The sequence below is a fragment of the Odocoileus virginianus genome, chromosome 12, assembly GCF_023699985.2.
Source record: "Odocoileus virginianus isolate 20LAN1187 ecotype Illinois chromosome 12, Ovbor_1.2, whole genome shotgun sequence".
Lineage (NCBI taxonomy): Eukaryota > Metazoa > Chordata > Mammalia > Artiodactyla > Cervidae > Odocoileus > Odocoileus virginianus.
In genome coordinates this window covers 61,388,341-61,676,698 of record NC_069685.1, presented here as the reverse complement: position 1 = coordinate 61,676,698, position 288,358 = coordinate 61,388,341, and the positions used below count along the sequence as shown (strand labels likewise).

Below are 288,358 nucleotides of genomic sequence, written 5' to 3'. Positions count from 1 at the left end.
ATGAACAAAGACTATGTGTGGGTAACTGAATCATTTTGCTGAACACCAGAAACTAACACAACATTGTAAATCAACTTTACTTCAAGAAACAAATATCACTCAATTATTCATCCATAAAGGGTCTCTTGGCCTTTACTCTATGTGATGGTTAATTTTTTATATGTCAATTTGACTAGGTCATGGTACCCAAATATTTGGTTAAACACCAGCCTAAATATCACAATGAAGATACTTTTAAAGGTGAGATTGACATTTAAACAGTAGATCTTGGGAACCCTCAGCATGTGGCTGAGGGTTGAAGCCATTTGGTTTAAGTGGGATCTTCTAGGCAGAGTTTTGGCTAGTGAGGATAATAAGCATAGAAAATCCTGAGAGAGCACTGTTATTTAAAGATAAAACAACAGAGAAGAATCTTGATGGAAAGAGAAATGTGAAGAAAGTTCCGAAAAGGTATGAATAAGCCCAAGAATTGCTTCAGAGGCTAATGGAAAAGGAGTTATATGAAAGGATATTATCAAAGTATAAAATGGCACACAGAGGTCAACTCATAGCTTTGAAGTCCGATTCAGCTGAGCTGACTCACTTAGATCCCTTCCCTTCTGTGTACTTCTGGTTAATCAGCTAAAAATGGTAATAACATTTGCCCTCACAGGGCCACTGTGAAAATGCCGACAGTGCTAATGGTCTAGCACTGCCTGACACATAGCAAGTACTTAATAACTGGTATTTCCCATTCATGCCCCCATGAGAGGCTCACAAATAAATGTTTCCAACTAAAAGAGGACCAGAGTATCCTCTACATGCGCACGTCCCATTTTTTTTATTCTCACATGCAAAAGTGGGATGAGTTGCGGAAAAGGCAGTGTAGGTGGATTGATTGGGTGATCTTTCTCTGCATGGTCTGGGCTGTCAAGAACTGATGTGTCTGGTTCAAAATCTGTAGTGACTGTCATCTGATGCTGCAGAAAGAGTGAACTCCCACGGCGATGAGACTGGCACCTGTGCCCTTGGCATGCACCCTTGTCTGCAGCTGACGCGAGGGCTGGGGTGTCAGAACTGTCAGCCTCACCTCTCATTTGAGCAGTGAACTCCCTGCAAAGTGGGGTGTGTGTATATAATTATCAGAGACGTAGATCCTGACATTAAAACAAACCGTCTCAAACCCCCATTGTCTCTAAGGATGGCAGTTGAAGAAGGAAATGACATGCTAGCAATGATTAGGGAAGGCATATAACTCAGTGCGCTGGGGGGATGCATGCAGCAGAAAAATGGAGGAGGCATTTAATAGCACAGATTATGTTTTTAATTGCATTAGCAAACGAACTGTTCTTGTGCTCTGGGAGAGTTGTTGGTGAAGCCACCCCCGGTGTTCCTAGGCTGCCTCTGAGTCACCACCAGGATGGGGGCTGGTCTTGGGAAGCCAGAGAGCTTCTCAGGCAGCACAGCTGACTTGAAAGCCATGTCTCCTGCCCAGGAAATCCTTTGCTCCATCTCTCGAAGGGGCATTCAGATCATCACTGGTGGTATGGTCAAGAGGACAGATGCTGGAGGCAGCCCAGCTGGGCTTGAAGCTGATCTTAGATAAGCCAACGGTTAGGTGTTGAATCCTGTCCCCTACTCCACCAGTTTGTATGCTGAATTCCTAACCCTCAGTATCTCAGAATGGAACTTTATTTGGAAACAGGGTCACTGCAGATGTAATTAGTTAAGATGAGGGTATGCTGGAGTAGTTGTTGCTCAGTCGCTCAGTCGTGTCTGACTCTTTGCGACCCCGTGGACTGCAGCACATCAGGCTTCTCCGTCCTTCACTGTCTCCCAGAGTTTGCTCAAATTCATGTCCATCGAGTCGGTGATGCCATTCAACCACCTCATCCTCTGTTGCCCCCTTCTCCTCCTGCCTTCAATCTTTGCCAGAATCAGGGTCTTTTCTAGTGAGTCGGCTCTTCACATCAGGTGGTCAAAGTATTGGAGTTTCAGCATCAGCGTCAGTCCTTTCAGTGAATATTCAGGGTTGATTTCCTTTAGGATTGACTGGTTTGATCTCTCTGCTGTCCGAGGGACTCTCAAGAGTCTTTTCCAGCACCACATTTTAAAGCATCAGTTCTTTGGGGTTCAGTCTTCTTTATGGTCCAACTCTCACATCCATGCACAACTGCAGGAAAAACCATAGCTTTGACTATACAGACCCTTGTCAGCAAAGTGGTATCTCTGCTTTTTAATGCGCTGTCTAGGTTTGTCATAGCGGGTGGACTCCTAATTCAACGCGACCTGTCTCCGTATCAAAAGGGCAAATTTGGACAGACACACAAGGGGAGGATGCTGTATGAAGATGCAGGCAGAGATTAGAGTGATGCTCCTACAGCCCAGGAAGGCCAAAGAAGGCCGGCAACTCCCCAAGAGCTAGGACAGAGGCAGGGACTCCCTCACCATCCATGGAAGGGACCACACCTGCTGACACTTGATCTTAGACTTCTAGCCTCTAGAACCACGAGACTGTTATTTCTAGGTCATTTCTAGGTCATTACTGTTATTCTAGATCACTCAGTTTGTGGTACTTGGTTACAGAAGCCCCAGGACCTTAATACAACAGTTTTCTGTCTCTGTACCTCTATTTTCTCATCTGTAAAGATAACGATTGTATCTAGACCTCATGGTGTTGCTGTGAGGATTAGATGCAGTTTATGTAAAGCACGTTAAACCATGCCAACTACACGACAAAGCTCTTGACTGCGGTAGGCTGTCAGTTTGATTATCGAGACCCATTCAGAAGGGAGTGCTTTGAATGGGGATTAAAAGAGGCAAACCAACGTGGATCGGATCCTTAACACTTACTGGAAGCCGTTCTTGGTCCCTTATATATCGTGTCTCCTTTGATACTTAAAGCAAGAAGGCATTTTTTCATCTAATTTTATTCATGAAAATGTTGAGGCTCAAAGAGGTGAAGTGACATCTTACCCCAGATCACACAGGCTGTAAGTAGCAGGTGAAAGAGTTGAACCACGAGCATCTGACTTGGAAGGCAGTAGCCACACCCTCTTCTAACGCAGTGCCTCACCAGAGACGTCATCTGCGCTCTAGAGATGGCAGAAAGCCGGCAGTGACGGTAAGAAAAGAAGCAGCGCAAATTGTGAGAGGATGTGGGCTCGGTGGGGCAGATGTGGGTTCAGAACTGAGGGCTTCCACCCCGTGGCTCTCTGACCCTGGGCAAGTCACTTCCCCCTCCTTGGGCCTTAATTTCACCATCTGTGGAATGGGGACAATCAGGACTCCATTGAAGAAGTATGGTGAAGCCTACATGTAGCAACATAGACCGAAGCTCCTGAACCATGAGGGGCACTCAGTGAATCCTCGTTATTCCTATGATTCTTGCCAGGAGAGAACGCTTACATTACATACATCACGGGCCTGGATGTTCATTTCCTCGGGCACTCTCTGCAAGCCTCAGTTTCCACATCTGTAAGACAGAGGTATTACTCGTCTCAATCCTTTAAGTGGTCCCTTGTGATCGTCCCATTTAGCTGATGAGTTCTGATTTTAAAGCCCTTGTTTATACAGAAATGGGTGGCTTCTGCGACCCAGTTCTCAGCATACATCATTTCTTTGAGTTTCCATATATTTTTGCATTCCAGTCTTGTTTCAAATTTTGTTTCCAGCCTTGTTTCAAATTAAAAAAGAAATTTAATTAGAGGAAAATTGCCTTATAATATTGTGTTGGTTTCTGCCATAGGACAATGCAAAGCAGGTATTAGTATACATGTGACTCTTCCCTCTTGAGCCTCCCTCCCTCCGCCCCTCACTGCACCTCTTTAGGTCTTCACAGAGCGCCAGGCTGGCATCCCTGTGTTATATAGCAACGTATCACCAGCGACCTATTTCACACATGATTGTGTACATATATGGGCTTCCCTCATAGCTCAGTTGCCGAAGAATCCACCAGGAATGCAAGAGATCCTGATTTGATTCCTGAGTCAGGAAGATCCACTGGAGAAGGGATAGGCTACCCACACCAGTATTCTTGGGCTTCTCTTGTGGCTCAGCTGGTAAAGAATCTGCCTGCAGTGCAGGAGACCTGGGTTCGATCCCTGGGTGGGGAAGATCCCCTGGAGGAGGGCATGGCAACCCACTCCAGTATTCTGGCCTGGAGAATTCCATGGACATGGGGTCGCAAAGAGTCGGACGACTGACCTACCTCCGCTTTCACTTTCAGTCTTGTTTCAGTTACTATGGCTGCGTAGCAAATCCCCCCAGAACTCCTTTCACTTTCAGTCTTGTTTCAGTTACTATGACTGTGTAGCAAATCCCCCCAGAACTCAGCAAAACCACCATTTATTTATGTGCGCATGGCTGCTGGGGGCTGGGAATTCAGACCAGGGCACAGCCAAGGGTGGCTTGTCTTTGCTCAGCGATGCCCGGGGTCTCAGCTGGAAGACTTGAAGGCGGGAGCTGGAACCATCTCAAGCCTCATTTATTCCTAAGACAAGCGGTTGATGCTGACTACTGGTAGCAGGCTCGGTTCTCCTCTGCCTGGCCCCACTAGGGGGTCTCTCAGCAGGAGCTGGTTTGGGCTTCCTCCTAGTAAGATGGCTGCATTCCAGAGTGAAGAAGGTAGTGGGGGGGGCGGAGAAGGGAGGGGAAGGAGGAGGTGGGAAGGGGAGGAGGAGATGGGGGAGGGAGAGCTCCAGGAAAGAGCTGCATCCTTTCTGACCACCACCCCTTGCAAATCCCTGAGCTCTATTTCCATCACACCCTATTGACCGAAGCGGCGACCAGCCCCTGCCGTGAGACGGGGGAGGAGACATAAGCCCTATCTAAGGGATGTCAGCCCCATTATACAAAGGGTTTATGGGAATGTATTTATCTCCATCTTCAGAAAATACAACCTGCCAAGCTCTTTCATGGTTTTTAGGTAAAAAATATATCATTAAAGGTCCTGAGAAGAGGCAGTGTTTGGATAACAGTGGGTAAAAACATCGTACAGCTGTGCAAGAGAATATTATCCTCCTTGGACCAAAACTCCCATAATGGATGATGGCAGGCTCCCCAAAGGAGTTTACAAGAGACAAACTATGCTATGACAGCATCCCATGGCCCCAGCAGAGAGAATACTCCCCCAGTGAAACCCTCACCCAGCCCTGCCTAAACCCACTGAGGCTTCACCCGTGGAGTCGGTGGATAGCTCTGAGCTGCGTTATTGTTCATTCACTCAGGCATGTCTGACTTTTTGTGACCCCATGGACTGCAGCACGCCAGGCTTCCCTGTCCATCACCATCTCCCAGAGCTTGCTCAAACTCATGGTCCATTGAGTTGGTGATGCCATCCAAACATCTCATCCTTTGTTGCCCACTTCTCCTCCTGCCTTCAATCCTTCCCAGTATCAGGGTCTTTCCCTGTGAGTCAGTTCTTCGCATTAGGTGGCCAAATTATTGGATCTTCAGCCTCAGCTTTAGTCCCTCCAATGAATATTCAGGATTGATTTCCTTGAGGATTGATTGGTTTGATCTCCTTGCAGTCCAAAAGACTCTCAAGAGTATTCTCTAACACCACAGTTCCAAATCATCAATACTTTGGTGCTCAGTTTTCTTTATGGTCCAACTCTCACATCCATACATGACTACTGGAAAAACCATAGCTTTGACTAGATGGACCTTTGTTGGCAAAGTAATATCTCCACTTTTTAATACATTGTCTAGGTTTGTCATAGCTTTTCTTCCAAGGAGCAAGTGTCTGAGCCCAATGCACTCTGGCTAATCCTGCAGGTGCTGAGGTCAGGAAGGCGGTCTTGGGACCAGGCTGGACAGAAAAGATCATCATCATTGGACTCTCAGCCATGTCCTTCCTCATTGTCTTGGGAACTTACACATCATGAACCAGAAAACTCCAGCTGTCTCTGGGACATGGGGCATAGTGGGGAAGCTCTCTGGAAAGTCATCCAGAATCACACAATCACATTTGTTTCACCGGGGGCAGGCTGCATTCTTTTCATCATTCATTAAACAAAAACAACAACATATCAGTCCAGGGTATCCTATGTGTCAAGTCATGGAAACACTGTGATGAAGAAGCCTGGCTTCACGACCTCACAGTCAGTCGGGCAGTGATGATTCAGTACCTTGAATGCGCTGATGGGAGAAGCTGAGGCAGCTGAGGGCATCCAGAGGAGGCCCCTGACTCAGTCTGGAAAGCAGAGAAGGCTTCCTGGAGGAGGTGGTGTTGAGGAAGAGTTCTGAAGTTGGTGGAGGAGTTAGATAAACAAAGTGGGGAAATGAGATGTCCAGGTAGAGGATCCTGTGTGTACAAGGTCCAGAAACTCAGGTGAGGGAGACAGTGTTCCAGGGCAGAGCCTTTAGCCCCCTTCAGGGGACAGAGTGAAGTTTTGCTCTCAACCCTGCTGAGAGCATCCTGGCCGGGGGAGGGGGTGATACTGACAGGTGGCAGCTCTCTTTTGCCGAGGGCTGTGACATCTCCCCTTTACAACAGGGGGCTGAGGACCTCTGGGGTCCTCGGCACGGGGCTGGTGACGGCAGCGGGCTCAGAAGAGGATGCGGAGGAAACTGGTACTCGTAAGCATGGCAGTGGGCTTGGAAAGGATGCAAGATTTTCCTGAGATGACTGACAGGAGATGGAATGGAATTGAGAGGAGGGCGGATGGAGGAGATGCATCTGTGAGCGGGATGGAGTGGACACAGCTGAGCTGAGGCTGGCCAGGGCAGAGTGGGGTGAGCGTGGTGACTGAGCAGTGTGTGTGGAGTATTCACCAGATGGTGTGTGCACACACACTTCTCATCAGTCATTTCAAATGCCCAAGAGGAGCCTTGGCTCACCAGAAAAATATATATATTTTTTAATAGTGAGGTGGGTGACCCCAGTTCTCAACCCAACCGGACCGCTGGGAGATGCTTTAAGCAGCTAATAGAGCACAGATCTCTATCACTGTTCTTGTGATTAGAAACAGGGGATGTTTATAACACATTCACCTTGTCCCAGGTGCTGTGGACATGAGTTGTCCACCTCCACAGGCTCCTAGGTAGGTAGCAGGGACTGACTAGAGAAGACCTTGGTCACCTCCCCCAACTCCAACACACGCTCTGAGATCAGAGCTGTGTCCTGACAGACCCAGAGACACTTGCTTTTCACAGCCCCACAGGCCCATTGTTGTTTAGTCCCTCGGTTGTGTCCGACTCTTAGGGACCCCGTGGACTGTAGCCTGCCAGGCTTCTCGGTCCATGAGATCCACGAGGTTTTCCAGGCAATAATACTGGAGCGGGTAGCCCTTTCCTCCTCCAGGGGATCTTTCTGACTCAGGGATCGAGCTCATACATCCCCTGGCCGTCCTGCATTGGCAGGTGGATTCTTTACCACTGAGCCTCCTGGGACTCCACAAGCCTGTTTGCTTGGGGCTTTGATCTCTTTTCAACAGAACCTACATTGTTTCCAACCTTGCTAGGAAAATCTCTTGACTCCTGGGCCTCTTCTAGTTCTCAGGAAAATTCAGCCCCATCCTTAGATGCATGGCCATTCCTGGGAGGAAAAGGCAGAGGACAGGTGAGCCTGGACAACCTTTCTAGCCTCCTCTTGAGTGATCCAGAAAGTCTGACCCCTTGCATCCTTATAAGACTGCTGTTAGGGCATGAAACCCTGTTATCAGACCCATTTCACAGAGTGGCCCACCAAGGCTCAGAAAGGTGAGAATCACTTGAGCAGGGTTACACATATTTACCAAGCAGTCAAGGCTGGATACACATCCCGCACTTCTGAATCCACCGTCTCTGCCCCCCTCCTCCGATGCCCTAACCAACACAATGTGGTAAGGTTAAATCCACGTGTAGATGGAGGACTCTGATAGTGCCCTGACAGTGTGCTAAGAAGGGAGTGAAAAATCACCCATGACTTCAGAAGGGACAGGAGCAGGTCTTCAAGCATGCCTAGGTTGGGGAGGAAGGCACAGCGATCGGGGAAGGAAACAGCAAATGCAAAAGTGTGCCTGTGACAGATGAACTGGGGGGTTTGGTGTGGTTGGAGGGTGGGGTGCAGGGTAATAAGGTGAGGCAGGAGGGAGCGGCCGGGAGAGGAGTCAGGAACCCGACTTTAAAGGACTGGGAGGCCACACTGAAGTGTCTGTGGGCTCTGAGGATGCAAAGTTGTCCAGGGAGGGCAGGGCTGGATCAGGTTTGCTGAGGGGAGGCAGGGCTGCCCGGTGGTTCCGAACCAGCCGGGGAGGTTGCTGCGCCGAAGCCCCGGGGCTGGGGCTCCTAGGTGCGTGTCCTTGGGTGGATCACGTGACTGCCCTAAGCTCTGCTGTCCTCATCTGCACGGTGGGGACGACGCTAACAGAAACACGTAACCCGAGAGTTACCTGGAGGCGGAGAGGACACAATTGGTGCCTAGCATCCCGCAGGGTGACGGATAAGTATTCGCTGCCATCATCATTACTGAAGGAGGCCTCTAGGGGCAGCACTCAAGAGGCAAGAACACAGGGGTGGGGGGCGCAGGGAGACCAAGGATGGGATTAAAGGGGCTGCAACGGAAGCCCAGGCCAGCCAGGAGGACCCCTGGTTCAAGGATGCATCTGTGGGGACAAAGCGTGGACTGCAGATTTGCAGGAAGACTGGTGAGCATCATATAAACAGAGGATTAAATAAATGAACACGTAGGGGATGGTTTTGTAAACCGTACACATTCTGGGATGATTACAATTACGGCTATTTTCATCAACTTTATTTCTGGGCCCATCGGCTTCGGTTCTCTGGAGAGAAGCTACCATTTAATTCTCCGATCAAATATTTAACAAGCACGACGCTGAGCAAACCCAGCCTTGCCTAGTGAGCATGCTCTTGGTATTTTCAGTTGCCAAGTGCAACGCCCGAGGTTTACCACCTAGGCGGACAGGATTCTCCGCCTGAGACTGTTTCTCTGTGATGGAGACTGTACAGACGTCGTCAAGGCCAGGAACACGGTACCTGGAGCCTGTCTGTGTGGGTTTGAGTCTCAGTTCTGCCCTTGGGCCAGTTGCTCAAGCTCTCTGTGTCCCCAACAATAAAATGAAAAGAATCTTAGAATTACCTTATGGGGTTGTACTAAAGATTCCCCATGACAGTAGACCAGTGTCGGCGATATAAAATATATTCATCATCATCGTCATCAGCATTGTCAAGATCGCTCTTCTCAGTATTTCTATTGGTTGTGAAAAATGTAATAATTTTTCAGTAGAACATGTTACGTATGTTGACTTGCAACGGTTTATGATTGTGATTTGTAAATAAAGAAATGTTTTTAAAATGCGTCCGTGTTAAATTTTTTTACAATTTTATCTATTTGGTTGCACTGGGTCTTTTTTTTTTTTTGCTTTGCGGGCTTTTCCCTAGTTGTGGCGAGCAGGGGCTACTCTCTAATTGCAGTGCGTGGCCTTCTCATTGCAGCGACTTCTCTTGCGTTGTGGGGCATAGCCTGTAGAGCATTCAGACCTCAGAGGTTGCAGCATGCGGGCTCAGTAGCTGTGGGTCCCGGGCTCCAAATCACAGGCTCAGTAGCTGTGGGTCCCGGGCTCCAAATCACAGGCTCAGTAGCTGTGGGTCCTGGGCTCCAAATCACAGGCTCAGTAGCTGTGGGTCCCGGGCTCCAAATCACAGGCTCAGTAGCTGTGGGTCCCGGGCTCCAAATCACAGGCTCAGTAGCTGTGGGTCCCGGGCTCCAAATCACAGGCTCAGTAGCTGTGGCGTAGGGGCCGAGCAGTCCTGCAGCACGTGGCATCTTCCCGGACCAGGGACCGAACCCGAGTCTCTTGCATTGGCAGGGGGATTCTCTACCACTGAGCCTCCAGGGAAGTCCCGTGTTGATTTCTAACAGGATGATTTTTACTGATATAGAGCACGTATACACAAACGGTCTGGAGGATCCTTCACCATTTTTACGAGTGTAAACAGACTTGAGGCCAGCAAGTTTGAGAAACGAGAGACAGTGAGCAGTTACAACGTTATCAACAACATCAGGGAAGCACTGGTGTTTGTCTGGGGCACCTGGGATTAGACCGTCTGGGGGTCTCTGGACCTGTCTCTGGAGTGGGGGCTTTCAACCCGGGCCAGACGAGGCTCCCACCACGGCAGCTGGGTGGGCCAGATGTTAGGGGAGCAGGTCTGACCACCCCCCCACCCCACCCACACCCCATCAGTGACTCCCAAACCGCTGTGGGCTGACCACCCTCCAGAAGCTGCAGGCTGAACTTCACAGTTGCTACCCCACTTTAAGGGCCATTAATCTCCTCTGTGTCAGGACCCAGCGCTTGGCTTCGGTCCACGCGCTTGTCTGCTCTGGGAGTTGGTTTATTGTCTCTCTACTTTGGCCCCGGAAGAGTGCCATTCTACTAATTACAGGGGACTTTATTCCAGAAGGCCTCTGGAGAACGTGTACATAGAGTTATCACATCACAGACAGGCTGAGTCCTTGTCCTCACGGGGTCACTCTGGGGAGAAGAGTGGGAACAGAAACCTTCTAAGTATGTAGTAGGCTCAGGGCCCGGTATGCTGGCGTTTCCATGTGTGGTTCAAGAACAGTTCCGGCATGCTCTTATTAGCTGTGTGACCTTGGGCAAGTGGCTGCACCTCTCTGGTCCTCAGTGTTTGCAGCTCTACAGTAGATACAATCATCACCCTGATCCTTGTGGAACTGCAGCGGGGATGGAGTGAGACTTGCGCCTGTAGGTGAACCGGAAGCCTCACCAATGGGTACCTGATTCCATCCCTGAAAACAGAGTATCGCTGCGGTCTCAGTGAACCTTCCCGACAACCCCACAGGTAGAGGCGGAAGGACCCGAGGCCCAGCGAGATGAAGCGAGTGTCCGAGGTCACAACGCTATTAAGCGGCAGAGCTGAGAGTGGAGCCCGGTGCTGCCTGAGTCCTAAGCAGAGAATCGGGCGCGTGGCTCGAGCTGGGGTGAGCTGAAGCCAGGAGCCGAGAGCGCTGTCTGCCTGGTGACGCCTTGGTTCCATCCGAGATCTCATTTTCCCTCTCTTTCACCTTGAGGCGAGTTGCTAATATTTGATAGGGAACTCGACATGAAGCACAGGATTTGTGTAATCATTTTGTCTCCGTGTCTATTTCTCTGTCCCTGAGTGAGGAGGAGGAGGGGGGTCGCAGACCATCTTTTTGACTAGAGCAGCTGTCCTGTCGCGGCTTCAAAATGACCCCTAAATATTTCAAATCATTTAATTTTTTTCTTTCCTGAAGGATATCAGTTGTAAGGACAAGGGTTTGGGGGAAGAAAAAAAGAAACCTACTTCGATTTGCACTGAAAGAAAGGATGCTATTATGGGAACCAGGTGTGGAAGGAAGGAGGGAGGAGAAGGAGGGCCAGGAGGGACAGTGAGTGAGCGTTTCCACAGTTGTGCTGCTGAATTAAGGCATCAAGAAAATGCCCCAATTATGGCATCAAATGGAGGAAATATAGACATGAAACTTACCTTGAAAATGAACACGGTAGTGGAAAATTGAACAGCTTCCAGATCAAGGGCTTCTACCTATTTGAAGAGAAAGAGCTACCTTTATTTCCTTGATATATATCACTTGGGGAAGAAGAGGAAAAACTATCAAATAGGGCAGCAGTCCCCAATCTTTTTGGCACCAGGGACCGGTTTCATGGAAAACAATTTTTCTGTGGACAGGGGCATGGCGGGGAGAGGGTGATGACTCAAGGACATTACATTTACTGTGCACTTTATTTCTATTTGGAGATGGAACTGGCAACCCACTCCAGTACTCTTGCCTGGAAAATCCCATGGACGGAGGAGTAGGGATGTAGGCTGTAGTCCATGGGGTCACAAAGAGTCGGAAACGACTGAGCAACTTCACTTTCACTTTATTTCAGCTCCTCCTAAGATCATCAGGCATTAGATCCCAGAGGTTGGGGACCCCTGAGATTATGTGTGTGTGTGTGTGTGTGTGTGTGTGTGATGGAGAGACAGAGATACAGAGAGAAGCAGAGAGAGGCGGGGAGGGGAACACACAGATACAGAAGGAGAGAGAGAAAGCTGTGGAGAGGGACACAGAGAGGGAAATAGATACGGGGTGGTTGAGACGGATGGTTTAAGTGAACGAACCAGGTCCAGTCCCGACAGAGGCATCAGTAGGTCTCCGAGCTCCCCGTCTGTCCCACTGCCTCTTTTCCTTGCCTGTCCAAGCCGTCCCGGTAAGAGCCCAGGGACCACCACCGGTGTGAGACCTGTAACCCCCACCTCTTGATTTGGGACACCCTGGTGTCCAGTCTGTAAACTATGGGCTGAACGTCTCCCCGGGGTGAACAGATTCCACTTGACCCCTCCAGCGAGGATATGGTGGACTGGTGTGGTCAGAAGTCTGAGTTCAGACCTAGCTCTGCTGGGGCTCGCTGTGTGATCTTGGACAAACTTACCTAACCACTCTGGGCCTCGGGTTTCCCGCCTGAGGCTCGTTCCTCTCCTTCCTCCATATCAGGGCTGGTGTGAGACTTTAAATGTGATCATGGTTCTGAGTAGGCATCTAAAAGTTAAAAAGGAAAATATATATATACCATATATATGAAATGCTTAATTTTTATTTCCAGGGGTCAAGACCCGCTTTGCTGCATGCCGTAGATAACTCTCCAATTCTCCTCTTAACGGTGAGGAATCAGTCCAGGCAGAAAAAGGATCGCTGTGTTTCCAGGCAGTGGGAGGAAAGTGTTCGGGAAATTTATTTCTTGCTCTGTTCCAGAGGAAAACCCTTGTAACAGGCCATGAAACTCAATGGGGAGAAGATGGAAATGGTAATAATAATGACAATGAAAAAAGGGAAGGCAAAGTGACTCGGATCAACTATGGTAATATACGAGGAGAGCCCTGGGTGATTTTTTTTCCTCCCCAGCCAACTTCCTGGCTTCATTTCCATCACCAGCTTCTGGATGGGTGGACAGTGGCTAGGTACTAATAGTTCCTTTTGTGCTTGGATTATGGATGTGACCTTCCCTTTCCAGTGCCTTCCTCTTGGTCTTGAGATGAATTCTGAAAGGAAACAACTCAGCAGGTCCCCGGTCCTCCTGATTTCAGGGTACAGGACCCCTCTCCGGGCGGTCCAGAAACAAGCGGCCATCATCCGGGCAGGAGCTTGTCCTCCACCCTCTCAGGCCTTCGGGCAGCCCTGGGGCAGCAGCTCCAAAACTGCTCGCTAAATCAAGGGGGCTTGGCAGGCAATGGGTTCCTCTGGGTGTTTCCCTCATCGTTGTCTGGAATCCTCCAGAAACAGGAAACGGAACTGCTTTGTGACCGAGAATCTTTGGGATGAAGTGGCTGAGTTGCAGCCAGGTGGTCATTCACGCTCCATCCTCATACCTGCCCTGGCAGGTGCATTTTATCAGCACCCCAGCTTCGCGGGAGGAGCCCGGAAGCGTCCTGGCGACAGGGAAGGGAAGCTGGGGTGCCGTGACACCTGCCCTGGCTCCCTGTATGACCCCCTACACTCCTGGGTCCATGGAGTCTCTTCATCTATCAAGCGGGGGAAGCAACTCCTGCTTCATTTTGTGGAGAAGAGGGAAATGTACATAGAAATGTCCTGTCTTGTATACATAGGAAGTTAAAAAAAAGATAAAAAGTTGACTACCATCGACTCATGTATTTAGTACAAGGGCCTCAAGGGGAATTAGTAACTTGCCCAGGGAAACAGCTGGAATTGGGTTTGAAGCCTGGTGTTTAGACTGGACTCCAGAGCGCTTCTTTTTTTTTTTTCTTTTTAATTAAAAAAGTATTTATTTATCTGGCAGTACCGTGTCTTAGTTGTAGCATGAAGGATCTTTTTTTTTAAGTTGTGGTGTGTGGGATTTTTAGCTGCGGGGTGCACACTCTTGTTGTGGCATGTGGGGCATAGTTTCCTGACCAGGGATGGAAGGCAGCCTCCAGCATTGGGAGCGTGGAGTCTTAGCCACTGGTTGTTGTTGTTTAGTTTCTAAGTCATATCTAACTTTTGCAACCCCACGGACTGCAGCCCACCAGGCTCCTCTGTCCATGGGATTTCCCAGGCAAGGGTACTGGAGTGGGCTGCCATTTCCTTCTCCAGGGGACCTTCCCGACCCAGAGATCAAACCTGTGTCTCTGGCGGCTTCTTTACCGCTGAACCACCAGGGAAGCCCCTTATTCCTGGACCACCAGGGAAGCTCTGACAATCTTTGCTTTCAGTTAGGCTGTTTCCTGCATCAGAGCAACGACACTAACATTTTGGTGGGAAAGTGACACGGCCTGTCTCCTTGATGTCTCCTGGCTTCTAACGGCATCTCACCTTCCCCAGAAAATACTTTGCAAAGACAGACGTTCTGTCTTCCCCTTCATCAAAACTTACCTGACCAGAGACCCATTCCTTCAGAGCTCAGCCTGCAGCCTGCTCTCATGCATTAAAATCCAGAGCCATGTTCCCAAACCAGTAAAAAAAATTAGATAACTTTGGGGGCCAGGGCAGGTGTAACAAATGTGAGAGGCGGCCGAACGTGAGGCATCAGGGAACACTGGGGTCTGGGGCAAACTCTAATTGTGTACATTAATTGTCTCAATTCACAATTGGAAGTTTAATTATCCTAAGTCAAAAATCATTTGAAAATTTATGGTTTAAATAAATCATTAAATGGAAACATTAAAAATTAAATATAGTTAAATTATTAAACATATTGTTCACTTAAAAGTAATTATCCCAATTAAACATTTAAAAAAAATTTCACAGATAAAAACAGGCCTTGAGGCTCCACACATTCTCAGACCACTTGTAAGCTTCATGTAATTCAGCTTCTACGCTCTGCAGAGAAAACGCAGTTTGCTCACGGCCAAGTCACTGACAAGGTGGCTGAAGCCACAGAGGCTTCAAAGCCCTGTTTCTCTATTCCCAGTCCAGCACTTGTTCAGCTCTGAGTCCTAACTAATTCACACTATGGTGTTAATGACTGACTGAGCCTTTGCGTTATTCTTGAAAAGGTAACAGTCATGGTAGGAGCCGATGTGCTGTGACAGTGTGTTGGGAGACATTTGAGAGTGGAGGCGCCCCTTGGCAGGCGCCCTAAGAGTTTCTCTCTGCATTTCCAAGGAGGAAGGAGCATACTGACTGCTCACAGGTAGCGGTGGTGACCATCACTTCCTGTCTATTTCAGGCAAGAGAGGCGTCTCAGGGCGCATGGCTCCCTCTTAGGGACCCAGCGCATCTGTTCCATGCCAGCCACCTCTCCCCAGTCCAGGGCTTTCCCTCAGCACCAGAACCAGGTCGGTGATGAATGCACAGCAATGCCGGCTCCTTCTGCGTTCCTGTGCTTTCTGGAGAAGGACGCACGAGGCCCTTTATTTGAATTCTGTGACCTTTGCAAGCACATGCCTGCTCCTTCGATTCTGTTGCAGGGGTACATGTGAAAACCTACGAGACGTGGAAGGAAAATGAGAGACTTCCCCACCCCCGCAGCTCCCCTGGGTTCTGGCTTGCTGACGTGGGTACGAGGAGGCTGCTCGGTCTTTTCAGATAGAGAGTTGATTTGTGCAATACACAGGTCTTGAGGAGACTCTGCTTTTCCCGTCTCAAGGATGGGGAGAATATGGGGACTCCCTGGTGGTCCAAGGATTAGGAATCAGCGCTTTCACTGCCAAGGGCCTGGGTTGGACCCCTTGTTGGGGAACTAAGATCCCTTAAGCTGTGTGCCAAAAGGAAAAAAACAGGATGAATGCCAAGACAAAACCGGAAAACACAGCCCATGGGACCAGCAAATGCCTGCCACATAGTACGAGCTCAATAAAGAAGGACAACAGAGTGACTCAGGGAGTTCTCTGGTGACCTAGTATTAGGATTCTGGGCTCTCACTGCCACGGCCCGGATTCAGTCCCTGGGAGCTGAGATCCTGCAAGCTGTATGGCATGGACTAAAGGAAAAAAAAATGTAGTGTAACAGTCTTAGGGGAAGTATCCTGAAGTACAGGATCACAAACTATGGCGGTGGGCCAAGTAAAATGATTCAAATTTCATTGGAAACATCTGTGTCATTTCATGTGGGCATTATAAGTAGCTGCCTTTGTGGCACAATGATAAAGTTGACTAGTTGCTGACAGAATTTACTACCTGGCCCGTTGCAGAAAAATCTTGATGACCTCTGACCTAGAGGAATCAAACCAGGGCTGGGCTCAGGGTTATGGAACAGGCTGCTTTGCTTCTCTGAGCCTCAGTTTTCCCATCTCTAAAATGGGAATGATAATTAGAATGGGAATGAGAAGGATGTCACAAGGAGTACACAGTACAGGGCCTGGCACGTAGTAGGGACTTAGATGTTAGTTCTCTTCCTCCCCCTTGTCTGCAGACTCTTGATCTCACTCTGGGGACCTCTCTTCAGGGTTTGGTAGCCGGGCCAGACAAGGCCAGTTGTCCACAACAGTGTCCAAGGGCCATTATTTGAAGAGTGGGGGCCAGGAGCACGCCTCTGCTGAACTGTTGACCTGCATGAACAATTTGTTTTCCCACCATCCTTCCCAGGGGTAGGTATGTTGTCATTCCCATTCTACTGACAGGGACGTTGAGGTTTTAGAGAGTTAAAAGGGAAGAGGAAATGCTGTTCACCTCGCTTAGGGCAGTGCTTGCACTTAGCAGTACAGTGACTACTAGTAGTAGTGATTAGTACTAGCAGTAAAGTTTCTAAGTGGTGGTACTGTGCAGCAGTGGTATCACTAACTAGTAGCAGTAGTGCTGCTAAGTAGCAGTACTTAGTATTCATGGTAGTGCTCCCAAGTAGTAGCACTTAGTACTTGAGTTGGCACTTAGTACTCCTAGTAGTGCTTACTCATGTTATAGCTTAGTAGTGCATGCACTTGGTGCTTGCACTTAGCAGACCCATGCATATGTGTTGGGTTGAATGAAGTATAATTGACACTGGAAAAGGATACACACATATATATATAAAGTCTATTTCAAACAAGCAAAGATGCTTTTCATGCAGACATATTGAACATGTAGTGTCAGCGCTAAAAGAAGATGTATTAGGAAAAATAATGGCACCTGTGGATAATGAAAGTAGCAAGCACATTTAAAGTGCTTTATTAGATTCTAGGCACTTTACACAAATTGACCTATTTAATCCTCACAACAATCTACGATTACCCTCACTGTACAGATGCAGAGACTGAATCACAGAGAGGTCGAGTAACTTGCCCTAGGTCACACAGCAGGAAACTGGGTGGAGCTGGGATTTGCATTCCAGCAGTTTGAGATCAGAGGCCATGCTTTTAATTGTTTTACTATATCTTGTCTCTTTCAAGGCACTGGCTGAAGAAATTGTGGCTGCAAACAAAACGACAAAGAATAACGAAATCAACAAGCATCATGGCCCATAAAAACATCTAAAGAGAGATGTTGAAAAGATATAAAGCCCATCTTGTCTCAGGAGAAGGGCTTCAGAACACTGGGGAAGTCTCCTCCCCTCTCTGGACCTCAGTTTCCCAATCTGTAGTATGGGGAGATGTCCTCCCATGCCCCTTCCCATCTGGGGTCCCAGGTTCCCTCACAGCCCCTCAGCTGCCAGCTACAAAGCCAGGAGCCTGGAGCTGTGAATTCAGGTCACATGGGATGAAATGTGCTGATCATTTCCCAGCAGGACCTGCTTCCCCACAGGCTCCCTATGTGCCTGGCAAAACGGAAACCAGAGAGACTGAACACTTTTATCAAAGGAGCAGCTTGGGAGAAGCTGGAAGGCTCTGAAGCCTCGGGAAGGCAAATCAAAGGCGCACTTTGAGGACACACTTTGTGAAGCCAAAGAACATTCCATGGTGCTTGCAACAGCATGATCGAGTCTATGGAAAGTAATTTATTTAATGCTTGGAGCAGAGCAAGGCTGTGTCTGTTCATGTCTCCAGGCTGAAAAAGCAGACCCAGAAGGGAAGTCGGACAAGCATGCAGCAATCTGTTTGTCAGATAATTGGCATAAAAATGCTATTTTTCCCTCACCTCTTGAGTTATTTGGGTGCTTCAAGGAAAATCTTCCACCCTCAAACTTTATATAGAAACACAGTTGTAAAAAGTGGTTTATTCTTTATTCTATCTTTACCTGTCTTTCTACCCATCCATACATCCATCTTGCTATATAGATACCTATCTGAATGCATATTAGATATGTATTAGATCCTTACTTCCTCACTTCTTGCTTTCTTTCTTTCTTTCTCCCTCCCTCTCTTTCTTTCTTATTTGTCTAGAGAGAAGAACTGATCTCCTCAAGGTCACCAAGAGCTAGAGTTAAAGACCAGGATGTATAGCCAGGGAATAGTCAAAGAAGCATCCAGTCAAGGCCTTACTATCTTACCAGCTTCTAAAGAGCCACAAACGCAAACCCTCCAGAGCCAGGGAGTGGCAGCACACGAGATGAGCAGGCCAAGTGTAGGGCAATAGGGAGTGGTGGGGACTGAGGCAAAGTCGAGAATGAAGTCCCTCCAGGAGAAGGTGGCTACCACTCCACTCCCGCTGATGCTACTGTGTCAGATTCCGGGCCTGGTGTTGCCAGATCTCTGGACTTTTCATGAGGAACTTTAAATCCAGATTTTTAAAAAAATTTGTCTGTGTGAGGTCATTATTGTGGCACACGGGCTCAATTGTGGTGTGTGGGGTCTTAGTTCCCTGACCAGGGATTGAACCCAGGCCCCCTGCATTGGGAGCACAGAGTCTTATCCACCAGAGAAGTCCTGTAATCTAGACCACCAGGGAAGTACCATAATCTAGATTCTTATATGAAACCCCTAGATGACTCTTGGCCACAAGTTTCCTTTTTATGGGGGCTTCCACTTATGCTAAAGGACTGAATTTGCCTCAGAGGGCACTGGTTAGAAATACCCCCTAATGAATAAGCTTCTGTCACAGCACTTGGCACCCCTTTATATGTGTATTTATTTACACATCTATTCTCTTGCTTCTCATCTGGGTTGTATCCCCCCTGAGGGGAGGGATTGTGGCTTAATCACTTTGCATGTCCCAGTGTCCTTCATGGGGCTGGCACGTAAGAGGGCATAATAAATGGTTATTGAATGAATGCTTACATTCCGTCCCCCTACAGCAGCTGAAAAATAAATATATAATAGCTTTTAATTAAAAAGCAACAGGATGAAATATGCATGAGAATCCCATTCTTTGACAGGAGGCAGCGTGTTAAGGAGAAAGATTTTCAAATTAATGTTTGCCAGCAATGCTCCCGCAAGACTAAAAAAGTTTTTTGGGCATGCGGTCTCGGCTGGCAAAATCTTGTTCTCGGTTCTGCATTGCGACGAATGCGCCCTCTGCTTGGATGTATCTCAAAGGAGAAGACTGCTTGTTAAAATAGGTCTCTGCCCTTGTCAGCCATAGAGTTCTACCCGTGAGGAATCCAAATACCCGCTTAGCTGACCTTGCCACCATCGCCTGGGCTGTTACTCTCTGAAAATGTCTTCTCTGACAATGACGATGAACTAATTACAAACTGCCTCCATCAAGCGATCTGGTCCTGCAGCCTGAAGGTTTAGCCACCAGCTTCAAAATCAGACAGATCTAAGGCTTCCCTGGTGGCTCAGTGGTCAAGAATCGGCCTGCCAATGTAGGAGACACGGGTTCAATCCCTGCTCCAGGAAGATCCCACGTGCTGCAGGGCAACGAAGTGCATGCGCTGCAACTACTGACCCTGTGCTCTAAAGCCCAGGAGCTGCAACTCCTGAGCCCACGAGCCTAGAGCCCGCGCTAGGCAAAAAGAGGAGCCAGCGCAACGAGAATCCCGTGCACCACAAGTGGGGGGCAGGCCCCGCCGGCTGCAACTCGAGAAAAGTCCACACAGCCACAAAGACCCAGCACAGCCAGAAACAAATAAATTATTAGAACAAATAAGACACATCTAAATTGAAACCCCTGATGTGGTGCCACTACCAGGGCGACCTGGAGGCAGAGACTGATCCTCTCTGAACCTCAGCTTCCTTTCCTTAAAAATGTGTGTAATAAGGCCTACCGTAAGTTTCATTACCGAGGGCTGGGAAGAGTGTATGTGAAAGGCTTGGCACATAATAGATGTTGAATAAATGATAATCACCATCATTTAAAGAGATGGTTTGCAAACTTCTTCTAAGCAGTGGGATTCCTCTTCAACTTAAAACATGCTCAGAACCCTGACGTGGGAAAAAACTCAGATCTCCATCATTGCCAGGCCTAGCGTCCCTCAGCCTTTGAGGGAAACTCTCCAGACCTCTGGAGCTCCAAGGAACACAGGCTGGAAGCCATGGGTCTATGCTCTCTCTCTCCAGGATGTGGAGATTGAATTCCAGGCGGGGGTATGTAGCATCCTCAGGACACACGGGGAGTCTTCAAAGGAACTGGGACTCGGGACCCAGGAAGTTGGGCTCCTAGACTGGTTGGTGCCAAGAGGTCAGCAGAATGGAGATGGAAACCAGGGTTGAGGGGTCTCTGCTGCCTGGTTCAGAACCTGGATCCATCCACGCTGCCGGTGCGGCAGTGAGCCAGCCGCCTCCCCTCTGTGAGACTCAGCTTCCTGCTCCGTGAAATGGAGACCGTGATGAATACCTAACTTGCAGAATCATTATGAGATATAAACAAGATAACACACAGAAAAGCACCAAGCAGAATCCTTGCTCCATAGTTGACAAGACACTAAAAACTAATACTGGAAACAGAAATCACTATAACCATATTAACAGCACCTCGTGCCTATACAGAAATTCACAAAGGGCTTTAAACAGTCATTTTCTCCTCAGATCCATCAATGAGGTCATCGTTCTTGCTATTGTGCAGACCAAGAAAAGAAAGAAAGAAAAAGAAGTTCCAAGAGATGTAGTCATTTGCCCCAGGTCATATGAGTAATAAAGTGGTGGAAGCGAGATTGAGATTTATCTTCTGGCAAGGGTCTACGGACCTGACATGCCACACTATTATCTTAGAGCCACACTCCCATCTTGCTGGACTGACAGGTTTTCCACAAAACACCCTGGATCACAGATGGCTGATGCATGAGCACTGCCCTCCCCTTCCACGCTCAAAGCAGACATTGCTAATCAATCCCCAGTCTTTCCCACTGAACCACATCTTTCCTAACACAGGACTGTTGTAAATGGGCAGCCATTGATGAGAGATTGCTGCTGGGCCCGGAAGGAGCAACACTTTGCTCGCATCCCACCCTCCCCTACAGCCCCAGTCCCCTGTCCTGAGCATCTGTGAGCTGCGAAAACTGGGCTGCCATGCCTTGCCGAAAAGACAGGGCCTGGCATTGCTGGGTCACTGGGGCGCCTTCCTTTGTCCTCCGGCTCTCTGCCCAGGGACGCCCGAGAAGAGAAACAACTATCACAGAAAAAGCTATTTGTGCTTTAAAAAAAATCCTTTATCTAGGTGTTGGATCACACAATTAGGAGTCCTTTCCAATGAGATTGAAGCTCCCACCTGTACTGACCGCCATTGGCCGTGCCATCCCCACCTCGCTGATGGATTAAGCTCCTGCCTGTTGCCAGTCCCCAGCAATCTTCCTGGACTTGAGTTTGATGTCAGTGAGAGGCTCCTTGCCCTGCATGGCCCCGTTGAGATTTATGCCTTTCCAGGGCAGAAGGAGAGAGAGAGAGTCACTCATGACCCCTGGAGTCCCGGGCGCTTTGTGTTGCAGATACCCCGGATTGGAAGACTGGAGAACAAGCTCAGACACACACTTCCGGTTTTGCCGTGCTGTCCCCACTCCCTCCTTCTCTGGTGCTCACAGTTGTTCTCTGGTTTGATGGGGGGAGTATGATACAGCGATCCAGAACAGACACGGCAGTCACTTTACAATCACAAAGTAGCTCACTGCACAGTGAGGGGGCTCTCACACCGCTGACAGCTCTGTGGTGTTTCTGGAAGTTACAAAGACCGACTCCCACATCCCCGCAAGGTGTCCTGGTGTGTAAATGTGAATTTGTGTCAGAGAGAGAGAGAGACGTGGCCCATTGTTGTAATCACTTCTTTGCCTTCGACTTTCTTATTGTCAACCCTCCACCTCCTTCCCGCTCACCTGGCCAAGCCCCAGCCCGGGTTAAAGATGGGTCCTGGGGCTTCCCTGGTGGCTCAGTGGTAACGAATCCACCTGCCAAGGCAGGAGATGTGGTTCGATCCCCGATCCAGGAAGATCTCACCCGCTGCAGGGCAACTAAGCCCATGCACCACAGCTATGAAGCCCTGTGCCCTAGAGCCTGGAAGCCACAACTTCTAAGTCCATGTGATGCAACTACTGAAGCCTGCTCGCCCTAGAGCCTGTGCTCCACAACAAGAGAAACCACTGCAGTGAGAAGCGTGTGTGATGCAACTAGGGAGTAGCCCCCGCTCACCATAGCTAGAGAGAAGCCTGCACAACAGCGAAGACCCAGCACAGCCCAAAATAAGGAAAGAAAAATTAAAAAAAACAGCCATGCATCCTGACTTTCCCATACCTGTGACTCCACAGTCTCAGGGCTGCTGCCGTCTTTCACTTTAAATTCCTGCTGCTGATTCGCAGTCCCACGGCAGTTCCTTGATCCTGGCTGCCGCACAACTTTCCCAGCTCTGTCTCCAACCCCCCAGCTTTGCCCCTCAGTTGCATCTAATAACCTCTCATCCTTTCTCCGGCATCAACAGGAAGTGGTCCCCTGGTGCTGGGCTCCACACCCGCCACGCTTCTCCAGGTGAACTGGGCTCCTTCCCCCGTCCTGTGTCCAGGGGGGGCCTGTCTGAGCTGCAGACCCCACCCCAGGGCCCTGGGTTCCTCCCCTTTGCACCTGTGTAAACACCTCACCCTGTCAGCTCATCCCTTTCTCTCTGGCATCATCAGTTTTTCTATTTCTGTGGGTCATTCCCATCAGGGAGCACACTTGCTCCAACAGCTCAAACAAACAAAAATAACAAAACGGAAACTGTCTTTGACTCCACATCCCACTCCAGCCACCATCTGTGGTTCCCTTTACAGAAAAAAACAAAGAAAGAAATTTACTCAAAAGAGTTGTCCGGATCGCTCTAATTCTTCTCCCATTCTCCCCTGAGTCCAACCCGTCGGGCTGCCGTGGAGCTAGCCCGGTCGAGGTCACTGATGAGTTCCATTTTGCCACATCCAATGGGCCAGCTTTAACATTTGTCTTATTGGAACTGTCAGCGGCACTTGCTACCGTTGGTTGTTCCCTTGTCTAGAAATGCATTCTTGACTTGGCTTCCGGGACACATGTGCTCCTGGTTTTCCAGCTTCCTTCCTGGCTTCTCCTTCCCATCTCATCCTTCCCATCGCTTTCCAAGCTCCTCTTCACTGCCTGCACACTGGGGCATCTTGGGACTCAGGATTCTCTTCTGCAGAATCTCATCTAACCTCTGAGCTTCACATACATGCCGTACTTCGACGACTCCCTCTGTCAAGCACACATCCCCAGACTCTGTGCCTCCAAGCCCAGACAATCCTGCGTAGGACATCCTGGGTGTCTAACAGGCGTTCAACCTAAGGCGGCCACGCTACCCTCCAACCTCACACAAATGACACCTCTGTCCTTCCAGTTGCTGGGAGTCAATTTCATTGCTTCCTTTTTCCTCGCCCCCCACATATCATCTGACAAGAAATACCGACCTCCTGAATAATCTAGAGTCTGATGGTTCCTTAAAACCACCACCGTCATTATTCTGACCCAAGCCATCGTGATACATACCCTGGATTATCTTGTCCTCATTTTTACTGAAGTATCATTGACACAACATTGTATAAGGTTAATGTGCACAGCATAATGATTTGAGATATTTGAGTGAAATGATTACCACAATAAGTTGAGTTACCATTCATCACCTGAAATAGTGGAATATTTTTCCCTTGCGGGAGAAGGTTGAGATTGTTAGCAACTTTCAGACACCGTAGTTGCAGTATTGCAGCAGTAATACGGTATTCCAGTAGACTCGCCATGGTCCCCCCTGCCCATATGGCAGCCAGAAGCAGCCTTTTAGAACAGAAGCTAATCCTGACTCTTCTGCACTCAAAATTCTCCAGTGATTTCCTATCTCACTTGGAGTCAAAGTGGAAATTCTTACCAGCGACTACAAAGCTGCGTGGTCTGGCCTCCTCCACGTCTCCCGCCCTTGGCCACTCCACCCCAGTGCACAATCTTCTTCCTTTCCTTGCACATCCGGGCACAGCCCAGGCCCAGGGCCTTTGTACGTGACTTCCCGCTTCCTGGGATGTTCTTTCCCAACACACGTGCACAACTCCCTCTTTCACTTCCTTTGGTCTCTTCTCAAACCTTATTTTATCAGAGAGATCTTCCCTGACTATCTATAAAATACCACCTCCACCCACACATACCCATCCATCCACACCATGCTACGAGAGGTAGGACTTGGTGGAAGATATTCCGGCTACCTTGCCTCTGAGTGGGTAAATATAAAGAGTGTTCTTTGCAGGACTGAACCCCAGTTACTCACAGCAAAACTTACTCATGAGCATGTTATTTATCGGGTCTCTTCCTTTGTCTCGATTTTCCCGTTTCTTGATGGCACTTTCTAGGACTGCCTCCTAGATCAATTACCTCCCCTTGAATCCCCTACTCAGACTTTTTTTTAGGGGAAACCACACTAAACCGCACTACTTGACCAGTTGCATTTATATGATGTGATATATATTTATCAATTTATGTTCTTTACTGTCTATTTCTTCCCACTAGAATATCAGCTCCAAGGGGAACATCAGCTCTCCTCAGGGTGGCTGACGGGCACTCAGCAAATGTTAGCCCAGTGGAAGGGTTTGTTCATTTACTCGACAAGTAGTTATTAAATGCCTACCCTGTGCTAGGAACCCTTCCAGATGTTGAGGATACAGTGGTGAGCAGGACAGGTGACGTTCCTACTCATAAGGAGCTCACTTTCTGAGTAAATGGATAGGTGGATGGGTGGATGAATGAAGAGATAGATGCATGGTGTTACAGTGGATGGATGGATAGATAAATGGATGGATGGGTGGGTATTAATGGATGGATAGACAAATGGATGTTTGAATATGAATGGATGGGTAGAGATGATGGATGGATGGATGGATAGCAAAAATGGGGGGACCAACTGGGACCCACAGCAACCTTACAACACCCACCATTTGAATGCTAAGGCACCCCACTTGTCCCAAGATTTCCTGTATACAGCCTCTCATGCCTGCTCTGGCTTCATCCATTCTGTCACCCCCACCCCTCTGTCATGTCTTTCCTGCACACAATTTCCTCAGAGATGCCTGTGACCTTCCTCACTTCTGCAGCCACAAACTGCCTGCTCACTGCCCTTTCAGACTCAATTTCATACCCTCTGACATCTGTCCTGTCCCCTATGGCTCTGATTCCATCCTTTTTGTGGTCCAGGGCACTCGAAGCAATTTTGCCCAAACCCTAGGTGGAAGGCAGTGATTTTCCCCCATTGACTCTTTGAGTGTATTGTAGACTGGCATTTGTGCTCATGAGAAAATCATCTTTGCTATTTAAGAGAAGGAAGGCAGGGTGGGGAGTGGGTCAAGCCTTTCCATCCAAGAATCAGGTGGGGCTCAGGTGGAATCCTGCTTCTTCCTAGCTGCATCAGGTTGGGCTGGACAGTTCATCTTTCTGGGGCTCAGTTCACTCATTTGTCAAACAGTTACAGGAACGCCCCTTCTCTCTCAGAAGTGTGCAGCAATCAAGGAGACCCTGAGGATAAAGGAGATGAACTTGTTTGCCCCCATTCACCGTATGACCTTGAGCAAGTGTCTTCACCTCCCTGGCCCTCTGCAGAATTATAAAACGAGGATAGACGTGCATTCCCCAGAAAGCTGTTGTGGGCATTACAGGAAATCATGCACACAGGATGCTTGGCTGAGAGCCTGGTGCTCAGCAAGGACTTAATTGACTATTGCCATTATTATTTTTATAAAGCTTTTGAATGCAAAAGCCGTGGTGGACACACAGCCACCAAGCCTGCTGGGTGAACCCCTGAAATACCAGACTGCTCATATGATGTGCTCATCGGTGATAAAATCTTAACCTGGAGATGTTGCTTTTCCAGGGCTTAGGATCTTCTGTTCTTCCTCGGGCATTTTGCTTCTCAAATAGCAGCTTTAGAAGCAGGCCAAGATTCTTCAGTTCTGTGCTGAAGAGTGAGTACTGCAAAGCACAGGGTAAGATATGAAATCCTTCCTCTTCACGCTTATCCAGCCAGCAGTCTTAAAGAGGGCAATGCACCGCCCTTTCATCTTCATCTGCAGATGAATGTAAAACACACCGCTTGGGGGATGATGGATGGGGGAAGCTGCTGAACACATCAGTTCCTTTCCGGAAGGTTGAGGCTTCCTTGGTGAAGGCGAATACATCACCCAGAGGCCCACAGGAAAGGCCAGATTTCGGCTGGGAGCAGGAGGAGAAAGGTGCTGATCCTCTCCAATAATGAATTCCATTTCGTCTTAAAAACTTTTCATTGTTAAACATGCCATACACACCAAACAGTGAGAATCTATATACACAGTTAAAGAGTAGCAACTGTGTGAATCGCTGCGTCCTTACCACTTGGCTCACGAAACAGAGCAGGATTAATAATTCAGCAGCTCCTGAAAGAAACCACTGCTCCGAATTTCCTGTTAATCGTTTCCTCGCTTTCTGTATTGTTTTGCCATCATGTGCATGTTCCTAAATGATGATAATAGTGACAGTGGTAATGACAAAGACAGAAACATAATAGGAGCTACATTTATGGGTGCTTGCTCTGCGGTAGGCGCTCTTCTAAGCACTTGATTATTAATTCCTTTCATCTTCACGAGACCTGTTTGAGGTGGGGGCCAGTGCCGTCTTTCTTATTCCGTAGATGTAGAGAGGTGAGGGTCACACAGCTGAGAGAAGGGGACACCTGCTCACGAACCTGCTGCTGGCTCCAAAGTCCATAATGAGCATGCTATTCTGCCTCTCAACAGTGTTTTGCTGGGTTTTGAACTTTATATACATGGTCTCATGTGCTATAGATTTTTATGGGATTTATTTCTCTGGCTCAATACTAACTTTCTGTGTTTCACTGACATTAATTCATGTGGAGTTAAAGTGAAAGTGTGAATCACTCAGTCATATCTGACTTTTGCAACCCCATGGACTGCAGGCCTCCAGGCTCCTCTGTCCCTGGGATTCTCCAGGCAAGAATACTGGAATGTGTAGCCATTCCTTTTTCCAGGGGATCTTCCTGACCCAGGGATTGAATCTGTGTCTCCCACATCACACGTGGATTCTTTACCATCTGAGCCGTCAGGGAAGCCCATTTAATTCATGTAGCTACAGTTTATTTTTTTTCACAGCTGCATAATATTCCATTATACTCATTCTGTTGATGGAAACAGGTTATTTCCATCTTCTTATTTAACCTCTGTAGTGATACCACCAGGTAGAATAAAATCCTTTTAGTTTGCTAGATGAGGAAACTGAAGTTAGGGAAAAGAAGAGACTTTTCCAGGTTAGAGCAGGGATATGTAGAGAAAGGCTGCAAACCTGAAACCATCTGACTTTTAAGCTCTAGCTCTTCCTGCTGTTCTGTGCTTAGACTTTAACTGCTGAGCACAGACTTTTAACTTTGAATCTATGGGGCTATTTTTAAGCTTTTTTTCCCTTGAGGGAATTAGCTCTGAAACCTCCATTCTCTTTCTTCTGGGAGAAGCCACATTCATCCTTTCACACCCACAATGTAAATGGCAAGCCCTGAGTTAAGTTTTGTGGATAGAGAGATGAATGAGCCGCCCTTGGCCTTGAAATAGCACTGATAGCAGGGAGAAAAGACGGACATTCCTGACAGTAGTTAAAATGTACCTTAGATCGTGTAATATAAGGAAGTACAAGTGGCCTAGAAGCCAGAGGAGAAAGGGAAATCAGGGAAGGCTTCCTGAGGAGGAATCATTTAAGTAGGGTCTTGAGACTGAATGGAAGTTATCCTGTTAGATGAGGGAGGGCTCTTTCTGCCAACAAGTCAAGACTTTGAGGCAGGCAAGTCTTGACATACTCAGAAAACAGGCAGAAGTGTAGGGTGGCCTGAGTGTTGTCTGTGGGAGACAGGGACCACTGGGGCAGAAAGTCCGATGGTGAGTGGTCTTTGACGCCAGGCTCAGGTGCTTGGACGTGGTCCTACAAGCAACGGAGATGGTGTCACTGAGGTTTCAAGGCACAGTGGTGACATAAAGGGACCACTGCTTCAGAACTGTTTCCTTTTGTCCAGTGGAAGCTGGTCTTGGGGGATAGCTGTGAAATTTCCCTTTTGAGGGAATGGAAGTCCAGATTCCATCCCGGGAAGTGCTGAGGATCTCAAAGGGAATGCACAATCCATATCCATACCTTATTCTTTCCTTCACAGTAACATGTATTTTCCATGTGTCTTAGTTTCCACTCCATTTAGCTTCATGAGTTGGGGAAAATGACTTAAACCCTCTGTGTTGTGGGTTCCTCATCTACAAAATGAGCATAATACAGTCTAATAATATGAGGGAATCTTACGACAATTAGAAGAATCCATATACATAAATTAGCACAATGTCAGTGACCTAATCTTCAATTTTATTGCAAGTTTAATATAATTATTATCACTATCATCATCTTCATCATATTTTCAGGGCACAAAACCAGACTCTGCAATACACCGAATGACACTAAATCTTTTGAATATCTCTGTAAAGTGGGCAGCACAAGCATTTTCCTCCACAGTTTAGAGGTCTGAAAGGTTGAGAGAATTGCCTGACATCCTGATGAAAGAGAAAGAGGAGAGTGGAAAAGTTGGTTTAAAGCTCAACATTCAGAAAACTAATCATGGCATCTGGTCCCACCACTTCATGGCAAATAGATGGGGAAACAATGGAAACAGTGATAAGACTTTGTTTTTTTTTGGCTCCAAAATCACTGCAGATGGTGACTGCAGCCATGAAATTAAAAGACTCCTTGGAAGGAAAGTTATGACCAACCTGGACAGCATATTAAAAAGCAGAGACATTAGTTTATCAACAAAGGTCCGTCTAGTCAAAGCTATGGTTTTTCCAGTGGTCATATACGGATGTGAGAGTTGGACTATAAAGAAAGCTGAGCACCGAAGAATTGATGCTTCTGAATTGTGGTATTGGAGAAGACCCTTGAGAGTCCCTTGGACTGCAAGGAGATCCAACCAGTCCATCCTAAAGGAAATCAGTCCTGAATATTCATTGGAAGGACTGATGCTGAAGCTGAAACTCCAATACTTTGGCCACCTGATGTGGAGAACCAAATCATTTGAAAAGACCCTGATGCTGGGAAAGACTGAAGGAGGGTGGAGAAGGGGACAACAGAGGATGAAATGGTTGGATGGAATCAACAACTTGATGGACACGAGTTTGAACAAGCTCTGGGAGTTGGTGATGGACAGGGAAGCCTGGCATGCTGCAGTCCTTGGGATGGCAAAGAGTCGGACACGACTGAGTGACTGAACTGAACTGAACTGAACCAGAATCAATAATAGGTTTGCAACCTCGATCTTTGTCTTCTCATGGGTTTTCAACCATGACCCCTTACATGTACCCTCAGATCAGGAAAATGCTCCATGAGCAACCTAGAACAGAGAAGTCCTTGGAAATGGCCAACTATTTGGACTCTATGACAGCTCAGTCAGGACCTTGGACAGTGACAGGAATTTTTAAAGAACTGAGCACTTCTGTGTCAGAGCAACATTCCGCCAACTTCATTCTAGCATGACCGCCATCAGTCTTGCAGTGAATTAAACAGCATCTTCAGTGGAAGTCTGGATGCTTTCTTACTCACTTATAATTCCATAAGTCACTCCCCCCACCCCACACTCTCATTGTTGATCTTTAGGACTAATTCTTTGCTCTGATCACAGTAGGAGGCATGTGTCCAACTCCTGAACAGTTCAGTAAGGTGAAAACTCATTTCCACAAGAAATGGCAGTGAGATTGAGGCTGCAGACTGTTCTGTATCCCTCGTTATTCAGAAAACAGGTCTGTGTGTGAGAGGGACTGGGAAGGAGATGAGAGAGAGAGAAAAAGTAGAAAATACAGAGTACTTTGGCAGACTCATGGGCTAGACCACTAGCATGACAACTCCAAAAATTTTATGTCTGGGCCGAGAGGTGAGGACGGAGGACAGGCCCCAGTGGTGACAAGTAGAGGACCCCAATAAGGCCCACTGATGACTTAACCACACTTCTACTGACGTCAGGCTTGTCGTCTTAAATATCCTTCTTTACAACTAAGGAGGACCCACAAATGAACAGTATAAACAGAGTGATTTCTCTCCACTGAAGTTTTTCCTAATCCTCAGCACTTGAATTAATTCTGGCTACCAGGAGCCTATTTGGAGGTTCCCTGTTGTCTCGTGGAGAAGGAGCCTGAGCTGGATACTGTGGATTTGGGCAGGACGCCAACTTGGTCTGTTATCCAAACCAGTCCTTTCTTGGCTTCAGCATCCACATCTGTCAAAGGCAGATAATACGTATGTTGGGTTTTTTTTGATGGGTCCAAGTAAGAGCAGAGATAGAATGCTTGTAAGCACTTTGAAGAAAAATCAGCCAACACAAGGGAACATTTAGCCCCCACGTTTAGCTCTGATCATAACTAACTACTAATAAATAACTTAGTAATTGTCTGTTTCTGTCCTTCCTACATGAAGGTAACCTCCTTGAGGACAGGAGCTGTGTGTCAATCATCCTTGACTCTTTAGCATCTAACACAGAACCTTGCACAGACTGGTCCTCACTCAGCGGCTGCAGAACAAGAGGCAGAGTAGCCTAACAGTTAGGTGCATGAGCTGTGGGGTCAGAAAAACATGTCATGCAATCAGGATCATGTCCTGGTTCTGTCACATCTCAGCTGTGTGACCCTAGGCAAGTCTCTCAAACTCTCTCATGATCAGTTTGTTCTTCTGTAAAAGGGTGATGAGTCCTCTATGGGTCACTGGGAATGGTGAGCAAGGCCACGAATAGAAAGCATTTGGGAAGGTTTCTGGTAGCTAGGCAACAAACCTTAGCTAACATACTTATCTTCCATGTTCTAATTTTTGCATCGTGGGCCACTGAAGGGTTTCACGAGGGAATCTACCACTGCTAAGTGGGAACGCTGCCACGTTTTGTGTGGCTATTTCAAATCCATTGCAATCTGACCATCTCATCAGCCAGAAGATATCCAGAAATTGCTAGCAAGAATGTCCAGGTGCCATAGGAAGGTGGATAGATTCAAGATCTGCCACTGAGTAATACCATTCCAATTACTCTCTACCTCCCAGCCTTAGTTTTCCTACAGGCAAAGAGGTGCCCAGGATCGATCTCTAAGCCCACTCTGCTGTTCAAAGTGCCTTGAATAATCTCTGGGCTAAAATGAGGTCGCCCATTCAGAAACCCCTGCAGCTGCTCCCAGGGAGGGGTGGAACCTAACAGAACAAAGGATGCTTGCCTTGGACAGAGCCAAGGCGATCCCCTGGGCCTCCGTGTCGATGACCCAGTCCCAGGCTGGGCTGCCTGAAAGACAACAATTCACAGCAGACACCAGGGACAGCCGCCTTTCACTTGGGGGAAATCTGAGCCCGGGGCCTCTCCCGGATCCCACCCCTGTTTCCTCGGAGTCATTTTACTTGGCAATGCATTCCCCTGCTCATTCTCTAAAAGAAGTCATCAGTGACCACGATTCAGCAAGGAGACCTTTGCTGCTATGCTGAAAAGGACATGGACCCAGTGGTCTTTCAGGAAACAGAATGCTTGCTCAGGGTATTGAGCCAAAAACATACAAAATACAGAGTAAACTTTTCCTTATCCCTTTCAATTAGAGGGAGCATTCCAATCTTTAGTTTTCAGGAGTCATGGGAGCTGGGATCCTTTGGGATGGCCTCAGTAGTAATGGAAAATGTCCGAGACAAGACTTGTGAGTCTTGAGTCAATTCTGCATTTGTTACTAACAAAGATGACTTTGGGCAAATACTGTTCTCTCCTCCCTGAGTCTGGTAGTCAGCACCTGCTCTGACACTGGCTCTTTTCCCCCCAACACAGAAGTAAGTAATAGAAATAGTTTAGATTGGGTCAGATGCATTGACTCTTTGGGACCTCATGGACTGTAGCCTGCCAGGCTTCTCTGTCCCTGGGATTTCCCAGGCAAGAATACTGGAGTGGGTTGCCATTTCCTTCCCCAGGGGATCTTCCCGACTCAGGGGTCGAGCCCCTATCTCTTGCATTGGCAGGCGTGTTCTTCACCACTGAGCCACCAGAGAAGCCAGATAATTGCTTTACCATGAGATAAACGCAGAGCTGGAGGAAGTATAGGCACCTTAGGGAGATGTAAGAGGGACTGGTGTTTGTGTGTGTGGGTGGGTTTCTGTGTATTTGTGTCTGTGTGTGTGTTGGAGAAAATCAGAGCTTTCCCAGAGGGTCAGCCTCTAAATTGAAATTTGAAGGGAGAATAATCATAACCACCACTTTTTGAGTACCCACCATATGACATGTGAAGAATTATTATTCCATTTAACGCTTAAAATATTTTTCAAGGCAAGGAGTATTATTATCCTCATCTTAGGGATAAGGAAGCTGAGGCTCAGAGAGACTAAGCCATTTTCCCAAAGCAGCCCAACTAAGAAGTGACAAAGCTGGGTTTGGTCCCCATGCATTCACCAGCCACCACCACACCTCTCACAGCTGAAGCTGGCCGAGCAGTCAGATAAATTTTACCTAGAGAGCTCTGGGAAAATAGAACAAGGCCGAGGACGTGGGCCGCAGAGCAGTGAGTCTGGGGAGCTGCATTTTGTGTACACTGGCCGGAACGCAGTCGGTGCCACGCGACGAGGCCAAAGAGAAAGGTAAGATCTGTGATGAGAAATACTGTCTTGTTTTTCTTTCTTCATTCGGTCCTGTATTTGGTCTTTTCTTTCTTCATTATGCACTATTTCTAAAATAAAAATTACCATTATGAACAAAAAGAAATACTGTCTTAACCTAAATGGGAAAAGGATTTGCAAAAGAATAGATACATGGATGTGTATAAATGAACCACTTTGCTATACACCTGAAATTAACACAAGATTGCAAATCAATTATACTCCAATACAATAGAAAACTTGAAAAGGAGAGAAAGAAACAGACTGTCTTGAAGCACAAAGACGCCACTAGAGAGCTTCCAGCCCCAGAGAGCTGCTGTCAGGCTCGCTGTCTTATGAACCCTCTCTGGCTGTCCTGTCGAGAATGGGGCTCCCTGCCTGGTACCTATGGTTAGGGGACCCGGCCGCAAGAGGCAGTGAAATGTTGTTCACGGGAGAGCGCTGCTCAACCAGCCTCTCCACCCATCACCCACTGCCATCTCCTCTCTCCCACGACCCCACGAGCTTCTTCACGGCGACGATGTCTCACAACGGGCCAGACCCATCAGTTAGGGGCCCAGGGTTCCATGACAGCCACGGCCAGAGGCCCACTGACTGTTTAGCAAAAAGGCGCATCTACCACTTCCCATCCAATTCCCAGTCCCAGTATGGGGAGACTCCCACCGAGAAAGAGCTGACCATACTGTGGAGAAGGAAGGCAACAACAGATGCAAGTTCAACCCTTGCCTCCTTATGCAAGCTGTGCGCCCTGCTAGACTGGTGGGTGATGGCTGCTTCGGAGCCTCGGTTTTGCCATCTGTAAAATGAACTGGTTCAAGAAGGTCCACATTTTCCAGAGTAGATATCAACAAAACGGATTTATGAGATGCTCCTTGGGGAAAAAGATCCTGTGACCAAATAATTCTGGGCAAAGTGTCCTGCTATGAGCCTCTTCAGGAGACTCACATCACATGGGGGTACGTTAAAGGCTCAGAGAAAGTCCCGCAGGAAAGATATTTGCTTAATCCATAGGCCCTTATACGTGATAATGGGCTTTTCTGAGATAACATCTCTGAGCATCATAACAAAACCAGTGTCCTTCGGCAGCCAGATAGGGAAATTTTGGAATGGATGCTAATTTCCATGATCCAAGTGTTGCCAGTTTAAGTTAAGAGTTCCTGGAGGTCAGAGGTAATACCTCACACAGTAGGTGCTGACAAAGTAGATTTCACTTTGAGCATCACATAACACCTGGTGAAATAATTCATGATTACCTGGCTCCTATGCATAATCTAAAGATAATTCTTCGTCACTACCCATGCTTCCCCAAGTGCTATATGATGCACTAAGTGACTTCTAGAGCTATTTTCACCTACCACGTGCTGGTGTTGGGGGCTGCAGCTATGATTGTCCGCTGGAAGTTTTCAGTCTCTGGGGGACCAGAGCTAAACACAGTGCCATGTGGAGGCCCAAGCAAGGAGGGTGGGAGCTGGGCATCTCCTGTCTGCCCTCTGCACTCCACCCCGCTCTGCCTCCAGGGGCCTGCTCTTACGGACCACATCAGCAGACCCCCTTGCTGCCAGCTGTGTTCTGCCAACGGAAGGCCCCGAGGAGAATCGGGATCATAGGAAAGTGAGGCTGGGGCTCGTTCTCCAGGCTCCCCTGGTAGCGTCACTGGGAGGTAAGACTGTCAGGGAGTCCTGTATCGTCCTGTCCTCTGTGAGTGCTGGACCCGTTCCTTCCTCTGTAGCTTCAGATCTCAGGGGTAACAGTTCCCCAGTGTGGTTAGCCCAGCGCTGCCCCATATCTGGGGGGTTTCCAGAACCCTGCCCACTGTAATGTACAGTCCTTTGTGGTGCGTATTCCATTGTTAATAGTCCCTTAATGAATAGGCCCTCATTAACACATGAGCTGAGAGTGGTGGGGATGCAGAGTTGGGGCAAGGAATTAAAATCCTTGGCAAAAGAGGGTGATAATCAGTAAAGGCTTCACATAGGAGTGGGCATTTGAGTTGGGTTTTGAAGGCTCAGTAGGAGTTGTCCGGGTAGCTGTTATTTTGAGGAGGGACACACCTGAACAAAAGTAAAAGGGTATGAAAAGACTCTGTATTTGGGGGGAATAATAATTAAAACTTTAATGATGCTGGCTTTTCCTCAAAATCATCCTCTCACGCCTCTGGAAATGACCATCTTAGAAGATGCAGGGGCAAACTGTGGTCACAAATTCTTCAGGATTTAGTGACAAAGATGCTGCAAATGAGGCCTGCTCAGAGATTGCAAACAAACAGACTATGGACCAGTTCCACCACTTGAAGAGTTCTAATGCACTCACAGAGATCTTTAGGAAAATTCAAGCTAACACTTAAAAATGGAAATATTTTACTTTAAATTCTGGCTTCTCTTTAAAAAGAGAGAGAGACCATCTGGTAGTACCATTCCTGCATTCCCATCTGGCAGAAACAGTTGGAGCTGGGAGGCTCCCTCTCCAAGGCTGGGCATGGGGTCTGAGGTTTGCCACAGTCCCCACCACTCCCTGTTGCCTCCTGACGAGGCATTCTTCACTTTTGCCCATCAGGCTCTATAAAAATGACCCGCTGAGCTCTGTAAGAACACCCTAGTGACCCTGGCCGTAGAGAGTCCAACCCCATATGTAAATCCTCTGCCCTCCCTTTCCCCTTTGCCGTTGCCTTCGTGAAACAAGGCACCTCTCGACACTCTGACCTGTCTCCCTGCAAGGATCCCCGTCTGGGAGAGGCTGGAGGATGTTTTTGCCTCACTGTCTTTGCCCAACACATACACAGCCTTGTTTCTGAGTGGCGGAGGTAGGTTTGATCTGCCGCTTATGATCAGAGCTGGTGGGGTTTTAAGAGGCTGCTCATTCTTTGATATCTGATGCCAGCCCCAGAGGACTCTGGCAGCCCTGGAATCGGCTGCCTCATTTTATAGAGGGGAAGCAGGCAGAGACAGCGGTAGGACACACACAGGGGAGTGAGGGAGAGAGGAACCGGCGACTGATGGCTTTCTACTAGGACCGTGGAGCGGGTGCCTGGGATCCTCTTACAGATGCGTGTTAACGCCATTTTACGAATGAAGGGATAGACGCTTGGAGCAAGGGAGCGAGATGTCGGAGGCCACATGGCCAAGAAATGGTAATGGTTCTGGACTCGGGGACTCCAGAGTCAAACGGGCACAGATGCAAATATCAACTCTACTGCTGACAAGAGGAACTGAGTCATCCACTGGCTGGTCCCAAAGGAACCGTCCCCCTTTCGAGGTTCGGAGTGAAGTGCTTCTGAACACTAGAAGGTGACCATCACGGGACAGCCCTCCTCCTCCCTGCATCCTTGGCCAAAACCCATCCCCTCTCTGAGCTTTAGGGTCCTAATCTCTAAAGCAAGAGCATCACCTCCCTCCCTCGACAGTTCAAAAGTCGAATGCAAGGGTGTTGTAAAGTGTCGTGTAAATTGTGGGCCCTGCTTGAAAGGTCTGGTCCTGTTTTGGGGGGTTCTTAAGACCATCCTCACCTCCAGTGATTCACCGGATGCCCTCAGGGGACTCAGCACCTCACTGTCCCCGTGGCTAACGTCCAGTAGGGACACAGGATGTGTGGGCATCTCAGTAAGGGGAGGAGGCCCAGGAGGAATCCCCTCACAGGCCCTATGCTCTCGCCCTCCTGGGGGGCGAGGGGTCACACAGGTTGCTCTCTCCCTCCAGCAGCAAAAATGCAACCACACATTTGTAATACTTGTAACACCCAGAGTAGCCTGTTTGAGACTCACAACTTAAGTTATTTACTGGGGGCTAGCCACATAGATTTCTCTGCCAGGAATTATCCAAAATTCCTAGAAGGAAAGCAACCATAAATCACACTGTATGAACAATCCAGACCGAGAGAATCAACCTTAGCAGGTTGCAGCATTCTGAAAGTCAAGTTCCCAGACACCAGCTGGGAGACCAACCTGGCAAACAGACCTTTCTAAAGGCCACAGCCTCAGGCCTGTTATGTTAACTCTTGGCAAAGACCCTGTTTCAGAACACTTATACTCATTCTGTGAATCCTTATGGAGCTTCCATTAAGTTTCTGGGATGATGAGGCAGTGTGTGTCCTGGGAATCAGAGGCACTGGTATCAAGGGATTGGCAACATAGTTAGTGAAGCAAAAAAGGGAAAAACAAAAAACAAAAGATAATGATGATATAAGCCTGTGCAGGACACCAGTTGGCTTGGTCTACCCGCATCCCATCCTTGCTTCTAAGGTAACAGCACCTTCTCTTTCTTTTGGGACAACTTCCTCCCCCAACCACACCCCTCTTGCCCTGGCTCTTCTCGGGTGAGGCTGCCAATCACAGATGCCACATACTCGTGGCCAATCTCAGTCTGCTGCTCACGAATTGGAAGTCTGATCAGAGTCATGCAGAGATAGAAAGTTGCTGGGACTGTGTCACACAGGGCAAGGTCTTAAGAGAGACCACCCTCCAACTCCTGTTTTAGGCTCCCTGAGGGCTGTCTGCATGATCTAGGACCTTCCCGTAACCCCTTGTCTTAGCTCAAACGAGCCAGGGCTGGTGTGTGTTTGTCTGTCTGTTTTCAGGACTGGTCTTAATGTGCAGGAGAAATACTGTGTTGGAGAAGGATAGTGAGGAGTAATACATAGCAAGGACAGCTGTACCCCAACAGAGTGTGGGGAGAAGGAGGTGGAATTCAAGCTACAACCACTGACAGAGGCGGGGAACACGCTCCAAGCACAAGAAGCCAGGGTGAGTCTGAGGACCCGGAGAGTCCAGGGTCTGCAGCATTGCATGGAGGAGATGGGTTTGAAGATATTCCAACCCTGTGGGTGAACCAACCGCTGAGCCTTGTGGGCCGTGGGTGGAAGTCCGCATTACATCTTGCAGGGAACCATGGAAAGATGTATACTTTGGGAAGATCATCTGATGGCAGGGTGAAGGCCGTGATCTGTCACTTCCTTTCTCAGAGAACTTTCGGGCTCACACTTTCTTCCCACCTTTATCCCATTTCAGAGAGAGGTAGGGCAGGAGCTATCTCCGCTTTCCAGATGGGAAGCTGAAGACCCAGGTGGTGGGACAGTGGCATGCACCCTGCCAAAGCTGAATCTCGGATCAGTGACTCCAGGCTCTCACTCTGAAGAGTGAGTCAACGGCAGTGAGTGAACCAGAGTCTCTCTAGGTCTTAAACTCCAATGATATAAAGTCAAACAAGCAATAAAAGAGCAAGTTGGGACCAGGTAGGCAGGCAGGAGTAAGGATGGTGGTAAACTGGTGGCCAAGGGGGAGGTGTGACCTGACCTATGACTTCTCAAGAGAAGGTGGAAGTTGGGGTTTTATGTGAAACATCTTTTTTCTTCACTGTGCAGTTTAGGGGATCTCAGTTCCCCAGTCAGGGGAACCAGGGGTTGAGCCCACGCCCTTTGCAGTGGGAGTATGGAGTCCTAACCACTGGACCATCAGGGCATTCCTGAAATGTCCTTATTTTTGAAGCACCGTGCTGGCCAAACCAAAACATTTTACCCCGAAGGTCACAAGTCTTCATTCCCATCCCTATATTAAATTTCCACCAAGTTCCCAACTTGGATTGCCAGATTTAGCAAATAAAAGATGCTCAGGTCAATTTTAATTTCAGATAAACAGTGATTTTTTTGGTAAGTATATCCTAAACATTGGATGGGATATACTTATGCTAAAAATTGTGGGTTTGTTTTTTTTTTTTCATCTGAAATTCAAATTTAGCTGGGATTGGGGTGAGGATTCAGGTTAGGTGAGGGTTAGAGTTAAGGATAGAGTGTGCTTAGTAAACTTATCCCCCAAATGACCCAACACAGGGGAAGTAAACTGGCTCCATATCCACTTTCTGGCTCATCTGGGGCCCGGGCTAATCATGCATCTCCGTCAGTAAGCCTTGGTGCTCAGCCTACACTTGCTCTGGAGACCGTCTCTTACTGCCCTTGATGACGGGGACCTTCAGAGTCTCCTCTGGAGCAGCCGAAACAGCCCTACCCCGTGATCACCACTCCCAGACTTGACAGTGGTGTGCCGACGCGTCAGGTATCATCTGTCTCGATCCGATGAGAGGAGAGGAAATCCCCCTCTGCCCCTCACAGAGCCGGGGGCTCCAGTTCTCGGGCGCCAAGCAGCAATTCCGGAGCAGTCTTTCTGGGATCCGGCTCCCCCAGGCTGCGGACAAGATGATACCGCGTTGTCTGCCTGGGGTGCCTGCTTCGGGAGTGTACAGACAGCTGAACGCAACGTCTTCTTCCTCTGCCCTCCGGGTATACACAGACCTGGCGGCACAGAGTCTTTTGTGGACAACTGCATGATTGGGGTGTCCTGTTTCATGCTTCTAAAGGTCCCCCATGGGTGCCCCTGAATGCCCGGCCAGTGAATGGCCTCACTGTCTAGGCAGAGACGAGCCGGTAGCGGGCAGTGACTGCCCACTCAGTTCCCTTCCTTTGCCAGTCTGGGAGGCTTGGTTATCACCTGTTCTCCCTGCGCCTCCAGGGAGAAACTCACACGCCTCTTTGCACTCAGGAAAAAAAAAAGTGACCAGAACTTCAATTTCGTTTGCTATCGGGCATCTGTGTGCTTCCTCCCCCCGAGCCGGCTTCGAGTCTGCTGCTGCTTCTCCCCTAAACTGTTTCACCAGCCCCTGATGCGCCCTCCTGATGCTCTCCCAGACTCGGCCTCCGATGAGCCTCTGCACAGACCCTAAGGTGGGAGGAAGCGTCTTGTCCCTAAACCCCATTTATAATCAGCAGCGGAGCCAAGCTCAAACTCAGGCTCAGCTGACCCCAGAGCCTCACCGTCTAGGGCTCCAGTGGAGTCCAGCAGCAACTGTCGGCTTACCCACACACCAGCTTCCAGAACCACGATTTAATTACAGCACCAATGCCAAGGGCTTTGAACGTCCCAGGCTAGGTGTTTAGAACACACGAAGAGGGATTTTCTGCGCCTCGTTTTCCCTTCAAGGATTGTTCCCGGGGACACATCAAACCCCCAGGCCCCTTTCATCCTCCTTTTGCTTTCCCAGCTCTTTAGCTGTGAGCTGTTGTGTTGTTTTTTTTTTCCTCTCCCCTTCCAGATAATTATTTACACAGAAGGAGAATAATTAGCAGCCCAGGAAATGCTTCTTTGTTCTCAGCTCGCTGCCCCTGCCTGCCTCTCTTTTCTGAAGTGGTGCCGCTTGGAAGAGGGACATCAAAGCTGCCAGGGAGGCTTCGCACTGAGAAGGATTTTCTTTGTCTGAGAGGCAAAGACAGACCATCTCAGCTTGTGCGTCTCTGCCCCCTGAATGCTGCCGTTTCTCTGGGCCTGAGGACCCTCCAAGGGGCCCTGGGAGGTCAGCAGGGCTGAGGGCCTCCCGTCCCGGGGCTGTTTCCCTACTTGGCTTCAATCTCTCTCGCGTGCCCACAGAGGGGATGTTCTGCCGTCTCAGAAAATGCTAAAACCGAAGGAGGGCGGTGTGCAGAGCACACACTCACGTGCTTCTTGTGGCCAGTGGGCCACAGGCCGAGCGGGGCGGACAGGTGTAAGGTGATGGGGTGGGGGCCTGGGGTAACTTAGGCGCGCCCCTCTTAAAATCCGTCTATCGTTGCTGTGTGGCAATGAGGGGGTCGGTGTGGACTGACTCCCCATTTTTCTAGAGAAGCCAGACACTTGAGTTTGTATGAAATTAAATTATAAAACACCACGGAGGCCAAATAAAACACCCAAAGAAGGGTTGTGTCTCACCCACAACCACCAATTTGCAATGTCTGATCTGTTCCAACCTCAGGCTGCTCCAAACTGAGGCTCAGACGGTAGTAGTACCTTGTCCAAAAGTCATACGAAAGGGATGAAGATGAAGCCAGGACTGGAATCCAAGCCTTCAAGTACATGATGGCCGTTTCCGGGACTTAGATGTTTGCACATAATACGAGTTGCGTGTGTGTGTCCAGTTGCTCAGCTGTGTCTGCCTTTAAAACCCCGTGGACTGCAGCCCGCCAGGCGCCTCTGTCCTTGGGATTTCCCAGGCAAGAAGGCTTGCGGTTGCGGTTGCGGTTTCCTCTTCCAGGGGACCTTCCTGACCCAGGATCGAACCTACGTCTCCTGCGGCTCCCTCATTGGCAAGCAGATTCTTTACCACTGCGCCACCCCAGGAAGCCCTACATGGTAGGTACCAGCTGGTATAGTAGGTATCAGTGGTCCCCAAACTTTTGACCACCAGGGACCAATTTCACGAAAGACAGATTTTCTATGGGCTGTGGGGTGGGAGGGATGGTTTCAGGATGATTCAAGCACGTTTATTGGGTACCTTATTTCTAATCTAATGCTGACCTGACAGGAGGTTCTGGTCTGAGGCCTGGAGGCTGGGACCCTGGTGACAACATTTAATTAGCACAGATCACCTATTATGCTTTAGCACTCTGCTAGATACACGCATCTGGACTCTTCTAGTTGCAAATGACAGTTACCCAAGTCAAAGTAGTTTAAACAACCAAATGCACTGGGTGCTTCACATAATTGTGCTACACATGATAATTGTGCTACACATGATCTTCAGGTGTGGCTGTATCTAGACGTTCACACTAATCATCCGTTGGTTTTGTTTTCCCAACATCCTCTTTTTCTCACATCTGCTTTCCTGAAGGTAAAGTGTTGTCTTCATTCCTAGATATAAGCAAGATGGTAAAATTGGCTGCAGACAGCTGGAAGTTTGCTCTTTCCAGATAAAGACCCCAGTAGGCAAAAGAGCTCCCTGTCCCAAGACTGGGGCAAATGTCCCAGGGCTGACTCTCACTGGACCAACTGAGGTCATTGCTCATCCCTAAACCCATCCTTTAGCCAAGAGAATGAAATGTTCTGATTGGCCACATCTGGGTCATGTGACCACACTTAGTACTTGAGTGGACCTGGTTTTGGATTTTATATTTTTAGGTCTTTGACTCATTTTGAGTTAGTTGTTGTACGTGGTATTAGGTAAAGGTCTAGTTTCATTCTTTTGCATGTGAATACCCAATTTTATCAGCATTATTTCTTGAAAACTACTGCAGTTTCCTATTGAATGGTCTTGGCCTCCTTACTGAAAACCACTGAACCATAAATGTGGGGATTTACCTCTGGACTGTCTATTCTATTCCATTGGTCTCTCTGTCATTGAGCTGGTAACACGCTATTTTGATTAGTGTAGATTTGTTGTAAGATTTGAAACCAGGAAGTGTGAATCCTGGAGCTTTGTTCTTTTATAGGATTGTTTCAGCTACTTGGGGTCCTTTTGAGATTCCATATGAATTTTAATACGAGTTTTTCTTTTTGTGCAAAAAACACCAGTGGGATTTTGATAAGGATTGCATTAAAACTGTAGATGACTTTGAGTAGTACTGACATCTTAACAAAATTAAGACTTTAAAAATGAATTTCATGCAAATCAAAACCACAGTGAGGTACCATTATATGCCAGTCAGGATGGCTGCTATCCAAAAGTCTACAAGCAATAAATGCTGGAGAGGGTGTGGAGAAAAGGAACCCTCTTACACTGTTGGTGGGAATGCAAATTAGTACAGCCGCTATGGAAAACAGTGTGGAGATTTCTTAAAAAGCTGGAAATAGAACTGCCATATGACCCAGCAATCCCACTTCTGGGCATACACACCAAGGAAACCAGATCTGAAAGAGACACGTGCACCCCAATGTTCATCGCAGCACTGTTTATAATAGCCAGGACATGGAAGCAACCCATATGCCCATCAGCAGACGAATGGATGAGGAAGCTGTGGTACATATACACCATGAAATATTACTCAGCCATTAAAAAGAATTCATTTGAATCAGTTCTAATGAGATGGATGAAACTGGAGCCCATTATACAGAGCGAAGTAAGCCAGAAAGATAAAGACCATTACAGTATACTAACACATATATATGGACTTTAGAAAGACGGTAACGATAACCTTATATGCAAAACAGAAAAAGAGACTCAGATGTATAGAACAGACTTGTGGACTCTGGGAGAAGGCGAGGGTGGGACGTTTCAAGAGAACAGCATTGAAACATGTATATTATCTAGGGTGAAACAGATAACCAGCCCAGGTTGGGTACATGAGACAAGTGCTTGGGCCTGGTGCACTGGGAAGACCCAGAGGGATCGGGTGGAGAGGGAGGTGGGAGGGGGGACTGGGATGGGGAATACATGTAAATCCATGGCTAATTCATTTCAATGTATAACAAAAACTACTGTAATGATGTAAAGTAATTAGCCTCCAACTAATAAAAATAAATGGAAAAAAAAATCATAAAAAAAAGAAAAAAAAATAAAAAAATAAAAATGAATTTCATATGTATCTACACAGACAAAGATGTGTTTGTGTGTGTGTGTGTGTCTACATGTTTGAATGTCTGTGTGTTTGCACCTTGATCCATTCTGAAAAGAATATGAAGTGCTTCTAAATCTAAAGATATTCCTGGCCCACAGTAAGAAATTAGTAGCTACATTGATGAATGGTGGTGAATAGTACTGACTGAACTGAGAATTTGTTATTGACCATAACGTTTAGAAGCTGATGTTTATCTAGGATCAGCCAATGAGTATGCTGTTTGTGCTGATTTAATTATCTTATCTTAATGCTTCACTAAAGTGAAAAGGGCTTCTCTTGGGGGCTTAGATGGTAAAGAATCTGCCTGCCACTGCAGGAGACCCAGGTTCTATCCCTGGGTTGGGAAGATCTCCTAGAGTAAGAAATAGCAAACCACTCTAGTATTCTTGATGGGAAATCCCATGGACAGAGGAGCCTGGCGGGATACAGTCCAAGGGGTCCCAAAGAGTCAGACTCGACTGAACATCTAACACTTTCACTTTTTTGTCTTAATGGTTTGTTTATTCATCCAATCATTGTGTTATTTCCCAATATAAGTATTTACGATATGCTCAACCATTTACTACTGCTGAGGAGACAGAGCGATGGACAAGACAGGCACAATTTCTCCTGGAGCTTATGACTGAGCTGTGGAGAAAGACGCTAAAGAAAGGATAATTAATGCTTTAACTAATAATTAATGATGGCATGATAATTAATGATGGCATTAAGTTCTGTTTACTCATATTAATGGAGTTGGTTGAGTCTCTTAAGAATGATAAAATTTACTCAGGTCCATTGTGATATCAAGGATTATCTTCAAAAGACTTTACTGTCCTTAGAAAAAAAATTCAGTTTGCTAAGATGCCCTAAGAAGTCAGAAGCCACTGAATCCAGACAGGAATGATCGGGAAAAAACCTAAATTGCAGTCACACTATTCTCAGACTCTGACCCTTTGTGGTTGGAGTTGGCATCTACAGTCACAGTTCTCAGTGGTGGCAACAGGAAAGGCTAGAGATGGAAAGAAAATGCAGATATTATAACAAAGTGATGTTTTCAATTGGGGGGTTAATTTACACCTTGGGGTAAGGACTGAGGGCTCACTGTATGCATGGCTGGGGAAAACAGGAAATAACAGTCCCACACTGACCCCAGACGGGAAGCAGCCAACACAGCCTGCAGGGTGGTGTGTGAAGAGAACCGGACCGGGGCCGGAGAGCCCCCGTCAAGGCCAGACTGCCTCCCTCCGGCCCTGTGATCTTGGGCAAGTCACTTCATATCTTTGGCTCAGTCATGTCTGCAAAGTGAAACGCCGCATCCTTGCCAGCTCAGGGGGCGGCCAGCATTATCAGCCAGAGTGTGTGTGGAAGCTCCTGTCCACGCCACGTGGTGCTGCGCACGCTGGTATTTCCACTGTGCTCTTCACACCTCGGATTTCCCCCATTCCTGCCACTTATCTACACCTGTATTCTTGGTACTTCTGCCATTCCACGTGAGTACTTTCTGAATTACAACCACCACTCAGATGGAAGGCCTTGGTCTCTTCTATTAATCTGAATATCATTCAAGTCAACATATGTTGTTTTCTAGCTGCACCGAGGAAATTAATTATTCCAGAATCAATGATCTGGAATCAATGATCTTTGTTGTTGGAACATTGTAACAGCAGCGAATGTAGACAGTTAGAGGAAACAGACAATCACGGCATAACCGTAGGGAAGGCCCAGGGCGGGGTCACCGTTTCCTTAAGAGCCTACCAAGTGGGTTCGCACGTGACCAGTTCCCAGGAGGCTGAGACTGTGACCTGATGAATTACATTCGGAGGCTATGCTGTGCTCCTGTCTCGTTCCATCTGTCAGCTCCATAATCAGCTACTTACTTCCATACAACCGCCTCTCTTTGGGGAACCTGGAATGGGTAGACCAGAACTCCAGCCTTGGAGCTTACTCTCGGGGACAGAACTCTGAGGAGTCAGGGCCAGCAGGGGGATTCTGACCTAAGGTGGCATGGTACATAAATTGAACCAGAGGAGGCTAGGTTGCCATCATCAATTAGTCAGACGCATTCCATTTGTGAGAGAGAAAAAGTGAACTCAAATGAGCTTAAGCAAAAATGAAAGTTAAAAAGGATGGTGGAGTGCATTAACTCATCTAATTAAAAGGTCAAAGGAATGGAACACGCTTCAGGCCTGACTGAGCAGAGAGGTTCAGGAAGTGTTCGCAGGACTCTGCTCTCCATCTCCCAGTTATGCTGTCTTTCCTGGCTTGGGTTTCTATTCCAGTGGGTTCTCTCCACCTGACAGCCACTTGACTTGCTGGCCTACTAGTAGTATCCTAGCAACTCAACATCCCCAGTGGAAGAAAAAGAACAAGTCTTTCCTGAAATTCTTCCCAGAAAGAACCTAGAGATGACTCTGATTGGTCTAGCTCAGACCCCAAATTATCATTCTCAGCAAGCCCTGCAAACAGGACTGGGTTACATTCCCAATCTTACTGGTGGAGATGGTGGCAAGGGTGTCCATCCCACCCACACCGGGTGGAGGAGGTCTTTGGGGAGAGGTAGCCATCACCCAAAGGAGGCGGGTGGGTGGAGGATGGAAGTTACACAGGCAAAAATGACAGAATTTTATAATATCAAGCAATACTTCATGGATCCCAAGTCCTGAAGGCCATCCATGCAGAAAGAAGGAGAGTTCCACATTCAAATTAGCTTTGAAAACACTACAGGCTCAACTGCTTTGTATTTTAAAAGTTCTGAGACATCCTGCAGTAAAGAAATCTCTTTAAAAATCAGCATTTCCTAAAATGTTGGACCATGGATTTTTTTTTTAATGTGGACCATTTTTGAAGTCTTTATTGCATTTGTTACAATATTGTTTCTGTTTCATGTTTTGTTTTGGCCCTGAGCATGTGGGATCTGAGCTCCTCGACCAGGGTTTGAACCTACAACCCCCTCACTCTGCATGGGAAGGAGAACTTTTAACCCCTGGACCATCAGGGAAGTCCCCCATGGATTAATTTTTTTCAGAATCAATTTTAAAATCTAAAAAACCATCCCAAACAAACAAAACAGATGGGCTAGAGAAGGCTAAGAGTCAAATGCCAAGAACACCACGGCCAAAAAATCTGCAGTTGATGTTAACTGGACCAAGAGCTTGGAGCTGGGCAGAGGGGAGTTGAGAGCGTGAATGATGCAGGAACAAGCTAAGAGCCTCAGAGGGATGGCCCTTCCTGGATGGTGGGGTGTAGCTTTTGTGGCTGGAAAAGTCAGAAGTGGCACCCATTCGGGGTTCCGTCTCACTGCGGGCGGGACAGCAGTAGTGGAGGATGGGGAAGGGCACTTATCTGGGGAAGCCCAGCATCCCAGCCAGGGCTCCTTGGCTGATGCAGCGTCTGCTCCCAACACGTGGCAGAACAGAAGCCCCAAGAATTCAGACCCAAACTCTAACAGCTCAACCAGGTAGAAAACCTAAGGCCGCGTCTACCAGGACTTTCAGGCTCCGGCCTGGGATCCAGCGTCAGGATCAAACAAAGAAAACAGACAATCTACGGATGCAGAAGAGGGAATCTGGGACAGGGAACTAGTTATGCCCCTGATGGAAGGGCTGAGACCCGGAGGGACCCAGTGAGGGACCCAGGGAGGAGTCCGGCCGGAAGCCCCTGCCCACTCTTCGCTGGAGGTAAAGGAGGAAGACAGTGTTACCCAGGCCTGAGGTCCCTCAGAAGCTGGCCTCGCAGTGGCTGAGTCCACCAGAATCTGAGGTCAGAGCAGGGGCCACAGTAGCTACTGTGGATGCTGACCTGTGTGTGTGTGTGTGTGTGTGTGTGTGTGTGAGATTAACCCTCTTCTTCCTCTCTAGTCTCCTGCCCGAACCAGCCAGCGCTGGACCCAGACAGAAGCCAGTGATCTGAGAGCCTCAAATGCACTAACAGGAGTCCGCTCTTTTGGCAATTCCCTGGGCAGAAAACAAACAGGCGAGAGAGATCCCGGACTGGCACAGACTCTCAGCTTCAATACAAGATTCTGTGGCTTCCCAGAGGTCCCCCTGGATCAGGGATCAGCAGACCTATCCTGTGGAGTGAGTAAATATTTGAGATTCTGCAGGCCATTCAGTCTCTGTTGCAATGACTCAACTTTGCCATTGTTTTGTGAAGTAGCCACAGACCAAATTTGTATACCAACAAATTTGCTGGGTTCTCTTAAATCCCCTGGAGGAGGGCATGGCAACCCACTCCAGTATTCTTGACTGGAGAATCCCATGGACAGAGGAGCCTCGTCAGCTACAGTCTGAGATCGCAGAGTCAGACATGACTGAGTGGCTAACACACACGATAAAACTTTATTTACTCGAACAACAAGGGGTCAGATTTGGCCCGCCAGGATGTAGGAGCCTGGCTATGTACGCGAGGCGGTTACCATCTTTACACCTGACACCGAGGAGGTGAACTCTTAGCTTCTCTCCACAGAAACAACATCCTGGGCTGTACAGATGGCAAAGCTCATTAAAAAATAAAAATATGCTTGAAATCGTCCCCCCAGATTCTGATGTACAAAACCTTTCCCAGGCTGTCACAACAATCTACTCCACCGTCACCACGTGGGTCTCAGATACACCAACATGCTGTAACCTGGACCCGCACGCTGTCTCCAGCCTTCTCTAGGACAACGTGTAATTTCTTCTTCCGAGAGCCCCAGGCATGCGGGGGAGGCTTGAACAACGGGGGGTTGATTTTGAATTGAACATAATGAATCACCAGGCAGGGGCTGCTCTCTCATGGGTTTGAAGAGGCCAATTCTGTCTTTGGAATTGTGAGAATAATTCTCCAAGACGCCCTCTGGGGGCTTAAGGATGGATTTAGGCAGGCAGTGGTGATGTATTCAAAAAAGAATGGGTCCGGCATGGTGCAGACAGCAGCTGCTGAGCCCTGAGGGGTGGATGCTGGTCCCTTCCCCAAGCTCCAAGGGCAGACAATCCCTGAGCTCCTCTTGCCTGGGAGAGGGGCTTGACACATCCATGACAAAGAATTCCTACCTGGAAGACAGTTCTTTAGAAAGCCCTTATTTTTTGGCATCTCTAATGGAAATGGTGTAGCTCATATCCCACATCTCTGCCCTCCTCCTCTGGTCACCTCCTTCATTAACGCTCCCTCCATCCGTCACCCCAGCTGCCTTGGCCCTTGGGCAGGTACAGTAACAACCAATATGACATAGTCTTGTTTGGCTGAAAGAATCTTGACCCCGTAATCGTTGACCACATGGCATTCACCACTCAGGAAATGTCCTTGTCCAGGGCTCCTTCAGAGAGGTCCCAAAGATACTGTGAAGGCCAGTGTTCTAGGCCCCTTCTCTCTGAACTCTATGACCTTCCCTGTTCTAGGACCACCACGTGAAAGAGGAGGAAAGGGAAAGAGATGTGTTGTCTGGAAATCCTGGATGTATACGCTATCGCAGCTGTCAGTCTCAGCTTTCTTGTCGGGTTTTAAACCCCCCGTCCTCAGCCTCAGGCCCCCACAGACTGATCTCGGGGGGGTTGCTGCCTCATTCTGACTGGCCCGTCAGCTATCCGCTCCCCCCATCCACATCCAGTCCCTTCCTGGTGGACCCCCGCCCCATCCCCCTCTAGGTTTATCACAACCTCTAAGCAGAGTGTGGACATCAGCTTGTAATATTGCTTATCTGTCTGCAAAGTTCACCGGAACTGAATCTGGTCTTTCCTAGTATTTTGAAAGACGTGACTTTCAACTGATAACACTTGCTGAAAGTGATAACATTTTTGGGAGCAGATACTCATTTTGCACTTGTTTTGGTTTGACTGGAAGGCCTTGAACAGCACATGTGTGCTCAGTCATGTCCAGCTCTTTGTGACCCCGTGGATTGTAGCCCACCAGGCTCCCCTGTCCATGGAATTTTCCAGGCAAGAATACTGGAGTGGGTTGCCATTTTGACGATAGTAAATAGGGTTTATCTCATTTTCCCATATCCAGTTGATCAAGAGGGCCTGCCTCTAGCCACATCCCCAGGCTCAGTGGGAAAGAGTTCCATGATTGATTAGTAATGTCTGCAGCAGATACAGGTAAGGAGGGTGATGACATACACGCTACTTCTATGCTGTCCTATGGTAGGCGTTCAACTGGTACTTGCTGATGCTGAATAGAAAGAGCTCAGTACTGAGTTAGAAAAGATAGGATTTAAAATGGGCAATGCTGCTAATTAGCTGGGTTGGGCTTCCCTGGTGTCTCAATTGGTAAAGAATCCACCTGGGAAACAAGAGACAGCTTGCAATGCAGAAGACCTGAGTTCAGTCCCTGGGTTGGAAGATTCCCTGGAGAAGGAAACGGCAACCCACCCCAGTTTCTTGCCTGGGAAATCGCATGGGCAGAGGAGCTTGGGGGGTACAGTCCATGCAGTTGCAAGAGTCGGATATGACTTAGAGACTAAACCAGCACCACCATGCTCAACAAGCTCCTAATCCTCTCTGGGCCCCCACTGCCTCAGCTATTAAGGGAAAAGGGAAAAGTTGAGTTCCAAACAAAAATGTTTACCCTGGAACCTCCAATCTTGCAGAAGCTAATGAAGAAACTAATGAACAGCCCTCAAATGACTATGTTGCAAAGAGACTCACGAAAGTGCTGCAGCATGTAATGGTTATGAGTGACTGTGTGGTCAGATCAACCCAGGTTCTGAGCATATTACAAAGCAGAGACATCACTTTGCTGGCATAGGTCTGCATAGTCAAGGCTATGGTTTTTCCAGTAGTCATGTGTGGATGTGAGAGTTGGACCGTAAAGAAGGCTGAGCACCAGAGAACTGATGCTTTCAAACTGTGGTGCTGGAGAAGACTCTTGAGAGTCCCTTGGACTGGAAGGAGATCAAACCAGTCCATCCTAAAGGAAATCAACCCTAAATATTCATTGGAAGGACTGATGCTGATGCTGAAGCTCCAATACTTTGACCACCTGATGCAAAGAGCTGACTCACTGGAAAAGACCCTGATGCTGGGAAAGATTGAAGGCAGGAGATGGGGGTGGCAGAGGATGATAAGGTTAGACAGCATCACTGACTCAGTGCACACGAATTTGAGCAAACTTGGGGAGATGGTGAAGGACAGAGGAGCTTGGTGTGCTGCAGTCCATGGGGTCCCAAAGAGTCAGACAAGACTTTTCGACTGAACAACAACCCAAGTTTGGATCCTTATGGCTGCTACAGAATTCCTTAGTTTCCACAGTTCTTCAACCATGAGGAACAATCCCACAGTTTCCTCAGCTGTGAAATGACCACTCATGACCATCTGGTAAAAAAGAAGTATGATAAGGTTCTAGTCCTTGGCAGGGCCCCAGGAGGCACCTAATATGTCTTGTCATTATTGGTTTGTTACTGTTTTAGACTGGATGGACCACTTCTTTTTTAGAAGCATCCTGTTGACTGATCTTTGGTTACATAGACCCGCAGGTATTCTGCGGGGAAACACACCCTTTTCCTGATGATCAGAGCAGTTTAGTTTCCTGGCTGGATCCTTTAGAACATGAGGCCCAGGGAAAGTGGGGTGGGGGTGGGGGACATATCAAAGAACCCTCTGATGTGGAAAAGGCCAGGGACCCCAGGGATAGCTGTCTTCTACAGCTCTTTCTTCTGCTGAATATCTGCACTCCTCTAAATGCCAGCCACGTGTCTCTACAAGCACTCGGCACGCAGGCGCCTCTCTTGGTGGGAGGCGATGCCATTCTGCGATTTTTCTGTACTATTCTGTGACTTGGTGTTCAGTTCGTGTCCCCTGTTGGGCCAATTACCGGCTTAAAGTGTTGTTAGGAAAAGGCGAGCACATTCATTATGTAGCGGTGAGCATGCAGGCTCTGTGATTTTCTATTTATGTGTTTGAAAAAGCCATTCTTCCTTGGTCTCTGTGTGCCTTTCACCAGAAGGCCCCCGAACCTCAGATTCTTCCCTGGTAGCTGCCTATCTTCTCTGCCCCCGCCCCTCTGTCGTCCTGGGCGGCTTGGCGGGGACAGAACAGGTCAGGAACCGCGGGCAGCAAAGAGCTGAGCAGGGACGGGAGCTGCCGGAGCAGAGATGTTAAGGACTCAGGGGATGAACAAAACGGAGGCAGGGACTGACGTATCTGGTCAGGATTCTTGTGGCGCAAATGGAGGTGAGATCATGTGATGCCAGGAAAAGTGAAGGTGTTAGTCGCTCAGTGGTGTCCGACTCTTTGCAATCCCAGGGACTGCAGCCCACCAGGCTCTGTCCGTGGGAGTCTCCAGGCGAGAATACTGGAGTGGGTAGCCGTTTTTTCTCCAGGGGATCTTCCCAACCCAGGGATTGAACCTGGGTCTCCTGCCTTGGAAGACGGATTCTTTACCATCTGAGCTACCAAGGATGCCAAAACTTAATGGAGTAAATTCCACGAAGACATTTGAAACCATGAAAACACCCAACACTCTCTTGGTGTGAAAGACAAGACTAGGAGTGAGGAGACCTGGGTTCTAGTTTGACCTTGAATGTGGAAACAGATCTTTCTGGCTCCCAGTCCGTCCTTCTGCAAACTGAAATCTGTGACATCATCATGTTTCCATTCAGTCCCTACAATCCATGGCCTACAAACCAAAGCCTGTGGATTCACTGAGTTCTTTGGTAGATCCCTACTTCGGTTCCACAGAGACCCAGTCTCCATATTTGTAACAGACCCTCAACCAACTTCAGGGGAGAGTTCCCCAGATCTGGATACACCATGGAACAATCCGTATCCCTCAGACTATGGAACTTAAATCTCCAGGGAGCTGGAATACTATCTACTCATCTGATCAATCATTTTCATTGTACGATAAATACTTTAATGCAACGCATGCATACGCAGGCACTTTTTATTAATCCAAGTCTGCTATCAATCCAGGAACAGATGAACCCTTTCACTGTACTTTGTCTGAGTAAGCAACATGAGCTCATCTCAGACATAGGGTTAGTTCCTCTGGTGGGGTGGGATCTTTTCTGCATCTTCAAGCCAGCCTGACATCCGCGTACTTCTCCAACCCAGCTACAAGGAGGCATACACGTTCTGCCAAAGTGCCACTCTTGATGGCATTTTCTTTATTTTCTCCCACCTTAAAAAATAATAGCTTGCTCCATGCAACAGGCACAGGGTTCTACCCGCAACATTAGGGAGTCCAGAGCTCTCCATTAGCTGATGGAGTTCCTCCATCTCTCCCACAGCCTCCTCGCTAGCCTCCTGACAAACAGAAAGATAAAGAGTTGCAAAGTGATTTGATCCCCTTTCCCCAACAGGCTGACAACAATCTCCATGAGAGTTTTTCCCCCCTTCATCTAAAGGGAGAGGTTTTTCCTTTCTCAAAGGAGAAAGCCTGTCCTCCGAGTCATCAGCATCTCTGTTTACTGAGTTAATATGACAGCGGTCTCCTTAGCAACCCCTGCTGTCGCAGGATTAGAGGAGACGAGTCCTTCTTTAATGCTGCGGGTTACAAAAACCCCAGCCTAGACCAGAGCATGGCTCTCCGCAACAAAGGCAAACAGAATGTAACGAGGTTACAAAAAAAAAAAAAGCCAGTGATACAAGATAGCTTCTCCCCGAGTAGCTGAGCAGGCAGGGCTGATCAGTTAGACATGGGTACACTGTAAGGACGGACCTGGGGCACAGTGGGCTGGAGCCTTGTGCCAGCCTCATCCCTAAACGAACTCAGTGTTCTGCAGAGAAAAGAGGTTGGGCTTACACAATGCTCAGCCCTGTGCTCCTGACCGAGGCGCAGAGATTGTAAATGAGAGCTCCTAGCGTACAGTCTGACACACACCAGGTCAGGAAGCCTGCTGGACCTGATGCGCTGATGATCTACTGGACCGTCCACGTTATGAAGACAGGGCACCCATCTGCCGTCTTCGAGAAGGATATGTAGTGGGACCTGGCACTAACCGATGCTCAAAATTTGTATTACTTAAAGGCATCTTCTCTGTGTTATTTTGTCCTCAGATCCTCAAGATACCAGAGGATGTGGGTAACAGCATCAGTTTATATTTTACAGATGAGAAAAATAAGACCCTTAGGTCAAGTCTCTGGACTCAGGTCCTACCGTACGCGGTAAAGCCAGGTCATCAACTGTCAACTGTGCAGTTGACCCTGGTGCCAAATCTCTAACCTTCACTACGCTGTCTCAACGAAGACTCTTTCTGGGCTCTGGGAAGAACAGAGCAAGGCTCAGTCTCTCCAGGGCTCTCAGCCCTGTTTACCTTCCAACTTGGAAGAAAAGAGTGTGATGTGGATATTCCCCTCAAGGAATTTTAAGCATCCTCGGTGCTTTGAAATTTCATAACTCTGCCTGCCGCTCTCTCCATCACCCCATGGCCCTTGGAAGTTGTCTCCGGATTTGAAGCTTGAGTTCTCTAGTTTCAACCTGGCTCATTCTAACTCACCAAGGAGAGCTCACTTTCTGTTGCTTCCCTGACTTATGTTTATCCAAACTCATCACAGGAACAGGGCCTGCGCATCCCTAGCAGGAGATTTTCCGTGAGTAGGAAACCTGCTGCACAGGTTGATTTTCCTGCGGAGACACCCGAGTGGTCAGGACTCGAGGGTGGGGTAGACACATAGCTAATTTCATTGAGTCCTGGTAAAGTTCTGATAGTCCCCCTTCCCGAGGCTCGAATTGTAAAGTTGGAGGTAAAAATGTAGTTGTCAACATCTGGGTGAAGCAATGTGGTTTATGACGCAGGTTCCCCAGGGGGAGCCGCAGGGAGTAGGTGTATCACGGAACTGCCTCTGGGGACTCCCTGCTCTGGGTTGATGGTCATCACTGGCCTGGGGGAGCAGCGGTGAAAATCTCAGAGGCATCCTGGGATCCGCTCCTTTTCTCCACTCCCACACTCAATTAGGTTTTGCTATCACCTTTCATGTGGCATCCTCTCTGAGCTCACCCAACGTCTTCCCTCACCTGGACATTTGCAAGAGCATCTCCACCGGCTCCCTCTGCCCCTCCCTCATCTATCTCCTCCTTTGCAGCTGGAGTACGAAAATCTACTCAAAACCCTTCAAAGACTTCTCATGTTTTTATCATAAAGCCAAACCCATTAGCCTGGCATTCAGATGCCTTCATGAGCTGGTCCCTCTCTAGGTCTGTGGTCTCATCTCTTAGCACCTGGACTCACCCTTTCTAAGCAGGTCGACTCCTCACCGCCGCATGGCTGCACATGTGGTTTCTATTAACCCCAAGGGCACTCCTGTCCCTTACAGAGACAGGGGTCCCTTATGCAGTTCTTAAGCTCTGATGCTTCACTGTCTCCCCAAGGGAGCTCTCCAGCTCCCCAGGAAAAATTCCAGAAGCCATGAGTTTTGGGTTCACTCCCAAGAGACTGAAAGGCATATTGTACAGACTGAGCAATCTGTCCCCATATTTTACACAGATTACACTAAAACAAGATGCTAGCCAGGATGCTATAGGCGATTAGAGCCTGGGCTTCTGATATTGACACACGCGGGTGTAAATTCCAGTCCTAGCCAACCAGCCAGGCTGTGGGCAAAATGCCGAACCACATGTACTCTGGGTTTCCTTCTCTGTAAAATACAGGCATTGGTATTACCTAACCTACTGTTTAAAAAGAAAACTATGTAAAAGACGAATGCTGTATCTTGCACACAATTGTGTTTAATAGATGGCAGTCATGGGAGGAGAGTAACTGAGGATGTTGACAGCAATAGCAGCATGACCCAAGGAAATCCTGGCTGCCACGTGGTCTGGGAGCAGTCTGGCATTCAGAGAAGCACCGTCCAGCAACCAAAAAGTACAGAAAAGCAATTATTTCATTTTCTCTCTTAAGGAGACACCCAGTTCATAAATCACAGCATCATGTTTAAAACTCCCTTCCCCGGTTTCTCTTAACCTCCCATCTGGTAGCTGCCCCAAAGTGACTTCCTTACGACAAGCCTCAACTCTTAATCAAACGCTTAGCACCCAACCTGTCAATTCTTCTTTTCTTTTCATCTCTGGCTCACTTTTTTTTTTCCTCCTAAATAAATCTTTCCAAAGCCTACCTCCTGGTTCTCCCACTATTGAGTTCTCCTTCCTTCTGCATAATAAATGTCCAAGGACCAGGGAAGAGAGGGTGAGGATGCTGGACAAACAATAGTGAAATCAGGACTTGCCTGGTGGGCCAGTGGCTAGGGATCCACCGTGCAGTGCGGGGACACGGGCTCGCTCCCCGGTCTGGGGATGATCTCACAGGCCCCCACATCTCTGCTCCTGAGCCTGCATGCCCCAAAGTCCACGCTCCACACCAGAGAGCAGACCCTGCTGGCGGCATCTAGAGAAAGCCTGTGTGCAGCTACCAAGAGCCCATGCTCTGCAACAAAGACCCAGGGGGGCCAAAAGTGAAAATAAATTAATTTTAAAAAATAGCGAAATTGTCCTTGGTCTGTGAGGGGTGGGAATGAGGCTGATGATGTAAACCCACGAGTCCCATTCTCCTGTTAAACCAGCATCAGGGCAGCATGGGACATGACAGACAATGAATGAGTCAACTGCCACCTCTCTCCTTTGTAAGTAGCTGCATCAGTGGAGAAATCAATCATTTCTATTCTGTAAGGAGATAATGTGTGAAGTGATCAAAACCATCTCAAAATACCCTGCAGCCTTGCTGGAAGGATTCCTATCTCCCAAATTTATGCCTTTAACCCCTAACAAGCCTGCAGTGCAGGAGACAAGGGCTTGATCCCTGGGTCAGGAAGATCCCCTGGAGAAGGAGATGGCAAACCACTCCAGTATCTTTGCCTGGAAAGTCACATGGACAGAGGAGCCTGATGGGCTGCAGTCCATGGGTTGCAAAGAGTCAGGCACGACTGAGCGACTAACAAGCCCCACTTCTGCTCCACCAGCCGAGGAGAAGACGGACCTCTAGAATACTGGGAAACCACACCAGTTTTAGAGTTCACCAAAACCTACTAAAATAGACCCCAAATGCACTTAATCTTTTGACTTAACCTGAAAGTATGTAACTATGTATCCTATAAATGACTGCAAACATATATTCAGAGACATTTTTCAAGGATATTCATTACAGAATTATAGAAGCAAAAGACTGGAAAAGGTATAAATGTCCACCAGGCAGGACTGGTTAAAAATTATGGTTGGTTCATGGAATGGCAAATTCAGAAGGTTCTCTTTATACTAAGTCAGGACAATCTCCAAGGCATATATTTAAGGCCAAAGCATAAAGCAGAGAAGTGTTTATTTAATATATATTCTAGCTGTGTTTTAAAATTACTTTAAAATTTGTATACTTTAGGACTTCCCTTGGTGGTACTGTGGCTAAGAATCTGCCTGCCAATACAGGTGACATGGGTTCGATCCTGGGTCTGGGAAGGTTCCAGATGCCATAGAGCAACTGAGCCCATGCCCTTCAACTACTGAACCTGTGCTCTAGCACCTCTGAGCCACAAGTACTGAGCCTGCATGCTCTAGCACCTCTGAGCCACAAGTACTGATCCCGTGCTCTAGCACCTCTGAGCCACAAGTACTGAGCCTGCATGCTCTAGCACCTCTGAGCCACAAGTACTGAGCCTACATGCTCTAGCACCTCTGAGCCACAAGTACTGATCCCGTGCTCTAGAACCTCTGAGCCACAACTACTGATCCCGTGCTCTAGCACCTCTGAGCCACAAGTACTGAGCCTGTGCTCTAGCACCTCTGAGCCACAACTACTGAGCCTGCATGCTCTAGCACCTCTGAGCCACAAGTACTGAGCCTGTGCTCTAGCACCTCTGAGCCACAAGTACTGAGCCTGTGCTCTAGCACCTCTGAGCCACAAGTACTGAGCCTGCACGCTCTAGCACCTCTGAGCCACAAGTACTGAGCCTGTGCTCTAGCACCTCTGAGCCACAAGTACTGAGCCTGTGCTCTAGCACCTCTGAGCCACAAGTACTGAGCCTGTGCTCTAGCACCTCTGAGCCACAACTACTGAGCCTGTGCCCTAGCACCTCTGAGCCACAAGTACTGAGCCTGTGCTCTAGCACCTCTGAGCCACAAGTACTGAGCCTGCATGCTCTAGCACCTCTGAGCCACAAGTACTGAGCCTGCACGCTCTAGCACCTCTGAGCCACAAGTACTGAGCCTGTGCTCTAGCACCTCTGAGCCACAACTACTGAGCCTGCACGCTCTAGCATCTCTGAGCCACAAGTACTGAGCCTGTGCTCTAGCACCTCTGAACCACAAGTACTGAGCCTGTGCTCTAGCACCTCTGAGCCACAAGTACTGAGCCTGCACGCTCTAGAGCCTCTGAGCCACAGCTGAGCCCTTGAGCTGCACCCACTGCAGCCCACGCACCCAGAGCCTGTGCTCCGCAACCAGAAGCCCCGCAGTGAGAACTCTGCACGCCAGTGACGAGGAGCCCCGGCTCGCCGAAACAGGAGCAGCAAAGACCCAGTGCAATGTTGTCAGTGCATAAAAATATCTCAGGAAAGATTAACATAGGTCACGAGGAATTTTAACCCCCGGGAATGGGCTCAGGGTGGAAGTAGGGAAGGATACATTTTTTACTGCATATTTTTGGGTAGTTACTCTTTTCCATAGGCAGGTCTTACTTTATAATGAAACATTTTAGGAAGAAAATAGGCTTGGATTCAAACCACATCTCTTCACTCATGAGCTTTGTGAATCTGGCAAAGCATTTCACCTCAGCCCTCTGCATCCTCCCTTTAAGATGGGAACGGTGATCTGTATCTTACCTGCTGTGGGAATTAGGTACCATTATGTACACAAAATACCCAGTGTGCATTTGGAAGATAGTAGATGCTCAGTAGATGGGAGTCTTTCTACTGTGGTCTGTCTCCAAGGCTTGCTAATCACACTAGTCTAGAACACTCTGTTTCCGGGCTTTCATCTTCACCTCCCTTCCTTAGAACAGTACCTGCCCTGAACACTCTCTCCTTGACACAGATTGTAACTATTTCTGGCAACTTTTCACCCAAACATCCAAACTTGGAGGCTACCATGGAGCCCATTAACTGCTGGACCCTCTCAGAGACCCCTTTTTATTGCCCATGAGTAAAAATTAGAATATCTAATATGTGTTGGGCACTCTCTGTGAGCCTAGCACAGTTCTAGCACTTCATTCATGCAATTACGCAGGAGACTAAGGCTTATTATTATTACCCTCATTTTAGCGACAAGGAAACTCAAGAGGAGGTGCAGTGAGAAGTTTGCCAAGGGCTGCAGAGAGCCCAAATCCTGTTGCTCCTCTGTCTGCTGAATTCATCCTTACTGTACCCTGTCCAGAGAACTCGGATACAATAAGGTCTGCAGCTCTTTGTTGTCCCATGACCACTTGGTGATAGCCCTCATCCTCATTCAAACAGACTTGATAGCTGCAGAAGAAGGAGGGAACCTCAGGTGGCTTCTCCCGATGAACTGTGGTCCGTCTGAGCACTGAGAACTCAGTCTGAGCACTGAGCCACGTGTTGAAACTCCCCAGGAGGCTACCCTGCTCAGTTACGCCAGGGTTCTGATGGGACTCTGCAGCCTGCATGCACTGCATACTCGTGGTGTGTAGTGACGATCCACCTTCAGCCTCAGATAAACGGCTCATCCTCCCCACACTGCCAACCGTATTTCTGCAGCGGTTCTGTAGGAGGGACTGTGCGTTAAACAGTAGCTCATCAATTTCCATGCACTCACTGAGGTGACCTGATGGGCATGTTTACCCTTATTTATTCATTTTATAATTTAATTTCCCATCAGAGATTAACAAGGTTGTTTCTGAGGCCATTTCTTGTAAGAAATAATGTCAACTCAAGCACTGATTCAGAATGACTTTGCAAGAACAGCTGCCCTTTCGATTTAGAAGCTCCAGTGTGTTAAGTCTGGATGGTGGCTTTGAAATGCAAAAGGGGGTCTGCCACTCCTTTGCACTTGCTACATACCAGGCACAGAGACTGGTACTTAATACACATTTTTCCACTGACTCTCCGGGGCAGCTTCATGAAGCCGCTTTTTGGTTATTAGAGAGGGGAAGTGACTTGCTCAAGGCCGCCTGGAGGTGTGGTCAGGACAGAGGCGCAGGCCTTGCTCTACACGTCGGCGTTAGTGTCTCCCTGAGCTCAGCACACGGGATTCAGCTTTGACCAAAACGGTCACAACCCTGCATTTATGAAACCTTTATTACGTTGTGTCAGAAGCACATTATGCTTGCTAAATAACCCCTGCCTTTTATTTGCCAAGTGGTTTAAAGTTTATGAAATGTGCTTGCAGTCACTGTCTCATTGCGAATAAATGCACTGTACTTCCCCATGCTTCAATAAATGGTAAATGAGACCTGTGACTCTGGAGTGGCCTATTTTGAAAGTGCGTCCTCTCCATTCAATCTTTGTGAATCCAGAGGCTGTGTTTACTATCCTTAGAGCAATTGCATGGAGATTAAATTACTGTCCCTCCTTCCCTCACTTCGCTCTCTCCTGCTGCTCTTAAAATGCTTCTTGGGTCTCCAGGTCGGTGACTTCTGCTTTCCAAAGCCTCTGCATTTGGATGAAAACGTAGCTCTCTGGACTGGGAGCAGGGTGTCACCTTGGAGACCTGCAGGGCTTGACTGATAGCTGGGGACTCTGCTCTTCTTTCCTTAAACCGTTGTTTCCTTCTTCACAATGCGGAACAACAAGCAGACACTAACAAACAGTTGCACATCAGCTCTGTGTGACGGCCCTGGAGAGCATGATAAAGAATTCAATTTCTTCTGCCCCCAGGGTGACAGGGAGCCTCTGAACGATAGGTCGCAGCTCTGCGAGAGTCTGTCAGTTCCTGCATTGCCTTCCTTTCTGCTGGTGGAGAAAACCGCTGGACGCAGATGATAGGAGCCCTCCTTTGTCTCTGAGAATTCTCTGTCTTTAACCCTCATCTAGTGATAATGATAATAACACTAATATCAGTACATTTAAATCGAAGCTTAATTTTAGGATTCAGGGCAGGGCCATCATACACTTATCTCATTGGTCTAAAATTTGGGGATTCTTCAGCCTGTGTTCCAAGTCCTTTCAGGGCATTCTTTCTAACAATTACCTTTTTTTGTTCCTGTTTCACACCAGGAAAAACTTCCTCTCCTCGAGGATTTTACTGCCTAGTGGGCGAAACGGACAACACACCGCAGACCAGTGACTAAAGCACAGGTTGTGATTCAGGTCATAAAGAAAATAAATAGGCAACAAGGTGCGAAGTAACCCAAGGACACCTATTTAGACTCCGAGAGGAAAGGACATTCAAGCGGAGGTCCCTTGGGCCTGGAACACCTTCGGAGGCTTTGAAATACAAAAGGGGGTTTGCCAGGGCCCAGCTCCCCCACAGTTCCAGAAGCCCCTGCACCCAGAGCCCTGGTCCCCCACAATCCCAGAATCCCCTGCACCCAGAGCCCTGGTCCCCCACAATCCCAGAATCCCCTGCACCCAGGGCCCTGGTCCCCCACAATCCCAGAATCCCCTGCACCCAGGGCCCTTGCCCCCCACAATCCCAGAATCCCCTGCCCCCAGGAAACCTGGTCCCCCACAATCCCAGAACCCCCTGTGCCCGGCCCCGCCCTTGGGGAGCCGCTGGGCCAGCCCCACCCACCTGGGCTGACACCAGAGGTGAGAAAACCGCTGTCTCCAGTCCTGTGGACCCAGCCTGCTCACCACAAGCCACACTCTGCCCTGGACTAGCTGGGCCCTGAGTCTGTTTCTGCATTACCTTCCACTGTCCACTGTCTGGTGTGCCTGTCCACTCGCAGTACAACGCGAGCTTCGAGACGCCTGGACCCAGCTGTGTCAGGAACTTCCCCGTCACCTGTGGGCTACACTAGCCCTGGGAACCCTGGGCCCTGCAGCCAGACTCCAGGACCTGGCTCCGCCTGCCAGCATCTGGCGCTAGCCCCCAGGACTTGGCCTCACCCACCAGTGGGCAGGCAACAGCCCCGCAGTCTGCTGGACCCTGCCTCTGCCCACCAGAGAGGCAGGACCAGCCCCGAAGCCCCCTGGGTCCCACAGTCAGTTCATGATCCAATCCCACCAGCCAGTGGGGGCGGCAGCCACACAAGGCAAGGCCTGGAAACCGGCTGGACTGAGGGCCAGCCAAGCCCACGGGGCGGCCCATGAGGTCAGCGTCAGCGTGGGGCCACAAAGCGCCCACACAGCTCTCACGGGGAAGCCCTAGAGCATCCGGCTTGAATGTGGGCGGGGATGGGTGGGCGTGCTGCTGTGATCCACAGGACATCTCCTACTGGAGGTCACCGTTCCAAGGTCAGGAAACGGAATTAACCTACCAGATACGTTAACGTGCCAACAGCAAATTAGGCAAAATGAAGTGACAGATGCAGATGACAATAAATGAAATGAAACACTCACTGGAAGGAATCAGCAGTAGATTAAATGACACAGAGAAATGGGTCAGTTAGCACAAAGACAGAGATGCGGAAATCATTGGTGATGAACAGAGAAAACAATGAAAGAATGAAAAGAAATGAGGACAGAGACCTCTGGGACAATATCAAGGACACTAACATTTGCAACAGAGGGTTCCCAGAAGGAGAAAGAGAGAAGGGGTCTGAGAACATATTTGTAGACATAAGAGATAAAAACCTTCCTAACTGGGGAAGGAAACAGTAACCCAAGTCCAGGAAGCTCAGAGAGTCCCATACAGGATGAACTCAAAGAGGAACATGCCAAGACACATTGTAACTAATATGATGAAAATTAAAGAGACAATATTAAAAGCAGCAAGGGCAAAACAACAAATAACATACAGGAGAACTTCCATAAGACTATCTGCTGGATTTTCAGCAGAAGCTCTGCAGACCAGAAAGAAGTGGCATGATAAATTTAAAGTGATGAAAGGGAGAAAAACTACAACCAAGAATACCCAACAAGACTCTCCTTCAGATGTGATGGAGAGATGAAAACCTTAATGGACCAGAAAGGGGCATGAGGGAACTTTCTGGGGTGACTGTTTCAGTTCAGTCGCTCAGTCACGTCCAGCTCTTTGCAACCCCATGAACCGCAGCACACCAGGCCTCCCTATCCATCACCAACTCCTGGAGTTTACTCAGACTCATGTCCATTCAGTCAGTGATGCCATCCAACCATCTCATCCTCTGTCGTCCCCTTCTCCTCCCGCCTTCAATCTTTCCCAGCATCAGGGTCTTTTCCAATGAGTCAGCTGTTCGCATCAGGTGGCCAAAGTATTGGAGTTTCAGCTTCAGCATCAGTCCTTCCAATGAACATTCAGCACTGCTTGACATCTGTCAAACAGATTGAACAGCATACTTTATATCTGAGTGTTTCGTTGCATGTAAAGTCGACATTGTTGAAAAAGAAATCTGAGCTATTGTGACTACGTGTCTTGTTTGTCTGTTTGTTTAATGCACCAAGCACGGTGGTTGGCACTTCGGAGAGTCTCAGCCACGGCGCCGTAAGTGCTGTGGGGGCAGGACGTGGTCCTCAGTCCTCCTGCCTAGTTTCCCAGTGCTCAGCACAGTACCTGGCACATAATAGGTGCTCAGCAAATGTTTGCTGAATGAATTCATGAGTGAACAAGTGAGTGAGTGTTTGAAGATGGAGACAGCAGGAGTGAAAGAAATTTCTGACTGGGAGTAACGCGGTCCTGATCTTTGCAGCCCTCCAGCACCCCTGTTCTGGTATGCTGGACAAATAGGGGCTCCGTTCGCGCTCGCTCATATCTGTGTGTTACAAGACAGCCTGCAGGCTGCTTGGGAACTAATTCAGCAAGGAAATTATTTGCCTTTAGAAAAGAAGATGTAAATAATTCCCTACCCAGCTGAACAGAATGGCTCTGCTGGGCTCCGGGGAATCAGTCCTTAAGAACATTCTTTAATTCACTCAGGAAGGCTTTGTAGGGGGAGGCTGGCAGGATCTGGGGAAAGAAAGAGGAATTGACATATGGAGGGTCCACTATGGGCCAGGCCTCACGCCAAGAGCTTTCACACACAATATCTCCTCTATTCGTTGTGGTGATGAGCTTGATGAGAGTCACTGAGTCCATTTCGCAGATGAGAAAATGGAGGCTCCGAAGCGCCCAGGGTGAGTTACACTTGGAAGGGGTTGGCCCTGAAACCCAGGCCTGCCTGACACGGGGGGCTTATTATCCCCCGAGCTTCAGTTTCCTCGCCCGTGCAAAGGGGATCCATGCCTCGTCTGCACCCTCAGTGCAGAGCCGTGGCGGCTGCATCCTGAAAGATGCTCAGAAGGCACAGGTAGTCAGTCGCTCTTGGTCTGCTCCAGACAGGAAGAGGAGAGGCAGAGAGGAAGGCCAGGGAAGGCAGAAACGCACCTACTTCTCATCTTACCCAGGGCAGCTGGGCACGTCATCTGCCAGGAGGCCACCTGCCAGGTTGTCAGTGAAGGGGAAGGGCGCTCATTTCTCCATCAAGCATTTCCAGTTGGCTCTGCCTTCTAATCTGTTCAGCTCCTCAGTATTTCTCACCACCTCCATAGTGACCGCTCTGGTCTGACCCACCTTCATCCTTCCCCTGGATCAGCTCCCCAGGCTGATCTCATTGATTCAGCTCTTGTCCCTTGGAATCTATTCTCCACCCAGCAATCAGCGTGACCCTCATCAATCCCAGGTCAGATCGCGTCACAGCTCTGCTCCAAACCCTGCAGTGACTCTAGGTTTGCCTGGAACTTGCCTGGTTTTAGCATGCCTAGTCTGGGTCCCCGGAGTGCTCTAAGTCCAGGTGAGGCGGGATGGCTGGTCTCCCTGTATTGCTCCCAAAGCTGAGAGAAAGCCAACATCTTTACCAAGTCCTGCATCATCTGGCCCCCATCACCTCTCTGACCTCGTCCACCACTCCTTGCCCCCTCGCACACCCCATTCCAGCCATACTGGATTTCTCACAGATGCTCAAACACATCATTCACCACCCCACCCCAGGGCCTTTGCACTGGCTGTTCCCTCTGCCTAGAATGCTCTTCCCCAAGTTACAGACGTGGGTGTCTCCTTCACTCCCTTCAGGTCTTTACTTAATGTGTCCTTTTCAAGGGGTCTTCCTCTGCTCACTCTGTCTAAAATACTCTCCACACCACTTGCAGTGCCTCCTGGATCCACTCCTGCTTCCTTTCCCCCACATGGTTCATTATCTAAAACATCTGATCTTTTACTCTCTCCTCTTATTTACCATTTGCTGGGCATGTCATGTGCCAGGAGGCCACCTGCCAGGCTCACCTTATGAATCGCCCTTCCTCCGACAGTTCTCAGCCATCCCTAAATTCCAGGTGGGGTTGCAGGCTCTGCCAGAGTCTCCCCACCCCTGTGTCTCTCCGTGGAAAACACCAGGCTCAGATCTGCTTCCAATCTGCTGTGTGACGTTGAGCAACAGACGCTCCCTCTCTGGTCCTGCTTCTGCGTATGAAAAATAGTGGGCCAGTCCCACGCGCTGGTACCAGTGAGATCCTGGCAGCAGTGTCTGCCCCTCGGCCACAGAGAACATGCCTGCACGGTCCCTCCCCACTTGTCCCCGCCTTCCACACCCACCTTAGGGATTTCCATGCACGGGTTCAGTGGGCAACAGCCCATGGCCCATAAGCCATGTCACCCACCCACCTCTGACAGAGCTACCCAATGAGCCAGTAGCGGTAAGAATAAATTCAGCTACTGCTCTCTTTCCTGGAGAGGACACTTGTAAATCTTATGATGGCTTATTGGGTCACGGCAATTAGGTATAAGTCACTCAACCCATTAGGCATGAAACTGGGGTCCTTCAAAGATAGGAGAAAGGCTATTTTACTCCACCTTGGAGGGAGGTGGCCTGAGATGGGTGCTGACAGCACAGGTGAACGACGACTGGGTGGGGGGACCTTGCCTAGGGTGTCCCTCACTCTGACACAGCCAGAACCCCCTTTTAGACTCTCCCCAAATTGGCCAAAGACCAGGCCATGAGACCAGCAAGAGCCAGGGAACCCTGAACCAGAGTTGGACGCTCTGAACTCCGATCCCAGCTCTTTCACTGCTAACCTGGCCAGTCACTTGGTTTTTCAGAGCCTCCGTTTCCCCATCTGTAAAATGGGCATAATAGTCCTCATCCTTGTGCTTCTGCGGGCCAGATAAGCTCTAAATGTGTTAATGTGTTAGTCACTCTGTTGTGTCCGACTCTTTGCGACCCTAGGGACTGTAGCCTGCCAGGCTTATCTGTCCATGGGATTCTCCAGGCAAGAACACTGGAGTGGATTGCCATTCCCTCCTCCAGAGAAACTTCCCAACCCAGGGATCGAACCCTGGTCTCCTTCCTCACAGGCATATTCTTTACCGTTTGAACTACAGGGAAGTCTCCTTCTAAGCTCCTAAGCTCTAAAAGTCAGGCCTAAAGGAGTTCAGCAAACTGCTTGAGATCACAGAGTCAAAAGTGACAAGGATGGGAGTAAACTGAAGCCTGTTCCTAGAGTCTGGACCCTATTATCTTCTAGGTGGAGCAGACAGGGCTGATTTGGTTTGGCCAGAGGGAGATGGTGAAGGTGAAGCGATGGGATCCACAGACCTGTTCTACCAGCTGACTTGTAGGAAAGTACTGTCTACACTGCCAAGCTCGTCCCATGGTGTTAGTACCAAGGATGCCCGGGTCTGGAGTCAGAGCCCTGGTTTCGAATCCCAGCTCCCCTTGTCACCCCTCACACCCTCTCTGAACTTCAACGCCTGATTCAAGGGGAACCCCGCACCCTCTCCTCTCATTTCCACCTTCTCCATGATCCCTTATTTCCCTCTCCACTCGCTGAGCAACAGGGAACTGCTGCTTATTGAGTTCAGTTCAGAGTCAGCTGCAGTCACTGGACTCAGCTGACCGGGGACTCAGATACTGTGCCTTGAAGGATGCCATCCCCCTGCCTCCTTCCCCCTCGGGCTGCAGACTCCTCTGAGGATCACCTGGGGGCCGGGTCAGATAAGGGCTGTGGGCAAACGCAGCGGCGTCTCCCCTCCCCTTTGTGCTAGCCTGAGCGGGAAGACCACAAACTAGGTGACGGGATAGGGGATGGAGAGGCTCGGATAAACCACTGCTCTGAGCTCCACACGCAGAAGGCCTGGGCTCTGAGCAGGATTTTGCCTAGGGCTACCGAGTCTTCCTGCAGCTAGTTACAAAGCAGCGTTTTGAGTTATTTAAGATGTTTTCTTGCAGGTGTAGAAGGGCGCGGGGTGATGGACAGGGCAGCAGGCGCTCATCACCCGCTCCTTAGCAGTGATGTCTAAGTACTGCCTGGCATAGCTGTGGGCTCCTTGCAGACACAGAGGGAGTGGGGGCGTCGATGGCTCTTAACAAAGGGTGACAAAGTCACCACCTCACCTTGTCACCAGGCCTGCTGCCTAGCATCTGTCTCCGTGCTCTGAAGGTGGCTGACGGGTAAACAAGCAGTCGGGTCTGGGGGAGGGAACCCGGCCCACCACCCCCGGGGGGACGGCAGAGGAGCTCGGCCAGGCCCTTCATCACATCGAGAGCCTCCCAGGCTACACCTGCCTCCAGCACCTGCCTCCCCGCAGCTGCCACAAGTGGTCCCCCGCCTGTTCTTCCCGCCTACAATCTTGGGAACTGGGAAAGAATGCAAAACCTCAGTTCCTCAGCCCTGAACTGTGCAGACATCCAGGGCAACTGGGACAGGCGCTGGGTCTCTGCTGGCTTGAGTGGGATGGGGTGGGCCTCGGGCTGCGATGGAGCAGGCGCAGGAGGCAGGATGACCCGGAGGAGGTAGGCCTCAGGTGAGTGCACCTGGCCGATGGCTTATCTCCCAGTTTGTTACCTGCCTTCTCCAGTAAACCGCAAACTTCACGGTTTACGTCACGGCAGGTCCTCTACCCATCCTGGTCCCAGCTTTATCTTCGGTGCTCTGGACATAGGGTGGTAGAAAGGTTCAATACATTTTTTATTAAATCAGAAAATGTTAATTGAGTTCTGAACTCAGATCCGCCATTGTCTTAGGACAAATCTTTTCTCTCTCTGAGCCTCCATTTCCTCACCTGTAAAATTACCTCCAGGCTTTCTTCTAGTCCTGAGAGTCCACTTTTTTTTTTTTTAAAGACCTGGGCAGGCTGCTGAAAATGGCCTTGGTGCCTGGAAACAAGAGGAAACGTTTGGGGCGGCCGCTCAAGTCTCCGGGACGTGGGGCCTTCAACACCCTCAGCTTTGAAACGACCTTGGTGGTGACGTCAGGAAAGCCAGGCGGGGCCCGGCCGTGCAGATGGCGCCTCTGAGTTGGGCACCGGGGCGGGGTGGGCGGGGGAAGCGGTTCTGAGCCCAACGATCAGCACTGCTACTGTGGACTGCGGGTTGTGTGCCAGGCTCAGGGCCGAGTGCTCTCTGAGCGTTTGATTTTCCACAGGAGGCTGGCAGGCTGGGACCAGTTCTAGACCCATTACACAGAGGAGTAAAGGAGGGCCCAGAAGGAGGTGAGCTGACCGAGGTCAGGCAGGGAGGAGGCAGAGCCCAGGTTATGAGCCATTCAGTTACCCCGGGAGCAGAGGTCGGAGAAGTGAAGGCTTGCACGGTGCTTACTGCGCTGGGGCCTGGGCTGAGCTTGCCGGGGCAGGATCCACGCTGGAATTTCTGGAGTCAGTCAGCAGCGGGGAGGACGCAGCTGGCTCAGCACCTCCTGTTTCAGGCTGTGCTGCGCTGGGGGATTCGAGAGGCAGGGCGGGCAGTGGCTATCCTCTAGGGTGTGGGACTGACTTCGGACTAGCATCTTCGGGATTTCTGTTTCCTGCTGCACTCTGAGGAAAGCGTCGCTGTTGTGACTTGGGGTTAACATTTTTGAACACGCTACTCACACATCACTGAAGAAAAATGATGGCTTTCTTCCTTTACAAAAAGGTACTTTGTGAAAGCATTCAGTGGACATGAATTTGAGCAAACTCTCTAGAAGACAGTGGAGGACAGAGGAGCTTGGTGGGCTGTAGTCCATGGGGTCACAAGGAGTCGGACAAGACTTATCGACTGAACAACTTCGTAAAATCAACAGCCAGAACATTCTGAAACAGGAAACTCACGAGACAATTTCATCTTTATTTTCCTTTACGGCGTTTCTTGCTTTCTGACAACAGATTTGTTTTCTCGCTCGTTGTCTGTCTCCCCAGTGAGGATGCTACCCCCAGGAAAGCAGGGGGGTCCACCTGCTCCCCACGGATCCCCCGTGTGGGGAACGGTGCCCAGCGCCGAGCAGCAGGTGCTTGGCAGATACCGGCTGGATAAGCAATCCTGCTGGCACGGGAAGAGCAGCACTCATAGGTTCCAGGCCTTAAAATGTCTGCAAGACTCCAATGCCAGGAAGGCTGGGTGAACCTTTATTCCGGATTTCCACAGTTGCTTTTGTCTGGGCACCAAGCTGGGTGCTTGGGACATATTTATGCACTTGATACATGAGTAATAATGGTCATTATTAATAAACTAATTAATAAACAAACTCGCCACCTTCTTTGGCATAGCATGCACTATGGGCTCAGTTGTGACCTCTACACAATTCATATGTTGAAGTCATAATACCCATAACCTCAGAAGGTGGCTGCATTTGGAGAAGGGGCCTTTAAAGTCGTGACTAAGATCAAGTGAGGCCTTGAGGCTGGTCCCTGATCCACTCTGATTGGGGTCCTTTTTGAAGTGAGGTGAACTCAAAGTTGCTCAGTCATGTCCAACTCTTTGCAACACCATGGACTATCCAGTCTGTAGAATTCTCCAGGCCAGAATACTGGAGTAGGTAGCCTTTCCCTTCTCCAGGCGATCTGCCCAACCCAGGGATCGAACCCAGTTCTCCTGCATTGCAGGTGGATTCTTTACCAGCTGAGTCACCAGGGAAACGGGTCCTTTATGAGAGGAGGAGATATGGACACAGAGAGATACCAGGGATGCTTGGGCACAGAGGAAAGGACGTGTTAGGACACAGCGAGGCAGTGGCCATTGGCAAGCCAAGGAACGAGGCCTCAGCAGCCAGACCTGCCGACTCCTTGATCGTGGAGGCCAGCCTCCAGAACTTCGAGAAGATAAATTCCTGCTGTCCACACCCCGCTCGCCCCACACCAGCCTGTGGTATTTTGTTATAGCAGCTCTAGCAAACTAGCACAGCCTGCAACACTTGTCCATCTCTCAACCCCAGCAGAGACGCGGGAACAAGCCTACTTAGGGGAGTGGCTTTCCCAAGGTTCCACGGGTTCTACTGGAGGAGGACGCCAGGCCCTGCCTGCTCCCATTCTGGCCCCTCACACCCACACGTCATGAGCTTCGAAGCTGCACCCTCTTCCTGGCCAGGGCCTCTGATTCCCTGCGGAGATCTCAGACGTTCCCTCTGCCTGCCCCTAGCTCTCTCTGGTGAGCTGGGGCCACTCCTGTGAGGCAGGCTGGTGAAGGATGCTCCTTAAATGTATATAAATATACGATGTGTTAATATTTGTCTACAGACTCACCAAGCGGGAGACGCGCGGCATCCCAGAAAGCACAGTTCACTCTTCCACTGAAAGCTCCCCCAGAGAGGTGGGACGATGTCAAGGTCTCCCGGGAGGCTGTCTGGTCAGTTTCCCTCCTGCCCCATCTCTCCTCTTTCCCACTTGTACCCAGAGCCCCCTGTGAGAATAGGCAGAGATCTCCCCATCTCGGACTGAGTGCTAGCTGGCAAGTTGTTAGGGCTTGAATTGTGTCTCCTGCCCCTCACCTCCACCCCAGATACCCTAACCCCCAGTAGCTCAGAATGTGACTTTATGTGGGGATAAGGTCTCTGCACGGGTAATCAGTTAGAAGTCAGAGTGAGGCCTACTATATATGACTGGTGTCCTCATAAAAGGAAGACACTGAGACACAGAGATGGACATACACCCAAGGAAGATGGCCACGTACAAACCAAGAGTGAGTCCTTTAAGATATTCTGAAGGAACCAGCCCTGCCAGCACCTTGATTTCAGACTTCTGGCCTCTAGAACTTCAAGACAGTGAGTCTCTGTTGTTTGGACCACCCAGTTTGAGGGGCTTTGTTACAGCAGACTAACACACGAGGGGGATCCTAAGAGGACTTTCCTTTCTGATGAGAGCTGTGATGGGCTGCACTACAGTCATCCTAGGAATAGAGACACACGTAGGGTTGGGCGTGGAGTACACGCCACTGAGAACTTACAGAGCAGTGGCACTGACCACCTGAAGGCAGGCATAAGCTAGTTCTGCCTTTGTGAATAGAAAAAAAAAAAAAGCTGCTTTATCTCTTGGGACTTTTTATAAAGTAGAAGGGAGATTCACCGTGTAAAATGTCCAGCACTGTGGCCAGCACACAGTATGTGGTTAGTAAGCATCAGCCTACAGCTTTAGCATTACTGACACTGTGAGGATGCTTGGAAAAGCAGGTGTCCGGGCGGGAAGTGCGCCTGTGTGAGTGTAGTTTCTGGTACAAGTGCAGCGTCGTGTGTGGGCGGTCGGATGAGTGCGTGAGGGGGTGTACGGGCCGTGAGAGCAGAGGTCACAGCCCATAAGTGCTGCTAGGGCGGACATCTGCAGGGATGCATATATGTCAGTTTGCCACGGGCACTCAGGCATCTGAGCTACTGCCTAGTTCTGTGGTTTGTTCGCTTGTTCATTTATTGGTTCATCAGAATTTCTTGAATGCCCATACACACAATGGAGACACATAAATAGACAAGGGAAATAGGATAGAGGTAAGCAAGGGAATTAGAGAAGAATGAAGAAACAGCATTTGTTTCAATTTGATGAGTTTGATGTATCAGGGAAGACTTCCCGGAGGAGGTGACACCTGAGGGCTGAACTTGGCCAAGTGAAGAGGATCAAGGCCACTGTGTGTAAATATGGAGGGACAGAAACACCAGTATGCACCCAAAACTATAAACAGTTTGTGTTGGTTCCCTACTACCTCAAGCTGCACCCCATCAGCCCTCCAGAGTCCCAGGTAATGTGACCATAGAACAGAGAGACAGCGCAGATTCCAAGGAGCCAATGCTTTATTGGGTACAGACTGAGCACGCTGGGAGCCCTACACCCCTTGGGATGTGCCGCGGCTGGGCCCCCTGGCCTCTCGAGGGCAGCCACACTGGCTGTGAACCTGGGGCCCACAGAGAGGCCTGGCCAGTCTTTGTCTCTCTCCGGACAGTTGTGGAATCGGGAAGTCTTCAAGGGCAGTGTGTCCCAGGAAGCTGGAAACAAATGCAGATCAGAGCTGAGAACTGGGGCCCGAGGAGTGTGTTTTGTTGGGTGGAAGCCCTGAGGCCACATTCCCAGGTAGCGTTACAGAAGCAATGATGCCAGGAGGCATGAGCATGGAGCGGGGGGGGCAGAAGGGAAACAAGTGGAGGGCGCCCGAGACACAGATGCGGAAGGGCCACCACTTCCGAGTGCAGGTACCTGACACGCACCTCGGCCAGCGGGTGCTGGCTCTGGGCTGGGGTCTTTCACTGGCGTCCCACTCACAGTGCTACTGAGGGTAGTTGGGGTCACTACTCCCATTTTCCAGCTGAGACACAGACGCTCAGCAAGGTCTCATCACGTGGGTGTTACAGGGAAGACCTGAGCTCTGGGGGCGGAGTGGTTCCGAATCCTATAACACACTTGCGCCTCAGGCAACAGGGCTGTACCGTCAGCTCCCAACACCCGTGTGCAAGTCAGAGTGGAGGAGGGTTTTAGGCAGGCGCTCCATTATCACAGAGAGCATTGCTGGGAGCAGGGAAGAGGAGCTGAGCTTTAAAAAGAAAAAAAAAATGGCAGAGACAAGATGTTCTGTGAGGATGTCTGCTAAGGGCTGCTCCGCTTCTGGACGTGTGCCCTTTACTTGGCCTTTGAAACCGAGTTCTGTGTCCCCGAGAGCATAATAATGTAAATGAACATCAGATCTTTCCTTCGTAATTGAGAGCAGAGAGAGAGGCCATGTTAAGTCAAATTAATTTGCTCTGATACCATCCAAAGCCCATCTCCACAATGGCTTTTTGACGGGCTGAGGGTGACTCCCGAAGTGGCAGGACGTGTGGCTCGTTTGGGTCCAGGAAGGAGGCAGGTGGGGCCACTCAACCACCTGAGCCTCTGGCCGCTGCAGTTCCGACGTTCAGTGACTCGGAGATGGCAACTGGGCTGTAGGTTGGCATCGTGCCTGACCCCGGAGGGAGGCGCTGACTCCTCCCGGCCGGCCTGATGGGGCTTCCCATTTCAGTCGGGAGCCATGAATTCTGAAACATGCCCCGAGAGGGGCAGTGAGGGGTCAGCCTGGCCTCGGAGCAATGAGCACCTGACTGGGGAGTCAGTGTGGCTGGGCGGGTGGCAGACTCACTGGGTGACCTTGATCTTGAGGTCTTCTCCCCCTTTTCCATGAGTTCCAGCCCCCAGTGAGATGTATGATTCTGAGGTCTGCCTCGGTTTGCCCTTGATAGAGGCCACCCCTTTAAAGACCCAGCTCCGTCAGCGTGCCTCTGAGCTGACTCACAAACAGGCCTGGAGCACATGCCTGAGAAAAGTCAACACCAAAAAAATGCGGGCTCTGTGGAGTTTCGAGTCCCAGTTCTGCCTGGGTGAGTCTGTACAAGAGACTTAACCTGTGTGATTCTGTCTGCCAACCTGTAGGACAGGGATAAATCATACTTACACTCTCGGCGGTACCGTGGGCACCAAATGACCACCTGATAAACAAACTCAACAAAAGTGAGCCGCTGCTAGCAGTGAGGACGTCTTCCTGCCGCTGCTGCGAAGTGCCAGGACCAGGTGCAGACCGGGACCTCTGCACTTGTCCCCCCGCCCCCTTCTCAGGCCCCAGTTTCTCTTTACACACTTAGTGCAAGGGCTGGACTTTGCTCGTGTCAAGGCCTCTCCCCACCTCCCACCCGGGCTCTTCCCTCACTGTGTGGACAGACGCCTTCTCGGCTCGCGCAGCGAGTCAAGGATTGGGAGACTTTAAGAGCTGGGGCCACCTTACAGCATCTGCCCACCCTACCCCACCGGACCCTCAGACTTCCTAGCTGTATTTTAAGGAGCAGAGAATCCAGTGGCTCCTAGGGAGGGCTTCTAAGTTGTGCCTCTATCAGCAACACTATTTGCATAAATAGTGCATAAATAGTAACACAGTGCATAAATAGTAACACAGTATTTCGAAAAATCTCTAAAACCCCTCCTCTCTAGAGAAATGAGCACCGTTACTGGCAGTGGCAGCACCTGGTTGCGTCCAGGCTGTCAGACTAAGCGGACCTCTGGTTTCATCCCCCCGGAGGGCCGGCCCGCCCGGCGCTGTTACCTGAGTCGCTTCCTACTTCTGCAGGTACTTCTTCATGATGCTCTCCACGTCCTCCTCTTTCCTCCCTGCGCCCGGCTCTCTGTTCTCGGGGGATGCCTGCTCGCCGCCGTCGCCCTCCAGCCTGGGGGCTCTCGGCCGACTCTTGATGCTGTCGGCGCTTTTGAAGGACACGATGGAGCTGGAGGAGGACGATGAGTCGGAGAGGTGAGCGGGGTCCTCCCTGGACTCCGGACTCCTTTTCAAAACGGTGCCGATCCCGGAGACAAGGCCCCGGTCGGCCTCTTCTGTCGCAAAGCGGACGCTCGAATGCTGTGAACTGTCTCGCCCATCTTTGGCCGCTCGGGCCAAGGACGTGGGCGTCTCGGGCTTCCGGATGGCTGGTAGGAAGTCATCGAAATCCACTTTGGTCTTGCGTTCGTAGTTGAGGCTTGGGACCTTCCAGCTGAACGGGTCGCTGCCCAGGGGGTCCCCCATCAGGTGCGCGAACTGGCGGTTCTGGAAGACGAGAGGCTCCTTGCCGAGGTCCGGACAGCCCGCATCGTCCACCGAGGATTCCAGACAGCGCCTCCGCGGTCGCAGCGTGGGCGACCAGAGCGGGTCCCTGCGCGCAGCCCCCGGGGAGCTGGGCGTCCTCCGCGAGCTGGGGCCCGACTCCAGGAGGGACTCGCAGGAGCTGAAGCGGGTCTTCAACTTCTCGGGGGGCGGGCTGGGGCTCCCCACGCTCTGCGAGGAGATGCACTTGAGGCTGGTGGACCGTGGGAGACCGGCCGACACATCCAGGGGTGAGCCGGCCCTGGCTCTCAGCGCCAGGGCGCCCTCGTCGCTGCCCGCCCGGGCCCTCCTCAGCGTGGACGCCCCAGTGGTCTGGTAGATGGGGAGCGTGGGCCAGTCCTCCAGGCCCAGTGGCGACCCCCGCCCTCTTTGCGCTCTCTGCCTCCGGAGCCCTTCCACGAACTCCGACAGGGCGGCCGACGGGCTGGGCAGCTTGTCCCGTGGTAGCGGGGACGCATCTCCACTCTGGGAAGACGGGGAGGGTGGTGCTCCCGGCCTCTCGGGGGCCTTTCTCTGGATGCCGCACTCTTCGCCATCTCCAAAGTGGCCGTACGTTCCCCGGCAGCGGGAGAGCGGGGACGTGGCCTTGTCCCCCGAGGTCCTGCTGCGGACGTCCCGGGCCCCATCGCCGGCCTCCTCGTGGGTCCTGCGCCAAGAATAGAAGCATGGTCAGCGCACACTGTGCCAGCCCTACTATCCGTGCCATCGGTTCTGGAGCGCGGGCGCTAATCCTGTTTCACTTTGGAAACGCGCTCCTTCCCCGCCGCACTCTCCAACGAACCACGTGCTCTAATGGGCAAATTCCAGCCACAAGTGATTTCTCATTGCTTTCTGAAATGCAATTTCTGTCTATAATTAAACCCAGCTAAATACATTTGAGCAGATTAAAACTGCAGCTCTGATGGATGACTTAGACGGACGACGCACCACACAGGACATGAAGGACCTACCATCCCACAGCCCGCTGGGAAACAGTTAATTTGCTTCTTGAAGACTTAAGGGGGACCAACGGGAGGTTATTTTCTTATTTAGGGTCAAGCCCGGAGGACAACCCCACAGAGCAGAGCTCGGGAGAGCCAGGGACCCGAACATGCCTCTGAATGAGGTGCTGTGAGGTTCCCGACTGTTTCATGGAAGGAGGGTGGGCAGGGGAAAGGAAAAAAAAAAGTTCCTTCAAAAGGGAAAAATTTACATGAAATCAACTTGAAACCAACACTACACAGGAGAGAGGACAGACGCCTTCTATTCTGGGACTGCCAGGCAGAGGCATCTCGCAGCTGCAGCCAACACTGCTCTGCCTCTGAGAAGCGGAAATCTTGGCATTGAGACCAAATCAGACTGTAAAGTGAAGGGTGGGCCTTAAAAGCTAGAGACTGGAGTCTCTAAAGACCGGTCCTTTAACAAACAAAATCTATTTGTCCTCCCTGTAAGACAAACCACCTCCTTCTCACCCACCAGCAAAGTTGTAATTTACAAAAAGCAAAAAGGTGTGTGAAATGTCAGTGTGGGCCTGGGGTCAGTGTGGGCCTGTGGGCCTGGGGGCCGGGGCCAGGCTCAGCCTGAGGTGGGGGTGGGGTGTTGATGCAGGTCTCCGCTGTGGCTCTGTCACCAGGAGAATGAGTACAGAGGAGTCAGAACCTACACATAAAGGCTGGAATCGTGGAACCAGCCCTGGACCTAGTGCCTGGCACCTGGCTCCTCAAATAATGCTTAACAATTATGCTGAGTGATTAATAATCAATAATCAATGGCTATTAATCATCAATAATTAGCCATTAGTGCTCATTACGATTACTACTGATTACCTCTGGCTCTCTGGAGCCTCACCCCCCTACGGTGCTCCATGAAAGCCTCACAGGAGGTCCCAGGAGGATGGACAGGACAGTGCACGGGTGGGAGACCCGGCGTCTCATCGCTCCCGGGAAAGGCTCCAACAAAAGCCACGCCGTTTGTCCAGAGCAGCTGCTCCCCGCCCTTTCTTGCCCGTCACCTTCCATTTCCATCGCGGCTAGACATGGGCCAGGCAGGGAGCTGGAGCGCTGCAGTGTGATCACCTGCAGGGCTGTTTGTCAACATCATCCCTTTGGAGCCGCTCCCCTCATACACGGCAAGGTGGCACATTCACATCCCTTTCTTTCTCTCTCTCTTTTTTTAATAAACAGCTTGGAGCTGCCAGGGGCAGTGGGCTGCTGCAGAGCTGACAAAAGTCATTTCCGTCCTGTCTTGGCTCTGAAGGGAGGCAGGCGTGATGAATGTGTCCTGGGCACTCGGTCTCCGCCGCCGCCTGCCACGTGGGGATGGCAGCACCCGGGGCACCTGCTGCTGAATCTCCTGGGACTGCGCCGTCCCACTGGCCCCAGCTCCCCTTGAGAGTGCAGCCAGTGTATGCTGGTGCCCGAGCCCAGAGGACACAGGCTCGCCCAGTGGGAACCAAGGGCGATATCCACAAAGCCACGTGGGACCCACCTGGCTGTCACTAGATGCTGATCTCAGAGCTCCGCCCAGGGGCCCAAGGGTCGGTGTCATGGGGCTGGGGTAGGTGGGGTCCCACCTTCTGCAGTGGTCTGGCTGGTGCCTCCAGAGTCTCAGCTGGTGGGCTTCAAACTAGAACACAGGCCCAGTAGTGTAGACTTCAGCGGGGGCGGGGAGGAGGGTGGGGACGGGGTGAGGAGTACGAGTGAGGGTAGAGAGAGAAGGGCTGGAGGAGAGATGGGGAGGGGCGGCAGGAGAAGGAAAGAAAGATGCCTTGTCTTGGCTGACTGCTGCCTCCTGGGTTTAGCATTCAGAAATCCACCCCATCTCTGCAGCATCTTTTTCTACTTCCTGTCTGCTCTGCCACTCCAAGGGAGAAGTGTGTTGTGTCCCCTCCTTTCTGTGTGGGGACCACAGAACTGAATCTGAATTCAGACGCCCTCTTGCAGGTGTCAGGGTGAGAGTCCTAGCTCTGCTGCCTGGGGCGGGGTGATACTCTCCGTTCCTGCCCTGGCTCTGGACACTTCAGACACACCCTGGGAAGACTCATTTCCCCACAGCTGTCCTCCTGGGACAACTCAGCTCAGATGCAGCAACCTTCCACTGGCATCGCATGATGGATGGATGGCGGCTAATCAAGATGTCACTGTGCCTGCCTCCCACAGCCTTGGCCAGGGCAAGAGGTGATGGATAGGAGGTGCTCTGAGCCACTGGGAGATGGGTGTGGACACGAGCTAGACAGGGTACTGTGATCTCTAAGAAGGGACTCCAGAAACATGGTGGGAACTTCTGCACCTGCCCCCTGGTCTGTCCAAAGAGGAAGAGGCTTCTCACATACCTGTGTGATAAGGAGCCTGCAGGCAGGTTCTTGGTCATCCAGCTGCACGGGGGCCAGGCTGGGCCCCTAACGGTTGCCCCTGGCCAAGCACCTACTGTGTGCCAGGTTCTCTGCACATGGATACAGTTCAGAACAAGCAGATGGGCCGCCTGCCTGCACGGAGCTGACCACCACGTCCATTATAACCTCGAGGGCCACCCTGGGGGTAGCGGTTGTGGCTCTGGGCACAGTGAGGCGGAGTGGCCACGGCAAGCACACACAGTTGGGAGTGGCAGAGGTGGGGTTCCAACCCCTCGGCAGGCAGCACCCTTCTCTGGGAACTTTCTCTGGACTCTACTGTGATACACTGTCTCTTTGATGTCACCTTGCCCAGGTGACATCTTTCCCTTGGAGTCTAGTTTGCTTCTGCCACCTGCTGGCCTTGGGACAGTCACCTAACTTCTCTAGGCCTCAGTTTCTTCAGCTGTATCATGGGAGGAAACCAGGTCAACCTGGCAATGATGCAGAAATAAGAACTACAGGAGGATAAGTGTTTTCGTCTGTTGCATTCACTACTCTACCCCTGTGCCTAGAACAGGGTCCTGACACACAGTAGGTGTTCAATAAACATATGTTCAGTGAATGAGTGATGTGGCAGTGCTCTGGCCCATAGGAGGTGCTCACTAAGTATGGGCACACAGTAGGCATCTTATGAATGTCAATTAAGTGCACTGATGAACAAAACAATATATGTGAACACTGGAGCTCTGTAGTATCGTCTGAGGTTGGAGTCTGATTCATCCAATTCCATCTGTCTTTCTCAAGACTTCTTTGGTTGTTTGAGGTCTTTTTGTGTTTCCGTATAAATTAAAATTTTTTTGCTCTAGTTCTGTGATAAACGCCATTGGGAGTCTGATGGGAGTGCAATGAATCTGTACATTGCCTTGGGTGGTATAGTCATTTTGACAATATTGACTCTTCCAGTCCAAGAACATGATATATCTTTCCATCTGTTTGTGTTTCCTTCAACTTCTTTCATCAGCATGTCATAGTTTTCAGAGTAGAGGGCTTCTGTCTCCTTAGGTAGGTTCATTGCTAGGTATTTCATTCTTTTTGATGTGATGGTAAATGGGATTGTTCCCTTAATTTCTCTTTCTGATCTTTTGTTGTCAGTGTATAGGAATGCAAGAGATTTCTGGGTGTTAATTTTGTATCTGCAAGTTTACTGAATTCATTGATAAAGTCTAGTAGTTTTCTGGTAGCGTCTGTAGGATTTTCCACGTATAGTATCATGCCATCTGCAAACATTGACAGTTTCACTTCTTCTTTTCCAGTTTGGATTCCTTTTTATTTCTTTTCCTGTAAGTACTGGTGACTCAAATTTATGAAGGCTTATTAGAAAAGCCAGGATAGGATCATGCAAAAATGCTGGAATTTCTACTGTTTGTAACCCGGGAGGATAAGAATCCAGGCTTTGGGAAGCAGACGCGTGGGTTCAGATCTCGGCTCTGTCCTTCCCTTGCCATGTACCCTGTGAAGCCTGGCTGTGAGGGTGGGCACCATGACCCTGCCGAACTTCAGAGATGATGGACATCATTGGGACAATCAGTACCACTGAGCAAGGCCCACAGACGCCTTTGCCTGCCCCCAGCTCTTCATGGGAGGTGGACCCTGGTGCAACTGAACTTGCATACATTTCCCATTCATTTCTGAACATTACTACTCATGAATAAATGCCTAATATCCTCTTGATTGCTTTTCAGTTAATGGCCCCTCCCATCAGGGCTACAGAAGGCCCTGGATTGAGGGCAGATGTTCAAGAATAAGCAATTCCTGGGACTTCCCTAGTGGTCCAGTGGCTAAGAATCCACCCCACAATGCAGGAGATGGGGTTCAATCCCTGGGTGCGGAACGAAGATCCCACGTGCTGTGGAGCTGCAAAGCCCGCGCGTCACAACAAAAGATCCTGCACGACCCAACCCACGAGCTGCAACTCAGACCTGACACAGCCACATAAATATATTTATTTAAAAATTATTTTAAAAAAGAATAAGCAGTTCCTATGTCCGAGCCTGCTCTGAGTAGCACAGGAAAGGGGTGAGGCTACTCAGGTCTGTTCAACCTCAGAGCTAGCCAGCTGCTGAGACACGGGTCTGGTTCAGGCCACACCTTCCCCTGCCAGGCCATCCTGTGACCACAGCTCCCTCGTTCCTCCTCTGGTGCCAACCATGGAGGAGATGCTCCAGGAACACTGGGTGAAGACTAAAAGCATATCCTTTCATCTCGTCTGAATGATCAGCCCACCTTGCAGATGAGGAAACTGAGGCTCACCGGGGAGAAGCTATCTGCTTGAGGCTCACGCTGCTCACTGGCAGAGCCAGGATCTGAACAGGGTTGGCCAGATCTGACATCCTTGCTCTGCCCTTCACAACATCACATGCCCTGGGCGTAGAAAGCTAGGAGGAAACTGCAAGCAGCTGAACTCATATCTACACACATGCACTGTTCAAAATTTACTGAGATACAGTGACCAAACATCATGAGGCTCAGGTCAGGGAGATGCTGGCTTCACTGGTGTTAGAACAATCACACAGCAAAAATCAGACTCTCCAGGTCTGAGTCGGAGCAGAGCCTGGGCCAGCAGTAGCTACAGGAAACCCGATACAGATTTAATGACCCCATGAATCATCCCCAGAGACATACTGTCACCCCCATTCTTCATTTCACAGCCTGAAATTAAAGAGGAAATTAAAAATGTATTGATGTTCTTTAACAGTGAGGCCTGGATGGGAAACCAGATGTCCTTTGAAGATGGCCTGAAGGTTCCGTAATCGAGTCCCACATAGAAACTGATGGTTTGTAAGAGAAGCCGGTACGGTGCTCAGACCGTGCCTGACATGGCAGAAAACTCGACACATTTATTAGGCCCCTACAGTGTGCATGGGAATTCTGCATCACAGGAGTATGTTGTGCCTTTAGGCTTTGCAGACGTTATTCGATTTTCTCTCCATGACAGCCCTCTAAGTCAGCTACTAATAACCTTCCTATTTCACAAATGGGCTCAAGAAGGATGAGCAAGTTGTCACAGAGTAAATGGGAGAATGTGGATTTGAATCCAGCTTGGGGAACACGGGTCCTGACTGCTCTGCCCTACTGTTCGTTACTGTTGACTGTTCGTTTCACAGAGGGGGAAACGGAGGGTCAGAGAGGCAGATGGAGAGGAAGGAGCAGAGCTGAGGCTCCTACCTTGATCTGACTGACTCTATACGACATTCAGCTAAGCTCATCACAGGAGAAGACGGGCTGCCTTAGCCTTTCAGAGGCATACTGAAGGGTGGATGCTGCATCAACCCTTGAAGAGGGGTCAGCAGTGCAAGAAGCTCCAGAAACACCGTGAACCGTGGACTGGAAATGATACAGGAGGCTGGAAAGTGACGGAAGGGCCTGGGGCTGGAGGGCACAGCCTTTCTGGAGGTGGGGTGCAGTCAGGATTTCAGAAGAGGGTAGGATCTGGGTGGGGGTGACGCTGAGGAAGACACTCCAAGGAGAAGAAAGTCCCTCCTACCAGCTAGTAGGTTGTTCACTGGTTTCTGCAAAACCCTGGACCAGCAAGGGCTGGTGTCTACATTTCATAGGCAGAGGCACGAAGACTTAGAAAGCCCCTCGGCTGAAACGGAAGATTGAAAAAAAAAAAAGCCTGAGCCCGAAGAATTTATGTCTTTGAACTGTGGTGCTGGAAAAGACTCTTGAGAGTCCCCTGGACAGCAAGGAGATTGAACCAGTCCATCCTAGAGGAAAGCAACCCTGATTATTCACTGGAAGGACTGATGCTGAAGCTGAAACTCCCATACTTTGGCCACCTGATGTGAAAAGCCGACTCACTGGAAAAGACCCTGATGCTGGGAAAGACTGAGGGCAGGAGGAGGAGGGGACGACAGAGGATGAGATGTTGGATGGCATCACTGACTCAATGGGCATGAGTTTGAGCAAGCTCTGGGAGATGGTGAAGGACAGGGAAGCCTGGCGTGCTACAGTCCATGGAGTTGCAAAGAGTCGGACGCAACTGAGCAACTGAACAACAACGAGAAGCAAGGAGGATGCCATGGGTGTGGAACACTGAAGGAGACCTTGAGAGCAATCAGAAGAGATGTGGAATACGCCGCAGAGAGGCCCTCAACCTGGTTATTTCTGGCCTGAAGGTGCAGAGACTTGAGTCGGGAAATAGACTCTGTAAATACACTGTATTCCTTATAGCAGAATGTTTTTATGAGACACAACAATGCGTAAGCTTTGCTTGCCATTTTCTCTGATCTTAAGCAGGTGCTGAGTCCTGACGCTTAAAAAAAAACCGATCTGGTGGACTGCCCTCAGTGGACACCTGCCTGTACGCCTCCTGCAGGTGGACAGAATCTGCCACGTCTCACCCGCATGTTCTTACTGGCCAACCACGTACTGGAACCCTGGAGTTTTGAACAGAGCTGCCATCACAATCAGGCTTGACTCTCTACAAAAAAATAGTCCGTTTCAATGGGAGTGGGGCAGTAGGGGAATCATTCTGGTTTAAAAGAGACTAAAGGCTGGGACTTCCCTGGCGGTTAAGACTGTGTGGGTTTAATTCCTGGTCAAGGAACTAAGATCCCACATGCCACGTGGTGCCACTGAAAAAAAAAAAAAAAGAAAGAAAAAAGACTAATGGAAGATGTTAACAAGAGGGGAAACTGAGGGTAGAAAGACAGGGAAGGGGTGGATATGGGTGCTCTGTTCTTTCAGCTCAATTTTTCTGTAAGTCTAAACCTCCTCTAAAATATAAAGTCTGTTTTTCTTTTTTGTAAAAAAAAAAAAAGAGAGACCCAAAGAAACAAAACAACATAATACAATGAGTGTCCTTAACAGGAGCCTTCTTTTTAAAAAACTATAGTGAGGGGACTTCCCTGGTGGTGCTGTGGCTAAGACTCCATGCTCCCAATGCAGGGGGCCTGGGATTCTATCCCTCATCAGGAAACTAGATCCCACATGCTCCAACTAAGGGTTCACATGTGGCAACTAAAACCCAGTGCAGCCAAATAAATACATTTTTAAAGAACTTAAAGTACAGTGATGCAACCTCAGAACAACTGGGTTCAGAACAATGTTGGGATCTTGGAGGATATTGTGGATTTGTTCATTTTCTTAGCGTTGAAAATGGTGCAGCAGTTTGGAAAAGTCCTTCTTTGTAGGATAAAGCTGTGAAATTATTTTAAGGAGAACTGGTATGATGTTTTCAACTTACTTTCATAGTGCTGGGGATAAAATATGTGTTTTGATATAGACAGAAGTAGAGAGGAAGGTAAAGATAGAAATAAAATCAATATTAAAAAAATTATCAAATTAAGGTAGAGGCTAGCAGAGCTGACAGTGCCCAGTCACCTTCATTGTTTAAAAAAGAAGGAAGAAAGAAAGGAAGGGGAGGGGGAGGGGGATAGGAAGGGACACTTTACCGGTGATTCTATTATCAATTTAAAAAAACCAAAAAGCAAATATTTCTGCTTGACTTTCAATGTTCAGCCCAAGTACAGCCGCCTCCAGAAGTCTGTGCCCACCTCCCAGGCTGGGCTGGGGTCTCCTCTGATCCTCAGAGCCCCTGTGTTTTCCTGTCCTCCGTCCTGTAATCGTTTGCTTACTTGTTTACAACTCTCAACAAGACTGTTAATTCTGAACTAGACTCTTTTTTCTCCTCTGAATTCCCAGGATCTAGAAGAGCCCATCAAGGGGAGTTCGTGGAATGGGAAGAATGAAGGACTGGAGGAATAGAAGGATGAGAATGAAGAAAACAAGGGACAAAAGGCTCCATCTGCCTCATCTGGCAGGTTCATTCAGGCCCCGGCAGCCCCACTTATGGGTCAGTCAAAGCTGCTTCTCTGGGCTTAAAACCAAGAGATTCAAAACCAACTTCCAGTGCACAATCTAGAGGGAATTCTTCCTATGTTGAAACCCAATCCAAAGCCTGATCTTGTTTCTCCGGAATTTCATCCCCTTCAGAATTGAGAGGGAGCTGGAACCACATTTCCTTCCTGGAGAGACAAAGATGCAGAGAGCCTCCTGAGTCACAGCCTGAGACCGGAGAGCACCGGCTCTCAAACCTCAGCCTGCCCTTCAGACACAACCTCTACGATGTCCTGAAAGAACACACGGGGTGTGAAAAGTGATCAAGTTGGATCAGAGAGTCAACTTGGGTTCAACACAGTTAAGTAAATTCACAGTGCTTTCTTTTGGTTTCCAGGCACAGTCAATACCTCTGCTGAGTACCATACAATGGCAGTAACCACAATCTCTGACTTCTAGCAGCACCCAGGTTCATCATAAATGCAGCTTTAAGTGAATGGAAGTTATCTGTCCATCCACCCCTCCTCCTTGCCCTTCAGAACCTTCTGTGGAGTGCCACGATGCCAGCTCCTGCTGACACTGAGGTGAAGGACCCTTGTGTTCAAGCAGCTGATACTTAAGAGGGCAAGGAGTTGACCAGCATATGAGTAGAGGGAAGTATGAATGACCCTTCATGTCTTCCTGGGCTCAGACACCAAGGAAGAAATATTTACTGAGTAAAAGGAGTAGAGAAGTCTGATTTTAGCAGATCACATCTGATTCCGGATGTGATCGTCCAGGTTCTATGAGAGAAAACCTCCTAAGAAAAAACAGAAAAGCTACACTTAAACATAAAGGCATCAGAGGGCTCACAGAATGGCCCGTCTAACGCGGACTCTAACAGAGCAGAAGTGAGGGTGGTGGTCGTCCTTGAGTAAGGAGGAGGTCACGACTGCAACGGATACTGGAAGGTGTCGGGGTGCTAGCCATGGGCTGGTTTTGATTTGGGTAGTAATTATTAAGGTATGACCAAGCTTTAAAAATTTTATACAGACACAGTTTTCAGTATGTATGTTTGCATAGGCTGGCTTAATGAAAGTTTAGCTTAGAGAACCACAGATTCTACAAGAATGTTCTGAACAGTCAATGATCAAGCCACACGGTTTTACACCAACTCGCATCTAACTTAGGTGAGCCTCAGAATTCCTGAAGGATTCGCAGATCTACCAAAGACCCAGAAGTCTAGACAGAAAACACCCCTCCTTCCCACGGAAGCCTGTCCAAGAGTGACGCTGGCTCCAAGCATGAACCCCAGACAGATACGGACTTCTCCTGCTCCTCACTTGCTCAGGCCTTGGGTCCACGATTAGTATGTTCCCATTGAACATTTCCACATCTTACCCGCTAATCTTAATGCTGATAAAACTGAAAAGCACTCTTTTGTCCCAGGAAGACATAAAACCATTTTCATGAGAGACTCATTCATTAAGTACATTCAGGATGGATTAAAGTGATCCTGAGCTCCAGTTCTAAGAATGCAGAGACCAGTAAATAAATGTGCTATTGAAATAAGATTAGCAGTCAATGCTTAACCTACTTTGAGAACAAGCTGTTTTCAATGCCAAGTATCCTCCATTCACATTTACATAATTAATGAACTAATTACAAACGAGTCTTATCTAATCATTTAAGCAGGTCTCACGTGACCCAGCCTTGGCCCCACTTCTGCAGTAGAGTAATTGCACTTCCTTGAGAGTAATACAACTTTATTTTAAAACAATACCCTATAATTTAGACCTTTTTACTGACTCAAGCCAGCCTTATCCCACATAAAAATCAGTGGGGGCTGATCAAAGGAGGATGGTGGTGTCTAAATCTATCGCTTTTAAGCGAAGAACCACAAGCCAAGAGTATGGGACTGCAAATGTTTACAGAAAGCACATTTTTTCCCTGAAAAAGGAAAAGTCGTAATGCTGCCTTTTAGCCAAACGAAAAGCAGTTGTGTTAAATCGGTACCAAAGCAAATGATACATACAACAGTAATTAGCTAAGATTACACAGTAATTAAAATCACGATGATTATGTGAGTGAGAATAATTTATACAATAATCTCCACGCTCACACTGCAATATGGTACTAGTCCAATAGCAACAGAGCAGAGCCATGTTTGGTGATAAATTCAAATCACAGCATCTCTAATTATGTGGTGATAGATCGCGGTCACTGAGATTTAGGGATAGACAAAGTCTGACCAGGACACACACAGTTCTGTTTGGATGTCCCAAGGCTACCAAGTGGGGATCCCAAACGCTGGAACCTTTCCCCCTTCCCCCACAGGCAGCCGCAGACCCGCAGGCTGCCCCGCTGCATTCCACTGATCCTGGTTCCACGCTGCCAACAACCTGCTCTGCTGCTCTGTGACGTGACAGTTAACTCATCTGGCAGAGCCACCCTCGGCCAAAGAGAGTCAGAAACAATATGCAAAATTTCTTTAAAAGGGCATGGCTGTGATCCAATAAAACTTTTACAAAAGCAGGTCAAGGGCCAGATTTTTTTTTTTTACTGTGTGCAGTCATTGGCTGACTCCTGCTGTAGGTGACAGGAAGCCACTGAAACCAGATTTTCATTTGAGAGAGACTTGAGGGGCTGGAGTGCAGAGGAGGGACTAGAGGAGGGTGGGGTTGGAAGGGCTTTGCCAGAGTCTAGGGAAGAAATGATGGTGGCCTGGCTTCAAGGTGTTGACAGTGAGGATGGAGAGAAGGTCAAGAGTATTTGCCCGAAGCGCGGAGGTGCAGAATAAACAAGATTTGGGATCAGCAGACGACGGGGATAAGTGAGAGGGATGAGAGCCTCAGAGGGGTGGAGGGCTCCAGCTTGGGGGACTGGTGACAGGACCTCCACGTGATTCTGATGACACTGGTGCGGGAGAGGGAGGAGGCTCCCCTTGGACCCACCGGGTTCAGATTCCACAGAGAGAGCCAGGGGGCCAGCTTCTAAACGGCAGGCAGTTACACACGATATACACATTTGCAACTTGGGAGAACATGAGTTGGAGGGCTAGATTTGGGGGTCACCCGTTTACGGTGAGGGGGTTAAAATCACAGGAGGATTGCCTGGGACCCGGCGGGCAGAAAAACAGGTGAGAGCAGCACCCTGGGATCCCCAGCACATGGGGGGAGGGGCTGGGGTGGGAAGGAAAAAACCAGAAAAGAGAAGTTTGGGGAGCGCCAAGGAGCAGAAACATTTCCCTAGTGGCTCAGCAGTAGACAATCTGCCTTCAATGCAGGAGATGCAGGTTGGACCCCTGGGTCGGGAAGATCCCCAGAGAAGGGAACGGCAACCCACTCCAGTATTCTTGCCTGGGTAATCCCAGGGACAGAGGAGCCTGGTGGGCTACAGTGCATGGGGTCGCAAAGAGTGGGACACGACAGAATGACTGAACGGTAACAACAAAAGGAGCAGAAACAGCTAAAAGGCCAGGTGGGCAGGGGGTCCCAAGAAATGTCTAAGGGGCCAGTGCAGCAGACTGAAAAGATCAAGACTGGAGCACATCCCTTGGTTTGTCCCTTGGGAAGCTGCTGACACGCTGAGAAATGTTTCAGTGGTGGCGCCGGGCTCTGGGCTGGAGGAAACGGAGGCAGAAATGGGAGCGGAGTGAAGTTGCTGGGTGGACACCCCACTCTGGAGAAGCCTGACTCCAAAGGGAGGAAACGGACTGCAGGGTGATGGGCGAGGATATAGTTAGGACGGAAGGACCCGAAGGTGTTTAGAACCCGCGGAGGAAGGGCAGCTGGAAATGCAGGGGCCGAGATTGTAGGAGCGAGCAGGCAGCGGGGTGAGGATTCCACTCGACCAAGACCGGATCTCATTTTCTGAGCCCAGAGGGAAGGTGGGGCAGACGGTGATCAACTTATAGGTACCATTCTGAGGCCGCTGTTTTTCCTTTCAATGAACCAGGAGTTTAGGGTGTCTGCTCAGAGTGAGGAGCTGGAGCCAGAGGAAAGTCAGGATGGTTTGGAATAACTGTCCAGTAAAACGAAAGAAAACAGGCCAGTGACAAGGCACCAGCATCTATACAGCTGGTTCAGTTGATGCCTGTCTGTGCTTGGGCCCTGCAGAGCCATGCGAGTGACCAAGGCTGAGGTTCTGAGGGGCATGGGGCCCTGGACGAAAATGGGGCTTGGCCCCCTTTGGAAAGCTCGAGGTGCCGTGAGAACCGGGAGGGAGAGGAGAGAACCCTTTACTGGAACACTCTGCCGGCAGGGTGGTGGCCCAGAGGGCAGAAGGGAGAGGCGGGCACCCTGCAGGGCCAGGCGCTCCACGCCAGCTCTGGGCGCCCTGGCACCAGCTGCAGCCGGCCGTCAAAAGAGGCTCTGGAGCCAAGCCGGCTGCCACCACCAAGCCCATAAACTCCCTCCCCAGGGGCATGGAGGTAATTTAGTGTCTCCATCTCCAGAAGCTCCTGCATTTATCAGCAGCTTCATGACTCCTGGGTTGTAAATCATCAAGCTTTAGGCGTATTTCTCTTGAGTTGACGTCCTCTTATAAATAATACAAGGAATGCTTTTATTTTTTTGGCAGAAGACTGCGTTCTCCCTCTCTTCTGATTTTAGAGTGACCTTCTTTTTCAGTCAAATTTGGAAATGTCCCAGAGACTCGTTTATTGAGCCCTGTGACAGGCCAGGTCACATGGGGGTGCGTACCAGAGTTCCTGTTGTACTATAACCCGCCTCCACCTCCTCAGCACAGAGGGCGCCCAGATGACCTGGTGGCATCTGGTCAAGTTTAAAATGCAGATTCCTTCTGACGCAGAGAAGCATTTGCCCTGTGCAAACGTATGTGTGTGTGTGTTTAAAGGCTAACAGGTTAACAGGGCTTCCCAGGCGGCTAAGTGACAAAGAATCTGCCTGTCAATTCAGGAGATGAAAGAGAGGAGGGTTCTATCCCTGGGTTAGGAAGATCCTGTGGAGGAGGAACTGGCAACCTGCTCCAGTATTCTTGCCTGGAAACTTCCATGGACAGAGGAGACTGGCGGGCTACAGTCCATGGGCTCACAAAGAGTTGGACGTGACTAAGCACACACACAACAGGTTAGTAGCAAATATCCTGAAATCAACTCAAAGTGAAACAAGAGTACAGTGTAATAAATCCATGGCATCATCTTAAGATGTTCTGCAGGAGTTTAAAAGAATGAGATAGACTTATGTGAACTGACAGGGCGAGATCTCTAAAGTACACTATTGAGGGAAAGAAAGAAGCACTTTGAGAATTTAGATACATACATTTACGGCATGGCAACCCGCTTCAGTATTCTTGCCTGGAGAATCCTATGGACACAGGGCCTGGTGGGCTACAGTTCAAAGGGTCACACAGAGTTGGACACGACTGAAATGGCTTCACACACAGACACACACACATACACAGAGGTACATATACATAATGTAGCATTGTATCACTTATGTGTTTTAAAAGCCCACAAATATGCTATGTATTTGCTACAAGTACATGTGTATTTATAAATACATAGAGAAAGACGTGGAAGGTACACACCAAACTGAAGACAGTGGATACCTTTCAGAAGAGAGGTGAGGTTGGGGTGGTGAGCAAGAGGACTGTAGCCTTCTCAGTTATATTCTAATAAAAGGGAGAAGTATTTAGAGATTATAAAGCTGGATGTCAAGGCACCTGAACTCTGGGTCAGTCTTTACTATAAGCTTAGGTAAGACAGTTCCTTCTGCAGACCTCAATTTTTCCCATTTATATAACGAGAGGATTGGACTAATAATAAATAATCTAATGGTCCCTTCTAACTCAGAAGTTCTAGAATCTTTAAACTCCAAAGAGTATGTTTATAGGTTAATAGGTTAATAAAGGCTCAAAATTTTCAAGGCTTAACGCCATGGAATCTGGCACTCAGTAGGCACTTAATAAATATCATTTGGATGGATGTTGAATACTGACCCTTATATATATATAGTTTTAGTATTAATAACAGGCCAGCTCTTTGCCAATAAACTTTGCCAGGTGAGTGATTCACCTGGATAAAAGTCGGAGCCATGGAAGCATGGCAGACACAACACAGGCTTTGGAAGGATTTAAACCAGAGTCCAAATCCTGGCTCTTTTGCTTCCCTGCTGATGACATGGAGCAAATTACTGGCCCTCTCTGAGTGACAAAGCTGAGCTGTGGCCAAGCACAGTTAGCGTTTCTGCTCAAGTGTTGCTGTTATGGCCGGTTATTCATTCAACAAACATTTACGGAGCACCATCTGTGTGCCAGCCAGAGGGACACAACATGAGGAAAATTGACGAGGGGCTTCTGGTCCTTTCTTGCCTCCAGCTGCACCGCTGTCCTTGGTGCAGACCCCTCCGCCTGAGGACTTGGAAGGCAGCGCGCCGGGAAAGGGGGGCTGGGGTCTAGCGAGGGCTGCCTGGAGGTGCCGCCCGGGGCGAAGCTACAGGAGCTGGGGTGTGGCCGAGTTTGTCTCAGTCAGTTGTTCCTGAACCTCTGGGCCTCAGATCCTTCTTATGCAGCATGGAGATGATGGCATCAGTTCCCCGGGGTTACTCTGGGCATCAAATACCAACACCAGGAAAGCAGCTGGTTTTCTGGAGCTCTTTCTAGGAGCTGGGCTCTGAGTGCCTCTTCTCGTTAACCCTGAGGATGGTTTACTCACAAGACAACATGGGAAGTTAAGCAACTTGCCCCAAATTTACAGTTACTAATGGGGGAAGGGAGAAAGGGATAAACTGGGAAACTGAAACTGACGTATACACACAGCTGTTTTTTAGTCACTCAGTTGTGTCCGAATCTTTTGCCACCCCACGGCTTGTAACCCTCGACGGTCCTCTGTCCATGGGATTTCCCAGGCAAGAATACTGGAGTGGGTTGCCATGTCTTTCTCTAGGGGATCTTCCCAACCCAGGGATCGAATCCAATTCTCCTGCATCAGCAGGCGGATTCTTTCCCACTGAGCCACCAGGGCAGCCCCGTATACACACTACTATATACTAAACAGATAAGTAATAAGGACCTGCTGTCTAGCACAGGGAACTCTGCTCAATAGTCTGCAATGATCTATACAGGAAAGTAATCTAAAAAAGAGTGGATACGTGCATATGTATACGGATAACTGATTCACTTTGCTCTATAGCAGAAACTAACACAACGCTGTAAATCAACTACACTGCATTAAAAATTATCAAAAAAACCCCACACAAAAACCAAACAAAACCTTTGCCCCATCTTATAGCTGCAGAGGAGCAGCCCTGGGATTGGAAGCCAGATGCTCTGACTTCAGTCCACGTACGGAAATCACTGCAGCCGCTCATCTCCCATTCAGCTCGGGTGTAACTCCTTGTCATGCGCCTAATATAATTATGAAACTTTTGGATATTATGTTAATGTGCTTGCACTTCCAGCTCCAGCCTCTGCTGCCTGATACACTGGCTGATCGGGGAGACCAGAAGTTATTTAGTTATCAGGAAAGAAAAAGTCCTCAGCATTCAGAGTTCGCTGAGGACATGGCTCTTTCTCCACACAGGTCTTTGTTTTTAATTAAGAGTGGTAATCAGATAATCTTGCTTTAATTAACTCCCCTGATGCGCCCCATTCTCAGGGCCTCCCTTTGATATTTTCAACATCAAATCTTTCAGCCTAAGATTATCAGCAGACATTTGCCATTTGCTGAACATGCCCGAAAGCTTGGCATGAACTCCCACCCCCTTCTTTTCGTAAAGACAGCCTCCTGCTTCAGAGCAAACACGTTTCAAGTCAGCGAGGACTCGTCTGGGTCTGCTCCATTAGTCTGTGATTTTTCTATCTTATCACATCGGCTCTTCTGTTATCACACAAGCAGTGTGCATTTCATCTTAATTACGCATCTGTTTAATCCATAATTTCTGATTTATGGCCATTGGCTCCTCATTACAAGAGGGCTGCCCTTGAACAGGAAAACCAAATGAGCTGAGAGGGATGGAACTGGAAAGCAAGAGGGAAGACAGATTTAAGTCCTGCAGCTGAGGCTGAGGCCTGGGGCCTATTTGTTGGAGCAAATTATTATTGGCAATCCTATAGACTTGTGAGGGTCCCATCTCAAGGCGTGACTGAATTTGTCTCCTTCCATGGTAGGAAACAAAATATAAAATTCTGACATTCAAAGAAAGCTGAGATTTCCGAGGAAAACATCATCCAGCCTAACTGTCTTTATACAGACTTCCCATTAAAAGAAACAAACGAAACCAAAAAACTTCAGTAAACTTGTTTATAAAGAAAAATTTAAATACAAAACTATCTATAAATGGAAAATTAGTAGGACTTGCCTTAGATGGAAAACAAACATAGTAAATCTACAGCTATTTTTAAAAATGCTCACCCTGTGCTATTTGAAATCATCTGGAAAGCCATGCATTGGGTGGGCTGTATTAGATCCTCCTCATTTTGACTGTTTGGGGCAGTAAATACAATTATACTTTCACAGAGGAGGAAGTGAAGGCTCAGAGAGGGTAACTGACCTGCCTTAAGTCACACAGCTAAGAAGTGGCAGCGTCATACCTCAAACTGGACCATGCATGTCCCTGTCTAGGACACAGGAAATGGAAGACTTAAACAGCAACCTGGGAAGCCTGTGACCCAGAGGCAGCAGGCGATACTCTTACCTGGGGCTGAGGATACGGCTGCTGACGGCTGACTGTCGAGAGGGGGTCCTTGCGGTGTCTGTGGCCAGGGACAGAGTACAACTCAACCAAGACTGCAGACTGCCCTCCGGCTGGGAGCTGAGGGTGGAGACGTTATCTCTAGAACCAGAATGCAAGATGCTGTCAACACGATGACAACCACAGTAACAGTAATAACTAGATATTCACCCTTTAGCATGAGCCAGGCGTGGTGCTAAGTGCTGAACATGCATCACTTTAACCAGTGCTCACAATACTATCCCTGAGAGGTGGGAGCCAGCACTGTACCTGTTACATAGATGAGAGTAATGGGATCTGGGGAGGCCACACTGGGGGGTGTGGGTCTTAACCAAGGTAACCCAGTTAGTCAGTGATGAAGCTGGGATGCAAACTCTGGTCCCTCCAATTCCAATGCCCATGTTAAAAATCATTGCTATTCCTTGGGAAGATAAATACTCTAATATAGATGCCAAGGTATCTTCCAATTTTGGAGTAAAATTTGGCATTGGATTTCGGACCAAATGATATGTTCATGGAATCTATCAGTTGTGAAGGTCTTAACTGCTTGCCTACCTTAGCTGGAATGTCTCTGTGGACAGAGATTTAATTGTACACCCCCTATTTCTGAAAGCAGCACAGGGAGAGGCCTGTGGGAGCCTGCCACTGATGTGGGTATTGAATGATTATTTCACTTTCTGGTTGATATATTCACTCATTTACGATATATAATAAATATATTCACAAATTTTGTTTGTTTATAGAATAACTCTATGCCATGGGAAGGAGCTATAAACATGAACTCAACATTGACCCTGTCCACAGGACCCCATTTTAGCAGAGTAAACATCTATATAAATAACCGTAACATCAAAAAGAAAACTATCAGTGCCACAGATGAAGACAGACGATGGGTTCTAAGGAGGACAAAGAGGGAGCCCCGATTTGTTTCTTGGAGGCATAAGGGAAGGAACACAGTAGTGGCTGTTGGGCTCCATCCTCTTTGAAGGTTGGAGCTTGGCCACACGGGCCTGGAGAAGGGAGCATCAGGTGGAGGGACTCGTGCCCATGCAGGTACGGAGGGCACGGGAGATACGGGAAGAGGAGTCCCAAGTGGAGGGTAAGTCAGGACCAGAACGTGCAGGGCGCAAGTGTCAGTCTAAAAACTCTTCAGGCAACTGACGTCTGTCCTTCGGATGGAGTCTGAGGACAGCGGTGTGGTAAGTTGGAGGCTTCTCTTTGTCTACGAGAAGTCTACCGTTCAGTAATATGTCCCCGGTGCTGTATGCTATGAGCATGGAGTCAGAGCACTTGTGGACACTGCGGTGACTGTCCAGGTGGGTGTGTGTGCTCCTTCTGCAAGCTGGACACAGCCAGGGGCCCGTCTCTGGCTTCAGCGTCACTGGCTCCGTTCTATTCGGGGCTCACTTACATCTCCTTTCTGCCACTGCCGCCACCGCAGTCCACTGCTGTCTGGACACTAGGAGGAGGCACAAGAAAGAGTCGGTTATCCTTGGGCTGCCAGGGCCCGGGGAAGAACACAGTCTCTGATGTTAGATAAACTTGGGTTTGAGTCCCGCCTCCAACCTTGGCCGCTGTGTGATCTTAGGCAAGTCCCTCGTCTTCTCTGAGCCTCCTCGGCACCTTTGTAAAATGTCGCTAATCATGGGCCTCTGCCCCCAGCTCTGTGGAGCTGACCAAGTGAGATCACCCTTGTGAACATCTCAGCACAGTTCTTGGCAAATAAGCAGTGTTAATTAAAGGGTAGCAACCGTTACCCTTGCTCCTGTTTTAGCATGACTAGTACTGCTATTAATAGCATCATAATTGCCAGCGGGCAAGGCATTGGCTTTATATCCTTTGTGACTGCTTGCAAATCAGACATGGGGCTGCGGCGGTCAGCTTTCTCAGTGCATTCTGGAAAACTCAGAAGTTAATTACAATAGTGGTTCTTCTTTAGGGAGAACTCTTTATTCAACAAACATGCTTTACATGTGATCCCACTAATCACCTTGCTAGTCTCCCTCTCGGAGCCAAGGAAGCTGACACCCCTGTCCAAGGTCACATAGCTTTGAATCCCAGGTCTGTAAGAGCTACTCGGCTCATTCTCCTAACCAGAGTGCAATCGCCCAGGGTACAGACAGTCAAACCACAAACTTCAAACATGTGAGCCTGGCTCCTCAGGCCGGGACCTCCCAGCTTTGTTCTTCAGTGGAATCTGGGCAAGTCCTTCCCAGAAGCCCTGGTCACTTCTTCTGAGAGGCACCTGTAGCCTTGGTCCCTCGCCTCAAGGACCAGTCAGTCTCCTGACTTCCACTAACATCGCTTCATCCCCATCAGACTGCAAGGGCCCTTCCCAGGCCAAGAAAATAGCTTATTTGTCCCTTTGGCCCCACGGCTCAGGGCAGACTGGAAGTTCTCTTGGATGGTGTCTGGTGAATCCAATAGAGGAGGGGTCTGTAAATGACAGCCATGGACTGAATCTACATATCTGTCCTTATTAATAAAGCTTTATTGGAACATAGCCACTGCCACTCATTTGCATTTTATCTGGCACTGCTTTTGCTCCTCAATAGCAGAGCAGAGCAGCTACAACAGAGACCACGCTGCCTAAGAAGCTGTAACATTTACTATCTGGCCTTTTAGAGAAAAATCTGCTGGCCTCTTCAGTATAACGGAAAGCACCTTTTGTGAACCATGCTTTGAGAGGCAGAATAACGACCCCAACGATGTCAACATCTCAATCCTTATCTCAGGAATCTGTGACTGTGTTTCCTGAGGTGTTAAAAGGGGCATGCAGATGTGATTAAGATCAAGGATCTTGAGACAGGCAGGCTGTCCTGCATTACCGGGGTGGGCCCCCTCTAATGACCCTGGTCCTGAAAAGCAGAGACCTTTCTCCAGGTTCGGTCAGAGGGACTTGTGACTATGGAACAACAGCCAGGGATGCAACATTTCTGGCTTTGAGGATGGAAGGGGCCGTGAGCCAAGGGATGTGGGTGTTTTCTGGAAGCTGGGGAGGAAATAGACTCTCCTCCACAGACTCCAGAAGAAGCAGAGCCCTGCTGACACTTTGGCTCTAGCCCAGGGAGACTCGGATTCAAGCCCTTTGTCTTGTCAAGGTCTTTGTTCTCAGCCAAGTCACTGGCCTGTCATGCTGGCAAACTTGCGTCTGTCACTTTGATGTGAGGCTGGGGCATTCCTGTGTTATGAAATTTGAGCTAATTTGCTATGACAGCAAGAGATAGAATGAAAGTATCTTTGTTAATGACCCTAAATCTTCTTGAGGATCTCTTGAGGATAATTTTTTTTGATACAACTTTTTAACAAACGATTTACAAATACTTCAAAATTTTAACTGAAGTAGTCTAAGTAAGCAGCACCAGCTCTGCTCCCACTGGTGGCCTGAGTCTCTCCCAAGGCTCTGCGTGCTGGGGCTGCAGAAGGAAGGCCAGACTGTGAGGAGGGTGACTGAATCCTCGTGCCCTCAGCGTGGCCTCGGCCGTCTGTCTCCCCTGTCTGGGGTGTCAGGTGTCCCCGTCTGAAATGAGGCTTCTGGGCCAAGATGCTGAGGCTACTTGGATGCTTAAAGACCATGTACAATGGAGAGGATGTACCGAGGCCCTAGAGCAGGAGTCTTGGGCCTTTTGTAAGTGTCTTTGATGAAGACTGTGGGACTTCCACTTCCCCAGATGCACAAACACAGACTCGAATTTTAGTGCAGTATCTGTGGGTTCATGGTATAATCCGTAGAACTCAGGCATGGACACCCCTCACTTGATCTCCCAGTTCACAGACCCCTGATAAGGACACTGGTTCCCGCTGACCAAAGAAGCTAGAGTGTGGTAGGTGAGGGCCCTGGAAAGCAGAGGGAAGGGTTTGGGTGAATAGGGCTACATCTTCTGAAATGCTCACAGAAAGAAAAAAAAGAACTGAAGAGTCTTGCAGCCCAACCCATAGAGTTCAAAATGGTGTGGCACTGCCCTTAGAAAACAGGAGAACAAGGTTTCTCTTGCCCACGAGCAGGGAGGAAGGGAAAAAACTGGGCACCGTGGGGCTGGAGGCCTGACGATTGAGAGGGAGGGGCTTCGGGTCCATCGTCCACCCCGGGAGTCTGTGAGTCTGAGTAAGGCAGGCTGTGCCCAGAGATCCCCATGGGTGCCTGGACAACCGAACATCCCCATAACCCTGAGGGCGACTGGCCTTGAACTTTGCAGCAGACAAGGTCTGGGCAACCAGATGTGTTTCCTCACCCACTTCAATGGGCTGAATAGTGATCTTTAACTGGATCCTGCAAGGGAGCATCTTTAGAGCACAATGTAACTAACCAAGGCCCGGCACAACTGGACATCTCAAAGTGAATGCGTCTCTAGTCTGGGGGAAGAGACCTTTCAGCAGGAGGGCAGATTTGAACACCGAGTCCATCCACAGGGAACTTCCTCTCTCACTCCAATCTGAGGATGTCTACGCTCCATCCTGAGCTGGAATTTTCTATAGGCATTTCCTTTGGTGTAAAAGGGGGTTCTTCCTAACAAGAGAGTTTAAAACCCACTGACCCTTCCACCACATGAAGAAAGAGTCTGAGTTCAAGCTTATGAGGCAGATCCGTGTTTGCCTGTTCCTGACCGTACCTCCCGCCCTAACACAGGAAGGACTCAATGATGGTGATGGTGATGAGTTTAGTCTGCTGGGCAGGCAAGCAGAGGCCCGGGAAGGGCAGGCGACCTGTCCATGGTCCTGATCTCCTTGGCAGTGCAGCCAGCACTGGTCCATGATATGTGGTCCCTGGCTTCTCCCTCATCTCCTGACACGTCCTCAGCGGTTCTTTCTCTTGCCCTGGTTCCTGTGAATTTTCATGAGGAACATGGGCCAGGCACTTGTGTACAGGCGGACTGCTGGTGAGCAATGGAAGTAATTAAATGTCTCCCATTGTATTCCTTTCCATGGAGCCTTTGCCAGACAACTCTGGTCTGAATACAAACATTGCCTGGGAAGTGACACACAGATGCACTGGCCCCATATCACAGTGACAGACACAAGTTCACCAGGATGACAGGCCAGTAAACTTGGCGGAGAACCAAGACCTTGACAAGAGAAAGGGGAAAGATGGGGTATGTCTGACACGACAGCAGGGCTTGCTCACTGGAAGTGTGGGTGGTGGGGTCAACTTGGAATCAAATCACAGCCCCATCACTTACTGTGTGAGCTGGGGCCAGTTTCTTGACTTGACTAAACTGCAGTTTCTTCATCTGTCAACTGGGGGTGATAATGGTTACCACCCTCAGAGGGTTGGTGTGAGAGCTATGCATGGAAGGCAGGTAGGCTGTGTAGCCTGGCACAAAGTCAGTCCTCAGGAAAGAGATGCCAATAGCACGACGGTCCGTGTGTCCTGTGATGCCAGGCTGGATAAAGTGGCTTGGAGCCCTCATTCCCCAGGAAACCCACTAGCTGGGTATCTAGGCCTTCCTAGAAAGATGCCTAGAAAGACAGACGTCTGGACCTCCCCGGGGGTCCAGTGGTTAAGAACCTGCCTGCCAATGAGGGGGCCACGGGCTCCATCCCTGGTCCCCGAAGGTCCCACGCTCTGTGGGGGAAACTAAGCACCACAACTGCTGGGCCCACGCTCCGCAACGAGAGAGGTGAGAAGCCCGCACGCCACGAAGAAGAGTAGCTCCCACTCGCCGCAGCTAGAGAGAGCCTCCGCGCAGCAACGGAGACCCAGCGCAACCAAAAACAAACCTAATAAAGAAAGGAAGACCTGTGTCTTCCGTGGCGTCAGAGGAGTCTCCGGTCCTGCACTATGGGCCCTGGGAGGAAACTTGGAATGTCTCAGAATAATAGAGCAATGTTGTGAGCCACTCCTTCTAAGCAAAATCAGGAGGTTAAGAGCTTTGTGGGAAGAGAGGGGTGGGCAGCCTCCAGCCTGCCCTACTTCACAGCAGGAACTGCTGCAGTCTGGCCAGAGCCTGGGCCCACTACTGAATAAGCTGATGCGGGATGATGCCCTCGGTGGTCACGGCCATCTTTGCTTAGGCCCAGATCTTTCTACATCTCTCACCACAGCTCAAATTCGTCAAGTTAGCAACATGGATGTTGGAAAATGTACAGCTTAACACTCAACACAGTACCAGAGGACACCTTTCCACAGCCTTTGTATCAGATGGAGCCAGCAGGCATGGATACTCTTGGCTGACCTGGGGGTCAGGGGTCATCCACTGACCTTTCTGAGCTCCCCACCAACCCCACCCCAAACTCCCAGCCAAGGTGATGACAGATCAGCCGCAGACCCTGGGCAGGAACAGATGGGGCTGTCGGCTGCTGCATGAGCCATGAGCATTCTCTGAGCCTGGGGGAACAGCTTACAGCGTCCCTCCACTAGTCTAAGGAGGCTGGCGCCCCAGTCTAAGTTACAGCGCAAGGGCACCGGTGCTGGCAAGCGCGCGCTGAAACGCTGCCACAACGGCCTCCTGGCTTTCCGAGCACGTAGCCACGTTTCCAGCCTGGAAGGCCTGTTACACTCGGATCTAATTCCCAACATGGGGAAATGTGACTTTTCATAATTTGAACAAGTCTCTCAAAGAGCCTCACCTCCAGCTGAAGCACCGCTGTGTCTCTCTCCCAGGGTGGGTATGAATCCTAATTGAGAGCTCAGTTCAGAGACATACCTGGACCAATCCCTCAGGCTCCAAGCAACACGGCCGCCCCGGGGCGATGAGGCAATTACGGGGGGCGTGCGGGGCGGAGCTGCCAGGGAAGAGTGCCCACAGCGCCCGGGTGGGAGCGGGGCCCTGCTCAGACAGCGGCTCTCCACCCCGGGGACCCCCACACTTCTTTTTCTCATTGATAACTGATTTAACTGTGCCATGACCAGACAACATGGCTTGGACGGTCCTAATTCTCTGGAACTGAGACTTAAGAAGTGTTGAGCCTTCTTTCTGGGCGATTTTCCCCCAGTCTCCTCCCACGCCTATGCCATTACTGAAACCCACGTTCCGTGGGAGTTATAAGACAGGGAGGCCCAAGGCAGCTGAGAATTAGGAGATGCTTCCCAGGAAGCAACCTGGGCTCAGGGCAGGCTTCACAGGCTCCCAGCCTGTGCCCGGAGGGGCGGGTGTGTGGTGCCGCTTTGCTGTGACTGCCGTGAAATTCCAAATCTATTCTGAATGAATGGGTATATCTTTCCTTTTATCCTTTGCCTTTTGCTTCTCTTTTTTTCACAGCTATTTGTAAGGCCTCCTTAGACAACTATTTTGCCTTTTTGTATTTCTTTTTCTTGGGGATGGTCTTGATCCCTGCCTCCTGTACAATGTCACGAACCTCTGTCCATAGTTCTTCAGGCACCCTGTTCATCAGATCTAATCCCTTGAATCTGTTTCTCACTTCCACTGTATAATAGTAACGGATTTGATTTAGGTCATACATGAATGGTCTAGTGATTTCCCCTACTTTCTTCAATTTAAGTCTAATTTTGGCAATAAGGAGTTCATGATCTGAGCCACAGTCAGCTCCCAGTCTTGTTTTTGCAGACTGTATAGAGCTTCTCCATCTTTGGCGGCAAAGAATGTAATCAATCTGATTTCGGTATTGACAATCTGGGGATGGAAGAGGGTGTTTGCTATGACCAGTGTGTTCTCTTGGCAAAACTCTATTAGCCTTTGCCCTGCTTCATTCTGTACTCCAAGGCCAAATTTGCCTGTTACTCCAGGTGTTTCTTGACTTACTATTTTTGCATTTCAGTCCCCTATAATGAAAAGGACATCTTTCTGAGGTGTTAGTTCTAGAAGGTCTTGTATGTCTTCATAAAGCCATTCAACTTCAGCTTCTTCAGCGTTACTGGTCGGGGCATAGACTTGGATTACTATGATACAGAACAGTTTGCCTTGGAAATGAACAGAGATCATTCTGTCGTTTTGAGGATTGTATCCAAGTACTGCATTCTGGACTCTTTTGTTGACTATGATGGCTACTCCATGTCTTCTAAGGGATTCTTGCCCACAGTAGTAGATATAATGGTCATCTGAGTTAAAAGATATACCCATGTGAATGCAGAGTTCCAAAGAATAGCAAGGAGAGATAAGAAAGCCTTCCTCAGTGAGCAATGCAAAGAAATAGAGGAAAATAACAGAATGGGAAAGACTAGAGATCTCTTCAAGAAAACTGCAGATACCAAGGGAACATTTCATGCAAAGGTGGGCAAAATAAAGGAAAGAAATGGTATGGACCTAACAGAAGCAGAAGATATTAAGAAGAGGTGGCAAGAATACACAGAACTATACAAAAATGATCTTAATGAACCAGATAATCACGATGGTGTGATCACTCACCTAGAGCCAGACATCCTGAAACGTGAAGTCAAGGGGGCCTTAGGAAGCATCACTACGAACAAAGCTAGTGGAGGTGATGGAATTCCAGTTGAGCTATTTCAAATCCTAAAAGATGATGCTGTGAAAGTGCTGCACTCAATATGTCAGCAAATTTGGAAAACTCAGCAGTGGCCACAGAACTGGAAAAGGTCAGTTTTCATTCCAATCCCAAAGAAAGGCAATGCCAAAGAATACTCAAACTACCGCACAATTGCACTCATCTCACACGCTAGCAAAGTAATGGTCAAAATTCTCCAAGCCAGGCTTCAACAGTATGTGAACTGTGAACTTCCAGATGTTCAAGATGGATTTAGAAAAGGCAGAGGAATCAGAGGTCAAATTTCCAACATCCTTTGGATCATAGAAAAAGAAAGAGAATTCCAGAAAAAATCTACTTCTGCTTTATTGACTATGCCTAAAGTCTTTGATTGTGTGGATCACAACAAACTGTGGAAAATTCTTCAAGAGATGGGAATACCAGACCACCTTACCTGCCTCCTGGGGAATCTGTATGCAGGTCAGTAAGCAACAGAACTGGACATGGAATTACAGACTGTTTCCAAATCAGGAAAGGAGTACATCAAGGCTGTATCTTGTCACCCTGTTAATTTAACTTATATGCAGAGTACATCATGAGAAACACTGGGCTGGATGAAGCACAAGCTGGGATCAAGATTGCCAGGAGAAATATCAATAACCTCAGATATGCATATGACACTAGCCTTACCACAGAAAGCAAAGAACTAAAGAGCCTCTTGATGAAAGTGAAAGAGAAGAGTGAAAAAGTTGGCTTAAAACTCAGCATTCAGAAAACTAAGATCATGGCATCTGGTTGCAAGACTTCATGGCAAATAGATGGGGAAACAATGGAAATAGCAACAGACTTTGTTTTTGGGGGCTCCAAAATCACTGCAGATGGTGACTCCAGCCATGAAATTAAAAGACACTTGCTCCTTGGAAGAAAAGTTATGACCAACCTAGACAGCATATTAAAAAGCAGAGACATTACTTTGCCAACAAAGGTCTGTCTAGTCAAAGCTATGGTTTTTCCAGTAGTCATGTAAGGATGTGAGAGTTGGACTATAACGAAAGCTGAGCACTGAAGAATTGATGCTTTTGAACACTGGTGTTGGAGAAGACTCTAGAGAGTCCCTTGGCCTACTAGGAGATCCAACCAGTCCATCCTGAAGGAAATCAGTCCTGAATATTCATTGGAAGGACTGATGCTGAAGCTAAAACTCCAATACTTTGGCCGCCTGATGCAAAGAGCTGACTCATTTGAAAAGACCCTGATGCTGGGAAAGATTGAAGGCAGAAGAAGGGGGCGACAGAGGGTGAGATGGTTGGATGACATCACCAAGTCGATGGACATAAGTTTGAGTAAACTCCGGGAGTTGGTGATGGACAGGGAAGCCTAGTGTGCTGCAGTCCATGGGGTTGCAAAGAGTCAGACATGAGTGAGCGACTGAACTGAACTGATTTTGAACAAAAAGCCCCAGGTTCTCATCCTCCGTGGACTCATGGGTTATGCTGCCAATCCTGCTTGGGGTCCTGGGGCACTTCATGAGGACACAGTGGGCCACTTCAAAAGGCAAAGAAAGGTGGGAGAGAGGGAAGGAAGAAGAGCAGGAGACTCTCGCTCTTTCCCGTTTATCTCACTTGGGCAGGCTGGTCAAGATTTACTTCCAGAACACTCTTCGACGGCCCTGACTCACTTTTCTCCAGGCTCCCACCTCTGGCTCCTTTTTTCAACCCAGGTTTCAGTTCAATTTTTCCTCTCAGAGAGGCCAAGTGTACCCCCCTGCCATTCATCAAAGCATCGTGTTCTCTGTCTTTGTAACTCCTGCTATAGTCTAGGATTTTATTGATCAGTCTGTCCACTGTATTCATGAGCAGGGACACACACACACATACAGAATGTGGCCTCCTTGGAGGCAGAGACCTGTGCTCTCCTCCCCCTTTCTACTCCTCAGGACTTTAACTCCCGCCTGCCCCCAGGCAAGTTATTCAGTCTCCCTGTATCTCTAAGACAGAGACACATGATGACAAGAAGCAAGTGGACTGAGACAAACGCCCGATTCAGTGTGGCGTGGAACAGGTGGAACCGATCACACCGATGAATGAATGGAACTGATGATGGCTGAGCCCCGCCAGGTACACGGGTCTGTGCCAGGGTTGGCTTTTTTCACTTCTTATCAACCCATCTTACAGATGAAGAGACTGAGGCTCAAAGAGATTGAATAACTGGAGGAAAGTAAAAGTATTAGTCACTCAGTCATGTCTGATTCTTTGCGACCCCAATGACTGTAGCCAACCAGGCCTCTCTGTCCAGGGGATTCTCCCCTGGTAAGAATATAGGTGGTAGTTTAGTTGGTAAGTTGTGTCCGACTCTTTCAACCCATGAACTGTAGCCCGCCAGGCTCCATTGTCCATGGGATTCTCCAGGCAAGAATACTAGACTGGGTTGCCATTTCCTTCTCCAAGGGATCTTTCCCACCGAGGAATCGAACCCATGTCTCCTGCGTCACAGGCAGATTCTTTACCATCTGAGCCAGCTAGTTGACAAACTTGAGCAAAGTCATGCCAAAATGAACCCTCGGATCCCTGATTGGAAATCAGGCTGGCTGAAAGGCAGCACCTGTGCCCTCCCTAAGCCGCCCCCTCTTCGAGCTGCAAGAATCCCACGTGCGGCCTGGGCTCTTCCAGGTCCAAGGTGCGTTTCTTCACCCCGGGGGTCCTGTGGCCACTTCACCCCTCACACAGTCCTGAACACAGGCTGTTTCACAGTCGTGGCCCCTGGTTTCCTCTCACACCTGCCCAGCCTCTGCCTGCACCTCCAAGAACAGACTCTGCCTCTTTCCAGTCTTGTTATTTTTAGAACTTTTACTGTTTATTAGAAAAGCAATCTACTTCTGTGCAAGCAAAAATGGTTTAAAAGTTTTGCTCATTTGTAAAAACCTCCAATACTAGTATATACAGTCATTAATTCCCTTTATAATTAATGCAAAAGCTCCAGCATTTCTATTAACGGAGAAGCCAGCCCAAGCATGGAGCAGGCAGTACTGATGCCAGGGGTCTGTAATTACAGACATCGGTTCTGTCGTGACTGATAAAACTGGGGGGGGGGGACGGGGACCCTGAATGTGACTGTGAGCTGCGAAGCGGCTGCAGGATCGGGATTTGCCATTTTACCAGCAATTTCGCAGCTGTGCACATTAGTGGGACGTCGTAGAAATCCTCAGGATGTTGGCGTGGAAGCTATTTTTGCACAAACTGAGGATTTTTTTAGATAAAGCCCTTCATTTAGAGGCCAGAACACGGCGAGTCCACTGGGTCTGTGTCACACTGATGCTGAGAATGAACACCTTCACGGGGGAGTCGGCGGCTACACGCCTCTGAGCAGCGGCCACCAGCCCAGGACCACAGCAAGGACGGTACCACCAGCGGGGAGCATCCCGCCTCTGCTCGCCCAAGCCGGCCTGCTGTCCTCCTGCCCCCAGCGCGCCTGAGTCCCCGGACCCCCAGACTGGAGAGGGGAGCCCTGTCCGCTGAAGACCGCAGAGCCCCCAGGGCGCAGTCCCCCTGCCGTGCCCGGCCCCACCTGCCCCTCGCACGTTACCTCTCTGTGTCGCTGTCGCTGGACGCCACCTCCTCCAAGGCTGCTTGCAGGTCGGCGATGCGCCGGATGGACGTCTCCAGGTCAGTCTGCAGGGTCTGTCTGATTGCAGCGAGCTCCTCCACGTACTTCTCCTGGGGACAGAGACCACAGCACACGTTGGCCCTGGGCGAGACCCTCACTCACCTACGAGAGTTCTGGGGAGGAGCCTGGTGTTCACCGGGTCCCTGTGACATGGTGGGTACCCATGAGGGGCTCTCCCTAAGGAAGGGCTTATGGAGCCTCAGACAGATGCTGCAGATTTCAGAGCAGGAACAGATGCCTCAGGCTCTCACGCACAGTAGGAATGCTGGACCTGGCCTGCGCAACCCCACACAGGATGCCCTGGATGGGTGGCGGACATAAGACTCAGTGATGTTTTCCCAGGAGAGCTGCTGAGGCCGGTTCTGGAGGCTGAGTCCTGCCCCAGGGATGGATGTGGGGGGAGGTTGGGGGGAGGACTGAAGAGCAGGTCCCTCTCAACTCTGTCACCAGACTCCCCCAGCCCTCCTGCCGCCCTCAAAGGCAGCACGGGCAAAGACAGAAACCCCAGCGGAGCTCCCTCTGCAGCTGGCCAGCACCACTGAAGTGTACTGAGACCTCTCCACGCCCAGCGGCGTGTTCAGTGTTTAGGGCCCCTGCCCTCACTCACTGCTCACGAGCCTGGCACGCAGCCCTATCACTGTCCCCATTTCACAGATGAAGAGATGAGGCCTGGGGGAGCAAAGGCTTGACTGGAACTCAAGCTGGAACTTGAGCAGATGCAGCAGACTCCATCTGTGCGCATCCGTACTTTCCACCCTAACCAGATTTCATCCAGACTCTCTGGAAAGCCTCTGACTGCCACGTGTCACGTTTTCCACACACTGCTCCCCGTTCGCACAATGACTGTCGGCTGAGGGTGAGTCTGCCCTCCAGGGGATGCTGTGTAGAGGCGTTGCTGGTTGTCAGTGGGGGTCTGGTGGTCTCTCGCAGAGCAGAGATCAAGGGTGCTGTCCAGCATCCTCAGTTCACAGAGCAGCCCCCACCACTGAGGACCGATTACTTCACACGAGTGTCACCAGCGTCCAGCCTGAGAAACCCTGCGTTCACCCCAGAGACCCACCGTCTGGGAGCTAATCCTAGCGAGGGAAGGAGTCAAAAGGCAGGGCAGGGTTTCCCTGCTGGCCCAGAGGTTAAGAATCTGCCTGCCGATGCAGGGGACACGAGTTTGACTCCTGGTCTGGGAAGGTCCCACACACCGCAGGGCAACTAAGCCTGCGAGTCACAACTACTGAGGTCTGCAAGCCTAGAGCCTGTGCTCTGCAACCAGAGAAGCCACGGCAATGAGATACTCATGCACAGAAACTATAGAAAGCCAGTGTGCAGCAGTGAAGACCCAGGGCAACCAACAGTAACATCAACAATAAACATGAAAAAAGCGGGCAGCAGAGCAAGGCCCTGGACCCAAGGACGCTTGGAATGGAGCTACTGGTGATACCGAGAGCCTGAGAGCCGCCCCGTCACCCAGCCGCGGGGACTGGGAGGGAGACTGCAGTGCGTCACTCTGATGCTCTCAGACAGAAGTCAACATTAGCAATTAGGATGGTGCCAGCAGGGAATCCTTAGTGAAATAGTGTCGAGTAAGCAGAAAAGAACAGAAAATTTTATGCCCAGGTCTCCATGCAAACAGCACACGTGCAGTTGGGAAAACACATGGAGAGCTGAGAATATTTACGGATAGGAGCAAAGGTGGGTGAGGGGTAGGATTTTTCCTTCAAGCTGCTCTTAGGTCAAGTTTCTTTTTGACTGTTGTCTTGGGCACCAGGTATATCCCAACTGATGAGAGTGTGAAGGGTGAAAACCTAAGGACTGTGGGTCCATTTACGGCTCTCAGCTCCCCAAGACCCACCAACAGCACAGACCTTCTCTGAGCCTGGGATGGCTTTTGTTTATTTTGCAGATGAGGAAACTGAGGCCAGGGAAGTCACTCGGGGCAGGCTGCCTCGCTTACTGGCCAGTGATCTTTCTGGGGCTCTGTCTGCCTGCCCCTGGGAAAGCCAGCGAGGCCCAGGGCTCCTTTTGCAGGGACACACTCAGCTCCCTGTAGCAGGCCAGCTGGTCCATCCACGGTATCGTAAGTCTGTGCCTTTTCCTTGATTGTGCATCCTTTTCAATTTGACTGAGTGAGCAAAGACCAAGGAAGTGGAAGGGTCAAGCCCGACTGATGAGGGAAGGGGCGGCGTGGAGAGGTGGGGGTGCGCACATGGGCTGGTGGAACACCGCGGCTGATTGAAACTGCCAGCTGTGAGATCCCCATCTCGGTGCTGATGAGGTGAGCGGCGGTGTGAGGCGGGGCCCCCAGCCAGGAGGCTGGTGGGCTGTCAGAGGAAATAACGCACACTGCGGGACGGCGAGGGGGTGCTTGTCAGCTCAGCAAGACACCAGGAAGACGGCTGGGTGCACAATCCCAGCAGACGGCAGGAGCATTGCCCGGGCTCAGCTCCTTGCGAGTGGGCCAGGATGACAGCGTCCCTGGGAGGCGAGGGGACGAGGCATCGGTGTGTTTGTAAGACAGGCCCCGTCAGGGCCACGCCAGGCTTCTTTTAGAGACGAGCAGCAGAGCGGCAAGAAGACCCGCCCAAGGCCACATAGTCGAGGGACCACAAAGCCAGGCAGCCAGGTCCTGGCTCCCAGGTGAGGCCCTCGTGCCACGTGAGCCAAGCGAGACGAGCCCAGATAGCCCCTCCCAGCTGTGCGTGGGTGACCCTGGCCCATGTCAACATCATGCAGAGGGAACAACAAGGTCCTCCGACCTTGACCTGCAGGGCCCTCCTGGGGGACAGGTCAACATCATTCAGAGGGAACAACAAGGTCCTCCGATCTTGACCTGCAGGGCCCTCCTGGGGGACAGGTCAACATCATGCAGAGGGAATAACAAGGTCCTCCGACCTTGACCTGCAGGGCCCTCCTGAGGGACAGAGGACAGGGACGGGGCAGGTGCTGTGTCTTAGGGACGGGGGGCTCTGGGCTGGGACAAGCAGGTGAGCAGAGAAAGTGGGGACCTGATCTGGTAGATAGGTCTGATCTGCACTATCATGATCATGAAAGTAGGCTCTGGAGCCAGGATGCCTGGGCTCAAATCCCATCTCTACCACCTACAGGCTATGTGACCTTCAGCAAGTTACTCAACCTCTCTGATCCCCATGGGTAAAATGGAGGCAGCAGGGGCCCCTTCGCAGGGCTGCTGTGAGCACAGAATGAGCGTGGCAGAGAGGAAAGGCTTGGCCAGCAGTGGCGTTGCTGTCTTTTAATTCTCAGAGGAGAGCAAGCAGCAACCGGGTGGGTGTCCCCCCAGTGCTGCGGTGGTCTGCCGAGGTCACACAGAGAATAAGGAGGCTGGAATGCAGGCCTCCGAAGGCTTTTCACCACCTGCAGAGGAGAAGCAGGGGTGGAAAGCAAGGGCAGCTTAAAGGGTGAGTTACATAGACAGCAAGGAGAGTCGAGAGCAAGAAAACCATCCACAGACGGACGAGGCAGGTGGTTCCGGGACCTGCCGCTGCCCCCCTCACTCTCCACCACGCCCCTTGCCCTCTGGGCTCCACCCTCCAATTTGCCTGGGGACACACACCACGCTCAGCGGAAACCTCCCAAGACGGATTTGGGAAATTCAGAGTCTGTGTCATCAGCAATCAGCACACCTTTCCTGCTTCAGCTGGAAAAGCAGGTAGTCCGCTGATTGCAGAGACCCAGTCATTAGGCAAAGTGGATGCGGCAGCCCAACCAGTCTCTCGGAGGCAGACAAAACAAGCCCCTGGCAGAGACAGCTCGAGAGACACGGGAGGGGGGCACCAGAGAAGAGGGCACACAGAGGGCCAGGCCTTCTTCCACCCCCGGAGCAGCGCCTGGTCAGGACTGCTGCTACGCAGGTGACGCTGCATTCTGAGGCCAAGGGTAAGCCTGTGGTCTTCTGTGCTTTTCTCTTTTTAGGGACATGGGGCAGGAAGAAGCTGGAGGAAAAATTAGGCCAGAAAACTATTTAGATAGTAAGATGTATACAGCAGAAACCACTAATGAATAACCCATATGTCCACATTACTCTGTAGCTATAACAGTGATTGCGTGCTCAGGAGCCTCAGTCATGTCTGACTCTTCGCAGCCCTATGGACTGCAGTGCACCAGGCCCCTCTGTCCATGGGATTCTCCGGGCAAGAATACTGGAGTGGGTTGCCGTTTCCTCCTCCAGGGGATCTTCCCGACCCAGGGATCGAACCTGCATGTCTTACATCTCCTGCATTAGCAGGCAGGTTCTTTGCCACTAGCGCCACCTGGGAGTGATACATACATTGTAATAGACATAAAACACTGACATAAAGTATATATTCACTATATATATATAGGTATGTATGCATGCATATTACATATCATTCATTCAACAAACACTGAGCATGAACTATGTGCCAGCACTGACCCAGGTGCAGGAGGTATAGACAAACTCCTAACTTCCGCAGAGCATCACTCTTTTAGGGCCCTAATCTACCTGTATTGCTGAGTCTAGAACAGAGCAGGCACTCAAGATGTCTTAGGATTGAGTGAATGGTGTTACTGCATGACTGTAAGAGGCAAATAAAGGAGGGAACAGGGTGATACTCACTTAGCTGCACATAATACACACCATGCATACAGACATCAACACAAGACCACGTGGTATGTATGTGTGCTGGCCGCCCTCGCACTGTGTAAGAGACTCATCAACCCTGTTAAACGCCCAAGCTGCTCCCCTTGGAACATGCTGTGTGGAGCTGCTCATGTAGGGAGCAGTTCATACAATAATTAGTGGCTGCAATTAACATCGTCTCCTCTTGTGAGGTTCAATTAGAGGCTAATATTTAAAACCGTTGTCTGGTTCCTCTGCCCAGGGCAACTCCACCTTCAGAGGCCCCTCTTCTGTCTGCAGACACAGGAGACTCTCATATGTCACTTTCTGTGGCTCTGGAGGTTGCCTTGTTCACTTTTGGGGGTATCCCACAAGGCTTCCCAAAGTTAATTTCACCGAGTTTACAGTAGGGGCTTCCCTGGTAACTCAGATGGTAAAGAATCCACCTGCAGTGCAGGAGACCTGGATTCGATTCCTGGGTTGGGAAGATCCCCTGGGGAAGGGCATGGCAACCCACTCTAGTATTCCTGCCTGGAGAATCCCATGGACAGAGGAGCCTGGCGGGCTGCAGTCCAGGGGGTCACAGAGTCGGACACGACTGAGCGACTAAGCACAGCACAGTTTATGGCATAGAGCAGACTATCTGGAAACATCCCCACACCTGATGAGAAATCATCTTGCTATTCGTTTTTGATGTGCTAAAGACAAACAAACTTTACAGAGCCTGGTATTAAAAAAATTATACACACACATATAAGCTGTAGAAATATATAGAAAATGCATGTTTATATAACATATGCATATAGTATCTGAAAACATAAATGTAAATATATATAAATGCGTATATGTGTGAATGTGTGTGCACATGTGTATTTATAGGTACACACACAAGTATTCCCAGTCTGACACGTGGCATGTAGTTAACAAGCATCTGTGAATAATTAATAAATGAATGTATTTATTTCTGTCTCTCACATGGGCAGGCATGGTGCTAAGTGTCTGCAAAACCTTCTCTCACATCATCTTTACAAGACCTCTCGGAGTCATATACAATAGAAACCCATAACAAGTAACCCAAGAATACGACAACAAGGTCGCAGCAGAATTACTACCTCTGGGGTGAGGTACGAGGGTTTCACCTAAATTGTGCAAAGGTCACGTGCCTGGAGGAAGGCCCCGTGCGCTGTGTCCTGGCAAGAGCTCCCAAGCCCTAATGACAATGGCGTGAGCACTGGCAGGAAGTGTTCAGTCCCGCTCTGAGAAAGAGCTGGGGCGTCCCTTAGGAACCCCAAATGAAGAGCCAGATCCCCTTATTTAAGACTGTGGGGATTTCCCTGGTGGTCCAGTGATTAAAAATCCGCCTTCCAATGCAGGGGACTTGGGTTTGATCCCTGGTTGGGAAACGAAGCTCCCACCTGCCGCTGGGCAACTAAGCCCACGTGCCACAACTAAAGAAGCCCGTGTGTTACAGCTACTGAGCCTGCATGCTCTAGAGCCCGCCCTCCGCAACAGGAGAAGCTCATGAAAAGGAGGCCAAGCTCCACGGAAGCAGGACTAGGGAGAAGCTGGTGGCCACTAGGCAATACCCTCTCTTCAAAACAGTCCTGCAAATTCTTTTACTGTGTTTTAATGATGGACAGGCACAGAGTGACTCGTTAGAGATCCCAAAGTCACCCAGCTGGACAGAGACGCACAGGTTCAAGCTCAGGCCTGCCTGTTTCCAAAGGGGCAGGAAATAATCTCACAAGCCCTCCTGTCCCTTTTCTTCGCCTGCGGCAGGCACGTCTAATGGATCGCAGGCGATGCGGGGCCCGAGACCACTCTCTGAACCACCCAGCTAAGTGCTTCTCCCTGGGGCTGCCCTCTGCTCCATCCGCCAGCATCAACTGGAACTGCCAACCCTGCCAACACTTCAAATTAACCTCAATCGTCCTGGAAATGCCTCCTGAATCCTCAAGAAACTTACATTAGTTGGTTGGGGTAGTGGGTATTTCTCCTTGAAATTGACCGGTGCTCTATGGGGCCAAGGGAAGCTGAAGCCCACCACACCTCGGGAGACACCCTGCTGGGCGGGGAGGGGAGGGGGAGATGCAAACCGCCACCACCGTGGGAGCAGCAGGAGAAGCACTGGCCTTAGGACAAGGTGAAGCACCGTGTGACTTCTGGAGAGCCACCAACCCTTTCTGACTCCCAGTTTCTCATCTGTTGAAATGACAGTATTACTCCACGATAAACAGTACTGTGAGGAACAAGTGAAATAGTGTAAAACTGCGTACAACTGGTATACCTCATACTGTGGCTTGTACCTGATGTGTAACAAACGTTCCCGTTTCCTTCTTTCCAAGTGAAGAGTTTGAAAATATGAAACCTGCAGGGACTGTATAGTGAGGATAGCCTCATTTTTCAGAAAATGAATTCTATGAACCTGATGCTTTTTTTGTTGAAGTCAGAAGGATTTAATGTAATACCTCCAAGGAAGCCTGTATCAGTCAGGAAGATAGAAATCGCTCTAGATCATCCAACCAGAGGAATTTAATATAGGGACTTGGTTTTCCAGGTGATGGAGAAGATAAGAAGCCAGAAGAGATTAGCAATAGCAGGAAGGAACTGCTCACCTAGGGCTGGAAGGAAAAGCCAAGAAGTCGGGCAACGGCGGGGCTGCCCAGTGGGAGCTGCTGTCAGGGAGGAGGGTCCCTAACAGGTCACGGGCTTACAGAGCCTGGGCTGCGGCCAGGCCTGCCCCCCTCCTCAAGGTGGTGTGAGAGAGGGAGAACACCTTGGTTCTCCTCCTCCTCTTATCTTTCTACTGTCCGTCACTGCCTTCTACTGGCCGAACCTACCAGAAGGCAAGCTGGGAAAACAGCTTCCTGTAGTTCAGAGCAGAGAAGGGGTGAGAACGAATCTGAGAAGACACAGGAGAATTACCAGTACAGAGCACAAAAGCATCTGGGCTACATCCCAGGCTTCGTTATTAAAGACAGACAAGGGTGTTTTTGGTCTGTAAAAAAAATTCATCCAACTGTATACTTTTGCGATTTGCACACTTCTCTACTCGCATATTTCAAGGAAGACACTGCAATAAATCCAGAATTATGAGTGCCAAGTGTTACAACCAAATGCTAGATTACAACCTCCAGTCTGCGTTAGTAATTTATTGCTACATAACAAATTGCCTCAACACCTAGTCGTTTTGAAATATCAAATATCATTCATTATCTCCCATGGTTTTCTGTGGGCCAGGAATTCAGAGGTGGCTTATCTATGTGGTTCTGATTCATGGTCTAAGAGAGGATGAATAAGGACCCCAAAGATGCCCACATCCTAATCCACAAAACATATGAATATGTTGGATATGGATGGCAAGGGGAACCTTGCAGATGTGACTAAATTAAAAATCTTGAGATGGATTATCCTGGATTCTGTGGATATTCTGGGTGGCCCCTAATTGTAACCATAAGGGTCCTTATAGAAGGGAGGTGAGGGGGGTCCATGGGGAAGAAAGCAGTGATGTAATGATGGAATCCCCGATCGGAGTGATGCAGCCAGGAGCCAAGAAATGCTGGCTGCCTCTAGAAGCTGAAGGATGCAAGGAATGGGTCATTCCTTGGGGCCTCCAGGAGGAGCCACGCCTCCTTTCACCTTGACTTTAACCCCGTGAGACTCATTTTGGACTTCTGACCTTATCGTTAACAGAGACTAAACAGTGCCATTTTAAAGCTATGAAGTTTGTGTTAATTTGCTGCAATGGTGATGGGAAACTCATACAGGTTTTATCATGATGTTCCAGTGAAGATGTCAGCCAGGTCTACGCTGGTCTGAAGGCCTCCCTGAAGCTGGAGAGTCCTTCCCAAGAAAGTTCACCGACAAGGCTATCGGCTGGAGGCCTCAGTCCCCTGCCAAGAGGGCCCCGCTGGGCTGCCTGAATGTCCGCATGACGTGGCGGCTGCTGGCGAAGTGAAGGCTCAGAGGGAGAGCGCTACGTGGAGACAGAAGGCCGGAGGGACGCATTTAGAATAGTAGGAACATCAAAAGTTGCCAGCAAACCGCCAGGTCAAAGGCGCAAAACAGTTTCTTCTCTGGCACCTTCAGGGGAGCAAGACCCTGTGAACATGCTAATTTCAGACTTCTTATGTCCAGAACGTGAGACAATACACTGCTGTTTCACCAAGCTACCTGGTTTGTGGCACTGGGCTACGGCAAACCGAACAAACTAATATAACATCGTGGGATCTTTCTTTCTTTTTTTTTGGAGACACAATTTCCTTCCTTTTCTGGTTCTAATAGGGTTCACCAAAGAGAATTTAGAAAATATATTTTTTAAAAAAACCTAAAAATTTCCCTTGGGACTTCCCTGGTAGTCCAGTGGTTGAGATACTGTGCTTCCACTGTAGAGGGTACAGGTTCGATCCGTGGTCAAAAATATATGAAAAATGCCCTTAAGTCTATTTCCTGGGGGACAATCCTTCTTAATGAATATGTTGCCATATTCCCATCATGTGTTCACTTCTACAGGTGTGTACAGACACATCTATCTGATGCACAATCGGGTAAAAGAGTTTTATAGTAAAGGCAGAATGGAGTTACACAGCAGGGGACCTTGGCGCCTGCCCCCCACGGCCCCCCCACCCCGCCAGGGCCCCCCATTAATCTCCAGGCCGAAGAGAGCATGGGGCTCTGGGCGCCTGCTTGCTGTCTTTCCTTCCCTTCCCTTCTCAAGTTTCAGGCTGATTGTTTTAAAATGCCCCCAGCTACTGCCTGAGAGTCTTTATCGCCTTCTGAGAAGTTAATATTTTAGGTGACTTGGGCTGTTCAAAATCGAGGAGATAAAGAGCTGGGCTATAGACAGTCTCAGGTGCACTCACTATGCACATCCAAGCAGCACGCAAGGATTTGTGGGCACGTACATCACATACCAGGGGCCCAAGCTGAGCTCAGGGCAGGACACCACCTGGCCAAGGTTGCTGGGCCCCAGGGTGGCAGAAGCAGAAGCAGAAGTTGAGCCAGTCCTACCCAGGTCATCTCACCTGGGTCAGCAAGCATTCCTCTCTCCTTTCTCTGTTCCCACACTTTGGATAAAGCCACTTTTTGCCTAAGCTCCAGCTGCAGCTATTTGGGTTTTAACGGTGCTATGGGCTGGGGCTGCAGTCTGAGAAGTGGGGCTCTGTACTTGATTCTTTGGGTCCCATGTTTCCCCCGATGGGTGGGGCGTGGCAGAAGGCACAGCTTCCCTGGGAGGGCAGGAGACCCTCACACACAGAAGGGGGATGTGGCTGAGGGTCTCTGGGGCTGGCAGGATGGGATGGGGAAGGCAGTGTGATCAGGCTTGGAGACACCAGCAGGCAACTCTGCCGTGCATCTTAGGGTCACAAGGTTTGCCAATAAAACTTCTTTAAAGTTCCTTACAGTTCCAATTACTCAGAGTTCACAGCTCTCCCAGCCCTAGAATCACCCCCAGCCTCTGACTTCTCCTCCAGCATCTTCAGGAAGGGGCACAGAACTGTCACTGGAGTCCAACCCTCTCGAGGCTGACACCCAGGGTCCCTCACAAAACCCGCTGCTGCAGACAGGCATCCTGACCTGGGCTGAACTCCAAACACCCTGCTCCCCACTTCCCAAAGCCGCCCACCACTGCCTCCTGAAAAAAGCCAAAGAGGCTGTTCATTTTTTCTGCTCCAACGCAAATATGACATATCTGTGCCACCCGATTTTCCTGACAGACGAATAATTATATCAACGTAATTAAGTCTCAGATGGAGAAATTCTCTGTACGGAGTACACCGACACTGCTTCCCGCATCAGAGAGCCATTGTTCCAGGCAGTAATTATCAGGCCACCTTTGACATGTCTTATTTCAATTTAAATGGAAATGAAGCTCACAGATATCCCCAGCCCACGACCCCACGTGACGGCACAAATGGAGAGATCGGACTTTGAAACTTCTCATCTGGCCTCTGGGATTTCTATCCAAAGACGTCGAAGTGTGAGAACGACTTATTACTATGTACCCCCGGCCCTTCCGCTGAGCCTCAAGAATCTTATCAACACAGTGGGCTGGTCTCTGCTTCCTTCCCTTGCTCTCCATCCCCTTGTAAATCCAGTGTCCCTCACCATCTCCTGAGGCTTCTCTTAAACTGGCCCTTCTCTCTTCAATCCAGCCACCTCGCCAACCCACATTCCACACAGCATCTAGGGGAGAATCTTTTTAATCTGATGAAGCCCTCTCCTGCTCAAGAGCCCCAGTGCTTCTTCACTTCCGCAAGTCCAGACTGTGCAGTTGAGCCAAGCAAGCCTTCCAGAGTCTTTCTCTCAACGCACCTTCCAAGGTCCCTCTCCTCCCACTGCCCATGCCCTGCACCCACACACCAGTAAGCACCACAGTCTTCACCAGCCCTCACGCCTCTGCCTTCATACCAACCATTCCTCCACCTGGAATGTGCTTCTCTGCTCTGATAAGCAAACTCCTATTCATCCTTCAAGACCCATTCCACAGCCACCTCTTCTGGATGACCTCTCTGCCTCTCCTGGGTAGAATCAGTCACTTTCATCTCTGGGCACTGGGACAAGTCCCTGGGTTAAACACACACCCCAGGAGATTATAATTAATTTCTGATTTCCTATAATATTGAGCTCCTTTGAGTAGGGCTGTACTCAGCCTAATATCCCAAATGCCTAAAGCAGTACCTGGAGCTTAGAAACCATCCCATAAATGCTTCAGCTTTAAATTCTCCCACTTCTACATCGACAGTGGGGGCAGTATGCAGTCTTATCACCATGGGTCCTCAACTGACATAAACAAGGGCTTGCAAGCCAGCTCCACCACTTCTAGCATGACAGTGAGCAGTCTGCCCCCCACCTCCCTGACCCTCAGTCTCCTCATCTGTAAAGTGGGAGTGCTGACAGCACCACTGCACTGTGGGTCTAGCTGAGGATTCATAGATGGAAAGTGCTTGAAATGTTGCATAAAACATAGTAAGTTTTATGCTCAATGAACATCATCCCTCTTTCCTGCTCTCAGACAGAACGGTTACTGGCCAACGTGCCAACCCCTCAAGGGAAGTTCGGTCTCGTCCCTGTCGGCACCTGGAGGCGTCCAGAACACCCCAGGAGAGACCTGGCCAGGGACTGCGGACACTGCCTACAGATCCAGAAGTCGGAAGACAGACTGGGAGTAAAGGGCTTGGGTATTGATACCCAAGCCAGCAGTGATCAAAAAAGTGGGACCACATCCCACAAGCTGTGCCTGGCAGGCAGAGCCAGCAAGGGTCGGCACAGGGGGGAGACTGAGCCCCACACAGGACTCGAGACCTGGAAACGGCCCCCGCCTCCGCACCGGCTCCCCAGGTGCCAACGCGCACACCCTCCAGTCTGTCCCCTCAACCTCACGGGAGGCAGCAACTCAGTTCCTGCCTGATCTTCAGCACAGAGCCCTGGGAGGCTCAGCGCACGTTCAGGTGCTCTGTAAACTGTGAAGGGCTGGGTGCATCCGAAACATCATTTATCACACTGCTTCCTTCTTCAGATCTTTTTTCAGACACATCTGATGGCTTCATCATGACCAAAGCCCCGGCTGGCGTTCTCAACAAACCAAAGTACCATCATGAATGAACTGGGGTAAGTAAGTGGGGAAAGCAATTCCTGCCCCTCTCCCTAGGTAAATCAACCCTCATCAATAATCTTGTATTATTAGATACAGTCTCCACAAGAACTGATCAGGAAAAACCCAGACCAGAGTTATTGGTATTGGCGATCAATGCTGGATTCTGGCTTGGACCAGAGTCAATGCCGTCTGGCCGAGGAACAGGTGGAGGTCGGGGGGCTACTGTCAGAGAAAACGGCTTGGGTGATACAAACAGCAAAAGGCACCGATCAACCCTGGGCAGCCAGGCGTGATAATGACCGGAGATTAAGATAGTCATTTCTAGACTTGATTGACTTCCATCTGCTGAGGCAAGAGCATGTGACAGAGACCCGAACACCCTGGCCTCATTTCAGAGTAGTGGAAAGTTCCACCCACTGACTGGGAAATGGACGTTTTCTTAGTTATGATCCTGGCTGATTCATGCCGCTTTTGTGGGATGCTTTCAAATACTGACTCCTCTAATTCAAGGGCACTATGTGCTCTCCAGAGAGGGTCTCTGGATGGATTTGATTTTCTGGACTGAAGGAGGCTGAGCTCAAGTGCAGGTTTCTCAACATCAGTATTATTGTCGTCGGGGGCCACACGATTCTCTGCTGCGGGGAGAGGAGAGTGGTCCTGGGCATTTCAGGATACTGAGAGACAGTCTCCTTGGCCTCTAACCTGCTAGACGGATGCAGCGCCCTGTCCCTAAGCTGTGCCAAACAAAAATGTCTCCAGATACCACAAACACTCCACGAGGGGCAAAATCGACCCCGGCTGAAGGCCAAGCTAAAGGCGTAACAGGGGGAGAGACTTTAGAAGACACAGACTCCAGATGAGACAGATGTGAACTTGAATCCTGAACAAACTGCTTCCCACTCGCTGTGTGACCTCATCCTAAAAACATAAAGCTCCCCAACTGCTGACTCCAGCGGCTCTGGAACAAGGAGAGGGTGTGATGCGCAGGCAGCCACACTCCCACGAGGTCCGTGCACTGCCGGCAGCAGCCGCATCACCACGCTGCCTCTCAGGCCCTGTCCCCAATCTGCCGACTCAGGTCAGGCATTTTAACAACAGCCCCGGGTGATCCGTGGGCACTCGAGCTTTGAGAAAGACCAGCATTTTGACTGAGAGCACAGGTTTTGGCGCCTAAGAGACTGACTACATGTACTGTCGCCAAGCCATCCAGCCTTGAGCAAGTCACTTCACCTCTTGCAAGCCTCTTTAAAATGTGAGAGAGAAAGATAAAAATACCACCTCACTCATAGGGTTCGAAGTGCTGGTTTAACGAGACGGGGCACAAGGTGGGCCACGGCGCCGACAGGCAGTACATGTCAGCTCCTGGCCTCCCCGCCTCCCTCCGCTCAGACCGCGACAACAGCAAGCCCGGCTCCCAGCGGGGAGACACGGAGACGTGGAAGGAAGCTCCCTCCGTGCACTTCTGCGATCTTCCTTTTGATGGAATCTAATATTACAACAGCCACTTGGCCGCTCATGGTCCATTTATTCATTTATTGACCCAGCAGGAAGGAAACACAACTGCCAAGCTCTCCGCTGTCTCTTTTCCCTGCACATCTCAAGGTTACAGCCCAGTGGCACCAGCCTCTGGGATGAACAGACTCATCACCTCGCAGTGGGGCCCCGGGCTCTCCCAGGTCGGTCTGTCCTGCCTTTGCAGGTGCTTAGGGTCATCTCCTGCTCAGCTCGGGGAGACAGGACTTCGGGAAGGCAGGAATGGGTCCAATGCCCTCTCACTGGTTTCCCTCAGTTTTTCTCCGAGTGCCAGGGAACATGTCAGGGCAGCCCCTTGAAGCTCCTTCCCCCTCTCAATCCCTCTCTGGAGGCCAGATGCTGTCCTGGGAGACATGTGGTCTGAACCAGGCAAAATTGTCCTCCACGTGGGCCCAAGTCTTAGTGGGGCCCCTGGGAACATCTAAAGTAGGTCTGTGAGTTTGCTGTGCAAATCCCAACACTTGATGAAAACCGTTTCAACTTCTGTTTCAAACAAGGTGCAAACTCCGGATCCCTGGGTCAAATCTGGCCTGTGCCTATATTTATAAATAAAGTTTTATTGGAACATGCATTGTTCATTGACTCATTCTCTGACTGCTTTTGTGCTATAGTGGAGTTGAATAGTTGTGACAGATACAGTAAGGCCTGCAAAAGTCTAAACTATTTACTACCGTGGACTTTACAGAAAAAATTTGCTGATTCCCAGCAGAGAACATTTCAATGCTACCTAGGTGCGACCTCTTGAAATTTGGGCACACTCTCAGGAAGAACTGAAAAACATCTTACTTCCTGAGTTCTTTTCCTTTTGTTGCCTGAGAAGTCACATTAGTCATCTTTTTTCCCCCACCTGCCAAGCAATTAGCTCACAAAGGCTGGAGTCTGAAGGATTCCCCGAGTGTTTGTTTTTAAGCCTCCCTCCAGCAGGATGCCGTGTGTCTAAACCACTGCCAAACCTTAGTAACAGCATCGACCGTGTCACCTCCCACCAAAAGCGAACAGGAAGCCTGGCTTGGCTGCCCAGCTGGGTGAATGTCAGCTGTGGACAGCTGCAAATTGTCTGAACAAGGACAGATGGAGCTTGCCTCTGCCTTTCTTCTTCCATTTGAAAACTTTTCGAGAGGGAAGAGGATGCTGTTAGGGAAATGAATGTGTTGATTCTAATTATCTGAGCGGGAGTGTGGCAGGGGTGACATGCAGCAGGATGGGCTCCGTGTCACTTACCTGGAATGCAGGCAAAGCAAGACTGGGCAAAGAACAGAATCCCAATGAGACTGGTGCCCAGGACACTGAGCACAGATAAGGAGGCATCTATGGACCCCAGTCACAAGGGGGACGTAGCACGTTGGGGAGATAATTCCCAGAACTGTCCAACTGGAAATGATTTAACCACTGCCTAGGCTTATACCTCTGCTCAGAAGCTCAGAGCCTGTGTGTTCTCCAAGGGGCTCTTCTGTGCTAGGTCTCCCCCTCATGGTGATGCTGGTGGTGATGATGAGAGTGAGGAAAGTGGTGGGGGGGGATGGTAATGGAGATGCTGGTGGTGGGGGACGGTGGTCATGCTGATGAGGAGGAGTGGTAGTGGTGATGTTGATGATGGTGGTGGTGGGGATTGGTGGTCACGGTGGTGATAATGAGTGATGGCAGTGGTGATTTGATGATGGTGGTGGGGAGTGGTGGTTATGGTGGTGATAATGAGTGATGGTATTGGTGATGTTGATGACGTTTGTGGTGGGGACTGGTGGTCATGGTGATGATGAGGTGGTGGTAGTGGTGATGTTGATGACGACAGTGGTGGGGACTGGTGGTCGTGGTGATGATGAGGAGTGGTAGTGGTGATGTTGATGACGATGGTGGTGGGGACTGGTGGTCGTGGTGGTGATAATGAGTGATGGCAGTGGTGATCTGATGATGGTGGTGGGGACTGGTGGTCATGGTGGTGATAATGAGTGATGGCAGTGGTGATCTGACGATGGTGGTGGGGACTGGTGGTCATGGTGGTGATAATGAGTGGTGGCAGTGGTGATTTGATGATGGTGTGGGGGGGTGGTGATTAGGATGGCCATTAGGATGCTGATGGTGGTCGTGGTGATGATGGAGGCAGCAGTGATGATGACCGCTTGGTCTGAATGTCTGCCTGCACATCATTCCTCCGCTGAAATCCTAACCCTCGAGGCGATGGTGTTCGTAGGTGGGGCCTTTGGAGGTGATTAGGCCGTGAGGATGGAGCCCACATGAATAGAGCCCTTGACCCTTCCACCACTCGAGGACAGAGCAAGAAGGCACCAGCTACGAGCCAGGCAGAGAACCCTCACAAGCGTGCGACCATGCTGGTGACCTGGCCTTGGACCTCCCAACCTTGGGAACTATGAGTGCTAAATCTCTGTTGCTGAGAAGCCACCCGGTCTGCAGCATTTTGTCACAACAGCCAGGACAGATTAAGACAATGATGACGACGACGTCACAGTGCGTGGGCTTCCTGCAGGCACTGTGATAAGCACTTAAGCGCATTATCTCATTAAATCTTCCCTGAAGTGCCGTGCGTGACTTGGCAATAATTACCCCTGTTTTATAAGGGGACGGAGACACAGAAGGTGAGCATCTGGGCCAAAGCCACGCAAGAGGAAGTGACGGCCGTGAGTTTGCACCCAGGCTCCTCGTTCTCGGCCCCTCCTGCCAGGCTTTGTTCAGTGTGTTTTTTATGCCTGGAAGTGAAAGTGAAAGTGAAGCCACTCAGTCTCGTCCTACTCTTTGCGACCACATGGACTGTAGCCTACCAGGCTTCTCCATCCATGGGATTTTCCAGGCAAGAGTACCGGGGTGGGTTGCCATTTCCTTCCCCAGGGGATCTTCCTGACCCAGGGATTGAACCCGGGTCTCCTGCATTACAGGCAGACACCTTACCCTCTGAGCCACCAGGGAAGATTTTTTTATGCCTAGTATGTGCCAAGCCATGTTTGAAGGTTCAGTTCATTTGCTCAGTCGGGTCTGACTCTTTGCGACCCCATGGACTGCAGCACGCCAGGCCTCCCTGTCCATCACCAACTCCTGGAGCTTGCTCAAACTCATGTCCATTGAGTCAGTGATGCCACCAACCATCTCATCCTCTGTCGTCCCCCTCTCTTCCCACCTTCGATCTTTCCCAGCATAGGTCTTTTCCAATGAGTCAGTTCTTTACATCAGGTGGCCAAAGTATTGGAGTTTCAGCTTCAGCATCAGTCTTTCCAATGAATATTCAGGACTGACTTCTTTCAGGATGGACTGGTTGGATCTCCTAGCAGGCCAAGGGACTCTGAAGAGTCTTCTCCAACACCACAGTTTAAAAGCATCAATTTTTCAGCACTGAGCTTTCTTTTACGGTCCAACTCTCACATCCATACATGACTACTGGAAAAACCACAGCCTTGACTATGGACCTTTGTTGGCAAAGTAATGTCTCTGGTTTTTAATATGTTGTCTAGGTTGGTCATACCTTTTATTCCAAGAAGTAAGCATCTTTTAATTTCATGTTCAAGGGTAAAGGTAAGCAAGATTTCTTTTTTTATGTAAAGGACCAGTTCATTAGAATAAGTGATAAATTCCCTTTTGCTTAAGCCAATTTGAAGTTTGATTCTGCTGCTTACAACCAAAAGAGCTCTAAGTTAGACCAGTTCAGTCATCCATTTTTATTCATCTACACTTACAATTCCAAATCAGCCAATTTTTCTTTACCACTGCTTGCTTTAATCCTCAAGTTCTGAGAGGTCCTACTTTCTTGCTGTTTAAGCTCAGCTAAAGAAGAAAAAAGAAAGCACTAGAAAGAGATGAATTATCTTTCAAACCAGATTACAGTTCGGAAATGAATTTAAAACATTAAGAGTCTGACTGAGGGCTCCCTGGGATCACTATCTCCTGAAGATGTTCAACTGGGAGAGTGACTGTGCTTTGGGTTGTGAAGACTGACCTTCCCAAGCCTCTCTGACATACAATTAAGTGTGGCTTAACCTCATCTAAACAGTTTCAATTGGATTTATTTTAATAATTTAATATACACCTGTACCATTCAACCAGTATCTCCACCCCCCTCACCTTTTGTAAAGTAACTAACTTTGGGGAGTTAAGTTACTCATTTCCAGCGAGTCGAAAGTGACGAGAGTTCACCTGATGAAGTCTCTGGGGATGAGATTAGTATTTGCTCCTCAGTTGCCATCTCCAGACTCCACACGTTGTGTGTAATTGGTATTAGCAACTTTAAATTCTGATTAATTACTGGAGAGCCTGTGTTTGATGCTGAAACAAAGCCATAAGTCAGGGAGTAATAGACCCAATTACTCCTAGGTAGGCTTCCCGTAATAGATTCTATTATCTAGATATCTCAACTCAGAGGCAGATGCAAAGAAACTCACTTCATTAGATGATAACATCTCTTGAATTGAGACTAGCGCCTTCACCGCCTGGGCTCAGGAGAGCTCAGGAAACTTCATGTTTCAGAAATACACCTGGGGCTGGTGACAAGAGGCTCTAAGTCCTGTTTAGGAACACATTTCTCTCCTGTGGAAACCTGTGTGGAGACAAGCAGGAGGAGCCCCCGGTTCTGGCCAGCTGGGTGGCAGGAAGGCCCACGTTTTCCCGCCAGTTCTCTGAGAATACGGGAGGCCGTTCCTCGTGGGGAGAGACTGGCATGTGAACAGGGAGTTTAGGAAATGTGTTAGGTCGTTTTGGATCACGCTGAGATAACGGGGCAGTAATTAGGAGAGTTATCTCCCTGTCAAGAGAGCTACAAAAGGTGTTATTTACACCCTGCTCATGGCCCCAAATGCCCTCCACGTGGAATGCCTTTTTAAATACTCAGTTCCCAGCCAAAATAATTCATCTTTACACTCCGAAATCCAGTCATTGGTGGGAGACGAACACTGAGAGTTTTCTAAAATCAAACCCTTAACTCTGGGTTTGGTGGATGCCCTGGGTGTAGCTGATGGGAGGGGGGCTGTGATCTTACCTAGAGTTTGGAAACATGGGTGTTTGGGTGGCTCCAAACCAAAGCAAAGCAAAAGCGAACAGGAAAACTACACAGAATCTGGCTTTGGGCTTCCTGAAGCCCTTAGCGCCTGCGTCCGGAATCTCAGAAGACAGGAAGAAGGGAACTAGAAGGGGAGACAGAGTAGCCAGCATACTGGAAGGGCAGTTATGTGGCAGGCAGAGCGAGAAGCGCTGCGTGGATTACTCGCTTCAGTCTTTCTGAGTCGATTCGATCACACCCCTTTCATACATGAGGTGAAAGAACGTTTGCAAGAGGACAGAGCTCTCAGGCTGGTGTAATCTGGCTTTAAGAAAAAAGGCAGTCAGCAAGCGATGAGACGTGGTTTAAGAGCCTTCCCACTCCCTGCTTCTGCTCCTTGTATTCCCAGGGCAGGGTGACCCCACCCCAAGGAGACGCCAAGCCTGCGGTGTGCTGGAACTAGTTCCTCACTGGCTGGCAAGAGCTGATGGCTGAATTTTCAGGAATTCTGTGAGCCAGCTGTTATACAGCTATGTATTATTAAAAGTCAAATAATATCAACTTACAAGTAATTAAATAAATCACACTGAAAGCAAAGGTGGGAACTTCCTGGTGGTGCAGCGGTTAAGAACCCACCTGCCAATGCAGGGGATCTGGAGAGCTTCTGCAGCTATTCGTGTCTATCACACCTGTCTGGTGAAGACACCATCTAACAGTGCTGCTCTGCGAGGCTTCCCAACACCACACCCCGTGACGTCACACTATTGGCTGGGCACCAGCCCCGGGGGGAGGATTCCCATCAGAGATGGAAATCTGAAATCTTTGATGTTCAGGGGTTACTTGGAAAACACTACAAGCCGGGACTCCACCCACCCCCGAGAGCCGGGTGTTACCATTAGCTGGCACACCGCTGCCCCAGCTCTCCTCCTGGTGATCTGAGTCTCCCCAGGTCCAAGTTCGCTGGAACCTCCCCATCGTGTCCACGCAAGGCTCCCTCCTCAGAGGGAAATTCACCAATACAGAAGAGAGCCTTCCCTTCTCTGTTAGGCCTCACAGTCTTTTCATTCTTTTCCCCCAAAGGTGGAAAATATACCCCAAAGTAACACCAGATACATAATTCATGAGCCATATATAATTGATGCCGGGTTTAACAGAAGTAGAGCCATAAGTGGTTGTCTATTAACTATTTATGACTCTCCCTGGGCTGCTGACGAGCCAGGCTTGGCGCGGAGATCACACCCATGCTCCCATGTTTTATTTAAACATTATTAAAAGCACATAGTCTGCAGCGAGGCCTCCCATTTCACTCAGAATTAGACTCCGCTGTGAAGTCGCCTCTGGGTCTCGGGAAGGTGAGGACTGGGTTTGCTGGCACTGCTTCTGCCTTTTCCCTTTGTGTTTAGGGGTTAGGCTGCCTCTTCCTACCACCCTTGGGATTCCACTGCAGTTTTTCTGTGACCTGGGGTACATCAGGTCACTCCCCCACCCTGCCCTGAGTCTCAGTTTGATCATTTGTCAAATGAGGGGGGCTTCCCCAGTGGCTCAGCAGACCTAGGTTCGATCCCTGGGTTAGGAAGATCCCCTGGAGAAGGGCATGACAACCCACTCCAGTATTCTTGCCTGGAGAATCCCATGGACAGAGAAGCCTGATGGGCTAGTCCACGGGGTTGCAAAGAGTCAGACACGACTGAATGACTCACACACACACACACACACACACACACGCACAAAGTGGACAGTATTGTGGGTGTTACTTAGGGTTACTGAGAGGATGGGATCAGAGCAGTGATTATTAACAGGGTGACTCTGCTCCGTAGGGGACAACTGGAAAGGCCTGAGATGGGGTTATTTGCATGTGCTGGGCAGAGGCCAGGGATGCTGCTAAATATCCAACAAGGCACAGGACAGCCCGCATATCAGACATTTATTCAACTCAAAATGTCAGTAACACCAAGACGGAGAGACCCTAGATTACAAAATCAAAGGCAATATTCATTTTTATGACTCACTTGTAAAAAATGTATTTGAATGAGTAAATACCATGTGTCTAAATCTTCCGAAGAAGAGAATGGGTTTGAGCCAGTGCAGACCTGGGTCCAGATTCTATCTCAGTTAATTGACTGGAGTGTAGATTTTGGAGTGGTTGCTCCAGTTCTCTGATCTTGGTTTCTTTATTGGTAAAAGAGGGACAATGACCTCCAAGGGTGATGCTTAAAGGACAGATCTCAGGTAAAGTTCTTACCCCAACGCCCAGCATGCAGTAAGCTGTAAAGCCCTAGCTCTCATCAACACAGCCCCCAGCCATCGTGGACACTAGGCGGGATGCGCACATGGAGCTGGTGGACTTATGATGTTGTCTGAGTGGATGAAGAAAGAGTCACCATAGGCATGAAAAGAAAGGAGAAAGAAAACACAGTAGCATCTAGTAAGTGCCTACTGTATGCTATCACTGGGCACTTCTACATACACCATCTCAGCCACCCAATGAGATCAGCTGCATCTTGCTCCCATTTTACAGAAGGGGAAACTGAGGTTCTGCAGTGTTCACTTAGTCACCCGTGGGCTCCTACTTCAAGTCCAGGGCTCTTTCCACCACCCTGTAGTGAGCTGACATGTCCTCTCCAAAAATCATATCCATTTGGAACCTGAGACTATAACCTTATTGGAAATAGGGTCTTTGCAAATGTAGTTAAGACAAGGTCATACTAATTAGGGGAGCTTTAAATCTGAGGCCTGGTGTCCTGAGGAGAAGCGAGGACACAGAGATGGGGAAGAGATGAAGACCATGTGAAGATGGGGAGTGAGATGGAATGCCTGGGGCTCCCAGAAGCTGGAAGAAGGAAAGAATCTCCTCCAGAGCCTGCAGAGGGAGTGGGCCTGCTGACACCTGGCTCTCAGATTTCCAGCCCCTGGGACCATCCAAGGACACATCTCTGTCTTAAGACAACCAGTTTCTGGTAACCTGTTATGGCAGCTCTGAGAAACTAATACAGATCCTCCTCCCCAAAATGAGCCAGAACAATTGTGTGAGGAAATGAGAGAAAAAGAGAGACTCCGTGTCCACAGCCAGACCACTGAGAACTTGCCCAGCAAGAGAAGCAGGAGAGGGCAGGAGGTGGGGGTGGGGCAGGGATGTTTTGTAGTTGGTGGTCAGTGGGGGAGTTGCAAGGATAAAGAAGAGAAGAAAAGAAAGAAAGAAGCAAAGAGCTTGTGTTTACATCCTGACAGGTGGTTTATGTCTGCCTTTGTGGAGAGGTGGACATTGCCAGCCACACAGCAGGCATTTGTCAAATGTAACTGCTTGGAGGTCAAGACAACCACAATCAGACAGCTGCTACCCCAAACCTGGCCTTCCCCGGTGGCTGAGACAGTAAAGAATCGGCCTGCAATGTGGGAGACCTGGGTTCAATCCCTGGATTGGGAGGATCCCCTGGAGGAGGGCAAGGCAAATCACTCCAGTATTCTTGCCTGGAGAATCCCCATGGACAGAGGAGCCTGGCATGCTATAGTCCATGGGGTCGCAACATGTTGGACATGACTGAGCAACTAAACATAGCACCCCAAAGCTGCCAGCCTACACTGATTCATCATTGAAAACATTCAGATGGTACATCCTCCAGGCAAACTTCTCCTGGTCTCCCAGTTCTACCAAACCACTTCCTCTTTTTTGCTTGCACATCCCAGCCTGTATCAGAAATATTCAGAGACACACGCATCTCCTCCTCTGGATCCTGAGATCTCCAGAGGCACAGGCCCTGGTCCATCCATGTCTGCATCTCCCAGAACATCAGGGAGATGGCACAGCCATGAGGCAGGATGCAAACCAAAGTGTGTTGATCTGAAAGTTCCAACTTTTAAGATAATTTTTGAGCTGTTCTCTTAAAAGGTAAAATTTCAAAATGCTGTGAAAACCACTCAGCAAAACAATTTCTGAGGATCTATCCTATGCCTGACCCTGAACTGAAGACCAACGGGTGAATAAACACACCCCTGTCTCAGAGACTCCCAGTCTGGGAAGACAAGAACACAGGCAATCACAATAACCTATGCGAATGGGGTGAACGCAAGGCCATGTGGGGACACAGAGGCATTGCAGAGCCGTGAGGGCTTCCTGACAGTGAGCCCCGATCTGAATCCGCAAGGTTGAGGAGGCAGGCAGAGGGACGCGTGAGAACAAAGGTGACGAGTCAAGAAATCATCTGACAGAGGGGCAAGAACGCTGGGCCTTCATGCTCGAGCAGATCATGCAAGGTGCTAAGAGGCCGACAACCAAAGGCGGAGCAAGCTACAGAGGCTCGACCTCTAGGAAGAAGCTGGGGCTCTGTTCTGAAGGCAGTGGAGGAGAGCCATGGAAGATTTCTTAGCGGAAGAGTATCACAGTAAAGATGTGCCCCTTCTAGAAGGATCTGCAGGGAGGAGCAATCATAGAGGAACAGTGGGGAGCCAAGATACAAGGCAACTGTACAGGCCCAGTCCGGGGGGTTGCAGATTAAAATAAAGACAGAGGACACGGCGTTGGAACAGGAGTGGGTGGATTTGAAAACTACCTCAATAGGATAAAATCAGCAGGCATGGTCATTAATCTGTGTGAGCCGGAGAGAGAAGGGCCATTGTGATTTCTAGCTTGGGTCACTGGGGGATGAGCGAAGAGTGAGCAGAGGGGCCAGCTTGTGAAAGAGCACGTGGCTCAAGGGAGAGTTAAGACTACAGAGTCAGACCCAAGTAATGAAGGGTAAACCCGACAGGCGCAGCCTTCAAAACCGGTGCGTCTGGCTGGACGCCGGCAGGGGGCTGGCCTTCCAGTCACCCTCAGTTCTTTCAGCTGCCCTTGACCTCCCTTGGCTACACTGTCCTGGGGTGAGGTGGTTTTGCCCGAGCTCCGTTAGCTATGGAAAAACAACAGGACATATATCCACAGATGAGCTGTCTCGCCGCCCCAATGACAAAGGGACTTGAATGATTTAGAGCCAGAATATTCTTTTCTCCATAATGGCTCCTGGAGTCGCCAGGAATAGTACATTTACGAAAATTAATGGCAAAACCTCATTTTTCTTTTTTCTGGGAAGAGACGTTCCATCGGCGGGGTAATTGATCCTGATCTGGACGTGCCGGTGTGCCGGCCAGGGGTGTAAATCATTCACACGAAACAACTCACGGCCCTTTAAACTAACACCAGCAGTGACAAATGGGACAGGCTGGGACAGGCGGGAAGGAATGCGGAGGGCAGAGCCATCAACATCCTTCCCGCTTCTCACCGCGGTCCAAGGTGTGGGATCCTTTGTGGGGTCTCCTGCAGCAGAGAGACCGTCTCTCAGCAGGGGTGGGTTGGGAGGGCAGCGTGCTGTCCCAGTGAGAGCTTTTGAGCTGGACATGCAGGAAGCTGACCCCAGCTCTGCCACCCGACTCTGCGGCCTAGGGTTGCACTGCACGTCCACACCTGCTGGGGTGATGGAAGCATGAAAGAAGGTGACATCTGGGACTTCCCTGGCAGTGCAGTGACTAACACTCTGCGACTGCAATGCAGGGGGTCAGGGTTTGATCCCCGGTCAGGGAACTAGATCCCACTTGCTGCAACTAAGACTGTGCTTGCTTCAACTAAAGATCCTATGTGTCATAACAAAGATCCGGCAGCCACCACGTAAAGAAACATTTTTTTTTTTTTTAAAGATGACATCTGCAAACAGCTTAAGCCCAGAGTGACCCAATCAATGCTCACTCAGGGGACGAATGAATGAATGAATGCTTGGCTCAGGGAGTTCAAAAATTTATTATCCCTCCCAGGGAGATTTGAACTTTAAAAACAGAAGATGAAGAGGGCAGTGGTTACTCACAGAAGTGACTTGTGAGTAGGAGCATGATGCCACCTGGCCTTCTAAGACCCTCCAGATCCCAGCACATGGATCCTTTGTTTGCCCATGAAAGCTTGGGAGAAGCTTTCAGAGAAAGCTAGAAACATAGAAACATGGAAAACACACAAGCAGTGGCCTTGGCAATGTTTCTCCCTGCGGTATACGCTCCTCGGGGGTGAGGGTCCGTCTTGTTCCCTGCTGGTCCCCAACATCCAGCCCTGCATTTGGCCTGGAGTAAAGACTAGGGACACATATCAATGCAAAGAATGAAAGAACTGGAACCCTGACTGCCTCGCAGGTGAAGTCTATCGAGAACACACGACACAGAGCAGCCGTCCCTTGTCTTATAGAGGTGGAAGGGAAGAAGGCAAACTGGTGGCACAGCCATGAGCCTGAAAGGTTAGATGCCACCTCCTAGACGCCTAGCAGAGTGCCAGGACGCCACGCCACGCCATGCCGAGGGAGGGGCCTCGGCCACAGGGCTCCTCTGAGAACTCCCCTCACCCAGCTCTCCCACCAGCAGTGCTCTGCCCATGCTGTGAGCTTCTACAAAAAGCAGGGACCGTGTGCTTCCCTGTCCCTCCCCTCCAATGCCATCTGCGTGCCGTGCCCAGACTTGGTGTTGAGTAAATGGATAAACAAGGACATGAGGAAATATGGCATCGTCTCCTCCCCCAGTGGAAACATCTACCCTGGGGCTCAAAGGCAAGGTGCCTGCAGGAAGGCAGGTGGGCTGGTGAGCTGGGGACCTCCCCTGTTAGGACAGGCCTGCCCCTGCCCCTGTGTGCCCTGCCCTCACAGAATCACTGCGCAACAGCCGGCTGTGCCGCGATGCGCCCTCCCTCCAGAGGGGCTAGAAGGGGCGCCCCCTGAGAGCTACGTCCTCCCAGAACCTGTCAGCATGGTCTTATGCGGAGAAAGGGTGTCTATGGATGTAACTAAGGTAAAAACCTGAGATGAAATCAGATTGGATTTAGAGTGGGCCCGAAATCCAGTTACAGGTGGCCTTAGAGGAAAAGGTCGAAGGGCATCTGAGACACACATGCACAGGAGGAGGACCATGTGAAGACAGAGGCGGAGGCTGGAGTGACCCAGCCTTATGCCAAGAACCACCTAGAACCACCAGAATTTGGAAGGGCAAACAAGAATTCTACCCTGGAACCATCAGAGGGAGCGTAGACCTGCCAATATTTTGACTTCAGACTTTGGCCTTCAGAACTGTGAGAGAATAAATTGCTCTCATTTTAAAGCACCCAGTTAGGACTTCCCTGGTGGTCCAGTGGCTAAGAGTCTACATTCCCTAGGCAGGGGGCCCAGGTTCAATCCCTGGTCAGGGAACTAGACCCCGCATGCCACAACAAAGATCAAAGATCCTGGGAGCTGCAATTAAGATGCAGTGCAGTCAAATAAATATTTAAAAAAATAGATAAACCAACCAGTTTGAAGTAAATTTCCAAGGCAGCCCTAGAAAACTAATACACCACCCAACCCCAAAGACAACAAAATAAAAAGGATAGTTCAGTCTTGGTAAGCTTATCCAGAATCTTGCAATGAGAAAACCGAGAAAGATGTGGGTCTAACTTCAGCAAATGTGCAAGCTTTGTGCTTTAGAGTTTTGGTTTGTGTATGGGGGTTGCATTATAACCTTTGCCACCTTTTAGGGCCTTTATAGATCTTAAGTATACGATGTCCCTGGAAATGGGGGTGTCATGTCCCTGGGAATGGGGGTGCACAGAGGGAAGTTAAGAAAGAGGAAAGGAGAGGAGAGGAAGGGAGGGAAGGAGAAAAAGAGCAGAAGGGAGAAGAGGAAACCACCACCTGATGGGACTGGAAAGCTTGGGTGTGTGGCTAGTTAAAGAAGACAGCAGAGGAGAAAGGCTGGGGTAATGTCTGAGTCCAGCCAGAGCTGGCAGGACGGGAGCTGGGCTGCATGAGAAGCAGGGCTGGTTAACACGTAAGTTAGCCTGTCAGGTGGAAGAAAGCCTCGCCGTCTCCTGGGGCCACCGGGGGCGAGGTGGAGTAGAGGAGCTGCCAGTCACAGGGCTGGGATTCTGTCTGGGAACCCGGGTCTCTGCGCAGAGCCTCGCCTCCCCCACATGACAGGCGGGCTGCCGGCCTGTCAAGGGCAGAGCTGATGGAAGTGACACCGGCTGCGGGAGGCAGTGGCCCGAGAAGTATACTTGCTGCAGGAGGACAAGGCGGCGAGACCTGTCACAGACCCAGAGTGGACCGGGCAGGAAGGAGATAATGACGGTGATTTAGAGCCCTCTGGGCCGAACCACAGTGCAATCAGGGTTGTCTCAGAGGAGGTGTGTCGTGGCAGGCCAAGGGGGTGCCGGGTGCCTCCAGGCCATGCAGGTGGAAACCTGGAGGCTGGAAGACAGCTGGGCTCCTCAGGGAAAGGAGGAGCAGGCTGTCTCAGGTGCTCTGCGATCCCTGCAGGAGACTGTCCTCATGAAAATATAATCGACTATGGAGAAACCTTCCCATTGGGAAGGAAATGCAATTTAAAAAGTACCCTGAGCCACAGCAGGGAACAAGCATGGCTCAGTGAATAAGAGCAGAGACTACACAGTTGGGCAGAACTGAATTTAATGTCTTACTTGTGTGTGGCCTTGAGCAAGTGAATGTACCACTCTGGGCCTCAGTTTGACACGTGTGTGTCCCTGGGCCTCGGTTTTTCCATCCGGAAATGGCAATAAGATCAGTACCTACCTCACAGAACTGACATGGAGATTTAAATGAGAAAGGATTAACTCAGAACCCGGCACCTGGCCAGTGCTTAATAAGTGGTGGGCTTAGCACAATTGCTTTTGTCTTTTATCTTTGTGGTGGTTGTTAACAGCCCAGGAAGAGCTCTCATGCTTACTAGGAATGACCAGGACAAGTCTGCTCTGTCAAGCTTCAGTTTCCTCATCTGTAAAGGGGGATAATAATTCTGACTTCTCATGGTTATAACGACTACATGACGATTACACGGTATTATGGGTCTTAGGACTATGCAAGAGAGAAATATAATAAATGCTGATTCTTCCCCCTTTGCACAAGGCTGCCCTGCCTCTGGAGGAGAAAGTGTGAGGCAGAAAGAGAAAGTTCGGAGCCTGAGACACAGGCTCCCTGCAGGAGGGAACGGAAGTGGCTCACTTTGGACACGCCCCCGGAGTTTGGGGCCAATGGCAGGGTCGGCTCGCAGCCCATCCCCTTCCAGTTTCTTCCCTGCTTCCGGTTTACACCAAGACCCCAGAGGCCTGCGCAGAGGGCCTTACTCAGAAAGCAGGAGGGCTGCCCTGCGGAACCCCGGCCCCAGGACTGCACTCACCAGCTCCATGCACCGCCGGCTGGCCTCGGCCTCCCGCTGCACCAGCTCTTCCATGTCCGCCTTGAGCTCCTCCAGGCGCCGCTGGTAGTACTGGCTGTTCTCCCGCTGCTGGGACTCGGCCGCGGCGGCCTGCGAGAGCTCCTCGCCCATCTTGATCAGGCTGTCCCGAAGCCGGATCACCAGCACCTGCAGCCCGGGCAGAGAGCACACGCCCAGCCTGGAGTCAGAGGTCTGGGGCCCGACACCGGGGGTTCCAGGAACAGAAACCCTCTGCTGAGTCTCTGTGCCTTTTAATGAAGTAACTACGGTAATAACCCTGATTTCTGGTACAAAAATGAAGGAAACGTAGAAAATGAGAGCTGTTACTCTGGAAGGCAGCGTACATAGTGATTGACACTGAATTCACGTTCTGGGTTCAAATCCTACCTCTACCTATCTTCCCAGCTATGTGACCCTGGGCAGGTAATTAACCTTTCAGAGAGGCAGAGATGCCTGTACCTATGTCTCAGGGATGCTGTGAGAGTTGAACACATTAAGTTATACAGAAGGCTTGGCTTAGTACCCAGCACATCCTATGTGCTGGGTAAGGGCTGGGAATTAATATTTATAGCAGCCTTCATTCAGCTCAAGGATTGGAAGGTGGAGTGGTGCCATGGAGAAGACATCAGGCAGGGAGGAGAGGGAGAGGTGGGTCCAAACCCCTTCCCCAAGGTGGGTTACTGTTTCCCGATTTGTAAAACAAGGGGGTTTGAGCAAGTCATCTCCCATGAGCCTCAGCTCTCATACTTTGTGGCATTTTTCTTTGTGTGTGTGTGTGGAAAAGCCAGAAGGACACAATGACACTATGAGGAGAGAGAAAAGAGCTGTGGGCATCACTGAAGACCTTAACCCAACGGAGGGGGCTGCATAATTCATGGCCAACAAGTCTGGAACCAGTCGATTCTGATGGGCAAATACTCGAGTGTTGACATAAAATGGAGCCTGCATGAAGATTTTAGGTCCCTGCTAAGGATTCTGAGCCCCTTGCCAGATCAGAGACTGAATGATGGTCTGAAAGAAAAGCTTCACAACTCGCTTCCTCTTTTCTCGTTCAATTGGAGTTTAGCAACAGTTTCAAAGGGCAACAGGAGGGTCGTAAGAAGAATGCCCAAACTGTGTCCCCAAGGTATCCCATCTCCAGGACCTGGGGCTCTGCTAAATTCCAACAGTGATGTCAGAGTAAAGGTGAATCTGGAGACCGAATCTGCCGTTTCAAGTTATTCTAGCCATGGTTTTTTCTCTGCTGCTGCTAGAATCAAGCAAAAAATTATATGTGATGCAGCTCAATATTACATATTTAGTCATTTAAAATATCATAGATCAAAGTTCCATGGAGATCTGCAGAGACAATTGTGCCCTGAGGGATCCCACGAGCAATTCCAAGAATGATGGAGGGTCAAGGCAGAGAGTTTTTCTCTGGTTTTCATCCAGAGCAGCTTTCCTAGAGATGAGATGCCCAATAGAGGGTTGGGAGAAAATGTTTCAGAGTGAGAAGAATAGCCTTCCATTGGCTAAACACACGGTCACCCTGTGGGTGAGCCAGCTGGCCACTGGGAGATGAGAACCTGAGAGCAGAACGGAGCAAAGGTCAGGAGTCAATCTTCTCTTGTCCCTGATGCTACCTGCTTTATCTTGAATGACTCGACCTTTCTGGGGCCATCTTCTCATTCTCTCCTACCTGCCCCAGGGGCTGTGATGAACATCAAGTGGAGCAGCTGATGTGGAAGGTTCTGGCAGTGGTGATGGCCTCTGTAAATGTCCCATGCCGTTGATGTACAGAGCTAACAGTGAAGACAGTCACTGAACCCCACCGCTGCCCATCCAAGTCCTGGAAACGTCCCTGATTCCCTGGCCTGAAAAGACCTCCATCCTCCAAACCTCACAGACCTCTCTCCTTACTATGGGTGTTTATGTACGTATCTCACCCACAAAGTACGTATCTCCTACAGAGCACTGTGCTTCTGGGAAGCAGCATCTGTCTTTCACGTTCCTGAAACAAAGCCTGACACTAGCTACAGAAGAAGTACCCTGTGCCTGTGTGGATGAGCCAGGGGGTGAAGATGGGCAGAAGTACATCAATGGATAAAAAGATGGACAGAGGGATCAAGGTCTAAAGGGGGGAAAAAGCACAGAGGAAGCAAAGAAAAAAGAAAAAGGAAGAACAACAAATGGAAAGGGGAAGATGGATGGACCAACACTGGTGGATGGATATGGGGAAGGGGATGCAGGAGGTGGACAGGCCAAGTGGATGAGCAGCTGATGGGACAGGGAGACTGAAGGAAGGAAGGAGGGAGGGAGGGAACTCGGATGGGAGGTGGGTGAGTGATACAGATCCAGACAAAGGCATACGAGAGGACAAATGGAGGGTGGCGTGAAGGATAGAGCCGACACAAAAGCCTGCACAGCTCTAGGTCTGAGCAACATTTACACGCCAACTGGTACCTCAAATCTCTTGATCTGCACTTTCTGGAACTCTGTCTTGTTCTCCAGGTCACAGATGACTGCCTCCTGCCTGCTGACGATGGCCCGGTCCACAGTGGACTGCTCCAGGTACTCAATGCGCATCTGGGCCACCTGCAGCTGGGGACGCACCCAAGACAACCACTGACCACGTGGCGGCCCGGGTCCGGGGTCAGGGGCCCCGGCCAGCCCCAGCCCTAGGCCCATCCGCACCGCTCCTTCTCAGCTCAGATGCGCACGCAGGAACTGCCAGATCCAGGCTGAGGACCCGCCCCGGACCCCACCCCTTCCTGTGCCTTCAGCTTTCACTCAGGCTTTCAGCCAGGGCCTCTCTTACCTCCTGCTCTTGCCCTGGGGTCTGAGGGCAGCAAAGCTTTCGCATCAAGGACACTACTGAGAGTGGGTTTGGGAGCCAAGCACCTCTCCTGGAGTTCCAAACCTGTCCCCACTGTCTAGCTGGATGAGTCTGGGAAGGTCAGTGTGCTTCCTTGAGCCTTGTTTACTCACTCTCGTGTGTGAAGACTGAAGAAGATTAATGTCTGGTACATAATAAGCACCAGCAAATGGCCACTCCTGCTGTTATTTTGTTCTGTTTGTGGTCATTCTGTGCCCACAGGCACTGCTGGAGACCCGGTCACTCTGATAGCTGCTCTAAGTGGGCACAGGCATGGGCTCTAGGAGAGCTTTCAGAATTTCATGGATGGTAGCAACTCACTAGGTAGTGGGGAACTTAGGCAACTTAGGAGAAATCATGACTTCAATGGAAGTTTCACAGAGGATGGTGATCCTGTCTTGCACTGACCAGCCCTGTTCCTTGGAGCCACTTCTCAGGAGGAGAAATCCTGCTCTGCACGTCTGATGGGCCTCACTGTGTGGGGCATCTATGGGTGTGAACAAGCATGGGCAGTAGTATGTGTGTCTGTGTCTGTGTGTCTGTGGGTGTGAACAAGCATGGGCAGTGGTGTGTGTGTATCTATGGGTGTGAACAAGCATGGGCAGTAGTGTGTGTGTCTGTGTGTGTGTCTGTGTATATCTATTGGTGTGAACAAGCATGGGCAGTGGTGTGTGTGTATCTATGGATGTGAAAAGCATGGGCAGTAGTGTGTGTGTGTGTGTGTCTATGGATGTGAAAAGCATGGGCAGTGGTGTGTGTGTGTGTGTGTGTGTGTATGGGTGTGAAAAGCATGGGCAGTGGTGTGTGTGTGTGTGTGTATGGGTGTGAAAAGCATGGGCAGTGGTGTGTGTGTGTGTATGGGTGTGAAAAGCATGGGCAGTGGTGTGTGTGTGTGTGTGGGTGTGAAAAGCATGTGGCAGTGGTGTGTGTGTGTATGGGTGTGAAAAGCATGGGCAGTGGTGTGTGTGTGTGTCTGCTGGGGTTGTCCTCAATTCATTTGCCATGTGACTGAAGCTGAATGAACAACTGAGTGAATGAATACCAGTTTCCATGGCCCTCCCCCACAACATGGCAGCTGTGAGCACATACTTGTTCTTGAAGCTTGTTCTTCTCCTTCTTGGCTTCCTCCAGCTGCAGCTGCAGTTCCTGGATCTGCCCAATGTCGGCAGCAGACTGGCGAGATGAAAAGTGTCAGCTTGAGACCGCAGGCTCTGCTGGAAGTCCCTTGTTCCCCCACCCACAGATGTGTGCACATCACAGAGTGTCTATGACAACAGCTAGTTCTAAAGGGCCTCGCACATCCCCCAGTATCTCAGTGAGAGCGGTTCACTCCCACACGATAGCCCATAGCTTCGGTCAACTGTCCAGCACCTTATCATATGCCCTGGAGAGCCCAGATGGAGTGAGGTGGCTGCGGCACTAGGGCCAGAATTCGGAGGGAAGAGGACTATTTGAGGTCAGGTTCACTTTCGTGCATTGGAGAAGGAAATGCAACCCACTCCAGTGTTCTTGTCTGGAGAATCCCAGGGATGGGGGAGCCTGGTGGGCTGCTGTCTGTGGGGCTGCACAGAGTCAGACACAACTGAAGCAACTTAGCAGCAGCAGCAGCAACTGGGGTTCCAGATGTGGATTCCAGTCACAGCAAGCAGCAGAACCTCTCTGCACCTCAGTGTCCCCATCTGTAACACTGGCTGGTGGTCTCTGCTGAGACCCTCTACACAGGGTCCGTCTGAAGACTAAATGAGGCAATGGGGAGTACAGGGCCTTAACAAAGAGTTGAGCCAAATGGCTGAATGTGACTATCTCCAGAGAGGATCCCAGAGGGGAGGAGGGCTCTTTGCTTTCTATTTTCCACAGGTATTTATTCTTTTACAGTATTTATAATCAGCGTACTAATTTACTGCTTTTGTAGCTAAACAAATAAATGTCCATCTTGAACAAAAGTAAGTGTGAGTCGCGATTCCTGTTTACCTTTGTGGTTTATCCTCCAAGGTCCTGAGACCAGAGAGTGGCCCGACTGAGTCCGCGCCCACCCGCCCAAGGCCGCCAACCTTCTGCCCGAGGCCGCTACCTGCGCAATGAGGTCCTTGTGCTTCTGCATGAGGTCGTTCAGATCGTCCTGGTCCTCGTCTATGCGCTTCAGGAGGTCCGCCCGCTCAAACTGCAGCCGGTACAGCTGCTCATCCACCTGCCGGGGCAGGACGAGCACAGGTGAGGTGGGAGGGGGTGGGAGAGGGTCTGCGGGGGTCGGGGGTGATGAACAGCAGGGAGGCTTGCCCCTGGGTGTGTCAGGTGAGTGAACATCTACCTGAAAGGGAGGCCACAGCTGTGTCAACGCCTCCTGTGGGTATGTCCTGCGTGTGTGCACTCTAGCAGGCATGCGGCTGGCTGTATGAATGCAGCACGTGTATGTGAATAGATATGTGAGCCCACCCAGAGATCTATTCACATACAGCTTAAGCGTGCGTGGTGCATACGCGTGAGTAATCTCAATAATTACGGCTAAACTTAGATGTATATTTTACCTACAAGGGCCTTTATTTGGAGGTGCGTCTGTGACTTTGTATGCAAGTGTGCACATCCATCCCTGTACACGTGTGTGTGTCAGTGTTTGTGGGCAGGTTTCCCTTGATCTAGCACCAACCAAACCGGGGACAAAAGGGCCAGAGATAAGCTTTCGCTGATAAACCTCTAGCTCCACCTAAACCTTACGAGTAAGCCGACCCTGTCCACCCAGAGACGGCACACAGAAAGCACGCCCAGTCTTCACCAGCATAATAGACCTGTGATGTATGTTCATTTGTCCCTGTTCAGCGCTGAGCTCCCAGATGGCTGAGGCCCTTTTAGGAGTGAGGCCAAACAGACTGCGCCTGGAAGACTGGACCTGAAGAAGTAGCCCGGCCACAGTGGCCACGTGCCCTCCTGGGGTGGTAGCGCACAGTGGGCCTACCACAGGTGAGTGGGGTGGCGGGCACGGTGCGGGCTCGCAACAGAGAGCTGTGCTCCCACTTCCGGTCCCGGTGCTGCGCGAACGACAGGCTCGGACTGGAAGCGTCCCCCGGGGCTGAGCACCCCGGGTCCCCAGAGGGCGCCTTGCCTCCCTTCACACGGCTGACCCTCAGACGCGCCCCGACGCCGCGCTCACACTCAGCTCGGGGCAGGCTGCCTGTGCTCGCAGAGCGCCGAGCACTCAGTGGGTCTGCGAGGGCCTCGCGGACCTCCGGTATGCAAGGGCGTGCCCCGGCCCCTCCCGCGGTGCCGCGGCGGCCCCGCCCCCGGAGGCACAGGTACCAGGCTCTTGCTGCGGGTCATGCTCTCCAGCTCGCTGTGCATGTTCTCCAGGTCCGCCGTCAGCGCCTTCTGGGTCTTCAAGGCGTCTTCACACTTGGCTTCACTCTGCTCCAGCTGGACCCGGCAGGAGCGGGAGAGGGGAGGGGAGAGGTCTCAGGACGTGGCCCCCTTGACCAGCCCTCCCAGCCGGCCTGGCCCTGCCCTCGCAGGAGGGCGAGTGCAGGCGACCCTCCCATCTTCACGGCTCTTCATCAACCCACAGACGGGGCAACAGAGCTGTCTGCAGCAGAGGCGGCCGGGTTCCAAGCCCACTCAACACTGAACAGGCCCTGCCCCACGAGGTAAGGCCAGGCCACCCCCGATTTAGCACCAGGGGTCAGCCCCCACCCATTCAGCGGGTATTTGCTGCCACCCACTCGGCACTTGGCACACACAGAACATTCATGGTGGCCCCTGCCCTCCCACGGGGGAGACAGGAAGGGACAGGTAATGACAGCCCCTCTGAGGGTACAAGGAAGAGGCGGGCATGAGGATCCTGGAGCACAGGATGGGCCGGGAAGTCTTCCTAGAGGAGGTGCTCAGAGTTCATTCAGTGGGGACTTGCCAAGTAGGTGTTTTTAATCAGAATTGTGAACCCGCTTTTAAATGGTATGCAAAACAGTCTGTGTGTGAGCACCTCCTGGTACATGACTTCACTAGATTCCTGAAGGTTAAGAGCCACTGACTTAAAGTTTCTCTTTCTCTACCTTTCTTTTCTCTTCCTTCTGTCCACTTGCACACAGCAGGCCCCCTATCCTAGCACAGTGGAGCCATGGGGGTGGGTACAAGGACCTGTGTGGGCCCAGAGGACAGACATTTCCCACTGGAGAAACCACATTCGTGCACAAACCCGAAGTCTGTTCTGCGATTGAGCATCCACCCGATTTCTGAACCCTAGAATCTCTGAGCAGAAAAATGCCTTATAAATCACGGAAGGCAAGCACTTAAGGTTCAGAGAGGGCTGGCGCCTTGTTTGAAGTCACACAGCTGCAAGGCGTAAAGACACCACTTGAATCGTCCAGACCAGCTTGCTTTCTCAACTGCCAGGCCACGGTCCCTCCAAAATAGTAAATGACTTTAAGGTTGGTGCCAACAGATAGGGGGAGAAAAAAGCAAGCTAGACTCCTACTGAAATGTCATGCACACAATCGGATCCCTGAGGCCTCCCAGCAAAGGGGCCCCATTGATCATTGTAAGGAAAATGGGGGAGCCAGGGCAGAGGACGCCCCCAGGACAGCTGACCAAGGGGGTCTCTGTGGGGAAAGGCCACCTGGGACCACTTTCATCTTCCTCAGCACATCCAGGAGCTCGGCCCAACACTAGAGCTGGGGAGCAGGCAGGCCGCCTTTGTCCCAGTATCACCTGTCAGTCCTCTGGGCAGACCTGGGAGGTGTGTGCTGCTGATACCCCCAGCGCACAGGCGGGAAAACCAAGGCCCCAGCCTCCTCCCGCAGCTTCCTGGCACTGTGCTTCTAATCCCAGCCCCATGCCCTGCCAGCAGCCACAGTCCCCCGAAGCTCCATCCTCAAGGCTGTAAGGAAAGCGTGTTTCTGCAGCAGGGCCCCGTGCTGGGCTGGGTGGGGCGGGCTCGGGGGCCCGTTTCGCTCAGCGACTGGGAGGGACTGAGACACACTGAGAGAAACGATGTGGAGCAGGGGAGGTAATTGGCAATGTTAGAGCATAATCGACAGAGGGAACAAGAAGTCAGGCGTGGGCTCATCTTCCCCGCAGGTGACTCTGGGGCCTCCGGGAAGGCAGGGCAGGGGCTGGGGGGGGGAGTGGAGGGCTCCTCCTCAGGCTGGCAGGGCAAAGCCAGTCCTCGATTTAGGCACAAGTCAGAGACCTCATTAAGGAGAGGTGCTTAATGCAACTAACACCTAAAAGATGCAAAGGAGATAGCCAGGTGTAGCTTTCGGTGAGAAGTTTCCCTGAATGGAGGCAACAGGAAGTGCAAAGGTCTGAGGCAGGAACAGCAAGTAGCTTGGTGCTGCAGAACAGAAAGACAGCCAGTATGGCTGGTCATACCAACCAAGGTCCATCTAGTCAAAGCTATGGTTTTTCCAGTAGTCAGGTATGGATGTGAGAGCTGGACTATATAAAGAAAGCTGAGTGCCAAAGAATTGATGCTTTTGAACTGTGGTGTTGGAGAAGACCCTTGAGAGTCCCTTGGATGGCAAGGAGATCCAACCAGTCTATCCTAAAGGAAATCAGTCCTAAATATTCATTGGAAGGAAGGACTGATGCTAAAGCTGAAACTCCAATACTTTGGCCACCTGATGCGAAGAACTGACTCACTGGAAAAGACCCTGAGGCTGGGAAAGATTGAAGGTGGGAGGGGATGACAGAGGAGGAGATGGTTGGATGGCATCATCAATGTGATGGACATGAATTTGAGTAAACGGGAGTTGGTGATGGACAGGGAAGCCTGGCGTGCTGCAGTCCATGGGGTTGTGAAGTCAGACACGACTAAGCAACTGAACTGAACTGAACTGATGGCTGGTCAGCCCCCCAGGGAGGGCCAGGAGGTGGCGATGCTGAGGAAGTAGGTGGGAGTCACAGCAGTGAGCCAGGGTGCCAAGCTCAGGTTTGCTTCAGTCTGCAGGAAAACCACACTCTAAGGAGGAGGGCGGCGTGGTCTCCCTATGGCTGCCATGGGAGGGTGCACTTTTGTGAACAGGATTAGCAACAGGGCAGCCAGAGAGGATGCTGCTGTGGTTCTTCAGGAAGGGGGTGGTGGAGCGCTTCAGTCAGAGAGGAAGTGGGAAGAAATGGAAGTGTCTGCACAGGGCAGTGTGCAAGGAACAAGAGAAACGGGCAGGCAGGAGCAGATGGGCCAGCATGGGAGATGATGTCAGATAACTAGCAGTGGAAGGAGGCGTCCCGCGGGGCCCTGCCAGGCCGAGTCGCTCGGCCCAGGGCCAGGAGGCAAGGGAGAGTCATCGTAAGTACAGCCCACAGACGACGCAGTTCCCATCTGCTGAGCCCCGCCTTTGGCTGAAGGAGGGTTTCATCAACATGATGCTGCTGGTCCTCAGAGCCTCCACAGGAAAAAGGCTGTATTTCCTGTCCCCTGGTGGCTCAGCGATAAAGAATCCGCCTGCCAATGCAGGAGACACAGGTTCGATCCCTGGGTAGGGAAGATCTCCTGGGGAAGGAAATGGCAACCCACTCCAGTGTTCTTGCCTGGGAGATCCCATGGACAGAGGAGCCTGGCGGGCTGCAGTCTGTGGGGTCGCAGGAGTCAGACAAGAGTCATCCACTGAGCATGCAGGCATATCTGACATGCCCCTTCCTTTCCCCAGGCTCCCTGGAGCAAGCAGGGCCAAGAGACAGCTCATCCCCAGGCAGAGAGGAGCAGAGATGGCACGCAGGCAGCACATGGGGCTGCAGGCGTTGGTCTCAGCTCCCAGTGGGCTGGAGAGAGGATTATCTTGGTCCTGATGGTTCAGGCATCCATGGCCGCACCTGCTACTGTTGCTTGGTGACCATGTCCAGGGCATGGCCTCTATCTGCCTGGCTTCTCAACAGCCCCACGAGGGCACTAGGAGAAAAGGTGCTGCTGTGAGGACCATCTGACCTTGGAGGAAACTGAGGTTCACGGAGGCGAAGTGACTTGCTCCCAGGCACACGGCCAGCAGCAGGGAAACCTGGTTGGTGCAACCCCAGAGCCCAAGGCCTTAACCACTGTACTCCACTGCCCCTCATGGACAGCCACACTCTGGAAGGAGCAGGATGGATTAAAATATAGAGAGAATTCCAGCCACAGAGAATACAGCCCAGAGGCTTGCCGTGACCACGGAGGCCACTCAGCCGTGTCACTGTGACCTGAGCCAGGCAGGGCTGCAGAATGCCAGGGAGACAAATCAGGGAGAACTGACAGAACTTGGATTCTGAATCCACTGATTCAGACAAACAGACAAACACATTCAGACAAACACATCAAGACCAGAGCCCTCCTGGGAGGAGAGCATTCACACCAAAGGGAAGCGGCAGGAAACCAGGCCATGCTGGCACCTCTAAGCGACAGGTGCGCCATGTGTGGGGTCAGACTGGAGCATCCGCCTTTCGAGCCAGTCACTGAATCCACCGTGCCTCAGTTTCCTCATCTATAGGACGGAGTTGGTCACATCCCAGGACCCGTGCAGAATAAACCAGTGAAAACCTGAGCACGCTAAGCACAGCGCCTGGCGCTGAGACAATGCCAAAACAGGAATGGCGGAGATTGCTGTTGTCTTTTTCATCACTGGGCTTCCCTGATAGCTCAGTTGGTAAAAAATCTGCCTGCAGTGCGGGAGACCCCGGTTCAATTCCTGGGTCGGGAAGATCCGCTGGAGAAGGGACAGGCTCCCCACTCCAGTATTCTTGGGCTCCCCTGGTGGCTCAGCCGGTAAAGAATCTGCCTGCAATGCGGGAGACCTGGGTTCAATCCCTGGTTGAGAAGATCCCCTGGAGAAGCGAAAGGCTACCCAATTCCAGTATTCTGGCCTGGAGAATTCCATGGACTCTATAGTCCATGGGGTCGCAAAGAGTTGGACAGGACTGAGCGAGTTTCACTTTCATCACTTACTAGCCTGAGAAGTGAGGACTTTCCAACCCCATTTTAGAGGTGAAGAGAGTGCCAGAGGCCAAGCTGTCGGTCACGGGGCCAGGGTGAGGCAGGGCCCGGACCACAATCCCAGGGAAGGGTTTTAAGCTTCCAGGCAGACTGGAATGGCTGGAGGGAGGGTGCTGGCCCCAGAGGCAAGCAGGTCAAGCAGGCCCAGGTTTCATCAGGTCTGGTCGGGCAACACCGGAAATCCCCCAGCTCACAGACTCCCCCGGGCAGGCTCGGGGATGCTGCTGACGAGGTGTGTTAATGCTGAGCTTTAAAAATTTCAATTTATTACACTTTAGGGAGCAGGAAGAAATACAGGGCCATCTTGGGCTGATTTTCCATTATGGATGACGTGGCAGAAGAATAACTCACTGCACGTTATTTCCATATTGAGGCTGCGTGACTGACGTTTTTATGAAGTTGGGAGGGAGTTGCGGCAGGGCTGAGATCAGCTCCCTCCTGCTCGTGTCCTGGCCGCTCTGAAGGTGTCTTCCCCGGAGGAGGTCCGGGTGGAGTGGTCAGAGGGCAGCGGATCCCCTGGAAGGTTCCCGGAGTCCCACCACCAGCCCCATAGCTGCGGTGGCAACGAACATCCTGGGGGCAGCTGCCAGCACACCCCTGTCAGCTCCAAGTCACCACCCATCCCCATGGACAAGCCCTCCCCGGTTCCAGGCAGGACCCGGCCTCACACGGTGGGGAGGCCTGGCGGAGAAAAGGCCCCCAGGATTTCCACCCCCTCTAGACTCGGGGTGGGGGCGAGACCCACAGCAGGCTGTCAGCGAAACAACCGATTGATTGATCTTCAAATTGATCTTCCAAAACAACCAATTGATCTCCCTACAAGTTCACATTTTCTCTCCTTTCAAATCTTGTTTCTTGCAACATCAATACAATAATGTGCAAAGTACATGGGTACAAAGCACCAAAATGCCTGTAATGGCCAGAAGCTCCTCTCTCCCTCGCATAGTCCAGTCACCCGGTCATCCACTCACTGGATCAGCCCCCCCGTCCCCAGCGCCTGCACAAGGGCGGGGCGTCAGTTCCTCCCCAGCCGCTGAGCCAGGGGCCCTGGAACTGTGGACACCGTGTGCAGGAATTCAGGCCTCGGCCCTGGCCTGGGTGGGCGCGGCAAGGTGCTGACTCCTGGACGGCGTGGGAGGACACTGGAGGCCCGGGAGGCCTGAGCTCTCGGGGGCGAGTGGCAGCCAGGGTGGGAGTGCCACAGCGGCCCTCGGGGCTGCCGAGCACGTGGGGGAGGTGTCTGAGCCTCTGCTCTGTGCCAGGCGTGGCTCCACGTTCAGTCCCTCCGCCCCAGGGACAACACACTCGGCTCAGGTCAGCCGCCATTCTCACTGCTGTTCCTGGGGAAAGTGACAGGTAGGGGGTAAAGCGACTTAGCTTAGGTCATCCTGGCACTAGGTGTCAGCCTGGACACCAGGCTCCCCGGGGCTCAGACGCCTCCCGCACGTGCTCGGCAGCCCCCAGGCGCCCGCAGCACTTCAATACTGGATGCGGCTCATTTCCTCTCACGCCCAAGCCGCTGGTTAACTGCACTCCTCTGGAACAGTGGTCCCTATCACACAGGCTCCGGAACGGGAATCTGGCGATGTGACTGCACACGCCTACTCTCTTTTCTTTGGATAACAGCACCCCCATCTTCTCTGCAAAGAATGTCCATCCCCCAGATGTCTGCAATGGAGCCGACACCCCTCCCTCAAGCCCAGAGGAGATGCTCATGACTCAGATTTGCCAGTTAGAGCACCGCCTTCGGTTGGCCTCAGGGTTGGTCCTGGGACAATAGCAAGACTGACACTGGGATTCTGGCTGTGACTACAGACACGAGATTGGCTTTTTCTGATACAGGATGTAAGCCTGGAGTGTCCGTCCTGCCACCCAAAAGGAAGAAAGTGCCTAAGGATACGAGGCGACGTCAAGGTGCTGAGGCACGAGATGCGTTCTTGATGTCATGTTTGGAGCACCGAGATCTAGCCAAGCCTGAAGGCAGCCATAGCCTCAGAACCTTTCAGATATTGTAGCCAGTCACGTCCCTTTTTCTGCCTGATGAACTGTGAGCTGTGCTGTTGATCCCTGGGTGAGTGAGGGAGTCGGAAGAGCTGACACATACAGAGAGTCAGCCACAGAGTAAACGCCTGGAAGCGGGGTGAGAGTGTTTGCCCTGCACCCAGATCCAGGTAGCTCCCTCCAAAACCCTGTGACAGTGTAACAGCCCTGTATTTATTATTCTGTGACCACATCCCTTCTCGTAGGGGGAGAAACACTGACATTCCCCTTCCCTATTGTTCAGTGGGGAGATGAAGACAGGATGAGATTTCTTCGACACTGACCACATCAGGCGCCCTGCGGGCCTTGAGGTTTATCACAACTGTAGCCCACCACAGCCATGCAGGGGAGGAATCAGCCTGGGCAGGAGAGTGACTTGCCCAAGGTCAGAGTCAAGTCCATGAGACTCTCAACCCAAGCTGAAGAAAAAAGAAACCCACGCTGTTTGTGGGCCACCACCAGCCCCCTCTGCACACGGCCTTTCTCTGCTGCTGAGTCTGTCTCGGGCATCCTCTCGTCAGCACACACCCCTCTCATCCAGCGGGAGGGAGGGCGATTGAGATTCCCAGCACACAGACATCAGCTACAAACCGATGAATAGCATTGCTTTCCCGTGCGACGCCATCTGCCCGCTCTAAATACCCGAGGTAAAATGTTTGCTCTGGACTTATTAAGCTACGAGACAAGTTGGCTCGACACACAGAATGAGCTGGGAAAAGAGGAAAAATTCTGATATTTCAGTAGAGTGGTCAGAACCTGGATTTCTGTCTGGGTCTGACTGAACAACTCAGAGGATTTAAAAATACCGCAGAGCAAATGCCATGGGAAGTGTTCTAAGAAGTGGTGGCTTTGGCAGGCTAATCTCAACACACCCCGGCCCGTGACGTCCCAGCAGCACGCCCAGAAGAGTTACCCTTTAGTAGGAAGCTTTTCCCTAGAGGCAGTCACCAACATTTCAAACTACAGACAGCCCCAATAGAGAACAAGTTTATTAAATGCAAACATACTAAAAATATCAGGTCAGGTCCTCCGATGGTCTGTCCAGCTCAGAAGTTGGATGACAGCAGCCTTGAGGGAAATTTCCTAAGACCGTATGGTGGTTCCTCTCTGTGTCCTTGATCTCCAATCACTTGGGCATATTATAAACATTCTATGACTTTCCTTACATTGTGCTAGAGGACCATCATTTATGGACACACTGAAATGCTCTCTGAGGATTTACTGTTTCCACCATCCTCATCTCAGAGTAGTAACAATCATCATGACAAGTAGTGCAGTAATAGCATCTGCTCTCTGTGAATGCTGACCATGTGTCTGTTAATTTGCAACACATACTGACTCTTGCCTTCATTTTACCGATGAGGAGACTGAGGTTCAGAAAGCCTCTGATATTCCAGTTAACTTGTCAAGGTCACACAGCTATTAAATGATGACTGGAGCCAGGAAGTGAACTGAGGTCGCTTTTAAATGCACAGCTTTTCCTTGTAAGCCCTGTGGCATGTGCTTACCACCTGCTGAGTAAATCAGGTCTCCTTTTACTTGTTTTAAGTCTGTTTCTTTGAGAGTTTAGGAGTCCTTTCTAATTTTGTATTACAGGACCAAAGGATGGCGCACGTCCTACATGACTGAACAGACTTCAAGAATTTCCTTCCTGACTTCCCTCTGGGACGATGGATTTGTAACACATTCCAAAGAGAGAGAGAAAAAAAATACAAACTTGAAAAAGCAGGATAAAATACTCAAAAAAGGTCCTCCCCTGTCCCCATCCATCCATGCCTCCCTTTTTGTGATATTCCAGCTCCCCAGTGCTCCCCTAAATTGCACAGCATCTGAGCCCCTCCCTCTCTGTCTTCCCACTGGACAGGGGCTCCAAAGGGTCACTGGGCCTTGCTCACCTCTGGGGCCCCAGGCAGTACGGACTCCATACCCATGCGCCGAGGGAGCGAGGCTTCTAGCCCAGGTCTGCACATTGCTGAATCAGCCCCAGTCAACGGGGCTGCTGTCTGCCCCCTGAGCTACCCACTGCCCCGTGTGGCTCACAGGAGCCCCGGACGCCCCCTCCTGAGGCCTCCCACCGCCCGGCCATTCACAGTGGCTCTATGTCTAGATAACTTACATGCCCATCAACAGCAAAGGGGCTCAATCGTGAGACAGTTAGAGACCAGCAAGAAGAAGGACCCAATGACCAGGCGCAGCGTCATCAGCAAGTCTCATCTGCATCAGTGGACCAAGGACAGTGAGACAGGCTCGAGGGGGTGCGGAATGGGAACAGGTGGAGGGTGGGAATGCAGGTCAGGAGCCACAGGAGCAGATGACGAACCGAGAAATGACTCTTAAATCAGCATCTGGCTCTTCGGCCTCTCCCTTAAACCTGCGGGAACCTTCTGAGAACAAAAGGTCTTAGGGGGAGCCCCGAGGGCCCTTTTATCTTCCCTAGAAATTACTTAGGACTTGAAGTTCTGGCTCCAGGGTGACCAGCTCATCCCTGTCTGCCTGAAACTTTTTGGTTTTAAGATCAGAAGTCTCATGTCCCGGGAACACCCTCAGACCCACACAAATCCAAGCGGCTCTGAGATGAAAAACACACGGCTTCCAATTCTAGGTCACCCAGGTGGAGGAAGCTTCTACCACACAACTGGCCTGAACTCTCCCAAAATTCTAGCATCATAAAATACAAAGACAGAGGCTCTGTGGACAGTGTCACAAGACTGAACACAACTGTGACGTATTCTAGGCTGAGTCCTAAACAGGGAGAAAAATGGCTACAAAGAATGTGAGTATAACAACAGGCAAAATCAGAACAGTCAGCAGATAGTATAAGGGGTCAGCAAAGTTTTCCTTCAAGTGCAAGCTGGAAAGTATTTTAGGCTCTGTAGACCTAGAGGCAAAATGGAAGGATAAATGCAGGTACTTATCTAACTTTAAATGTGGCCGTTTAAAAACAAAACCTCTCTCAGGTCTCAGGCTGTAATAAAAAAACAAAGCAAAACAAAAAATGAAAAATCAGGCAGCGTGGGCTGGATTTGGCCTGTAAGCCTTAGTTCTCTGACCCGGGGGTTAGAATGTCCATGCTAAAATTTCCAATTTTGCTAAGGGTAAAGGGATCTCATGTCTGTAACTTGTTTTCAAATAATTCAGAAGATGTAATTTAGTGAGACAATGATACAGCGAATGTGGCAAAAAGTTAAAAATTGAGGAATCTAGGTGAAGGATTTAAAGGAATCCTTTGAACTATCCTTATAATTTTTTGGTACATTTGAAATTCTTTCAAGATACATTATTTAAAGCACATCCTAAAGACCTTGCTGGTGGTCCAGTGGTTAAGACTGCAGGCTTCCAAGGCGGGGGACTCAGGTTTGATCTCTGGCCGGGGAGCCGGAGCCCATGTGCTGTGTGGCGCGGCCAGTACACAAATGATACATAAAGAAAGAAATAAAATATATCCCAGTTGCCCCCCAGACTCTGCGACTTTGGGTGGGATTCTCATATGCTGAGCTTCCTCCTACAGAGACGGGACTACTGAATGCTGACTGCTTCCTGTGGGAACCCCGCCTCGCTGTGAGGCCTTGCTCATGCACAGAGCTCTGTGCCAGAGGACAGGCCCCTCCACTCGAGGGACTCTACACTGAGGTGGGCTGGGGGCACAGAGTTAGGTCATGACCTCTAAGCGCTTGGCCCCAGGACTGGCTGAGTGTAAACCATGGATGTTTGCCAATGGTGTCATTGTTCCCATGGTAATGATGGCCCCAGGGGGTGGCCAGGCTCTCTGATGGGCTGGTTGGGCTCTCTGAGGGGCTGGCCCTCCACAGCTGGGCGGTTCATCTATGCTTTGAGGGATAAGCATAGATGACATTCCCCGTCTGCCATGAAACTAGCCTCTTCCCACTTCATCACAGCCTTGGAAGTGTCAATATTTGTGGGGTGAACAGGTCGCTGATAACCATGTTTTTAACCAATTACAATTTGGTCTTTATCTCTCTCTGACAGGAGGTTATGTTAATATTGAATCAATTCACTCCAACATAATCTTTAAGAAAAGTCTCTTCAAATAAAACATCCAGACCATCTGTTCCATGGTTCCGGGCTGGAGAGACATGGTCCCAAAGTGTTCGCTCACACTGAAGACTCCACTGGGATGATCCTCCGAGAGCCTATTAGTTATTTCCAGCGTCCTGTGGAAGCGCAGGTGATGCTTGGTGACCACCATCCTGGTTAAGGGCACAGCGGATCCTCAGTCTTCTGTGCACTGGTGGGGGCCACTGGGAGTCCACTGTGTGGAAGACGCAGCAGGCCCAGTGGGCCCACCTGAGGGCTTAGTTGTATGTGGGGTCCCCGTGGGATGTGAGATCCTCCCGGGCCAGGGATCAAACCCATGCCCCCTGCATTGGCAGGTGGATTCTTTACCACGGGACCACCAGGGAAGTCCTGGACTGTGCATCTTTAAAGGTCAAATTGAGGGAGGTGGATTGTATTCCGAGGGTGACGGGGAGCCACGGACGGATCCCGAATGCAAAGAACCAGGTGGTATTTGTATTTTAAAAAATCTCTCCCGAAAGATCAGGTGGCAGAAAGATTGCTTACGCAAGACAGGAGGCCGGCAGACTTGAGAGAATGCCGAATGAGACAGGCAGGTGGTGTGGGATGAGAAGGGGGCAGGTGGGCAGGGGCTGGGTGCCAGAGCTCTTCAGGGGGTCCAATGGCTGAGACTGGTGACAGCTTTGTCCTCAGCAGGAAGGGGGAAGACAGCCCCCGGCAGGAATTGAGTAAACAACTGAAAAGCTTGGTGCAAACTCTTTTCTATTTAACAAAAAAAAAAAAAAGCAAATGACATATTTCCTTTTGGGAGGAGGCAAAGGTCAAAGGCATGACTTTAAAAAAAAAAGGCAGCCACTGCCCGGAGCAGACAGCGTCCTCCACTTCCTCCTCCAAGCCAGGTGCCGGCATCTGCTGCTCACAGATGTTATTTATGCACAGCGATTATCTCAATTATATATCTTGGTGGCTGGGATTGCTTCTGTCTCCAGATTAGTTTGTTTCCAGTGGAAACATTCCCTGGGAATTAATTAGTAATTGCTCCTAAAGAACATGTGTCATTAGACCCGCCCCACACATTGCCTTGTCTACCTGTTCCGCCAGGTCGTGTAAAATCCCGGCCCGAATCCAAAGTCTTCCACCAGCCAGCTCAGGGTGGAGGGATGTAGGAGCCAGTGGGCATAATCACTGTCTGACAGGTTTCAGTTTAGGGAATTCCTTCCAATCCAGGGTCTAGGGTGCTTTCTCCCAGCCCAGAAGCTGGGAATATGACCGTTTTTCTTCAGTAAGAACAAGGAGCCTCTGAAAGGCAGGGTGACTTACTCAGAATCGTACAAGTAACTAGTTAAACAGCAGAGGTGGGATTAGAACTCACGAGGTGTGCATCACAGTGTCTTAAGCCTCAAGTGTTAACTGAGACAGCACCAAGTCTTCCAATGGAGGAAACTGGGTAGAAACAGACAGTTTTCTCAGGATTCTAGATGGAGGGGCAAGGGGCAGAGGGGCTGCCTGTCCACATGGGAAGAATCCAGGGGCTCTGGGAGATGCTCTAAGGCAGGGGTCCTCAACCTCTGGGATCTAATGCCTGATGATCTGAGGTGGAGCTGATGTAAAAACAATAGAAATAAAGTGCACGGTAGATATAACGCGTTTGATTCATCACGAAACCATCCCAGCCTGGTCCCTAGAAACACTACCTTCCACAAAACCAGTCCCTGGTGCCAACAAGGTTGGGGACCACTACTCCAAGAAGATCTTCCCACGCCTCTGGCTGAGCAGGGCGCGCCACACATCACTGCTTCCGCTGGGCCTGGAAGCCTGCCGTTTTCCAGAAGCACTTCTGACCTCACTCTTGCCTGCTCTGTAGCTCTCTGTCACCTTTGGGATAAGGCCCAAACTCTTTAGCCAGGCTCAGTAAACCATTCATGGGCTGACTGCAGCCTCAGTGAGCGGCATTATCCTCTCCGCTCCTACCTCGGGGAACACTATATACCAGCGATACAGTGCACAGCTGAGCATGCTCCATCTCTCCACCTGCCTCTGCCCTTGGATGCTCTGGTGCTTCCTGCCAGAACACCCACATGCGCCTTCCTCAGTCAGCCGGTCACTTCCATCTTTAAGACATCTGACGCCATCAGCCCCTCTCCTACAGTGAAATTAGCTAACCCCCCAACACTTCCTCAGGGGCTTCCCTCGTGGCTCAGTGGTAAAGAACCCCCTGCCAATGCAGGAGATGTGGGTTCGATCCCTGGGTCGGGAAGATCCCTTGGAGTGGGGCATGGCAACCTACTTTTGTATTCTTGCCTGGAGAATCCCATGGACAGTGGACCCTGGTGAGCTACAATCCATGGGGTCGCAGAAGAGTCAGACATGACTTAGTGACTAAACAACAACAACACTTCCCTAGTAAAGATCTTGTCATCCTGCTGGCAACAGTCTCCTCCGAGGCTGGCCTCTCCCTGGACTGGGAGCCCCCTATCCAGAAGGGCACACTACCTTATCCCTGCCGCCTGGTCTCAAATCATCGCATCAGGACTCACTGAATGTGCACAGTTTGCTCGCTGACAGGTGCTTTCAGACGCGTTCCCTCGTCTCTGCCCTGAGAGAAAAACTTTCTCCAGGTTACCCGGCGCCAAGGTTAGCGAGCTGTAGGGGCTTTGGAGGGTGTTCAAGCTCTGCAAACCTCTCCTGGCAGCACCTCATCACCGCCCCCCACCACCACACACGCACATGTGCCTGGGCCACCAGGTGACGACGATGCTCCGATTTAGGAGAAGGGCTCACGGAAGTCTTGGCACACGGTGAAGATCACAAAACTAGCAAGTGCTGGATCCACTTCCCCTTACTCTATTTAACGAACTTTAAAATTGGTTGAACTAGGCTGTGTCACACTAATACAATCTCACCATCAGTCTTCTCATCTGCAAAATGGGCCCATGCCATGGAACTGGAAAGGGGGTTTTGAGGGATAAACAAGGCCCATGTTTCCCAAATGGTGGTCCTAAGACCAGCATCGAAATTCCCTCAATGTGACTGTTATAAATGCAGATCCTGGGTCTCAACAAAGGGAAAAAGAGGAGGGGGGATCTAGAAATCTGATTTTTAAACAATGCTTGTTATCTGATGTGCAGCCAAGTCTGGGGACTCTGAAATTGCAAGGAAAAGCCTGACATGTGGTAGGTGCTAGAAAAATGTTAACATCATGGTATAGCACGGGCAGCACGAAGACACAGATTGCTGTGTGCCCTTGAGTAAGTCACTCGACCTCTCAGAGCCTGTTTCCTAGTTAGTAAAATGGCTCAAAACCAGAAACTGCCACCTCCCAGGGTTCTGGTGAGGATGATCTAAATAAATACACTTCTTGTTGCCACCTGCCCCACCAGTCCCATCAGCTTCAAACTAGCCCCCAGTTTGCCTCCTTTTGCTGTCTCCATTTACCCCCAGGGACCATTTCCTCCAGCCCAGAGTGGTACACCAGCCTAACAGCACCCAGTCAGCCCTCCTCGATCCACTCCCCACACAGAGGCGTGAATCAGACTGTGTCACGCCCCGCTCAGGATGCCCCTACGGCCTCTCATCACCACTGGGATAAAATCCAAACCTTTCAGGCCCTGCACATTATGGCCGCTGACTGCTTCTCCTTCTCCCACGGGAGTCGAGCTGACCCATCCAAGCTAAAGGAGACCTTGCGCAATTCCCTATTCACTTTATTATTGATAGTAACTCCGCCTGTTTCCTTTACTACCTGAATTAAGGTGCGGGATGTTTCTGTTTCTTTGCATCATTGTTTGCTGTCCTCTTTCCCATCAGACGTCAGCTGCAGGAGGAGAGGGCCGCGCCTCTCTTGCTAACCATAATACACTTAGATCTAGCACGTCGCCGGGCATTCGGTGGACGCAGCATAAATACTGAATGAAGGGATGAGTGGAACAGTTCAGCACCACCCCCAGCACTGAAGATGCAGCAAACGTAGTTCTCTCCTCCTCCTCCTGCCTGTGCTCCCTGCCTCTGTCCCCGGAGCCTTCAGGTAAAGGACAATTCCCATACCCGGGAGAGGAGGGCCAGCAGTGCCCAATGTCATCGCTGCTTTATTTGATTAGCTCTGACTCCGGCATCTGGGACACGTGTGCTGGGAGCCAAAGCAACTGTACCCTGACCTCTGGTCCACGCGATCCCATCCTTATAACGATTTCCATGACAACGGCCACAGAAAGCCAAGGCTGTGAATTCCCTTTGATAGGAGCCGGATGCAGAGACGGGGAAGAAGGACTTGCAGAAGAATGAAGCTCTTTGATTCAGCGCAAGGCGCCTTCATTAAATACCACTATTTTCCAAGAACACACGTTTTAACCCTGCAGAGGGAGATTTCTCATAAATACTTTAAAAAAAAAAGAAAAACAGAAAAGGAGAAGAAACCACCGCAGTTCCTTTTCAAGAACATTCACCTCTGGGGTGAGGGGGGCTGGATGGCACCAGGAATATTTTGATGGAAGATGGGCTGAACACAGGGCCCCCTGCCAAAGGGGGCTGCATGAACCCGAGATGCCTGAGAGATGGCTGAGTGCTCGGACATCCTGCCCGCCTGACAGAGGTGGCTCAGGTCCTCCATCCGCCTGGTCACTCACACAGACAGGAATAGGCAGGGTGAGGCAAAAGAACTCCCAGATTCTGCGCGTGGACTCATGAGCCCTGGATTTTAATTCCAACCCTGCCACCCTCCTGCTGTTACCTTGGGTACACTGCTTCGCACCTCCAGACAGAACCTTCCCATCTGTAAAATGGGCACAGTACCACTTGCCTCCCCCAGGGATACTACCAGGATCGAGAGAGGACACATTCAAGCACAGGTGATTCTAATGTTCTGCCATAGCTGTGAAGAAAATGACTGACCAATCGTCCGGGTTTCTCTGGGACTGAGGGCTTGCCCAGGACATGGGACTTCCAGCGCTAACTTTGAGGACAGTCCACGCCCATCACGTCTCCGGAGGTGGTCGGCTCCCTCTTGGCCTCGCCTCCCATCCACCTCCAGTTCTCCTCTGAGGGAGCCAGGGACGGTGGGGTCTGGAAACCTGGGTTTAAATCCTGACTCTGCAACATCTAGCTGTGACTCAGTGGGTCACATCCCCCCCTGCCACCCTGTCCCCTTGCTTGTGAATGGAGGTGATGATGCTCACATAGGATTTCCATTATCAGCACTATCTGTTTCATACTCAGCTCTGCTGGTCACCACGCATGCGCACACGCAGGCAGACACAGACACACACAGGCACGAAGATGTGCTATACTCGCCATTCTGCCCCAGGGTCCTGATCTGTCCAAGGCCTCCAAACTCATTGGCTTCAGCCACAAAGAAGGGAACAGGCTCCCCAGTCATTTATAAACCCCGGTCCTCATGTATCACATCTGCATGGCCCCCCAGCCCTCCCATGCCCCCCACCTCTCCCCAGGTCTGTGAAAGTCAGAGGTCAGGGCTGCGTCCGTGTCCACATCTGGGCAGTGTCCACACTGTCCCCTTGCTGGCTGCAGTGCCCTCCCCACCCAGCTCTGAGAGGCCCATGACGCCCACCTGGCTCTGCACCTTCTCCAGCTCCTCCTTGCTGACCGACGTCTTGCCGTCCTCCATGGTCCCCAGCAGGAGCTGCACGTCTGACAGCAGTGCGTGAGTCCTCCTGAGGTCCCTCCGAAGACGCTTCTCCACGTCAAAGTCCCGATGGCCGATCTGGAAGCCAAGGGAAGGCTCCTGTGAGCTAAGATGGCAAAGCAGTGGCCACAGTCCAAGTTCTCTGGAAACAGGCTCCCTGAGTTCAGAACCTGCCTCCACCACTCATACTGTGGACCGTGGACAAGGCCTTTCTCCTTCCCAGGCCTCAGCCTTCTCGCCTGTGAAACAGCAGTGGCAGGGACCACACAGGGCCGCTTTGGAAATTAGGTGCCTGGTCCAGGGCACGACTCACAGCAAAGGCACAACAGTCTGAGCCGCTGTCATGACTGTTTCACACCCTGGGATGATCCAAGCCATCCTGGCTCATAACGTGAACCAGAGCATCACCTTGTGAGAGCCAGCGTGTCAGGTGAGACCCTCTGCTGACAGAAGCCAGGACAGCAGTCCCCCTCCAGGGGCAGAGACTGGGCAATCCAGGAGGGGCACTGCCAGCAGCATGATGAGTGGCGCTAATCGGAGTGCTGGCTTTATGAACTGATGAGAATTCCGTGCTCTGTACAGGTGGGGCGAGGTGTGCGTCTGTGTGTGCAGGTCACACATCGGTAAGTGGTGTTAGAAACAGCTGTGCTGCTCTGCAAGGCCTAGACGATGCATTTCTGCCCCTCGAGCTGGTCTCTTTGGCTAGTATAAAGACAGACCCGGGACTTCCCTGGAGGTCCAGTGGCTAAGACTCTGCGCTCCCAATGCAGAGACCCCAGATTTGGTCCCTGGTCAGGGAAATAGATCCCACATGCCATGATGAAGACTGAAGATCTGGCACAGCCAAATAAACAAATAGATATTTAAAAAATAAAAATAAAGTCACACAAATTAAAAGAAAAAAAAAAGGCCATTTTCTGCAGAGGAACCTTGCCCAGAGGCAAGCACATTCTGTCACCCAGGATCCTGTCCTCCAAAGGACCAGTAGTCAAGTGGCCCCTGAAGAAGCCGCAGCCTGGACTCTGCACCAGGAGGGCGGATTAGATTCCTTGACAACTCCCAGTTGCCAACAACACAGGCTGAGACAAACCAAGGGAGGTGAAGAAACACACAGGGGCCTGATGAAATTCCAACAGCCCACAGTCTCCCCTAGAAACAGAACAGTGACTTCAAAAGCATTGGGGCTAATGTCTCTGAAAGAAACTAAAGCCCCGTTCTCTGCAGGAGACCAGAGGAAAGAACATGGCAGCATTGTTGAGGGGTGTTTAAAGAAAATGGGGTGTATGTTCGTCCTCCGTGGGACCCAGTTTCTCCACCCCTGGATACCTGTGCCTCCACACCAAGTACAGCCAATGCCTAGGGTGTTAAAATGCCCCAGGGTATTTTAGATTTAGAATGAAGTGGCCCAGGCTTGAAACCCTGGTTCACCACTTGTTGGACGTGGAATTCAGGCCAAGTCATGCTGCCTCTCTGAACCTGAGTATTTGTAAAGGAAGAGATTAAAAAAAGAAAAAAAAAAAACCTCTGTCCTCCTTGTTGAGATAAGACAGGGATCAGACATGATAATGAATCGAAAAGTACTTTGTACGCTGCCTAACGCTTTACAAATATCAAAGATTATGAGTGTTGTCTGATGACCTAGAATGTATTCCTCTAGACTTTACATGACTATTATTTTACCACCAGTTTTGAATTCTTTGAAAAATGAGTTGATTCTTAGAATACAGCCTCTTAGTTCTCAGATACATTGCTTTGTTAAGTTTAAAATGCTGATATATAGAGCCGAGCAGCTGAGGACTGGGCATTCGTTGTTCCAGGCCCTTTGTCACATATTACCACATTTTACTCCCATGATAGTCTCTTTATAGTGACATTATTATTCTTGCCTTTATTAAAATAGCAATAGCTTATACTTAAGAGGGTTTGCTAAGTGTCAGGCACTGTTCTAAACACATCTGAACACACAGAGTCCACGTGGTGAATCTATGGGGTGTGAAGTACTATGATTCCCATTTTACAGATGATGAAACTGAGATTTACAACAAAAGTGAAGTCACTTGCCCAAGATCATAAGTGGCAGAGTTAGGATATGAACCCAGTTTTACTGACTGCAAAGAGGTAATTTTAGTAAAATACACAAAGAGAGAGGTTATGTGTGGCTCTTTTTTTTTTAAAGGGTGTTACGGAGGTGCAGAGAAGTAGTCCAGCTCAGGCTGGCATGGGATTAGACAGAGTCTCAGGTAAGCAGGAGCTGGTGAGCTGAGGTACAGGAAGGACGCAGCTGAGAAACTGTCCTGAATATGCTGTGCTGGGGGATTAGCATGAGGGCAGAAAGCACAGACAGGGCAGGTGACAGGATGAGAGAGGCACTCTTGGGCCCGCTCACGCCTCGTGAGGTGTGTGGGGCACTTCAGTGGATACTGTCACAGGGAGATGGAGGCGCAGCCAATCAGCCCAAGGTCACACTGCTCCTCAGTGTCCACCGGGGATCGGAGCCCAGGCAGTCCATCATTAGAATTCAAGTCTCTACCCACTGCGCCTGGTTACACCAGACCCTGGACTTACTAACTCCAGAGCCCGGATTCTTGGCCGTGATTACGCTCAGGCAGCATGCTTTTGCACCTTTCTCATTTTTGCATCTGCCATTGCTCTGCACGCATCCTAAAGTGCTTTTCATTCTCCTGTGGGGCAGGTCGGTACCAGGGACATTCCGAGTGACTCCATTCTCACTGCCAAAAAGACTGAAAATGCTGGCACCATCTCCATTCCAGAGGGATCATTGCAAACAAAATTCACAACAAAACCTCAGACCAAGTCATCCTCCTCTTCATGATAAATTGCTACACTAGAGGAGGAGAAAAAAAAAAAGTCCCAAACTCATTAGGTTAATGGGAAATAAATGTCATTCTGCAAGTTTACATTTTGCAGCACACAGATTCAAATTTAGATAAAGCCAGCGAATAATTAACCAATAAATCTAAATGATGTTCAGTGTTGTTGTGGGAAATTCTATTCCAACCTCGATAGTCTCACCGTTTATCATAAAGCTGTTAGGGGAAGCTGTTCAATATCTGTTGACAAAGAACTCTCTAAGCACTTTTAACAAATGATCTAAATATTAGGGACAATCAAGCCACTTTACAGACAGGAAAATTGAGGCTTGGAGAGAGAATGTATGTAGCTGAAGGTTTTATAGCAAATTAATGGCAGATCTAGATTGCTTGATAACATTATGAAAAAAGACGGTTCAAAAAAGATAATTCTAGTTAGCTGAAACTTAATCATTTTTCAAGCAGCATGGTGTTAGATTTTTCTAAAAAAAAGGTTTTCAAGTAATATAGATCTTGCTTTGAATGCAGCTACACCACTGATAAGCTATTGATCTTGGGCAATGGGCTTTACCTTTTGAGCCTTACTTGTTTCATTTACATAAAGGAACAAATAGTATCTATTCCACAGACTTGCTGTGAAAATTAAAGTATGTCAGAAAAAAATTATGGACTTACCTAAAAATGTATGGGTAACTACCAAAGGAATAGAAATACGGTTTGTAGTTTTAGACCCAGCAATGGAATAAAAGGGATCATAGAAAACATTATCGATCTATCCCAAAGCAGGAAAGGGAAAAAGGAACAAGCAAAGAAAAGGAGTAATAAACCAACAAAACTATACACAAAAAAACGGAAATAATTTCAAATGCACTGATTGTTACATAAATATAAATGAATTAAATTCTCCAATGAAGAGCGGCAGATTAAAGTACTACGAGACGTTGTTAAACAGTATCCAGCTCTTTAAGGTTCACACACACACACGAAAGGTTAACAACAAAAGGATAAAAAAGAAAAAAAGATCTTGCAGGCAAACTAAAAGAAATCAAGCAAAATAAAATAAGGCAAAAGTGATTCATGGAGAAAAGAGGAACACCATAAAGGAACAACCTACAATGTGCCAAGGAAATAAAGCAATAAAATAAACTTAGATGCACTGAAAAACATAACCTCAAAATATAGAAAGAGAAAACTACTATACAGTTATAAGCGAAGTATATTTCCATTTACCATTATAATTAATCAAAGTGTAGAAAAACATTCGACTCATAATAGCCATAGAAACTACAAGATTCCTAGAAATAAATCTAACAAAGAAGTTCAGGACTTCTACAGATGAAAATAAAATACATACCAGAAGGTTATTTATTTATTATAAATTATTAATTTACAATAAGAAGTAAAATATTTATGAAAGCCACAGATATATGAAGAGATATAGCATGCTTATGATTGCAATGGTTCACTATTTAAAAAAAAAAAACTATGTCACTGGTTCCCAACTAATTTGCAAACCAATGCATTTGAAAATCCCATCAGGGTATGCTATGCAATCTCAATAAGAAGATTAAAGGATCACAAATAGATAAGAGAATTATAGAGATGAGCTGTTTACAAGTTATCAGACCCAGTCATTAAGACCACATGATGCAAGAACTGACAAATAAACCAATTAAACAGAATGGATTGCCCCCAAACACAGACATACATAAATAAAAATTGTAAAAAAAAATCACTCATGAAATAAAACAAAAGTGATTTATATCAGGAAAAAATAGATTCCTACCTCACACATACCAAAATAAAAGCTAGGTGGATTAAAGACTTAAAAGTGCCCAAAACTTTAGAACTTTTCAGAAATATGGTGAATTATCCTTATGAACTCGGGTAAGGAAAGAAATCTTAAAAGCATCGACAATAACCGGCTAATAATACTATTTAAAAAACACTTTATTAAGTAAAAAACATTATGTAGTTGTTGTTTAGCTGCTAACGAGTATCTGACTCTGGCGACCCTATGGACTATAGCCTGCCAGGCTCCTCTGTCATGGGGTTCTCCAGGCAGGAATACTGGAGTAGGTTTCCATTTCCTCCTCCAAGGGATCTTCCCGACCCAGGGATAGGACCTCTATCTCCTGCATTGATGGGCACATTCTTTACCACTGAGCCCTCAGGGAAGCCTCTAAAACATTATAAGCAAAATGAAATGCTTATCCACAGAGTAGGAGCTCCTTCCAAAATATACAACCAAAAGTGGATTAGCATCTTGGATAAGGGTCATGAATAATGAATAGAAAAAAGAGGAAGACCAAACATTTTATGGGCACAATAAAGGACAGAAATGGTATGGACCTAACACAAGCAGAAGATACTAAGAAGAGGTGGCAAGAATACACAGAACTATACAAAAAAGGTCTTAATGAACCAGGTAAACACGATGGTGTGATCACTCACCTAGAGCCAGACATCCTGGAATGTGAAGTCAAGTGGGCCTTAGGAAGCATCACTATGAACAAAGGTAGTGGAGGTGATGGAATTCCAGTTGAGCTATTTCAAATCCTGAAAGATGATGCTGTGAAAGGGCTATACTCAATATACCAGAAAATTTGGAAAACTCAGCAATGGCCACAGGACTGGAAAATGTCAGTTTTCATTCCAATCCCAAAGAAAGGCAATGCCGAAGAATTCTCAAACTATCACACAATTGCACTCATCTCACACGCAAGCAAAGTAATCCTCAAAATTCTCCAAGCCAGGCTTCAACAGTACATGAACCTAGAACTTCCAGATGTTCAAGTTGGATTTAGAAAAGGCAGAGGAACCAGAGATCAAATTGCCAACATCAGTTGGATCATTGAAAAAGTGAGAGAGTTCCAGAAAAACATCTACTTCTGCTTTATTGACTATGCCAAAGCCTTTGACTGTGTGGATCACAACAAACTGTGGAAAATTCTTCAAGAGATGGGAATACCAGACCACCTGACCTGCCTCTTGAGAAATGTGTATGCAGGTCAAGAAGCAACAGCTAGAACTGGACATAGAACAACAGACTGGTTCTAAATTGGGAAAGGAGTATGTCAAGGTTGTATATCGTTACTCTGCTTATTTAACTTAAATGCAGGGTATATTACATGAAATGCTGGGCTGGATGTAGCACTAGCTGGAATCAAGATTGCCGGGAGAAATATCAATAACCTCAGACATACAAATGATACAACCCTTATGGCAGAAAGTGAAGAGGAACTAAAGAGTCTCTTGAGGAAAGTGAAGGAGGAGAGTGAAAAAACTGGCTTAAAACTCAACATTCAAAAAACAAAGACCATGGCATCTGGTCCCATCACTTCATGGCAAATACATGGGGAAACAATGGAAACAGTGAGAGACTTTATTTTCTTGGGCTCCAAACTCACTGCAGATGGTGATTACAGCCGTGAAATTAAAAGACCCTTGCTCCTTGGAAGAAAAGCTATGACCAACCTAGACAGCATATTAAAAAGCAGAGACATTATGTTGCCAACAAGGTCCTTCTAGTTAAAGCTATGACTTTTTCAGTAACCATGTATGGATGTGAGAGTTGAACCAAAAAGAAAGCTGAGCACCAAAGAATTGATGTTTTTGAACTGTGGTGTTGGAGAAGACTCTTGAGAGTCCCTTGGACTGCAAGGAGATACAACTAGTCCACCCTAAAGGAAATCAGTCCTGAAAATTAATTGGAATGACTGAGGCTGAAGCTGAAACTCCAATACTTTGGCCACTTGATTAAAAAAACTGACTCAGTGGAAAAGACTCTGATGCTGGGAAAGATTGAAGGAGGGAGGAGAAGGGGATGACAGAGGATGAGATGGTTGGATGGCATCACCGACTCAACAAAGATGAATTTGAGCATGCTCTAGGAGTTGGTGATGGACAGGGAAGTCTGGCATGCTGCAGTCCATGGGGTTGCAAAGAGTCGAACATGACTGAGTGACTGAACTGAACTGAAACACTATAAACAGGTAACTCACATAAAGAGAAAATCTTATAATAAATATGAAAAATGCAGAATTTCACTAGTAAAGAGGGATAAGCAGTACAATTTAACACTTAGTAACTGGTAAAGATTTTCAAATGTCTGACAGTGCCATGTGCTGGGGGGATGTGGGGAAGAAAGAAAAAACTGCTGATGATGGACTTCTAGTCCAGTGGTTAAGAATCCAACTGCCAATGAGAAGACTTGAGGAGAAGTCCATGCACCGCAGTGAAAAGTAGCCCCTGTTCACTGCATCTAGAGAGATGCCGTACGTAGCCAACGAAGACCCATCACAACCAAAAATTAAATACATCAACTAATTAATTTAAATATATTTATAAAAATTGCTGGTGACAACATAAACTGCCGCTATCACTTTGAGGAACAACATGGGCAACATCTGATCATTCCAAAATGGTACATTCCTCACAGCCAGCAATTCCTTCTCTAGCTTCATACCCTGGAGAAGCTCTTCACCGCTGGGAGACATGTAAATATCCACCAATAGAAAAACAGGGGTGAAAGAAAACGAACACTGTGAGGCAGTGTAAAAGGATGGATTAGGGCTACATGTGCTAGCATGGAGGACTCTCAAAAACATAGCAGAGCGGGGGACAAAATAAGGGCAGGGGGATTATGGTCCCCGACCTCAGGAAAGCAGTCCCCTGTGGGAGGGAAGGAAGAAAAGACAGACGGGTAGAGACACGGGAGACGAGGAACAGAAACCAAGGGGCCACCAACTGTTTGGGAAATGTGCTGCTTACTTAAAAAACAGCTGAACCCCATGAAGCAGAATGTTAATTTATGTGAACCCTGTCCTCCTGGTGCACAGACATCAATTACACTGTCTGTCCCACTCTCTGTGTCTCGCTGAAACACTTAGAAGTATTTAACGTGGTAAGTTATTCAAAGGCTCCAGCGTGGTGACTCACACAGAATTAGCATTTCATTCACTGAACTTATCTTCTCTCTGCATGTAAAATTTCAGACTTTAGCAATATTTATAAAAACTTTTCTTTACTGGATTAATGCCTTTGTTTTCTCAAATGGACCATGCTGGACAGAAGGTGACCTTTTCCCAGTGATTTTCTTAATATTTATTTTTATTTATTTGGCTGCACCATGCACAGAATTGTTAATTGTGGCATTCGGGCTCTTAGCTGTGGCATGTGGACTCTAGTTCCCTGGCCCCTTGCATTTGGAGCATGGCATCTTACCCACTGGACCACCAGGGAAGTCCTCTCGCAGGGATTTCTGTCATTCCAGAATCAAATACTGGGGTGTGCTTTCTTGCACGGAAGCCAAAAGGGGGCAGAGCCTCAATGGCTGTGCACTCAGTGGCCCCAGTTTGCTTGGCTGAAAATTCAGAAAACCCAGAGAAGGAAGAATATATGGTCCTCCCCTTGATGCCCTCCACTTCCGGCTCTCACTCTCATGACGGCGGTGGCCCCGCTCTAGAATTCACTCCTTTACTCAATTAAAAACAACAACAACATAGTGAGCACCCATTTGTTCGAGGCCTGGCTGACTACTGGCAGGGGACCCGCCGCTCTCTGTGAACAAGAGGCAAGACTGGGGTGGGGGTGGTGATACTGACAGCAAGATCGTCACTAATTAAAAGACAATGAACACATTAAGCAGATACATTAAAAAAACATTCCAATGATATTTTAAAGGAAAATCATAGGAGCTGCTGGCATTTCTCTCCAATGCTGGGGCTCATGGGACAGGAGCACCGGCGGGGGAAGGAACATCCCGGGGATGGAGGAGCAGTCCCCCAGCTCTGACACCCGGCACTGGCTCTGCTCACTGCTTTCTCTACAGGGGTGCTTCTCTGTAAAGGGGGAGGCTGACTGTCCTGGAGGGACACTTGGTTGTGTCCAGAGACGCTGCTGGTTGTCATGGCCGAGGGGCGTGCTTCTGGCCTTTAGGAGGTGGAGGCCAGGGGTGCTGTTCAACAGGCTGCAACACATGAGACAGTCCCCTCGCCTCCCTCCCCCACATCGACAACAAGGAGCGATGCTGCTCCCAAAGTCAGGCCGGCAGCGCTGCCCCGAGTGCCCTGGTCTCTGGCAGGCCGGCAGTGCTGCGCCAAGTGCCCTGGTCTCCGGCGAGGGCAGCAGCCCACCAGGCTCTGCTCATCAGGAGCTCAGGGAGCCTCATCAGATCACCCAGCGCTGTGCAGACAGGAGCAGCCCAGCCCCGCTGGCCTGACTCTGTGGCCAGCAAAAGTCCGGTTCTCACGAGGGCAGCTGTGAGCACAGCGGCCGTTCAGTCACCCCACCAAAGCGAAGGCCGTCTACACGCTCACCCCGGCAGTGGCTGAAGGCAAGGCCACCGGGTCTGGCACTTGTGGCCAGACCCACTCTCTGTATTCTCAGCGGTTCTTCCAAGAACCCTGCTGTGTGAAGACCACCCCCCCACTGCCCACACACACACAGAAGGTCCCCTCTGAAGCGGCGGTGAGTGAGGACAGACAGACTGGTGGAGCAGAGGACGCCTGGGAGGAGCAGGTGGAGGCCAGCTGACAGGTCTAGCCCCGGCCGGGTCCTAAGACCCCCGCTCCCCGCCGGCCTCCCCAGGAATCAGCTCTCAACCAGCTGGGGCAGGGACTGTGCTCTCCCGACTGTCCTCTGCGGCTCCTCCTACCTGGTCGCAGAGGGTTCCGATCAAGCCTTCCAGGTCCTGCTTCTCGTGGAGGGCCACCTGCTTCTCCTCGTACTCCTGCTCCAGCTGCATTTCCAGTTGGCGGAGCTGTGGGCACAGAGGGCAGACGCGGGCATGGGACAGGAGCGCTCCATCTGGACAAACCCCCCAAGGCCAGGGTCCTCTGGAAGACGGGGCTGAAGGTGCAGAGTGCATGGCCGCTCACCCAGTTCCACAAAGGCTGACCTAGCAGCTTGGGCGGGGGGAGGAGGTATTTCTGCCGGAGAATTCGGAAGCCTAAGAGCTCAGGAGCTGGACCGCTATGGGGAGCCCCCTGGCATTCACTGTGAAATCCCCAGCCCCAGTCCTCTGCCCATTTCCTAACAGCTGTCTCCTTCCTCTGCCGTGGCCTCTCTAGAACAGGTACAAGTCTGGGCACGTGAACTTCTTAAGACTGTACAGCATCATATCCTACATGTTAAAATGCATTCATCTCTCGTATTAAATACACCTGTTGCTGTTTAGTCACTAGGTTGTGTCTGACTCTTTGCAACCCCATGGACCATAGTCCACCAGGCTCCTTTGCTCTCCAGGCGAGAATACTGGAGTAGGTTGCCATGCCCTCCTCCAGGGGATCTTCCCGACCCAGGGGTTGAACCTGTGTCTCCTGCTTGGCAGGTGTGGATTGAGCTACCTGGGAACTATAATGCAGCAAAAGTTGCATTTGAGATTATTTGGTGTCTGGACTGCAAGTCTGTCTCTCCAAAATTCCTAACACTGATATCCTAACTCGAAAGGCAAGAATATTTGATGATGAGGCCTTTGGGAGATGGTTAGGGTTAGATGAGGTTGGCAGGTGGGAGGAGCCCCCATGCCGGAATTAGTGCCCTTACAAAAAAGAACCTCATTTCCTCTCTCTTCCCTACGAGAGGACACAGTGAGAAAGCAGCCGTCTATTTGCAAGTCGGGAGTGGGGCCCTTGCCCCACACCAGATCCGCCAGCACCTTGATCTTGGGACTTTCCAGTCTCCAGAACTATGGGAAATAAACCTCTGCTCTTTGAGCCCCACTCTCCACGCCCAGCTTTGCGGAGTAGCCCAAGCTGACTAAGACTATGGCTCCGAGCGGCTCCTCTAACTTACAATCGGCTCTGATTTCTCAGCAGAGGCAGGCGCTCCCTGCTAAAGCGGACGCCCCACGGTAACCATGCTGTGCACCCCTCTTCTGCACCGGCCTCACCCCTTCCTCCTGCTCCATCCTGTGCTATCAATGGGCTTCCCTCACGGATGGGCAAACCGAGTCAGAGAGAGATCCTAAAGCAGAGACTCCTAGGTCAGCTGCTGCTGAGAACTGTCAGCATTCCGTCTGCTGGCCTGGGCCCCTCCGCCACCACCAGACAGTCAGCAGCTTTCCCACCCAGGTCACTAATGATGGATTTCCTGCCAGGGGGAGAGACAGAGCCAGCAGAGGGGTCACTGGGCGTGCAGGCAAGTGCTAGTGTCTGTCAGAGGGGAGGCACACCTTTCTCTGACCTCACTCCCCGCTTTATAAATCTGTCCATGAAGAAGCCTCAGGAGGGTCTGGGTCACGTCTCCAGCCCATCAGGGTCCTGGCTCGGGGCACTCACAACATGTTTGAGGCACCCCCTTCACCTGACGGCACGTGGGCAGGGACTGGGTTTCCACCTCCTGACCCACGGAGAGAAAAAATAAAGTCCTGATGGATGGTCATTTCAGAAGACAGTTTAAGACTTTCTTTTAAGAGTGAGAGACACAAGGCAGTCTGCTCACACCTGCTGAAAATGAAGACTGCAGAAGCTGAAACTCCTTTTGAAAAATGTACAAAATAATAAAGGCTATGTGTCAAGAGAGGCAGTTTTCTAGAGAGTATTCTGTAGAACATTTTTACATGGCAACTCTCAGCACTTTGCAATTTATAAGGCACCTACCATTCTTTGATCTTATTCTCACAATAGCATAGGGGAAGGAAATCATTTTCTCTTCTTGCTCCCATTTCACAGATGAGAAAACTGAGTCTTAGGGAAGTTAGGAGATTTACTCAAGGGCACACAGGTCTGAATGAACCTAAAATCTATGACTTTTTCAACTCCAGGAAGTTCTGGGGAGAATGTACTTGGCCCCTTGGGAAGATCTGTGTGAACACCCAGAGGGGCTGAACTGTAAAGGAGCCCCAAAAGGAGTATTTGGGGAGCAGGCCGGGCAGCAGATGCAGCGGCATCAACCACTGGGAGTGAAGAACTGCTCGGTTCTTACAGCCCGCCCCCCACCCCCCCCACCCCGAGCAGTGACGGGGTACCGAGGCAGCCCCATCAGCCCAGACGAGAGACCCATCTCCCGCCAGGGTCCTGACGCCACCACGGCCTCCTCCAGCCCTGCCCAGGATGACGCTCCTCTGGCAGGAGATGGGGAGTGCAGCGGGGGAGGAGGGGACTCTACAGGACGTCAAGTCCCTGCACCCGCCTTCTCCTGGGATGGAGCAGGCATGCCCAAGAGCAAGTCAGCCAGGGGGCTGGTTCCCAGGTGCCTCTGGGAAGGATCGGCTGTCTGGAAATCCACACACACACCAGTACTGCTTGTTAAGTTTCCAGCAAAGGATGAGGACATTACAAACTCTGAGCCATGGTTCCACACCTGTGATCTCTTGACTCTTCCCCATGACCCTGCAAGGTGGCCACTGTTATCCTATTTCACAGATGAGAGAAGTGAGGCTTATCAGCAAGGTTATGTGATTTCTCCCATGCCCCACATTTGATAGCTAACGGAGTCTGAATTCGATCCAAGCCTCTATGACTGCAAATAAACTAGCAACATCAGCTTTCCTGTGTGTCTTATAAACTGGCTCCGAGTGACCAATGGTGGATATGGAGAAAGCAGTTCAGGAAGGGCATGGAGTTTGGGTGGAGCGGAGGGTTTACGATCACCTTCCCAGGATCATACTGTTGTTGCTTTGGAAAGGTAAACATTCATACCAAGAGCCGATGAGTTCCAGCACGCACGCTCTCAGCCCTGGAGTTGGAGGTCTCTGCAGAGACCTTGTTTAGGGAACTAATATCAAGAGTCGACTATGGGAAATGGTACTCGGCCCCTTCTGGGAGATGCGCAACGTACCCAGGCTGTGAAGGGACTACAGAAGTCCTGCCCAGAGAAAGCCTGTTCAGAGAGGCTTAACCCAAAGCTCCTCAGCAATCCCGTTTTAAAGATTCACCTTATAATTCACATCAGTAAGTGCATCCATAAGGAGGTTTGTCTTAGTGTGGTTATAATAAGAGAAAATCAGAAAGTCCTAGATGTCCAATGATAAGAGACTTGCTTGTTGAGTAAACAAGACCACAGGCCTTTGGTGGAATACTTTCAAGCCTGTAAACATGCAAATTAGGTCCGCATGTACTGACAGGCGGGGAGGCCCAGAACAAACTTCAGAGGGAAAACAGCAGGCTTCAAAGCAGCACGACCCCATTTAGGTAAAATGGTATCTCTGTACACATGCTCGTGCAGGCACAGAGAAAGAAAGAACATTTAAAATAGTAATAATGATGATGTCTTAAGATTTCAAGCGCTTGCTGCCTTCTTATACACTGCTTGAAATGTCTGCAAAGAGCTTGGATAAAAATGTAAGGGACGATTTGCAAGGCAAACAAACCAGAAGGGACTGGTCCCCTTCTTGACACATATACATCCTTATCCAGGGCATCAGCCGCATGGCACTCTGGGCTCTTGGTAGAAGTCTAGAGTGATTATGCTGGACAGTTCAGAGGCTTCTGGAAGCCCCAGAATTGTAGTTATTAGGACAGGGACTTCTGCTCCAGCACCCTCGAAAGCACTTCCTGAGGAAGCTAAGCTCATCCCAGCCCCGAACTCCCCTTGTTCTAAAGATGAGGCACCCGGACTGGACCTGCCGGGACCCCAGGGCACAGCTGCGCTCACGGCTCACGGACCCGCTTCTGGCAGGACTGGCGGACGTCCTCCAGCTCCTCTTCCTTGTCCTCACGGTCCTTCTGATGCATCTGCTTCATCCGTTCAATCTCCAGCTCAAACCGTTGGCGGACCTGAGCGGGCAAGAACAGCGCATGAGGGTGACCCCCACCAACCACGTCACCCTGAGCATTTCAGCTGTGTTTCTGGACAGCATGGGTAAGAGTCAAGTTATCCCCCCCAGGCAGCCAGGGAGGTCAGAAATGGTAGATAAATGGCCCAAATGCTGCCTCTGTCCCTGCCACGGTCGTAACAGATGTCACTAATGAACTGGACTCTGTGCCACTGAGTTGAGACGTGACCTCAGAATCCTTCTCAATGCTCTTAAGATGAAGAGGTTTGTCATCCCAGGCATCAGGGAAATTTTTCTGGATGGGTGGCCAGGTGGGTGGATGAATGACAGAATACAAGTTTCCTTCTGAGAATAGGAAACCCTGGAGAGGGAGGTGACACGCCCAAGATGTAACCTTTGATTAGTTACGTTTCTCTGTAGAAAACAGCCTCCTTAAAATACACTGGTGAGAATCAGCACAATGCTTGGCACAGAAAGATTCCTTTTTCTTTCCCCATTATTTTTCAAACAGAGTAAGGACTAGCCCCTCTCTACCTGGAAGCCTGACATTACTAAGAACTGTGTTCCCATGAAAGAGAAGGGTCTTTTCAGGGAAACCCTCCAAAACCTGCTCTGTGATGTTTAAACTGTGCCGTCTTATGTACAAGAGTCTAGAACTGGAAGCACCATCATGGGAGTCAATTATAGTTTAAGAGTTTATTTCCTTTTTCTTTTTTAAAAATTACAATCAAGCTAACAGTGTATGGAAATGCTTGAAGTAACACTTGCCGCGCAGCAAGCAGGATCTTAGTTCCCCAACCAGGGATGGAACCTGCAGCCCCTGCATTGGAAGCATAGAGTCTTAACCCCCGGAGCGCCAGAAAACTCCCAAGAGTTTACTGTCTTGATTTTCATAACTGAGAGACTGACTCAAGCTCTTGCCTGTCAAGTTTTGTGGCATATTAGAATTACCTGGTGCCCTTCTATTTTTTTTTTTAAATTCAGTTCCAAGGCTTCACTCTAGACTTCTTGGGTCAGAACCTCCAGGCTACAGACCCCAAGAGCCTGTACTGGTAAGCTTTCAATGATCCGCACTCTTCCTCGCTGCGAGTCACGGAGCAGCATGGAACCTAGCACAGCAGAGGGCCAGACTGCAGGAGCAATCAGGTCCTGACCGTCTGCCCCGCACTGCCCTGCACCTCGCAGAAAGCTTTCACGAGGCCACAACTGCCTCCCCTGACATGGACATTCAGGCGAGAAAAAACAACGGTGGTCTTTTCCAATGCTGATGATACTCTCCATGATGCGGGACCATAGTGGAGAGGAAAAAGAACTGAAAGCATCAGAGCCCCGTTAAGAATTCCCGGCAGAAAGCAGGCTCACTTTAAATGCCAACTTCCTTCCCTGCTGCCTTTAAAATGACAAGAGGTTATGAGGAGGTAATCCAAAATGAGGAGCTTAAGCAAGTAAATATAATATTCCTTTTTCATTTTTTTTCTAGCCTCTTGGATACTCCTGACATCTGCAATACCATTTATGTCAAGCTTATGTGAATTAACATAAAATTTCCTGGAAAAAGTGTTATGTTGTAATCAATAAATATCTCCTGGATGTCTACAATAACCCAGAGCAGTACAAGGTGATGGGTGAGGCTGAAGATGAATGAGAAGATGAATGAGGGGTTGAGTCAGCCTCCTGGGTAAGCTGGGAGGGGAGGGGGGCTGGGCAGCTGCATTCAGCTCCCTGGGTCCTTGAGGTCAAGGCAGCATATTTCTGCTTCCCAAGCACATAATGGTCCCCTGGTGGCATCTCCCAGAGTTAACTCAAGTTTCCAAAGTGCTTGTTTTATTTTTTTAAAGAGTGCTTTCTAAAAAACGTATTTATTTATTTTTGCTTATTTGGCTGTGCTGTGTCTTAGTTGCAGGATGTGGGATCTAGTTCCCTGACCAGGGGCTGAAGCTGGGCCCTCCACATTGGGAGCGAGAGTCTTGACCGCTGAACCACCAAGGGAGTCCCACTCTCTTTATTCTTGACTCTGGGCTGCTGTGTAACACTGTTCCATCCTCTCCATCCCTGAACGACCTGCCCAGATGGCCCACCTCCATCACGAACCTTCACAGATTCACAGCTGGGGTTGGAGGGAGGCTGGGGGTGGACAAGACTCTGACTTCATTGTACAGTTGAGGAGACTGGAGTCTAGAGAGAACAGAGGGCTCGCCAAATGTCCACAGACCCCATCTGCATGGGACCATCTTGCAGCTCCTTAGATGCCATACGACATGCCATGTGACACCCCTGCCTCTATGCCTTTGCATGGGCTGTTCCCCTACCTGGAACCCTCCTGGTCAGCCAACTCAGACTCGTCCTTCCGCTTTCAGCGTCAGTAAATGTTACTTCCTCCAGGAAGCCTTCCCTGAGTACTCCAAATCTGGTCTCCAAACCAGACCTGCAGGTTACACCTTCCCATAATACTCAACATGACTCTAACTTTCAGGAGGGTGGACACCACATCATTTTGTTTACAGTTACACTCCTAGCATCTGTCCAGTGCTTGACACACAGAAGGTGCTTAATAAACACGGGTTTGACAGACTGACCAAAGAAGCTCTGTTTTTCTCAACCTCTCCAGACTGTCCCCACACTTGCCACACCCAAGTCTCAGTGCTCAGCAGATTCCATCCAGGTGGAGCAGGGATGAGTGAGAACTAACGCCAGCAACCGGGCCTATCCCCAACCACCCCCACTCCCCCACCCGCCTTCACCAGAGCAGTTCAGAGTTTATCTGTTTTATGTATTCATGCTGGCTGGTCAGATATTCTTGAAAAAGGAGTTCTAATCGTAAAACCATTTCAAAATAATTACCCCTTCTGAAGTCCCATGTGAGAAACTGCTTTAGAACTAAGCATCAAGAGAAGCCTTGCTTCTCCTTGAAAACTTGGCTTATTTTTATCTTGGGGATGATAAAAAGCATGTAAGTCACACTGCCCTTTTCTCTCTGGCCACCAGGAATTTGAAAGCTAAAACTACTGAGTGTGTTTATGTTCTGCGTGTCTGCATATTAATTCACTCTTCCTTAGCACTGGTTTTAATTTGTGTTTTTCTAGTTTGGCTTGTTTTATTTCTTTTTCTATTTTACCACACATCCACCTTATAAGATCCCTTGACTTCTCTGTGGAATGACTGGGGCATATAAACAAACAAGCAGACAAACAGAACATTCATCAGGTGCTTCATCGAGGGGGCTGGCACCAGAGTCTCAGGGTATGTGTGTGTTCGTCATTCAGCTGTGTCCGACTCTTCCGTGGCCTGCCAGGCTCCTCTGTCCGTGGAATTCTCCAAGCAAGAATACTGGAGTGGGAAGCCATTCCCTTCTCCATGGAATCTGCAGTCCTGCCTTATTCCACTTACTCTGGATTTTCCAAAAATCAGGCCTCCCACCTCCCTGGAAGCTGTGCACAACACAGGTGTGTGAGGCACTGTGGCATCAGAGGGCACAGGCTCCAAATCCCGTCCCTGCCACTTTTTCTATTTCTGAGCTTCGGCTTCCACATCTGTAGAGTGGAGGAAAACTCAGCATATAGATTTCATGTGGAGATTCATGAGATGATATGTGAGGAGAGCTTAGGACTGAGTCTGGTACCCAGACAGTGCTGAATACCAGAGATAGGGTCAACAGTTATTTAATGAGTACCAGCTATGTACCTGGCCTCATCAGGGGATGACCTAATAAGCAAGGTCAAGCAAAAAGTCCTCCTGCCTCCATAAAACACATATCCTAATGGGGAGAAAAGCGTTGAGCACATTTTGGAAAACACTGTTGCACATGATGGTAGGTGCTGTGAAGGTGAGAGAAAGTGAATGTGGAGTTGGGGTGGGACTGTTTTTGAGAAGGAGATAAGGGTGAGCTTCTTGGAGGAGGTGACGATGACGCTTGCAGGATGGTAGGAGGGGGGCTCCATGAGGGGTCTGAGTGTCAGGCCTAAGGGTTCTGAGGTTCTCTGGGGTAATAGGGATCCACAGAAGAATGAGGAGCAGCTGAGTGAGGTGGTGAATTTAATCACAACCTTCCAGCCCCTCTGGGGCAGGGCATCGCTCTGGACAGGACTTTCCCACCTGCTCCAGCTGCTTGATGGTGTTTTCTTGCTGGTTCTGGACTTTCTCGTGCTCGAGGGCGCTGGATTCCAGCTTCCAGAGTCTCTCCTTCAAGCCTGCAATGCAGTTCTCCCCCAGAGAGGGTGACCTCAGCAGCTCCTGCTTCTGGGCCTGCAGCATCTCCACCTCCTGCTTCAGCTGCAAGCTTTCCTGCTCCTTTTGCTGTGGAGACAAAGTGGGCAGGGATCCAGGGTCACGTGACCACACTCCCCACCCCTCCCCCACCCCGAGGACACCTCTAAAACCGGTGGGAGGGTGCTTTCCACTTTTAGAGCCGCCCCTGCTACCTGGGCCTTGCAGCCCCTCACTGTGCCCCCTGTGGGACCCCAAGGGCCCTCCTGGGACAGCTCAGACAGGCACGGGTGGGGAGTTGGTGGGAAGCAACACCCTGGCTCTAGAGCTATACCTCAAAGTGCAAACAGGAGGTATTTTACCCATCTGAAAGCTGTGCATCTGCCGAGGCTGGGCCGGAGATGTTGGAGCCGGGAAGCAAAGTGGCCAGAAACGACTCTTTCAGGTTAGAAGGTCGGAAGTCTGGGCGTGACCATTAACGGGCTGCATGCCAGGCTCAGAGGCTCTCCCAGGGTAACGGGGAGCCACAGCAGGCTGAGGAGCAGCTGAGTGAGGTGAGGTGCCTGTGTCCCATTTAAATAAAATCCCTCTGAGCTGCAGCCTGCAAGGGGCAGGGCCTGCCCCTACCTGGGTCTACAGCTAACTCCGCTGTGCCAGATGGGCACCCAGGTGGGCACCTCGGAACTCAGGCAGGTGCCTGGAGCAAGATCGTGAGGGACATGGAGCTAGCAAGGCCTGCTTATCCACCACCTGCCACCCACGATTTGCTGATGCAGGCACGCTGGGCTCCGTGACTCTGGCGGGCTGGCAGAGCAGGACAGTCACACACGGAGCTCTCTCCCCGGCACCACGTGCAGTGGGGGTGCGCGAGGGGTTTCCTGAGACCCAGCGACAGACAGCCCGGTGGCACTGCGCCCCCACCCTCACCTCCAGGAGCTGCTGAAGCCTGCCCAGCTCACACCGGGTGCTGCTGTTCTCCTGGGCCACTTTCTCGCGGAGGCCCTTCTCAAACACGCACTCCCCCAGGGCCTGGGCCAGCTGCGCGTCAAACCTGTCCAAGCAGAACACGGGTCACGGCACCTGGGGGTGGGGGGTGTGCCTGGGGCAGGGCAGGGGTGGGACTGGAGAGAGGCCATTAGCTTGTCGAGAACCGCTAGAGACAGACAGACAGTATCAGATGATGGAGGGCTTGTGGATATGGGGTAGGAATACAGAACACCAGAGGGCGACTTTGAGAACAAAAAAACTAGATATATAGGAAAAGCTAATCTACCAGGTTTGCCAACATATGTCAGACCTTGAACTCTACAAGGCCCAGGCTGGTGTTTAATATTCGTTGATCAGTGAATGAATGTGTTTACCAGCACAAACAAGGGACAATCAGCATTCCATGTTGTACAGGGTACTTGGGGCTCACGTGCGCATCAGCCGTTTCAGAGCATGGTTATTACTGACAGAACGTGAGACAGTTTTCCATTCCATCGTGTCCGCATTTGGTTCCTAAGCAGAAACCACAGGGACCAGACGGCCCTGCGGGCGCCGTCAGAAAATCAGGAAACACCTCATCTGGAGCCCACCTGCCCCTCCACGATGGTGAGCGCTGGGTGAGAGGCGCTTCCTGGACTGGGCGTCATTTCACACGGCTCTTTCAGCTTCTGTCCCTCTCACAGGTGAGGAAACCTGCAGAAGGCTCTGCCAAGCCTCAGGAAGACGGGACTTTGGTCAGTAAGATGTGGCTTTGGCCACCTGCTCCAGGGAACTGGGTGTGGCCAGAGTGGCTGAGCTGGGAGCGAGGTTTCAGCCTTGGTGAGAAGAAGGTCTCCCTTGTTACAAGATCATCCAACGTCCCTCAACGGCAGATGGTCAGTCAAAGCCTCAAGACTGCAAAGAAAGTCAACTGCGGCTCACATGAGGGAGCCTCTGCTGTCGGAAGGGCCCAGGGGCTTTCCGATTGGCTCCTGGTGACGTCATCCGAGAGCTGCTATTGGCTGCCTCTGAATGGTAACACTGTGATGATGGTAACCGGCCACAGTTTCAAAGCGCCTGCTCTGAGCTGGGCTCCATGCAGTCCTCCTAGCAATTCAGCAGGAAACACATCATAGCCATTTTGCAGAAGAGAAGACTGCAGTTCAGAGGTCCCTGAAGCGGGTCTGAGCCAGCCTCTCTGCTGACTAGGGAGGTCCGCCAGCCACCTGCTCGTGGGCTGCAGCAAGCAGGGGACGACAGTGGAGGCCAGACAGTGACGGACGTCTTCAAGGAGTCCTTCTGGGCCACCGGATGCCAGGGAATGCCTCCAACAGACCCTAACTCTTGGAACACACTGTCTGACCAACTGTCTGAGGCCAGAGGAACTCGCTCACAGCCTTCACCCCTCTAGGAGCGGGCCAGGGGTCCAGCTTCCCACTGCTCCAGCACAGGCCTTACCCCGAGGGCAGCTCCATCGGCCCTCGGAACTGAGCTTTGTGATCCGTGAGTAACCGTGGCAACCGGGCCACTCTGAACTGAGAGGCCAAGGTAGGGGCAGGGAACCTCAACAGCATGGAGACATCCCTCCACCCAGAGCCCAGCCAACTACGGAGGCGCTGCATCGACCCTTTGATTAAACATGAAGAGGTGTGAGGAAGTATGGCTAACTTCTCCATCTCTCCCTCACTACAGGCATGCTACCTGAATTTCCACCATGAGAGACTTCTACCTGCTCATGGGCTGCCAGCTAAAATGCTAATCCACCTAGAAAGGTAATGGTTACTATTTGCAATTAGCATCAAAACATAAGCTAACTTCTGCCAAGAGATGAGCAGGGAGTAGAGGAGTCCTTCTGCATCACAGGGTAGGTGAGCTTTAAGAAGAGATGCAAGTACGGTGAAATGGGAACTCTCCAGGGGCCATTATCTGGAATGAAGGATTCTGTGCAAGGTGGGTGGTCACGGCAAACACCAGAGATGGACTTTTCTGGCTGCATAAACTCCAAGGGCAGAGCCCCCCTGCCACTCATCAGGAAGCTAAAATCCTCCCAAGGGCTCTCAGAACAGGATAGAACCCACAGATAAGGGCCAGGATTGTCACAGCCGGCAGAAACCTTCGCCATGATGGAGTTCCAACTCTCGATTTACAGACGGCATCTGTCGGAGCCAGTCTTTAGCACCAGGTGGTCTGCTTAAGTTCGAGGACAGCTCTAAAACATCAGTCACTGTCTGGCTCAGAGAGGTAGTGTTACCTGACAAGGTCACAGACAAAACGATCGAGGTGGGACTAAGCCATTTTCCCTGCCGCAAGGACAGGTGTAGCCAGAGCATGCATGGGAAGGTGGAAAAGGAAACAGGAGTCAGCTACGAGCCAGAAAATAACAAACTTCTCTCATCTGGGGAGGCATACTAATAACCCCCCAAAGAAATTTTTTTTTTAATGAAGAAGCCAGTTCAGGAAAGCTCAAAGATAAATGAGAGAAACAATATTTAATGCAGATCAAATTCAAAACCGGTACCACTCCCATGAAAATGCAATTCGGCTGGCTATCTCTTGGAAAAAAGGCGTTCTTGGCAAAAACCACGTCCTGGCACAGAGCAAGGTTTTTCTGTGTTTTCAACTGGGACCTTCTAAAAGAAGCTAAGTTTCATCTATTCGCCTCCTAGGAAGTCTCCAGTAGGGCTTGTCTGGCTCAGAACAGGGCCCCTGCACAGCGTTACCCTCACCAGGTGAGCTGAAGAACTCAGACACAGCCAAGGAGTCCAGGGATGAAGGCATCCCAGGATATGAGGTTCCACGTACAGAGGCTTGTGAGAGAGAACTGAGCGCCAATCTAGGCTCCACCCTTGGGGAAAGCAAGCGCCTGAAGCAGTGTGCGGATTCAAGACTGGCATCTTATTCATGCAGAGCCCAGATCCTGCCAGAACTTCTCACATGAGCTGAGAGTCTAAACTTTAAATGGAAAGGGCAGTGACTCAAGTTTTTGGCCGCCTCCCCATTTTCACCAGTGGGGATGGGAACCAGACCCTAGTCCATGGCGGGATCTACCAACTGCATCATCTAGCTTCACCACAAGAGGGCGCTCCACCTGAGGAACGGAATCAGCCGAGAAGGGCTGAAGAACTTGTCCAAGGTCACACAACTGGAAAAGTGGCACAGCTGGGACTTGAAGCAGCACTGGATCCCTACCCAGCAGGCTAGGCCGACTCTGCCTCCACAGCAAACCCTTCACTTTCAGTGGCGCTGCTGAGGCCCAGAGAGGCCAAGATAGCCCCCCAAGCTTACGTGGGCAGCTGGCGATAGAGCTGAGACTGGATAACAGAGAAGAACGATTTCTTGCTGCATTCTTGGGAGAACCAAATAGCAACGTGTGGGGAGGGATGGGAAGGGATGGGGAGGGTTACGGCAGAACAGGGAGGCTGAGCTCCGGGGATGAAGAGCCCTGACTGGAGCGATGGGCTTCCAGAGAGAATCCGGAGAACCCAGCACCCAGGCAGCCCACCCGAGCCCGCAGGTCACGACTCACTTCTTCTGCTTCCTCTCCAAGTCGTGGCTCCGACTCTGCTGGCTCTCCAGCAGGAAGCGCGTGTCCTCCAGGTCGCAGGTCAGAAGGTGGCACCTCCTCTTGAGCTGCTGGGCCGCCCTCTGGGCCTCCTCGTAGGCCCTCTGCAGCTCCCTCAGCTGTGGGAGGAGCAGAAGGAGTCAGCCCCCCATGGGCACTGGACGGGCCCCCTACTTCCCAGCCGAAGCAGCTGCCACTCCCAGTGTGAGTCTGAGAGGAAGGGATGAGGCTCTGGGCCGGGAGACCTGGTCCTGACCGCTTGCCACCTGCACCAGTGTGGGCAGCTATTTCTCTGGGCTTCACTTTGCTCAGGGGGAATATGGGGGGAGGGAGGGGCGTCTATAATTCTCTGAGGGATTTTAATTTTCCTCAATACTCTTCCGGCCAGCGGATTCTGAACATGCCCTGCCCAACTCGACAGCCCCTGGAGGACCATGTATAATTGATACCCCCGTCGGCTGCCTCATCTGGGACATGTGTGTGGACCAGCTGGGAAGCAGCCAGAACAGTTCAGAGGAATTCTGACCAGGAGACCCCCGGGACGGGCTCTCCAGGGCAGGGCAGTGAATGGCACTTTAGATGGACTGACTCACATAGGAACGCACGCGGCTGCAAACAAACAGAAAAGCCACGGCTCTCGCATCTTCCTCCAGGAAACACCCTCCCAAACGTCCTAGTTTAGATCTGGGAGAGAGGGCGACTTGGCACACTCACTTTGAAGAAATGGGCTCATTAAAGAATTGCTTTAAATAAGCAAAACACCGAGTTAATGAAGCCTGTAATTCTAAATTCAGTATTTGAAGGCAAATGGGATGTTTTCTTATATTCCGCTGCTCAGAAAAAGGTTGCAGTTTTATTACTTTTTAATGTAGCATGAATATCCCTCCTTCCTTGGGGAGGCTGACCCGACTTGATGATTTGTTATGAAAGAGCTGGGCTGTTCCTGGTCGGCTGTCCCTTGGCTGGTTATCTACAGCCTGGTTGTCTCCTGAGGATCACGATACAACGTCCACCTTGAAAGTGACCGCTAAAACCATCACCAGGGAGCCTCACATCTGCTGTTTATAAAATCCCACGAGATCTCACCCTGGCCCACTTCCGCAGGATGACTTCATGATACTTTTTGCTCACAGTGAGGAGATACATAAATAATAATGGGCCAGGAAATACGACCTCAACTTTTACGGTGCTTACCTCTACTGGGGGACACCAAGAAGTAAGCAGATAATAACAATACAGCATAATGAGGCTTATATCTAGGGAAATAAATCACGGGCAACCCCCCCCCCAATCTGTGTCAGGGAAGACTTCCTGGGGGGGAGAATATTTAAGCTTAGATTGTAATGTTTGTTGGAGATATTTAGGTAGGGAAGAGAGTGTTCAAGGAAAAGGAGAGAACATATGCAGAGAGGTAAGAAAGAATAAGCCTTTCTTGAAGGAGGGGAAAAAAAAACAGCACAATGGAACAGAACAGAGTCCAGAAACAGACCCACAGAAATACCGTTGGTCGATCCTTTCTAAAGGGGAAAATGCTATATAGTGAGGGCTTTTTGACAAGTGTTGCTGAAACAACTGGTTATTTACAAGCAAAAAAAAAAAAAATTAGACACAGATTTTACACAAAAATTAACTCAAAATGGATCACAGATGTAAATATAAAATGCAAAACTATAAAGCTCCTGGAAGATAACATAGTAGAAAACCTTGATGACCTTGGATTTGGCAATGACTTTTTAGATATAAGACCAGAGGCATGGCCCATGAAAGAGAGAATTTATAAGCTGGATTTTATTAAAACTAAACATTTCCACTCTGCAAAAGACACAGTCAAAAGAATGAAAAATGACAGGAAGAAAACATTTGCAAAAGATATACTTGATAAAGAAATTATCCAAAATATACAAGAAAATCAGAAAACAAACAACTCAACTAGAAAACAAGCTAGACCTTGACAGACACTGTGACAAAGAGGAGACCGACTGCCCACATCCCACAGCAACCTGCGTGTGTGACGTCAGTGGAGGTGGAAACACGTGAAACAGGTGATGCCCTCTCTCCCTTTTGGGTTCAGTCAACACCTCGAAGAGGGAGGTGAGACCCTGCCCTATTTCTGTGACCTTGATGACCCAGACTATCTTCCCCCTTTACCTTCTGCTCCAGCTCATTCCTAGATGCCAGCTCCGACTCCAGTCTCTCCTCCGACTGTTGGAGACGCTTCCTGAGGAACTCGTTCTCCATCTGAGCACAGTCGAAGCGCATCTGCCACTCATCTGCTGTTTAAGAGAGTCAGAGAGACCCGTTAGGACACTCGGTGAACAGGGTAGTTCCCTCCCATCCTTAGCTCTTTGTGCACAATTTCACAGTGTTAACAGAATTCCTGATGTTCAACCCTAGGCGTAGGATCTGGAAATCCCACATTAAGTCCAAGCTTAACACCACTTCCTCCAGGCATCCTTCCTTGACTACCTCCAGGTGTTGGACATTACTTACCACTCACTGTTTTAAGCTTGGTCATTTACAGTGCTCAATTTCCCTACATGTGTGCATATACATTCACCCTATGGGAATTCCATAATGTTTGAGGGTAGAGGAGCTGTTTTATACATTTGTGGGTTCTCCACACCCTCAGAAGGGTCCCCTACACATGGAAGTTTCCCCTGTGTGGTAAAACAAGTTTACCAGCTGGCCATCTGCATTGGGTGACAGGGTACATCACCAGTGATGGTTGAATTAATTAACAAGTCAATGAGCAATAATTAAAGTGCCTACTATGTGAAGAGCAACAGAGATACTGGTCACAGCACGTCTCTGTGTAATAACTGAACAATCCCTTGATTTGGTAAAATTCTCAAAAAAAAAAAGTCATTTGCTGGTAGAGATGAAAACTCACTGAATAGAACAGGCACACTAGGTTGCAATAGCTTATTTTCTGACTGAATAAAAGAGTAACATTTAAGGTAATAGAGACATGGAAAACATTGTACAAATGGACAGTTTAAGATACAGGCCATCCATCCATCATCCATCCAAACATCACCCATCCATTCATCCATCCATCCATCCTCCCAACATCCATCCTTCCATCATCCATCTATCCATCATCCACCCACCATCCATCCATCTCCCATCCACCCATCACCCATCCATCTACCCACCTATCATCCATCCATCATCCATTCATCCAACCAACATCCCTCTATCCATCATCCACCCATCATCTATCCATCCATCCACCTATCCATCATCTATCCATCCATCCATCATCCATCCATCCATCCATCATCCATTTTTCCATCTACCTTCCATCCAACCAAATACTCACACTACTCCATACCAGGCACAAGAGATCATGAATAAGAAATCATTCTATCTTCCAGAAGAATCCACTTGTGGAGACAAACGTGTAAAGTCAGCTTAAACGAAGCATGACCAGGACTCTTATAAAGGAACTTAAGGAAGTTCAGAAGAGGATTCAAACTCATGAGGGAAGCAAACTCTGTTTTGTTCACGACTGTATCCACATCCACAGGACTTACTATAATGCCTAGTATATCAATAAATGCTCCATAACTTTCACTGCAGAGGTGGCTGGGTGAGTGAATGGATGGATGGACAGATGGATGGCAGGACTGAGGTCTTGTCGGGGGTGATTCTCACATAACTAACCCAAACAGAAGGATGATATAACTGTAAAAAGTTAAAGCTTCTTCAAATTTCCATCAGGGTAAATGATAACATGGTAGGAAAGGAATCCTATGTCTCCACCAGGAAAAAAAAATCTCAATTGGCAAATGGCACAGCTTCAAAAAGGAAAGGGCAGCAGAAAGGATTTCTGGGGTGGCCCGTGTGCTCTGCGCTCCAGAGAGGGGTGTGGGCGCCACAGAGAGCCGAGGACCTGCCCCACTCCTCCAGGCCGAGTTCCGCCTCCAGCCTCCTTCCCCGTGGGCGCCATTCTTCACATACACATCAGGGAGCCCTCCATTTTCCAGTACCATTTTCCTGGGCTTCCCTGACCTCCCACTGACATTGCAAGTTTCTGGACAGCAAGGCCCAACTAAAATTCTTCTACAACCCTCGCCCCAGAGTCCAGCTCAGTGCTGATTACATTCCATGAAAGGTTCTCTTTAAAGATTTCACCATGCATAGTGAGAAAACATATATATTTTCAATAATTTCTACTCCAGCTTGATCCATAGGGGAGGTTATGGCGGCACTGCAGTGGTGTGATTAAAGTGTTTTATTGCTTCTTTCAACTTTCCTATGTCTTAGACATTTTCTATAATGAGTATGTACTACTTTGATAATCAAAAACAAAATATTTGTGGATTGGCTTCCTGGAATAAGTGTCCTGAGCTGAAAGCCTGCGCAGCACTGTGACTAATGTGCTCCTGAGCTCAGCGCATTTCCCCCTTGGCCGACTCCCGTATCTCTGCACAGGAAGACAAATGGCCGGGGAGCATCGTTCAGACATAAATCACCATCAGGATGGAACCGGGGCTGATGTTCTTCTGGGGAACCTGTGCCGGTTCTGGGAAAACAGGTTCCCTTCCGTCTGAGTGGGCCCCACCTTGTTGGGGCTCGGGTACCCGAGAGTCTCAGCCTCCTCAGGATGAACCTCCCTGGCAAACGCCTGCCCTGCGGGTAGCTGGGATGAGAGGATGACAGGAGTGGAGTAGGAAGCCAACGTGCCTTCCCCTCCTCCACCACCTCCTGACCTCGGCCCCTCTGAGTGTCCCTGACGTTTCTAGGGCATCGATTCTCTGGGGGCACTAGAAGAATGATGTCTACATTTTATAAAGGCTGACAGACATGCCGGGAACCCTCCTCAGCTGACTAGTTCCGACTGGGGAGAGGAGATGATAAGGATGCCTCCTGCCCATCCAGCCGTGAGATGTGTCTCCAGGCGACCAAGACAGGCACCACCAGGAATCCCTGGCCCCACTGAGCACATCTCTCACTGGGCAGTTCACTCTAACTGCTAACCAAGTGCCTGACATCACTTTCAAATAGGGCCAGGAGTAGTCCCTGCTCCACAGGTGATGAGCAGGAATAAGGGTACCACTATTAGTGCTACTAGAAATAATAATAAAGTGAGCAACAGCTATTCAGCATTCTGTACCATACATGTGGCTAAACACCTTCCATTCATCATCTCTGGCTACAGCCATATGAAAGATGAGGAAACCAAGGCGCGATAATTTCTTTGACCAAAGTAACAGAGTCTAGATTCAAATTCAGAAATGTGATTTTATAGCTTTCACTTCTTAACCACTGAACTGAGTTCCTCAAAACTTATATTGTTGTTCAGTTGCTCAGTCGTGTCTGACTCTCTGTGACCCCATGGACTGCAACACACCAGGCTTCCCTGTCCTTCACCATCTCCTGGAGTTCGCTCGAACTCATGTCCATTGAGTTGGTGATGCCATCCAATCATCTCAACCTCTGTCGCACCATTCTCCTGCTTTCAATCTTTCCCAGCATCAGGATCTCTTCCAATAACCCTTGCTCACTGGAATTTAATAAAAATTTATATTATGAAGGTCAAAGTCTTGTATCATGTCCAACTCTTTGCGACTGCATGGACTATACAGTCCATGGAATTCTCCAGGCCAGAATACTGGAGTGGGTAGCTTTCCCTTCTCCAGGGAACCTCTCTAAACCAAGGATTGAACCCAGGTCTCCTGCATTGCAGGCAGATTCTATACCAACTGATCTATCAGGAAAGCCCAAAAATTTATATTAAAATAACTCATAAAAAAGATTCTTAAATATAAGGGTGCCTTGCCCATCTACAGGGGATGACAGAGGATGAGATGGTTGGACAGCATCACCAACTTGATGGACATGAGTCTGAGCAAGCTGCAGGAGATGGAGAAGGACAGGGAAGCTTGACGTGTTGCAGTCCATGGAGTCTCAAAGAGTCGGACACGACTGAGAGACTGAACTGAACTACCCATCTATAGAACCACTATTTTTTAAATCATTCTTTGCATTATTAATAAGCAGCACCTGTCACATTGTTAATTTATTACCTTAGATATTGTTGGGTTATCTGTTTAATGCCTGCCTCTTCCACTGGACTGTACACCTGAGAAGGCAAGATCTGTTCCTGTTTTCTCTGACAACGTCTCAGCCCCTAATGCAGCATCTAGAGCATTGTAAGTGCTCCATATGTGTGAATGAATGAATGAATGAAAAAAAGGAGAGCTTTTCCCACCAGTGTCTGACTCCGTGGTTCCCAAGGACTCACCTCCTCCAGTGTGACTCCTCTCTAAATCATTCAACTGAATTTTCTGCTGGGCTTCCTCCAACCGCTTCTCCACTTCTCCCAGATTCTTCTGGACTTGCTCATACTTGCTCTGGAAGAGAAGCCTCTAGGTTTCAAACTGGACCTAAGACAGTGGCCATCTCACCCAAGGTGCTTTCAAACCAGGACTGGCCCCTATCCCCACCCCCACCCCCCCCACAATCCTCACCCAGGACACCTCCAAGGCCAAGACTTAAGAAGACTCGGATGTCCTCCAGGATTCCCAGCATGGGAGTCAGTGAGCCTGTGCATCCCAGATCTGAGCAGAGAAGGGCAGGCCCGAGCCTCCCGGCCACTCTTCTCGGGCACTCGCATCCCCAGAGCTCCCGACCACTCGCCTTTAGCTCCTGGACCTCCCGAGAGGCCCGCAGCCGCTCTGCCCGCTCACTCTCCAGCACCTGGCAGGCCACGTCCCCTTTGAAGCACTCATCGGCCAGCTCTGTGGTCAGCTCAGCGATCTGGAGGGGGAGGGTTAAGGCAGAGTTACTTGTCAGGGCTGCCAACCCTTCTCCCCCCGTCCATGCTCCATGGGACCATCCTCACACTGATACTAGGTCTTATCGCAAGGCAGCCCTGCAGCGTAATAAGGTGGTTGACAGCACGGGTGTCGGATGTTACTGGTCCTGGGGGTTAGAATTCCTGGCCCAGCACTCACTCTCTGTGTGGCTCTGAGCCACACAGGATGCCTCTTTGATGCTCAGTTATCTCCACTTCAGTAAGGAAGGGGACAGCAAAGAGAACTGTTTTGAGAATTAAGTGTGATAATCCACACAGAGCTTAGCACAGTGCTAAGCACATAGTAAATGCTCAATGAAAAAACAATTATTCGAGTAGAAACTCTCCTTAGCTATCCTTCAGGAAGTCATTTCACTTGACCAAACAACAAGCTTCCTTGGTAAGACACACACTCACAGATGCCCACTCTCCATGGATGCTCTCGGCCAGGAAACCTCTCGATGGTTCCCCGGGGCCCGCCTGCCTCTACCAGGTTTCAGCCATGTGGTCACGCTGTGTGTGCTCCCAACCTGTTTATGCCTCACACACTTTTATGCAATTACCTATTCTATTAGCTACTACATAAACCTGTAAGATGTGACCTTGCCAAGAGTTCCCAGGAAAACTAGGCTGAATGCTTTGGAGGCAATGAATACAAGTGAGTTGCTTCTTAATATTGTGTCATATAGGTTTAAGTGCAAAAACTATAAAGGAAAAACTCCAAGTACAAAGTGTAGGCTTCTGCATTCGAATTCCTTTGCCATTTGCTCTCCTTTAAAGAAATCGAAACTGGAAATCATGTAGTTGTGTGTGAGTGGTGTGGTTTAAAGAAGAAGTAGATCTTGAGTTTTTGGTCCCACCTCAGTGAGTTGAGGCAGACATGTTTTAGGTTAAAACTAAAAAATGTTTATTTTTTAAATGAATTCCACTTGCAGTGGCTTTTTTTCCCCCCAAATAAATGGGAAACACCAAGTGAGTCAGTGCTTTTGTGGTCTTATTGTTTCAAATACAGCCTTCTGGGTTCAAGGATATGCCAAGTGGAGTGAGAAAAAAAAACATACAAGTGGACAGTTCATGACCAAGAAGCGCAGAAATGACGCCGCACAGCAGAGTCTCATGAAACTGGGGCTATGCTTGTGTGAGGCAGCGGTTAAAGTCCAGATGGAGGGGAGAAAAGAAAAAAACAAGAGGCAAGGTGCAGGGTCAAGTTCAGACACAACAACTCACGCACTGTGTGACCTGGGACGAGCTTCTTCCTCTCTGGGGCTGTGGTCACCTGAGCTACAAAATGCTCTGAATTAGGTGATGTCTCCTGTCCTCCTGGCCATCCCAGGAATCTGAATTTCAATACAGTCCGGGGTGATTCTTCAGCACAGTAAAATTCATGTGTTACCACCATAGGAGAGACTAGGATCACCTCCTAATTTTAGCCTCATTTGGTTCTAAGTGGGTCAGATTTAAAGCAAAGCGGAAGTCGCTCAGTGGTGTTCAACTCTTTGCGACCCCATGGACTGCAGTCTGCCAGACTCCCCTGTCCACGGGACTTTCAGTCCAGTTCAGTCACTCAGTCATGTCTGTCTCTTTGCGACTCCACGGACTCCAGCATGCCAGGCTTCCCCTGTCCATCACCATCTCCTGGAGCTTGCTCAAACTCATGTCCATCGAGTCAGTGATGCCATCCAACCACCTCATCCTCTGTTGTCCCCTTCTCCTCCTGCCTTTGATCTTTCCCAACATCAGGGTCTTTTCCAGTGAGTCAGTTCTTCGCATCAGGTGACCAAAGTACTGGAGTTTCAGCTTCAGCATCATTCCTTCTAGTGAATATTCAGGACTGATTTCCTTTAGAATTGCCTAGTTTGATCTCCTTGCAGTTCAAGGGACTCTCAAGAGTTTTTATAGGCAAGAATATTGGGACTTTACAGGCAACAACACTGGAGTGGGTTGCCAGACCCATTCAGGATCTTCCTGAAGCAGGGATCGAACCCAGGTCTCTTGCATTGCAGGTGGATTCTTTACTGCCTGAGCCACTGGGGTGCGTAAAGGCACTCAAGCTGGAAGAGTGATCACTTGCAGTGGCGCCGACTGCAGGCCAGTGTTCCCCAGAAGCACCCCGGATCACACCCCGAAATGCCCCCATCCCTGCCATCAGCATGGATACCAAACACCAGGAGAGTGTTCTCTCTGCCTTAACCATTTAGTATGAAATTCAATTTGTGCTAATCGGCCTGAGCAAAGAGAGCACAAAATTAATTTAATGCATTAATTTTGAATTCCGCAGACCCCAAGTCTAGAGCTCAAAGGACAATTCATCTTTCCAAATTGAGGAAACAACAGCTGCTTTTCTCAGAGACAGGAGCCTCTGACCGTTCCCATCCCCACAAAGCCCTCTTCCTTCACACGGGTCCAGAGGCTCTGTCCTTGAGGTGAGGGGTGGGCACCACACCCAGAGCTAGCAGGTGAGTGCAAAAGGAAGACCAGTTTAATGAGAGCCAGGCTGCAAACCCAGGACGGCCTTGTGCAGACCACACTAGGACCAATTAACCAGGAATTATTCTGGGATCCTCCCCGGATCCACTGCTTGGCTGAATCTTCAGAAACCCTCTTTCTACTCAGGCACAACGACTCCAAGGGTCTGCCAGAGAGACGGAGATGGAAATGAATGAATCTGCTGTACGTTTCGCAGTCAAACAGAAATAACATTCCACGCCTCCTGCACAGACACCAGACTGCGGGGGAACCGTGGGTTACGGGGCTGTGAAGGACCTTAACTGCCGAGCGCACGGGGGGCCCTGGGCTGTCATGGTCACCGGCCCTGCGCGATGCAAGCACCTACTGCCTGCCAGACCTGCCTTCGGAGACTCTGCTGCTGGGGAGGGAAGGAAACCACGTGTGGAGCACCCACATTCTTTGCCCAGCTGTGTCCTTGGCTCTTAGATTTGAGGACCCCTGGACCCCAAACCACCTGTCCTGCAGAGAGCAAACAGCACCCTTTCCCCTCTCTCCCTGTGCTTTTCTCAACCAAAATGATCTGTTTATTTAAGCCCTAGAATGAGAAACAGCTCACACTCGTCCGCCGCTGTGAACACACAGGTGACCCCTGGGCACAGAAGCCTCACGAGGAGGGTGTTTCTGGCGCTTGCTCACACAGAACAAGATACGGTGGCTGTGAGAGGTGGAACAAGTTGCTCAGATCAGAGCTGATTGGTCTCAGAGGCAGTCCCGCCCAGGCAGCCCAACTCGGGGTCCTGGCTGGACCTCTGTCCAGATGCTGTTTCCTGTCTGGCATCCCCCGTCCAGCTCGATCCCCTGCCCCCAGGCCCCTGGGGGTGGTCGTTCTGGAACAGACCAGGACACGTGGCTAAGGAAGGTGATGGGGAATGGCCAGCGAGTGCAGGTCAGCGGCGAGGTAAGACCGAGACTGCAGCCAAAGGGAGACTTATGGACCCCTATGCAAAAGAAAGTCCCCATCCCCTTCAAACTGAACGACTGAAACAGAAAATGAAAAACATCAGCAGAGGAAAAAGGTAGAGAGGAGACAATGGCCCCTTTTCTCCTCTGGGGGCGCGGAGGCACAGACAGCAGACTTTCCTGCCATGCCTTCCTCTGCGGGTCCTGGGCTCAGCCCGCCGTGGTCATCCTTGAACACGCCCGCCCAGTGTCCAGAGAGCCTCTGCAGTCCCCATCCGCCAGGAGGACACCCTCCCCCGTGGCCCCCCAGTGAAGGCTCAAGAGACCCTAACATCCCGAGTCAGGGAAGAAACCAGGCTGTTTCATTCCCTGGGGACGAGGGGGCTCCAACATCCCATCCCCACAGAAGCCTGGCGCTGCACTAGAGCACAGAACCAGGTGCCAGGAGACCTGGGGCGAGGTCACGGCTCGGGGGCCGTCTGCCCACGTGGCCCCCAGGGAGTCACGCCCCTTGCCCACCCTGCTGGTGGAGAGGCACGGCCATCGGGAGCCACCTCGCTCAGGGCTCCGCTAATGCATGTCTGCTCTAGATCTCCAGTCCCTGCTGCGCCCCGCTGGTTCCCTCAGCGATTCTTCACCCAGAAGTGAAACTTCTTGGGCTAATGAGGCCAGACAGCGGTACACATGGGCCTCCGTCTTTTGCCATAAATGAGGTTCTGTACATGTTCCAGAGAGAAGACACCACCCCGCTCTCAGGCACCGCCTTGTGCTCCTGCAGCCTCCCTGGGGCTCCCACCCAGTTGGACTGCTTCCCTGTGGAAATGCAAACCCCACTGGGCATGCAGGCCGATCCTGCACACTTGAAGAATATTTATAGTCGGCGTCTAGAGGCTCCTCATCTCCTATTCGGCTCCTTTGCAAATGAAGCACTTAAATCATTTTGCAGTAATGTTGTCTTTTTAATAAGGCTCGTCAAACTGCATTCTCGCTGATGAGGCACACCATGTTCCAGCCACGTTTCTGTGGCTGTTTCCCCGCCGAGACGAGGGGCGGGGTGCAGACGCTGAGAAGGGTGCTGGGGGGCTGCATGATGCACAGACCTGAAGGAGTGTCTGCTCCCCGACTGTCAACAGAAGCTCCCTTCCGAGAAAGGAGAACCGAGGAGAAGCAGACAGTTCAAGCCTATTCTGTAACTTGACGTTTCTCAAAGTGTGGTCCCTGAACAAGCAGGTTCAGCATCACTTGAGAACTTACTAGAACTACAAAAGCTCCAGGGCCATCCCAAGCCACCAACTCAGAATCTCGAAGGCTGGGATCCAACGATTCACACCCTAACCCATCCTCCTGGGGATTCTAACACACGTTCGAGGAGGAGAACCCCACAACCCTAACATAGCACGAACCTCTGCCCCAGGGTCACCTCGAGGCTTGCTGGAGAAGTGCGGAGGGACCCCGACACCCAAGATTCCCTCTCAGGCCCAACCTTGAGAGATGGAGCCAGTTAAGCTACAGAGGGAACAGCTCCTCTGGGTGATTCCGAGGGCTTCCCACGTGGCGCCAGTGGTAAAGAACCCGCCTGCCAATGCAGGAGACATAAGAGAGGCGGGCTCGATCCCTGCGTTGGGAAGATCCCCTGGAAGAGGAAATGGCAACCCACTCCCATATTCTTGCCTGGGAAACCCCATGGACAGAGGAGCCTGGCGGGCTGCAGCCCACAGGGTCACAAAGAGCTGGACACAACTGAGCAACGTAGCACACATGGGTGACTCTGATGCTCTTTCAAGTGCAAAAGCCAGCAATGTAAATCAACAGTAGCTCTGCAGGGTAGCAATTAGAGCCCTTTCTCCATCAGAATCCTACTGGGGCCCCACCATGCTACATTTCACCAAATCTGAGCTGCCATTGATTCTAAGACGCACAGTTTAGAACATGAGAGAGGAATGCACGGCCAGTTCCTAGTGTGAGAGGCTGCTGACTGGGTCCTGCGAAGTACAAAGGAAGAAAATAACTCATCTGACAATCGATAAAAACAGAATCAAAGCGCAAACAGCACATCTACTGTAACGGATGCAGGTGTGGGAGTTCTGGAGCCCTGGCCCACTTCCTTGCCCTCTGATGGGCCTGGAGAGATGCAGGGCTTCGGAAAACACTCCATAAATTACTCCATCAGCGCAGACAAGCCACAGAGTGGAAGGGATCCACACTAGTTACATAGTCAACCACAGTGAACAACTGACCAGACATCCACGGCTTATAAAGAACCGCTACCGGTCAACAAGAAAAGCCATAGGAAAGACTGGAAAGGCCACTTTGTCAGAGAAGATAACCCAATAGCCAAAAACATGTGAAAAGACACACATTGAAATCACACGGTGGTACAACTGCACACCAGCCACAGTCGCTAAATGAAAAAGGCAGACAATCCCCAGTGCTGGGAAGACGTGATGCAGACAGAGGCTCACCCGCAGCTGTTGGGGAACAAATGGACGCCAACAAGGCAGTGGGCTATCTGCAGCATCTAAGAAAACTGCACACAGAAATAACTTAAAACCCAGTGGTCCCATGCCTTGGTGTGTGCTAACAGCCATGTGCGATCTGTGTACCAAAAGACACACATCAGGAGGTCCAGAGCAAGCTGGTTCTTTACAGTTGAAAAATAGCAACAGTCGAATACTCGTTTAGAGGCAGAGGTAAGGACGAGGGTCTGCGCGTAATTGACCAGTCTACAGCAGAGGGGTCCGTGAACCACAGTCGCCCACGTCACCAGCGATGTCAAATGAAAGGAACCAGGGACAAAGGCAGGCACAGATTCAATGAATTTCAGTAAAGTTCAGAAACAAGGTAAAAACTATTCTTTAGTGTCAGGAGTCCGTTTGGTGGTTAACGGTGGAGGGCAGTGGCTGAAAGCGGCACAAGGTCGGGGAAACTGGGAGCAAACTGGGTCAACCAGCGCTCGGGGTGCTGGATGCATTGGTGCGTCCACTTTGTGAAAATTCATTAAGCTGCACACTTACAGCTTACACTTTTTTTGTATGTTGGACTGTTACATAGAGTTTAAAAGGCAGGAGGAAGAAGACGATGAAGAGGAGGCGTTGGGGAGGAAGAAAAAGAAATCCTAACACTTAGTCGTCTAAATGTGCTTCCAGGATGAAGCTCAGCTTTGCTTCCTGACTGAATTCTCTTTGTGGTAAGGGCATCACGCCCTTGACTTGTAGTTTAACGTGACACTACCAAAAGCATTTCTACAGACCCCTCCGGTATTTACCGTGTGACTATAGGTGAGTGCCCTTCAGGGACCTTTTAATGAGGCTTCATGGGAGAAGTTTCTCTAATTTCTCAATTATCTCCACATCCTGAAAAGTTACTCTTTGCTCAAGCAGCAGGGGTGTGTGTGGGTGTGTGTGCCTATAACCCAGACCCAACATGTTTATGGAATATCCTGTTTTTCTTTTTGCTTTGGTTGCTAGGAAGCACTGTGTCAAAATTTCAACCCATTTTTAACAGTTCCACACACCCATTGGGTGTCTGTTCTGCACTGGGGGCGGGGCTGATGTGATGAGGCCTCCCGGGGCAGTCTAGCTGGGACACAGGAGGTGACCAGGAGGCGCTGGTCAATGCTGTGACACAGGGCCACTAGCAGCCTATAGTGGGGCCTAATGGACCCATGGGCTTCCCAGGTGCTCACTGCTAAGGAATCCACCTGCCAAGTGGAGACACAGGTTCAATCCCCAGGTCGGGAAGATCCCCTGGAGAAGGAAATGGCAACCCATGCCAATGTTCTTGCCTGGGAAATTCCATGGACAGAGGAGCCTGGCAGGCTACTGTCCATGGGGTCGCAAAGAGTTGGACTTGACTTAGTGATGAAACAACCCACCCTTAGAGCGTCAAGGAAGGCTTCCTGGAGGAAGCATCATTTGAACTAAGTATGAGGGGACGACCAGACATTTACCAGGTGAGGAGGGTGGAGGGGGAGGTTCGAGGCAGAAGGAACAGCACAGACAAAGGCATGATTTGAGAGTGAGTCTAAGGCCAATGGGAAAGGTCTATATTCTCTTTCCTTCATTTTGTGTATTCTTTGATTCTTGGTTCCCTTTGCTGATTTTCTTAGCTTTAAATTTTTATCTTATTTTTTCAAGACTTCATGCAGCTTTCTGCAACCATGTGTGATACAAAGACAAAAGAGCCCAAGCAGAATACTCTGCGGGTGTTGACACAAGCATTCGTAGTTTGGGCCTCAGGAGCCTGGCTCCCTCCCCTACCTCCAGTGTCCCATGAGCTGGAGCTCCAGATGCTAGAAATGCTCACCTCCTCCTTCTCTCCAAGTCTCCCCCAGCCGCTGACACATCGCAAACCCCCAAGTCCGACCTGACAGCTCGTGATGGATTACTGCATAAAATGTCAGCTCGAAGGGAAGGAATTTCCGCCGGGAAGCCACCGACATTCCCCACCAGCCCACAGCTCTCCGACAGCTTCTGTTCTACTCACGGTACTTCCAGAAAGAGGGGTCAGGTGCTGGCTCTCTGGAGCCTCAGTGGAGAATGTGAGGCATTCAGGTGTCATTCCCTCTCCTCACAGTCTCGTCCACGAGAGGCCAGATTCTCCCCCTGGTGTGCCGGAGACCCTCCTTTCCAGGAGCCCCTGCCCCTCACCTGACCATGAGGGTGGACCGCCAGGGAATTCCCCATCTTGATTTCTGAGGTTTTCAGGGCTCCCTTAAATCGTGCCCCCTAGTTGAGTGCTTGGCTCACCCTAGTCCCAGCTGCCTGTCTCCAGGAAGCCCTGGTACGTCACAGCGTTCTGCTGAAGTTCAGGTGGAGCCCATTCAGTCCCTTCTTCATTCCCTTGTTCATCAGATGTATCTGAGTACCTTCCATGTGATAAGACTTTCAACCAGACCCCTTGGATACAGCCAGGGACAAGGAAAAGTCCCTGTCCTTACAAAGTCTCCAGGCCAACAGAGGGAGACAGACCCCAAGTAGATAAGCGTGCAAACTAGCTTTCAGATGGTGGAGTGCCGCAGGTATTAAACAGAGGGAGGTGACGGGGAGGGACGTCAGGTGGGGGGTGATATTACGTAAGTGGTCAGGGAGGACGTCTGTGGACTGAAAAGTCTGAAGCTAGATCTGAACCGTGTGATGCACCCCTCTCTGTGCAAATCTGGAGGAAAGGCAGAGGCAGCCAGTGCAAAGTCCTGAGGCAGCGCGAGAGACTGTCTCAGTCCAGAGCAAAACCAGAGCTTCCTGTGCTTGCACGGCTGCGGTGGTGTCATGCTGACAATAGTGCTTGGTTTGGTTGATGGCTAGCAGGGATTATAATTAGGTTCACCAGCAAAAGACAACAGTACTCAATTCTTTTTCTTCAGCACTTTGTTTTTTAAGGGCAGTCCATATTGGTTCTTATATCTCTGGCTGAAAGGCCTTTTCTTCTATAAAGAGCCAGAGAGTAAATATTTTTAATCTTTGCAGGTCACACAGTCTCTGTCACAAACTGCTCAAATCTGCCTTCGTAGCATGAAAGCAGCCAGAGATTGTACAGAAGTGAATGGGTGTGGCTCTGCCAATAAAACTTTATAAAGAACCGGTGGTGTGAAATGGGTTTGCCCTGTGGGCCATAGTTTGCCCATCTCTTTATTCATCTTCACTGTATTTCACTAACAAGATGTGTTCATCCATTCTGTCAACAGACTCCCTTTCTGGTGCTTACGTTCTCCAACATGAGACGCGCTGCTGCTGTGAGCGCCTCGTCGTTTCATTTCTGTAGGAGAGGTTCTCCAGTATGTGAACCTGGAAGTGGGACTGCTGGGCCACAGGGTACAGGCAGCTTCAACTCTCAGAGATGATGCTAGACCGTTCAAGAGCCATGAGATCAATTTACACCCACACCAGCAGCCTGAGTTCCTGCTGCTGCGCACTCCTGTCGCCAGCGCTTGGCGACATCAGACTTTAGGATTTTGCCCACTTCAAGCATTAAGTGATACCTGTTGTGCTGTTAATGTACATTTTCCGATGGCTAGTTACTAGAGCATCTTTTCATGAGTTTATTGGCCATTTGCATTCCTGATCATTTAAACTCCTGAAATGAGTTCCCCTGCTGAGAACTGCCAATTTCTAATTTTTGTCCCCTCCCCCCTTTTTTACTGGAGTGTTTACCTTTCCCAATTGATTTGAGGAAGTTCTTTACATATTCTGGTTACTCTCTGTCAGTTGCATGTGTTGCAAATTTCATCTTCAAGTACGTGGTGTGTCTTTATTTTATGCTCTGACAATCAGAAGTTGATCACCTTATTGGGGTCACAGTGATCGTTCTCCCCTGCGAGCTGTGCTTTTGTGACTGATTTAAGCAATTCTTCCCTTGGGAGCCACATGACATGGCTTTGAGACCCATCTCTACACTTGCTGGTTGTGGGGATGGGGGAAGGCACTTAATACCCCAGTGCCCGCGTTTCCGCCTCTGTAAAAGTGGGGAGCGGAGTGGCATGAACCTCACAGGGTTACTCTGAGGAGTCTCGAAGGCACTGAGCACCATGCTGGGCTCACTGTCACCTTCCCCATCAACAGACCTCCCCCCGAGCAGGACAGAAGGGGGTACCTTGCTCTCCAGCAGGTCTGCGTTCTGCCGGAGTTCATTCCGAGACTTCTCTGACTTCTCTAGCTTCTGCCTCAGTGCTGTGAGCTCCGCCTACAAAAGCAAACACAGTAACAGAAGCCATTCTGGACCGGAGGTGTAGGTTCCACATGTGTTAAGAGTGGCCAGCAAATGCAGTGGGTGATTCAGCCAGCCGATCTGTGATGACGGCCATTTCTGAATATGATCATCTCTGCTCAGGCAAGCCCAGTCCATACAAGCCTGGACCAGCGTCTGGAACAAGCCCACTGTTTATTGAGACGGGGCATACCCGAGTGAGACAGGGCCCTCCTGAGTGACAGGGGGCACCCAGCTCTTCATCTTCCCCAGTTGCCACTTCTGGCCAGGGGGTCGTCATGAGGTTTACAACACTACTGTCAGGAGCAATTGAAATGCTCACCCACTGCAGGCCAGTGGAGTGAACCATGAAACGCACACCCCAAGGAGGACCACATGGCCATGAGAAGGGAACGAGAAAGATTTCTATAAAAGTGGGACCCACGTGACAGTACATAAATGCAGCAAATTAATATGTTGTATGCCTTAACTTTACAATGCCGTAGGTCAAACATATTTCAACTAAAAATTTTAAAGACAATCCAAAAATATGGATGTGGCACGGTTCTTAAAATCTATTTTGAAGTGAAAAATGCAAGTTGCAGAAGAATCTATAGTATGCCACCTTTTGTGTAAGAAAGAAACCACTAGTTCTGTGTGTGTGTGTGTGTGTGTGTGTGTGTGTGTGTGGGTGGGTGGGTGAACGCACACATGTGCCCCCGCGTGTGTACATGTATACCTTGCTTCATTGTGCTGGGCTCTGCAGATACTGCATTTTTTACAAATTGAAGGTTGGTGGCAACCCTGCGGTGAGCAAGTCTATTTTCCAAAAGCATTGTCTTTTAATTAAGGTATGCAGATTTTGGGGGACCAAATGCTATTACACACTTAACAGACTATAGTACAGTGTCAATGTAACTTGTATAGGTCCTGGGAAGTCACCCAATTCATGTGACTCACTGTGATATCCGATTTATCTTGGCAGCCTCGAACTGAAGCTGCACTATCTCCAAGATATGCCTACATTTGCTCATTTTGGCCAAAAGTAACAACAGGCAGGATAAATCAGAAACCAATCAGAACAGTTTCCCTGGTGGCTGAGTGGTAAAGAATCTGCCTGCCAAGGCAGGAAACCCGAGTTCAATCCCCATGTTGGAAAGAACCCCTGGAGAAGGAAATAGCAACCCACTCCAGTATTCTTGCCTGGAAAATCCCATGGACAGCAGAGCCTGGTGGGCTGCAGTCCATGGCATCACAAAGAGTCAGACACGACTGAGCAAGTAAACAACAATCAGAACAGTTACCTGCATCAAGTGGGTGCTAACGGGGTTGAAGGGAGGGTAGGGAGTGTCCTCTGAGATACAAAGATAAACGGCTCACGAACTCGCCCGCAGACCTCTCTGGGAGGAGTGGAAGCACACGCTCCCACACCCGAGGTGGAGTGCCTGCCTCTGACTGGCACCCACTCACCTGCCGAGGAGCTGGGCACCAGGTGGAGGAAGGCCGTGCCAGCTGGGGCAGAGGGATGTCTGTAAAGGGGCAGCGAGGGCTCGTGGTGGAGCAATCCTGGATGAGGGATATCCTGGGCTGGGGGCACTGGGTCTGGATGCGAGCACCAGGGAGCGGCTGGAGGGGGCCGGGGGGAGTGGGGATCGCCCTGCCCACCGTGTGGACCCACCTCCTTAGCACGGAGCTGCTCCTCTCCGACGGTGGCGCTCAGCAGGGGCCGAAGGGAGCCCAGCAGCCGCCACCACCGCCAATCCCTGACCGCCAGGAACACAGCCACATTCTTCTGGATGCACCGGGCGGCCAGCCGGTGAATCTGCAGGGGATGAGAGTGCAGACTGAGGGCCCTTCCCAGCTCAGCTGAAGGAGGCAGAGGGCGAGGGGCAAGGGGGGTGGAGGATGTCGGTTTATCCTTAGTGGAAGGGATAGGGAACTTTAAAAAAAAAAAGGCTTCCTTTAATGGAGTCAGGCTGTCAGCATCAGGCCACAATCTAGTCTGGAATAACTAATAATAACAATAGGATAAGGAGTAGAAATACTATACAATGGGGTCACCTCTCACATGAGGATTAGGCTCAAAAGTCACCGTGCAAGACAAGACTCTCCTGGAAAATTCCTGAAACCTGCTCACAAGAAGCAGTGGCCCTGATGATGCTGCCGGTTGATATTTAAGGAAGAGATACTATTTTCAGTGCATTTAAACACAAGTCCATGCTTCTCACTGTTGAATGTGCATCAAATCTCCAGGAGGGCTTATAAAAACATTGATGCCTGGGTTCCAGCCCAGAGTGTCTGATTCAGTGAGCCTGGGGCAGGGCCCGGGAATCTGCATCGTGTACAAACTCCTAGCTGATGTGGATGCAGCTGGTCTGGGGACCACACTTTGAGAACAGCTGACCTAGGTCGTTCTAATCAGAGGTGGGAATCAAGCTGAGTAAGAAGCCACCATCACAACAGCCAAGGCTTGCTCAGCTGGCACAGTGCCTCCTACAGGCCAGACACAACCTGGAGCATCTTACAGAAGCTCAGTCCTCACTACCGCACTACAAAGGTAGGTGTTTTTATCATCCCCATTTTACAGATGGGAAAACCGAGGCACAGAGCGGTACAGTCACTCGTCCAGTGTCACACAGCTTCTCAGAGGTTGAGTCAGGATCTGAACCCCTGCAGTGTCGCTGCAGACAGAGCCCAGGCTCTTAATTAACCTGTTTCAAATTGTTCCACGGCATAAACAACCTGAGTACAACGGGCCAGTGAAACAGCTCACAGTATTTTCATTATTAATCTTCTTGCCTTTTTCTGTTCTCACCAGGTACGTATTTGTGAGTTTACATGTTCACAGAAGCTGGGGCACGTGCTCTAAGACTCTGTGCTGGTGGCAGTAATTAAGACCACCACTAGGGCAGTGGCAGCTGGTATTATTACTGAGCAGTTACCACGTGGCAGCCCTGCACTACGTGCATGCTATCTCATGTCGCCTCCACTCAGCGACTGCGTGGTAGAGGTGAGATTCAAACATGGTTCCTATTCGCCTCCAGAGCCGTGCTGTGTTCTCCATCATGCAGGCTGCAGAGAGGAGACTCAGTCTCTGGAGAGGTCTGAGGATGGTAGCCTAGAGTGGTTCAGGACTGCAGACTCCGACCCTGACCTCTGGTCCTAAAGGCCTCCATGGATAGGTCCTGCCCATGCCCTGTCTGACCCACGGCAGCCAAGTTCTTCAGAGATGGGACAGCCTGAAATCATTTCCAACCCAGGAGGGCTTGGACAACCTTTGGACATCCTGATCAAGGTTCTCACCAGTGGTGATTTGATGTCAGTTCAGTTCAGTTGCTCAGTCGTGCCTTTGCAACCCCACGGACTGCAATACACCAGGCCTCCCTGTCCATCACCAACTCCCAGAGTTTACTCAAACTCATGTCAACATGCTAGAAACAGCTGCATCATCTTACAAAGTGTCTGTTTAAGTCTAGGACAGAGTGTGGGCACCAGCATGGGAGGCGGGCAGACCTCCTTGCCCACCCCAGACTCACTGGACCATGATCCGCATGCCAACAACATCCCACTGGAGATTCATGCCCAAGAGCAAGTGTGAGAAGCAGGGATGACAGCCCCTGGACCACCGTGGGGACGCTCTTCCAGATCCCACGCCCCTGCTGGGTTCACGTGACACTCAGCGCCCCCACCTTCAGCTTCTTGAGTCCCTGGCGAGAGAGAAAGCCCCTGCAGGCCGCCTGGAACAGGACGATGCTCTGAGACACCAGCTTTTCCCGCTGCCTCTCCAGCCTGGACACCACACCCGCCTTGAGGAAGACCTGGAGAGAGAGAAGGCGGCAGGTGACTTTCTGCAAATGCAACAGACTGTCTCACATGGGAGGGCTGCAGCTCAGCCCCACTTCTGCATCCACCCAGGATGTTCGTGAGCAGCTGCCCTGGACCGGGGTTCTAAATGGTCAAAGCACTTTGTCTCCTGAGGCCTCCTCTTTCCCTCAGCAAACGTGCCTGAGTTCCCCTGGAGACTGCCGACACACCAGTCCCAATTCAGCAGGTCTGGTGTGGGGCCCTCGGTCCTGCTTCAGAAAGAGGGGCAGAGAATGCGGGGAAGTGGGGGCAGCCCTTCTCGGTCAGAAGAGGATGGGGCTAGGCTGGAGCTGCCCGCAGGAGGAGCGCAAGCATCGAGCGGAAGACAGCTGGAGGTTCACAGTTCGGGGCCTCAGCTCGTCAATAACGAATGGGGGCTCCCGCGGCAAAGTGATCAATGCGTTCTCAGCTCCCACAGGGCTGCCCCTGAGAGCCTGCGGGGAACAGTGGAGGGTTTTCAGAGTGAACCTGAAGCTCTGGGGCCAGGCCAGCCTTGGCCAAGGCGCTGGGGTCACTGCGGTTGGTGTCGCCTCCCCAGAGGCAAAGGAGAGACACTTCCATGCTGTTCATTTTCTGAGCACAGTCTCATGCGTTACTTTGCCAGATGCGGTTTGTAGCCCCGAAGGTGGCCAGCCGCTGGAGAGTGACATCTTAATCACTGATACTGTCAGGTAATCTCGGGCATTATCCATTAACGGCTAACATGGATGGAGCCCTCCTGTGTTCTGGATCTGAACCAGATGTTTGATATGCAGGCAAAACACTTGACATGGAGAATCTTAGATGGTAGTTACCACAAACCCCCCATTTAAAACATCTTTTTTGGCTGCACCGTGTGGCATGTGGGATCTTAATTCCCCAACCAGGGATCAACCCCAGCCCCCTGCGCTGGCAGCAAGAAGTCTGACCCACTGGACCACCAGCAGTGTCTAATCCCCACGTTTGATGGAGGGAGAACCTAGGGCTAAAAAAGGCATGTTTTTGCCCAGAGCCTCCACTGCCAAATGGTAACACCAGGATTTACTTCCCTCTCTGACTCCAGAGGAGACCACGGTTGTCACTGAATGTAATTAACATTTGCATGGCATCAGCATTTTGAGAAGCTCTTCTCCTATGTCCCATTTTAACTTGAGTTCACGTGGCTGGTGAACAGCAAAGCTGAGACTTGGTCCGGGAACCTCGAGTCCACCTCCTGCACCCATTCACATCGTCAGCATGAGGAGCTTTCATCTCCTGGTCACGCGGTACCCAAACATCAGGGGTTTGTGGCCAAACAGTAATCTGATTCCAGGTGGAACCAAGGGTCTCCGTCAAGTCTCCATCCCCTTAAACCTGTTTTCTGTAACCATGACCAACCACTTGGCCAGCCCCGAGGCAAACCTTTTCTCGGAGAGAAGGTGGAGATTAGTGCACCCCATCGCTGCTAATCAACTCTGTTCTGTAACCCTCATCGCTTTACACAACACTTCCTTTGAGCCGGGCTGCCAAGACAATCAGCCTCGTTGAAACAAAGACACGATTGACTCATTACCTATCAGATTGCCTCAATAATGACTGTATTAATTTCACAAGCTAGTGAGTCCCAAAAGCTGCTGTTAAAAAAAAAAATCAATGATCAAAGTGATGACAGCACTAGTCCGTATATTACAAAAGTCAGCAGGCGCTGCCAAAACTGTTATTGATTAAGTATGAAGCTTTCATTAAAAAGATAATTGGAAACGACCATACACAGAATGGGAATAAGTCATTGCCTCGGTAGAATCTTGATTTTTTTTTTCTTTTCTTTTCTCTTTTAAGAGCACATCGTCGTCCAGGAGGCCAACGGCATGTGGAATCCCACCTTTTTCATAAATGTCACGGCCCTCGGCACAGGCCTCAATAAGGCACTGGGGACTGAGAATGACAAAGGAAAATCTAAATTATTCACTTTTGTGGATCCATCTGCTTATCGGACCCAAGCAGAGTGTAATGTGCCAACATCCCTGTCTGAATGGGATCTCTGGGAGCCACTGTTAGGCACACTGCTTTTGCTCTCAAGGTGCTGCAGGCCAAGGTTTCAACATCTAATGTGGCCATGGCTCTCCTGTCTAATACTGCGTAGAAATGAGCTATTCTCTCTTAGTAATTTTCCAGATGAGAGGAGATCAATTCTTTAAACATTAAAATGTTACCCTGTTTGACAAGCATCCTGCCCCTGCTGGCAAATGCCTACCACAAACAATGCAGACCACCCCTGTCAAATGACAATGTACTGATCCCCACAGCTGACTTGGGAGGTAGAAAGTAGGGGGTCCATTTTAGAGATGGGGGAACTGAGGCTCAGAGAGACTAAGTCACTTACTCCACATTTGCACTCTGAGGCAGTGGTGGGGCCTGGGTGTGGACCAGATCAGTCTGTTCTTTCCTATTCACAGACTTCCCATCTATGAAGCGATGAATCTGACAAAGCATGGGACCTGCATCTGCCCTTAAAGATGGCAGTCTGTCACCACACCTGGCTTCCAAAAGGATACATGGACTTTGACATGCTCTGGATGGTTTCTTAGTGAATGCCAAGTATGACTCAATATTCATCCTGTTTTATCATAGGATGTTCTGGCTTGCAGACCTTTTGTCTCACCACCCCGAGACTGTGAATAGTGACTTTTTATTTGGCTCTTTTCTTCCTTACACTGCATTAGTTGCTGGGGTCACAGAAACTCATGAAATAACTAGGCACTTATCTAAACAGGGGTTCTCCAACCTAAGCATGTACTGGGATCCCCTAGAGAGCCTGTTACAACTCAGACTGTGGGGTTCCACCTCCAGGGTTTCAGAGTCAGTGGTCTGGCTGGGGTGGCGTCACCTGAGAACGTATGTTTGTAGAAAGCTCTTGGGCAGTGCTGAGGCAGCTGGTCCAGGGATCACACTTTGAGAACCGCTGCTAGTCTAAAAGGATGATGTTCTTGGAGCTGGAGAAGAATTCCTCTGATTAAAGAATTTGCTGTATATTTCCATTAATGAACAATAGAATCACAGCATATTGAAAAGAATGTGGGAGGACTTGCCTAGCAGTCCAGTGGTTAAAACTCCATGCTTCCAATGCAGGGGCCATGGGTTCAATCCCTGGCTGGGGAACTAAGATCTCAAGTGCTGTGGGTGTGACAAAGGAAAAAAAAGGAAAAGAACTTGGGCTTTGGACTGGTACACATTTCCATGGGAGCTGTTGTGCTCTGGATCCTGAGAGGAACTGGAAAAGGGGCTGACTTCCCAGGGGTACAGTTTCCTCATAGTGAAGAAGGGATATTATCATCATCTCAACAGAGCCTATGAGGGGAAAAGAGGAATAACATATGATGTTGCTTAGCACAGCACCAGCCTTATGGTGGGGCCCAGTAACCCATGGGTTTATCTCCTCCGCTGGAAACATCCACAGAATGTCCTATGGACCAATCAGGTTGGGACCACAGCAGACTAACAGCTTCCACCACAGGCTTTGGCAGGGCCAGGAAGCCTGTGGGGAGAGGCTGGTGGGTCTAGGGGGCAAGGACCAGGGTGAATGACTGTGAGCTCTCCGAGGAAAGAGGCGTGATGGGGCAGGGCACTTAACTCTGATAAGAGGCACTCAGGGCCAATAGTGGCCCAGGATGGGCTTCTGGAAACCAGGGTCCTGACCCAGAACTGTACACGGTACCTGAACATGGGGGGCAATTGACAAGGGTTTCCTGGATGACGTTAACCACTCAGAAGGTAACTAGGTGGGGAAATGGCCCCCTAGTCTCCTCCGTCTCCAGTTTGTATTCCTAAATGTTGTCCCCAGTCTCCTCCCACCAGCTGGCCCTTGGGTCTGCAAACTCTGTAGCTCACTCCCCACACTATGACCCACTCACTCTGGGAGGTGGTAATGGGTCTTCCACTGAATCAAGTGGGTGAAGGCCCCAGGGTCAAGTCATCTGGGGAGCCCTGAACACTGTATGTTCCCTCATGAAAGCTCAGAGGATGCCTTGAGCACATGAGGGCTCCATGAAATTCTTCTCTAAGCGTTTAAACTTTTTCTGAAGGGCTTCTGGCTCAACACCCATTTGGAGACATCTGTGTCCCTCAGCTCTGAAATTATACACCTTCTTCTCATGCCCTCTCCTCTCACTTACTGCTGCTAATCTCTAAGACTACCAGCTGTGTTACATGTGGTTGCAAAGAAAAAGTTACAAGGCTCCGAGTAAAGGTGGGCCTTTCTGAGGTTCAGAAAGTTCTACTAAGGTCCACATGTTAACTCTGCAGACTGACGAGGTCCCTGAGAGTGTCACCTCTAAAAAATGATATTCCTCAATGGTCTGTCCATCCACACTTACCACATTTTATCTTAACAGCCTTGCAATATAAGGAGGGCAGAGAGTCACTAGCCCTGTGTTCAGCTGAGGGAAAAGGAGACACGCAGAAGTAGCGGAAGCTGAGGACAAGAGTCAGGTCTCACGTGGGTCCCTGATATCATAGGTAGAACGGCAAACAAAGGCGCTCTACTCACCTGGCTGTGCCCCATGGCCACGGCCTTCTTTTCCAGGTCCAGTGTCTGCAGGAGCTGCGCCACGGCCTGGGAAGGAGAGGAGAGTTAGAGGGGAAGACAGGCTGCTGGCTGGAGACTCCCAGAGTGGATGGCCAGCTGGCTGGAGGGCTGATAGATACCCGGAGAGCGCAGATGTCTCCCATGTCTTTGAGCTACCAGAGTTCCACCTCCCCAGCAAAGTGCAGAGATGGGCATGGACTGGGTACTGACTCTGTGCTCTCCACCCTACTGAGACCTTCACAGACACCATCTCACTTCACCCTCTCGGCAACCCCAGGCGGTTCGTCACACTAGCACAGCCACTTCACAGAGGAGAGAACCACAGACGCAAAACTAAATGGAGGATGTGTCTGCTATGGAAAACAGTATGGTGAAACCTCAAAAAATAAAACATATAATTACCATATGATCTAGAAATTCCACTTCTGGATATATACCCAAAAGAACTGGAAGCAGGGACTTGAACAGATTCTTGTACACACTCAGTTCATACCAGCATCATTCATAGTAGCCAAAAGGTGGAAGTAACCTAAGTGTTACTAAACTCAGTGGTGACTGCGGCCATGAAATTAAGAGACACTTGGTTCTTGGAAGGAAAGCTATGATGAACCTAGACAGCATATTAAAAAGCAGAGACATCACTTTGCTGACAAAGGTCTGTCTAGTCAAAGCTATAATTTTTCCGTAGTCTTGTACAGATGTGACAGTTGGACAATAAAGAAGGCTGAACACCAGAGAACTGATGCTTTAGAACTGTGGTGCTGAAGAAGACTCTTGAGAGTCCATTGGCCTGCACAGAGATCAAACCAGTCAATCGTAAAGGAAATCAACTCTGAATATTCATTGGGAGGACTGATGCTGAAGCTCCAATACTTTGGCCACCTGATGCAAAGAGCCAATTCATGGAAAAGACCCTGATGCTGGGAAAGATTGAGGCAACAGGAAAAGCAGGCAACAGAGGATGAGATGGTTAGATGGCATCACCAACTCTATGGACATGAATTTGAGCAAACTCTGGGCGACAATGGAAGACAGAGGAGCCTGGCACGCCACAGTCCACGGGGTCTCAAAGACTCAGACATGATTTAGCGACTGAACAACAACAACCTAAGTGCCCACCAACAGACGGATGGATAAACAAAAATGTGGTGTATATACCCAATGGGATATTAATCATGTTTAAAGGGGAAGGAAATTCTCAAACAAGCTACAACGTGGATAAACCCTAAGGACATTATATTTAGTGAAATAAGCCAGTCACAAAAGGACAAATACCATATGATTCCACTTATATGACATACCTAGAGCAGTCAAATTCATAGAAAGTGTCCATAGAATGATGGCTGCCAGGGGCTGGGGTGACGGGGATGGGAAGTTAGTGTTCAATGGGTACAGAGCTTCAGTCTTGCAGAAAGAAAGAGTTCTAGAGAAGGATTGTGGTGATGGCCACACAGGAGTGTGAATACACTTAATATTGCTAAACTGCACATTTAAAAATCTCTAAAATGCTGAATTTTATGTTATGTATATTTTGCCATAAAAAAAAAAAATGAAATGAAGGGAATTCCCTGGGTGTCCAGTGGCAAAGACTCCACGATCCCAAAGCAGGGGGCCCGAGTTTGCTCCCTAACTAGATCCATCTGCCACAACTAAGAGTTTGAAACTAAGACCCAGAGCAGCCAAATAAATGAATATTACAAACAAAGACAAAAACAGAATGAAGGCGTTTCCCCAAGGTTATAAGTTACACGAACCAAATTCGAATCAGGGTCTGTCAGGCCACACTGCAACCTCTCTGTCTGCACTGCTGCCCAGGCCCAGGACAGGGGCAGAGGGCCCTAGGCCACTGGGAAATTCACTCCCGTGACAGCCACCCCAGCACCCTGTCCTCTTACCCACTGGCCAGGGACGGCCTGACTCTCCCGAATATTTGCTGAATCATGACATGGGCACTAACCCTGTGTTCCTGGCCTAGATGAGGGAGGGAGAGTCCATGTTTAATTCATCAGTTTCCTCTAGCGCATCTGGTATATAGCAGGAGCTCAATAAATACGATGCGATCCAGTGAGGGTGGAAGCAGGGCAGGTTGGAGTGGGGGAGTGTGGAGAAAGGCAACGCCCCCTTCAGGAGAAACAAATTCACCTGAGATCCCTAGACCCTGCCTTGGCCAGGCCACCAGCCATTTAATGGAATCTGGCTCAGACAGTAAAGAATGTGCCTGCAATGTGGGAGACCCCAGTTCCATCCCTGGGTCAGGAAGATCCCCTGGAGAAGGGAATAGCTACCCACTCCAGTATTCTTGCCTGGAGAATCCCTTGGACAGAGAAACCTGGCGGGCCCCAGTCCAAGGGGTCACAGAGAGTCAGACATGACTGAGTGACTAACACTTTCCCTTTCCTCTTGTCACAGAGGCTGCAGGCCCTGGAGCAATCCTGTCAAGAGATCTGTACCCTCGGACAAACGCAGGTCCAGCCTAGTCCCCTTGTGACTTCAATTCCCCTCCCGCTCCACCCCCATGCCAACCCTCTTGGACTTCCCATTCACTGAAAACCACCAAGTCTATCTACAGAATAAACTGTCAGAAAAGTCATTGTGACATTCCACGAAGAAAAAGGTATTCTGAGACAGAGTAATTTGGTAGATGAGTTTCAATTCCACGGATCATAGCATCACAGAAAACTTCCCAAGACACACACAAAAGAGAAAATGCTTATTAAAAGTCCAGACCAAGTCTGTAATCTGGGGGGAAGTTTCCTCCTCTGACCTCCGAGAACATTCCATAGTGCCCCCTCCAAAAACTCAGTGGTTTCACTTATTATTACATTTTAGCCAAAATTGCTCCCAGGGAGCTACAGGCAGCAAAATGCAAAAAACCAACATATCCAGAAAACGTTTTTTCCTCTCTGCACAAGAGGAAAACAAAATAAAAACTGAGAAGCATTTATTCAAGAGAAACTACTGGGCCTTTAAGAATGGTGGGAAGCTCGTGGTAACTGTGATCAAGACCCTTGCACTCCCACCAGGCTCTGTCACTGCAGGGGTCCCACTGGGGTGAGGCAAGCAATGAAAACTAGCTGCTTTGCTGCCGGAAGAGGTTCACGTACACGGAGCAAAGTGCGGAGAAATCCCACACCAAGAACCATCGTCAGAAGCAGTGAGTGATCTTGGCACCAAACTAATGGAGAAGGTCAATGGCACAGCTAGCCTAACACTGTTTTCTGAGAGGGGCAAGCAGTGGACCAGTGATCAGCCAGGTCCCCCTAACAAGAAGACACTGGGAATGGGGCGTGGGAATATGAGGCCATGTGCTGCTGCTGCTGCCACGTCGCTTCAGTCATGTCCGAGCGCTCAGGCAGAAAATACGGGGGAGAACCATACAGAAAGTAAAATCTGTGGCACAACTATAAATGCCTGAATGCTGGATACATTTTCCAAACCACACAGATCACTGTAAAATCACTGTAAAAAAATCAGATAAAAGCGTCACACATTCAAGATGTTTGACCACAACCTCTGCTGACCACTAAGCTGTGCTGGCCTGGGGTCAACCCTTGAGAATCCACAATTTCTAATAAAAACAAGAATTTTTAAGACGTGAACAGAGACAGTAGCGGTCTCACACCACAGGGGAGACAGACTATAAATCTAGTCCTATTAAGTTACTAAGCAACTAGGGAAGGTTGGGATCTAGAGATACAATATTTTATTATCAAAAATGTCCTGTTTTCAACAAAAAATTACAAGACATGCAAAGAAATTAGAAAGTGTGACCTATGTTCAAGGAACAAACCCCCAAAATCAGTCACAGGAAACCCTCTCAGGGTGTAGATGCCTTTAAAAAGCCTTCTAGACAGCTCTCACAAGGCACATAACGGGCTTAATTAACTCACCATTCCTGGCACATGCTGAGTTTCCATAAGGACTAGTAGGTGGCGGAGGCTCTGAGGTTAAAAGTCCCTCGGGGGCACTGTGGCGTGATGACACGCCCTCACCCCTCACCACTCTGGGCTCAGACTGCTAGGCCCCGAATGTACCCGGGAGACCCAGCTCAGCCTCCAACAACAGGCTCCCCGTGTCCTCCAACTGTGCACAGAGGTGTCTCCCCAATATTTAACAAGGATGCCCCCGCCCCCCAGAAAAGCACACAGTCTGGCATCTCACATTAAGCTGCACATGCCAGACCGGCAGCGGAAGACTCCAAGAACCACAAAGGGCCGCGGCTGGGAAGGGCTCCCTACTCACACCTCCACCCCTCCACGGTTCGCACGATGCAGGGATCCACGGCTGTGGGAATGGACGCTCTCCTGACCACCCTGCTGTCAGGACAGCACCTCCTCCAGAAAACCCACACCGTGGCCCGATGGCTGCCATATGCTGGGCACCTACTATGTGCCAGGCACTGCTATTTCCTGTCACACACTGCCCCTGGTCATGCAGCTATCAAGCATCAAGGGGCACAGATGAATGGAAAGAGAGATGGCAGAAACCAGGATTTGAACCCAAGTCTGTCTGACTCTAAACCACGTGCTTTTAACCACCAAAACTTTCACATGCTGATCAAAACATTCCATAAAGGTTAGGATTACGTCTCTGTTCTTTATAGTTTCATGATTATAAATAGTATGTCTGGCACGAAACACAAGCAATATGGACAAACATATAAATAAAAAACACACATATTTGTATAACTGGGTTGGTTCACACTAAACAGAAAGCAAGCAGAATCTTTAAAACAGTAGACCCAAACTGGAAGAGGATGGCAAAGTGAGAAAGTCAAGAACTATGAATAAATTCCGGAGGGCTAGGGCTAAGGCTATGGGAGGGCTTACCAGGTGGCTCAGTGGTAAAGAATCCACCTGCCAATGCAGGAGACACAGGTTCAATCCCTGAGTCGGGAAGATCTCCTGGAGAAGGAAATGGCAACCCACTCCAATATTCTTGCCTGAAGAATCCTATGGACAGGGGAGCCTGGTGGGCTACAGTCCATGGAAGTAAGGAAGAGTGGACACAACTGAGTGACTAAGCAGGCATGCACACAAACAAGGCCACGGGGGGCCTGAACAAATCCTTTGGCACTTTAGAATGGACAGCTTCCTCTCTTCCTCTCCCCACCCAAGGCCCCCAGCCATAGGCTCATGGGAACCTCTCCAAAAGAGAAAAGGACTCCGGGACAAGTTCAGAGGAAATCAGGAGTATCCACCAGGGTCTGAGATGGAACAAGAGTGGCTGCCTTTGAGAAGACAGGCATGCCATAGTTGTGTTCAGATCAAGTCCTTGGGGACAGAGATTTGATGGCTAGAATCAATCCTCACTGTAGACACTCTGAAGGGAAGAGGGGACCGGGGGTTTCCTGTCATCCATCAGGGAGACCTGGAAACTCCTGCCTCAGTAGCGAAGAGATAAGGGACCAGAATCTCGGACAGAGCTGAATGTGAACCTAACGAGCTCTTCCAGTAACCTTTCTAAGACCCCCTCACGGTCACTCTGGGAGGCCTTCAGTGTAGTTAAGGCATAATCTTAGTCAGATGGGAAAGCCTGGGAGAGAGGAGAGGGACCCACCATGATTAGAGGGCAAGACGGTCATTTTGGAGAACTGAGCACGTGCCTGGGTGTCTAGAAGAGACAGAGGCATCCTCAATAGGTCGAGGTCAGCGTGAGGACACTGCTTCCTAGAAAGGGCCAGGGGATGGGCAGAGTAGACTTGACTTCCTTCGTAATTTTGCTTAAGCAAGTTCAAATAATAAAGATCTGATCTTTGATGCCATGCCCTTGCTGATAATCTTCCTGTCTGCCATCACTGACCACCTGATGAAGCCTAGACTCTTTGCCCCTGCTGACGATGACCATGGTCTGCCTTGCCAACATCCTCAGACCCTTTTCTTTTACCTGTCAGCATTTATGCACCAGCCACACTGGATCTGGATTTGACTCTGGACCTCTGCATCTGCCGAACCCAATGTGGCTTGCCCTGCAGTCTTTCTCTTACTTGATTCCTCCAAACTGTTCCAGAAAGCTCTATTCAATCATCACTTGCTCTGTCTTCCCTTTATGTCCTACCCTCAACCCCTGCTGGAAATATGAGAAGATTTAGAGGTGTTCCCTGGGACCTCCCAAAGCCCCCTCTCTGTCTGGGAATTGCTAATTTTCATCCTTCTTCCTCAGGAGGCTGTTTTCATCATCCCCGTCTCTCTGGTGGCTAGCATAGGGACTGGTGCAAGGCAGGCACTTGGTGACAGCTGGATGGAATCGATAATAATTATTTAAAATTAACATCACGATGGCATGTTCTGTGTAAATCTTAACCAAATACTCTGCCTGTCTTCAAAGGGCTTCCATTCAAAAGTCCTGTGTGAACATGAAAAGATGCTCACCAGCCCTGGCCATCAGGGGACTGCAAGTCAAAACCACAATGAGATACCACCTCACACCCGAAAGGGTGACTACAAAAAACACCCCAGAAAATAACAAATGTTGGCAAGGATGTGGAGAAACTGCAACCCTCATGCACCGCTGAAGGGAATAGAAAATGGTACAGCCATTATGGAAAACAGTTTGGACGTTCCTCAAAAAATTAAATATAGTATTACCATATGATCCAGCAATTCCACTTTGAGTATGTGCCCAAGAGGATAAAAAACAGGGTCTCAATAGAGGCATCGGTACACTGTGTTCATAGCAGGGTCATTCACAACAGTCAAAAGGTGGCAATAGCCCATGTGTCCACCAACAAGAGGATGGATATACAAAATGCTGCATACAAGGATGCAAGTTGGCCTTAAAAGAAAGGAAATTCTGACATGTGCTACTACATGGATGAACCCTGGGGACACCATACTGAGTGCCGTAAGCCAGTCACAAAAGGACGGACACTGCATGAGCCCACTTACATGCGGTTCCTGGAGCAGCCAAATTCATGGAGACAGAAAGCAGAATGATGGTTGCCAAGGGCTGGCTGGGAGGCAGGATGGGGACGCAGTGTTCAATGGGGACGGTTCCAGTTTTGGAAAATGAAAGGAGTTCTGGAGATGGAGGGCCGTGATGGTTGCATAACATGAATGTACTTACGGCCACTAAACTGTATGCTTAAAAATGGGTTAAGGTGGTAAGTTTTATGTTATGTGTATTTTACAATACATAGTAAAGAGCCCTGTGTGAGGAGTTTGAGAGCCTGGGTTCAAACCCCAGCTCTACCACTGCCCCATGACCTGGCTGGGGGTGGGAGCCTCAGTTGCTTCTGCTGTGAAATGGGGATAATTCCCAGAGCAGGGAGGCTTTTATCAGTTGAGGGCTGTTTCAGAGTGAAAGTCGGTAGGGAACCTTTTCACATTACGCCTGATATTTTGTGATGAGAGTTTGTACATCTGTGGCTAAAAAAAAAAAAAAGGCAGATGCTATTTTTGTTTCAGGAGCACCGAATCCAGCAGGGACCCTCCCAACGGGAGTGCTGCACTGGGAGGGAGCCTGGTTTAAGCACCACGTGCACGTCAGGCACGCAGGGGACGCGCCGAGGCCGGCTCACACCCTGCCAGTGAATTCCCTCTGCTGCCGACTAGCGTCTAATGACAATATTGACCTTTCCTATCTGTCAGGCTTGTCTTATTAAATCCTGAGGTCTTAAATGCTTTGCACACAGAGGCTGACAGTTTGCCCACCCAAGCACGTGTTCATGTAAAATTCATGGTGTATCGTGCTGCCTGGCAGATGAATATTTATCAGCTTTTTCATAAGAGGCAGGCTGGCGTTTCCTTTTGTTGCTACCAAAATCCTATGCTGCAGCAAATGAAATTTGTGAGCAAATAAAAAAAAAAAAAAACAAGAATAACAAGAAGTGAAAACTCCCCAGTCCATTCTGCTTGTAATTTTCCACTTTCCGAGGCCTCCAGTGTGTGTGTGGAGGTGGTTTCGGTCTGGCTACGAGAGAGAACTGCTGAGTCGTCCAGAATAGAAGCGCTTCCATATGCTACCCCCCGCCCCCACTGAAAACTCCCCCACGCCCTACTTCCGCACAGCGGAGGAGCCCAAGCCCCTTTCAGTGGTTCCATTCCAGATGCTTCGGATGGAGAGCAAGACTGGGGGGCGCAGGCGACCAAGGATAAGGAACCCCGATGAAGCTTGGTACACAGTGGCTGGTGGCACTGGGCCAGGCAGTTTCGTGGTTTCCACAGTGGGATGACCCCCAGGGAGCGGACAGCCCCGTGCCACACCAGCTGGGGTCTGAGGTCCCCTTCCCCAGGGGTGGGACGCAGGAGCGCCACGAGAAATGCCGCCATGTCTGCGGGAGGGAGCCTGTGCCCTGGTCCCTGCTCCACAAGAAAGCCAAGAAAGGACTTAAGAACTGTGCCTCCGCTGCTGGCTTTTCTCGCCTTGCGACTCACTGACTGAGGATTCCAGGCTGGGGGTTCAGGTGCACATGGGCACACTCACTGGAGGGGAGTTTCAACACAGCTGTGAATGCAGAGTCTGTGTGGCCTGGCTGCCACCTCCCTGGCCTTGGAAGACAGTGATGACGATGCCAACGACAATCACAGTTCACACACAATGAGCCCTTACTATATGCCAGGCCCTGCGTCAAGCATATCAATTATACTATTATATACAATCCACCAAACGCTCCACTGAGGTTGGTATTACCCTTGTTCCCATTTTACAAATTAGGAAACTGAGGCAGAAAGATGGATTAACTCATCTAAGTTCACAGTCCCAGCTGGGAGACAACTGCAGGTCTGTGTGACTTGAGCCCACGCTTTCTTAACAATCCTCCACGCAATCAAGAAACTTGAGCCCAAGGGCAAACCCACGAACGCCTGGCTGTGTGGCCTCAAGGCAATCAGTCACCTCTACGAGCCCACGTTTCCTCATTCACAAAAGAGGCCCAATGGCTCATTTTGCAGGCTGTTGTGAGGATGCACTAGGGCTTTGCAAACTGTCAAGAGCTCTGTCATCACTGATCAGCCGGTGGCTGTTCTCAACAGAAGCATTTACTGGGGGTTTGGCACTAGGAGTGAAGACTTCTGGCTCCAGAAGTTAACGGTAGAGATGGAGAAAGGGGACACACAGGGCAGCAGTACCAGGTTAGGTACGTGTCTTCATTCATTCATCCAACAGGCAATTTATTGAGCACTTTCCATGAGCCCAAAAACACAGAGTCCCTTCAAAAAATGTTATTTCAGACACGGCTAAGTGCTACGCAGATGTTTAAATAAGAAGATGTGATGGAGAATAACACGAGCAAGATCTGAACAGCAAGATGACACCGGCCTGGCCAGGACTGGGGAGAGGCGACAGCCCTCTGTGCAAAGGCCCTGAGGGGAATGTGTGGGGCCACAAGCCCTCTCTTCACAGACTCTCAGGGTGCTGGTGCCGAGTGCAATGATGGTACAGGAATGATGACGTTTCAACCTGCTGGGAGCCCTCCTACCTCGGACCCGCTCTTCCTGTGGTTCTAATTCTTTTCCTGCACTTCCTCATGCAGGGTTGCAGAAGGACCATTCTGGGGTGGGCAGTGTTGTAAGTGACACTTTAGGGAGCACAGTCTGGAGTAAGGGTGTGGGTTAAACATCACGCCACCCTCATCTTGTCCCGAGACCCGACTCTCAGATCCCAGCTGCCCCAGCTGCCCCAGCTGCCCCCGGGCCATGCCCTGCAGAACAGAAGCGTCGGCGCCCCCCACCCCCACGCCCAGGTCCACATACCTTCCTCTCACCCACTCCTTCAGGTGCTGATGTGAGCTCCTTCATGAGCACCGGATCCAGCACCTGGAATCTTCGGCGGAACTGAGTGAGCCCCATGTGGTCAGCATAGCCTGCGGTGTGGGGAGCAGGAGAAGAACAAAGAATCCAAATGAGATGCCCAGCCCAGGGGTCTACTGCCAGTCTTGCTATTTGCCTGCTGTGTGCACTCACTTCTCAGGGCCTCAGTTTCCCTGTTTGCTAATATAAGACACTGGGTTCCATCACCATTTGTCAAATGAATTCCCCAGAACACAGACTCTGTAAGAGGCTCCACTGAAAGCTTGAAAATGCTGCCCCCTCCTCTGCCTCTTGGAAGGTCATGATGTGTATCAATACCAATGTCAAAGGCTCCAGAACCTCTGCAGGGACGATGCCTGATTGGCTTGGCTTAACCCAGATTTCTCCAAACACGCTGGGCCATGAGAAAATGTTTTGATCTAATAGTTTCTACCATCCTACAGAATGCACATAGGAAACACTGCATCAGGCCATATCTAAGGGTTCTTCTAAATCTAAAGTGTAGGATGCACACAGCTGCACCCTTCTGTGTGGAAACTGAAAAGCTACTGAGAGAAGGTGACGTTTGAACTGGGCTTTGAGGGGCTGTGAGAGTCTGCGAGAGGATTCTGTGTGGAAGGAAGTCCAGACAGAGGGAGCCAGAGCAGGAAACAGAAGGTCTGTTCCACAGTCATGGTAACACCATTTACAGAGCTTTCAAGGGTGTAAGACACTAGGATAACAACTTTCTTGTTTCATAGAGACTCTGGGGCCTGTATTGTTATCCCATTACATAGATGTGGAAACTGAGGACGGGCTGCTGGCTGCTCCCGGCTTCTCTGCCCAGCACCTCGCGCCCAGGATTCAGTATGAGTGCAGTGGGAGGAGATGGGGCAGTGACCACAAGCTGGGGTGTCAGTGACCGAGGAAATATTAAACAAGTGGGAGCCCACCTAGACGCCCATCAGCCCCAGGCCACCCCATCCGCCCCAGCCACCCCATCCCCTGACTTCGCCTGAGCTGTTCCTGTCAGGGAAGGGAATCCACAGGGTGGCTGATGGTGTCTCAGAGACAGAAAAGAATGGGAAAATCTCAGAACAAACTCAGCTCAGAAGAGGAGCTAATGGGGGGACCCTGGTGCACACCTACTTTCTAAAATATGGGTCTAACACTTCACCCCTTCGATGGAAACCCCTCCTCCCCCACCACGCGCTTCACCTCCTCAGCTGGACCAGGGAAAGCCACTCTTCCAAAGGTGGTGTTAAGCCTCCCCGTGTGGGTCCACCCCTCCTCTCCCACCCCCACCCCCACTCATCGTGAACCTGGAAACCCAGGCGCCCCCACACCTCCCTGCACACAGTGCTCCCCCGGCCACGCTTTCCCTCTCCCCGCACCACCCAGAGGTGAGCAGCTGGTTTCTTCTAAGACTCAATGAAGACGTTGCCTCCTCTGGGCACACGGTACCTCCCGCATCCTGTGTGACACATGCCCTGGTCACACCATACAATCATCACCCGTTTCCATATGGATATCCCAAACCAGGCTGAGCATCCTGAAGAGCAAATATTAATCACTGAGGAAACTCCACCCTCGATTCCAAGGCCGAGGCTCCTAAGATGTTTGCTGTTGAAAGGAAGATGGGCAAGACACACCCCAAGCCTTCCAGGTCATTGAAGCTATTGAGTCACTCAGCTGTGTCCGACTCTTTTGCCCCCCATCGGCTGGAGCCGACCAAGCTCCTCTGTCCATGGGATTCTCCAGGCAAGAATACTGGTGTGAGTTGCCATGCCCTCCTCCAAGGAGTCTTCCTGACTCAGGGATTGAACCTCTGTCTCCTGCATTGCAGGCAGATTTTTTTTTTTAACCACTGAGCCACCAGGGAAGCCCAACCTTCCAGGAGTGCGCAACTAATTCAGGAACGGTTGGACTTGGGCTCAAAGAGCAAGTCCCAGGAGTTAGCAACAAGGTGTTTGCTCCCTGCTGGCCTCTCACCTGCTCTGTGCAGACGCAGCACCTCCAGGATGTAGGATCCTGCAAGCTGCACCCTCAGTGCGGGGATGTCCGAGGGGAGGGACCAGCCCGCCTCAGGCTTGTCTCCACCGGGCTGTGGCGGAGTCGGAGACCTGGGCGCACCTCTGCTCTCCACCGCTGCGCTTGGCACCAGGCAGTGGATGAAGTGTAACTGCGACCGTCTGATCACGCTGATCAATGCATCCTAGGACCAAGAAGAGATGGGGTCAGGGCCAGGGTGAGACAGACTGGGGTCTGGACACTCCACAAACGTACATTCAGTCTGGCCTGAACATCTCTGGAGGCCCCTATGTCCTACCACAAGGGCCTCTCATTCATGGCCCGATTTGTGCTCATGAGAAATAAAGGACCTCTATAATGATCCTTATTATCATAGATGGAGACACTGGGACATGGAGAGGACAAATGAGTGGCTCCAAGCAGAGGGCCCTGTCACCCAAGAAGAAACTAGAGCCCAGGACTTGGGCTGAGGGCTTTTCCAGGATAAGATGCTACGAGTTGTTTCCTCAAGCCCCCCTTCCCGAGTCTCCCCCTTCTGAGCTCAACCTAATCTCTTGTTACTGGATTATCGTGTCCAGGTAACATCTTCACACCAGTGCTGGGTCCAACACCCTCTCTACGGGGAGCCTGGAGGTGGACATGCCAGCCTTTGAGAGGTGAGGGAGGGAGGCAGGCAGGACAGTGCTGGCTGTGATGTTTGTCAACTTGGTCAGGAAGGCGACCTGTTTCCTGCCAACTTCCTGAAGCTGCTCAGGTGAAACCAAGGAGCTGAGGCTTAGGCCTCAGACTGGGATGGGTCACTGTGCTGCCCTGAGCCTCGGTTTTTTCCTCGGTGGAGCATGGGGGTTGGCTGCCTGTCCCTTCAGGCCCGCTAGGGAGCTCAGGGCTGGTGAGCCTGGATAACTCGCCCTGCAGGCGGGCAGGGAGGCCCCCACTCTGTGGGAACAGCACCCCGCTCACCATCTGCAGCTTGATCTGGGAGCAGGGGGCTTTCCTCTTCACCGCGGCCAGGCTGCTGGCAAATGTCCTCCGCACTGCGCAGTTCCGCTGCTGGGCCTGCTGGGAGGTGCCCTCCAGGCCGGCCACGGCCCGGCACACAGGGGACAGCTTGGCCCGGGACTGGAACAGGCTCCTCAGCTCCTCCCTGGCAGGTAGGCAGGGAGAAAGAGAGGGGCTTCAGGGGGGTTGGGGGCGAGCGAAGGGGACCCCCTTGCCTCTGGACATCTGCTTCCTGAAACCATGTCCTAGCTGCCAAGTCTGTTCATAGTCCCTTCTGCCAGATGATCCTTTGTTTGGGGACAAACTCCAGCATCTTCCTCCATGCCTCTCTCCCTCTCCTGACCTCAGAGCATCTTCCTTCTACTGGATGTTTCTGTCACTTACATACCTGCAGGAATTCTACCCAGCTGGCACTTTCTTAGAGGGTAAAATCATCTCGGTTATCTCTAGAATGGGTCTGGGCACATCAGGTGCTTAGTCTGATTTGAGGACCAAGGAGACCCTACCAAGCCCCAGGATGAAGCTGGGATCCAGGGGAGGCCTTAGGCTCTCTGGCTGCCCCAGCCTCTCCCCTCCAGTAGAAGCCTGTGGCAACTCCCTTGCAAATTCAGGCCCCACCCAGACCATCCCTCAAGACCCTCTTCCATCCCTGCTCTGTGCCCAACTGACTTCACGGCCATTAAGAAAATGAGTCTTGCCAGATGCACCGAGGCTGTTGAAAGCGGTTCCATGCCTTGCGGAACACGCAGGCTAACAATGGTACAAAGATGCTCATGTTGCAACAAAAGCCTAGGGAGACAGCCTGGAGAGGCCCCCTGGAAGCGGGAGCCCTGAGAAGGAAGGCTGTGGGCACCCCACCTGGTACAGGGAGAGAAGGTGGTGCCCACAGCCCTGACCCTGCATGAGGATGGCCTCATCTGTGGGCCCATCTGTGGTGCTGGGAGACCCGGCCTCTGGTCTGCAACGTGCACTGTGGCCTGGGGCAGTCACGGGTCCTCTCTGGACCTCCTGACACACAGCGCAAAGGTTGAGCGGGCATGAGCACCTTCCGGTAACCACCCCCTGCAGCATCCTGAGAGACTAGACGGAGTAACCACCCCCTGCAGCATCCTGAGAGACTAGACGGGCCCAGGAATCAAAAAGCTACACAAGCTGTCCTGGTGAATCAGGATCCTGACTGTAGAACCACAGGCTAAGAAGAAGCGCTGTCTGCCTTCAAACTCACCAACCTATGGCTCTCAAGTCTGCAAGACACCCTGCTGGGATTTACTGCCACACCTGCTGTACTCTCCCACCCAGGAGCACACACTGCTCCTTGTCTCAGAAAGTCCCACACTCACCAGGACACCTGGCTAACCAAGGTGTGCCCGCCCTTCCTCAACTCTACACCCCTCACTCAGCTTGAGGGTTTCTGAGCAGCAGGGTGATTTACAAGGAGGCCACAAGAGGTCTGTTGAGGGGTAACCATGAACCAGGTTCCTTAATAAGCCATCCACTCTGTTATGTCACCAAAGCCTTACATAACACTTGTAAGCTTGCAGCATCATTCCCACTTCTCAGACTGTGAAACTGAGGCCCAGGTCATGCAGCTTGAAAAAGGCAAAAGCAGAATCTGAGCATCTGCCTGACTTTAGAGCTGTGCAACGTGGCCTCGTCCAACAAACCCTGAGGTTGCAGAGGAGGAAGCGAGAAACGTGGAGGAGGGAAAGAGGCTGCCCCCCGACACCCAAGGGACGCGGGGCTGGCTGGGACTGGACTCAGGTCCCCCGGCTCCCCATACCGCACTCTGGGTTTGTCACCCTTCCTTCTGTCTGTTACCCTTCCCCTGTCCTCTGACTAGATCTCTCTCTGGGAGCTGTGCGCCCCTCAGCTCCCACTAGATTTTTCCAATCAGCTCTGACCACGAGGCTCTGAGAACACCTTCCAAGGATTACTTATACCCAAATTGTATTCTGGCTCTACCACTCTTTGCTATGTGGTCAAATATGCATCACTTCACCTCCTGGGGCCTCAGTTTTCTCATTTATAAAATGGGGCTAGGGACACAGTTGTTGTAAGGATTAAAAAGACCCTTATAGGAACTTCCCTGGTGGCCCAGTGGCTAAAAGACATTGCTCCCTATGCAGCGGGCCAGGGTTCGATCCCTAATCAGGGAACTAGATATGCATGCTGCAACTAAAGACACAGCACAGTCAAATAAACAAGTAAATGCGTGTGCATACACACATTCCCCCAACAAGCATTTCCAAAGGCTCTCTGAATTCAAGGCAGCCCTCTGCCAGCACGTCTGAGCAGAGCAGTCAAGAAATGCAGTCAGCTTTTTTTAGGCTGCAAAAAGTTATCACTTCGGTTTTATGATCCCCTAGTTGGAGGATGTCCATAAAAGTTCTTCCAGTCACATCATCTCCCAGATACTTAATGAAAGGCCAGAAGCCAGAATAAGAAGTCACAGCTTCCAAGCTTTTGTCCCACCTCCCCAGACGCCGGCTTCCTCCTTGGCTGGACTCGGGCCAGTCCCAGGAGATGCTGCGTCACTCCTGTCGAGTTACAGGTCTTCGTGTCATTAGGGAAGGGTCCCCGTAGTGGCCCTCCATCACTGACTGGGCTGCGGTGACTGCATGGCCCCAGCACCTCCAACGCCCCCCCTCCCATCCCCAGCCCTGGCTGGGCTCACCTGCTGGAATGCTGCAGGACCTGGGGGGCGTCCAGAGCTGCAAGATTGGGTTTAGCCTTGTGGAGCCAGCCCGTGAGGTCATAGCGCACGGGGTCGTGTCCCAGCTGGTGGGCAATCTCGCACTGGAGGGGCTGCTCACAGATCCGGAGGGCAGAGGTTCCTGCAAGCAGACACACAGCATGAGTGCTGGGGCCTGTGCGGGGGGGGGGGGGGGACATTCTGTCATCGCTTGGCGCCGCTGAGAACACGCTGCTCCCATTTTAACATGATTCAAACTATCGGTTCTGGGCACCATGTTTCCTCTGCTTTGTGCGTTTACATGCACGGCTTCCAACCTGTGTTCTGTTCCTCCTTGCTTCCTCTGTCAGTTTTTCTGATGTGGACTGTTTTTAAAGTCTTTATTGAATTTGTTACCATACTGTTTTACATTTTGGCTTTTCAGCTTGGAGGCATGCAGGATGTTAGTTCCCTGAACAGAGATCTAACTTCTGTTCTAACCCACGTCCCCTAGATTAGAAGGTGAAGTCTTAACCACTGGACCACCAGGAAAGCCCCTCCTCCTTGCTTTCTTAAATCTAAGATACCTGCATTCCCCAATTACCATTAACACATACCATCTTTGTGATTTTAGCCAGACCCATGAATCACCTGGACTGTTATTTAATGTTTTTTTTCAATTGGCTCAGTTTTACAGGTAAAATCCATTTGTAAAGAAGCATTATATTGCAGGTTTGGTGTGCCAGCTATATTTACTTTCTAATATTCATGGAAATAAATACACGATTATTAAATATTTTGACAATATGTGTAGATGCCACTTAAAATTGCCTGTACTATCAGTTACCAAATAAATGCACAGCAAATTCTTGGAAGATGCTGGTGGATACCTGGTTCCAAGGGACAGTGGGAGAAATAAACGGGCTGGGGTTAGAGAAGGCCTGGGTTCAAATCCTGACCTGACCTTTTTTTATAGTGGGACAGGGGCCAAACCACCTAAACCTCTGAGCCTCAGTCTCTTCCTCCGCCCAGCGTGCACCTCAGATGAGAGGCAACAGCCAGTGAGCCCCACGTGTTCTGCTTGAGTGAATGTTCTCATTAACTCAGAGCTAATCGGAAAGTCCCAGAGGCAAAAAGTAATTTTTTTAATACCAAAATGTCCGAGTTAATATGTCTATCAGTCAGTCCAGGACAAGAATCTCTCCCCTGGGACCTGAGAGCCTTCCCGTGTCTGGTCAGGTCTCACAGAGAGAGGAAACAGGCTGGGAGTCCTGCCCCCATCACACCCTACAGGATACCTCTGCTTCTGGCCCTGCTTTCCGTGTCTTTAGCCTAAAACTCAGGATCCAGGAAACATTCCACTTGAGAACTCTGATTCACTCGATTCTGCATCACCAGTGAACTGGAGCAGAGCAGGGGAGGGGTGGGGAGGGGGCAGTGGCAGGGGTCCACAGAGCCTTGCACCGGCCCAGGCCCTGGGCAGACAGCAGAGTCCAAGACAGGTACCCTCTGACCTGGGCGCGGGGAGAGCGTGTATAGCGCGGTCGTTGGGCTGATGATGGGCAGACAGCAGAGTCCAAGACGGGTACCCTCTGACCTGGGCGGGGGGAGAGCGCGTATAGGGAGGTCTTCGGGCTGATGAGAAGCAAGCCAAGAGAACAGGTTGCCAAACATCCCAGAAGGGGCCCTGAATGAGACGAGGAGGGCGTCAGGAAGGGACAGTGTGGCTACAGAGAGCACAGGGGTCAGCGAGGCCTCTGCGGAGGAGGGCCCAGCAGGGAGCCGAAGGAAAGCTTCTGGGTGCACCCGAGCCCCTCTGTCCTCGCCCCAGGCCCGGGAGTGTCACTATCTTACAGGCGAGGAAGGAGGTGACTTCCTACAATGCACACACATTGCAGCTAACTAGTGAGCACGGGTCCAACCCAGGATGCTCGGGTCCAGTGCCTGGGTGGGCTTCTAACAGCTCTGTCTCCTGGCTTCCTGTGGGTCTGGGTGAGTTTCCTCCTCTACAGTCTGCAAGGAAGAAAATTATCATTCCAGAACCCTGGAGACATATCCTGAAGACAGGGCCCACAGGGCCCTGGTCAGTCATTGGGCCTCTCCTAGGTCCCAGGTACTCGCCAGAGGTGGGGTGTGGTGGTGCCCACATTGCCCGGCTCAGAATAAGGGCCTCACAAATAGCGGTTCCCACTGCCACTCCCGATGGCAGAGGCCAGCACCTCAGAAAACAGAGGTGACCTTCCAGAACAGAGAGGATCATGGGCAGCATCACTCCAAGCACTCCTCTAGGGTGAGGGCAGTCCAGGGTCGTGTACATATATACAAGCACACAAAATTATATTTCATGACTATGTCAGTAGAAAGGAGGATTGACATTAATAATACATGAGTATATTATATTGGTTTGCTACAGCTGCCATAAGAAAGCATTACAGACTATGTGGCTGGAAGCCCAAGGTCAAGGTGTTAGCAGGGTTGGTTTCACTGAGGCCTCTCTCCTTGGCTTGCAGATGGATGCCTTTTCCCTGTGTCTTTGTTTGTGCATGTATGTGTACTAATCTCTCCTCCAAAGGACCAGTCATATTAAATTAGGACCCACCACAGTGACCTCCTGAGAAATCTGTATGCACGTCAAGAAGCAACAGTCAGAACTGGTCATGGGACAACAGACTGATTCTAAATCAGGAAAGGAGTACGTCAAGGCTGTATATTGTCACCCTGCTTATTTAACTTAAATGCAGAGTACATCATGAGAAACGCTGCGCTGGATGAAGCACAAGCTGGAATCAAGATTGCCAGGAGAAATATCAATAACCTCAGATATGTAGATGACACCACCCTTATGGCAGAAAGCAAAGAAGAACTAAAGAGCCTCTTGATGAAAGTGAAAGAGGAGAGTCAAAAAGTTGGCTTAAAACTCACTATTCAGAAAACAAAGACCATGGCATCCAGTCCCATCACTTCATGGCAAATAGATGGGGAAACAGTGGAAACAGTGAGAGACTTTATATTTTTGGGCTCCAAAATCAGTGCAGATGGTGACTGCAGCCATGAAATTAAAAGACACTTACTCCTTGAAAGAAAAGCTATGACCAACCTAGACAGCATATTAAAAAGCAGAGACATTACTTTACCAACAAAGGTCCGTCTAGTCAAAACTATGGTTTTTCTAGTAGTCATGTATGGATATGAGATTTGGACAGTGAAGAAAGCTGAGCACCAAAGAATTGATGCTTTTGAACTGTGGTGTTGGAGAAGACTCTTGAGAGTCCCTTGGACTGCAAGGAGACCCAACCCAACCGGTTCATCTTAAAGGAAATCAGTTCTGGATATCCATTGGAAGGACTGATGCTGAAGCTGAAACTCCAATACTCTGACCACCTGATGCAAAGAATCGACACATTGGAAAAGACCCTGATGTTAGGAAAGATTGAAGGTGGGAGGAGAAGGGGCCGACAGAGGATGAGATGGTTGGATGGCATCACTGACACAACGGACATGCGTTTGAGTAAGCTCTGGGAGTTGGTGATGGACAGGGAAGCCTGGCGCACTGTAGTCCATGGGGTCGCAAAGAGTCGGACACGGCTGAGTGACTGAACTGAACTGAAGAGTGACATTAGTTAAACTTACTTACCTCTTTAAGGACCCTGTATCTATACAAAGTCCCATTCTCGGGTGCTAGGGGTTAGAAATTCAACATACGAATTTTTGAGGAGGGGGAATACAGTTCATCCCATAACATATACTTAAAACACGTATTTGCCTGCAAGTCCATTTTTTTTCTTCTACTTTTAACAGAAATTAAAAGATTGTCGTGGACCCCTAAGAGTACCATGGGCCCCAGACACAGCCCCCCCTGGACCCAGGCAAGTCGCTGCAGAGCCAAGCTCTCGGGAGCCATGCAGGTACTAATGTTCCGGGTGTGGTCCCAGGAGAGCGGCTGGAGCCACCAGGTGCAGGAGCGCTCCACGTGTGTGCCGGACAGAGGCTCCAGCCCAGCAGCACTGAGCGCTGTCCATGTCTTTCTCTAGCTCCTCCCCCGATGTCTCACAAGCCACTCCCGTCAGAAGGTCACCCCAAACACTCCCATCAGAGCTGCACTTCTCTCGGTGGCCAGGGACCTCCATGCAGCCAAGTCAAGGCCATTCTTCAGACATGCCTCACTCAAACTTTCAAGCAGCATTTAACTCGGTCGGTCTGTCTCTCCTCCTGAGGCTTCCAGAACGCCACACCCCCCCATCCCTCCTCCAATATCCTGGCCACTGCTCCCCAACCACCTGTGCTGGACACAAGCCTTGTCCCTGGAAAGTCCCAGGGCTGAATCCCTGCCAACCTTCGCTCCTTTAGTGATCCAAACTAGAACTGTGGTCCTCAATGTCTTCTTATAGATTTGGGTTTTTTTCTTTATCATCCATCTCCTCTGCTAGAATGTCAGTCCCTCAGGTGGAGATTTTTGTTTTGTTCACAGATGTATTTCCCAGCCTACATTTCAGGTGCTCCAGAAGTATTTCTTGAAGGCACCAGTGAATGAACAAGCCCACAATCTGACCGCCATGTCAGGGGGGACCTGGAAGACCCCACAGTGCATTTGTCTTCTCACATGCCAGGGGGCATCCAGGTGGAAGGGGGCTCACTCGAGGCTGAGAGGCAGACATGGCTTGTGTTGAATCTGGCTTCTGACATGCCCTGTCAGGGTGATCACAGACATGCATTCTCTACAAGCCTCTCTCTGGAGCGCACTTTCCTCACCCTGGGGGGTAAGAATACGGACTTCTAAATATGGGAGAGAATTTAACCAGACATTCTACACAAAGCCCTGAGCTCAGCCCCTGCATGGAGTGCACACAGCACCCCTCCAGCCCCTGAAAAGACGGGGATGATATTCTTTGTTGTATCACAGCCTCGGCCTCGTCAGTAACAACTGCAGCACTTGGCAGCTGATGACCAAGCTCGGCAGGTACGTCCCCTCACCCCACCATGGCAGTAGAAATTCTGGAGAGAAGGCAGCCAGGGCGAGCTCCATCTCCATTGTTCAAACTGCCGTGAGACTGGCTTGGTGCCCACGTTGGTGGAAATACAAATAGATGGACTTGAACTTAAAGCTGATGGATGCCAAACACCATGGCCTCTGAACTCACTGTTTCAGCTCCAAGTGTCCACTCCCTTGCACTTCTCCTCTCGCCAGTCTGGCCCATCAGCCAGTGCTCAGCAGCTCCAGAGGCTGCCCATCTCCCTGGGGAGGCGGCTGCTCTCACCTCCCGGCTGCCTTCCTCTCTCGTCTCCACAGTGCAGTCTGGGGAGCCCGAATCTGACCGCAGCTCCCACTGCCTAGAATCCCACGTGGCTTCTCAGTGCTCCTGGGTCAAAGCCGACGCTTTCTGTGAGGCCTGCCAGGGCCGGAGGTCTGAGCCCAGATGACGTCTCCCTGCTTGTCCGGCACCGCACGCCTGGCTCTCCGTCAGATTTACCTGCAGGCCTCTCCCCTGAGAGCCCCCAGCTGCCGGAGAACTGAGGCCCGCCTGACGCCCACCACCGACCCCCAGTCTGCCATCTCAGATTCAGCAGACACACACGTGCTTGTGTATCAGCTTGTCGTCTCCCACCGCTGCCTCACCCCCAGCACGGACAGGGGTCCCATCAGGCCGCGCGCCTCCGTGTAGATTAGAGCCTGCTCAGAACACGTGATGGATACGTGAATGAATGAGCACACGAGTGAATGAAGGCACCCCCAGGCAGGTGCAGAGCCTCCCCAGCGCAGGCCTTCAACTCCCAAGCTGGCCTCGGCAGCCCCCACCCCCCTGGCTCCCTCCCTCACCTCCAGCTCCAGCTCCTTTCTTCTCAGAGGCGGCACAGAGGCGCTCGAGCACCACGCTGTCCTGGGAGCCCTCCACCCGGACCTCCTCATCCAGGATCCAGAAAAGGCCCCTGGCATCCTCGGCACCTCCTCCGGCTGGCAGGCGCACCTGGTGGGAGATCCAGGATACACTGCTGAGCCCCGACCCCCTGACAGAGGCCAGGCCTGGGCTTCTCGTCCCACCTAGGGAATCGGGGGTCTGTGGCCCGGCATCACACTCACACGTGCTGGTCTGGACCCACGCTCCCGCTCACCCCCAGACTCTCAGTGAAGAAGCCACAGAACTACCAATCTTTTGGTTACAAAGGTCTGGATCCTCCCTCTGTCTTCATCTCCTGGATGACCCTGGGCAACTTACTGCCACTCTCAGAGCCTCGTCTTTCCTTCCACAAGATGGAGACTGAGAACACTGTCCTCCAAGGTGAGGATTTAACCAGAGCGAGCTCTCTGTACACCACACACCTCTGGCTCCACACGGGCAGCTGACCTCTTCATGCACAGCCTAACATGGAAGGATCAATCCCATCCCCATCACTTCCTCTTAGAAGTATTTGTATTAAAATCTTGAGAGGAAAAAGGCACCAAGAACATCTAAGAGAAAGTGAACTTGCCTCAACCACACTGACGTGAAATTTTAAATCCAGCGCCAGCATCAGAGACCCTCCAGGCAACCCTGCATCTCTGCACGTGGGAAACGGGGAGAGGCCTGGGGATCTGCGGGGCTTATCCGAGGGCCCCCAGTGCTAACGCACCTGAACATGGTGGTTAAAAAGGAAAGGCGATATGTATGATGGCCAATGGTCCCAGGCTTCCCAGGATATGAGGATTTCAGTGCCAAGGTCAGCAACATCCCTGGTAAACCAGGACAGTTGCTCACTCTAACACAGGAATATCAGTCCACACCCCACTGAGAGGGGTCCAGCGAGGGGAAGGGACACGTCCAGGGTCACATGGAGAGGCCCAGGGCAGAGGTGGACCTGCCCCCGGGATCCTGAGTCTCCACCTTGGCCTCACTTGCTGGAGCTGAAATCTACATCCAGCCCCTCCCAGCTGTTCCAGCCTCTGCCCAAGAGGCCTGGGGACACCAGGATCTTTTCCTCCTCACACTGTCTGGGTGGTCCCTCAGGCCCGCCCCTCCCAGGGAGGGAGGAAGCAGGACAGGGATGGGGACCCAGCCCGAGAGGCGCCGGGGGCAGCAGAAGCAGCCGTGAAGGGCCGGCAGGGCTCACGGTCGAGAGGGCTTTACAGGACAAGGTGCAGCCTGCTGCGAGTCGAGAAACCAGGGAACCAGGAAAAGGTGTCCAAGAGCAGGAGAAACGTGACCAGCAGGACACCTGCTGGGTGTCACCCACCCTGTGGGTCTGTTTGTCCCAGACCTCACGTGTGTTCAGGACAACCCAGTGGTACTGTCGTTCCCATTCGGGTGATGAGAAAGCCGAGGTTCAGAGAGAAGTGACGCGCCCAAGGTCACCAAGATCAGATCTGAGCCTGGCAAGTTCCACGGCCTGAGCCCTTCCTTTTACAGCAGGTTGGAGGGAGTTGGGGGCGTGGGGGCAATGAGGGAGAGCAAATTCCAGTGTGATGGTCACGGACCGCTCTGAGAGAGGGCTGAGCAGAGCGGTAGATCAGGGATCAGCACAGTGGGTTCTGGGGCGGGGGGAGAGGGAGGCAAAGACTTAGGGGTCTCCCAAACTAAAATTTGTCTGCCTCCAGGGAGCTCAGGGGCCTGGATCCAGCATCACCCCCGTTCTCCATCCCCAGGGGCCCCTGCTGTCCCAGTCTCTGCTGGGCTCAGCATCTTCGCCTGAACACCTGATCGTCCCAGGTGACAGCACGTGGAGGCCACCGGGTACCAGCCCTGGAGCCCCAGGCCCCGTCCACAGGCTCCAGGCATGAGTGCATTCTAAGATGCAGACTCAGACTCTCAACCTGATGGGACTGAGATGCTGGTTGCCCAGGCCACACCCTCAGACCAGTCAACACAGAATCTGGGAGGCGGTCCCCAGGGTCAGTGTTTTCAACAATCCCTGGGTCATTTGAGGTGTGAACAGAGCTGTGATCTAGTAGCTCAAAGACTCCAATCTGCCAGTATTTCAATAAAAAGCCCGAGAGGCATCTGAGAGCCTTGGTTCACAGGGCCCTGTGTTACCTGCAAGGGAGTCTGATCCACCACAGCCACCGTGGTCCCCGGGGATGACTCCGGGAGGTCAAACTGCACAGGAACATCTTCCTGGAAAGTCACACAAGTTCAGTGTTAGTTCCTTCTGCGAGCTGAAGGGGAAAAAACTTCTGGAGGAGGTTTAAGAGAAGTGAGAGTTTTAATCATCACACCTTGACCTCTTTTTATTGCTATTTTTAATCGTGGTAAAATGCCCATGGCATAAAATTTAACATTTAAACTATTTATCTATTTGGTGGTGCAGTGTCTTAGTTGTGGCATGAGGGGTCTGGTTTCCCTGTCCTCGCCCCGTGCTGTGCTCAGTCATGTCTGACTCTTTGTGACCACATGGACTGTAGCCCGCCAGGCTCCTCTGTGCATGGGGATCCTCCAGGCAAGAATACTGAGGTGGGTTACCATGGCATCCTCCAGGGGATCTTCCCGAACCACGGATGGAACCCAGGTCCTCTGCACTGCAGGCGGATTCTTTACTGTCTGAGCCACCAGAGAAGCCCCTAGTCCCTGACCAGGGACGAAACCTGGGCCGTCGCATTGGGACTGTGGCGCCTGAGCCTCCGGACTCCCAGGGAAGTCTGCATTTAAATCATTTTTTAAGCGCACATTTCATCGGCATAAAGCACATCCACATTTTGTGTAACCTTCACCACCATCCAGCTCCAAAACTTTTCATCCTGCAAAACTGAAACTCGGCACCCAGTGAACACAGGCTCCCTGTTTCCCTCTCCCCGTTTCTGTCTGCGAATGTGGCCAGTCTTAGCATCTCACATGAGCAGAATCGTACAGGATTGTCCTTCTGGGACTGATTTCCTGCACTGAGCATAGTGTTCTCAAGGTTCATCCAGTCACAACATGTGTCAGAATGTCCTTCCTCTTTATAGTTGAAGGACAGCCCCTTTTATGAAAACATCACATTTGTTTACCCATTCATTCACTGATGGACACTTGGGTTGCTTCCACCTTTTGGCTGTTACGAGTAATGCTGTCATGAACATGAGTATACAAATCTCTCTTCAAGACCTTGCTTGGAATCCTTTAGGGTAGATACTCAGAAGTAGAATTTCTGGATCAAATTGTGGTTCTATTTTTAATTTTCTGAGAAAACACCATACTGTTTTCCACAGCAGCTGCACCATTTTTTATTCCCAGCAGTCCACATGGGTTCCAGCTCCTCTACATCCTCCCCCAGCAGTTCTTACTTTTTGTTATTTTTCAATCTAGTGGGTGTGAAATGGTATCTCAATGTGGTTTTGATTTGCATTTCCCTAAACTGGTGATGCTGAGCATCTTTTCATGTGTTTATTGGCCATTTGCTTTTCTTTTTTGGAGAAATAGCTATTCAATTCCTTTGCCTGTTTAAAAACTTTCTTGATTTATTTATCTTTGGTTGTGCTGCACGGACTTTTCTCAGAGGTGGCGAGCAGGGGCTACTCTCGAGTTGTGTGGGCTTCTCACTGCAGTGGCTTCTGTTGCAGAGCATGGGCTCTAGGGTGCGCGGGTTTCAACAGTGGCACCTTCCCGGCCCTAGAGCACAGGCCCAGTAGACGGGGTGCACGGGCTTAGCTGCTCCGAGACATGGGGGATCTTCCCAGACCAGGGGCTGAACCCATGCCTCCTGCATTGGCAGCTGGATTCTTTACCATTGAGCCAACAGAGAAGCCCTCTGCCCATGTTTAATCAGGTTCTTTGTTTTTATCCGTTTAGCCTTCGTACAAGAAGAAAGGATACAGGATCCATAGAGCATCCTAATATTGTCCATCCTGCAGGGTTGTCAGCAACCCTGGTGAGGTTATCAGGAACTGATGACTCAGCGCAGACTCTTCTAATATTTACTGAGCACCCAATAAGTGCTGGGCTGAGTGCCAGAGAAAGCAAACAAACTCTGGATAAAAACAGCTGGCATACAAAAGTAATCAGAAATGTCCAGACCATGCTATATTCAAAGATGTTCATCACAGTGTTGTTTAGAACAGCATAGATGTGGAAATCTCCCAGGCAAACTCCAGGAGATGGTAAGTGACAGGAACCTTGGCGTGCTGCAGTCAATGGGCAGTCATGTCTGCAAAGAGTCAGACACGACTTGGCTATTGAACAAATGTGAAAATCACCCAGGGGTCCAAAGGAGAGCTGAGATAGAATCAGACATAACCGGAGACATGCATCCTTTCTAAGAGCTGTGAATGGTGGGAGGCAATGTGAACAACATAATGCTATGAGGAAAAAGCAAACAACAGAATGGTATACAGATGGACGCGAAATCTATAGAGAAGACCATGTATGGGAAAATGGCTGGTGTAAGATACTGATAGAGGTAATAGTGGTTGCCTCTGGGTGTTGGGGTAAAGGAGATGGTATTTTCTGCTTCTGGACACTTATTGGCACTTGCCAGTTTTTAAATAAAGAACATGTTTTACTTTGATCATAAGAAATAAAGTGAAATATTATGGGGAAAAATATGATGGATGCTACCACATGTGGAATGCCTAATACAGATTAGGCATTTTCTAGACCACTTCATCAAATGTTCACAGCAGTGTCTTTAGGAGGTGTGGTAACACTGGGGAGCGGGGAGGGAGTAGATGCCAGGGGCAGCTGGGGTGCTGGGATACTCTCCTCTCCCCTGGGTGGTGGCTGCGTGAGTGTGCTCAGCTGGACAAATTCACCAAGCTGTACACTCTGGATTCAGGCACTCGTCTGTGTAAATGTTAGAGTTCAATTTAACGTTTTTTTTTTTAACATAAGTAAAGGCAGGCATGCAGGAACGAGCCTGAACAGGCTTCCTGATTCACATGCAGAGCCTCCTTGGAGGGGTGCTGCATATTCACTTCTGCTGGATGCTCCCATGTTATGATCCAGAGACTGTGCAGACTCACGATTTTCACCCACAGCTGGGCATGAAGGGCCTTCCATGGAGAAGGTGCAACCTAACTGCTAGAGAACGGTTCAGCTTGGGCATGTGGGTGAGGAGGAACTGATCAGCCCAAACAAGGGACAGTTGTGGGCGCGAGGCTGGAGGAGCCCCAAGTTCTGAACTGTAAGAGAACTGTAAGAGGCCATGGGAGACAGAGGGAGACGGGGCGGGGAGCAGAGGCCCCGGCAGCCAGGCCTGGAGCTTGGGTTTTAATCAGTGCTGGACCAGACTGCATGAAGCTAAATCCAGGGTGAGCACCAGAAGCTGCAACCCAGCCCAGACATACCTCCCGGAATCGCTCCAGCGCCGAGACGAAGGTCCGCTGGTAGAAAAGCAGCTGCAGGCGCTCGTGAACGTAATTGTGGCATAGCTCCTCGAAGGTGGCGGCCCGGTCTTTGCCCTGGTGCCGAGGGTTCTGAAAGCCTGGAGAGTCCACCACCATGATGGAGGCCATGGAGAGGTGGTGGGAGGAGAAGGATCTGGGGGGGAAAGGAGAGGGGCCCCAAGAGCACATGGGATCTTAGAGCCCTTCTGGTCCAGGCCCCCCACTCCCCCATCACAAAGATGGAGAAACCAGGGCAGCATGCTGGGCAGATCTGCGGACCCAGCAGAAGCCACTACTTATGGGTTGTGTGACTTTGGGAAAGTTACTTAACCTCTCTGAGCATGGGTTTCCCCCAATGTTAAATGGTGGGAGGGATGAATAGGAAGACCCAGGGGCTGCAAAGGAAAAAAAAGGAGCTGAAGTATGGAATGCGCCTCCCTTGGACACTGCAGGCCATCAGGACACATGCTCTCTCCACCAGACCGAGACTGGAGAAAATACTTGCTTAAGGCTGCACCACAAATTTGCTATAATGTTAGGACTAGAGCCTCCTTTTCTTTCTTAGTGACACGTGGCATCAGAAAAACAACTTTGTTCAGTATCTGCCTCGGTGTACAAAGTTCTCTCAAGCTTCACCTCCCTGGATCCTCTTAACAAATCTATGAGGGTGGATGGACAAGGGACTATTAGCATCAAAAACAAAGAGTTAAGAGACTCCATAGAGTCACATGTGGGTTCCAACCCTCACTCAGCCACAGAGGGGCTGTGCGTCTTGGCAGAGTTGCCCAACCTCTCTGAATGTTCGCTGAGGAAGGGCTAACAACGGAGACGAAATCAGAAGGCTGGTGGGAGGGCTGGGTGTGATAAGACATCCATGGCTCTGAACGTGGTAAGCGCTCAGTGGTTTCTGCTGTCATTCCCATCAGCATGAGCAGTTATACGCTTTGGAGAGTCCTAAGTTTGAACTCAAGCGCTTCGCTGTTCTTTGCCAAGGTTTTCCATCTGTAAAATGGGGCCTTATACACACCACACAGACACGCGTGAAGATTAAGTGAGTTAATGTTCAAAAAGCCAGATGCCTGCTGGGTGCTCGTAAATGGCAGGACGGGCGAGTGCTATCATCACCAATACACCCATTTCCCAGATTTGGGCTCCCAGAACCCCAGAGCCAACCAGGAAGCAGCCATCCGCTTCCTGCAATTCACGGATAAATACTTCTTCCCCTGAGCACGCATGATCCCCTGGTTTCTAGATAATGTGTCTGTGATCTCAGAGGGTAATTACTCCAGCAGGAAGAGAGGGAGCCGACTCTACGTCCACAGAGAGCCGCAGCTGCGCTGTTGCTACGCACCAGCCTCACCCTTTGAACAGGATGTCAAAGCCTAATTACGCCTCCTGCTTACACGGAGGAGGGGGGGAAGCCCTTGTGCAAGCTCTGGATCGGCCCCACTGGAACTGCTGAGATTTCCCAGGGTTCAGAGCGGCGCTCCCCATGACAGAGAACACACGCTCCCAGTAGCAGTACCTGCCGATATCTGCAGTGATTTATGACCACAATTTAGGAGGAGTTGTTCACAGACATTTTTTAATTTATCTTTTATTTTTTATTGATTTCCTATTAAATTTATTTTTATTTATTTATTTCTTAGCTGTTTCACATGGCATGCAGGATCTTAGTTCTCCAACCAAGGACTGAACTCATGCCCTCTGCAACAGAAGCATGGAGCCTTAGTCACTGGACCACCAGGGGAGTCCTTTATTGACTTCTTTCAATCTTTGCAGTGACCCTTGGGAGCAGACCTATTGAATATTTCACAGATGCACAAGGGGAAGTCAGAGAGGTGAACTGATTTGCCAAAGTCACACAGCCCATGGGTGGCCAAGGTAGAATTAAAGCCAGCACCATCCAGCTCAAAAACCCACTCTCCAGCACACCAGAACCCCACTCTGCTAAACTCCCGAGGCTTGGGCTCATTCACGTGCTGCAAAGAGACCACCTCTCTACCAGGGCGAAGGCTGCCGTTACCTGTTGATGAGAGAGACCACGGCGGCAAAGACCTCTTGGTACAGGCCGGAGGCCATGCCCTCCACACACTCTACGCCGGTCATCTTGAGCCCTGCAGTGCAGAAGAGAGGAGGGTGGGCATCCCGTGGTCAGGACCTTGCCTGGAGTCAGGGATGTCACTGCTGGCCCCAGAGAACCTTCCACCACACAACACATTACCCTGCTGCTGAAATTACTCATGTCTTTAGGATCAAGTTCAAGGGTCGTGTCAGGTCCTCCAGGGTCCTGTGTGACCCGACCCCACCTCTCCTCCGCTGAGATCTGGTCCTCCAGGGTCCTGTGTGACCTGACCCTACCCCTCCTCCGCTGTGATCTGGTCCTCCAGGGTCCTGTGTGACCTGGCCCTACCCCTCCTCCGCTGTGATCTGGTCTTCCAGGGTCCTGTGTGACCCGACCCTACCCCTCCTCCGCTGTGATCTGGTCCTCCGGGGTCCTGTGTGACCTGACCCTACCTCTCTTCCGCTGTGATCTGGTCCTCCAGGGTCCTGTGCGACCTGACCCTACCCCTCCTCTGCTGTGATCTGGTCCTCCGGGGTCCTGTGTGACCTGACCCTACCTCTCCTCCGCTGTGATCTGGTCCTCCGGGGTCCTGTGTGACCCGACCCTACCTCTCCTCCGCTGTGATCTGGTCCTCCGGGGTCCTGTGTGACCCGACCCTACCCCTCCTCCGCTGTGATCTGGTCCTCCAGGGTCCTGTGCGACCTGACCCTACCCCTCCTCCGCTGTGATCTGGTCCTCCAGGGTCCTGTGTGACCTGACCCTACCTCTCCTCCGCTGTGATCTGGTCCTCCGGGGTCCTGTGTGACCCGACCCTACCTCTCCTCTGCTGTGATCTGGTCCTCCGGGGTCCTGTGTGACCTGACCCTACCTCTCCTCCGCTGTGATCTGGTCCTCCGGGGTCCTGTGTGACCCAACCCTACCTCTCCTCCGCTGTGATCTGGTCCTCCAGGGTCCTGTGTGACCCGACCCTACCCCTCCTCCGCTGTGATCTGGTCCTCCGGGGTCCTGTGTGACCCAGCCCTACCTCTCCTCCGCTGTGATCTGGTCCTCCAGGGTCCTGTGTGACCCGGCCCTACCCCTCCTCCGCTGTGATCTGGTCCTCCGGGGTCCTGTGTGACCCGGCCCTACCTCTCCTCCGCTGTGATCTGGTCCTCCAGGGTCCTGTGTGACCCGACCCTACCCCTCCTCCGCTGTGATCTGGTCCTCCAGGGTCCTGTGTGACCCAACCCTACCCCTCCTCCGCTGTGATCTGGTCCTCCGGGGTCCTGTGTGACCCGGCCCTACCTCTCCTCCGCTGTGATCTGGTCCTCCAGGGTCCTGTGTGACCCAACCCTACCCCTCCTCCGCTGTGATCTGGTCCTCCGGGGTCCTGTGTGACCTGACCCTACCCCTCCTCCGCTGTGATCTGGTCCTCCGGGGTCCTGTGTGACCCGGCCCTACCTCTCCTCCGCTGTGATCTGGTCCTCCAGGGTCCTGTGTGACCCAACCCTACCCCTCCTCTGCTGTGATCTGGTCCTCCAGGGTCCTGTGTGACCCAACCCTACCTCTCCTCCGCTGTGATCTGATCCTCCGGGGTCCTGTGTGACCCGGCCCTACCTCTCCTCCGCTGTGATCTGATCCTCCGGGGTCCTGTGTGACCCGGCCCTACCTCTCCTCCGCTGTGATCTGGTCCTCCGGGGTCCTGTGTGACCCGGCCCTACCTCTCCTCCGCTGTGATCTGGTCCTCCAGGGTCCTGTGTGACCCAACCCTACCTCTCCTCCGCTGTGATCTGGTCCTCCAGGGTCCTGTGCGACCTGACCCTACCCCTCCTCCGCTGTGATCTGGTCCTCCGGGGTCCTGTGCGACCTGACCCTACCCCTCCTCCGCTGTGATCTGGTCCTCCAGGGTCCTGTGTGACCTGACCCTACCTCTCCTCCGCTGTGATCTGGTCCTCCGGGGTCCTGTGTGACCCAACCCTACCTCTCCTCTGCTGTGATCTCCTGGTCATCCCTCAGGCTCAACCCAACCCATCCCTCAGGCTCACCTCCTCAGGGAAGCCTGCCGTAACCACTGCCACGAACACATCCGGCCAACTCTCAGGACTATCTTGCCTTTTTAAAAATAAATTCTTTATTTATATTTTATGGAGGTAGATGGTGATTGCAGCCATGAGATTAAAAGACACTTACTCCTTGGAAGGAAAGTTATGACCAACCAAGATAGCATATTAAAAAGCAGAGACATTACTTTGGCAACAAAGGTCCGTCTTGGTCAAGGCTATGGTTTTTCCAGTGGTCATGTATGGATGTGAGAGTTGGACTGTGAAGAAAGCTGAGCACCAAAGAATTGATGCTTTTGAACTGTGGTGCTGGAGAAGACTCTTGAGAGTCCCTTGGACTGCAAGGAGATCCAACCAGTCCATCCTGAAGGAGATCAGTCCTGGGTGTTTATTGGAAGGACTGATGCTGAAGCTGAAACTCCAATACTTTGGCCACCTCATGTGAAGAGCTGACTCATTGGAAAAGACCCTGATGCTGGGAGGGATTAGGGGCAGGAGGAGAAGGGGATAACAGGATGAGATGGCTGGATGGCATCACTGACTTGATGGACATGAGTTTGAGTAAACTCCGGGAGTTGGTGATGGACAGGGAGGCCTGGCGTGCTGCAATTTATGGGGTCGCAAAGAGTCGGACACAACTGAGTGGCTGAACTGAACTGAACTGAACTGATGCCCTTTTTACTGCTAAAGACACTAAGGGTCAAATGGCACTGAGTTAGGTTAAATCTCACGGGGCTACTTGGAAAGTAAATGGTGTTTGCAGACTCCCTTATTATTATCATTGTTGTTATTATTATTTTTGACTGTTACATGCAGCATGTGGGATCTTAGTTCCTAGACCAAGGATCGAACCCATGACCCTGGTACTGAAAGTAGAGTCTTTACCCACTGGACCACCAGGGACATCCCCTTGCTTTTTTGAAAAATTTACTTTTCGAACTGAGATACGATTGACATACCAAAAAATCTGTACATTTTTAATCATACATCCTGATAAGTTTGAAGCATAAATTCATGACATCATCACCATAGAAACAACATAAACATAACCATCACATCTGAAAGTTTCTTTCCTCTGTGTGTGTGTGTGTGTGTGTGTGTGTGTGTGTGTGGGTATGTGTGTGTGTCTGTGAGAGAGGAAGAGAGAGGAACTTTCAACATAAGATTAACAGATTTTTACATACAGAATACATTACTGTAAACTACAGGCACTCCCTTGCACAGTGGAGATATTCATCTACTGACCACTTTATTTGCCTGTCCTCTAGGGTTTTTTCATCTTGACTAAATGAAACTATGTACTCTGTGATAAAATGTCTCATTTCCCCCCTCCCTCTACCCCTATCCCAGCAACCACCATTCTACTCTGTGTCTCTATAAGTTGGACTACTTCAGATTTCTGATGTAAGTAGTATATTGTTCAAAAGTAAATAAAGAAGGACATCCTGCCATCTGCACCAAGACGGATGAACCCGGAGGACGTTCTGCTGAGTGAATGAGCCACCGGAGGACACACGGACCCCGGTTTTATGGCACTGGCCACAGCTCATCTTTACTTTCTCGTTATTTTGTTAGTCTGTGTCTCCCACCCCGCCCCCCACTGGGAGCACCCCAAGGATGGGGACTGATTCTGAGTTTGTTGGCTCCGAATTCCAATTTCTGACACACAACAGTTACTCAGCAAATATCTGTTGTTCCCTCTTTCTAGGGGGAAATTTGGCAGTTTCACAGCAGAAGCCATAACATGTTCATGCTCTTGGACTTAATAACTTTACCCTTAGGATTTTATTGTAATGAAATATGCAGAGAAACAAAGATTTCTAGGTATATACATTCTCCCAATTGTTCATTAAATTGGCAAAAAATCACTTTTTCAAGACAACTTGAATACTCAACAAATAGCAAATGGGATAAATAAATTGTAGTCCAACCATATAATAGAATACTTCAAGTCAAGTCTAGAATAATACTGAATGAGATGGAAAAGTGCCTGCATATAGTGTTAGGAGGAATAAAAAAACTTAGAAAACTATTAGAATGGTGGCCTCAATTTTGTATAAACACACACGGGCCCCATTAGCACAGCCAGCCTTGATTAAGGGGCACTGAGCAGAACGGGGTAAGGAGTGGGGCTCGCATCTCAAATACTGGCCCTTAGGTTTTGGTTCCAGCCATGGAATTAGAAACACAGTTTGCAAATCTGCAGGCCCCAGGGCCTGGAGAAATAGTTTTGCTTGTACATTCCAGGCTGCCCGCTGCAGCCCCAAAGCATTTCCCGTCCCTGCTTTAACTCCACCTGCAACCTGGGTCGTTGCTAGGCAACCCACAGCCTCCCAGCATCTCTCTCAAGCCTGCTGGTCCCCTGCCTGCTTAACATCTACCCTTGAGACCTCAGCCTTTGAGGCTGACTCAGCTTCACAAAGCAGTGCATACACGTAACTGTGCTTCTCTGTGTGTGTGTGTGTACATACGTGTGTGCTGTGTGTGTGACAGCGCAGGTGTGTGCACACGGCTGTACATGGTACAAGTGTGTGCCTGTACATGCGCAGCCGTGTCAGAGAGGAGGTGTAACTATTAGGCAGAGCCCAGCTTACACCAGAGCGCAGAACTGGATGGCAGTGAAGTCTATGACATCAGCCTTCAAGCTGAAGTCCCTGGCAGGTGGAGCAGCCCTGTAGATCCAAGGGGCCTCTAACAGATGGTGCTAAAACCACAGTTCAAAACAGTGCTACCTGCTAAGCCCAGACTCTGCAGTCTCCAGAGAGCTCCTCTTGGAGAGTTCTCAGAGATCCCCGGGGCTCTGAGGGGTCCTCTGCCCTCACCTTCTGCAGCCAAAGCATCTGGCCGCCGAGGCTGCAGACCTGGGACTCAGCAGACCTGCTTGAGCAGGTGCAGTGTAACTGTGCTCCTGCCTGCCCCACTCCACGTCAGTTCAAAGCACCCCCATTCCTCCAGCTGCTTGGACTCGAGTCCTAGAAGGTGTCCTGGCCCCGTGCTTCTTCCAGGGTTCATGCCAACAGCTCTGACTGTAAACTAGACCTCGAACTGGTCCATCTCCACCCATCTGGTCCACCCTGTTCTTTGTCCAGCTTCCATTACCTCACCAGGGTGACCTGTATCAGTTCCCACCCACTCCTTGCTCTCCGTCCAGGCTGAGCTTCCCGCAGAATAAACTAATCATGCCATTCTCCTGCTTGTCTCCTCCATGGCTTCCCTCAGCCTGAAAAGAAAACCCCATTTATAGACTATTTTGTGAGCTCTCTAACCTTATTTACTGTCCTCAGCTACTGTCCTCCCCTCCAGACCAACCATCCTGGCCTTATTTCTGTTCTGGCAGGTGAGTCTTCCAGCTACAGAGTAGGGGCTCAGCGAAGACCACATCCAGTGGAAATGCCATGGCCCCTTGGCACCATCCTTAATGCCCCCCTCTTGGCAGCACAGGGCTCCCCTCCCAGGTTTCAGCAGCCTCTGACCCTAGGACAGAGCACTGTGCAGGAAGGGGCCAAGACCATTTCCAGAGAAGCAGCTTCGTTTGCACCTAGAAGGTCTACATACAGTAGACCCTCAATAAATCCTTGACGAATAGTGAAAGGATGCTGGTGTGTCCCCAGAGGGTGGCTCCGCAGGGACCCAGTCCGCCCAGGGAGGCCGCGGTATGATACCTGAGCTGGCTGCCTCATCCTCCAGGCTCCGGCGGCTCGGCCCAGACGTCACCTGCTCGATGATCTGCCGCAAGTGGTGCTTGAAGGTGGCCGTGTTCAGGTCCTCATACTCGCAGCCCAAGGCCTCTGCTGCGTGGCTGGCCCACTCAAAGCGCATGAACTGCTTCCGGCCCACTGCGCGGGGGGCAGAGCAGAGGAGGGCGGTGAGGTCCTGGGCGGGTGATGGGTAGGCGTCCAAGAAAACCTCAGAGAATCTCGCCACCTCCCAGCCTCTGGGCCACCCACCCTCAGCAGGAGCCTGAACAACTGAGGCCTGGGCCCAGCTGATGGCCTTGGGCAGGAGCCCGCCTTCCCAAGAGACATGTTTGTCCGACTGCCCTGCCATCTGCATTGTTCACTTTTCCAAAGCAATTAAAAATATCATCCTCTCTATGGGCTATTATAATGCCACTTAACATCAGCAACAAAGCCTATACAACACGGACAATACTTATATGGTAACATTAAATGAAAAGGACTAGAAAAAATCATACCGTAGTAAGGCATCAACTGTGTAAATCACTCTAAGCTGCTATACAAATAAGGAAATGGAGATATATTCAAACATGAACAATCACAGGGTAGGAGGAGTGTGTATATTTCAAACTTTCTGCAGTGGTTCTGTACTAATTTTGTAATCCAGATTTTAAAAATTAATAATTTATTAAGGCAAACCACAGTTCCACTCTTAAAATAATTTTCTCCCATCTCCTATCTTCCTATATCTGTGTTTCTTTGAAATAAGAATCACAGCTGCCAACAGAGACTTCTCAATCCATCAGAAAGAGATCATAAGGGTATCATTCTTCAAACAGACATCTTAAAGAATCTGCCTGGTTTAAGAAAAATTTAGAAGTTTGGAAAAAGACTTTATTTGGGGCTTTGACAATATCCACCTGGAGAGGGTTGCCATTTCCTTCTCCAGGGGATCTCCCCCACCCAGGGATCGAACCAAGGCCCCATGCATCGCAGGCAGATTCTTTACCACCAAGGAAGCCCAAGAAGAAGGAGCGCAGGCCACTGCTTATCAAGGTCCTCCTACACGCCAGTTACTCAGTGCTGATTCTCTCAGGAACATCACTTTATTATCTCCATTTTAGAAATAATTCCCATTTTACATATAATAAAACTGAGATCCAGAGAGGTTACACGGCTAGTAAAAAAGTTCTGCCACTTTAAAAAATGATCAAGAAGGTAAGAACAATGATGGTGATTATGTGGTGAGGATGGTGGAGGGGACAGTGTGATGACGGCGATGACAGTAATGACAGTGGTAACAGTTGCCACTCACTGACCCCATTTAGTTCAACATATCATCTTTGTTCAGCTCATGGCTTCTGGAGTCAGAACATCTGTCTTAAGAGTTCCAGGTGTGACACACAAAAAAATCAGTACATACAAAATTTAACTACTTATTATACTCCCAAAAGCAGTATCATTCCTATCTTACAGATGAGAAAACTGATTCAGAAAAGTCACCAGAAATCAGGCTACGTGGAAGAACTATTTCCCCAAAATCAACATGGACTGGAGCCCACCAGGCTCCTCTGTCCATGGGATTTTCCAGGCAAAAATACTGGAGCGGGTAGCCATTCCATTCTCCAGGGGATCTTCCCAACCCACGGATCAAACCCATGTTTCCTGCATCACAGGCAGATTCTTTACCATCTGAGCCACCAGGAAAGTTTCTTTCAATATCACCTTGAGAATATTACAACCCTAGGTAAGACTTTCTTTGATGCGGAATCACTGATCTTTTCACTTTCCATAAGTACCTAGTGAAAGGAAATGTTATATAGCACTATCTTAAATGAAAACCCATTTTTTGTAGGAGGTCACTGAGAGGGTGTGACAACCGGGTGGCCTGTGAGCTGGCCCTGGGCAAATGGAGGGGCCTCACCCTTTCTCCTGCCCTTGGAATGTCCACCCAAGTCCTCCCCGCTCCCACAGCAGGGACTGGTACAAGGACGCAGCCTTGAGATGGCAGGGTGCTTCTGAGACCGTCCAGAAGGGCTCTGTGACCCAGCCCAGTTCCGGGCTCTCTATAAACTCTTAAGACTTGGGTGAGCAGGGGTGGAGACCCACCCACCGTGCAGCACCCGAGACAAGCCTTGTGTGTCAGCTCCCTTGTGCGTCACACCTGCCACCCTCCCATCTGGAAGGGTTGACTCTTCAGTCTCTCCCTGCCCCCCCCCCAACCCAGTGTACGGGGGGCTAGTTCTTGAACCAACACCGCCATCACTTGTCACAAACAGAAGGCAGAAATAAATACAATGTGTGTACAGAAATACCATTAGATTCTAATTAGATACAGCTACCTGGGAGCCTGAGGTCTGCTTTCTCATTGCTAAAAATAATGGGAGATTAGCAAGCATTACAGAGAGGAGTTACAGGCTACTAGCCCTGAATGAGACGCCCTCTTCCTGAACACGACTGTCCAGGCGGCCGACGCCCTGCCCCTCTCCTGCCCCATCGCCTCCACGGCCACCCTCTGAATCGGCCTCCGGACCCTGCCCACTGTGACCTGTAGCCTCGCAGAGCTACAGGAGTTCACGAAGGGGCTCAGCGACGGCTGTGTCTGAAAAGAGGAGCTGAAGTGCATAGGGCAGGACTCTAAGTCCCGTCAGACTTAAGGGGCTTATTTCTAGGCTCCTGCTGGTGAAACCCAGGAGGCACATGTGAGCTTTGCTGGGAAAACGCATTTCTGCTTCCAGCCACCTGAAGGCAGGCCAGGCACCAAACCCAACCCCATGGGTCCCTCCGTCTTTGTCCAGAGCCAGGTGGAGGCCAGGACTTCTCAGAGGGGGCTGAGAACCCTGGGCCGGCACCTGTGGCGGGGAGAAGGCGGACTGGATGGGAACACGGGCGCCAGAGCAGCCAGGGTCTGCTTATGAGGACGCTGAGCCACAGAGAGAGTGACCTTCTGAGGTCTCGTGGCTGGTGAGGGGCAGACCTGAGATCTGAACTCCAAGCCTCCTGACTTCAGCTCTCAGTGTGCTAACCCTGGGCCCATGCAGAGGAGCCTTCTCTCACACAGGGATATTGTTCTGAAACCAGAACGGAGCAAAAAATCAGAGTCAGAGGCTTAAAATCCCCCTTGAGAATCCCTTAAATTGCCCGTAGCATACAGTACTGCAGCATATTTCCCCGAGTCCGACGCAGCAAGCCTCCCCTCCAGTGGAACATCAGAGGGAGTGGGTGGCTTGCCTTCAGGGTCCGTGCTGGCCTCACACCTGCCTGTGCGTGGCCGGATTTACATAAACACAACGTTGTCTGACGGGACCGCCCACCCTGCTCTGTAGGAAAGAACTACCTGCAGGTACCAGTTCTGTAGTCATGCTCAGTGAAAAAACGGTCCGTGCATCTCGCCGTGACCCGGGGGGATGCACACCTGGATGTGTCTACACGGAGCGGGGGGACGGCTGAATGGCCCTGGCTCATCTCCCAGCTGCCTTGGGAGGTGTGCAGGCTGAAGGCCGTTAGGCCTGATTTATAGCAGAGGCCAGCAAGACCCAGAAAGGGGAACCGCCTTGCCCTGAGTCAGAGCCGTAAATGGCTGAGCCAGCCCTTGAGTCTAGGTCCCTAGACCCTCCGGTCGTGGCACAGGGTTAGGGGCAGCTCTGGTACCCCCAATATCTCACATTTCAGACCCGGCTTGAGCACATGAGTGGGCTGTAGGTCAAGTCGAAAGGCAACAGGGACACATTTCAGAAGGCAGCACGTGGGCGGACCAGAGCAGGGCTGCTGCTGCGCCTCCGTCTGCCCCGGGCTTCCTGTGCTTCCTCTGCCGGGGGCCTTCGCGCGCACTGGCATTTGCCCAAGCATAGGCTGTGGCTGGACGTGCCACGGAACAAACAGCCCCAGCCCTCAACCGGTGACTGGAAGTCTGAAAGCGTTAGTTACTGAGTCGTGTCCGACTCTCTGTGACCCCATGGACTGTAGCCTGCCAGACTCCTCTGTCCATGGGATTCTCCAGGTAAGAACACTGGAGTGGGTTGCCATGCCCTCCTCCAGGGGATCTTCCTGACTCAGAGACCGAAGGTAAGGCCTTCTGAGGCCAGTTGCTCCGGGGTGTGCGCTATGCTGATCCCCAGAGGCCTCCAGCGGAGTGGAGCCCCAGCTGCCTGCAGAAGTAGCTGGTTTTGGTGACAGGCTCTTACAGGCTGCCTTCCTTCCCCACGCCCCTCCCAGGGCTTCCTGGGATCACCTCTCTCGCGAGATTCTAGCCCTTGAACCCTTATCTCAGCAGCTGCACCCATTTACAGTGTTGAGGCTCAGAGACAGCCTTGGACGCTGATCCCACGTAACACAGTTGGTTTGGTTTTTCCTTCAATTGGGCTTCCCTGGTGGCTCAAGTGGTAAAGAATCTGCCTCCTAAAGCAGCAGGTAGACCCAGGTTCAATCCCTGGGTTGGGAAGATTCCCTGGAGAAGGAAATGGCTACCCATTCCAGTATCCTTGGCTGGAGAATTCCATGGACAGAGGAGGATGGTGGGCTACAGTCCATGGGGTCACAAAGTCGAATGCGACTGAGTGACAAACACATACCTCCCTTGAATTATTGAGGCCAAGAGAAGGTTCTCTGAAAGTGAGCCAAATTCCTGGCATGCTGCTTTTTTGGGTGTGTGCCTCTGTCTATCCCTAGAAACCGTCTGCACATATGGGGTGAGGTCTGGCCCCACCCGCCGTGCTACCAAGGGCAGGGCTGAGCGAGAAACTCCCCGCGTGACCAGAGGGCTATGGAGCAGGACACAGCGGCCGCACGGCCAGGGTCAGAGTTTCCCAGAGGGCCCCTCAGAGCAGGTGTTCCCTGGGGAGGAATGGATGCTGTGTGGTATCACTTTGCCCATTGTTTGCTAACACAAGTTTCTTAACTGCAGGACATCTCAGAGCCTTTAAGGAGTATGGTATGACGCTCCAAGAAGGGGACGTTCTGTGTAGACCGATGTGGCCTGGGAATGCTTTTAGACCAAGATGGTTTAACGTCCCCTGAGACACCGGTTTAGGAAACAGTGGCTTAGCTGAAGGAGTCCTCCGTTAACCAGGTGACCCTGGGCAAATCATTATACCTGAGTCACTCACCCAAGATCACTGCTGAGAAGAGGCAGGCTAGGGTTTGAAGACAAGAATGAACAAAGGGAAATGAGAGAAAGAAAAGAGAAAAAAGGACAGAATGAGGGAGAGTGATGGAACTGCAACCTCTGAGATGCAGAGATCCACCTGCAAAGGCAGCTTTTCCTGTTTATGCTCAATACAAAAAAAGGAAAAAATGACGAGACCGTCTTTCCCGTGTGCACTCCCAGTTCAATTGCTATCAATTACTGTGGCCTCCTGCATTTATTGACTACCAAGTGACTTTTCCGCTGAGTCACTGGCCGTTACGTGACCTATCTATAATGCTGGTGCATCCGGCTCACACGTCCTCACACAGAGGTTTACAGTTTGGAGGTCTGTGAAAGAGGAGGCCACCTGCAGGGAAGAGATAAGCCTGAAAGGCTGTGGGGTGCCCCGAGAAAAGGCGACGTTCCAGAAACAGACTGCTGGGGTTCAAATCACACCTCCGCTGGCCAAAGCCAGGTGATGTTGGGGAAACCCTGTCACCTCTTTGAGCCTCAGCTTCCTCCTCTGTGAAATGGGCATCTACCCCCAGGGCGTTCTTGTGAAGGGTTAGTGCAGTTACAGGTGCAGATCGCTAAGCGCTGTCTGCGGGATAAATGTCAACCTTTGTAATCATGACCAAACGCTGAGATTTCTGCCCAGGGGTATCAGGTCAAGTTCAATTGTTGGGATCCTGGAAAATGAGGCTGTCTTAGAGGCCAGAACTTCAAGGCTCCTCCTGGGTGTTAGGTTTCTTGCCTGTTCCTGCTGTCCCTGGGTGCCACGCAGCCCCAGAAACCTGGACAGACCTTAGAGAAGGTCATCTGTCCCTCTGCACAGTGAGTGAGCCCTGTAAGGCCTGGTCAACAAGCCGTCAATAAATTGCTGCTGAGTTGTTCAGAATCCACCATCAACCGGAAAGACAATGCTCCGGATGCTCTGGCGTTCAGGACAAAGATGGCTTGCTGGACAAATCAGCAGAGGCAGCATCTGCTTAAACCAAGCAAAATGGGCCACTCTTCTGCAAGACTGCCCAGTGCCATGAGTCTGCTGCTGTGCATCAGGAGTTGATAGGAGAAAGGAAGCAAGGGTAGGGGTGTCCTGGACTAACTGATCAATCAGCTGGTGGGGAAAGACTGGTGTGGCATCTTTGGGGTGGTGGGCGGTCACAGGAAGAACCAGAGCCTGGCAGTTTTAGACTGTGCTGCGAGATCTCGAGCAGGACATCAGAGCCTCAGTTTCCACATCCGTACAGTGGGGTGGCTCCTCTCCCAGTGGGTCACTATAAGTATGAAACAAGACACTGGATGTGACGCTGCCTGGGACTGTCCCCAGGGCAGCTGATTCAAGCTGAGAAGCAGTCACCAGGGAGACCTCGGTGGAAGGCATCACTCATCACCTGGGGGAACTGCAGGAGCAATGGCTTGAGGGGTGGGACCAGTAGCCAGTGAGTGGCTGACCAGTAGCCTGAGGCCACACAGTTTAAGCCAGGATTAAACCTGGCCCTGGCTGGCCCTCAGTCCAATGCTCTTTCTACATTCTGGGGTCCCTCGGCAAGGCAGGCTGAGCAGGGGTCCCTCAACTCATCACACTGTCTCCTTTGAAGCTGGGGTCCAAGGGAAGCCCAGAAAATCAGTGGCTGTTTTCAGAGTACTCAGCACATGCCTGGTGCTGTGCTAAGTGCTTAATCTCATCAGGGCAAGAACCACATGAAAAGGTGTGATTGCTAATCCCCCATGTATTGATGACACCATGGCCCACGCAGCAAAACACAGCATGAAGAATAGGGGGGAGCGTCAAAGACAGAACTCCTTGGTCCCAAATTGGGCTCCTCCCCTTTCCAAGTTAAGACCTTCAATAACTTCCTTTGCCTTTCTGAGCCTCCACTGACTCACCCATAAAAGGGTGTAATTCTCCATATCGGGTTCAGTTCAGTCGTGTCCGACTCTTTGCGACCCCAGAGACCACAGCACGCCAGGCTTCCCTGTCCATCACCAGCTCCCAGAACTTGCTCAAACTCATGTCCATTGAGTTGGTGATGCCATCCAACCATCTTATCCTCTGTCATCCCCTTCTCCTCCTGCCTTCAATCATTCCCAGCATCAGGATCTTTTCCAGTGAGTCGGTTCTTCGCATCAGGTGGCCAAAGTATTGGAGCTTCAGCTTGTAACCATATTGGGTTACAAGGATTAAATGGAATAACCACGCAAAGCACTTAAGTCATGCCTGGCAGAGAGCGGACTCAGCAAATAGTGACAGGTAATAATTCCATCATCATTGTCATCATTGCTGTCACCAGTACTCCTATGCTCTGACTCTGAAGGGTGAGACGTGCTTTTATGATGGGAGTCCTCACTGAGCCATAGCTCGCTGGAGTCTCTGATGAGCAAGGCTAAAAGAGATCCCAGAGAGTGTCTACACACCGTCATTGGGCAAATCCTTTCCCCTCTCTGAGCCTCAGTTTCCTCATCTGTAAAGTGGGGTAACGGTGCCTACTCCATGGGATCATTGAGACGAACAAAGCTCTTAGCATAGGACCTGCCCTGTGTAAGCACTGGATAAAGGTCAGCTGCTGTTATTACTTATTGGAAACAGAGGTCAAAAAGAGGGGACGGGCTTTCGCAGGGCCAAGCTGAAGCCAGTCCCCCGGGGGTTCCAGCTGCCTCACACCTCCCTCCGGAAGCCTGGGGCTGGCAGCAGGAATGCCTTCTAGCATCAGCCACTTCAGGGGTTTGTGGTTTTTTAAAATATAATTGTTTACATCCCACAGCAGCCATTCCAGCTTAATGAATGAATTCAATATGCTCAGAAAACGCAGAATAAATCCTTGCCTGTGGCCCAGAATAGGCCGGGCTGCGGCAGCTGTCGGGCAGGGAGCCGAGCCACCAGCTGGGGCCTGTGGCAGAGGACGGGTGGGGGCAGGACAGGGCCCAGGGGCTACCGGCCTCGGGGGTGCAGGGCGTGCTGAGGCCTGTGGTAAACGTCTCTGGATCCCAGAGCACCAGTGCCGGGGTCTGAGGCTGGCGCCTGGCTGATGCGGACAGGGAAGCCCCAGGCCTTGCTCAAGGGGCCACCACACCTCTGCTCACGAGGGCTCTTCTGTCTGCCTCATCCTCCCTGACTCCCTCTCAGTCTGGGAGATTCGGTTCAGGGTCCCAGGTCCTAGGACCCCTTGGGGGGGCGGACCCTGATGAACTTTGGATGTCTCCTGTCTAGAACTTTCTCCTGGCATCTCCAATGCGCCTGTCTGGGTCTCCCTCCTTGGATCAGAGGGAAATTGTGTCCTGGAAAGTGAGGATGGTGGTGCCATCCAAGGCACAGAGAAGACAGGAGAGGAGGGGAGGAGGGAGCAGTGCAGAGAGAGGAAGGGGAGCGTGGGGGAGGAGGGGGAGCGTGGGGGAGGAGGGGGGCGTGGGGGAGGAGGGGGAGCGTGGGGGAGGGGGGACGTGGGGGAGGAGGAAGGGGGGGCGTGGGGGAGGAGGGGGGCGTGGGGATGAGGGGGGCGTGGGGGAGGAGGGGGGAGCGTGGGGAGGAGGGGGGGGTGGGGGAGGAGGGGGACGTGGGGGGGAGGGGAGCGTGGGGGAGGGGGGGGGTGGGGGAAAGAGGGGAGAGTGTGGGGGATGAGGGGGACTTGCGAGAGGGGTGTGGGAGCGTGGGGGAGGACAGGGGGGGGTGGCAGTTAGGGGAAGTGTACTGGAGACTCGGCGGGGGCCGTGGGGGGAGAAGGGGGGCGTGGGGTATGTAGGGGAGTGTGGGGATGAGGGGGAGCGTGGGGGAGGAGGGGGAGCGTGGGGAGGAGCGGGGTAGCGGTGGGGAGGTGGGCCGGGGGGAGGAGGGCGGGGGGGAGAGGAAGGGGGGCCGTGGGGACAGGAGCGGAGCATGGGGACGGGGGAGCGTGGGGGCAGAGGGGAGTGTGGGGGAGGGGGCGCGTGGGGAAGGGCCCGGTCGACGGTGGGGGAGGAGGGGAGGTTGGGGATGAAGGGGGCGTGGGGGAGGGGGGGGGCGGGGGGTTTATGAGGGGACGTGTGTGGGGATAGACGGTGTGGGGGGGGAGAGGGGAAGCGTTGGGGGAAAGAGGTTGAAGCAGGGTCGGGGCAGGAGGGGGAGCATGGGGGATGAGGGGGGCGTGGGGGAGGAGGGGGAGTGTGGGGGAGGGGGGCGTGGGGGAGGAGGGGGGCGTGGGGGATGAGGGGGAGTGTGGGGGATGAGGGGGGTGTGGGGGAGGAGGGGGAGCGTGGGGGATGAGGGGGAGCGTGGGGGAGGAGGGGGAGCATGGGGGATGAGGGGGGCGTGGGGGAGGAGGGGGAGGTGTGGGGGAGGGGGGCGTGGGGGAGGAGGGGGGCGTGGGGGAGGAGGGGGAGCGTGGGGGATGAGGGGGGCGTGGGGGATGAGGGGGAGCGTGGGGGGATGAGGGGGAGTGTGGGGGATGAGGGGGGTGTGGGGGAGGAGGGGGAGCGTGGGGGATGAGGGGAGCGTGGGGGAGGAGGGGGAGCATGGGGGATGAGGGGGGCGTGGGGGAGGAGGGGGAGTGTGGGGGAGGGGGGCGTGGGGGAGGAGGGGGGCGTGGGGGATGAGGGGGAGTGTGGGGGATGAGGGGGGTGTGGGGGAGGAGGGGGAGCGTGGGGGATGAGGGGGAGCGTGGGGGAGGAGGGGGAGCATGGGGGATGAGGGGGGCGTGGGGGAGGAGGGGGAGTGTGGGGGAGGGGGGCGTGGGGGAGGAGGGGGGCGTGGGGGATGAGGGGGAGTGTGGGGGATGAGGGGGGTGTGGGGGAGGAGGGGGAGCGTGGGGGATGAGGGGGAGCGTGGGGGAGGAGGGGGAGCATGGGGGAGGGGGCGCATGGGGGAGGAGGGGGAGCGTGGGTGGAGGAGGGGGGGGATGGGGGAAGGGGAGCAGCCTGAACTCAGCAACGGCCCAGGTGTCCAGGGGCCCAGACTCTTGCCTGACGTCCCCCATGGGCATGTGAGGGTGCAGTGAGCCGACCCATGTGAACAAACACCCAGGGAGGGGAATCATGCCATGTTCATGGGAACGTCGAACCTCAGACACACCCCTCTGGTCCCGCAGGCCCAGGAAACCACGTCCCCAGAACGCTCCCCCCCCCCCCCCCCCCCCGGCACTGCCTCTACAGACAAGGATGCCCACACGGTGCTGTTTACAGTCCCCCAAAGCAGGAAACTGCCTGAAGGCTCATCAGCTGGAGAAATGCGATGGAGACAGAGACCCCTCCCTGGGCAAGCCCCGCGGTCAGCGGAGAGAAGGTGGGCACCGCGGCGTCCCGCGATCAGCAGGGTCCGCCCCGCACCGGGCAGGAAGAAGCAGAGCATGTGAAACGGAGCCACTGTGAGCCCGCTTCTGAACCAGTAGCGGCACCCCACCTGCCCACCTGGGCGACCGTCACAGGCACAGCTCATGCTCGGTCTCAAGGGCCTGAGGAGGCGGCCTGCGGCTGGGGCCACACAGGGCCCCACAGGTCCCCACAGGTCCCCACGACAGGGCCACGACAGGGCCACAGTTTTCAGAGGGACTACAGCCCTGGCCACAGCCACGGTCGCAGGGAGGAGTCAGGGACAGCCTGTTACTGTTCCAACTACTGATGAGTCTGTGACGACTGCGAATCAGAATTTTGAGGAAAAACGCCGGCCTGTTGGGGCAGTGGAACCAGCCTAGAGCACACGGTCATGGTGGGCACATGACACAACACGTCTGTCAAAGCCCAGAGAAGGTACAACACCAAGCTGAGCCTCAAGGTAAACCAGGAGCTTCAGTTAATAGCTGTGTGTCAGTCCTGGCTTGTCAGCTGCACTAAACGTCACCTTTACACCTTAGGAGTGGCTGCATTCCAGGGCAGGAGGATCAAGGGAATGGGGAGCGACCTGCTTCCCACGTTCTGTGTTCATTTGTGCTGCTTCCATTTTTCACAGGAAGACAACTTTACGGTGTTGCTTATGCAGTTGTTTAAAAACAATAAAAAAGGGTTAAAAGTCTGCTCCAAGTGCTTGAATATACACTGGCTGCTTCAAGCTGACAGCATCGCTATTACCACTCCCCTTGGCCTTCTGGGGTCCTGCCTGGGCTTGAGAAGCGCCAGGCCACCTCCTCCTATCCGTGGACAGACTGCCCTGGCTGCTGGACGTCGGGGGCCCTGGTAGAAGGCGGGGGGCTGGGCCCTTGTCAGTGCTGCCACCGTCTCTCCTTCCTGCGGGCCCCTCGGGGCTCCCCAGGTTACAGTGCCGTCTCTTTGGGGTCTGACAGCCTTAGCAGGGCAGGCAGGAGTGGTGGCCAATCAGCAGCCTCCCGCCATCGTCCCGTTACAGGGCTCGTCCTTGCGTTATACGTGGGCCCGAGTGCGCCGTATGTCAGGCAGTGGAGACTGGTAAATCCAGTGACTGAGAGATAAGTTAAACCTCCCATCAGCCTTCAGAGCCGAAGGAAAGCAACTCAGCCATCAGGGCAGACACCACCCGTCCTGGTTATTACAGTCTAGATTCTGAACACTGCTGTCATTTTACCAAGTCACGAGGGACAGCGGACAGAGTGACAGAGTCTCAGACTTGCCAGGGTGGGTGTGTGTCGTCTCTTACAGCTATGGGGCCACAGGGATTGGAGAGGATTGAAGACCAGCCCAGCCAGCTTGGCAGACTCAGACTTCGAGGGGAAACACTGCAACAGCGGAAAGATTTTCCATTAATAATAACAGCAATGATAACGAGTCATTGAGCTATACATATTCAAACTGAGTACTGTAGTCCTCCCAAGGACACAGGGAGGTGACACAATTATTATCCCCAATCTTCAGATGAGGACACTGAGCCTCAGAGGTCAAGAGGGTCACAGACGGCGAAGTAAGACACACGCAGGTCCACCTGCCCCGAGCCCACGCCGGGAGCCTCGATTCGTAGCTCCTCTGTCTCGGTTTCCCATAGAGGATGACCTTGCAGATGAAGGGAGACTGCAGGCTGGGGACGGACCTGAGAAACTGCTCTGAGCGGTGAGGCGGAGGTCCCAGGACGGGCCATGGCAGGTCCGGGCACCGGGAAGGCACCCGAGGACTGGGCCAGGTGGGCGGCCTTACAGAGGGGAGGGACACTGGCTGCGAAGGCAGACAGCTGCTGATTCTAACCATGGCTGCACCAGGTGATGCCGTTTGACCTTGGTGGTCTCACACAGCCTCTCTGAGCCTCAGCAGCCTGCACTGCCAAGTTGGAATTCCCTCCCTACCTGCCAGGCTTGCTGGCCTCTGAAGCTGTGACACAGAGCATGGCGGTAGTGACCCTGTGTGACCGACTGAGAAGAGGGGAAGTAGCTTTCATGATGCTCTCTGGAAGCTTCTGTGGAGCCGCCAGGCCACGAGGAAGCCCAAAGAGGCCCCCGGGAGAGCCCTGAGTTCCGAAAAGCAGAGAGAGGCGCCTGGCCTCCCGGCCACTCCGCCCCAACTGTTTCTGCGTCACCATCTCTGACCACAGCCCAGCCAAGCTCTCCTACACTGCAGAGCCCTAGGAGCTTGGGGAGACAGTAAGATGAGGCTTGAAGCCATGGGGCTTGCGCCTGATTTTTTCCGCAGCACGGTCGCCGGCCCAGTCAGAGAGCTGGTACATGCTAGAACCCTCACGTCCCCGATCCCCAGTCTGTGTCACTCCTGACCACTCTGACCACTACCCCCGCACTGTCCTTGGCCCCCAGAGCCTGCATCGAAGCTGTGGCAAGAGCACTGAACTGAGAGTCGGGAACTGGACTCCGGCTCGCAAGCTGCTGTGACCAGCACGGAGGGCTCGCCGTGTGCCCTAAAGCGAGGAGCGACACCCCCGGAGGCGTGTGTTCTCCACCCGGTAAATGGGCCTCAGGACCGCCCCCCGCCCCACTCTGGCCCGCCCCAGGGGCAGGCAGGCAATGCCGCAGTGGAGGCCGCTGATCACAAAGTGCTCTGCAAAGAGAAGGGCAGCGGCTTGTGGCACATGCCATGTGCCAGGTGGGATGCAGTCTTGTGACCGGTCACGTAGAAGGTGGGCGGGGTTTTACCACTTTACAGGCACAGGTTAAATCACACAGGCTGGCTCCGCCCCTGCGGGGCCCAGGTGTCCCTCCTTCCCACCCACCTCCTTGTCAAGTGGACTCCAGAGAATATCCGTTCGCTGCCATTCCACACACACAGGGGCTGGCTGATTGTTCCATGGGCCCCGCTTTGCCAAAGGAAAGAAACCTGAGGTTGGATAAATGGTTCCCTGGTGGCTTCTGAGGGATGGCCCGGGCCGTGAGTCTTGGTTAACAGCAAACCGTCCCTGTGCCAAATCACCCCCAAATCACTCCTGCCACGCCGAGGCGGCCTCCGGGGCCCCTCCCGATGCCCTCCCAAGGGCTCCATCAGGGACCGTGAGCCTGGGAGAGAGAGAGGAGGAGGCAGCTGTGCAGAAAGATGGAGGGATGTGGCCTCTTGACAGCTGACCGGCTGAGCCGGGAGCCACCTGGCCTGTCCGCGGGCGGAGGCCCACAGCCCCAGCATTTCTAGCACCTCAGCCATGGGTGAGACCCTAGACAGCTCTCCACCACCCTCTCTCCCTCTTAAGGAGGAGGTACAGGTGAGCCCTGGAACTTGGCCAAGGTCACACACAGCCAAATAGAGGCCAAGCTGATATTTGAGCCCAAGAGCAGCTGACTTCAAGCTGCCTGGGTCCCAGCCCCACCACATTCTGGGGAGAGACGTTCTCTCTGACACTGCCCAGGGCACTGCCGATGACCGGGTGACCCAGAGCCCCACAGCAGCCAGCCTCCTGAGGTCAGGAACACCACGTCACAGGGGATGAAGGGGCTGAGGAGGCAGCAGGGGAGGGCCGCGGTGGCAGCACCCTGCAGGCGCTCGGGGTCCGTGGAGGCTTAAAGGGACTCCCCCAAACGAGGAGGGTCAGAGGCGCCCCCAGGAGTGTGCTGGGGCTGGCTCCCTGGGGAGAATCCAAACGGGGCGGGAGCCGTGAGTGTGCAAGGACCACGTGGTGACCTGAGGGCCTGGGCCCCCAGGGCGGGGACCAACCCCCCAGCAGGTGCTCAGGAGCCTCTCATGGGGCCACCGGGCCTGGCAGCTGCTGCACAGGGCTTGCAGCTGGCACCTGTCATAACTGTGCCTTTGGTCTTTGCGGTTCCAGGCACATCATTCCTAAAACCCTTGGAATCTCTGAAATGGTGAGGGTGTCTTCTGTCTGCTAAGAAGACGACCAGTGGCTGGGGGACCCTAGACAGTGTCAGGACAGGGGCTGATCACCCGAAAGATCCAGGCATAACTAGAAACTGGGAACTTTCAGTTCCATTCTCTCCAGGGAGGGGAGAGAAGAGGCTGGAGATGGAATGAATCCCCAAGGGCCAATGATTTAATCAATCACACCCATGTAATGAAACCTCCAGAAAACCCCCGACGAGGGGGCTCAGAGAGCTTCCAGGGCGCTGGGAGGCCTGCACACCAGTGAGGATGGAAGCCCCTTCTTTTGCCGCCCGCCCCATGCGTCTCTTTCACATGGGTGTTCCTGAGCTGTGTGCTTTATAGCAGATGCTGGTAAGTAAAGCGCCCCCTTAACCTCTGTGAGCTATTCCAGCAAGTTATCAGCCTGAGGGGTCTGTGACCCATGTCTGAAGTGGTACAGTCTTGTGGGACTGAGCCCTTGACCTACACAAACTCTAGGTAGTGACAGGAGTGGATTAAATTGTAGGACACCCAGCTGGTGTCCAGAGAATCAGAGGATTGCCTGCTGTGAGAAAAAGCCCACACCTCTGGTGTCAGAATTGTCATGAGTGAAAACAGCTCAGGGTGCCCCAGAGAAGACCTGGGGGCCTGAGAGGACAGAGGTCACGGCACACGGGGACAGAGAGACAGAGGATATGGTTCCAGAGGCTGGGCTCAGTGCCTGGACAGACTGGGTCCAAATCCCAGCTCTGGCTTTAGCTGCGTGCCCCGGGGGATGAGGATGAACCTCTCTGGCAGGCCTCGGTCTCCTCATCTGTAAGATGGGTATCTTACAGTTCTCGCTCCTCCCAGGCTGCTCCAAGGTTGTGCAGCGACATCGCATCTGTAAGCATGCGGTCTGGAAAAACAGGTCAGTTCTCCAGCAAGGGATGACCCAACCAGTGAAGTCTAGGGCAGGGGAGCGGTCGTGGCAGGGAGGCCTCATTCTGGAATATACCAGCTGTCGGACGCCAGGTGAACTACAGTCCTCCTGTACAAAGCTCCTCACTGTGAGCCAAGGCCTGTGCTCTCAACGCTGGCACCAACTCATTTAATCCTCACGACAAGCCTGCAAAGTGGCTGCCATAACTACCCCATTTTGCTGGGGAGGAAACTGAGGTTCAGAGAAGCCAAGCCAGGAGGCTGACTCTTTCCCACTGCACTATCTTTCCTTACCGGGTTATTACATGAATCAAATCATAACAAAAGTCACAAGAGGTACAGGTACTTCTGAAAGCATCAAACGCTAAACCAATATTAGCAGTAGTTGTCATTACTGTCATCACAGTTCAAAAATCCTGAGCCCAGTTACAAGGCCTGAAATCTCCCCACAGGGACAGATATGGTTTTTAAAAACAGAATTAGGACTTTCAAAACAAGGTAAGGAAGTCAGGCGTGCTGGGAGGGGAGCATCATTTTAATGGGGGGAGAAAAAAATCTGATTAATGGAAATGATTCTTAATATATTTCAAAATGATCTGTTTTGACACAAAGTCAAGACATTTATATACGACTTTGAAATTCTTAATAGCTGATTTCAGAGCAACCTATTATGAAATCTTCCAAAGCAGAATATATTGTAAGTAAATCACCGGGCAGGCCTCCCAGGCAGCTCCTCTTAAAATAATTTATAAGGTGGGGTGGGGAAGGCAGGCAGGAGTTATTGCCATAATCATGTATTAATAAAGTATTTATAAGTGACTTTCTCTTTTACTGTCACAGGTATGAGTCCCAAGCCCACATCAGAGGGGGTGCCCCGTGAGCCCCGGGGAGATAAGTCAGGCATCAAACTTGCCTGGTGGCAGCTTAATAGACCTGGGGCTCCCTCAGCCTCTGTCCTGCGGCATCAGAGGCAGAGTGGGTTCCAGTGTGACTTCAGGGAGCCCTGTCTTGCCCTCTCCCTAGGCTTTGCTGAGTGCTGGGAGGGAGGGAGCCAGCCTGTCTGAGCTGAGTGCAGCTGAGAGGCCCGTGGCTGACACCCTGGAGAGTCAGCTAACCCAGGCTCAACAGCACAATCTGATGAAGGACTGCCCTGAGCCGGAGTCATGGACGACCTGTCCGCCACTCCCGGTGCCTCACTCCGTCTCTACTACCCCATACATGTCCCCGGCCTGTCACTGCAGGCACCTACCTATCTGCACCCCTCTGCTTTCTTGGCTGCAGGAACATGCTCAGCTCAGGCATGGGGCAGGCCGGAAGGGCAGGGGTAACACGCCCCAGGTGCAACCTTCAAGCAGGCAGAAGCAGGTGGTGGTGGATCAACATCCCGGCTCCCTCGCCCTTCGGGTAATACACAATGAGGAGACATGCTCTTCAGAATTTCTCAGAGGTCCCCAGAGAGACTGACCCTTCACTTCCCAAAGCTAATCACTTGGCATTTTATTTTTATTTATTTATAAAAATGTTTTAAATGTTTATTTAGTTGCTCTGGCTCCTAGTTAAGGCACAAGGGATCCTTGATCTTCATCACAGTGTGCAGGGTCTTTAGTTGCAGCATTTGGGGTCTTTAGTAGAGGCATGACGGGTCTTTTAGTCGAGACATACAGGATTTAGTTCCCTGAGCAGGGACTGAACCCAGACACCCTGCCTTAGGAGCTCGGAGTCTTAGCCACTGGAATACCAGGGAAGTCCCTAATTCACAAATTAATGCCCCAGCATCACCCACTTTTCCCTCCCTCACTCCCCTCTTGGTCCTTCCTGATATCCCCTCCCCCAAAAGCTACACACACCCAAATCTTCGTCTCAGGGTCTGCCTCAGGGGAGCCCAGTTTAATACAGCTTTCTCTTCCTTATTCCATTCAATCCTCACACCAACCCCAGTCTTGGCCCATTGAAAGAGAAGCCTCTGAAGCTTGGAGAAGTTTGCTTTTTAAATCACATCTGCCTCACTCAAGAGCCCATACTTCTGGGGTTTACTGCACCTGGACCTTCAGAGCCTCAGTCTTCCATTCTGTAAAACAGGCCTGTTTCCTTCCATACCCCCGTCAACCTATAGATGCCTGTTCCCCAACTCTAAATCTTCAACAGCTCTTCTGGTCTGAACTGTGCAGTGGTGTCCCCAATCCCAGCCTGTTTATAAAGCTGTCTGATTTACAAACAATCAGGTCAGGACATAGAGCATACCCCACGGCTGATTTTTGGAAAAGGCAAATGGCATTTGTTTTTTCTATGTTTGTATAGTCTGGCATGCCTGCCTTTGGCCTGGACCAACTGTGGAATTGCCACCTTACCTATTTCTGACTCAGCATGACTTCTAGAAATGTCCAAAATCAAATCAGCGCACCAGTACATGCAGCTCAAGAGTATGAAAATCAAAAGGACAGGCCACAGGGCCCAGGGGGATGGCGGTGGAGGAACCATGTGCTGCCATGTTCCAAAGAAGTCTGCTGCCTCCCAGAGGAAGGGCCCGGAACGCCCGCCAGTGTCAGCACACAGCTCCAGACAGGCACCGTGCATGCCTGTGTCAACCCCAACTGTATGTTCTGGGCCCAAAGGAAGCCACTCTCTAGAGGAAAGAGCTAGACAAGGACACGGTCATAACACAGGGCACCATCAGCCCCATGAAGGCAGGAGCCGCACGGCTCTGGGTACTGACCATCTCCTTGGGACTTCTCATAGGGATGAGGGAGGTGGCAGAGGAGCCGTGAATGCCAAGCCAAGGGATGTCACAAGATGGAGCAGACACGGGAGGGCCTCGGGAGGATTCTAAGCAGGGAAGGGCACCGCAGGTCTGTGTTCTAGAAAGGAGCCCAGCGATCGCAAGGGAGGAGGGGAGGCGTCGGCAATGAGGCCACTGCAATAACCCAGGAAGAAAAGACCAGCGAGCTCTTAGTCTACGGTGATGATAGCAAGAAGAGAGAAGTCAGGACAGAAATGCTGTCATGGGAGTATCTACAGGGAAAGGGGAACGACTGGAGGGGCAGGGGCAGTCAGAACCCCTTGGGGAGACCACCGTGAAGGAGGACAGTCAGCACACAGACAGCTCAGGACGGGAGCAAGTCTGGGAGGAGAAGGACAGCTGGGTCGGCTCAGCACACACAGCGGGAGCCTCTCCAAGATGTCCAGACAGAAACACATCACCTCCAGTGCAGGGACCCAGCCTTCTCTCACCTGTTCCAGGGCGTCTCTTCACAGCACAGTGGCTACTAGCTACATGTGGCTATGTAAATGTATGTTAATTAGAATTTAATACAATGGAAACATTCCTCAGCTGCAGCAGCTACACGTCAAATGCTCAGTGGCCACGAGCAGCGAGCAGCCATCCTACTGGACAGAGGAGCTCCCAGGCATCACAGAGGTCCCACTGGACAGTGCTGGGCTATGAGATTTGCTTGAAAAATCAGCTCCGCTTCCTTCCCAGCACGCCTGCTTCTGTAGCTGAGCGGAGAGCAGCCCCAGAGACACAGAGGACAGCACACTGGCACCGTCCGTGTGACACTCACGGACAGAAGGGCCTTGGCAGGCACCCGTCAGTGGAGACAGCCGGCAGTCCAGGTGAGCTCGGCTGGGAGGCACGTACCTTTGCAGGCCCCCGCCGCGCCCAGGTGGTAGATGGCTGCCAGCACCCGCCAGATGGCCCTCTGCTCGCCGTCTGAAATGCCCAGGGTCTCCATGGCACCCTGGAGCTGCGCGAAGGCGGCCGCTGCCCTCTGCTTGTCTTCAGGCTGAGAACAAGGGGAGAGAGGGAGACAGACTGTCACGGTGGATGAAACGCAAGCTTGCAGCGGGAAGCGGGGCTCGGTCTCAGGGGAATGTGTGGACATTTTATGACCACAGTAAATTACCTGCGATTAAGTTGGGGAGTACCGACACACAGAACTCAGACTGCCGGGAAAGTTATAACAATCATTTCTGTCTGACTTCAGACAGCATGTGATTTTTATTCATTCGTGTGTTCACTCAGTAAGATTTATTGAGGCTCTGCACTGTGCTGGACTCTGGGGAGGCAGAGATGGGCGAAACCCAGAACTTGACTTTGAGGACCTTTCAAGGTAGAAGTGGAAAGAGATGTAAAAACAACTAAGTGTGAGACAGGGTAAGCAGGGGACTATGGGATCTGAGAGGAGGGCCAGGCTGATTCATTCTGCCCAAGAGAGTCAAAGAGGGTGTCACAGAAGATGAGACAAAATTGGAATGAAATCTGAATGGCAAATAGGCAGAGCTGCCCAATTTGACAGAACAGAGGCCTGGTGTGTGGGGGGACAAGGAGAACAAAAGAGGTCTCTGCAGAGAACTGGTGGTCATCTGAACATGGCCAGGGAAGCAGGGATTTCTGGAGTGGGGCAGACAGAGGAGGGGTGGATACACACATGAGAAGCTGGCCAGTGCCAACAGGGAAGGCCTCAAACCCCATGTTAAAGGGCACAGGCTCAAAACTCCTACCATGACAGACAAAAGTATACCCATGTTTCCATTCCTGGACCCGAGGCAGACATCACTAATCAATGAAGATCCCACAGGGAGTCCAGACTCTCTTCAGGACACTCCCTTTTGCAGCCCCCACTAACTGACCTGCCTCAGCAACTGAGATAGATCCTGTCTGCCATCCGCAGGGCAAGCGGTAGGCAACCGCCAGAGATTTTTCAGCAGGAGGGGAGAGAAAATGGTATGATCATATGTTTATGGGTAGCAGGGTATCGCTTTTTCTTTCCCAGATTTACGATTCCAATTATGTCTGATTGAATATTAAAATCAGTCTGAAACTCCTGCACACACACACACAGCATCTGGCCAAGAAGACTCAACTCCTGAAGCCTGCTGGGTGGAGAGGAAGTGAGCTGATGACAAGAATTCTTTTGTTGATAATCCTCCAGCAGATAATGAGGAACTAAATTGCACCTGGCCTGCTCACAGAGCTTGGGTGATGAACTGTAAGCTGTCAAAGCTGGCAAGTCCTTGGATCTTAGGGATTCAGAGAGGGGACAATGGTTGCCCCAGGTCACAGAGCAAATTAGTACCAGATTCAGGGTAAGAATTGGGTTTCGCTGACTCCCTGCCCAGGCCACTTGTCCCCTCCACTCAAGCCACTTCTTCTAACTGGGAAAGAAACCCGCAAGGATCATCGACCAATTGGGATGACGTCAAAGCTCACAATGACATTGAGGGATGTGCTACAGGAATGTTTCAATTAACAGCAAAAGCATGTTCCACTGATCCATCATATTTCTGGGCCACCACAGGACCACAAAATCCCTAGCAACCAGGAACTCAACCTAGCAACCACAGCTGCTCCGCTGGAGCAAACGGAGGAAGGGAAGGCATCTTACCAACATGCTCTTGGTTATTTATGAGATTTCAAAGTAGCAGAGAAAGGACACCAAAAGGACAGAGGCGACACATTTATTACAGCTCCCACTGTTAGCCATGAGCATTTGACTTTCAATTAGAAGCAGACTCCATCATCTGCCACTTAGCTCACACAAACAGAAGAATTAGAAAACTTCCACTGAAGCTTCTGTCCATCTTCTCCTCTGCTTCCCGCCTCCCCTGGTGATGGAGGGATGAATGTATGTGCTTCTGATCTAAAACACTTAGGATCAGGAGGATGTTTACTGCTCCCTCAACTTCCAGGGAGCCAGACACCTCTGCATAATGCCCTGAAAAAAAGCCAGTCCCGCCTCAAAATTGAGAAAACAGAAATCAGTCAGGTCGGCGGAACAGACCAACTCACAGCCAGAACGTCTACCAAGAGGAGACTGGATAAAGAGTGGATGGTCCAGGCAGGGCGGAGTGGTGGAGCACCACACAGCCATGAGAAAGATCGCATCACTGATCATGCGAGCACGTGTGTGAACCCCACATGAGTCAGAGGAGCCACATACAAAACACCACGCCGCGTGTGATACTGTTCACGTGAAGGCCAAATGCAAGGAGCACTGCCCTCTGGGAAGAGAAGTCAGGAGGATGACGTGGGTGGGAAGGATGGTTCTGATCCAGTGGTGGCTCCAGGGAGCCTTTGCTGGAATGAGGAATGTTCTATATGGTGATCCAGGGTGGGGTTGCAGGTGTAAGGATATAACCATCGCTGAGTGGTACACTGAAAATGAGTGCTTTTATACACTTGACCATATGGCTCAACTCAAGACAGAAAAATCAATTAAAAATGTAAAAGCCAACTCAGAAGGTGCCCAGGGTTTGTCTGATGCAATCAGACTCAAGGTCAACCCAAGATGGCAGGTCACTTAGAAGAATAAAATCCAAGATATTCTCTGCACATTCAACCAGGCTATGCTTAGAGCAGTGGGAGGTTCTGACCATGCAGAGGCCAGATCCAGACCTGGAAGCAGACAGAACTGCACATGCCCCTAGCTCTGTGCCCCCAGGAGTGTGACAGCACAATCTCCTGCCCTTGCATCGGAGGCTCAGTTTCCACCAACCCTGCACCTAGGTCACTGCGAGGCCTGAATGAGGACATGTGCAAAGCACCAGCACGGTGCCCGGCACACAGTGGTGCCTTTGCCCAGGCTGTCTGGCCTTCCAGGGTCGCCTCCCCCAGCGCTGTCCAGCAGCCCCGGCAGGCAGATCGCCGCAGCCTGTCCTGGGGGCTCCCAGTCCAAGGAGGGAGACACACAGATGCTGATGGCACAGGGTGGGCGCTGGGCCTGGGGCAAGGCGCGGAGCTGGCGTTGGGAAGGAGTGGTGAACAGAGCAAACAGCATGAGCTCAGGGAAGTGGCTGCTGGGTGGGGAGGCAGGCGGGGTGTCCTAGCGGAAGCGCACAGTGAAGGACAGGGCGTGCTGGGTGCCGAGCACCCCGAGGATGGACGTGCAGGCCTCTCTCATGGGGCCGGGGCAGCGGGCACCCGGGGTCTGCAGCCGGGTGCTGCTCTCTGGGGAGGGCGTGGCCCTGGGGGCCTGCAACTCGGTCCCCTGGGGACAAGAACAGGGTGGGGCCAGGGGCCCACTCTGCTTCACAGGGGTGCACATCGCACGCCCTCCTCCAGACCCAGGGCGGGCTCCCCGGGGTCCCCACAGCCCACCAACCAGGAGGGCCCCCACCCCTCCACCCTTGGACCTGGAGCGGCTCTGGAGGGAAACACTGAACACAGCCTCGCCTCATCTGCGAAAGGAACATCGGCGAGCCTGACGGAGACCGCGGGGAGGGCAGGACAGGTCCGTCCAGAGCCAGGGCTCCTGGTATCTCAACACTGACGGGCCTGCGTCCCTCCAGGTGCCGAAAGCACACTTAAGGAGGCAGGAAGGAAGGGCTGCCCTAGGAGCTTTTTTTACCCTGCCAGGCAGCCTCAGTCTCTCCAACCGTCGGAGGAGGAAACTGAGGCTCAGAGAGGGTGAGACATGTGCCCAAGGCCACGTGGTGGGGACGGGCAGAGTCACCACACCCTAGAGTCGCTGCTGAGCCCCAACCCTAGGAGCAGACCCAGGAGCTGGGTGCTGCCCTGCCCACTCCATGGGGTAGAGATTGAAGCTGACAGAGAAGTGACCCAGGAGTGCACAGCAGGTCACATCCCAGAACACACACGGCCTTCGCCTAGGGCTCAGGTCTGCGGTGATGTCAGGGGACACATGCGTGCCAGTTTGGAGTCAGGCCAACCTGGATTCAACAGACATGAACTTGAGCAGACTCCAGGAGACAGTGAAGGCCAGGGAAGCGTGGCAAACTGCAGTCCACGGGGCTGCATAGTCAGACAGGACTGAGTGACTGAACAACGACGACCTGGACGTCAGTCCCGCCTCTGCCACTCAAAAGCTGTGTGCCCTTGGGCAAGGAGCTTCACCTCCCTGAGCCTGGCTACTCCTCCTGGAAAACAGATGTGATCTTAATCCCCTCTGTCAAAGGGGCCTTGCGAGGATTAAGTAAGAGAAAGCTCCGGGCAGAGCCCCTGGCAGGAGCACCACAGTCCCCAATCTTCTGTCTGGAGCACATTCCTCCACAGCTGATGCCTGGGTCACAAAAAATAAATGTGCCTCAGGCCGAAGCCTGGCTGCTGACAGCCAGGAGCAAACTGCTGGGAGGCAAGGATTATTACTATTATTATGATGATGATGACCGCCACTGATGGTACTTATTTTTTAAAAAATCAGCCTAGGTTGTGGAAAAATAAATTACAGAGAAGAAGAAAATAATATGAAAGCTTTGTGATTTCAAATGTGTCCTGGTGCCCCAGCAGATCTCAAACAAGTTCCATTTCAGAGCTGAGATGTGGCGGGTTGTGGGAGGGGCGGGGCGGGTGGCGCTGCGCAGGGCCCAGAAGGGGAAGCTGGCGGTCGGCCAGCAGCAGCAGTCCCGGAGGGCCGCTCCCCCTGGACCCTGCTCCAGCTGACAGCCCCCACCCCCACACCCTCACCCTGCACTCTACTGCCTGCCTGCCTCTCCCCCTCCGTCACCTCTGCATCAGGGGCTCAGGAAGGCTGGCCTCCCTGCACCTGACTCACTTCTCTCTCAGGAGATCAGCTCATGCTCACCTCCTCCAGGCAGCCTTCTCTGATACAACTTCAACCCTCCATGACTGCCTGTGCAACATTCAGGACACACTTTAAGTTAAAAAAAAAAAAAATTATTCGATGTTTATCTGAAACTCTAATTTAACTGGGCATCCTGTTATGTTTCCAGTTTTTGTGAATCATGATTGACAAATGAGTACGGTCTATTTTTAGGTGTGCAATGTGAGGATGGGATACATGCACACGTTGTGAAGTGATTGCCACGGTGAAGTTAATGCATGCCTCCATCACCTCACAGTTACCATTTCTTGGTGTGTGATGAGATCACTGAAGATCTACCCTCCCAGGACATTTCAAGTGAACAGTAAGTGTTAATAATACAATCACCACTGTCCTACATCAGTTACAAGATGAATACATGCAGGCATCCAGCATTTCTCTTTGCTGACTCTGCTGACTTTAGGGGCTTCAGGGTGACGGAGCAGTTCTCACTCCTGGGGGCATTTTCTGAGCACCGAATTCCTTTACTGAGATGATACCTGGATGGCCCAATCCCAGAAAATGAGCCCAGGCTTGCATCAAAGGCCAATGAGCTTCCAGATTCTATTTTTGCTCTTAGAGAACAAAGAAAACACTCTCTCTGTACCTGCCAGGTAGCAGGACAAGAACAAAGAACTACCCTACGAGTTCCCACAGATCAACTGGTCTAAAAAAACAACTCCCAGAAACACAGAAAAAAGAAAACCACTTCAAACTCCTCCTGGATATGGGTTCACACTGCGCCCATTCCTGTGTGCAGACTGTGAACAAACAGGTCAGGCCGGGAAGCTCACAGGGGCCTGGCTTGAGCCTTTTTTGTCCTCAAAACCAAGAAAATAAACCATCATGCTCTTGCTGGCCCAAGTTCATTAGAGGAAGCCCAGCACTGGGGCAGCCACGCATCCTTTGCCGTCCAGGGTAGGGTCTGGGCTGCCCAGGCCCCCCAACCAGGGCAGAAGGGGCCTGGATGAAGACCATACTGCAGGTCCCCTCGAGGCAGGGGCAGCAACGGCAAGGTGAGGCTAGGGGAACCGCATCGCCCCACTCCCTCTCACCCTGCCCACTGTTGAAACAGACTTGCTGACCCTGCTTCTCAAGGCGGGGTCCCTGGACCCCCAGCCTCAGCATCACCTGGGGACTTGTGAGACATGCAGACTGTTAGGTCCCGGCCCAGGCCTACTTAGTCAATAACTGCAGACAGTACCCAACAGAGAGAGAGGGGGACAGAGAGAGAGCGAGCCTTACTGAGGCGTAACTGACAAAAACAAACCACTCGTCTTTAAGTATAACGTGATAAGCTTTGACATACACACAAATGAAAGCATCAGTGCTAAAGAAAATGGACGCATCCCTCAGCCCCAAAAGTTCGCTTTCACATAACTCTTTCTTCCCCTTTCTGCCCTCACCCAATGCCCAGTCAACCACTGACCTGCCTGATGTCACGGCAGGTTCATCTGCACTTTTCAGAGGTTCACATAAATGAGATCATACAGCTGTACTCTTTCATCCCAGATTTTTCACTCAGCACAGTTATTTTGATCAGTACTTCTTTATTATTGAGGAGCATACTATCTTTATGGATATTCCACAATGAATTCACCCACTCACCTGTTAATAGACATTTTGGATAGTTTCTGGGTTTTGGCTATCACAAATAAAACTGCTAATGAACTCATGTGAAAAAGTGGATGCACACGTCCATTCTCCTGCATAAACCCCTAGGAGTAGACTGGCACCCCATGTGGGAGGTAAACACTAAACTTTGTGAGAGACGGTTTGCCAAGATGGTAAGAGACTTCTTCCACTCCCACCTGCAAGGTTATGAGAGCTCCAGGTACCCCAGATTCTCACCAGCACGTGTTATGCTCCATCTTTTCAAGTGTAGGCACTCTATGTATCGTGTCGTGGTATTTCATCGTGGTTTTAAATTCCTTTAATTACTAACGTATATTGTACACGCTTATCTGCCATCTATGTAATCTTCTTTGGTAAAACTATGTGGAAATTCTTCTGCCCAACTTTTTTGTCAGGTTGTTTTATTTATGAGTTCTGAGAGTCATTTATATATTTTGGATTCAGAGACTTCCTCACATATGTGATGTGCAAGTATCTCCTCCCAGTCTGTGGCTTGTATTTTCATATTAACAGTGACACTCAAACAGCAAAATTCTTAATTTCAATGAAGTGCAGCTCACCGACTTGTTCTCTCGGGGGCTGAACTTTTAATGTCACACCTATGAAGTCTCGACTCAATCCAAAGTTACTGAAACTTTTCTCCTGTTTCCTTAATTTTACAGCTTTAAGTTTTACATTTAGGCCTAGGATCCATTTTGGTTAATTTTTCTATATGGTGTGAGTTCTTGTGGATTGAAATTCTTTTTTTTTTTTTTTAATTTGCATGAGGATGTCCAATTATTCCAGCACCCTTTGTTTCCCCAACATGTATGTCTGGAAAAAAAGCTTAGGAATAGAAATGATCATTCCCCTCCACCTGGTGAACTACTCATTCTTCAAAACCCAGGTCAGATATCCTCTTGACTAAAGAAGCCTTCCCTGACTGAGACCAAGTAGCTTTCAACTATCCTCTGTTACAGAGAATTTTGTACAGACTCTGGCACATCCTTATCTCACATGACTGCATTAATTCCCAAGTCGTTCTCTCCTGACCAAGTGAAAATTCACAGATGAGGACCATAATCCCAGCATTTAGCACAGGCATGACACAGACAGTGATAGTAGGAGTGTGGGGGTGGGAGGTGACTCAAAGTAACTTTTAAAGTATAAAAAAGTAAATAAAACGAGTGAATAATCTTCTTTCTTAAACAACTGAATACCAACTCTCCAGGCCCTGGTCATAGGCCCCACCTTCCGGGAAGTCATCTCTGACCTCCCCTTCCCACACTAAACATCATTAACAGTATTTCCTAGGAGAATCACGTCTGACTGACGTGATCCGAGCCCAGGGCTAGGTGCTTCATGACATCCTTTCCTTTAATCCTCACAACAGGTCCATGAGGAGATACCACTTCCACCGTCATTTTACCAAAGAGGAGACAGATGTCCAGAGAGGCTAGGACCCATGCCTGAGGTCATACATCCAGTAAGTGTCAGAGGGGGGGTTTGAATCTAGACAGCCTGTCCCAGAGCCCACACTCTTACCTCTACACAGATCATCTCTTGGTTCCCGTTATTTGTACAAGACTCATTTCCCCGACAAGCCCAGGCCCCACAAAGGCAGTCCTGCCTCCCCCATGTGACCAGCCCTGGCCAACTCTGCACCCCAGTGGCAGAGGGACCCCTCGCTCATGGGGACACAAGACCACTCACACCCAGAAGGGCTTCCTCCTTACCTTAGGCCACAGGCCCATGCCGAAAGAGCTGCTGTCCGCCATCTGGTGCAGGTACAGGTCTGTCCTGGAAACAGAAGGGGCCAGAAGTAAGGGGGGACGTGCCCACACTGGTGGTCCGGGAGAGCAGGTGGTCATCATGGTGTGGGGCTCCACACAATGCCCCAGGTGGCCCCAGTGCTGGCCTAGGGCCCTGGCCCCACTGCCCAAATATTCCTCACTTGCTGCCCTCCCCGGGCCCTTCCTAAGGGAAGGCCTTCCAGAAGCTTCCTTACTCCGCAGCTACCCTGCTCTGAGAACTGAGAGCTTCCTCTCTCATCTCTCTGTAGGGTGCAAGTGTCCCTCTGACCTTCTCAGGAGGCTCAGGGCAGGTGGAGCCTCTCCCTCAAATCAGGGAGGAAGGCAGGAGACAAACAGTGGGGGACACAGAGGGGACCTCGCCTGGGGTAAGCAACCTCTCAAGCCTCATGGGAACTTTGCTCCTTCTCTCTGCAGATGAGGAGACCGAGGCTCAGAGACAGGGAGCCACGTGCCCAAGGATGAGGAAACCGAGGCTCAGAGACAGGGAGCCACGTGCCCAAGGACACCCAGGAGTCAGGGAGGGGCAGAAAGGACTCCCCAGGCCACCTCCTTCAGGAGGCCCTCCGAGATGCGGCTCCTGGCTTCTCGGCTGGCTATTCCACCTGGTGCCTCCTTGCCCTGAGATACCTCAGGTGCAGCCAGGGCTCTCACAGAGTCGAGGAACTTCTGCAAGGTTTGGGGTCTGCTGTTCCTCGCCCACCTCCGAAGCTGCTGTCAGAGCCTGGACCGAAATACCAGCACCAGAGTAGACATCCTCCACACCCCAGCATGGATAAACAGCCGTACGTGAAGTATCTCACTTAATCCTACAAGGTCAGTCAAGGTACTGCTTCCACTTTACAGAGTAAGAAACAGCGGTTCAGAGCAGATGACACCTGGCCAGGTTCCCCAGCTGGGAGCAGTCCCAGGCAGCTGGAATCAGAGGCCAGGTTCCTCACCACTGGGCTCCACTCGGCTCTGGGTAGAGCTGGGGCTGGGCCCCGGGAGAGCCGACACCCTCTGTCTCACTGGCCTCGGCTGGCCCCACCCAGCCCAGTTGCTCACCTGAGATCCAGGTCCAACCCAGCTAGCATCTGGGAGAAAACTTCGAAATTGCCTTCCCCTTCTGGCTGCCGGGCCACACGGCTCTTCTCCAAAAGCATTGTCTGCCAAGGAGAGGAGAGACACCCGGTCACCACGAGGCCACTAGGCTGCCCCACCCAGACCCACTCAACTGCCTGAGGCAACATTTCAGGCCCCAACTTGGCTGGACACCTCCGAATTGGAACAGCCGGGCCCTGGTCTTATTGATTCAGATTCCGCAAAGGGAATTAACAAATGCTCTTTGATTAAGGAACTCCTTCTGATTAAGGAATCCAAAGGCAATCACAATTATTGTACATAAGAGTCACCCTCCAACATACTCTCATATAACGGAAGCCTGTAATAACTCGACCCAAATGATGATGAAGGCGAGAATTCCAGGGCCAGTTCGGAAAGGGGATTTATTTGGCACCAGTGAGTCTGGATATTATCCCAGCTCCACATACAAACAACCCTTCTAATAACCTAATCCTATTTTCTGTTCAAACAGAATGTTTGTGGAGAGGAAGGGGAGGGGCCGGGCAATTTTGGAGATGGGAACAAACAGGCCATGTGCTCGTCACACACGAGCTGCCGCGGAAGGCCGGAGAGTGTCTGTTTAATTTCAGCTTACACTTTTAAGAGCCAACTAATGAGCAGCTGAATTATATATTTACTCATGAATATTTCATCCTTGTGATACTCCAAGATGCAGACAGGCCAGTTCGCTCCAGGACGGGATGTGGGGGCACTGAACGAGGTGGGAAGGACCTGGCCAGGGCCTGGGGAGCGATGACCATTTAGACACATTCCAAGGTCCCTGCTGGAGGCACGGGCCCTGCTCAGTGGGGCTGGGGACCCTGCAGCTCTGGGGACTCCCTCCCTCTCCCACCCAGAGGCCTCACCTGGAGCTGGGCAGCCGTGACTCGGCCTGTGGCGTTGAAGTCCAGTGACATCACCATGGCGAACCGGGTGGCACTGCGGCTGTGGCCAGTGGACACAGAGCCGAAGGCCCGGAGGACGGTGAAGGCAGCTCGAATCTTCTCCACTGTGGGGACATGGGTGGGGCATCACACACGGCCCAGTCACTGCCACCCCTGCCTCTCACAGGACCCCATTCTGGGCCCAGGCCCCAAAGGGACCCCTGCCACCTCCCCAGATCAGCTCCAAGCCATGCCCATTTCACTGCTGGGCTGGCCCTGTGCTGAGAGCAGAAGGGCAGGGGAGCAAGGCTGCGTGAAGACAGGGGGATACACAGACCCCAGACTGCTGCCTTCTGAGTGACAGGGGCTGTCCCAGGGTCTCCTGGACCTGGTGGAATTTAGGAGGAGGTCAGGGCGTTAATATTCTTAGGCCTGCTCTCAGAGGACTCCCCATCACAGCAGGGTTGAAAAGCCCTGCAGTCTTCCCACAACTGTTTACCAAGTTCCTCTCTGTGCCAGGTGCTGCGCTAGGCACCTGGATTCAGCCTAGCCTGACTCCCACCCTCCAACCCACACACACTGTCAGCACACCTACATTCTGCAAGGGCCAAGTCTGGTGCCTCTCCCGGCTGGATGCCCAGCTCCTAACCTGCGCCAGATACAGAGCAGGTGCTCAATAAAGCACTGGAATAACCCCAGGGAAAAGCAGGATAATACAACAGTTAAGCAAGTTTGAATACGGGATCTCCCTTTTGATAGCTACATGGTTTGGAGCAAATTAACCTTCCTGTGTCTCAGACACCCCATCTATAAGATGGGTAAGTACCTACCTACCTCATGTGGTTGTCATGAAGACTAAAAGATTTAATAACGTAAAGTGCTTAGAACAGGCTTCAAAGGAGGTGCTGTTAGTATTATGTTTGCTATTATACTAAAAAGCAGTATTGCTTGGGCCATATATTCTCAGCAGGGTGAATACTGCCCTCAAGAGGGCAGAAACTGATTCCTGAAGGTGGGGAAGTTTTCCTTTCTTATGTACAGAGCACAGATACACACACACACACATAGACCTAACTGCATAAACAGATACATGGTGAACCTCTGGCATTAAACTTCCATGGTGGGAGGTGATTAGCAGAGGTAACATCTAAAAAGCCCTCAGAGGGGCAACAGTAGGTTGAGAACTCTGGCTCAGGGTACCAGCTCTGGAGCTTTGAATCCTGGCACTAGTCTGTATGAGCCACGTGGTCTGGGCAAGCTGGTTAACCTCTCTGCGTCTTACTGGACTCCTCTATAAAATTCAAATAATAACGATATCTTCCTTACAGGGCTGTTTTAAATAATGAATAAGTTAACCTGTTTGGAATGGGTCTGGCTCACAAGTCCTCAGCAAGCACTCACTACGATCACTACCAATACTGAATTATTATTATCGACTGACGCGCTCTCTGTGGGGCCCAGCTCACACATCACTTCCTCAGGGCAGCCGCCTGCCCCTCCGCCGTGACCCCTCCTCCTCCCGCGACCCTGCCCCACCACGTCGTGGCACAGAGCGCTGGCGTCGGGCACAGACAGGCAGCTGAGCTTCCCTTCTGGCCATCCGCTCCTCCTGAGCACAGGCCCGGCCCCGTCTTTACTCGCCAGGTCCTCTGCACAGTCCAGCGGGCCGTGCACTGCACGAGGACCCCACGTCGACGGGCACAGCATTTGGATCCTACACTCATAGGCCTGCAGTTATCAGGATGCTGGTCCAGGACGCGGCTGTCCAGTGCTTGGTTCTAACAATGACTGGGTGTTGATGACTGACCTGCAGATGGCAGTCGGAGTCTGGAGGAAGGAGGCCTGTCTTCCAATTCACACAGAAGCACCTGGCAGAGCAGGGATGGCCCAGCCCGGAAGCCAGCACAGGGTCTGCACACATGCGCTCAGTGAAGGCTGGCTGACTGGATGCAAGAAAGGCCACCCAGGGCCTCCTCCAACTCTCTCTTCCCTCTTCCTACGCCCCACCCCCTCCATGTCCTGGCTGCACGTCACCTGGTGACCACTATACCTGAGACCCTGCGGTCCACGCTGCCCGCCATCCCCACCAGGTGCTCCAGGACCTGCTCACAGCAGGTGGTCTTGCCAGCGCCGCTCCGGCCCAGCGTCACGATGCTCTGGTCTCTCCGCTGGCTCAGCAGAGCCCAGTACGCCTGCTGGGCCAGGGAGCTGATGTGGGCAGGCAGGCCGTCCCAGCGGTTCCTGGGCACCTGCAGGAAGATCACAGGCGTCAGCCTTCCCAGCAATCCAGAGCCCAGGAAGCACTTCACAACCAGCCTTGAGCTCAGATCCATGTTCCTGCTCCCATCCCACTCCAGACCTAACAGAGAAATTGTATGTTTTTCCGGGGAGAGCCCAGTGTGAAGGTCGAGTCCCATCACTGGTCCCCTGTGAGTCCATGCATAGTCTCGGACCCTGACCTGAGCCTGGGCCTGCTCTTCAACTAATGAGAGGCCTGAACTAGTGCTGAACCAGAGCTGCGTTAGCTCACAGGGTTCATCTCACTTGCTACTATGTAAATCACCGGATTGTACCTGCCTGAACAGAGCAGCAGGATAGACAGCCCAACTGATCAGTGATGCCAGCCATGGAGACAGGATGGGGCATGGGGAGATGGCGGTACATGTCCTAAGTATTTGCCATAACAGATTTCAATGATGCCTGAAGCTGCCTCCACCTCCTTCATTCCTCCATCCACTCATTCTTCACTCAAAAACAAACGCTCGTTGAATGTCTACTATGTAGCAGGCACTGGGGACACAGCATTACTCAAAACAAATTAAGGAAATTTTTGCCCCTTGTGGGGTTCCTGGTGGCACCAGTGGTGAAGAATCCATCTACCAATGCAGGAGATTCAAGAGACATGGATCCGATCCTAGGGTGGGAAGACTGGGGAAAGAAACGGCAGCCCACTCCAACATTCTTGCCTGGAGAATCCCACAGACAGAGCATCCTGGGGGGCTGCAGTGCATGGGGTCGCAGAACGCCGGACACGGCTGAGCCGCTGAGCGCACACACGCTGCCCACTGCGAGCAGACACCTCACAGTTAGACACCTGTTAAAGCAGCTGAAAACGGGCTTTAAATGTCGGGGTTTTTGACACTCTCCACCAAGTTCTGGAGCAGAGGCAGAACAACTAGAGTTCCCCCACAGCGCCGGTGGGAAGGCTCCACGGTAAGGCCTGCCTGGAGGACAGTTTGGCAGCTTCCTTTACAGTGAGATAGCAGAGCAAACCCCACGCCGAGGGATTTACCCACGACAAGTGAGCACCCGTGTCCACCAAAAAGCCCTCTCTCTGTCACTGGCTACACTGGCTATGTATTCAAAATCATAAAAAAAAACCACCCTAGAAACAACACAAACGTCCTTCAGCCAAAGAGCGAGTAAGGCAACCAATCACCCTAGTTTTGAAACTGGGACAGCGGGTCCCCCTCTGAATGGATAAAGGAAGCTACACAATAGAATAAAAGAACCAACAGCTCAGAGCTGCAACAATATGAGTGAATTTCAAACGTGGGCGTTGTGTGAATTGTGCTAAGTGGAAGAAGCCAATTCAAAAGGTTACATGCTGTAGAGTCCATTTATAGGACTTTTCAGAAAAGGCAAAACTAGGGGAAAGGGACAAAGGAACAGATCACAGTGGCTGCCGAGGGCAGGTCATGGCGGAGGGGATATCCACAAGGGTGTAGAAACTTTTGGGGGTGATGGAACTTCCTGAAATTGATGGGTGGAGGCGGGTACACAATTGTGTTTGCCAAAAACCTACAGAACTGAACGTTAAAAGAGGTGACTTTAACTGTATGTAAATTAAACCTTTACAAACACATTTTCATATATAAAAAAGCCCTGCCTCTAGAACTTGCTTTCATCTGGGAGAGGACAGGTGATAAACAAACCAATTAAATTACACTGAACGGGAGTCATTTTAAAGCCACGAGCCTGAATGAGATCACCAAGGAAGTGGACCCTTCAAGAGGGAGAGAGAAGAGGTGGGGGGTGCGGCTGACCTGAAGAGGTCAGGGACCAGCTACGGAGGCTGAGAGGGCGGGCTGGTGGACGGGAGGAAAACCAGGAGAGCACCATCCCGGGAGCTGAGGGAGGGAGTGGCGGCAGGAGGAGGGGGACCGGCCCCTGAAGTGCATCCGGGTCAGGTCAGGGGACACCAGGGAGCTGACCAGGGGGCAGCATGGAGATCCCTGGTGACCCTGAGAAACGTCTGCTTAGCATGGTTTTCAGGGAGGATGGGAGATGGAAGCAGAGACAGCAAGGGCAGTGCAAAGGCACCGAAGGGGGCAGGGGCCCAGGCCTGGCCAGAGGAGGCGTCGAAGCCCAGGAGGCTAACTGGGTGACCAGTGGACCAGTAAGGCCCACCCGCCCTCCCCAGTGGCCCGGCAGGACCAGGGGCACAAACCCCAATGGGGCCGCCCTCCCCCAAACCTGGGCCCCCAGTGCATCTGTTGGCCGTTACAGCCCAAGACCCCCAGGAACAGTGATGAGCCCCATCCTGACACAAAGCAAAAGGCTCAGCAGGACCCCAAAGCTGGCAAAGTAAGACAAGCCCCTCACACTGGCTGGACACGGCCTGAAGGCATAAGGCAGGCACAGGGTCTTAGGGTCTGAGCCCCAAGCCACCTCCCACTTTGGAAACATAAGATCAAGGCCCAGGCTGTCCCAACCGTCAGCCTTCTCAGGACTGCAGGGGAGAAGGGAGGATCCTGCACACACACACAGATACCTTACATGCTTGCACACGGGCGTGCTCAAGGGCACACATCCCCAAGAGCAGCGGAGGCCTCCGCACACAGGTGCGCTCATCCCCACCCCACAGTCACAGCAGCTCACTCCAGAGGCCTGCACCCCCCACGCACACACCCAGCTCCCAGCAGCTGGGTGGGCCCAGACCCCCAGCCAGAGAGGCCGCTAGCCCTGCCCAGACCCCACCCCGCCCATCTGCAAGGCGGCCCAGCCACTCCTGCAGGTCTCTGCTGCCACCTGGTGGCCACTTGAGGAACCAGCTGAGACCCAGCCAAAGAGCAGGTGTGAGAGGCAGGGTGACTTGAGGGGGGCCCAGCCCCAACCGAGCAGTTACAGGGGCTTAGCTGGGGCTCACAGGCTCAAGTTCCGCCTACCAGGGTGGGTCCTAACGCCTGCATTTTGAGGCTCTGTGACCCAGCCAGAGTAAAGGATGCCGCGATCCAAGACAACTGAGAACTGTGAGAACCAAACTTGGGGAGGAGGGACCTGTGACAGACACCTCTCCCGGGGGTGCCTACGGAGCCGGAGCAGGCGCTCGGCTTCTCAGAAGGTTTGGAGCATGGCTCGCCCAGCAAGGGAGATGGGGTGCACGTGTGACCCTTGGCCAGAACAGCCAGGTCGAGGGTGACCTACAGGAGTGTGGGGGGCATCTTAGAGAAGAGAAGCCTTGTGGAGGGGGTCCAGGCTACTGCCCCCTCTTTAGCAGACTCAGCATCATTCAGGGCTATGAATGGCTTTGTCCCGTGGGACTCCAAGCGCAAGATGCAGCTTTTCATCCCCAGTTGACAGATGATAACACTGAGGCCTAAGAGGTGTCGTGACTTTTCCAAAGCACTGAGGTGCATTAGAAGGTACCCTAGAGGCCTGACCCCTCCCAGGCCAACAAGCCCTCCGAATGGAGCACAGATGAGATTCTGACCTCCAGTGGGTCTCCCTGCCTCCACTTCTGCCCACCTCTCACCTCCACCCCACAGCCAAGAGGATCCTTTTGTAGCATAAGTCAGACCACCTGTAACTGCTCTGCTGAAAATCTCCACCAGGCTCAGAGCAGAGGCAGAGTCACTTCGACTCCATGTGAGACCTGGCACCAGCCGTCTCCAGTCCTCGCCACCTCCTATCATCTCCTCCACACTCTTCTCTTCGTCATGATGGACCTGACTTCCCCATGAGGGCAAGAAGCTCCACAGAGGCTGGTTGATCTGCCCACCTTCACACACGGGACCCTCCAGCATTATCTCAGTCAGGAGCAACCAGGTGAACTGAGGGTGAAGTGAAGAGCAAGTCAAAGCCGCTCAGTAGTGTCCGACTCTTTGTGACCCCGTGGACCACACAGCCCATGGAATTCTCCAGCCAGAATCCTGAGGGGATGGGGCGCAAAGGACGGGGCTGCAGCTGCAGGCCCTCCACAAGGTGGCGCCGAGAGAGTCCTCTCGCTATGGTCTTGACAATAAACACCGTTTCTACACGCCACAGACTGCAGAAACGAATAAAAGTAGAACCGTAGAACGGAGGCTTGAGTTTCCCAGTTCACGCGGGTGTCAGGGACTCCTGAGGGTCCGGCCTGGGCTTCAGAGCACAGAGGGACTGGCGGTGTGGGCTTCACCCCAGCTCCTCCAGCTCCGAGCCTGAGTCTAGAGCTGGCCCAGCTTCGCATCCGTGGAACAGGGCTAGTCTTGGGCCCCGTCCTCTTGGGGGTCTGAGGACTGGCTGAGATGACACGCAAAGCTGCCCGAAGCAGAGTCTGACAGACCTGACACCATCCAACACATTCTCTCCCACCGTCACTGTCTCGCGCTCCTGCTGCTGTTTGTATCTGTTATCTTCCCCTCTAAAGAAGGGGGAGCACGTGGGCCCCAAGGCTCCCCGATGCTCTGATGCCCCAGCACCCACGTCTGCAGGACGCTGCTCACAGACACGCTTCCGGGGACTCTGGGGGCTCCGCTCCCCGAGACGCAGACGGACCCCGCCCCCAGGGCCCCCTCACCTTGCCGGCAGAGGGCGCCGTGAGCCCCTGGGGCTGGAGGAAGATCAGGTCGGGCCCGGCGCGGGTGTGAGGCAGCTGAGCCCGGTAGCGCTGCAGAAGCGTGTTCAGGACACTGGACTCGTTGACACTGACGAGGGAGGCCAGGTCCTCAGCCTGGTCCAGCTCGGGGGGGTTGGCCTGCGAACCATCACACAGGGCGTCCTCTGGCCTCCTGGGCCCCCACACCACCACGACCACCACCACCCCCGCCTCCGCCCCCTCCCCCCACACACGGCCCCGGTGACCCGGTTCCTGGGGAGCTGTGTACTGAGGACTCCGCAGAGAGCGACAAAACCTACAGATGAAACAGCGGCATCGCTTCTCCTGCGCTCTCTGCAACTGGCAGCCGCCCCTCCCCACACTGGTCCTGCCTCCCTGCGCTCAGGGCACCAGGAGGGGACGCTCCGAGGACAGCGTGCCTCCTGTCTCAGACACAGAAAGGCGGGTGTGCTCGGAGGACGTGTCCTCTGCTGCTTCCTTCCCTTCTGCATCTTGTCGGGGAGCTCTGCGTGTGCTCAGGGACGCTTAGGACGGAGGCCAATGCCCTGACTGCCCCACTTCTCTGACAGCCCGCCACACACTGTAGTTGGAAAGACTACATCTAAACCCTTCTAGAAGCAAGGAGTGACTGCAGCCTCTCCTTGGGGCGTCCATTTGAAAAGCTTCCTAGCACTGTTTCTGGCTCCCAGAAGTTTCCTGGGCCTAATGCTCTGTGGTGTGGGTCAGCCCTGGTCTTTTGTGAGTCAGTTTTTCTTCTGAGGACACTGGCCCTCTGCAAACTCCCAGCACTAGTGGGAGGAGGGGGCCTGAGGTGGGCAGAGGAGGAGGGGAGGGGGTGAAGGTGAACGAGGCCCACAGGGAACGCCTGGAAGAAGCTCCTCCTCAGGTAGTAGATGTGAAGGGTGGAAAGCATCAGGACAAGACCTTTTACTTCTTTCATTAGATTCTGACTTATTCTCACAGATTCATGGTGTCGTACAAAAATTATGCAAAACAACCAAAAAAGCAGAACCAAACTAAAGGCTGATACCCAAAAGGCAGGTCACTGGAACCTGTCTCACAGCTAACGGCAAGCTGCAAATTTGGCTCTGAGTCCCCTGGCAGCCAGGGTGAAAAAGGAAGCATACCAAAGTCCATACAAAGGAAAACAATCCCTTTCTCCAGCAGAATTCCCAGGCCCAAGATTTGACAAACATCTCTTAATGTGTCCTCATAAAGGGGACACCATGGCACAGAGCAATGAAACCCTTTAACAGGACACCTCTGGCAGAGCCGTGAGTTCAACGGTGAACTTCCCTACAGTTCCCCGCAGCACGCCAAGGGGAAGTATGCGGTGCAGTCAAGCACGAGGAACTCTCCGCGGGGGGTGGAGCAGGCAGGGCAGGAGGGGGCTCACCCGGTGAACGTGCTCCTCGCCCACCTCCGTGATGCTACCGTCCGCGTCAATGCACAGCCGCACCCTTCCTTCTGGCAGGTCTGCTGTTCCCTCGTCCGGCTTCAGCACCGTTGCTGGAAGACACCCCAGGAGTGGAGGGGTGCAGGGAGGGGGTGGGGGACAGCAGGGAAGGAGGGGAGGAAAGAAGATGGAGGTGGGACAGGGGGAGGGGAGAGGAAAAAAGATGAGAAGAGAGAGGTTGTAAGCTGCTGAGTCAGGCCAGGGAGCAGGAGAGAGGACCTGGAACACAGTGGAAATGGGCGTAATCCTCTTCCTTGAGGGCCTATTTACAGGGAGGGTGCTGAATTGTGACCCCGAACCCGTGGAGGTTGGGGTCTGACAGGCTGGGTCTGACTCATCTGGGGCTTCTATCAGCTGGCACAGGTGCAGAGCTGGCAGCCAGATGGCTGGGCGCACTGTCCACCGCAAACCTAGACTCGGGAAGGCAAATAATGGCACACGGGCTGCTGCTCCTCCGCAAGAGCCCGCCAGACATCACTAGTCAATCACTCCTCCCAGCCGAGTTCCGAACGGGACGCAGAATCCCTTCTCAGTAGAGTCTGGCCACCAGCCACAAGTAATCGACAAAGGTGGGTTCACGAGATGAGATCCACCTGCACTAGTTTCCAGACACAACTCTGCAGAAGCCAAACAATGCTTGTTGCTTTAATGAATTAGCTAAATAATTAATCGCCAAGGCACAAATGCTTTTGAAAATAGCACCCAACAGACCAGCTGCTGAGAGTGAAATGACACCCAACTAGTCCCACTCCAAAGCCATGTCTCTGCAACCTAGTCCTGGCTGCCCCGACCCCTCCCTTCCCCTCAGTCCCCAGATTATGATCAGGACCTGGCACATACAGCGGCCAGCACTGGGGGCGTGAGAGGGACACTCAGACCCCAGGTGCGCTAACACCCCTAATTACCAAGAGTGAATCCATCCTTCTGAACCAGCCAGACCTTCTCTGCCTCGTACCATCTGTCTTCAGGAGCCTGAGGGCAAAGGTCACATAAATTAGCCCAAGAGGATGAACCCTCCCCCACCCCTGTGTGAGGGGCAGACCCCTAACATGGGCATTTCTCACAGTTTGCCTGAGACCAGCTAAAGCAGAATCCCCCAGTGTGAGGGGGGTGCTTACTTAAATGCAGAGACCATGGCCCCACCCTAGCCTTCTGAAAGGGAAGCTCCAGGGTGGGGCCCGGGAATCTGCATCTTGAGCAATCTGCCATTTATACAGCTCAAAGAACTACCTGTGACCTTGTAAGCTCAGTGGCGAGGGGACACCTCTCATGGCTGGGACACTGCCTCACTCTGTGGAAAATCTCACCCTGGGGCAGGTCAGATTCCCCTGCAGGGCCTCCAGACCCCTGCTTGTTGAGGGGGACGTGCCTGGCCCCTCCTCTGGGCTGGCCGCCCCTCCACTCCTGTCCGTCTCCCGTCCCCGCCTTGTCCACCCCCGGGACAAGCCTTTCCCACCCCCCTCCTCTGGCCTGCGCCTCCCCGCCCGCCGGAGCCCCTCACCTGCCCCGAAACTCCACTCTGGCCTCCTCTGCTCACCTCCTGGCTCCCCGTCGGCCTCTGAGGCTTCTCCGCGTGGCCCTCCAGAGCAGGCTGCCCAGGGCCTCCCGGCTCCCTCTGCAGGGCCCCGGCCCCATCGCCTGCTCCGGGGCGGGGCTCCTCTGCCTTCTGTCCTCTGCTCTCAGGCTGGTCCTCCTTACCAGCTATTGTCGGGGTAGCCCCATGTGCATCCACCTCCTTGGGGGCTTTATCGTCCTTCTCTGCCTTACCCCGAGCCTTACCCGCCTCTGCAGAGGCGCTCTGAGGTGGCCCCATCTTTTCCATCTTGCCTGGGGGCTCACCTGCTTTCCCAGTCCTGCTCTGAGGCTCACCTGTCTTGTCCATGGCTCTGGGAGCCTCCCCCCACTTCCCTGGCACTTTGCCAGTCTTCTCCGCCTTGGTCTGAGGCTCCTCCGTCTTGTCTGACTTACTCAGGAGTGCACCTTCTTTGTCCTTCTTACACTGGGGACTGTCCCACTTGCCCCTTCTGCCCAAGGAACCTCCCCACCTTCTCACCGGGGCTTGGGCCCCAGCCCACTTCCCTTCACCTGCTGCATCCTTGGAGAGACTCCCCTTTGCCCCCTTGTTTAGGGGATCCCCTGCCCCCTTCTCTGCTGCCCCTGGTTGACCCCCGTCCCCCGACCCCTCTTTGCCCTGGAGCTCCCCCTTTGTCACCCCTTTGGTCTGGGGGGCCTCGCCCCCTTTTCGCACTGTGCCTTGATCCTTCTCCCCTTTCGTCAGCAGCACAGTTCCTGGGTCCCCAAGGCCCCCAGTCTGCGTCTTCTCAGCCTTCGGAGGTGCATCTGTGGTGCTGGCCTGGGGGCCACGAGGAGTCCCTGGGGTGTCCCCCTCCTTTCCCCCTCCAGGATCCGTGGCTGGGGATGGGGTCTTGGAAGCAGGGGCATCGCGGGGCTGGGTCCTCTGCTCTGGCTTGGCGGAGTCCGGGTCCAGCTTGGCCACCATCAACAGCACGTCACCCCTCCTCACCCCCCTCTTGAAGGGCAGGCTTTTTTTGGCGGGTGTCCCACTGGAGCCTGACTCTTGGGGCTTCTCGCCATTGATGGTCATCAGCACAGGGTCCATGGTCCCAGACTCCCCGCCCTTCCTGCCCAGAACGTCTGTGCTCTGGGGGGAGCCTGACTGGACGTTCTGGCTTCCAGGCTTGGTGCCAGTGCTGAGCTGGCCAGCAGAAACCTCTGGGATCTAGAAGAGACACCACAAACGTTCTCAGCTGCGTGCTGACCAGACGGCTTTGTCATTCACTCATTCAGTCATTCACTTCTTTAATCACCCAGCCATTCATTCCCTCAAATATCCTCAAGCACCTAGGGGCAATGAGCCAAACCTCAATATCCTACATCCTAGACCTTGGCTCAGAACTTGAAGGCCAAGTGACATTATGAAAGGAAAGTGGACTTTGGAACCCAACAGACCCAAATTCACTCCAAACTCTGCCACTAACTAGCTGCGCGGCCTTAGGTAAATCGCTTCCCCTCTCTGAGCCAGTTTCTTTACCAATAAAAGGAAAACCATGATGGCCTCTCAGGGTGGGCGGGCGGGCGGGCGGCTTCACACTAACATGCAGACTGAGCCCAGCACCTACCACATCCTCAGCAACAGGAGCCACCGTTGCTATTGTCACTGATGCTCTATTATTTGCACCTGATTCTTCCTGTTGGGCCAGGGAGGGATGGGAAAGGATGCGGAGCCTGTGTGGCCTTGGATAACATCACCTATCCTCTCTGAGAATCGGGTTTCCCTCAGTGCAGGCAGACACCACCTGGCCCTCCAGAGTTTTTGTGTGCCGAGATGTGGAAATTTCAGAGACCTGAACAAAACGAGCAGCTGCCACTGCTCCTGTTGCAGCAGGTGAGGGTCCTCTTTGGCCCCAAGGTCCTGCACTCTTGGTTGGCCGAGACACCCGGCACCCAGGGGTCTCCACGACCTGCTCCTCCCCTCCACCTCTCTACTGCCCTGTGGCGCCAGCCCTGCCCGCCCCGCGCACCTCCCGCCAGCCCGGCTGTGGCCAGAGCAGCTCCAGGGCCCGCTTGGGCCTCTGCAGGAGGAGCCGGCGGGGGCAGTGCTACCCTGAGGCCTGGCCACACACCTGCCCGGGTCTGGGTCCTGCCACTTGGACCCTGCTGGAGCCAGCCTCCCACACACCTGCCCGGGTCTGGGTCCTGCCACTTGGACCCTGCTGGAGCCAGCCTCCCACACACCTGCCCTGGTCTGGGTCCTGCCACTTGGACCCTGCTGGAGCCAGCCTCCCACACACCTGCGCCTGGGAATCTGGGCCTCTCACCTTCCCTGCGCACCCAAACCAGGCCCAGGATTGCGCTGAGTCCACCTGCACACCCGAGTCGCCTTTCCCAAACCCAGGTCTACTCTCTTTCACCTGGGCACTGCCACAGCCACTGAGCTGGTATCCCATCAGTTTGCTGCCAGTCATTTAAAACCTGGTCAAAGATTTTAGCAGCTGCTCAATCTCCAGGAAAGCCATTCAACACAGCCATCTGCCCTTCGAAGCTGTTGAAGAGGAACCCCCCACCCCTCTGCCAAATGGTCTCACTGTCCCTGCTCCCCTGCACGTTTCGGCCACACCTGACACTGCCCAGCTTCCGTGCTTTCGTTCACGTTGGGACTGCTGCCTGGAACACCCTTGCCCATCTCCACTCATCCCTGTTCAACTCATCCTTCTATACCCAGCTCGAATGCCCCCTCCTCAGCAAGTCTGTGCCTGAAGACCTGGATCAGAAAAACGGCCTCGTGGACTCTGAAGCCCCAGAGCTCTGTATGTTTCTGCAAGTTTGCAGCAGGACCACATTCCGCATTCCATTCTAGCTCTGACTGGTGTTGCCTCCAGAGCACAGTCTCAATCCTCAGCTTTGTAAAATGACAATAGTAATACACATAATGATAATGATGTGTTACTATCAACCTTGAGGAAGACCCTACATGGCCATCCTGCGATATCTGACTTATGCAATAAAGAACCCAGTGAAGCATGTTCTGAACTTCTCCCCATTCCACAGATAAGGGAGCAAACACAAAGATGTTAGGTGGCCCAAGAGACAAACATGGAACAAAAAGTCACACAGGCCTCTCTGAGTGTAAAGACAGTGCCCTTAACTGCTGAGCATTAACAACCTTGCTTGTCTTTCTGGGACTCACTAGAGTCTCCTGGGAGCTTTTAAAAAATTTCTGACCATTTGGTTCGAATCCCAGAGGATCTGATGCAGCCGGTCTGGGTGGTGGGCCCCTAGGAGACTGCAATATGCAACAGGGGGCTGAGACCCCATGACCTGGTGGCTCAGTCTGACCTTCTGGGGCCAAGCAGGTCACCATCTTGGAAGGGAACTGGCTGTACCTGGCAAATCTCACAACTGTCTACACTGTTTTGAAAAGTGAGTCAGTGATTTATTTTTAAAACCAAACCCCCACAGAGGAGACAGTAATGCAGGGATGCACCTGACAAGATAACCCATCCCAGCCTCCTCCCCTCCCTGCTGTGCATTCCCCTCCTGTGGATTTTCTTGGTCACCGAGGCCCTCAGATCTCACCTGCAGCCTCCTAGTCTAAGGGGGAAGCAATACTTCTAGAATCATGGGGGCCAAGAGGAAGCTCACAGCACCATCTTACAGATGGGCAAACTAAAGCTGAGAGAGTGGGTGGGATCTGGCCTGGAGCACGCAGAGAGGTGGGGCCAGAGCTAGAACCTGGGCCTCCATCATTTGATCTCTTCCTGTTGGATGTTATTCCTGTCTCTCCCTGCCCCTGGATGACTGGGTGGCCTTAGGAAAACCAGAGCCTCATTTCCATTCCTGCAAAATGGTGATGGATGCTAATGACTCCCTTCAAGGACTCTATGAGGGCCAAATAAAACCAGCAGTGCTGGGTGAGGGGAGAGGGGCCAGAGTTATTTAGTGATGGAGCAGGAAAATTAAACTGGCAGGAGCAAGCCAGGGCCTGCTGCCTCACAGGAACATGTCCTGAGGCTGCCCTGCTTCAGGCCCAGGAACATCTTGGCCAGTGGTCCAGACACCTGTTGTGGTCTTAAGGCCTGTCCATCCTGCTCAGAGGTGCCTTCCACGCCCTGCAGTGACAGCCTGTCCCCATCTGCTGCTCAGCTCTGCTTCTTAACCTGCACACAGCAACGCTCACACAGCTTACAGGCTCCTGGAACCCTTTCCTCGCCAGGCCACTGTGGCCGCCACACCAGCCATCTCACTCCCCAGACTGGGCCTTTCTTTCCCAGGCAGCTTGCCAGAGCAGAGGACACACAGCCTCTGGCTCTGTCTGCCCCCATGTGGCCTCATGACCTTGAGCAAGTAAGTGCTTTAGCCTCTCTGAACCTCAGTCTCCACCTCTGATAAGTGGGTATAATCCCATCTACCCCCGTGTTGTACAGGGTATCAAGCGAGCCCCTGAGCAGACAGTGAGTCTGCCAAGTGAGAAACAGAACATCCTGACTGCTAACAGCAGCCGGTGGGAGGCCAAAGACCCACTTAACTGATGCCTGGTCAGGCAGGTGTGGGAACAGTCTCTCCACCCCGTCACCTTCCCCCACGAGCTCGTGGCAGGGGTGTTTCAGCAGCTCCGTGGCTAGAGGACTGCTCTGATGCAGCACAGTCACTGGAGTTGGACAGGGGCAGGCACATGGGGGACCGGCCCGCCAAGCAACAGCTGAAGGGGTGTGGGAGGCAGAGCCAGGCTGGCCACTGGGCCCAAGCCAACTCCAGGCTCCAGATCTTTCAGCCCCATCACCAAAGTATCCACTCCGCCTCAAGAGGGCACAGCAGAGACGCAAGGAGAGGCCCTTCCTCTGACACCGTGATCCGCCCCAGGTGCATTGCAACCCAAGCCTGCTTCCCTGGTGTCCAGCTTCACCATCCTGCCAGGGGCTCCTGGCCCAAAGAGCTGGGGGAAGAAGGGAGGCGGCCCTGGACGCCAACCGGGATCAATCTGCAAGTCCTGAAAGCACAGGGACTGCACCTCGTCCACTCATTGCTTCCATCCAGCAGTGCTGTTCAGATCAGGTGGACACCAACCAATCAGAGGAAGGCCATCTGAAGCAGGGGCCTGGGGTCCCCTCCTGTGCCAAGCAGTAACCCTTTAATTACTGGCTTGTGGCCATTCTGAGGGATTTGGGGAAGGGACCCAGGTGAGCATGGCTGCTGGAAGGCGCCTGGGGGACTTGGGCCCGTGGCCATGTACCACCTGGGATAGAAGGGTTTCAGTATTTTAACAACCAATACAGCAATAACTGGTCAACACCAACTGAACATCTTTCCTGCTTAACTGAAAGCAAACTACACATCCTTAGCTAATACTTAGTTTTCACTTTCTGCAAAAGTAGTGGTCAGTGATCCCCATCATACATCAACTGATACCATTCATTCATTCACTCAACAAAAATTTCTGAGCATACACCATGGGCCAAGTTCTATGAGAGTTGCTCGAGATACAGAGTTGGATGAGACAGTTGCTGCTCTTAAGGAATTCCCAGTCAAATAAGTCACATGATCAAGTAATTACTCTGCTGACCAAAATCAAGACAGGCATAGAGGGGGAAGTGGAAATGAGAAGAAAGGTAATGGGAGAGCTTTCTAGAGATGTACCATCTGAGCTGGGTTTTGACGGATGTACAGGAGTTCAACAGATTATGTTAAAGGTAGGATACTCGTCAATGGGGGGACTGCAGGAACAAAGGCTGGCAAGTGACTCAGAGAAGGCTCATGGGACAGGAGGGTGGGTGCTGACAGTCACCTATTCCTTTTCTGGGCCTTTTCTGGGCCACTTTTGGGGCCACTTACCTCTCGTTCCGGAGAGGCAAGAGCTGCCTCTTTCCTCAGTCTAGCTTCCTTGGACTCTTTCTCAGTCTCTCGGACCAGCTGCCTAATGAAGCCCCCTGGGATGACAGAGAAAAGGGGAGGGGGCGAGGACGGTGGAGGGCTCTTGTCCTCTTCCCGAATCTGTTTGGCAGAAGCAAGGAACGAGAGAGCTCAGTGAATGAACCAGCAGGGGCAAACTGTCCTTTAAGAGTCTTGGACGGAGCTGGGGAGGGGGCCGAGCGGACACCAAGTCCACGTATGACAGGCCACAGCAAAGCTGGCAAAGCCCTGGGAAGCCTCGAGACAACAGGTGAAAATGGAACACTCAAGCTTGAGGCTGCCCCAGGCAGTGCCGTCTCGGCCTGGATCCAGTTTCCTTATAGTATGGATTCACACGGTGGAGCCCACTGGGACCCTTCCTTGGTGTGGGGACCCTTCCCACCTCTGGGAAGACCTGCTTCAAAAGGAGCTTTTCCGGTTTCCGGAAGGGGACGGGTCACAGGGAACCACCCACACTCTCTGGTCCCATCTCAGTCTGTGGTAAATAGACTAAGTAATTCACCACATTAATCACTTCCTGTGCCAGGAGCATGGTGGGGGGGGGGCAGGGCTGGCAGCCACGGTTCATCTAAGGATCCAGCCCTATGGCTATAGCCCACTCCATTGACCCCATGCCCTGACTCCTTGATGGTCCTTAAACCAGGACCTGGGCAGCCAGGGACTCCCCAACACTAGGCTGGAAAGCTTGCATTTTACCCAAGAAACATGGTGCAGGCCAGCGCTGGCTGGACTTGGATTGCAACTGAGACTTGCCACCTTGGAGATAGAGAACCTGGAACTGGATGTGATCCACAGGGGTTTGTCTTTACCCAGCATCACTGTGATTGCTCATGAGTTTAAAGGAAAAAAAAAAACCTCCAAGCATTCTATGGCAGAGCTACACACTGGTTTAAAAGAAGCTCCTTATCAAGGTCCTCCCTGAGGGGCTGGCAAAGACTTGATCTCCGCAGCCCTGTTGATAAAGGGGAAGCTACAGGAGACAGGAAACACCAGGAGACAAAGCAGAGGCCCAGAGATAAGGCAGGCCTCTGCCCAGGAGGAGAGAGCAGGGGACACAGGAGGCTGGGCTGTTTCCCCCTGCCCCTCTCCACGTGGACTGAAACCCATGCTGTGAGAGTGAAAGGCACGCTCTTGGGCAGGTGTCATCCCGCTCCCTCCAGCATCAGTCTGCCACATCAGATCAGCAAGGGGCAGAGGCAGCCATGAGGCACTTCTCAACCACCCTACCCTTCAGTCTCTGATTCAAGATTCATCAGATCACGTGCACAAAGGTGGGGGTGAGGCACAGAGATAACAGGCATAAGAAGAAAAAGGCAGCCCTTCACGGATTCTTACAACAAAGACCACAGGGAAAAGAGCCATCAATGGGGAGAAGAGCCTGTCTCCAGTTCTCCATGGGTGACAGAAGGCAGGGACCTCAGAAACCTATCCCCCTGACATAAGTCTGGCAGCCAGCAGCCCTGCCTCTGGTCCCCCCACTTTCCCACCCACGCTCTCCCACACAAACCCCCGTGCTCATCAGAGCTGCCATGAGGATGGTGCTGGGACAGCTGGTCTGCCTTCATTCCCCACCATCACCTCCTGATGGACAGAGACCAGCAGCCACGGGGGAGTCAAGGGCACGGTCACTAATGCCTGGCGAGGCTAGAGACGCCATGGCTAACTGAGGCGGAAGACGGAAGGGAGCCTGGACATGCACCAGGGGAGCTCTGGATGCCAGACCCGCTGCCTGAGGCGGGCGGGGGTAGCCTGAGACGGCAGGGCCAGGACTCGTCCTTGGAGGATCCGGCTGGCCCCTGAGGCTGCAGCCCGAGCCCTGGGTGCTACTTTCCTTCTGCTCCCACAGGGCGAGGCGTGATGAGATGGCCATGCTGAGGCAGTGCCAGGACCGTGAGGTGAGACGAGACGAGATGAGATGGAGCTCTCTACCAGGCAGCACGGAATGCAGCTTTATGGAGACAGGCAGCGCATGAGGTGATGAACAGAGACTGACCCATGGAGACACAGTAGGGGGAGAAGAGAGAGACAGGTTAGCTCGTGGGCACTGCCCAGCACCCACCCCCTCCGATGCCAGGGACCAGGCCAGGCACAGCTCACTGTCATTTACATCTGGGAGGAATATGGTCATCAGAGAGCTGCTGGCTATGGAGTGGACAGTGCCCTGAAATTCTTGCCAACCCTGACCCCACACTTTTAAATTTCTCTTGACGTATACAGCCAGAAAAGTATGTACTTGTAAATGTATAGCTCAGTGGCTCTCACATAAAGAACACAAGGATAAAACCAGCCCTGTGACCAGATTCAAACTATTAAACTTTTAAAATAAAAACATGGTGTTATTTTCAAATATATTAAATTTCAACTTAAAATATTAAAAATAATCTTAATTAAAATTATAAAATAAAAATAATTTTGATTAAAAATTTTTTAAAGTACATTTTAACTTGAAATATTCTTTTATGTATGATTATAGTATATAAATTGGAAGGACTGATGCTAAAGCTCCAATACTTTGGCTAGCTGGTGTGAAAAGCCAACTCACTGGGAAAGACTGAGGACAGGAGGACAAGGGGGCAACAGAGGATGAGATGGTTGGATGGCATCACCGACTCCATGGACATGAGTTTGAGCAAACTCCAGGAGATAGTGAAGGACAGGGAAGCCAGGCGTGCTGCAGACCATGGGGTCACAGAGTCAGACACAATGAGCGACTGAACAACAACACAGTGTATAAATATTATCTAGATATAGAAATATTGTAAATAAAATAATAAACATGCAAATCTAATCTATAGCAATGGAGGTGAGAGGAGTTATTAGGGTTCAGCTGGGAAGAAGCACAAGGGGAACTTTCTAGGAAAATGGAAATGTCTTATATCTTGATACGAGCTGTGAAATGTGAAGCTAAATGGAGTCACTTATGTCAAGGGGTTTTACAACATAGTTGGCAGGCCATTAAGAAGGTGTACCTCATACACGTCCTCCCCAACTGCAACCACAGAATTTCAGAACTGGTGCAAACGGCAGGTATTACATGGACTCTGCAAGAACCCCTGAGGTTTGTCTCCGTGAGGAACTTTGACTTCCCTCAAAGTGACAGCCTCAGTGCTCAGTCACCTTAAGGAAGACCAGCTTTGGCCTCCAACATCAATTACACTTCTTTGTAATGCAAACCTCCCCTTAAGCCTTTAAAAGTCCCTGAATTTTACTCCCCAGCAAGACACTGCTTTGCAATCAGAATCTGTGTATCTCAAAATGCAATTCTTTAACACCAAATAAAATTTTTTTATTATTTCCTCCTAGGTTTATTTAGGTTGACAGAATGCTGGTTACACTAGTATATCACATGTAAAAATTCATTCAGTTGTACAACTAAGATAGAATATTTTACTGTATAAAATTATATCAATTTTAAAAACAGAACATTATCAGCTCATGACAAGCCCCCCTTCTAGTAAGTATTCCACATCCCCGCCCCCCCAACACAGAGCAGCCACTCTCCAGCAGATTTCTGAAATCACAGAAAAGTGTGTGTTTCTTTTGTGAGGGAGTAATTGGCTATATAATTTGACCATGAAAATGAGGAAAGTGCAGGAAACCTTGGCTATTTAACTGACTGAGAGCTTTGAGGAAAAGATTAAGCATTTTTAGCATCATTTTCAAAACTTTAACAAACATACACAACTTTTGACCTAGAAATTTCTCTTCTGAAAAACAAATTGAGGAAGTGATACTCAACCAGAAAACGTCATCACTGTGTTGCGTGTAGGACTAAAAATCCTAAAAGTGAGAGTTGCTCACTTATGTCCAACTCTTTGGGACCCTGTGGATTATACAGTCCATGGAATTCTCCAGGCAAGAATACTGGAATGGGTAGCATTTCCCTTCTCCAGGGTATCTTCCCAACCCAGGGATCGAACCCAGTTTTTCAACATTGCAGATGGATTCTTCACCAGCTGAGCCACAAGATAAGCCCAAGAATACTGGAGTGGGTAGCCTATCCCTTCGCTAACAGATCTTCCCGACCGAGGAAATCGAATCAGAGTCTCCTGCATTGCAGGTGGATTCTTTACCAACTGAGCCTCCAGCAACTAGAGAAGCCGAATAAATTAGTGCACATCCCAGTTGAAGGAATAGTATGAATCCCTGAAAAGGATGCTTAAGAACATTTTATTAATAAAACGACTTTATCCATCCCATTGTCAGACTTCTAGAAGGATAGCATCAATAAGAACCTGCTGAAGAGAGTTTAATGGTCTCTTTCCAAAGTATAAACAGAAATGTCCCGGGGGAAATGTAAATCAGCAAACCCAAAGTGGAAAGAACCTGTCAGTCTCAGATCCAGGTATAAAATAAAAGATTAAACTGTTAAAAATAAAAACCGCTTCACCGAGGTATAACTTCTATGCCTGCCATAAGCTTTATTCATTGTAAGCACACACTTAGATGCTTTTTGATAAACTTAAGTTTTTAAAAATAAATTTACACTGCTTTGCAACCCTCACCAGAATCATCCCCTAAAGACCCTTCATGCCTATTTGCAGTCACTAACTGTTCTCACCCTCAGCCCCAGATTTCTGATATAGATGGAATCCTAGAGAATGCAGTATTTCACATGTGGCTTCTTTCATTTTGCATGTTTTTTAAGGTTTTTCTGCATTGTTGTGTACATCAGTATTCCATTTTTTACGAATAAACCACATCCTCTTTATCCATTCACCAGCTGATGGGCATTTGTGCTGTTTCCACTTTGGGGCAAGATGAATTATGCTGCTATGAATAGGCCTGTAAGTCTCAGAGTGCTGTTTCCACTTGGTGCCCATGTGTTTCCACTTCTCAGGGAGATTCCTAGGAGGTGGCACTACTGGGTTGTCTGCTAACTTTATGTCTGACTTTTTAAGAAACAGTGCAACTGTCTTCCCATCCTGCCTGCAGTGTCTCAGGTTCGACTGGAAACATTTGCAGTCACACTGGAAGGTGCTAGTGTTGGCTTGTAAAGACGGTGGAGGGCAATATGGGGCATGCGCATTGTACACACTCCAAAACGGGCAAGTAACAAAGCACTCCACACAGAAAATGAAGAGCCCTTCCACATGCTCAAGTCCTGCAACTGAAAATTCCACCAAGAGTGTATTAAAAAAACTGGGGGGCGGGGGGGAGATAATATCCAGAAAGTTCCAAAAAGCAAAAGTTGAATTTGCTGGGCCCTGACAACTATTTACACCGTATTCACATTTACATTGTATTTATATAGCATTTACTTCATGTTTATAAATGCTGACAGCATCCGCATTGCATTCGATATTATTAGCAATCTTGAAAGGGTTAAAAGTATACGAGGAAAACTGTGCTGGGTTATAGGTAAACATTACTCCTTTTTATATAAGGGACTTGGGCCTCCACGGATTTTGGTATTTGTGGGGGTTCCTACAATCAAACCCCTGGGGATACCCAGATCTTAAACGATACACCGAAATCTTAGTGAAGGGGGTCAAGAGGGGGAGGAAAAGGCCTCTTTCCTCGCCCTTCGACTTTTCTCACTTCTAGCTGTGAGTAGGGTCCCTCATTGCCCGCTCCTGGAAGAGACCCCAGCCCCTCATCTCCGACTGTCAAGAGTTACTATGGTTCACGAGTTTTCAACGGCCCCTTTAGCCTGTCAGTAGCTGTTGTCAGTAACTTATCCACAAGAAAACAGCCAGAACAGCATTCCAAGCACTCTCTCCTTAGGCAGTGAGAGCTGCACATCCGGGGAGTTGATGAGACGGCTCTCGCGAGGCTGCGCTGAGGAGAACCCATCTCGCGAGACCCCACGGTAGCCCTTGCTTTATAACCCCGTGCGAGAGGACGTCGACTCCGATTATTCGCGAGAGCACACTGTGGCCCTAGCTTTCCAGGTGTGTAGCGTGGGGCGACGTCACGCCCACTCCCACTATCTCGTGAGATCCCATCGGGCTCTGGTTTACCGGCCCCGCGTGAGGTGATGTCAAGAGAATCTCATCATCTCGCGAGAGCCTATGGGCTTTCCAACTCCGCAGAGGGTTGCTGTCACGTGATAGCTTGAAATCAGCGCAGGGAGTGTTTACACTCTAGAATCTGGGAAAAATCACAAACCGGGGCTGTTACCCCTAGAGCCAGTCCGTTAAGCACTGACCAGCCCAGCACTGGCTGACACAGTAGCGCTCCTGCAGGGCCTGGCAAGGGTGAACTCAAAAGAGCCAAAGACTGAACAAGGGATATTTCAGCTCTGACGAGGTCAGGTGCCCACGGGAGACCTGAAAACTCGTTCAAGTGCAACAGCCAAGTCTTTGCATAAGAAAAAGACCCCATAGTGTGGGCTCTCCCGCTTGCAAAGGCATGTGAGGTTGAGCTGGAGAATAAGCGGGAGACCAGATCCCTGGGGAGAGGGGAGGGGGGGGGGCGCGGGGGGAGAAGAGGACAAAAGACCCTCTTCCCGACTCATTCCCTTAGGAGACACTGGAGCGTCCCCGAGTGACTCACAGCCATAATCCGCTCTGCTACACGCCTGGGCAGCCGGAGCCCTGGTTATGAATAGGCCTGACGTGAGGTGGCTGCCCTGGTCACTGCCCTGCCCGACTCCCAGCACTTCCCATTCGCCCCCGCCAGGTCAGTGGCTGCTTCCCAAGAATAGCCCTCGGCTTCAAGGCTCCAGGGGGAATCCTGGCTGATGGTCTGGGCTGTCCTCAGCCGGGCCGTGGGCGGGCCCAGAGGGCCGAGGGCCGTGTGAGCACATGGGGGCAACGAGGCCTCAGTCTCTGCCTTTACTCCTCGCGTTCTGCCCCTCAAAGGCACCAGGCCAGCCCCACTGACCTAGGATCAGGATCCAACCCTACTGGGGAGGCTTTGTCAAGCCTTAATTTAAGCAAGTGTTCTTATCACGCATTCTCATCCAGGCCTGAAACTCACACCTGCCTCATCAGCTGCCATTTTAAGCCCATGAAGAGGCCCCAGATGCTCTGAATTCATGGGATGAAGTCTCAAGTCTCCCCTCAGGGGTGAGGAGGGCTGGTGAAAGGAAAGGTCACTCCCAAAGCCAGGGATGGCTTGAAATAGTTTTCCATGTAGACATGCTGGTATGAGTGGCCTCAAGGCTTTCCCTCTCACCCCTCAAGGTGCAGCCTTGACCCAGCAGCTAATCCTCCAATGACTTCACCTGTCTCAAAGGACAAATTCGCGAGTCTTCTCTGACTTACAGAGCCTTTGGGGTCACCCTTGTTCCTCTGCTTCAGTGACACTGACCTGGATGCATCCC

At 51.0% G+C, this 288,358-nt stretch overlaps 1 protein-coding gene across 1 annotated transcript; it reads right to left on the bottom strand.

Annotated features, from left to right (window-relative positions):
- Window positions 1-71,032: 71,032 nt before the first annotated feature.
- Window positions 71,033-281,656, bottom strand: MYO18B (myosin XVIIIB). The gene is made up of 43 exons (XM_070474664.1): window positions 281,591-281,656; window positions 281,011-281,169; window positions 275,162-276,400; window positions 274,566-274,632; window positions 273,601-273,713; window positions 272,166-272,342; window positions 267,438-267,636; window positions 265,370-265,512; window positions 264,447-264,547; window positions 263,325-263,388; window positions 255,054-255,198; window positions 236,194-236,367; window positions 230,454-230,544; window positions 228,389-228,581; window positions 225,165-225,245; window positions 222,977-223,124; window positions 217,165-217,324; window positions 214,452-214,635; window positions 213,453-213,675; window positions 211,425-211,534; window positions 201,694-201,759; window positions 197,015-197,143; window positions 195,004-195,147; window positions 193,233-193,322; window positions 183,080-183,199; window positions 182,685-182,793; window positions 178,583-178,707; window positions 176,399-176,553; window positions 172,834-172,957; window positions 171,796-171,996; window positions 167,594-167,704; window positions 163,642-163,746; window positions 154,078-154,230; window positions 137,786-137,899; window positions 136,566-136,682; window positions 135,584-135,667; window positions 134,083-134,220; window positions 131,602-131,787; window positions 103,657-103,787; window positions 93,107-93,154; window positions 91,660-91,797; window positions 73,321-74,518; window positions 71,033-71,242 (listed from the first exon to the last, which is right to left on the bottom strand). The coding sequence occupies exons 1-42, from the start codon at window positions 281,654-281,656 to the stop codon at window positions 73,333-73,335; spliced, it is 7,611 nt and encodes a 2,536-aa protein (XP_070330765.1). The 3' UTR covers window positions 71,033-71,242; window positions 73,321-73,332.
- Window positions 281,657-288,358: the final 6,702 nt, after the last annotated feature.

What these genes read in the sequence shown, in the direction of transcription:
- MYO18B (XM_070474664.1), bottom strand. Translation starts at nt 281,656, where the DNA reads ATGAACCGTGGCTGCCAGCCCTGCCCCCCCCCCACCATGCTCCTGGCA. An exon ending in TCACGGCTGCCCAGCTCCAG is followed by an intron (nt 264,548 to 265,369) that starts GTGAGGCCTCTG and finishes TCTCCTTGGCAG; the next exon opens with ACAATGCTTTTGGAGAAGAG. An exon ending in GAGGAGTCACACTGGAGGAG is followed by an intron (nt 178,708 to 182,684) that starts GTGAGTCCTTGG and finishes TCTCTTAAACAG; the next exon opens with CAGATGAGTGGCAGATGCGC.